This window comes from Rhinolophus sinicus, linkage group LG13 (assembly GCF_036562045.2).
Source record: "Rhinolophus sinicus isolate RSC01 linkage group LG13, ASM3656204v1, whole genome shotgun sequence".
In the NCBI taxonomy this organism is placed as follows: domain Eukaryota; kingdom Metazoa; phylum Chordata; class Mammalia; order Chiroptera; family Rhinolophidae; genus Rhinolophus; species Rhinolophus sinicus.
This window is the reverse complement of record NC_133762.1, coordinates 42,788,390-43,076,747: the sequence shown is the minus strand read 5'-3', so window position 1 is coordinate 43,076,747 and position 288,358 is coordinate 42,788,390. Positions and strand designations below refer to the sequence as shown.

Below are 288,358 nucleotides of genomic sequence, written 5' to 3'. Positions count from 1 at the left end.
ACCTCCTTCCTGCTGTCCTGCATGGACGAGCTCTTTGCGGGTACACATGTTCCCTTCTCCCCCGACCCTGCCAGGGCCTACATTCTGCTGAGTTCCCACCACCCATATGTAGACGACCCTGTGTCATCATCTTGCTTCATTGCTTGCTGCTTAACCTCTATCACCAGTGTCCACTCTCAGTTACTAGATCTGGTCCCTTGGCCTTTGCTCACACTTCTGTTGACCTAGCCAAGTTAGGAGACATGAGCACTCCTTTACTCGTTGGCATCTGTACCAAACAGGACTAGCTTCCCCCTTTTCAAACCTTTATCTTCCATTGAACATACTGTATTTTTTTCAAAGGGAAATTCAATTAAAACTAACTGTGGATTCAGCTCTGCCAGCGGGCTCCGCAAACCTGAGTCTCGATACTTTCCGCTGATCCATGATCCACCGCTTCCCCACACCAGGAAATCGGAACTGCAGGGCCGCCACCACGAAATCCCGGACCTCTACGCGGTGGGAAGTTTAGGTCTTGGATCTTAGATCTTAGAGAGTGGGCAGGAAGCCCGGAAGTTCCCTGTTTGCTCCGGGAAGCCTTTTTTGTGACTCCCTCCTCTCCTCTGGTGAACGGTTTACTCATCCCGAAAAGTCCCGCTCACAGGTCATGTCTTTGTATTACTTTTCTAATAAAATCCTTTTTATTTAAAAAAAAAAAAAAAACTAACTGTGTTTGAAGCTTTTTAAGAATTAGTTTTTTGGGGCAGCTGGATGGCTCAGTTGGTTAGAGTGTGATCTCTGAACAACAGGGCTGCCGGTTCGATTCCCACATGGGCCAGTGAGCTGTGCCCTCCACAACTAAATTGAAGACAACAAGCTGCCGCTGAGCTGCCGGAGGGGTGGCTGGATGGCTCAGTTAGAGTGCGAGCTCTCAACAACAAGGTTGCCAGTTCAATTCCCGCATGGGATGGTGGGCTGCGGCCCCTGCAACTAAAGATTGAAAACAGCGACTGAACCTAGAGCTGAGTTGCACCCTCCACAACTAGATTGAAGGACAATGTCTTGGAGCTGGTGGGCCCTGGAGAAACATGCCGTTCCTCAATATTCCCAATAAAAATTAAAAAAAAAAAAGTTTTTTAAGTCCTATTACTCTTTGAGATCCTTAGAAAACCCCTGGAATGTGCAGAGCCAGACCTGGCAGAGATTTGGTCCTGAGGTTCAAAACTTTGTGTTTGACAGTCTGCAAGAAGGTTGCCTGTGGTCCAGGAAGGAGAAAACTGCATGTTGAAATCTCTCTGGACACAGCCAAGACTGAGAGTGTGTCTAGTCATCTGGACTCAGCCTGGGGTTTTCCTGCTACCTGGTCATTTTTCAAGCATTGAAAAATAATAATTTATTTAAATATGGAATTGTATTAAGAAAAGGTTATATTAACAGTTTGACATTGTATTCTTCCAGAAAAAATGCATACATAAAAAATATAGGGCTGGCTCAGTGGCTCAGGCGGTTGGAGCTCGGTGCTCCTAACACAGAAGGCTGCCGGTTCGATTCCCACATGGGCCAGTGGGCTCTCAACCACAAGGTTGCCGGTTTGACTCCTCGACTCCCGCATGAACGGCGTCCTCCACAACTAAGATTGAAAGGATAACAACGTGACTTGGAAAAAGTCCTGGAAGTACACACTGTTCCCCAATGAAGTCCTGTTTCCTTTCCCCAATAAAAATCTTAAAGCATATGTGTGTGTATATATATATATATACACACATACACACACACATATTTTTTAAACCCTTTACATTGTGAAATATAATACTTTATAGAAAAGTACACAAAACATATGGCTTAAACAATTATCATAAAAGTGAAAATTCAAGGCAGCACCTTCCAAGTCTAGAAGCACAACATGGGCATCCTGGACAGATGCAGCAGCAGGGTCAGCATGGTAAGAGGTGACAAAGCAGATGTGGCCTGAGGACTGCCTGACTTCTTAATGGCTGGTAGGGCCTAAGGAGAGGATGCAGGCAGGTGAGATCTTGGAGAACCCTCTATGCTGTGGGAAAGAGTCTAGCCTCCTGTTCCCTACCCCCACTGGGGGTCCAGCCCTTCTCTTCACTCAGCTTATTCTCTAAATCTGGTAAATAAGCCCAGAAAAAGTATGTCTTTTCTTCTCTGAAACTGGGAGATTAGAACAGGAAACCCCAGTCTTTGATCAAGCCCATGAAACTCCTGACACTGGACAAAAACAGACCCTTTTGGATAAAGACGAGAGGAGGCACTTGGCTTGTGAAAAGATTCGGGAACACAAAAGAAAATGGAGCAGGAGAAGGAGAGGAGACTTGCTTCCAGTAACGGGAAACTTGTACAAAAAGAAGATTTATATTTGTGATGAGATTGGAGGAGGACACCTGGGGGTCTAAGAATACTGCTTTCAGATGAAACTCAGGATTCAGGGCCAGATGCTCAGAGAAGAGATTATTAGGTACAACTTATGTGAGAGTTTAAAAATGGAAGTGAAATATATTTTTAAAAATAAAATATAAATTACTAAAATTGACTCAGGAAGAAATGGAAAACCTGAATAGATCTATTGGCTCTAGAAAATAGGAAAAGGGTCCTCAAAGGTCTTATTCCCCCAAATTTTCAGAGACCCAAATGGATAATAGGGTGGAAAATTTCTAGCAAATCTTCAAGAAAAACTAGATAATTTTTCCATTCTAGAATCTAGAGCATGAGAAAAGTTTAGAAACCACTTCATTTTATAAGCCTAGTATAACCCCCATATCAAAGCTTGTCCAAATGAATGTTTTTAAAAAGTACACCAAACATTTATGACAATTTTTAAATTATAAATAAATTATAAGATCAAATCCCAGCTGTGGGTTAACACAAATAGACAGTTATATTCAGAAAAGCTTTTGTGTACTAAATTACCTTAATAGGTTAAAGGAGGAAAATCATATGACCATCTTGACAGATGCCAAAAATTCACTAGATACAATTTGATATTTATGCTTTATTTAATAAGAAAATGAACTAAATCTCTCTAGCCAACTTCAAATAGGTAAACCTTAATGTCATAAAAAAATATGAAGAATCAATAGCAAGTGGAATACAGTAAAATACCATATGCATTTCCATTAAAATCAACAATAAAGTAAAGGTGCCCACTAACATTTGTCCCTCTGGTTAAACAAAGCAAAGCAGACATGAATCTCAGTTAAGACTGACTCAAGTTTGAAAGAAGTAAGGTTCCAATTTTTTCTGCTTTCCTAAATAATTCCATTGAACTTCAATAAGGAGTCACCGTTCTGTCAGATGATTGAAATTTACTCTTGATCATGAGTGAGTGTTCCTCTTCTTGCCAGATTTACCATCAGTTGGAGACAGGGTGTCCAGTAGTCTCAAGGCCTCCAGGGAGAGGAAGCATCTGGCCCTTGTGTGTCCACACTGGCATTTGCTGAGATGTACTTTGTCTTGTCTAGACCTCAGGTGTATAACCATACACGTAGCTGTGGTGTCCCCTGTTCTCAGTGGCACATTTTCTTAAGGTCTCCATCTCTCAGCTCCTTCTGCATCCCATCTGGGCACATGAGGGCAGGAGGTGGCCCTTTGTGCCTACCTAGTGGGAGTGTCCAAGGTTCTTTACTGCCTTTGGGCCCCTTCTGGATACACATCAAATTATTCTGCTACTCCCAGCCCCATGCTGGGGTGCGTGGGAACTCTGTGGGCTGTCTCCAATCCAGCTGTCCAGTTCTGCTCATAGCGTTTTTGTTTCTCAAAGAAATGATAAGATCTTGTTGCTTCCCAGGCTCTACTTAGAAAAAGGGCGTGGGTCCCTTCCGATTCCAATTTCCCAGTCTGTCAAGGATATCTCCTCTTGTCCTGCTGGCAGCTCTCCCCTCCCATCCCCCGCCCTCCATTTATGGTAATGCTTGGGCTTCTGTGGGAAGGGGACAGGATGCAGGGACAGACATATTGATGTTTTGAACCCGCTTGCTTCCTTCTAATTCTCCTTTTTTCTCTGAATCTAGAAGATTGTAGTTAATCTAAAGAAATGTTAACCTAAAATATATTGACTAAAGAAGTTAATCTAAAGATCAAACAGTTTGTGGAGAAGATCCTTTTGTTTTACTTCCGATTGTCATGGATTAATATTTTTGGTGTATACAGTGTTCAGTGAGGTGAGTCTGCTAATCATGCATTTGGATATTGGGGCAATATCAAATGACTATAAGTTTCTAAATGTTTGCTGTCAATATCTGTACTTAACTCATGGGCCAGTGACAAAATGCTCATGGCTCAGCAGTCGTCCAGAGGCCACACTGAATACCTGGTATAAAGGTTTGGTCACCTCCTCCTCTGCTCTTCTAACTCTGATAAAGACATTTGAAACTAAAAATTCCAAGCACTTGACTTCCTTTTTCTGTGCATTTTTCTGTGTCATCCCTTCCCTAAGCCAGTAGGCACAGAATATCCTAGCTGCTGCCAGGCTGGAGAAAAGTGATCATGAGATCACAGAAAATAGTGGAAATGAAAATTGTATTGGTTAACAGAGCAAGTTTCACTCTTGCTGTAGAAATGAGAAGTATAAAATTGGTTTATAAAAAGGGGAAGAGAGTGAGAGACTAAATATAATTTGTAAATAAGTAGAATGCAACCTATGAAAACCAAGAGATTTTTAAGAGTTCAGTGGGGTGGATAGTTACAAAGAATATCAAAATCAAGAGCCCTTCTACTATACTAGAATAATGATTAGAAAACATAAAATAAAGGTCTTATTCATAAAACTATGAAACAAAATACTTGGAGATCAAATTAGTAGGAATTTACTGAATAAATGTGAAGAAAATCATAAAACCTTACTGAGATACTTAAAAGATTGTATTAAACTAGTAAGTCTCATATTGTAAAGAGATGTAAATTTATCTACAAATGCAATCCCCTTCTAATCAAAATCACATAGAAGGGGTAAGGAAGACTTGATAAAGTGATTCTCAAATTTATCAAAAATAAAGGGATGATAATAGCCAGAAAACATTTCAAGGGAGAATCTTGAGGGAGTACTTACCCCTTTTGATATTAAATGGCATTATAAAACTACAGAAATTAAAACACGGCAATGCATCAAAAGAGAAATCAGTGAAACAGAAAGACTACCCCCCCAAAAGGCCTAAATATCAATAAAAATTTGGGGTGGCCGGTTAGCTCATTTGGTTAGAGTTTGGTGCTGGTAGCACCAAGATGGCCGGTTCGATCCCCGCATGGACCCCTGTGAGTTGCACCCTCTTTAAAAAAAATATTTTTAAAAATAAAAATTTAATATAATAAATGGGCACTATAGTCACAAGAGAATAGGTTGTTTTTAAGAGGCAGGGCAAAGGAACTGTGCTCTTGTACTCTACACCAGTCTTTGGCTACTGACCAGATGAAGAGAAACTTAAAACTCCTGCATACTTCCAGCCCTCCAAGCAGTCCTGGAGGCTCCTGCGCCCCAAGGGCAATCTTCTGAAGGTTGCTGGTGGCAGCCATCCACAGCAAAGCTGGCAGGAGATGTGTGCACAACGCTGGTCAAAAGAGGGCCTACAACAGAGTCCACCGCAGGGCGGGCATAACCAGGACCTGCTGTGAAAACTGGTGTCACATGGGCAGGCCCAGGGGGCATGAGAGCTGGGCAGGGAGCAGGCATTGTACCTTGAGGGGAGCTGCTGCCAGAAGTACCACACAAAGGAGTATGCTGTAGGTATGACACAAGGAACACCCCGCCGTGGGCCTGGGAGAATGTAGTCGTGGAAATGAGAAGAGCAAAATGTGGTATCAAGGGGATTGGTGCAAGAGCGAGGAGAACAAGAAAGCCCTTTCCCAGTTTCCCCCATCTTGGTGTATCAGCCTCCAACAACCCAAGCCTCAGACTAGACTCGGGCTTGCCCGTCTCTGAGCTGGCAGCCTGCTCACCCAGGCTCTGTGAGCTGCTCTCTCCACAGGCCTCAGGGCAGTCACTGGTGCCAGGCCCCAGTCTGAACCTGTGCCTCCAGCAGCGCCCTGACAACACCCTGAAACCTGCAGTCTGAGGCACCAAAGCCAAGGCCCAGGAAAGGAAGAGCTGAGTCCCTCCAGGCTGGCTCTATCCGGGGGTTCCGCCTCCGTCCGTGCAGTAGTTGCTGTCAGTACTGTGTCCAGATCCTCTGGCAGCCCTCTTACTGGGTATGGGCCCAGCCCTGGGTGCTTCCCATTCTTTCCCACGCCTGTGACTTCCATGGGAGGACTGCCCTGGAGTTTCTGGACCTGTTCTGTAAACACTGGATTTTACATTTCCCAGGCAGCCCATAGAATGTGGGAGTGATAGAATGGGAGAAGAAAAGTCCAGTTCTCTTGCCTGGAGGTAGGATAACCCTGGGGGATAACGGAACTAACAGCAGACAAATGAATTGCTTAAAATTATTGTAATTAGTTAAAGATATAATATTACTTAACATCGTTTTAACTCTTTCTCTGTATGCTAAAAATAACACTTTGAGTTATTTTTTTCAAGTGGGGCATTTGGTCCATCTTGAACTGGATAGTTCATGCCTGTGGTAGCCAGAATTTTAGAGATGGATTCCCTCCACCCCAAATTCTTATCCCCCGGTTAGTCAAACACCAACCTAGGTAGGTACTGTTATGAAGGAATTTTGCAATTATAATTAAAGTTCCCAATCTGTAAACTTTAAAATACAGAGATTCTCTGGGCAGGCCTGATCTAATCACACAAGCCCTTCACAAAGCAGCAGAAGAAGGTAGAAGAAAAAGAGAGATTCATAGCATGAGAATGACTTGGCAGGCCGTCCCTGGTTTGCAGATTGTGGTGGCCACATGAGAAGGAATCCTGGTGGCATTGAGGAACTGAGAGAGAAGCCCCAGGTCAACAGCCAGTGAGGAATAGGTCCTTGGTCCTACAACAGCCAGGAATTGAAATCTGCTGACATCTGAAGGAGCTTATGAGTAGAAGGGGGTTCTTCCCCCAGGAGACCCTCCAGAGAAGAATGTAGCCCTGCCCACACCTTGATTTCAACCTTGTGAGATCCTGAGCATGAGACCCAGCCCAGCCTGCCCAGATGTCTGACCTACAGAAGTGTAGGATAACAAAGAGGCATTGTGTTACGCTGCTAAGTTTATGGTAATTCTTACATGCAACAGGCAACTAATAAATGCCTCTTCTAAACTTATCTTAGTGCTCAAATATGGTTAGCAATAATTTTTGATGCTTGGTTCAAATACTCCTACGAAGGACGAAAGTTGTTTACAATGAGTCCATTTAATTGGGATCTATTCAAGTGCTACCATTTATTTAAAGGAGGTTCTGAAAGCAATATGCACGTGAAAGCCTTTTGGATCAGGAACACCCACAAAGAATCCGTACTGTACTGAAACAGCTTGGTTGAAAACTGGATGTGCATCATAGACTGTCTCTCATCAGTAGTAAACTATTTCACAGAGCCGAAACATAACAAGATACTTTATTAGCTGTTTGGGACCATGGGTGTGGCTTTGAAATGTTCCCAGGGTATGCAATGTCCCCTTTTTCATGATGCTAGAAGCCCTCTATTTGCCTCAACACCCTAACGAGATGGAAGATAACTGAATCTGTTTGCCAGTCTAAAGCCTTTTCTGCAAACTGTGTTATACTTTTTTATATAACTCTAGTTTTTTCTTAAGAAAATAATTTTGTTTTTGGACAAATGATGCAAGTTCATTTTAGGAAAAGCAGAATATATTCAATAAGGAAAAACATCCACCTCACCATGCCTGGGTAAATAAACTCAAATATATGTATATACAAGTTCTGACAATTAAGTTCATGAACTTGCCACCGTGCACTTACATTGGCAGCACTGTACTAACAGCTCAGTAAGGTTTCATAACCCTGGTGTATCAGTGTCTCACAGCCGTGTTCATGTTGCTGTTTGGTGGTGTCTTGCTGAGTGGCGTTCATTATTGTTGTTGCATGTTTTTGTGTGCTGTTGCGAGAATGTCTGAGCTTGAAGTAGAGCAATAAACAAACATTAAATTTCTTGTTAAACTTGGCAAGAGTGGAAGTGAAATCAGGGTCATGTTAGTCCAAGTTTATCCCTAATGCCATGAAGAAAACGTCTGTGTACAAATGGATTAAACGTTTCTCTGAGGGGAGAGAACGCATCGCTGATGAAGAGAGGCCAGGACAGCCAGTAACGAGCAGAACTGATGAAAACATTGCAAAAATTTGTTGAATTGTGTGTCAAAATCGTCATTGACTGTGAGAAGCATAGCAGACCAAGTAAACATCGGTAGAGAAACAGGAAAATCTTAACTAAAAATCTTGGCATGAGAAAGGTGTGTGCAAAAATGGTCCCGAAGGAGCTCACCGATGAACAAAAGCAAAGGAGAGTCGACATTTGCCAAGACGTTTTGGAGAGGCAAGACGATGTTTTGGGCCGTGTTATCACTGGTGATGAAACAAAGGGTGTACCAATACAACCCTGAAACAAAGAGTCAAAGTGTACAATGGAAGTCAGTCAATTCTTCACGACCAAAAAAGTTCCGTCAGTCCAAATCCAGAGACAAAATGATGTTGCTAACCATTTGTGATATCAGAGGGATTATTCATTATGAATTTCTACCAACTGGACAAATAGTTAACCACGTTTACTATTTGGAAGTGCTATAAAAAAGGCTGTGTCAAAAAGTAGATGAAAAGACCTGAACTTTATGCCAACAATTCATGGCTCTTGCATCTCGATAATGCACCAACTTACATGTCACTGTCTGCGAGGGAATTTTTAGCCAGTAAACAAATAACTGTATTGGAACATCCTCCCTACTCACCTGATCTGGCCCCCAATGACTTCTTTCTTTACCTGAAGATAAAGGAAATATTGAAAGGAAGACATTTTGATGACATTCAGGACATCAAGGGTAATACATCGACAGCTCTGATGGCCATTCCAGAAAAAGAGTTCCCAAATTGCTTTGAAGGATGGACTAGGTGCTGACGTCAGTGCATAGCTTCCCAAGGGGAGAACTTCGAAGGTGACCATAGTGATATTCAGCAATGAGGTGTGTAGCACTTTTTCTAGGATGAGTTCACAAACTTAATTGGTAGACTTCGTGTGTGTGTGTTTGTGTGTGTGTGTGTCTGTCTTCATGTGTGTATATCTTTATATTTTTCTGTATATCTCTTTCTCTAAATGCATTTATTAGTGTCTATATTCATCTTGATATACATATGACTGGATCACTATAATTACATCTATATGTCCTTATATGTATATATTCACATCCCTGTCTTTCTCCACCCCCCCATCTCCACATACCTGCTCCTGTTTCTGCCTCGTCTCTGTATTTGTGTGTTCTTGACTTGCTCCTGTCCTGTATTAAAGCCACACCGAGAGCCCAGTGATACCTACTTCCTGAGCAGAGACATTCACTAATGGCTGGAGTCAAATATATTCCCACTCCCACTCATTTCTGGGGCAACTAAGGATGTGATCGTTTGACTTTTGAGTACCTCCTTCCTGACAAGCACTGCGTTGCCATCCACCGGGCAACAGGGCATTATCAGCTCCTAGCAAATAAGGAAACACAAACAAACAGCTCCATTCATCTTCTGAGAACCCTATTTCTTTGTCCTCAGCCACACTTGCTCCAGAGCAACCAACAATAATAACAACAAACAAACAAAACCTGCCAGGTTAGTTGCCCAGAGTGAACAGAAATTCTTTTATGCAAATATTTGTTCAGTTTTTTCCCACTCACTAATTAAATACTGCTTTCCACGTACCTGGATGAGTGGAGCCACTGTGGTGGAAGAGTGCCACCTGTCACCTGCCACAGCCCTTGGCTCACCTGCAACGGGAGTCAGGCAGTCGGTGAGCTGGGCTGTGCTCTCGCCATTGTCAAGATAACTTCTTCAGGGTTCTCTTCCTTGGATTTTCCTCTTCCCCGCGTCATACCCCACTTCCTCCTGGAATCACTTAAACTACCCACACCCAGAATTGACTGTGATAGGAACTCAGGGTAAGACCGGCTAGAAGTCAATGGGAGCACCAAAACGCTTTAAACAGGGGCTCAGATGTGTATTGTTTGGCAGCTGGGGACCCTAGAGGTAGGGCAGGAGATTGGACACAAAGAGATCAGTGGGGAGATGAACATTATCATGTCCGCAAGGGGCAGCGAGAGCTGACCCAGGTCAGTGATGTTCGGGCTGATCCCAGAAACATTCAGAGTGTAAACCATGTGAATCACAGGTGTGAGTAACACAGGAAGGGAGTTTTTTGGGTATGTTTGGGGTTTTGACGTTTTTGTTTTTAAAGAAATGCTCTTTTCTGTGCTGCCCAGTCTTGCCTTTTCTGGGATGCTCCAGAACTTTAGGAGGACAAAGAAGCATTTCACATCCTTCATCAGGGAAGGCAGTGTCCTTCCAAGAAGAGTGACTCCACCCTGACTGGCAGCAGAATGGCCCAAAGCCAGTCCCCGGGACTTGGCTGGCCAGTCCCAGCCCAGTCAGAAGGAAGCCTACCAGTGTGGCAATGATGTGTCACCTACTGTGTTTACTGGCCATGACTAGCCTGACCATTCCTGGGTAAGGCTGTGAGCTTTCCCCTGGGCCGTTGTGAAAGTGTGGGCAGAATAGAGCTGGGGGTGAGGGCAGAACCTAAGCAGAATGCCAAAGCTGGCAAACTTTGTGGGCTCTTTCCACTACATGGTGGCCCCTCCCCACCCTTGCTCAGGTCAGCCTCTGCTTCTCCAGTCCCACAGGAATGGGGATTTCTGATGCAGCCCATGCTGGGAGATGGGCAAGCTGACCTACGGTTGTAGTGTCTGGCATGGCAGGGGTGTGACCTGCGGCCCACACAACTGGTGAGTCACAGGCTATGTGATCCAGTCTGTGGATTGGTCACTTCCTGTCCATGTGGGAGCCCTGTCCTAGAGCCCAGTTATTAGACAAGCCCTGACTTTGACCCAGTTATTCTATTCCAGAAGCATCCCCACATGTGTCTAGGGAAACCCAGAAGGGGCCTCTGCTCTGGCCTCCTGGCCTCTTCTAGGCCCAGGCAAACAGGCCATACCCACTGCCTCTCCCCTGCCCGCGAGTCTCTAAGACATGTTGTTATGGTACCCATAACAACAAGCGCCATTGGTGAAAACAACAGACAGCTAAGGGACGTGGATCATGAAAATCAAAGAAACAGAGACTTCTTTGTTCCAGTTCCCCCCAAAGCACCAGCCTCATCGCTCCTGACAACCTCAGCCAGCATCTGAGCCTGTGCTGCTCCCTTCCTAACACAGGTCATCGCATTCATGGACCATCCCAATTTGTTAGGAAATTATTCCACATAATGAAGCCAACCCTGTTTGGTTTTCCATCTTTTTATATGTGTAGTAGATAATTTGTATTTCATTCACAAGTATCATCATTTTTTGTCTAAATTTTCTACTTATTGCTATAAAGTTGTGCCTAGTATTTTCTCCCTGTTCAAATATCTATATGTTGTTCTTATTACAAATGTTATTTTTATTGTTTCCTTTTTTTCTTTGATAACAGTTTCCAAAAATGTCTATTTTATTGCTTTTCCTTCAATGAATTAGCATTGGGTTTGACTGATTAAATTTATTACTGGGTTTTGTTTTCATTTTTTTTCCTGCTTTTATATTTAGCAATATCTGCTTATACTTCCTTTGGATTTATTCTGCTATTCACTTGCTAGCTTCTTAGGCTGAAAACTTAATTCACCTAATGTCAATCTTTCTTGTTTTGTTTTCAATGGATCTGTGGATATGCATTTTCTTGAGTACTGCTTTGGCCACATCTCCCAGATTTTGATATGTAGCTCTCTAATTATTGTTTATTTCTCAATAGTTTTTATTATTATTATTATTATTATTATTATTTTAAGTAACATGTTATTTAGCCTCCATGTGTTTATGTGTTTTCTGGTTTTCTTCTTGTAATTGATTTCCAGTTTCATAGCACTGTGGTCAGAGGAGACGCTTGACATGATTTCAATCTCCTTACATTTATTGAGACTTGTTTTGTTGCCTAGCATGTGGTCTACCTCAGGAAATGTTCTATGTGCAGACACAGGAAAAACAGAGGGTGGCTAGATGGGAGGGGGGTGGGGACAAGGGGGAAGGTGAGGGGATTAGAAAGCACAGTCAGTAAACAAGATGGCCACAGGGATACAAAAGTCAATTTGGGGAATGTAATCAATAATGTTGTAAAGATTTTGTAGGGTATCCGATGGACACTTGTCCCATTAGGGAGACCACCTCAGGGATGATGTAGATGCCTGATCACTGCAGTGTACACCTGAAGCTGAAGCTGAACAATAATGAATGTTAACTACAATTTTATATACATATATAGTTACAAGAAGCAGAGTACAGCATTAGGAATAGAGACAGTGGAAATGTAATGGCTGTGTGTGATGTCAGAGGGGTAGTGGATGGGGGAAGGGGGGTTGTCACTGTGTGAGGGATATAAATGATAAATGTCTGTTACATTGTTTTGTACACCTGAAACTAATAAATATATATATATATATATATATATATATATATATATATATATATATATATTTATTTGAATGTTTTATCAAGAAATCATATGTCCTTTATGTAATTAAGACTGAATTATGTTAAATTTCAATGATTGATATCTAGAGGTTCATTATAATAATATCTCAAATGTATGTTTGTTTAAAATTTTTAATAAAATTTTTTAGTTGAATAAATTGTTTTTAAATAAAAAAAAGAAAATGTTTTATGTGCACTTGAGAAGAATGTATATTCTGCTGTTTTGGGGTGAAATGCTCTAAAAATATTGATTAAACCCAACTGCTCTAATGTGTCATTTAAGGCCACTGTTTCCATATTGATTTTCTATCTGGAGGATCTGTCCTTTGGTGTCAGAGGTGTGTTGAAGTCCCCCACTATGATAGTGTTACTATTGATCTCTGTCTTTATGTCAGTCAATATCTGTTTTATATATTTAGGTGCTCCTATGTTGGGTGCATAGATGTTTACTAGGGCTATGTCCTCTTGTCGGGTCGATCCCTTTATTATTATATAGTGCCCTTCTTTGTCTTTTATTATAGTCTTTGTGGGTTTTTTTTTTAAAAGATTTTATTGGGGAAGGGGAACAGGACTTTATTGGGGAACAGTGTGTACTTCCAGTCCTTTTTTCTTTCCCCAAGTCAAATTGTTGTCCTTTCAGTCTTAGTTGTGGAGGGCGCAGCTCAGCTCCAGGAGGGTGCAGCTCAGCTCCAGGTCCAGTTGCCATTTTCTAGTTGCAGGGGGCGCTGCCCACCATCCCTTGCAGGAATCGAGGAGTTGAACTGGCAACCTTGTGGTTGACAGCCCACTGGCCCATGTGGGAATCGAACCGGCAGCCTTCAGAGTTAGGAGCATGGAGCTCTAACCGCCTGAGCCACTGGGCCAGCCCCTATAGTCTTCGTTTTAAGTCTATTTTGTCCAAAATAAGTATTGCTACTCTAGCTTTTTTTCTCATTTCCATTTGCATGAAATATCTTATTCCATCCCTTTACTTTTAGTCTGTGTGTGTCTTTTGATCTGAGATGGGTCTCTTGTAAACAGCATATGTATGGATCTTGTTTTCTTATCCACTCAGCTACCCTATGTCTTTTGATTGGAGAATTTAATCCGTTCACATTTAAAGTGATTATTGATAGGTACATAGTTATTGCTGTTTTATTGTTTATATTTCTGGTGTTTGTTAGTTAGCTTGTTTTCACCCTTCTTCTGCTTAAAGAAGCCCTTTTAACATTTCCTGCAATACTGGCTTGGCAGTAATAAATTCTTTTAGTTTATTCTTTTCTGGAAAGCTATAGTTTATAATTTTTTAAATTTCCTTTTGAAACTAAGAATCATGTAGAAATCTTTTATTAAAATTTTCTAGTTAACCAATTTTGGGTTAAATTTTTATTGTTATATGTGCTCCAATGTTCATTGCAGCTTTATTTACAGTGGCCAAGACATGGAAACAACCAAAATGTCCTTCAATAGATGAATACATAAAGAAGTTGTGGTATATATACACAATGGAATACTATTCAGCAGTAAGAAAAGATGAAATAGGACCATTTGTGACAATATGGATGGATCTTGAGATTATTATGCTAAGCGAAATAAGTCAAACGGAAAAAGTAGAGAACCATATGATTTCACTGATATTTGGTATATGAGCCAAAAACAGCAAAAGAACAAGACAAACAAATGAGAAACAAAAACTCATAGACACAGACAATAGTTTAGTGGTTACCAGAGGGTAATGGAGGAGGAGGATGGTAGATGAGAGTAAAGGGGATCAAATATGTGGTGATGGAAGGAGAACTGACTCTGGGTGGTGAACACACAATGGGATTTATAAATGATGTAATACAGAATTGTTCACTTGAAATCTATGTAACTTTACTAACAATTGTCACCCCAATAAACTTTAACTAAAAAAAATTCTTTTTATTGTTAATTTTTAATTCTATTGCACTGTGGTCAAAGAATACACCCTGTATGACTTTTCATCTTTCCATTGAGACAGGAAAGACAAATCTGCTCTAAGTTAGACATTCACGGTAGGACCGGTGTGACTTCACTGTCCTGGGGTTCATTTCTGGAGATGTTTGAACCTCTGTCCCTCCTTAGCAAACCTATGAAGTCAACACGGTGCTCATTGGATGGCAAGCAGCTGGGCACCTCTTTTTTTGCCCTGGAGATTGTACTTCTCTTAACATATTTCAAAGGTAGCTTTGTCTTGTTCATAGCCCAGACCTAAGCTAGCGTTTCTATTGGTGCTCCATAGAATACCAATCCTGTAGATATTAATAGGTGATGTACAGGAAGGGTTCTGTTTGGGAACCGCTGAATTAAACACAGAGCTGACTGCCATGGATACTCAGAGCCTCTGTATTTTCTAGTGCATTAATTGACTTCATAAGGGAAAAAATATAATGGTGTGTCTCAAACTAATCTGGAATGCAGCCCTTCTGTGGGACACAAAGATAATGTTCCAGAAACAGACACTGTACGCCATGCTGCCCAAAGCCTTATTTTCAAATATACATCTATGAAGTCTTTTCTTTGTCTTGGTCAAATTTTATTTAGCCCAATGGTTAGAGTCAGTCCTTCACTCCACCTTCTCAGTGTGCTTGTATCCTGATTTTACATTCCAGTGTTTCTGCTACCGTTCTGGGATCCTTACTGTTGGCAGATCAGATCAGCCTGCCACCTGTGTCCTCATGTGATGTAAGATAAGCACTTGGAAAGAACAGGACCAAGGACAGAGCTCTGGAATAGGGAGGACACAATCATTTCATCCCATGGGACAAGTTTGACTGGTAGAAGCTGCCTAAACCAGCACTTCTCAGATTTCCTTGTGCAAGTGAAACACCTGGGAATATTGCTACAATGCAGAATCTGATTCAGTGAGTTGGGAGTGGGGTCTGAGATTCTGCATTTGCAACAAGCTCCCAGGTGATACTGATGCTGCCGGTCCTGGGACTACATTTTGAGTTGCAAGGTAGTAGAGCACTGTGTTGAGAAGGAATCTGAGGCAACATTTATCCTCAGTGAAAGAGCACATGATCCGTTAGTAATGTCTGCCATGGGCAGAGGAGCAAGTTGTGAATACATGCTAACTTTGCTCTACAAGTCTCTCTCTATGTTGAAAATAATTCAAGACAGTAGAGAAAAAAGGTAAGTTATTCATCCCGTAGAATGTTATGAAAACATGAAAATGGATGTTATTCTAGGTGGTATAAATTCCAAGATACATTGTTACATTATTTAAAAGGCAGTGTGGGAGAATAAATCATACACTACTCTCCCATCTTTGTAAAATAATCAATAATCATACACTCTGACAACACCAAGACGTGCTATGTGTCAGGCCCTGTGTGAGGTTCTGGGGGTTCAAGAACAAATCATGCTGCTTTTCCTCCAAGAGCCCACATTTGACTTTTACCAGGGGGATAAGCTTCTGTAAGTCTATGAGCTTCTACCTTTGGGGTCCATGAGTATACTGGAATTTCTTTTAAGATAAATGATAAAATTATTCATTTAGCTATCTCACTGCTGATGAAGGGTCTGAATTCTCTCAATTTTCCCAGCCCTCAAGATTCTAGGAGCAACCTTTGGAAGACATCACATAAAGTCTACTAATCATTTGGTTAACTGTGTTCTTTCATTTCTTTTATTATGTGGTTATATAAGAAGATGTATCTTATCTCCTATTCTAGTTGGGGTCCCCAGTCTCTAAGGTAGACCCCATGATCATCCCCTCAGGGTATTCTTGCCCTTGTGTACTCTCTCCTGTCTTCACGCAAGGCTGGCCTGTGTGATCAACAGAATATGGAAGAAACGACAGTGTGAGTCTTCCAAGACAAGGTCATAAAACCACATCACAGGTTCTATCTTGGCCTCTTGAATTATTTGCTCTGGGGGAAGCTGGCCTCTGTGCCATGCGGGTGCTCAAGAAGTCTCACGGAGAAGCCCATATGGTGAGGAGTCACGTTGCCATCCATGGGAGTGAGTCTTGGCCAAGCTCCAGATCACTGCAGCCCTGGCTGACATCTGACTGTCACATCAAAAGACACCCTGAGCCAGAAACACTCAATCAAGCCACTCCGAAATTCCTGAACCTCAGAAACTATGGGAGATATTCAATGCTTATCATTTAAGCCACTAAATTTAGCATAATTTGTTACAAGTGATAGTAACTAATGCACAAGTCCTGGAGTTCATGACATCAATAAATATTGTGAAAGCTGAAGATTTGATAGGGAATAGTGCAGCAAATAGGTGGGAACACAGGTTAGGGACAAGCTCTGCTTACAAAAAAAAAAAAAATCCCAGCAGCTTTTCTGAACTGAAGATACTTTCTTAAACCATGCAAAACCGTAGGACTTCCCACCGTATGCAGGGGAAATCAGGCTCTTTCTTTCCCTAAAACACTGTTTAGTTCAAGTCATCGGAAATATAGTGAGCACGTGCTATGTGTCAGGCCCTGTGTGAGGTTCTGGGGGTTCAAGGACAAATCATGCTGCTTTTCCTCCAAGAGCCCACGTTTTAGCAGGCGAGGCATCCTCACGTGCAACTAATAAGTGGGTAGTAAAACAGATGTTCCCGGTATGTTGTGATAGTGTGGGAGGGAAGGATAGAAAGGAGGAGGGCACACAGAGGTGTTGGGGCCTTGGAAACGAAGCAAGATTTTTCTAGGTGTAGTGAGGATGCAAGAGTAGGAAAAAAGCATTCATTCTAAGTAAAGAGGGTGGGCAAATGTGAAACAACACCCAGTCTGATGAGTCTTAGGACTAGAAAGGTGGGGTGAGGCCAGCTGGGAATGGCCTTGAAGACCATGCTAAGGCCTATGGACTGACTCCTGCAGACAGAAAAGGGTAAGTGAGGGCAGATGACGGTATTAGGAGCAAGCTGGGTAGATATTACAAAGTGTTAAACCAGACCAAAGTTAATAGTAACGGTTTTACCAAAAAGGGCACTCTCAAGAAAATGTGGAGAAATTGAGGCGGGGGTCTTATTGTGAGCTAATGTCTAGGCAAGAGCTGATTGGTGTCCTGAGTTAGAACGGTGGTTGTAGGAATGGAGGGGACAGTTTCAAGGGCCATTTCAAAGGTGGAGGAAACCAAATACATCAACAGTAACTTCCTTCTTCCATTCTTAGATTCTAGGGTTAAAAATGGAATAATCCTAAAGAAGGTCTGTGGTAACAGTCTTAGACCAGGTTCCCTAGGAGCAGAGCCAACGGCAGGAATCGGGCTCTGGGGGAGTGGGACAGTGGTTCCATCCTAGGAGAAGGGGAATGAGGGAAGCAGAAGGGTACAGAGGAAGCTGAGAAGGATGTGTTTCCATGTGGAATCTTGCCTTCCCACAATCCCAAAGACAACTCTGTAGTTTGAATAGTCTCTCACATTGAAGCAAGAGGGCCAGCCATTTAAATAAGTGTCAGGTAATTTTCCCAGGTAAGGCTACACTGGTTGGCCAAGAACAATTCTCTGGAGAAGGGGGCAGTTGTAAGTTATTAGCAACCAACACGCAGTGCAGCTGGGGAAGGGGTACACCAGGCAGGTATTATGGTCCTCCCAAAATTCTGCTGTTGAAGTCCTAACCCCCAGTCCTTCAGAATGTTACTGTATGTGGAGAGAGGGCCTGTAAAAGTGGTGATTAAGTTTAAATGAGGCCATTAGAATGAGCCCTAATCCAATCTGGCTGGTGTCCTTATAAAAAGAGATGAGGACACAGAGAGAGAGAGACCAGGAGGGTACATGCACAGAGAAAAGGCCATGTGAGGATATGGTTAGAAGGCCACCATCTGTGAACCAAGTTAAAAAGGCCTCAAAAGAAACCAGCCCTGCTGCCACCTTGATCTTGGACTTCCCAGCCTTCAGGGCTGTGAGAAAATTAATTTCTGTTGTTTAAGCCACCTAGTCTGTATTTTGCTACAGCAGCCCTAGGAAAACAGGATTTTGGATTGGACCAGCAGCAACCCACTACATCATCATTAATGTTCATCACCCAAACCGTATCTCCTTTCCTTCCCTACCTCCCTCCCCAAAACAGTTCATTTAAATCTGTCTTCCCTTGTTTCATTAGGAGCAACAGCACTAATTACAAGAACCAATTAATTTCCTGGGTGGAATATCAGCTGCCTTCCCCAGACAGGAGCCAGCCTGCTTTCCCAGCTTCCTTTCAGCAGTTTTGAAATCTCAATGGAAACAGTGCAACCAGGCTAGAGATTTATGGTCCTTCAGTTGAAATGAGCAATCAGTCAGCAGGTAATTGCATATGTTGCTATATTTCAGACCGTAGCCCACCATTGATACCGGTTCTGAAGACTACGGGGGATTTGTGTGGTCCCGCCCAGTCTACAAAGAGTTAAAGAATTGTTTCCAAGATTTCCATTGAAGAGCAGATCAGAAAGGTAAGGAGGCATAGTGGGTTAAACTTTCTGAGATGAGATTTTTTTTATTTATATGACAATCATTGAGATTAATATTTATTGATGGCAAATTTTCCTTCCAATGTTGGATTTTTTCCTGTTGCAACTGTAACTGTGTTTGTCTAGTTTCCACGTAACAATGGCAATTCTTCAGCCTCTCAAACTGCTGAAACGCAGTGAGTTTTCAAATAGTGGGCACCAAGTCTGGTTAGATTTATAATCTAGCACTTTGTGGGTTCAAGCAAGAACTTTGACTTGCTCTCTAGGTAAGATCAGGAGCCACGGGAGGGTGTATTGGGTCGTTAGGTCTGCCGTAACAAAGTACCCCCGACTTAAACAACAGACGTTTGTTGTTTGTTAAACAACAGAAATTTATTGTTTCACAAATCTGGAAGGTAGAAGTCTGAGATCAAGGTTTTGGCAGGGTTGGTTTCTTCTGAGGCCTCTCTCCTTGGCTTGTAGATGGCTGCCTTCTCTCTGTGGCTTCCCATAGTCTCTCTCTCTCTCTCTCTCTCTCTCTCTCTCTCTGTCTGTCTCTTTTTTTCTCTCTCTCTCTCTTTCCAAATTTCCTCTTCTTTCAAGGACACCAGTCATATTAGATTAGCGCCCACACTAATGGCCTCATTTTGACTTAATTATCTCCATAAAGGCCCCCTCTTCCAATGTAGTCACATTCTGAGGTGCTGGGGGTTAGGGTTTCAACATACAAATCTTGAGAGGACACAATTCAGCCCAAAACAGAAGATATTGAAAAAGAAGGAGATGGCATCTGATTTTTTTTTTTTTTTTTTAAGATTTTATTGGGAAAGGGGAATGGGGAAAGGGAACAGGACTTTATTGGGGAACAGTGTGTACTTCTGGGACTTTTCCAAGTCAAGTTGTTGTCCTTTCAGTCTTAGTTGTGGAGGGCACAGCTCAGCTCCAGGTCCAGTTGCCGTTACTAGTTGCAGGGGGCACAGCCCACCATCCCTTGGGGGAGTCGAACCGGCAACCTTGTGGTTGAGAGGACATGCTCCAACCAACTGAGGCATCTGGGAGGCAGCTCAGCTCAAGGTACCGTGTTCAATTTTAGTTGCAGGGGGTTGAGCCCACCATCCCTTGTGGGATTCGAGGAGTTGAACTGGCCACCTTGTGGTTGAGAGCCCACTGGCCCATGTGGGAATCAACTGACAGCCTTCAGAGTTAGGAGCATGGAGCTCCAACCGCTTGAGCCACTGGGCGGGCCCTGATTTTTTTTTTTTTTAAAGGACCACTCTGTCTATTGTGTGGAGAATGGGATGTAGAAAAGCCAGGGTGGTGAGAGGCACCTGCAGTTATCTAGAGGTGAGGAGAGGGTGTCTTGATGCAGGTGGTAGCAGTGGGGATGGCGACAAGGAATCAGATGCTGTATATATTCTGAAGGTAGAGCTGACAGGATTTGCTGATGGACTGGACATAGGTTGTGAGAAAAGAGAAAACCTTGAGAGTCCAGAAGGCTGGTGCAGGGTGGGGTCTCTGTGGCTCACAAACCTAAAGATCTCCCACCTCAGTATTTTTTAAACTTATCAGATGGTAAGGATTACCTCGTTGGTTATTAAAAATAAAGATTACTGGAACCTACTCTGAACTTGGTGTACAAAGAACAGTAAAGAGGAAAAATCAATGAACCTAAGAAAAATAAAACTGGGAACAGGGAATGACTTTGAGGAGACTCAGAAAGAGCCTACCTAGAAATGGGCACACCACACAATGGAAAATGCATTTACATTATACATAGTTCTTTTGGTTGCAAATTTGAATAGCTTAAACAAGAAAAGGGATCTTTCCTGGGCCTCTAGCTTAAGCCATTCATGCCTAATGAGGACCTACAGCATTTTTCAATAGAGGAAACTTAAGTATGTTATACTAATATTAAATGCAACCAAATAAAACAAAGACTAGGATTATGTTTTTAAAATAATTTCCTTGTTTGTGAATAAAAATGGCATGATATCTGGCATTTGTTTTATAATCCAGTGGGGAATGGGGAAGGTATACACGAAGCAGAACTGGCTATGAGTTAATAATCATTAAAGATGGATGGTGAATACATGGGGGTTCATTAAGTTATTCTCTCCACTTAAGAACAGAAACCTCTTCACCACTTTTATCGACTCATGCGACTCTAATCAGTCCTTCTAAAGGAAATGACCATAAAATTTGACAGTGTAATTTATAAACAATTTTCACTAAAATTGGTTTAAAGGCCATCACTAAACATAACTGCAAAAAGTATATAAAAACAAACCAAAAAACCCTACCTCATTCTACATCGTCCTTCCATATACCTCTGTACTTTAATGGAAGCCAAGAGGAATTAATAAACAAAAAAAGTTATTTAAGTGCTAAGTTTTAAAAAAATATTACTAGATTAATATCAACAAGACACGAACAGTAAGCGTTGGTGTTATAGTCAAGCACTACACATATTGTATAATACTTTGGGTCAAATACATTTAAGAAAGTTTACACCTTGGGTAGCTGTAACTGCTATATCTAAATATTAATCGATATAAATATTTTCTCTTTTATCATTGCATCCTAATAAAAGTGGGACATATAATTGTATGAACACCAAGTATTAATTATTAATCTTAAACTGTAGTTTGGATTTAGCAAATTGTTCTTTATAAAGTATAAATTTAAAAAATTTAAAAAAGCAAACAAGAAAAGGGAAGAATTTGTTATAAGGATATGAGATACATCCTCAGACTATAGAAATGCAGAAATGCAAGGCTGCAGGAAGAGACTGGAGTCAAGAAGTTGTACAAATCAGGAATCCAGGCAATCGTCCCTCTGATCTCTCTCATCTTCACTTTCTTTTCATTCTGGTTTCTCTCATTCTCCTTTCTTCCTCCTCCTCCTCACCTTTCTTCCCCTCTCTCTGTCAATGGATTGACTTTCTCTGCTTCTTGGGCTGCAGTGGTGTGCTGGAGCTACCTTAGGGGTTAAAATGGTAGAAAAACAAGAATCTGTATTAATATTGCCTTGTTAATTCATAAAGAAGTGAAGGAAACCTGAAACAAACAAACAAACAAAAAACTGAAACTAACAAAAAAAAAGTAAAGGGAAACATCAGAAACTAGAAACTGTGGCCAATGGTTGTTGGGGGAGGTTTTACGGGGAAAATGGGGGACAAGAATGGGAAGGAGGCTGACTGAGTAAATCTTCATACATTGTGGTTTGTGTTTTGAACTATGTAAAAGTATTACCTATTCAAAAATTAAACTTAAAATAGTATATTCTGAACTTCAAAGTAATATACAACATATATATATATATATATCCTCAAATTATGTATCTAACATCTGCTTGCAGAAAGTACTTTAAAGGCATATACAAGCTGGCTGAAAGAGGAAGCAAAATTAAAGTCTCAGAAATAAGGACAGTCATGGGATAGAGTGGGTTGGTGCACATGGTCCAAATCAAACATCCTCATAATTATAGCAGAGCTGATTTCAGTACTACATACGAGGTTGGACAACTAAGTTCGTGAACTCATCCTAGAAAAAGAGCTACATACCTCATTGCTGAATATCACTATGGTCACCTTTGAAGCACTCCCCTTGGGAAGCTATGCACCAATGCTAGCGCCTAGTCCACCCTTCAAAGCAATTTTGGAACTCTTTCTGGAATGGTCATCAGAGCTGTCATTGTATTACCCTTGATGTCCTGAATGTCATCAAAATGTCTTCCTTTCAATATTTCCTGTATTTTCGGGTAAAGAAAGAAGTCATTGGGGGCCAGATCAGGTGAGTAGGGAGGATGTTCCAATACAGTTATTTGTTTACTGGCTAAAAACTCCCTCACAGACAGTACTGTGTAAGCCAATGCATTGTTGTGATGCAAGAGCCATGAATTGTTGGCAAAAAGTTCAGGTCGTCTAACTTTTTCACACATCCTTTACAGCACTTCCAAATAGTAAACTTGGATAACTGTTTGTCCAGTTGGTAGAAATTCATAATGAATAATCCCTCTGATATCAAAAAAAGGTTAGCAACATCATTGCAACAAGTTCGCAAACTGAATTGGCAGACCTCGTACCAAAGCAAAAAAAAAAAAAAAAAATTGAAAGAATATATACAATCTAAAATATAATAATTTAGTAATCATAAAGTTGATAAAAAAATTTGGATTATGTTATCAATTTTGGGAGGGTCCCAAATATAGTTTCACTCCTAACTCTGTTAGAGAATCATACAATAAAAAAAGGTTTTGAAAAACGTGAAGTTGGGGCCAGCCCAGTGGCTCAGGTGGTTGTGGTTGGAGCGCCGTGCTCCTAACACCGAGGTCATGGGTTGGACTCCCACATGGGCCAGTGAGCTGCGTCCTCTACAGCTAAGACTGTGAACAACAGTTCTCCCTGGAGCTGGGATGCCATGAGCAGCCAGAAGTTGTGAGTGGCAGGCAGCTTGCGTGAGCGCCCGGCAGCCACCGGCAGCCATTGTGAGTGGCCAGCAGCTCTCTGGCTGCCATGAGCTGCTATGAGCGACCGATTGATGACTGGCGACTGACTGCCTCAGCTGGGGGGAGTGCAAGGCTCATAATACGAGCATGGGCCAGGGAGCTGTGTCCTACACAACTAGACTGAGAAACAACGGCCTGAACCGGAGTCGGGGGGAGGTGGAAGAAACAGGGAAAAAAGAAATAGGAAAAATTATAACAATATACTGTAATAAAAGTTTTGAAAATGTGGTCTCTCTAATAACTGATATGATAACTAAGATGACTATTAAATCACAAATGGGCACATAGCATATATAATAGGAATACACTAGACAAAGGGGTGATTCATATCCCAGGTAGGATGGATCAGGCTGGAGTGAAATTTCATCACATTACTTAGAATGGCACACAAATTAAAACTTATGAATTGTTTATTTCTGGAATTTTCCATTTAATATTTTTGGACCATGTTTGACCTTGGGTGACTGTAACCACAGAAAGCAAAACTGGATAATGCAGGGACTACTGTAACACAAAAGAATAGGGAAGGATTGTTCAGTCAATTGTATTAGGACAACTGATTAGTAATTGGAAGGGAACGTATTTAATATCTCCTTTCATATAATTCACCAAGTATCAATTTACAGAATATGATATGCTCTTTCTAGGGCTGATTTTTAAAGTGTTTTTTTTTTAAACTTCATTGTGGAAAAATATACATAATATAAAATTTACAATCTTAACCATTTATTTTAATTTTATTTTTTTCTTACATTTTATTGGTTTTACATGCACACACATTTGTGTACTTATGTGTGTCTATGTATAATTCTATGCAATCTTTTTAAAAGGATTTTAATTAAAATATAGTTAGCCCATCTTAACCATTTTTAAGTGTACAGTTTATTAGTGTTAAATACATTCACGTTGTTGTGTATTTTGCAAAACTGAAAGTCTATGCCCATTTACCATTTAACAATTCATTCCCTCGTCTCCTCAGTCCCTGCAACCACCATCCTACTTTCTCTTTTGATGAATTTGATTACTGTAGGTACCTCAAATAAGTGGAATCATACAGTATCTGTATTTTTATGATTGGCTTATTTCACTTAGCATAATGTCCTCAAGGTTCATCCATGTTTTAGCATGTGCCAGAATTGCCTTCCTTTTTCAGGATGAATACTTTTTCATTGCATATACACGTATGTTTTGTTTTGGGAGGAGGTGGCAAAGTTATATTCAGATTCTGTCTTTGCCAGCAATCTATTTAGCACAGGTTCCCTGTAGGAATTTTAATAATTTCACAAGCCAGTCTCAAACAGCATATATCTCTTAATAAGCACAACAAAGAAATAATATACTCTGAATAAATGAGAGATTAATTATACTACCGTGTTTCCCCGAAAATAAGACCTAGCCGGACCATCAACTCTAATACATCTTTTGGAGCAAAAATTAATGTAAGACCCGGTCTTTATTATATATTATATTATATTATGTTATGTTATGTTATGTTATGTTATGTTATGTTATGTTATGTTATGTTATATTATATTATACCCAGTCTTATATTATAGTAAACAGGGTATTAAGGGGAGATGAAAAGAATTAAGTCCAAATTTAACAGAGGGGTACGTTTTTATATAATTGTTTTCTCAGGAGAAACAGCTTGACCAATCATGAGCTGACTTCCATCCGCCAGCGCAAAATGAAATTCCCTTGCTGCTAGAGCACATTACTGGGGGGGAAAAATGCCGGTGTTTGTGGGCAGGCTGATCCTCCTTCACAGGGCCACTGTGCAGCTTTTGCCACTGCTGATAAAAAAGCAGCCCTTACCTTGACAGGAGCTAATTCTATAAGGGTCTTTGGAGAGCTTATTTAGGTCAGCAAAGTGTCACCTTTGCTCAGACTGAAATTCTCAAGTACTCCTCACCAACTCTCAGTATTTATAGTAGCAGAAATTTCCCCTTGCCATAGCTGCTTCTCCAAATGTTTTTATTGATAAGCCCCCAGCAGTACACATCATCAATTAGCCATTTACGGGCTTACCAACCGATGTGGGATGATGACAACCCGACACAACTTCCTCCATACTTACATCAAAACAACTTCTAAAAACAACTTTTTTGTCTTTGTCATAAACAAGTATATTAAAACAACTTCACTTAAGTCATAAATAAGTTTATTTGAAATCCTATCAAGCCAATATACAAGGATGTATATATCACATTTTGTTGATCAATTCATTCATCTGTGGATGGGTACTTAGGTTGCTTCTGCATTTTAGCTATTTTGAATAATGCTGCTATGAACATGGGTGTAACATCTTTTCAACACTTTGCTTTCAATTCTTTTGGTTATATACCCATAAATGGAATTGCTGGATCCTTTGGTAATTCTATTTTTAATTTTTTGAGGAACCACTGTATTGTTTTCCATAGTGGCTACACTATTTTACATTTCTGTCAGCAGTACACAGGGTTCAAATTTTTCCACATCCTCACAAACACTTGTTATTTTCTATTTTGTTTTGTTTTTAATGATGCCATTCTAATGGGTGTGAAGTCGGATGTCACTGTGGTTTTGATTTGCATTTCCCTAATGATTAGTGATATTGAGCATCTTTTCATATACTTAATAGCCATTTGTGAATCTCGTTGAAGAAATGTTTACTCAAGAACTTTGCTCATTTTTGAATCGGGTTTTTTGTTGTTGAGTTGTAGGCATTTGCTATATATTCTGGATACTAATTCTTATTAGATAGGTGATTTGCAAATATTTTCCCTCATTCTGTGGATTGTCTTTTCTCTCTGTTGAGAGTGTCTTTTGATGCACATTTTTAATTTTGATGAAGTACAAATTTATCTATTTTTTTTCTTTTGTTGACTGTGCCTTTGGTATCATATCCAAGAAATCATTGCCAAATTCAGTATCATGAAACTTTCCCCCTATGTTTTCTATGAAGTTTATAGTTTTAGCTCTTACATTTAGGTCTTTGATCCATTTTGAACTAAATTTTGTATTAGGTTGGTGCAAAAGTAATTGCGGTTTTTGCAATGATTTTTAACCTTTTAAACCGCAATGACTTTTGCACCAATCTAATATATGGTCTTAGGTAAAAGTCCAACTTAATTTTTTGCATGTGGATATCCAGATTTTTTCAGTTGAAAAGACTGTCCTTTCCCCCATTGAATGGTCTTGGCACCCTTGTCAAAATAATTTGATCATACATGTGTGGGTTTATTTCTGGGCTCACTAGTCACCGTGGAATTCCCTGAGGAGCTTTATAAAACATTGAAATTGAGGCCCAAACCCCAGGGGTTCTGATTTAAGTGCAGCCTGAACACATAGATTTTTAAATATCAACAGGTGCTTCTGATATGCAGCCAATGGGGCATATGAAGAGAAAACCTTGCCTGACAGCTTACTCTGCGCCAGACCCCATGTTTTACACCCTTTAAACCTCACAATAGCCATATGAATTAGGTCTGGTGTTTTTCTGTATATAGAGGGCTAACAAATCACAAAGCGGTTAAGCACTTGCCAAGGATGCATAGTTCATAAGTTGCAGAGTCTCCACTTGAACTCCAGAGCCCGTGCCTCTTACAGCAATGCCATGCTGCCAAGGGTCACATGGCAGTCCCTGCCGTGATCCATGCCTCAAGAGTCCCCTGGGTGGGAAGATGGCCCATAATGAAAAGGCAGAACATCCCACCCCTGCTACACTGTTCTGGGCTCCAAGGACAGACCTGACAGACATAAAAGGGAACCCAGGAGTTTGTTGAAGCTTCTGAGACCAGCTCCTCCACGGACCCTCCCACGATGACACCACCAAATCCTGACTGAGCTGCCTCCCAGGTGTTTGAGCAGAGACCCCAGGTCACCTGACTCCTCTCCAGCCCCTTCTGATTATCATCACTTTTTGTCCCCCTACCCCCACCCCAATGCAAGGGGTGCATGGATTTCACACATAAAGCTTGTGAGCTAGGAGCCATCAACACCATCCCAGCAAATCACATGTGCACGTTGGGCCCTGTGGATCTGTGCAGAATCAAAGTGGTTATTTTTCCCAGTCTCCTGGGAGACATGAGTCTTTCAGGGCATCCTCACCCGAGCTGAGTAAGGAGTGCTGAGGAACCAGAGGGAAGCTGGGAATAAAAGTCTCTGTCTGTCCCCCACTCCCTTCCCAATCATTGTGAAAATAAGTCCTAACAGAAAAAGGAGGGGTGGCCAGTTGCTCAGTTGGTTAGAATGTGGTGCTGATAACATGAAGGTTGCCGGTTCAATTCCTGCATGGGCCATTGGGAGCTGCGCCCTCCTTGAAAAAAAAAAAAAGAAGAAAGTGAAAATTATGATGAAAGTGGAGGAAGTTTAAAAAAAAAAAAAAAGCGGCTAAATAAGTAAAATGTGAGTTTAGACAATAACCTTTATTTAAAAAACAAGTCCAATGAAAAATTTAAAAAGCTACATGGATTAGTTATCTATTAATGCCTAATAAATTACCTCAAATTTTAGCAGCTGAACACTACAATAAACACTCATTATATTATCTCGCATTGTTTCTGTGGGTGGATCAGGAATTTGGGGGCAGCTTAGCTGGGCACTTCCACCTCAGTCTCTCAGGAGGCTGCAATCAAGATAGGGGTGGGGGAGGGGCTGCAGTTATCTGAAGTCTCCACTGGAGTATCCACTTTCTAGAATCACACGGCTATTCGCACAAGGCCTCAGTACCCTGGACCCGGCAGCTGGCTTCCTCCAGAGTGAGTGGTCGAAGATAACGCAAGCCAAGCCGCAGAAGCCATCCATCATCATTTCTACATCTTCCTTGTTGCACAAGTCAACCCCTCCCCCGCCATTCAATGGCATACCAGAAGGCAGGAATCACTGGAGACTAAATACCATACTACATAAATAAAAATACGAGCCAACATGTCTGCAGTGCTTATTTTGAGCAAGGCACTGTCCTAATGTATCAACACATTTCGTTCTCCCTGTAGCCCTATGAGATAAATATTGTTCTTATTATTTTACACATGAGGAGACTGAGGCACAAAGAAGTTCAGCTACTGGCCCAAGTCTCCACAGTTAGCAGGGATGGAGGCAGAACTTGAACTCAGGTGACCTGGTGCCAAAGTCCTGCAGTCAACCAGGATACGGCACTGCCTCCATGGGGCATTGAAATAATGAGGATTAAATCAAGAGTTAGAAAGAAGATAAGGGAAACTGTTGGTGGGGAGGGGAGGAAAGCAGAGGGTGGGGAAGAGAAAGCCACTGAAAATAAAGGGATAAAGTAGATCAATGAGATGGTGATGGTTTAAAATGGAAGCCAGAGATGGCTAGAAGAAAAAGCAGGATAAAATTGTAGCTTAAAATTCTGCAAAACAAGATTGAAAGTTTTAAAAAGATCAAGGGAGAATCACAAAGCTAAAGCACAATGAGAAAAGGGTTTACAAAGATATAAAACACACTGAAACCAAACCCATGCATAAAAGATAACCAGTGAGGAGGTCAAAAAGAATAGATAGAGGGCAGAAAAATCGTGCTAGAGGCAGCTGAGGAGGGACTAAAAGAGGGTTTTTAGGACACTTCAAGCTCCTAGCCTGTCCTAAAATAGGCAGGAAAGCCTCAGGCACCCTTCACATCTGTTACCTCCATTCTTTGGGGCTTCTGGTCTCCTGGGCTGGGCCCCTTACTTTCACCTCAGGAGACCTAGGACAGAGTTTTGTGTAACACTGCTTCTCAAAGTGGAGTCCTTGAACCAGCAAACTCTCATCACTGAAGCTTGTTAGAATGCAGAGTCTCAGGCCTCACCTCAAGGTCACTGATTCAGCCTCTGTATCTTAACAAAATCCCAGGGGATTTGTGTGTACGTTAAAGTTGGAGAAGTGTTGCTATACAAGAAATGAAAAATTTCTCTCTTTGATTTTTAATTTATGACATATTTTAATTATCCAAAGTAGTATAATGCTTTGGCACCTACAACTCAGATATTACAACTGGTAGCATTTTGACAAATTTGCTTTAGATCTACTTTTTTTCCCTTAAAACATTAGAAGTGTAATTTCTTCCCATACCTACTCCCCTACCCCCTCAGTTCTCTTTCTTTCCCTGTAGATAGTTGCTGCTATGAAGTTGGTTTGTTTCTTCCCCTGTACATTATTTATACCTTTATTACAAATGTTAGAATCCGTAAGCACAGAATTGTTTTGTGTGCATTTCATTTCACATAAATAGTATCATACCCTATGGATCTTTCTGCAACTTGCCTCTTTAACTCAACATTGTCTTAAAGACTCATCCATATAGGCTGAGTTTACTCATTTTAATAGCTGTAGAGTATTCCTTTGGCTGTATTTTGTGAAATGTATTAATTCTCTTATTGGGTAACATTTAGGCTGTTTCCAGTTTTTTGTTTTTGTTTTGTTATTACAAATAATAATATAATAAAGCTGAAACAAACTTTTCAGGTTTCTGTGCACATGTGTGAGAGTTTCACAACTGCAAATACCTAGGAGAGGATTTTCTGGGTTGTCCTCCTCCCCTGTATTTAGACTTTCGTATTTACTGGATATTGTCAAATTGCTTCCCAAAATGGCGGAGTCAATTTGCTCCTGCCAACCACGTGCTAGCGTTCGTTCTTCCATTGTCAAATCCTCACACACACTTGATTGTATTGGTATTTTAGACACTGTGTGCTGGCTCACCAAATACCCATCTAACCTTTTCTGCCTGGTTTCTATTATAGATATTGGAAAACTAATGATGACATAAAAACATCCAAACAAGTAGAGAATTTTAAAGGGTTTATTTGAGCCAAAATGGACAGTTGCCAAGAAGCAAGAGCTCAAATGGTTCCAACAAATGACACTTTGCAGTTTCTTTTATGCATTTGACTTTAAGGAGGGAACTGGAGAAGATTACATGAAGATGGGAGAAAACAAGGTGGAGATTGGATTACAGGATGGTTAACAAGATTATGTGCTCCTTTGAGGGTGGTTATGCCTTTGTCTCCCAGGGGTCTGAAAAAGAGGATTACTCTGGCGTTTCAAAGGTGTGTTAACCTAGATGCACAAGAACAATGGACAGGGCTGGCTTAAAAACCTTTCACTAAAGAAATTAAAGGGTTGGGGTGTGACTACCCACCATGAGCTGCCCAGTTAGGAATTTATGATCAGATCACCCTTGGAGGTTACTTTCAGTTAAATTTATTACAGCACCCCTTTTTTGTCTACACTAAATGCCCACATTCTGTTCTCCCTTTCATCTGGGGTGGCCATGTAACAGTTCTGGACACTGTCTCTCATGTTTTATTAAAGAAAAAATGAGAAGCAAAATTGGCAAAATGTCAACATTTGTTATGAATTGATTGTAGGTACAGAAGTGTTGAGTTATATCATTTTCTGTTCTTTTCTGATATTGGAAATACTTTGTACAGCAAAAGTTGGCTGGAAGGATTTTAAAGCTTTTGTTTTTCTAATCAAGACAATCAAAGCATTCACTTTGATCTTTCTTCCCTGATTCTGGCTTTGAAACTGAGTGAGATGTCTGAAGGCTCGCCAGCTACCTTGCAATCATGCAGTTGAGCTACTGAATGGATGCCCACCGTGTCTTACTTCCAGACTCCTTGTTATGTGAAAAAAAGAATCTGATATCTGTGAGTCAGTTAGTTAGATCTGTTACTTGTAGCCTAATGCATTCCTGATTAAAATAGCCAGGCTTGCTAACTTTTGCCAATATGAAGGATGTACATGGTATCTCCTCATATTTTAATATGTATTTCTCTGCTTACTGAAGAAGTTGAGCTTCATTTCATATATTTATATGTTTCATGGGTTTTTTGGTTATAGAAATCATTCTTTTGCCCATTTACTTTTTGAGTTGTGTGTCCTTTCCTCATTATTTGTAGGTTAAAAAAAATATTTTGGATACCAATTCTTTCTCAATTATATACATTACAAATGTTATCTCCCAATGGATAGCTGTTCTTTTTCCAGTTTTATAGAGAAATAATTGACGTACATCACTGTATAAGTTTAAGGCATATAGCATGATGGCTTGATTAACATATATTGTGAAATGATTACCACAATAGGTTCAGCTAACATAAAGCTAATCGTGAAGATAATTCAAATGTTCAGCTGGCATAAAGATAATCCTCCAATATTTTTTTCTGCAAGCTTTACTTTTAATACTTAATATCTATTTTCAATTAATTTAATAATTAATTTTAATCCACATGGACTCTGTTTTGAGTGTGGTGTAAGCTAGGGATCTGATGGGTGCTTTTTTCTATCTGCATAACCAATTGTCCCAGTCACATTTATTGAAGAGTCTACTCCTTTTCCTATGTATTTGTAACACCACCTGTTTTATGCACTGTGGTAGTAGCCTCTAGGAAGATCCCTCCCCAATCCTGCCTCCTGGTACTCAGGTTATTGTGTAGTCCTCTCCCCTCGCATATGAGCTACGCATAGTGACTCACTTTGAATCAATGGAATATGGTTGTAGTAGGGATATGTCACTTTTGAGATTAAACTATTCTAAGAAGATTGTGGCTTCCATCTTGGGTTTTCTCTCTATCTTTCTCACTTTCTGAATCACTCAGCTGCCATGTTGTGTGAGCAGCTCTATCTATGGACAGGCCCATATGGTGAAAAACTGAAGCCTCTTGGTAATGGCTATAAGGGTGAGTTTCCAAGTGGATTTTCCTCTCTTTGTAGTACTGCAACCCAGACAACAACTCATCCACAACTTCACGGAAGATCCTGAGCTGGAATCACTCTGCCACTCTGGATTCCTACTCGTCAGAAAAGTGTGTGAGATAATAAATGTTTGTTGTTTTAAGCTTCTAAAATTTGGAATAACTTGTCATACAGCATTAGCTGTATATGGAATTGGTACAGATATGAATTCCATACTGTGGCATTCTCCAGGATTGTCCCTGAAGACAATCATAATATACAGATGATGACAGATTTTTGTTTGTTTTCTTTCCAATCTTTTTACTTTTGTTCTTTTTCTTTAAATTTTTCTTTATTGTGAATAAAAGTACTAATAGAGGCCATTCTTGTTTTTGTCTTTAAAGGGAATACTTCTAGCAATTCACCACTGAGTATTTGTTTTGTTTTTGTTGTTATTGTTTTTGGTAAAACTCTGAATAACAAAAAACGGGTTAAAGCAATTCTTTCCTGTTTCTAGTGTGTTGAGTGTACCCTACCCATATTGTAGACCTTTCAAGGTGCCTGGGCCCACATTCAAATGCTTCAATCTGCCTCTCTGGGCCTAAGGCCTCCTCTGATCCTATCAAAACCTAGGAAGTCTGCTTTGCCCCAGTGAAGGCCAGATGTGCTAGGGAATCATAACTCTAGAATCAGTTCTCAAGCCATGACTTTCTCTAGGGAACTGGACTATAAATCCCCCAGCTCCCTCAACCCCCTGGTGGGATAATTGTGAGGTCTGCTTCCAAGGGAACTCAAACAAGAAGACTAAGTGTTTTCATAAAATGGTTACAGAATTTGAACTTATCTCTTGTTTTTTTCTGAATCTATTGAGATGACCATATGGTTTTTGCATCTTTAATCTGCAGCTGAGTAAATTATATTGTTATTTTCTAATGGTCAGATGACATCCTCGTCTTCCTGGGATAAACACTCCTTGGTCACGTTTGTTTTCCACGTTACTGCATTTGGTTAACTAATGGTTTATTCATAATTTTTACATCTGTATAAGTAAAACTGAGAGTCCACCATGCTTTCTGGTTTGGAGTCAGGGTTACGTAAGCGGTAGCTAGTGTCTAGCCTCTTACAAATTGTTGAATCTTGTTTCTTAGTTTGGGTAAGATAGAGGTTTTCTGTACCTTAAAGGAGATAAAATTGCCTGTGAGGCCATCTGGATTTGTTGAAGTATTTTGTAGATAGAATTTTTTATTTGGAATCATTTTCTTTAATGTATAAATCTATTTGGGTTTTCTATTTCTTGAACAATTTTTGGTAATTGGTATTTTTTTCCAGGTAATTGTCTATCTCATGTTTCAAATGTATAGTTTAATATATAGAGTTCAAAGCTTTAGAAGAACAGTCAGTCATCTGTCCTCCCTTTTTGGAGTCGGGCAGACACAGAAAGGTACAAAGAAAAAAAGCTGTTATTTGTCTCACAGGGTGGGGAAGGAGTCGTTCTTTTCTCAAATGCTCCTAATTACACTCATTAAAGACTTTTCATTGTAACTTTTAAAAAGCTCATTAAATAGCTAAGATGTGCTGAGTGTGTAGGGAACAGGTGAACAAAGGGCCCCAGGCCAGGCAGGAGCACTAAAGGTGATTTCAGGTAAAGCTAACACCAACTGGGCAGAGGAGGTTTTCCTGGCTCACCTAGCACGGAGGCTGTGGCCACGTGATGGAGACCTGGAGGCCAGGTCAAGGAGGTAGAATTTTGTCCTGCAGTTACCTGGTCTTCCACCTTTGGTTAAATGTACCATTTTGGAGAGAGTTGCAAGGCAGCAGAGGAGAAAGAGACAGACATTTTCTTGCTACTTTGAAGCTGTTTAAAAAGATTGCTTGGGTGTATAGGAGAGATAAGAGTAGGGAGGGGCCATAGGGGCACTGTCCCCAGCTGCGCTGAGTCTCAGGTAGGACCAGGGCATGAAAAGCCTGCTGTCAAGTGGGAGGCTTTGGCCTGGGTGTTGGGAAGAAAGGGTGTGAATGTGGCCTTCAACAAGAATGCCCAGGGGGGTTGGGAAATCAAGGCTTTTGCAGCTGCTTCATCCTGGGACCTGGGCAAGTTACTTAACTCCCCAAGTCTTGGAATACCAGAATAAGGCCTCTGATTTTCAACTGAGTTCTGGACAGTTTTAAATTCCTGTGGCTTGGCCACGGGATCTGAAGATTAGTGAGGTGGGAGAAATATCGGGGTTACATTTCTCAAGGCCTCTCTTCAACCTCAGTAGCACCCCTATTCTACCTCATTTGTATACTATACACTGGGGATCCCAGCAATCACATTGTGTTTGGGAAGCCAAAAGATTCTGTGGTATAAAAAATTAAATAGTAACAAGGAACTGCCACAGGTATTCAACAACCAATGGCATTTTCTCAACAGTGAAACATAGCGTTCTAGAAAAATAAGGGCATCATAATGTGCAATATGGACTGGAAAAGGGGGAGACTAGCCCATTGCTCCTCAAGGAATTGTCTATAGACCAAGGACATCAGCATCACATGGAAACTTGTCAGAAAGGCAGACTCTTGAGACCCACTCGGACCTGCTGAACCAGAATTAGCATTTTAACATTAGGCAATTTAGAAATACTCATAGCCTGCATTAACGAGGGCCCAAACCAGGGGCTTCAAATCCAGTCACCCCCTAGGACCAGGGAGGCCCTATAAATGAGTGAGGGGCCCTCTGGGTGGGACTGGCAAATGGCAGAAAGACCCCACCCTCACCCCGGTGTGGATAGAACTCTCAGATCCAGCCCTGAAGACTGCGGTCTTGCCAGCAGAGAGGTATTGCCAAGACTTCTGATTTTTCAAAAGAAGCATGAAATTCAGATTCCAATGCGAAATCTCCTGACTTTTTAATCTTGACAACCAGTTTTTAAAATTGTGCTTAATTTTGAGAAGGTGGTTTGTTTGTTTTTTAATTGAAAAGAGAATAATGAAACAAACTTGTTTTCTTCTAACTGAAGGTGAAGGTTGGGGGAGAGGAAGGAAGGAGGATGAACTCTGTAGGCTAAAACAGATGCATCTGGGAGTGGCCGTCTGTAGATTTGGTAATTTACAGAGTATGGGCCTAGGAAGTTGTGGGAGGGATTAGAGCTGCCTTCCAGATTTTGGGGATGGGTACCTGGGGGAATCATGGAAGTAGGAAAGGGTAGAGGGAGAACAGGCAGGTCTCTGGGGCAAGATAGGGAAAGCTGTGCTTCTGGGATGATGAATCACACACAGGCTGTGTGGCTCTGGAGCCTGGCTCTTCCCCACAGCCATGGATGGGATATTATGCTGCCCTGAAAAAGCATGAGGAGGGCTTGGTGTAGTGATACCAGACTATCTCTGGGTTATGTTAAGCGAGCCAAGCAGAGTATGAAACAGTGTATATGGTATACTATGTGTCTTAGTTTAGATTTCCCCCAAAGTAAATTCTGAGATAAGGATTCAGGAACAAATGGTTTATTTGGGAAGTGAGTTTGGGAAATGATAGGAAGGGACTGAGGAAGCGAAGGAACTGAAACACTGAGAAAGGGAAAGGAAAGCACCCAGGAATGGGTGGACCATCCAAACAATTACTGCTGTGGGCAACTGGAGTCGAATCCTGTTGAGAAGCTCTGGGAACCAGCACAGAACGTGCACCCCGAGTTATCCCACCACAAGGATGGGTGGAGAGTTGGGATGTAAAGATAACACTCCTGAGAGTCTTGGATGTGGCTGCTCCGGGGTGGGAGTAATTACCCCCACCCAGCCTACCACTAGTGCTTCCAACCGTCTTCCCCAGTCCTGTCACGCCCGCAGGCAGAGAACCACACCGGCTGGCAGGTGAGTCTGTAGGAGCATACTGAAAAGTTAAGTCCAAGGGATGCAACAACCATTTAATCTTTTCAACAATCTTTTGAGAAAGATGCTAGTTATGGGATCTTAGGCAAATTACTTAACCTCTCTGAGCCTCAGTGTCTTCAACTGTCACATGGGGACAATAATTGTGCCTACCTCATAGGTTTGTTGTGAAACTTAACTAAGAATAACAATTGTAAAGTCTTTGGAACAGTCAGTACCTTCATCACAGTAAAGTGCTCAATACATATTGCTGCTACTATTATTTTTTTTCACTATTAGTATAATGGACCCATTTCACAGATGAGGTATCTGATGCCCAGAGAGGTTTAAGTAACTCTTCTAAGCTCACATACTAGGATTTTTGCAGTCTGGCTCTTCATGTCTGTCCCCACTGCCATAGCATAAATGTATCACTCTCATCTAGACTTTTTTTTTTTAACCACCTTTTAAGTAATCGTCTTTCCATTCATCTCTTTGCCCACCTCTTCATCCTTCATCCTTCATTCTTAGTGGAGGTAAATCTCTTAAGAAACATCGTAAATGCCTTCCTGGCGTATTAATGGATGCTCTCACTGCTCCCCCAGGGTGCCATTTTCCATTTCTGTATGTCACTCGTTTGGCTTCTCTGTACTTTTGCTTCCAGTGGCCTACACCTCTAGTCTCTTTAGAGGACTGTCCTTTATCTGTACTCAGTCACTCGTATAACTCTGCCTAAAAACAGAGAGGACAGGAGCTTGACTGACAAGTCCTGGAGTGTGATGCTGGAGTATGAGCTCCCAGCTCCCTGGCCTTCAATAGGTACCAATTTGAAGATATAATTTATGCTCCAGAACTTTCCTATGGGATCAGGCTGAGGCTGGGACCTTAGCTCACCCCTCTCTTAGCTCCTGGTCCTTTCCTATTTGGCTTTCCCCAATGTTTTACCAACGTCTCCTGGAAGGCTTTCCTTCATATATCACTGGCAAACAAACCCTATCTGAAGTCTGCTTCTAGGAAATCTGATCAAAGATATCACGTCTTAGAGAATGATATACAAAGCTCTCAGGAGTTTGGTCTGACCTCTCTCTTTAGTTTCATGGTGCTTGACCTCTGAATGAACTGTGCATGTATTAGCCCTGTGGATAGCCTGGAGCAGAAAAAATCTGACTATTGAGTGAGACGTCACAGTGTAGACCAGCCAAGAAACTTATAGAATGGTGCAGGGGACTAACCTGAGTGCTGTGGAAAAGCGGGTGGGAAGAATCAACCAAAGAGAGAAGAGTAATGTGAAGATTTAAGTCTGTGTTCATTGCAGAAACATCACGACTTCAAATTCAACAAAGAGACTAAGAGTCACTTGTAATCTTACCATCCATAGATAATTATTATACTACTGATATTGATACTTTATTGTATTTCTATTAGTTACCTAGACGTAGACATCCAATCAGCAATAAACATTTATTATCTCACTTTGTTTAGGTGGGTCAGAAGTTCTGGAGCTGCTTTGCTGGATGGTTGAGGCTCAGGGTCTCATAGGTTGCAGTTTAAGATATTGGCTGGGCCTGCAGTCAGCAGAAGGTCTGACTGGGACTCTTCTAAGCTGATGTGCTCACGTGGCTGTTGGCAGGAGGCCTCAGTTTCTTGTCACACGAACCTCTCCATACAGCTACTTGAGCATCCTCATGACATGGCTGCTAGCTCTCCCCAAAGTGAGTGATCCAAGAGAGAGCAAGATGTGAGACACAGTATTTTTATAACCTAGCCTTGAAAGTCACACGCTGTTATTTCTGCAATATTCTTTGGAAAACAACATGGAGATTCCTCAAAAAATTAAAAATAGAATTACCATATGACCCAGAAAATCTCCCATCTGGGTATATATCCAAAAGAATTCTAAGCATGATCTGGAAGAACTAGTTGTACACCCATGTTCTTTGCAGCATTATTCACAACAGCCAAGAGGTGGAAGCAACCTAAATGTCCATAGATAGATAAATGGATTCAAAAGATATTGTATAGGGCCAGCCCTGGTGGCTCAGGCGGTTAGAGCTCAGTGCTCCTAACTCCGAAGGCTGCCAGTTCGATTCCCACATGGGCCAGTGGGCTCTCAACCACAAGGTTGCCAGTTCAACTCCTCGAGTCCCGCAAGGAATGGTGGGCAGCACCCCCTGCAACTAAAGATTGAACATGGCACCTTGAGCTGAGTTGCTGCTGAGCTCCCGGATGGCTCAGTTGTTGGAGCGCGTCCTCTCAACCACAAGGTTGCAGGTTCGACTCCCACAAGGGATGGTGGGCTGCACCCCCTGCAACTAGCAATGGCAACTGGATCTGGAGCTGAGCTGTGCCCTCCACAACTAAGACTGAAAGGACAACAACTTGGCTTGGAAAAAAGTCCTGGAAGTACACACTGTTCCCCAATAAAGTCCTGTTCCCCTTCCCCAATAGAAATCTTTTAAATATATATATATATTGTATAGGGGCACTGGTCAGCTCAGTTGGTTAGAGCGTGGTGCTCTTAACAAGGTTGCTGGTTTGATCCCCACATGGGCTACTGTGAGCTGTGCCCTCCACAACTAGATTGAAACAACTACTTGACTTAGAGCTGATGGGTCCTGGAAAAACACACTTAAATAAATAAAAGTTAAAAAAAAATGTGGTGTATACATACAATAAAATATTATATTATACAGCCTTAAAAAAGATGGAAATCTTGTCACGTGCTACAACATCAATGAACCTTGACGACATTAGGCTAAGTGAAATAAGCCAGCCACAAGAGACAACTCTTATATGACCCCATTAATACGAAGCCTCTAGTCAAAATTCATAGAAATATAAGGTAGAGAGTTGGTTACCAGGGACTGGGGAAAGGAGGAATTCATGTTTAATGGGTAGAGTTTCAGTTTTGTAAGATGAGAAAGTTCTAGAGCTCTATTGCACAGTAAGGTGAATATACAAACTTACACCTGAAAATAGTTAAGATCATAAATGTAATGTTGTGGTGTGTGTGTGTGTGTGTGTGTGTGTGTGTGTGTGTGTGTTTAACTACAATAACGAAGAAGTCATTGAATGACTCCCCACACCACACTGGGAACTGGAATACCAAGGGCCCTATTGCCCTGCCACAATCAGTATGCTGCACATGAGGAAGCTGTTGCCACCTCCAGAATCGGAGCCCCTATGCCATCTTCATACTAGCAAATTGGTGTTCCTTGAGTCTAATTCAGCTTTCATTCATAAGCTCACATGAGCATTTTGATAGGTGGGAATGTAGTTTTAGCTTCCAGCCTTCTCAGACCAAGATTTGCTAGAAAACTAATCGCCATAGCAATAGCGACTGTCCGTCAGTCTTCCCCTAGTCATGTGCCAAAATCGCCTGTTTAGGCATTCCTAATTCAAAGGTGTAATCCTGAATAATCCAAGTCAATGGTTTTCAAACATTATATTTACCTGGAGGGTTTGTTAAAACACAGATTCCTGGACCCCCACCTTCAGAGTTTCTAAGTTAGAAACTTTGTCTTTTCAAAAAATTCCCCGGTGATACTGATGGTTCCCTTTGAAAACCACTGATCTAAGGCACTATTTCCTGACCTTTTCACACCCTGCCCTATCTAGCTAGATAAATGGATGCTGCTGCTTAGGAGGGGACAGGCTTCAGGTCCACTCAGCCTATTTGAGGGCTTTGGGGACCAAATCTTGACCACTCACAGCACAAGCACACCTTGGTACAACGTTTGTGATTGGTTCGGGGGGGCGGGGGGGGGCTCATGGACCCCTTTCTGATCAGCTGAGTGGAAACATGAGGTTCTGATGATGGACATTGGGAAAGAGTTTCTTGTTCTTAAAATGATGCATAGGAAAAATAGCCCCTCTTCTTCAGTTGGACATTATTGTGAATGCATGTTACCCCTGGACCCATGGAGCCATCTTGCAACCATGAGGGTAGTTAGGCTGATATGTTGATAAGGTGGGATGAAAAAATGAAAAGAACTTGGGTCCTTGAAAAATGTCATCAAGCTGTTAATCAAACCCAAACCCATCTTTACCTCTGGGCTTCTTGTTAGCAGAGAGATTACATTTTTCTTACTTCCTTATATTCTTTATTCCTTACACATAAATAAGACAGCATTCTTTGTTATTTTCTGCCAAAAGTAATATAATTTATGTACAGTTTAATCTGCTTTTGATTTCTATTTCATGAACAATTTTTCCTGTCATTTGATATGTTTCTATATCATCAAGTAAAATGGTTGCAGAGCACTTGTGCTGAAATGTGTTTAACAATTTCCTGTTATTTGACATTTAGGAGATTTCCAATTTTTTGTTATTACAAGCCATGCTTTGACAGACATCCACGTCCATACAACTTTGCACACATCCATAATGATTTCCTTAAGATAAACATCCATGGATAGACTTGTAAGATTAAAAGGTAAGCACTTTATAAAGTATTACAATATACATATATTGCTAAGGTTTCCAGAAAGGTTGTACCAATTAAAATTCCCACCAACGTGTGGGAGAATTTCTATTCCCTCACATCTGCACCAACACTGGGTATTATGCTTTCAGAAATTTTTGCTGATTTGAGAGACAAAACTGTCAAGGAAGGGGTAGAAATCCCTCCTTCTCCACTTCATTTCTTCTGGCTGGACTAATACTGAAATAAAATTGACACTAGACTAGGTTAACAGGAAAAAAAAAATTAATATGTGTGCACAGGAGACTCACAGTAGGATGCTCAGATCACAAAATGAAGTTGAAAGAAATGATTGAAGTAGGCATTATTTTATACTTTTAAAACAAATAAACAATAAATTTGTGAGAAATTGACAGGACCAGCAATGTTAGGGCCCATCAGAAAAGAATCTAAGCAAGGTTTAGGTTTAGGTAGTAAATTAGTAAAGGAGGTACAAGGTTTGTTTATACAGGCTTTATCGACTCTGGATTTTTTTTAACTCTTGTGATAAGGTTATCTCTCAGCCCTCAGGAGTGGGGAGGGCAGCTATCATACCAAGAGTTATTTCCTGTATTTTGAAACTCCGAGAGCTTATCCTGCTCCTGCTGCGTCTCAAATGATTTTAATTCAAAGTAATCAATATGCCATTATGGGATATCTTGGAGGGGCCTGCCCTAGGGCCAGACAATATGCTATCTTGTTTTGATTTATATTTCCTTATGACCAATATTTGTCATGATAAAAATTGAAGATTAAAAAAATTGTATCTTAATTATCTATATCACTTAAAATCTACATTTAAAAAAATCTTATTGTGGACTCTATTTTTATGCCCTGAATAAGCTGATAAGCTATTTTCACATATCTTCTGTTCAAAGAAATTGCGTAGAAAAGACACGATGGGGAGGGAACAGGATAGTTAGCAGTTTTGGGGACAGTATTTTGACATGTGGTGACAGAAGGTTGCTCCGGCAGAGGCTGTCCTAAGAGGCTGCCCACTTGTCCGAACAAGTATCTGCAGAACAGTGGTGAGACAGCCCCAGAAGGCAGGTGCCTGTAAACACTGCAAGAAGAAACAATCCATTTCAAAATTAGACTTTTAGGCAGCCATCACCATTTTCTGACACGAAATTCCACATCTCAGTATATTGGGTCTAGATTCTAGAATAAGCTTGTTATTAAAAGGAAATCCGAACAAACAAATAAATGTAGATCTGTCCTCTCCAGAGAATGAAGAACACCAGGCTGAATGTCTCAGGAAGCTTTTTTCATGGGAGACCTACTTGGCCTGAGTTGATGGAAGTTCAGTTAATTCATGTTCATTAGAAAAACATTTTCTTAAATACCCGTCATATGCAAAAATGAGCGCAGGTCTGATAAGGTTGCCAGATTTAGCAAATAAAAATACAGAAGCCCAGTTAAATGTGAATTTCAGATAAATAATAAATAATTTTTTAGTATAAGTATGTCCCAAATATATGCGGCAGTCCTAGCTAGGAGCATTCCTACCAGCGTGTTCTTTTCCTCTCCTTGAGTTTTAAGGATAATCTTCTGGTATTTACCTGAGGCTGTTCTTGGAACTACATGAAAATTAAATGCAATCCTTTTGCAAAAGACTTGCACAAGAATGTTTGTAGCATATAATATTCCCAAACTGAAATAATCCAAATGTCCATCAACAGAGAATGAGTAATAAGTGGTCATGCAATAGAACACTGGGCAGCAGTGAAGAAAAAAACAAGCTATTGCCACTTGCAATAACACGGATGAATCTCAGACATAATATTGGGTAAAAACAGCTGGACACAAAAGGGCACATGCTGTATAATTCTGTTTATCCGAAATTCAAAAATGGGCAAAACCAACTGATGGTGATAAAATAGTGGTTTCCATGGGAGAGGTAGGTAATGATAGCAAAGGTCATACAGGAACTTCCCTGAAGTCTGGAAATACTCTGTCTTTTGATCTGGGTATAACTGACTCAGGCACATCCATATGTAAGAATTCATCACCCAGCACATTAACCTGTGCCCTTTATTGTATGTGTATTATGCTTAGTTTGAAAAAAGAGTTTAACCCCCTGAGACCAGGAGCTTTGGTTTTCTCCAGGCCAGTTTGGTGCATGAACCCATTTTTGCACCATGATTTTCCTCTCTACTCATTCCATCTGGGTTGAGCACAATATTTTTATGGGATGTGTCATTGCTGGAGGGCCCCTGTCAACTAAGGAGATGTCGTTCTATGTCCTCTTCACCCACTGTCATCTCCTACTTAGATGAAGTTTCCTGTACTGGTGGAGCCCCTGGGACTCATTCCTGGGCATTTACTCCTCTCCAGCCACGCTCTCTCCCTAGATGATCCTGTTGAATCCACTGGCTTTAAATATCCCACAGGGCTTGTGATTCCCATGTGCATAACTCCAGCCCAGTCCTCCTTCCTGAGCTCCTACAAATGAATCAGGTTGCAACTATCCAATTGTTTCCCCTGGGGACATCATAGGTTGAAGTCTCCTAGACTGTTCCCCACCTGAACCCTTCCTTCATCTGTCCCCTGTCTCTGGAGTGGCCCCTCACCTACCTGGCTGCCCAAGCTCCAAACACTGAAGCCATTTTTTTTTTTTTTTTACATTTCACATGTCTGTAATCCACTTGGAATTGATTTGCTTTTGGTGTCAGGCTGGGATTCCATTTTTTTTCCCAAAAAGTTTTTTAAAACATAATTTCAGACTTAAAATTTGCAAGAAGAATACAAAGAATTGCAGAGTATCCTTCACTCAGGTTTCCATCATTTTAGTATATTTGATTAACTGTCTCTTTTCTCTCTCTTTCTCTTTGCACACACAAATACACACTCACATCATGTTTCGGAGCCATTTGAAGGTAGACTTCCACGTGTATGAACATTCTCTTATAGCTACAGTACAATTAGCAAAATCAGGAAATTAACTTGAAGGCAATACTATCATCTAATCAATAGACCTTAGATATTAACAATTGTGCCAATACTGTTCTTATGGCAAAAGAAACTCCAGGATTATGCATTGTGTTCCGTTGTCAAGCATCTTCAGTCTCCTTTAGTCTGGACAGGTTCATGAATTCACAGATCTTTCTTGGACTTTTATGAGCACAGGCCAGTTATTTTGCAGAAGGCCACTGGTTTGGGTTTAGCTGAGGCTTGCACAGATTATAATCGATACTACACATTGGGCACCAATGTCAGGGGAATGGCGCTGTGCTTCTCAGGGCACTGTCAGGAAATGTGTGAAGTCTGCCTATGCCTCACCTGGTGATGTTTTAACGGTGCTGTTGACGTGCTGTCTGCTGGCTTCTCTAGAGCTGGAGCTGAATATTTGTTTCGAGTTCCTTTCGTCTTCAGCCTGAGGGCCTGTAGTCTAGAAGTCATTTGCTTCTTATCCATGTCCATGTAAGAATGTCCAAACCTGTAGAGAATTTTTGTACAAGTTTATAATTTGAGCCAAGCTGATGACGTATGCTGGTGAGTAAGATCTCAAATGCTCCCAAGGCCATCCTTGATTGCTCTCTGTCTTTCATCTGCCATTTATAGCCCAGTAGCAAGCCCCGTCAGGTTTATCTTCACAGGATATTTTGACTCAGCCCATCATCTCCACTGCTTTCCCCAGGCCAGGCCAGTTTTCTACTGTAACTCCTCCCTTGCTTTGCCCTTGGCCCCTCCAATCCATTTTCCACAGGGCAGTGGAGTAATCTTAACACAGAAACAAGATCATGTCACTCCCCTGTTCCAGTTCCCTAATGACTTCCTATCATACTCAGAAGGCCTGCTCTATCTGGTCTCCTCATGACCTTTTCTTCAATCTAATCTCATCTTATTTTCCTTCCTACATTCCACTTTCCAATGACAACAACTGTTTTTCAATTTATCTAATATGACATATTCTTTCCTGGCTCAGGATCTTTGTACTATCCCCTCTCTCTCTGGAATGATCTTTTCTCAGCTCTTGGCATAACTGGCTTGTTCAAGTCTCAGCAATAATGTCCCCTCTTTAGTCCTTCTTTACCACACTTACCTAAGATGGCCTCCTACCCTAGATCAGTCAGCCCCTTTTATTATTCCTTTTTAACATTTACCACAAACATAATTGTTTCTTATTTGTTTATTTGCTAGACGCCATCTCATGTCTTAGAACACAAGTCCATTGAGCACCTAGGGCTCAGTCAGACACTGGATATACAATGATTCCTCTTCTGTTCTCCCATTCTTACCAGTATGCATGCTCACTGGGGCTAAGTAAGGTGAGTTTCTTATCCATCATTTTGTCACTGGTGTCTAGACCTATGCCTGCCAGGTAGCATGTGACCAGTGAAGAGTAGCTGTGCTAATTTACACCAGATGAGTGAGTGGTGCAGCCAACAATCTGAGCCCAAAGGATTTGACTTCCAAGTGACCTTATATAACTGGAAATCTTATCAAAAACAAAGAGAATGAAACTTAATGCAGACAGAATACAAACATAGTCTAGGGGAAGACTAAGCGTGTGATATTATGGCTTAAAACCAATTGCAAGCTCAATCCAAACGCTAGATTAAGACTCTTATGCTAATATCTTGCATTTTGTAAAGCACTATAAAAACATTTGCAAAAAACATGTTCACAGTAATTATACGATTTAATCCTCACACCCACCTAAGTGGTAGATGGGGCAGACAAAATTATCTTGAGTTTGCATGTTAGGAGACCTACAAGCAGGTTGGTTAAATGATTTCCCCAAGGTCACCCAGCAAGGCAGAGGTGGGGCAGGGACCCTGTGCCTTTTCTCTGAGGCGGAATGAGTTGTGTGACTCATTCATTCTGGGACCAAAGCAATATTCAAAATTAAAACTTCACACATCCTGCAGTATACAAGGTCTGAAAATTAAGTTTGCGAACTTGCTAACGATGTTGCTAACCTTTTTTTTAATATCAGAGGGATTACTCATTATGAATTTGTACCAACTGGACAAACAGTTAACCATGTTTACTATTTGGAAGTGCTGAAAATGTTGCGTGAAAAAGTTAGATGAACTGAACTATTTGCCAAGAATTCATGGCTCTTGCATCACGACAATGCACCAGCTCACACGACACTCAATGTCTGTGAGGGAGTTTTTAGCCAGTAAACAAATAACTATATTGGAACACCCTCCCTACTCACCTGATCTGACCCCAGTGACTTCTTTCTTTACCCAAAGATAAATATTGAAAGGAAGACATTTTGATGACATTCAGGACATCAAGGGTAATATGACGACAGCTCTGATGGCCATTCCAGAAAAAGAGTTCCAAAATTGCTTTGAAGGGTGGAGTAGGTGCTTGTGTTGAGGCATAGCTTCCCAAGGGGAGCACTTCACAGGTGACCCTAGTGATATTCAGCAATGAAGTATATAGCACTTTTTCTAGGATGCGTTCATGAACTTAATTGTCAGTCTTCGTAGACACTCATCCCTGTTTCCCGAAATGCACATTCCTGGAGACAATAAGTTGGAAGTTCACCACTCTGGGCCTGATCTTCTGTCCCAGGGTCCACTCTAGACAGTGCTTCACTCCACTTCTGGAGATGGACCATGTTATTTCAAATGGGGAGCACCTAATTTATTGAATATAAATTTGTTAACTGGATTTTTTTAAAGTCTAGTTATTGGATTTACTTAATAAAAACTTTTCATAGTATACACATAGAAACGTGCGTATATAGTAAATGTGCAGCTTAATGAAATCTCACAATGTGAATATGCCGATGTACCTAACACTCAGATCAAGGTATAGAACATGACCTGCTCCTCAGAGGATCCCACGGACCTCTCCTTAGTCACTATCCCACCACAGGGTAACAGCGTCCTGAATTCCAACAGCTGGGATTAGTTTTGCCTCTTTTCTACTTTGTATAGTTACTGATGCATTTTTTTTTCTTTTTCTATTTTTCCCCCCTAAAGACTTAGTGTGTCGATGAGGTTCTAGGTTCAAATGACTCCTTTATTGAATAAGACCCATTTTTTTATGCTGGCATTCAAGGGCTTTTGTGTTTTGCCTCAAACCTATGCTTCTCTCTTAGCTTCCAATTCTCCAGAAACTTGGGGGTTAATTCTGAGTCTTTCTTTCCCTTCTCATCTCACCTTCCATAAGTGATCAGACCATGTTGATTCAGTCAAACAGCTGAAATTGCTGAATATTTACAGATTACCTACTACGTGGCACGCACTATATGAAGAGCACGAAATCAAGATCTCTGCCCTGGAGGAGCTGACAATTAGTGAGGCAGGGGAGCATGACAGTGAAATAAATCATTTCAATATTATTTCATTCTAAATGCTGGGAAGTACCCAGGGTACCCTTACACCAGCCTAGGGGTTTAAAGGAGGTTTCCAAGAGAAGCCAAGGTATACTTAAAGGACGAGTAAGAATGATCCAGACAAAAGTTTAAGGTGATCGAGTAGAAGGAACAGAAGCTACTGAAGGGCTTTTGAAGGAAAAACAGAAATGGACACAGCCACACTCCCTCTGCCCCCAACACCTGTGTTTGAAGGGGGCTGGAGGAAGGGGAGTCTGAAAAGGTAACAGAAAGAACAGGGTCAGTGAAGTAGAACAACCAGTAGGACATGCAGCCACAAAGCCAAGGGAGGAGAGCCTTTCCTGGGAGAACGCAGTGCCAGTTATACCAAGTGCTTCCAGAAAGTTCCAGTAAGATGTTTCAGAAAAGATCCCCTGGATTGTACAATTCAGAGGAAAAGGCCAATTTACCTGGGCGATTTCAGAGGAAAACAGGGCCAGAAGCCAGATTGCCTCAGGGGGGTGGGGGTGGGGGGGGTGAAGAGAGGAGGGACTTGGGATAAAGGAACTGAAGCAGAGCTGAGAAGGGGAAAGAGGTGCAAGAACTGGGTAGGGGGAATACAGGCTTCAGAAAGGAGTGGTCAGCACTGAGGACGCAGCGAATGAAGATAGCTGGGCGAGGTCTGTCTCCAAGGGATCTTCAGTCCAGAGGCTGGCAGGAGGGGTCCCTCAAGGGCAGGTGGGCTGAGGGAGCGCACCTCTCATGAGTGGTGTCCTGGAAGCAGGAAGCAAGTAGGGGGAAATGGCTAGATAGGGAATTTGAGGTTATTGGGGTGGGGTAGGAGATGTCACTGATTGTACACTTAAAAAGGGTTAAAATGGTAAATTTTATGTTACATATATTTTACCACAAAAAAAAAAAAAAAAGGAATGTAATACTGATCCATGCTACGCCACGGTTGAACCTTGGAAACATTATACTAAGTGAAAGAAATCAGTCACAAATGACTAGATATTACATCATTCTATTCAGAAACTTGCAGTTCCAACACCAAGAGATGGTGTATGGATGAAGCTATTGCCCTCTGCTCCAAGTACTTTCTCCGAAGACTTTGAGATGAACATCATTTTGTTTTCTTCTATCATTATAGATCTATTAAAAATTATATCAGTCCTATATGACCCTGAAGAGACAGTCAAAGTGAGGAGAGTTATGGTTTAGATCAGGGGTCAGGCAATGATGGCTTGTCCATAGCCTATTTGGTAACAGCAAAGGATGGTTTTTACAGATGTACATTTGTGACCAATTTGATGATAGGAGACACTAACTTTGACCTCCAATTCAACAAAATCTTGTCCTCCCCAATTTCATTTTTGTCATGAGGAGCCCTGTATTACAAAAAGATTGCTCTCAATTACCATGATTATATTTTGAATTTCATCAATAAAAAATTTGTGGAAATTTGTTTTCTCTCATTATATAAGTACCTGTATAATGTCCTTGACTTTGCCTCTTGGCTAACAAAGCCTAAAATAGTCACTATCTGGCCTTTTACAAAAAAAGTTTGCCGACCTCAGTTCTAGACTCCAGAGAGATACTGGAAATAAATATTGTAAAGAAAAGCACTTATGAAGATTGAATAGCCTCAAGCTACAATTACCTCTCTAAAATAACATGGTCTGGAAATGACAAAAATTTCAATCACATTATCCAGGTCATGGAACAATCTTGATTTATTCTGCTGATTTAAGCATGGAGGAAAAAACCCTGTTTTTATCAGCTGTAATAGGAAAGGAAAATGAATAGGATATAAAAGGAAATGAATAGGAAAATGTTCATGTATTTTTTGAATTGATGATAATAGAATTATATAAAAATAAGGACATTGATTGAACACCTACATATTCAAGCACTGAATAAGTACTTTATATAAATGATCTCATTTAAGCCTTACAAGAACCCTGCAAGGGCTAAAGTCAGGGTCATCCCCTGGCACCAACTCCAATCTGCCAGCAATAAAAACTTTGTCCAGAAAAAAAAAAGCAACTGGAGACTAAACAGTGAAAGGCCTTGAATGCTGTTCTGGGAAATAGCCTATATTCTGTTTCTTTTTTACCAGGTTATTCTGTAGACCAGCCGGCCCTGGAGGATTTACAGAACGGGTGTGAAGGGGTCAGTTCTGTGTTTCAGGGTGATAACAAGAATGACTTTGGGAGGTAATTCTTGAGGCCAAGAGGCCAGAGAGAAGCGTTTTCAACAACCCAAGGAAGAGTAAGTAAAGGTTTGGGGTGGGGATGCAGAGAAGCGTATTTCAGATACACTTTCCTGCTCCAGTTGGCCACAGGTGACAGACTGGACATGGAGGCTGAGGGATAAGCAGTCAAAGTTGACTTTAAAGGTTCTGGTGGCAAAATGACAGAACCCAGGTAAGAAACAAGTTTGTGGGAGAATAATGAATTAAGTAGTGGAGATGCTGTATTTAAAATGCTTGGATAATATCCACAGGAGTTTGTTTAGGGGAACAATTGGAAATGTGTGTCTAGAAGTTCGGAAAGATGTGTGTCTGGTATGGAGAGAGACAGATTTCGGAACCATCAGGAGATGGGAAGACGGGAAGAAAGGCGGTGTTAGGAAAAACTAACATTTCTAGGTGTGAGCATTGGCAATTCACAAATCATTGAGAGGGAAGCGGAGGGTGCGTAGGACAGTAAGCAAGATCCAGTGATAGTGTCACTAGGAAAGAGTTTCAAGAAGGAAGAAGTCAATGGAATGTTACAGAGCCCTCAAAGAAGAAAAGGACTGGAAACAGGCAATTGGATTTGGCAGTTAGAAGGTCACTGTTGACATCTGAGAAAGCAGGAAGTGACTGGGCCTGAGAAGCGATGGACAGAAGGAAAGAAGAGAGGCATGAAGGCCAAGAGGGGAGGAGGGGGGAGGAAACAGTGGAATTTTTTTCTGGGAGGGGGAGGGAGATAAAGTCTGTAATGTCTATGGAGGGAGAGGGAGACACTGAAGACGCAACAGTTAGCTCCGTGACTTCTGTCTGAGAAGATGTCAACATCTGTGGCTGAGCAGGACACATACGGGTAGTACTCCAAAAAAAAAAAAAAAATGTTTGGCTGGAAAATGCTCTCACTGGTATAGCAGCAGTATGGTGGTGATGTTAGATGTTGTACAGGACAGTGTGAATTTTTTTCTAGGTGCTAGTCACAGACTCTTCATCTCTTATATTCTCCGTTTTCAGTAGGGATCAAAACACTTCGCCTTCCAGTGTGTATTGAATTTTACAAGCCAACTCACGTATTTTAATAATACACGTTATCAGAGAGGTAAATGGGATGACACGTTGTTGATTCTCAAAGGCACAGACAACGCCTCCCTCGTTTATAAAATTCCCACAGTTGCTGGACACACACACATATTGACATGTGTAATACCTATAACATAGAGTCCCCCAGACTGTAAAACAGGCAGAAAACTCCGATGATAAACTCTGCTCCTCCCATTGTGAGGTCAGACACCGTCCACAATTCTTTAGCTCTCTCCCGAAGATTGCTTGGGAACTAGCCAGGTATCATTGAGTTTCAATAGCAACCTCGACAGTGGGTTCAAGATGGAAGGTACTATGAGTGTTAATTATTAGTGGTGAGTGTGTGTGTGTGTGCGTGTTTATTCAGATCGTCTTCAGCTATGCCTTGCTAAGTGTGATCCCCAGAGAGCAGCTGCATCTGCATCACCTCGGCACTAGTCAGAAAGGCAAATTCTGGAGCCTTTCTCCAGATCTCCGGCCTCAGTAGCCCTGTGGGTGGGGCCCAGACATCTGCGTCTTAATGAAGCGCTCAAGGTGAGGCTTCTAAAGGTCCTGGGCCACGGATATCTCTGCAGCCTTTCGGCTCAGCGGCCCTCACCCTGCGGCATCACCTGGGGAGGGGGCATTTTAGAAACGCAGCATCTCGGGCTGATTCAGACCCCTCAATGAGAACCCGCACTTAAACAAGATCCTAGGGCATTCGAGTCTAAGTCGCCTCGTTCTATACGATCGTATTTGAATAACATAATAAGGACCTCTTCGTCAGTAAGTTAAAAAAACCCTGACGGCCTGGAGAAAGGGTGACATTGCCTTGAGACATCCAACCCACTAAGCCCAATGCCCCGCAAGCCGCTTGATTATCTTCACGGAGCGCTGACAAGGCTCAGCGTCCGGCAGGGTAAAAAGGGGACACCAGGAGGGGGAGACTCCCGGCGAGCGCTCTGCATTCCAGGTGGGTCCCCAGGAGCAGGTGTGACGGGAAGGGACGAGAAGAGGGGCGACTTCCACTCAAGAGAGGGAAATAAAAGGAACGTGGGGGGGGCACAGAGAACCCCGCAGGGAGCGGAGGGGGGCGAGAGCCCGGGGATGCCTGGCCGCGCGTTCAAGGGTGAGGGGGCACCCTCTCCCTTGTGGGGAGGTCTGAGGGCGGGGGTCGGGGGCGGGGAGGGAGGTGGGCCCCAAGGCCCGCGCGGGGGCGGTCGGCTCCGCGGCTCCCCGCCCCCGGCCCGCCCCTCCGCGGCGCCATTTTGCAGGCGGCTGTCTCGGGGACCAGAGGCAGAGTGGTGGCGGCGGGCACTGCGGCGCTGAGGAAGGACGGGAGCCCAGCGAGCTTTGCAGCCAGGTGAGAGCGGGGCCGCCGCGCCCCACGCCCGGCCCATGGGGCCGCGCTTGCCGGGCTGGGTCGAGAGGTGCCCGCCGCGCCCACGAGGCCGGCCTGGCACGACCCCCGCGTGCTGTCACCCGCCCCGCGGCGCGGCCTGTGGTCCCCTACCCAGGCCGGTCGCCGCGGGGCCCGTGGATGCCCGGCGACCTCCAGTCCCCGCCGGCCCCGGCCGGGCCCCCGGGCGCTCACCCCTGTCCGCCGCGGGACCTGCAGCGCTCTCGGGCCCTCAGGCCGCGCCGCGGGGAGTCAAGTGGGGTCCCCTCGGGACCCGGCTGGCTGCCGCCGCCTCCTCCCTGGCCCTCGGGCCGCGCGTTCTGGGGTCGCTTTCCCCTCGCTCCTCCGCAGGAGGCATGCAGGGCGCCGTGCGCCCCCCGGAATTCAAGGCCATCCAGAGGGGCAGCGAGCGGCGGTGGTGCGCGCGCGCGGGGGTGTGTGTTTGTGTGTGTGTGTGTGTGTTTGTGTATGTATGTGTATGTGTGTGAGTGCCTCTTTTTCCATTTTTGCTTTCTGCTGTTTTACAAAGGCTGCGCCAAGTAATTTTAGAAGCAGCTGCTCCGACCCCAGGCCCTTTCCATCTGGCCTGTCCCCCGGGGGTCGCGGGTTCCCCTTGTTTTCACCGTGCTGGAAAGAGAAATTGACATTTTCGAGTATGACTACTTTAAGGGCGCAGAATTTTCTCCTTCCTTTGACTCTTGTGTTCCCCTTTGGATGGGTAGCTGACAGGAACTGGGCCTGCAGGCTGGGGGTTTTAAGCATGACTGATGGGAAATTCTTGATTGTCAGAGCAAAGGGTAAATGAGGGCAACTGAGGTGGAGGAAAGTCACCCATAAGGGATTTCTGGGTCTGGGGCGTTAGCAGTAGCTGCTACTTTTATTCTTGCAGTGCTCAGAGACAGGAGGTGGAAGATGCTGTTTTTGCTGACGTTTGGGTCATCCAGTGTGCTGAGAAGGCTGGGGATGTGCGAGGACATGGGACCTAGAGTCCCGAGACAGTCTGGTTTGAGCTGTCATTAGTTGGCCATGTGACCTCCCTCCACCAGTTTCTCCTTTCTAAAGGCGGAGGCTAGAATCAGGGATGGCTGGACCGTTTTTTTATTATGGTTTTGCATTTGAATGCTGTTAGCCAGGGGCCTCACCATTTCCAGTTGTCTGCACCTGCCTTTCAACCTTCTCACCTGACTTTGCCCACCTTATTACCCCTGGTGTTTGATTCTGTTGCCTTTAAGCTCAAAAATTCTGAATTCTGCACTGGGTTATGGTTGACTCTGTCAGGGTCACTTGTGTACCTATCACTACTGGTCTCTTTTCACTCATCCAAAAATCTAATAGTTTTTGGTCACTGGCCTTTTAAAAGGCCAGCAGTGGGCGAGCACAGGATAAGCCCTCTTGGCACACCTGTTAGTTAAAAGAAGACAAGCGGGCGTGTTCAGCAGGCTGCCTATTTCACCTGACAGTCTGAGCGTGAGCTATCTGCTTTCTAGACTTTCTTTTGCCAAAATGGCTTCTTTCTTTGAGTACGAGGGCATTTTTCTTTTGGTTTCTTTGCTCGGACTGGGGAATGATTTTTTTTTTTTTTTTTTAAAGAAACTAGTTACTTCAAGAACTTCGTATTGACAGCCCCCCCCCCGCCCCCCGCCCTCATGGTCGAAAGGCACTTATGCTTTCTGACTGTGGCACAGTTAATTGAACTGAGTTTTTGTGTTTGTGAGGATGTTTCAGAAATGCTTGTGAAAGTACCTGGCTGGAATACTGGAAAGCGTTTTGCCGGGTTTCATGCTACTCTCGCTGTCCCATTTGTGTAACAAAGGCTGGTGGATTTAGCATTGCAGAAATGAGTTACTAGGTAGCCCAGGAACAAGCTCACATAGCCTTACATTGGTCCATCCACTAATTTGGTGCCAGAGGCTGCTGATCAAATCATTGTGGATAAAACCCAGTCTTTTGCCCTCAAGGAGCCCAAGGTTTAGTTTGTTTAATTTTGGAAATCCTGGGTTGGTTATTGCTGTCCTTTTCAGTGTCTCTAAAGACAAACCTGGGATCCATTTAGGGACTCATTTCTGGCACCACGGGGTAGCGTAAGGAATTTTCCCATTTTGGTTAAGGGAATTAAAAGTCAGTAGTTATAATTTGCAGTTTTATAGTGCTTTGTACTTGTAAATGAAAGCTTTTTAAAAACTTATTTTTTAATTTAAACATTTTACAGTTCTTAGGCTTTTTTAATTTAAACATTTTACAGTTCTTCCCTGACCTGTTTCCAGGCCTTGCCTATAAAACTCCCAACACTAGTCCCAAAGCCGGATAACCTCATTAATTCATTTTCACTCCCTGCTGTTCTTCCAGTTATGCTCTCTCCTCAGAGAGCCTGTGTCTGGGCTTTCTTTTATTCTTTTGCTAGGAAACATTCCTGCTCCAGGTTAAGCTGTGCATTACTGCCATGGGGTTTAAACAAACCCCTTTGTGTGCTTTATGGCACTCTCTTCATTTTCTCCCTGGCTTCGCTGTTTCTACCCTGTTATTTTGTCACAGGTTTGAGATTGTCGGCTCTCCAATAAATTGAGGTCCGCTTGCAGCTTATACTCTTCATAGGCCTTTCACACATTTAATGCATTTATTGAGAGGCTACTGTGTGACAGGCCATGTTTTGGGTGCTCCAGATGGAGATTCCCTGCCCACATGGAGCTCACACACTACTAGGGAGGCAGACGGTGAGACTTCGTGCTCTGAGGTAGAATCTGGTAGGATTGGGGCTATTAGGTGTTGGGGTGGGAGCTGAAATTTTAGAAGGGGTAGCCAGGGAAGACCTGAGTCATCTTGGAGTGATGAGGTGGAGGAAGTGAGTCATCTTGGGAAGGAAGAGCATTCCCAGTGAGGAAACAGCAAATGTAAAGGTCCTGAGGCAGCAGGAGAAGAGCGTTTACTTCGGAGTTCAGAGAGACAGTGGGAGTTAGATGTGGAAGGCCTCGTGGCATGTGGTGGCATGTGGTGTAAGGCCTGTGGATTTTACTTTGAGAGAGAGATGGGAGCGGTTGAAAGGTTTTGAGTAGAGGAGTGACGTGGACTTCTGTAGCTTTTCACGTGGACGTGCCGATTGTTGCTGTGTGAGGACAGATTGAAGGCAGGGAGTGGAGGGTAGGGCAGCAGGACTACCAGCTAGTGCAGGGCCGAGGGTGGTGGGTCAGACCTGGAAGATGGAGGATTGGGGCTGGGGAGATACTGAGAAGTAATCAGATTCTGAGGTGGGGCTGAGGAGATGGCTGATGGACCAGATGTGGAGGGTGAGAAAGAGACTTGAGGAATTCTGACCCGGGGAACCTAGAATGAAAGTAGCCCTGATGCCTGTGGAGACACTTAGGGCATTTACGTTGTCACACGCTAGCCTGACATCAAATGCCCCGGTAAAGGAGGGGCAGGTATGTTGGGGAGGTCCTCCTCCATGGAAATGTACATCTTTTTTTGGGAACACTCATTGTTATTTAGCTTAATTCTCGCCTCTGACTTCAGGCTAGTACCTGACCTTAGGTCTGGGTGTGTCCTTTAAAGCTCTCCATAAAAATGTACTCCATGAAGGAGAGTTCTATCTACTCATTTTTTCACTAACCGTTTCTCGCACGGTTTAGTGGTGTCGCATGTTATGCAGGCCTAGAATTTAAAGATAGCACAAAAAGCAAAACTGTGAATTCATCAAAAATGACCTTTGCCAGTGCCCTAAATCCCAGGCAATGTGGTGGTAGACAGATACCCTCCATACAGAAATGACTCAGTGTGGACGTGTAATGACGCAGTAGTGAGCAGTGTGTAATGTCATGAAGGACCACACTTGGGACTTTGATCGAGTGTTCTCACTGCCGTGAACTTTTCAGCAACTATAGATTGTAGCTCGCAGCCCTTCCTATTTGCCATCGCGTTGACTCAAATTCTTCCTTATTCATTGTTTTTTCTCTCAGTGTCAGTGAGTTCTTCAGTTTCCACCTCCAGTGGGGAGGTCAGAGTTGTCTTGCAACTCTGCTTGCCTGGCCGCCCCAAACCATGGCTTTCTCTCGACAGTGGTCGGAAAAGCCTTCATTCACAGGTTCTTTCTGTAGGTTTTGCCCCAAACAGCGGATCCCTCAGGCTTTCTCGTTTCAATTGTTCTGGGGAATCTCAGTAAGTGCTTGGTGTAGGCTCACCCAACTAGTCAGCCACCTCTTTCTTTCATCTGTGTGTGACTCTTAGAGGCGAATCCCCCTGTCTTCTAAGCTGAATGTGAGAGCATCTGAAAGATGTACTTCTCTCTAGGAGCCTCTCCAAGCAACCGAGGGGACCCAGGAAAGACTAGACAGTCCCATGTAATAGAACCAATGCAGTAATGATGGCGCCAGTGGCACTGGTTATGTGCTGGGCACTTTGATCATTATTGTTATTCCTAACAATTGGCAGGCAGGTGGTTCTCGTCTGCATTTTATCAGCGAAGGAACTGGAGCTTGGTTAACTTCCCTAAGTTAACTTCTGGGTCTTGAGTCTGCTCTTAATGCTCTCCTAATCTGTGGGGCCCTCGATGGTAGAACCGCTATTTTCAGGTCTTGTCTGGGCTTCTAAAGTTCCTGTTGGCATGGAAGAAGGCAGAGACGCTAGCATTAGGTGGGTGCCAGCTGTTTTGCCGGCATTTCCTGTGTTCACTGAAGTCGTTTAATCACAGCAGCTCTGTGGAGTAGGTGTTATTATTCTTCCCATTTTACAGCTGAGGATGCTGAGGTTTGGTGGGAGGGCAGCCCTTTCTCCAAGGTCATAGTGCTGCCAAGTGGCAGTCAGAATTTGACCCCAGGCTTGTCTGATTGTCAAGCTCCAAGTGAGACTTTAATCAATCGTGCTGTGCCTCTATGTTCCAGGATGCTTTTCAAGGATTTGGGATTGAAGGTAGGATTAGGCTGGGGAAGGTGGGAACCACATTCCAGACGGAGGGGCGGGGACAGCACGAGCAAAGGTGGAGAGGCATGTGAGAGGAGTGGAGTGTGTCGGGATGGTTGGAGGGAGGCTGAAGATGGAGTGGGTGGAAAGGGAGTGTACAGAGCATAAAGGTCCTTTGACACTCTATTGTGGGACTTGAATTTTCATTGGAAGGCCAGGGAGAGATTCCTGGAGGGGAGTGACCTGTTGAGATGTGAATTGTAGAAAACTCCGGGGCAACCTGGAGGGGAGTACACTGGGAGGAGGCTGAAAGCTAAAGGAGAGCGGAAACCTTCTCTCTCCTGCCTTCCTCTTATCCCGCAGGTTGTTCATTCCTGGCTACAGTGTTTGCCTCTGTGCATCCTAGCTTGGGTCCTTGGTTCCTTCATTTAGTTTTCCCATTTGTTCTTGTAGGAACCTTCCATAGCCTCCCACCTCAACGCATTGTCTATCTTTGAGGTGGCTTATCTTTTTTCACGTGAGCACACACCCACACATACCCACACACAGCCCCCGCCCACTCCCTGCCAACTTCCTTTAATTAAACCTGCATTAACTTTCATTCTGGACCATCACTTCATCACAGAGGTCTTGGCATTACAACTCTGGATGGTTTTCTCCCCGCTTCTGATGGAAAGCACTGCTGGAAACGTGATTTCTCATACATTCCTCTGTAGTTGGGATTTCAGCCTCAAATTTGGCTTGACTTTCTTGTCCCCTCTGTAGTGCTGGCTTACATCCTTTGCTGTCTCCAAAGACAAATCACCTGGTGGTGATGGTGGTGGTGGTGGGGGGGGCACAACCTAAGATGATATATCTCACACCAGAGAGTTTCTTATTCAGAAGGTCTGGGGGTGGAGCCTGGTAATTTGCATTTCTAACCAGTTCCCAGGTGATGAGAATGCTGCTGGTGGGGGAACCACCAGCCTCTGATTTTTGTAAATCCAGGTTTTATTGAAACACTGCCGTGCCCATTCAAGAGATCATTTGACCTGCAAGCCTAAAATATTTGTTGTCTGGACCTTTATAGGACAAGTTTGTTTACCCGTTTCATAGTAATATATGTATGCGATCAGTGCTAAAAATTTTCTATTGAGTTCATATTTTATTATTAACAGCTCTTTATATATTAAGACACTGCTTCACATATTATTCCAGAAAAGTACGGCATGGGGAAATATATGCATAATTTGAAGTGTTAGGGAGTATAGCAAGCATGACGCTTCTTTTTTAAATCTTTTGTTTTATCTAAAAATAATGAGAATTTTAAAATTCTACTCCAGAAACATCAGTGCTTGGTTTAATATGAAACACTTTTCCTCCTTCATCTTTGAGTAAAGTTGATGCTATTAGTTATGTTGTATTTGATCCTACTTTCATTGTGTTTGAGAAATATACTGTTAACAAATATTTGTTCTATGCTTTGAATTCAAACATGTCAATCTTCTTCTTTCCCGTGTCTTCTTTATCCCAAGATTTTATAAATATTCACCTGTATTTTCTCTTACTTCTTTTTTTATATTTGGCTACAGTTAATCTAATACCTATTTATGTGTGAAGTGAGGATTATTTTTTCCTCTACATTTATTCCAGCGCCATTTATTCATTAATTCAGCCTTTTCTTATTAACTTAAAATAGCACCTGAATCATGCTGACTTTTTAGATCTGTCATGGGACTTACTATTTTGTTCCATTTATGTCTATTCCTTGGCCAATACCTTGCTATTTTCATCATTATAATCACTTTATAGTAAGCGTTACTATCTGCTAGTGCCTGTGCCTAATTTTTATCCCCAGTATTTTTCTTTTTTGTGTTGTTGATTTTTTTTTTTTGTCCCAGTGTTTTTCAATTTAAGGTTTCAAAATAACTTTTAATGGGAAATTTCATTAAATGTTTAAATTAATTTGAGGAGACCTTCTCATCTTTGTAATACTGAATTGTTCTGTCACAAGCACAAATCTTTTGATTTATGCAGATCTTTTATATCTCTCATTTTTCTAGATTTTTTTTTTTAATATATGGTCTACAGATTACTTGTTTATTGCTCTTTCCTTAAAAATGTTTGCTATTTAGAATGAGAATATTTCCCCTTGCTCCTCCCTTCCCCCCACACGTACTATTTCCTAACTGGTACAGGGCAAGGATAAAGAAAGTATACCGCTGGCAGTCTGTATATCTTATAACTGACCGCCTGTGTTATTCAGGGTAGTTAATGCTAGCCAAAATCTGTGTCCTGACAAAATAAAAATTTATTTCTTGTTCACATTTTTGTGGGTTGTTCCTTCCCTAAGTGATGAGTTGGAGAACTAGGCTCCTTACATCTTAGAACACAACTGACTTCAAATGTGGCCTCTAAGTTTGCCATGGAATGTTGGGCATGGAATATTTTTTTATGGGCCAAGCTTGGAAGTAGTCGTATGTTTCCCACTCTGTTGGCCCCATCCTAGATGCCAGGGGAATGGGAAACAGCCATTTTGTGTGTCCATGAGGAAAATGGAACAGCATTGTATCTGCTGTACCACCTAACCAAACTCTTGTTGTTCTTGTTTTGTAGTTGATTCTCTTGAGTTTTTTTTTCTCCATGAAAGTGAAAGTGACTTATTGAAAATAAAGGTACACACTTGAGAGGAAAGTGCGGGCAAACTCAGAGAAGAGTCGTGATGCTCTTGAGTTTTTTAGTAATCATAATTGTTGCAAACGATCATTTTGGTTTTTTCTTCTTTTAGTTATACATTTCTTTTTCTTATTATTGTACAGTACTTAGAGAACAGGTTTAAATGTGACAGTGGTCCTTCTCAATTTTTATTGGAATGAAATACTGTATATAATCCTTAAAAATATTACAGAAGTGTCCTGTTTTCAATGTTTTTTTTCACTAAATTACAGTATCATACATGGTATTTTTGAATGAACGAAGTTTGTCACCTTGATACTGACCCCGAAATTTTGTGCACCACAGAAATTCTTGGTGGAATCTGTCCCTGTTATTGTGGTAATTTTCCAAATAAGTCCAATTTCCCTTCTGATTTGAGGATGACCTCAAATTTCTTGCCAGGAGGAATTATATGAGTTATATCTTTCAGGTTTATTCCAAGGACTTCTATTTTCTAGCCACGTTGTCATATTATGCAACTGCTGGCATAGCTTTTGCGTCAGGGATTCTGACCCGCAAGTCTTTGAAAGTGTTTTCTCCCTAAGAAGTTCTGTGGGTTCTTGTTTCTCTTCCTTTTTTCTTTTGTCCCTGTGAAGATAAACTGAATACGTTAGCAATACCGATTTTACCCTTTCTGTTGAAGTTCCGCTTTTTGCACCAGCTTCTAGATACGCAGCGTGAGTCCAGGCCCTGCATTTCCAGGTTCCCATCCTGCAGCTTGCGTTCTCCCTGTACGGCCTGACTGGTGCAGAGTGTGGTGTTTGCACCCTCAGCTCCTATGTTCGCAGTCCATCTGCTGGAGACTGTACCAGCAGGGGCCCTGACTGCTGTGGGAGCAGGAAGCTCCTCTGAACCCTCTCAGAGACCCTGCAGCGGGCTAGGGAATCTCATTACTTCACTCAGCCAGTTCACTTTTTCTAGTGTTTAGTTCAGTGCTTAGGGTGAGCCTTCAAAGTGGCTTCAACTTTTTTTCAATTTCTCTTTTCAACCCTGAGATCTTATACATATTGTTTTGTTTGTTGAACTGGTTAACTCGTAAAATACATTTTTCAGGTTTTGTTTTGAATGACTTCCATTGATGTGTGTATATATTCATGTGTGTATCTTAAAAAAATTTCCACAAAACTCACACGTAACCTTACATGCTGTATATTCCGATATTTTCTATTCCTAATTCATAAAAAAATAAGTTGTGGTACCCTAAGTTGATGTTGTGATTTGGTCATGAAATACATGGCTCTGAATTAAGGCCTTTGAGTTGGGAAGGTTATTTATTCATACTATCCTATGTTAAAGGAACCACATGAGGTTCTGTGGGACTGACGGGAGTGACTCTTGACACAGAATAACCTTAAAAAAAAAAAAAAGATTTTTTGAGAAATAATTCACATAAAGCTTGAGATACAAGTCATATTGAGGTATAAATCCACTCTTTTAAAGGGTATGCTTGCTTCAGTTGTTTTTATTATAGTATATTCACTGTTGCATAGTCATCATCACTGTCTAATTTCAGAACGTTTTTATCACCTCCAAAAGAAACCCCTTACACCTATTAGCAGTCACTCCTCATTCTTCCCTCAGCCTCTGGCAACCACTAATCTACATTATTTCTACAGATTTGCTGTATCTGGACAGTTCATATAAATGGAATCATATCCTATGTGGTCTTTTGTGATTGACTTTTTTTTTTTTTTTTTAATGAGGATTTTATTGGGGAAGGGGAACAGGACTTTATTGAGGAACAGTGTGTACTTCCAGGACTTTTTTTTTCCAAGTCAAGTTGTTGTCCTTTCAAACTTAGTTGTGGAGGGTGCAGCTCAGCTCCAGGTCCAGTTGCGGTTGCTAGTTACAGGGGGCACAGCCCACCATCCCTTGTGGGAGTTGAACCGGCAACCTTGGGGTTGAGAGGACGCGCTCCAACCAACTGAGCCATCTGGGAGCTCAGTGGCAGCTCAGCTCAAGGTGCCGTGTTCAATCCTAGTTGCAGGGGGCGGAGCCCACCATCCCTTGTGGGACTCGAGGAATTGAATTGGCAGCCTTGTGGTTGAGAGCCCACTGGCCCATGTGGGAATCAAACTGGCAGCCTTTGGAGTTAGGAGCATGGAGCTCTAACCGCCTGATCCACCGGGCTGGCCCTGTGATTGACTTTTTAACCTAGCGTAATGTGTTTGTGATTTATTGTAACATGTAACAATACCACATTTTGTTTATCCACTAATCATTTGATGGACATTTGGGTTGTTTTCACATTTTAGCTGTTAATGAATAATACTGTTGTGAACATTTGTATACATGTCTTTGCTTGATCATGTTTTCAGTTCTCTTGGGTAAATATTAAGGAGTGGAATTACTGTGTGAGGGTAAAATTCTATGTTATCATTTAGAGGAACAGCCAAACTTTTCCAAAGTGGTGCGTCAGTAATATGTGATAGTTTCAATTTCTCTGCATCCTCACCAACTCGAGTTGTTGTCTGTCTGTTTGACTATAGCCATACTAATGGGTGTGAAGAGGTATCTCATTGTGGTTTTTATTTGCATTTCCCTAACGACTAATGAGGTGGAGCATCTTTTCCTGTGCTTATTGGCCATTTATTTATGTCTTTTTTGGAGAAATGTCTACTGAAATCCTTTGCCCATTTTAAAACTGGGTTATCTTTTTATTGTTGAGTTGCAAGATTTCTTTTTTCTTTTTTTAATTAAAGTTTATTGGGGTGACAATTGTTAGTAAAGTTACATAGATTTCAGGTGTACAATTCTGTATTACATCATCTATAAATCCCATTGTGTGTTCACCACCCAGAGTCAGTTCTCCTTCCATCACCATATATTTGAGAGTTGCAAGGTTTCTTAATATTTTTCATATCATTCTCTTATCTGATAATTTGCAAATAATTTTTCCTGTTTTATGGACTGTCCTTTCACATTCTGTCTGCTGTCCTTTGAAACACAAAAGTTTTACCTTGTGATGCAGTTCTATTTGTGTATTTTTTTGTTGCTTGTTCTTTTGATGTCATATCTAAGAAACCATCACATAAACCAAGGTCACAAAGATTTACCCCAATGTTTTCTTCTAAGAGTTTTATAGTTTTTTGTCTTAAATCCATTTTGAGTTAATTTTTGGGTATGGTATGAGGTAGGGATCCAACTTCATTGCTGTACACGTGGATTTCCAGTTGTCTTGGCAGTATTTGTTGAAGACTGTACGTTCCCTGTGGATTGTCTTGGCACCCTTGTTGAAAAGCAACTGACCATAATCACCTGACATAAATGTTAAGGTTTTTTTCTGGATTCTCCGTTCTTTTCCATTGATCTATTTGTCTATTCTTGGGTTTTTGTTTTTTTTTAAACATTTGTTTTAAGTTTGTTTTCCCAGGACCCATCAGCTCCAAGTCAAATAGTGTTTCAATCTAGTTGTGGAGGGCGCAGCTCGCAGTGGCCCATGTGGGGATTGAACTGGCAACCTTGTTAAGAGCACCACGCTCTAACCAACTGAGCTAATCGGCTGCCCTTATTTGTCTATTTTTATACCAGTAAATACACTGTCTTAATTACTATAGCTTTGTATTAAGTATTGAAATTGGAAGGTGTGAATCCTCCAGTTTTCTTTTTCAAGATTTTTTTTGTGTGGCTATTCTGGGTCCTCTGCCTTTCCATTTGAATTTTAGGATCAGTTTGTCATTTTTTGCTAGAAAGGCAGATGGGATTTTGATAGTGATTGCATTGAATCTGTAGATTAATCTGGGTAGTATTGCCAAGAATTGTATATTTTTAACTGAAAATTTTCATGAGATCTAGTCTCTCTCTCTCCCCCCCTTCTTTTTCTCTCTCCCTCCCCTCTCCCTGTCCCTGTCTCCTGTCCCTCTCTCCTCTCCCCTCTCCATCTAAAAAAAAAAGCTGGCCCCAGACCACTGAATTGATTTCTTTACTCACTCTTATGGGTCATTATTTATTGTTTGAAAAAATGCTTCAAGTTAGTGGTCCTCAAACTTGAGAGCAAATTGGAATCATTTAGAGAACTTAAGAAACTACTGTCTACTCTCATCCTAGAGATTGGGGTGCAGTTGATCAGAGCACAGCCTAATTAGCGTTGGGATTTTTAAATATCTCCCAGGTGATGCCAGTTTGTAGCCAGGGTTGAGAACCATTGCTCTCAAAAAACTGAAATGCAGCTATTTACTGCTTTTTAAAGCCTGTGCTTAGTTAACTGAACGTATATGGGATGGAAATGTGCATAGCTGTAGCTCCCCATGTGTGAAACATTTGGTCGTTTTGGTGAAGAACGTATTACAGGTCTGTTTGTGCACTTTCTCTTCATTTGATATGATCACTGACATTGTTCTCCCGAAAAATAAAATGATTTTGCTGTTGACTTCCCCCTGGTTATTTGTAGTTGTCCCGGGTCTGTAGAGAGAGCAAGGGTAGAGCAGAGCCCCTAGAGACTGCTTGTGGGGGCAGAGCCCCAAAAAGCAGTTTCCAGGCTCTCGGCCTCACATAGAAAGGTGTTGGCTCAGGCAGTAAATGGCCAACTGTGATTGCATGGCCATCAGCTGTGGCTAGTTGGCCGTCAGCTGTAACCAGTGAGCCATTGGCCACAATATAACTGCTGTGGCTACGAGGAGGGAGAGAAGGGAGAAGAGAAAGAATGGGGCCTAGCAAGAAGATGGCGGCTGGGCTGGCGAGTGTGGATGGCGGTTTGCGGACAGTGTGGATCCAGCCTCCAGTGAGAGTATAGTGCCGCCAGAGAGAATATAGTGGTATGACTCCCCTACCTATGTCTCCGTGGGTGTTCCTTTTTGGCCTCACCATATCCTGCGTTCTTGTATGGGGAGCGGGAGCAGAGACCCCGCAGGCCTCCCCGCACGACAAATGGCGCAGCGAGCAGGGTCTCCCGCACGACAAATGGCGCAGCGAGCAGGGTATGGTGCCGGCCAAAGCTCTCCAAAGGACGGTGGAGCAGTTTGTGTGTATGAACACCCAGTCTGAGGAAGACCAGGAGGAGCAGCTGCCGGAGAGCTGGACCCCCGTGGAGGGGTGGGAGGACGTGGACGGTTCTCCCACCAGCACAGGAAAAGCCATGCAGCTGCTGGAGAGATGGAGCCCCGTGGAGAGGTGGAAAGATGTGGACGGTTCCCCAACCAGCACAGGCCGGAGAAAGCGAAGGTCGTTGCAGCCCTGTGGGCCGGGAAGTTCCTGCTCAGGCAGCCTGGATGCAGGACTTATAGTCCCAGGAGGTAACGCTTGCTGAGTCCTCCGTGGGAGATGAGGGTGAGGTCAAGGTCGTCCCTCACCCCCAGGACAGCCCTGGTGAATGACTATGGACTATGGGGAATTGCCTTCCATCCCTAATTTAATGGACCGCTTGACTGTTTGTTTGGGAACTGTTGTTAGTGGAACTGGGGGATATTTGCTTTTGTCTCTTGACTGGCCGCCATTGAGAATATGTAAGCACCTTGATTGTGAGTCGCTGTTGTTCCAGCAGGGTACCCTGAGAGGCACAGAGAGAGTGGCAGTGCCCTGAGAGCCCTGGCTGAGTCCAGGAAGTCTGGCTGAGCCCTGAAGATACCCTGGCTGTGCCCAGGAAGTCGGGCTGTTCCCAGAGAGAGTAGAGCCCTGGCTGAGTCCAGGAAGTCTGGCTGAGCCCTGAAGATACCCTGGCTGTGCCCAGGAAGTCTGGCTGAGCCCTGAAGGTACCCTGGCTGTGCCCAGGAAGTCGGGCTATTCCCAGAGAGAGTGGCAGTGCCCTGAGAGCCCTGGCTGAGTCCAGGAAGTCTGGCTGAGCCCTGAAGGTACCCTGGCTGTGCCCAGGAAGTCGGGCTGTTCCCAGAGAGAGTGGCAGTGCCCTGAGAGCCCTGGCTGTGTCCAGGAAGTGTGGCTGGGCCCACAGAGAGTGGCAGTGCCCTGAAAGCCCTGGCTGTGTCCAGGAAGTGTGGCTGTTCCCAGAGAAAGTGGCAGTGCCCTGAGAAATCCTAGCTGTGCCCGGGGAAACTAGTGGTACCCTAAGAAGTCCAGGAAGTCTGGCTGTGCCCAGGAGTACTGGTGGTGCCCTGAGAAACCCTGGCTGTGTCCGGGAAGACAGGTGGTACCCTAAGAAGTCCAGGAAGTCTGGCTGTGCCCAGGAGTACTGGTGGTGCCCTGAGAAACCCTGGCTGTGTCCGGGAAGACAGGTGGTACCCTAAGAAGTCCAGGAAGTCTGGCTGTGCCCAGGAGTACTGGTGGTGCCCTGAGAAACCCTGGCTGTGTCCGGGAAGACAGGTGGTACCCTAAGAAGTCCAGGAAGTCTGGCAGTGCCCAGGAGTACTGGTGGTGCCCTGAGAAACCCTGGCTGTGTCCGGGAAGACAGGTGGTACCCTAAGAAGTCCAGGAAGTCTGGCTGTGCCCAGAAGCACTGGTGGTGCCCTGAGAAACCCTGGCTGTGCACAGAGAGCCTGGCTGTGTCCAGGATATTGCATTCACCCCCAGGCTCCTCGCACAGGTCCCTCATGGAAGACGCTTGTCGCGTAGATTGTGAGGCGAGAGCCTGTAGGGGTGGAGTGTGGGGGCAGAGCCCCAAAAAAGCAGTTTCCAGGCTCTCGGCCTCACATAGAAAGGTGTTGGCTCAGGTAGTAAATGGCCAACTGTGATTGCATGGCCATCAGCTGTGGCTAGTTGGCCGTCAGCTGTAACCAGTGAGCCATTGGCCACAATATAACTGCTGTGGCTACGAGGAGGAAGAGAAGGAGAAAAAAGAATGGGGCTAGCAAGAAGATGGCGGCTGGGCTGGCGAGTGTGGATGGCGGTTTGCGGACAGTGTGGATCCAGCCTCCAGTGAGAGTATAGTGCCGCCAGAGAGAATATAGTGGTATGACTCCCCTACCTATGTCTCCGTGGGTGTTCCTTTTTGGCCTCACCATATCCTGCGTTCTTGTATGGGGAGCGGGAGCAGAGACCCCGCAGGCCTCCCCGCACGACAAATGGCGCAGCGAGCAGGGTCTCCTGCACGACACTGCTCCTCATGTCTCAGGAATTCTTATGTCTCCTGCCTTTTTGCTATAGGAAATGGAGTGATTTGGGAAGAATATGCAGGAGATTCACAGCTATTTTAAGGACTGTTATTTAAGAACACAGAAGCTATTGGTTAGAATTACAATTGAAGTAAAGAGGATATTGGTCAGAAGTGATCAGAATTACGGGAAAAGTATCTAGAAGTGGGACTGGTGTCCTGTATTAGAATATTAGGATTGTGGTGAAAACTCTTACACCTAAAATACCTTATTTTACTTATTAAACATTTGTGTGTGTGTGTGGCTTACTTGAAAGTAAAATTTCTTTGTATGTATATATGCACACACATATATTTGTATTTGTTTTAAAATAGAGATCATACAGGAGCTTTTTAAATCTGTTTTTTTTCTTAGCAATGTATCTTAGGCAAATGACTGTCATTAAATAGCCCTTTAATCATGGTTTTTAACAGCTCATTTGTGCTGAATCCATCATGTTTTATTTGACAAATCCTTCTATTGTTGGGCATTTAGCTTATGAACGTTTTTTTGCTGTGGTGAACATAATACAATAGTGAACAGCTTTGTACGGAAATCTATGTGCATTTTTCTCATTATTTTGTAGACCACATTTTTGGAAGGGTCATCATTTGCATTTTTAAGGCTTTGACACATACATAACATACATGCAGGATACTTACTGCATCCCAGTTAACACACTGGGAATTACGCTATATTGAAACTTTATTTTACCAGTTTGCATGAAGAATAGAATCGTTGTTCTGTTTTGCTTTTCTTTGATAACTAGTGAGTTTGAACACTTTTTAGTGAGATTTTGGTCATTTCATATTTTGTTTGGCTTATTCATTTCCTTTACCAATTTTTCTAGTTTTGTGTTTGTCTTTTTCCTAGTGATTTATAGTATCTTTTTACATTAAGGATATTGGCACTTTAATACATGTTACAAATATTTTCCCATTTTGTCTTGTAATTTTATGATGTATTCAAGAAGTAAGATTTATTTGTAGATCATTTGTCTTGGAGTTCAGTTTTCAAAATAAAAATCTCACTTTTCAAACTTTAAAGTTTCAAAGGAAACATTTTTCTAAAAGATGAACAAAAATCTATCAGAGGTTGATTTTGTAAAATTTTATTTTTTAATTTCAAATCTGTTTGTCTGCTAAAATATGCTTGAAGTAATCAGCCACCAACTTTGAATTAGTAACATTTGAACTTGAAGCTTTTTTAACCTCATGGCCCCAATACATGGGAGCTTTAAGTGAAATGGCCTGCAAGTTGGGTGTTCTTACTCTAAATAGCCAGAAAGGTGTCTTTCCAGGCTTTCCACTCAAGTTTTCAGCTTGGATAGATACTTGAGGTGTTTAGTGCTTTTCCCTTTGGGCACATATGATGTCTCTTTAGGGTTGATGGTACTCTTGTGCCGTAATTCTTACTTTTGCTCCAGTAGTATTCAAAAAATTAAGCTTGATGCAAAAGTCTCCACTTTTTGAGAATAGTCTTAAATGACTTTCTAATTATATCCTTTATGCTTTTTCCAAAAGATGGGCTTCCTTTTGTGTTCCAGGCTTCTGGAAACACTTGTCCTAACTAGATTTTAGGGCTCATTAGTCTTGTTACACACCTTGAGGTTGTGGACAGGAACTTAATGTGTGTGGCACACAGCAGGGAGTAGGCACTAAGTACCTTTTATGCATTTCCTGGCAGTATTTTCCTCTCCAGATTATAATGAGAAATGTGTCCGGTCTGGATTCTGGTTCTCTGGTTGCCTCCAACTGGGTGCAGCCTCCAACTGGGTAGAGTCTCTGCTTTCTCTCTGTGCCCCCACTGTCCTCACAGGGTAGGGCTGTGGTATTTCTAAACCCTTTGTGTTCTTTCTCCCGTCCACCTTTACTTACCTTCGTCTTCACACAGAGGTGCTGGGTCAGATGCTGGGACACTGTCTGGGAGAAGCAGCCTGTCTGGAACTCCAGCATGTCCATTTCCACATCTTCCCTGGTTCCGAGTTCAAAGTTATGACATCCAGTCTCTAATTTGATTATTATCTAATCATGAGCGCTCATAGAAATTTTGGAAAGGTTTCAGGAAGTTTTGGATAAGAGTACATAAAATAGGTTTCTCAGTTTAGTTGAACCAAATATTGCTTGTTCACACATGCTGAGGTACAGTTTATTAAGGGAGAAATGAATCCGTTTTTTGTTAGCACGGTTTGACTTCTTACCACTGACTAATTGCCACTGGGTGGTATTTTTAACTTGGTCATTTTGCCAGGACTATAAATCAAGTATTACTCCTTAGATCTTCCGGTAATTAGGAAGAGCACTTTCGTTGAATTAAATGTTTGTTATCCTATTTGTAATAATGGGATTAAATATATTAAGTGAAGGAAAGCCATTGTTAATTTTTTTTTTAATTATTGGGGAATTTGGGGGAACAGTGTGTTTCTCCAGGACCCATCAGCTCCAAGTCGTTGTCCTTCAGTCTAGTTGTGGAGGGCGCAGCTCAGCTCCATGTCCAGTTGCTGTTTTCAATCTTTAGTTGCAGGGGGCACAGCCCACCATCCCAAGTGGGAATTGAACTGGCAACCTTGTTGTTAAGAGCTCACGCTCTAACCGACTGAGCCATCCGGCTGCCCTTCCGGTGGCTCAGCGGCAGCTCGTTGTGGAGGGCGCAGCTCACTGGCCCATGTGGGAATGAAACCAGCAACCTTGGTGTTATGAGCACTGCGCTCCAACCAACTGAGCCAACTGGCCGCCCTGGATATGTATTTTTAAAGGGACGGCTGTTAAACGTTTTTAAATGATTTTGACCAGAACCATCTAGCTAAAAATGATGGTGAATATTTCTCTGATCTTGAATTGGGAGGGACTTCGAAGCACAAAAGTGATAGAAGAAATTATGATTTGACTTAAGAGAGATTTTAAAAATCCTTTATTTCAAATGGTATAAACAGAATGGAAAAAGTAGTCATTTGCTTTTTCTGGAGGAAAATGTTTGCAATACGACCAAGTGTTAATGTCCTTAATTTCCAAGGAGCTCTTATAAATGAATAAGAAAAAAACGAAACCTACTGAAAAAATGGACAAAAGACACTTGCATTTCATAAGAGAACTATAGACACATGGATCAAAGAAATCGAGATTGAAACCAGATGTCATTCTTTGCTTGTCAAATTTGCAGAAGTTGAAAAAAAAGAAATCTAGGAATGGCAAGTAAGGTTAACATACAGTTTTTTTCTCTTGGGTTTTCTGTTTGTCAGTTTTCCCAGAAGGAATTGGGAAGGTTTCCCATTTCTCACCAGAAATGTTAGGGAATAACTGGCCTGTGAATTTGTCTGAACCTGGCACCTTTTTAAAGCATAGTTCTTTGCTTTTGTGACTTTCTCTATTCACATGTTGCTTTTGTTCAGGTTTTAAAAAAAAAAATAAAAAAAAATTGCCCAGTTCATCAAGATTTTCAGGTGCATACATGTGTTTCTTTTGCAAGTCCTTTAAAAAGAACGAACTAGGGAGCCTTTGAGAGTTTGCTTCCCAGCATGTCATCAGCTTGGCTCAAATAATTTCTCAAAAATTCTCTACAGGTTTGGATGTTCTTACGTCGACAGTACGTTGTGAGACTAAATTAGAAAACCAGTATATCTGGTATATATGTCAATATAAACAATAGGAATGAATGGATATATAAATGAACAAACCCTTGGAAAAAGTACGAACTAAATGTAAAAGCGTGGTGAGTACATTGCGTTTTGTGTTTGCGCCGTGTTTTCGGAAGATGTTCTTTGTGATATTCAGTCAGCAAGTATCATTTTAATTTTCATTGTAAAGGTTTTTGTTTTTAAAATCAGGAGTAGGTGTTTGTCAGCCTTTTGGACATCTGCTGAATTGATATAATGATTTGGCTGCTCAGAGTTTCTGGCCTGTGGGTGGTTTGGCCCTGGGGTAACATCCTTCCTATTTCTGAATCCCTTTGTAAGGAAATGGTAAAACACAAAGAAGACAATTCCGTATTATTTCCCCCAAATTTCTTAGTGACTGTTTATTCTCTATGCAGTCAAATTCTGGGAGCCACAGCCTATAGTACTTCTGCAAACTCCAATTAAACAGCCAGAGGCACTGTGAACAGTTTCTTGTAAGTTGGGACTGGCCTTTCTGGGGGAAAGTCAGGTGGTGTGTCATTGTGCTCCAGTGACTGAGTGTCCTCTGACTTGCTTACCCCCGGGGGGCCTGGGCTTTTTGATCTCTGCTCTGTAGCCTTGTGTGCAAAGGGCAGGTTTTCATGTTTCCAGAGTGTGATGGAACGTCTGAAGGGGAGGGGTGCTCCCCTGGTGCTGATAGAAGTTCAAGGATGCTCACTGATAACTCAGGCTTGTTTTTGCTGTGTGACTCCAGCTTAACTCTTTTCTTAAAAGTACATTTGTGTTTTTCCAGTATTAGAACTTCTGACCCAGTTCTGTGGTTTGATCTGCAGTAGTTGTTAAATGGAGTAGAAAGCCAGTCCTTCCAGACACTCAACTTACCAATCCGCTTAAAAAAATACTTTCCCAAAATAAATCTTCATGGGGGTCTATGACTTTTGTCCTTTCAGATTTTTTTTTATGATTTGTAGCTAAAATGACATTTTGTTAATTTGCAGCTTTGCTGTTATGGAACCTTTTTCTTTTTTTTAAATAAAATTAATATTTTTTGGCTCTTTAAGGGATTTACAAAAAAAGCATATGCATAGTGGAAAGTAGTTCTAACTTGGCAAGATTGTATAAAGCAGATTTTGAAAGTCACACCACCCGTGATGCCCTCTGCCCTTCAAGGCAGATTGATGTTTATCCTTTCTAGCCCTTTCCTGTGTCCACAAATATATACTATATAATTATACCTTTAATGAAAATGGGATTATACTATACATATTGTGCAACTTGTGTTTTTGAAAGAATAATATATATGATTAGATTTTATTTAACTGAAAATAAGCTGTTCTTTTGTTCCTTTTTTTTTCATGTTCTTAGCATTATTCCTCCTCTTGACTAATTTTCACTGATGGATGTTGCCTTTGTGCCTCCCTCTGACTCTGTAAATTTTTAATAAACAGCTTAAAAGGAATTGATGTTATAAAGATTTTATTTTGGGAATTAATCTTTTTTTTTTTAATTTTTTGCCTTGCATGAAAAACAGGTTTTAGGAAGAAACATAATTTTTCCATTCATATTCTAATTACTTAAAATGAGTAGTAATCTTTTTTCGTCCCAAACAGCAAAACACCAATGTTTAGTTTGTGAAATTAAAAGAATACACTGGAGGCTCATTGAAGGCTTGACTGGTACAAGTCTGATGGCATTTGCGTATTTACCTACCCCCCGGGCCATTGCTGAATGGTGATGCAAGTAACTTGCCCAGAACAAATAGCAGAATAGAAAGATTCACAGCATAAGTATTTTCTAATGAGAAACATGTTGGTGTTTGGCTAAATTGTTATCACCTTGTGTGTTTTTCTTTATAATAGAGGGCCAGGCTTCCGACTGGTGCCAGGCTGGCTGTTGCAGAGACAGCCTCCGGAGTCAGGCTCTGAGTTTTTGTTTTTTACTTTTTTAAATTGTGAAATGTATGCATAGGTGCAAGAGTTTGTAAAATATGTTAATTGAATAAACAATAAAATGAACATATGTACCTATTGATAACCCAGCTTACACAGAGTGTGACCCAGCTTTTTTGGAAGCACCCCCTTGCCCCAATGTATTAATACATTTGTAAGAAGCTTTAAAAGAAGGTGATTTTTGAGTAATTAAATCTTTGCTTTCTCCACAAATACAGTACCTTCAGTTTATTCTAGCAGTGGCATTGGAGGCAATGTAGTTATAATTGAAGGCAGGACTCTGCTGTCATAGTCCTGATGGGCTCTGGACCCTGTACTGTCACATCTCTGACAAGCTCCGGGACCTTGACCAGGAGGCCTCACCGCTCTTGGTTTTCTTACTTGTATTGTGTGAGCCCAGTGGGTCCCAAGGGTTGTGGTAAAGATAAAATGAGGCACATGTGAAGCAGAGCACAGTACCTGGCACATAGAACTAAAGAAATCTTTAACATTGTTTTTTTTTTTTAAAGATTTTATTGGGAAGGGGAACAGGACTTTATTGGGGAACAGTGTGTACTTCCAGGACTTTTTCCAAGTCAGGTTGTTGTCCTTTCAATCTTAGTTGTGGAGGGTGCTGTTCAGCTTCAGTTGTTGTCTTTCGGTCTTAGTTGTGGAGGGCACAGCTCAGCTCCAGGTCCAGTTGCCGTTGCTAGTTTCAGGGGGTGCAGCCCACCATCCCTTGTGGGAGTCGAGGAATCCAACTGGCAACCTTGTGGTTGAGAGGACGTGCTCCAACCAACTGAGCCATCTGGGCGCTCAGCAGCAGCTCAGCTCAAGGTGCCATGTTCAATCTTAGTTGCAGGGGGTGGAGCCCACCATCCCTTGTGGGACTCGAGGAATTGAACTGGCAGCCTTGTGGTTGAGAGCCCACTGGCCCATGTGGGAATCAAACCGGCAGCCTTTGGAATTAGGAGCATGGAGCTCTAACCGCCTGAGCCACCGGGCCGGCCCAACATTTTTTTAAATGAAGGCTCTGTGCTGAGAAATATGGAATTTTAAAATTGTCAAGGAAGAAAGCCCAACTGAGTGCAAAATTGCTTTTTCTAGGTGTTCTAAAACTAACATCTTCCAAAATCTTTTGTCCAAATGGAGAGTTGATTTTTAAGGGGACCAGAGGTGCAGTCTGTGATCCTGCCCGGGGATAGGCTTGGACCTTGGAGATGTGCCTTAAGAGCGAGAAGTAATAGAACAAGTTCTAGGGTTGGGCATGGAGGAGTGAGAAGTGGATGCCATTCCTGCGGCATGCCTCCTGCTGGGTTTATTATCCCTCTTTATTTTTACTTACCATTTGTTTCTCTCTCGCTAGGTCTTGACTCGGCTAACAGGGACTGTCTGTGCGATTTCAAGCTTGGACCTCGGCAGCACAAGAAAATGGAGTTCAGCGGTGTATAACGGAAAGCATATGGACAGGCCCACGTCCCTGCATTTAGGTGCGTCTGAAACACAGTCTTTCTCGTTCTGTGTTTCATGATCGAGTTGTGCTGACAGCTTGTAGCCTTGTAGTGTTTGAATTCATTTGTGCTTGACTTCACCCTTTGCACATGTCAGCCACGGTCTAAATGCAATCCTGGGAATAATTGTTAGGGTAACGCTAATGATAAGGTAATGGACTTCTTTAGGCCACATTCCACACAGATTAAACTAGAAAATAAACAGGCACAGTCTTGCCACTCATACTAATTACAAGGTAGGAGGTAAATATTTTCATTTTACGTGCTTTTGACTTTTTAATCAGCAAACACTTGAGTGTGTCCTGCTATTGGTACTCCTAGTGAGGGTCACAGGTTGGAGCCCTGGGTGGAAAGAGATGTAAGACCTGTTCTCACTCTTTTTCAGGTATTCTGCAATTTAAGTAGGGAGACTAAGTACATAGGTATACGTTACTAAGGAGCATTTCTCCCCCCTCCCTTTCCTCCTTCCTGCTCCCTCATCCCAAAGCTCAGTGGACGTTTTGGTTATTTTAAATGTTTTGCTGTTGTAAACAATACTGCAGTGAACTTTCTTGTACATATTTCAGGGAGAATGCCCATAAGTAAATTCCTGGCAGTGAAGTTATTGGACATAGGGCATAAGATTGTTCAGTTTTTAAATTTTGATAGATATTGATAAATTGTCCTGCAGAGAAGCTGTAGGAATTTGCATTCCTACCGATAAACACTTTCTCAAACACTTTGTCTTGTCAAAACTAAATTTATTCAGCATAGTGGATGTAAAACGTTATGTCAATGGTATTTTTATTTATTTACTTTTAATTTACATATAATAAAAGTCACCATTTAGGTGTATAGCTATAAGAACTTTCACAAGTGCTTAGAGGGGATCATTTCTTTCAAAAAAATAATTTACTTTCATTTTCTTTTTTTTTCTTTTCTTAAAATTTTTATTGGGGAATATTGGGGAACAGTGTGTTTTTCCAGAACCCATCAGCTCCAAGTCAAGTTGTTTTTTTCAATCTAGTTGTGGAGGGCGCAGCCCACAGTGTCCCACGTGAAGATCGAACTGGCAACCTGGGTGTTACGAGCACTGTGCTCTAACCAATTGAGCCAACCGGCCGCCCCAATTTCATTTTCTAATGAAGTGTATGCTTGCTATTTGAAAAAATAAATGGAGCTTGGGAAATTCCAAAGTTTAGGAAGAAGAAAATATTCTGGATCCTACCACCTAATGATACCCTGTGAATGTTTTTGTGTATTTCACTTTTTTTGTTTTCTGAAGTCTTGAGAAAAGCCTTTCTTTTCTCAAGCTATCATCATCAAAGTGTATGTGTTATATTCTTAGAAGTAATATTTATTTATTAACGATGAGGGAGGTAATGAGGGGAAGACAGTTCTGTCTAGGGATACCCAAAAAATAAGTGGTCTCCCAACTCTCAGAGTTTTAGTTACTACCTTTATATTTCAATTCACAAATCTCTTTTCTCTGCTCTGTTCTTTCACAGAGCTTGTCTCTCACATCTCTGGTGGTCTTTGGTGGGTATGTGTCAAACATACATGCCAAGACCAGCTTAGATTCAGCATGTCCAGACCTTGGTCATTATTTGCCTCATTAAGCTCATTTCCCTACTTATTTCTGAAGGGTACACCCTTGTTCTTTTCTTTTTTTTGCTTTATTTAATTTAATTTATTTTTTTAAGTGTTTTTCCAGGACCCATCAGCTCCAAGTGAAGTAGGTGTTTCAATCTAGTTGTGGAGGGCGCAGCTCCCAATGGCCCATGTGGGGATCGAATCGGCAATCTTGTTGTTAAGAGCACCGTGCTCTACCCAACTGAGCTAATCGGCTGCCCCCTCTTGTTCTTTTCTTAGAGGTCATCCTTGACACCAAGTCTTTGATTTGCTTTCTTTTGATGTCGTTCCTTTTGTCCATCCCCTTTTTTCTTTGTCACTTCCATTGTCCAGTTGCCAAGCTCCTTATACTTGGATTAAAACAGTATCTTCCTGATCTTCCATCTTGATATTGTCCAGCAGTGGCTCTTGGCTCTTTCTGTTCTCATCACTTGCCCAGAAACTCATGTTTCCTAAAGTCGTGTTGCATTTACATTGGACTTTTGAGGGTCCTTCGACCCTGCGACGGGTTACTTACTCTGCCTCCCATGGTGTGCTCTGGACTCCATGGTGGCCTCCCACTCAGGATTCTCCATCCTTGGAGGCTGACCCTGGATCCCACTTCCCAAAAGTCGTTTCTGACCATTTCAAGTCCTGTTGAGTTCCTGTTTCTCTGAGCTGCCATGCACAGTTCGGTAATTGTTGTGTTTCTGTAATTCACTAATTGTCCCAGTTGGTCCACTTAGATGGTAAGTTGCTTCACGTGTACTCCATTTCTACCTCAGCGCTCAGACTATTGTGGCTGTGCAGGAAACTGGCCGAATGATTGGTTTATTCCATTTTCTTTGACATTATCACTACAGAGCCCCAAATATTAAGCTCTTCCTAAACAGAAAAGAGAAGGCTTGCTAGTTACTACCTTTTATCTTTGTTATCAGGAGTATGTAAGTGATAGTTCACAGCACTCACGGCTTTGCCCGTTTCCTGGAGCCTGCAGACCAGGTGCCTGATTCAGGCTCATTTTAGAAGTGGATCCACAAATGCAGAGGGACTTGGGTATAAGCTGGACCAAAAACTTTGAGCAGTGGGGAGAAATTTCTATTTTATTGGCAGCGGATTTCCGAGAGGCTGTCTTGTTATTCTTGTGTTTTTGGTTTATAGACTGTGCTGTTGACGTCATTGTCCCACTTTCTCATTACTAAACATGTTATATAAAAATGCTGTGTTGTTTATAGTTGGATCAGTAGCAACAAGAGAATTAAATATTTACAGGAAAAATTGGGTAGTTTCAAAACGCTATGTAAACACTGATGATTGCAGAGCTTATATAAGAAGGTAAAGAAGAGTTGTTGTGTAACGATTACTATGAAAGTAATTCCAAGCATATTAGAATAACTCCAGCCTTTTCAGTTGGATATGTTATACAATCAACATGTTAGTGTTGGATTAAGACCAGATGTTTATAAATTGTCTAAGTGGTTTGCTGACTTTCTGTTTGGTATGGTGAAATCTCATCGATAAGTCTGTCCTATTCTTTCTGAGGGTAATTCTTTTTAAGTACAGGTATTACTTTTTTTAGGTTTGCCATGCAGAACGGAACCTGCAATTCAATAGTTAAAAAGCCCCTCTGGATTTGAGTAGTAGTTACCCTTGGATGGACCCTGTGTTTGATTAAGATTTCTCGTTGCTGGTTCCGAGCTTCCAGCAAAGAGCCTCAGCTCCCTTTATGACCTTTCAGCTTGTGCTTGTTGTTAGCACGTGGATTTCTGCTTTGGCCTTTCTCACATCTGGCTCCCTCCCTCCTCCTCCAAGTGCTGGGAGTGTGAGAAATTAGGTTGTGGCACCTGCTCCCCTCCATCAGCGTGCAGGCTGCAGAGCCAATTGTGTAGCAGAGTAAGACAGGGTTTGTTTTGATGCTTGGACTAAGATACAGGGCCGTGTATGTGTGTTAGCGAACTCAAAGTATCAGAACACATTCTTTGGATGGGGTCTGATCATGATGACCATGGTTGTGTACTCTGAAATAGAATTTACTTTTCTCTTTTCCTGGTATCCACTATTTTTAGACCAGCGCTGTCCAATACAATCATAATGGGAGTCACACATGTACTTTTTTAGTAGCTATATTAAATAAGGTAGAACGAAGCAGGTAAAATTAATTTTTAGTAATGTATTTTATAATCTAATGGATAAAAAAATCACTTCAAGTAATCAATATAAAAGTATTAATGAGCTATATTACTTTTTTTCCCCATAGTAACTCTTTTTGAAGTCTGTGTATTTTACACTTATAGCACATCTCAATTGGACTGACCCCGTTTCAAGTGCTCAATAAGTTACATGGGGCTGGTGGCTCAGCTCAAGGCCTGCATTTGCTTTATCTATGGCTGAGCAGTGTGTTCTCAGCTTGTAAGCTTTTGGATTTTGGGTATTCCATAATGTAAGTCACTTTCATTCATAGGTACTCATAGTTGAATGATGCTTCTATCAGTTTGCCTTTCTCATTGCCTCAAATTGAGGTTTCTCATTGCCTGGAAATGCTTCTGAACTATTTCAACAAGTAAATCGATAGGCAGTGTTTCTAGATGTTAATTCATTCATTCCCTGGCTTGAGAAGAAAACAAATTCTTCTTAACATATTTTACATGTATGTGTGTATCTATATATGTATATACACATACACATACATAATTTTTTTTTAAGTAATTTTCTCTTTTACCCAAGAATCACAAATATTTTGTAGCTTGTAATTGTCGACATGTTCAAGTTTATGGTCCAATGACTATTTCTCATTTCTGTTAAAATAAAGAATGGATGACCTAGGAAAATGTGAAGTACGGTACCATTGTCAGATAAAAGTGGCCTTTGGAAGAGTTGAGACTAAAAGGATACAAGGAAACACAGGAAAACCAGGAATCCTTGAACACAGGTTTGTAGAACATTAAGAATGCCTACCTTCTGACCACAACTTTGGTATCCTTAGTTACTCAGGTGTGGCAGCAAGGCCTCAGAAATAAGGGACTTAAACATCTAGTTACAGGCAAACGCTGACTCACCCTGCTGCTGTTTTGGGGAGCACATTGACTGCATCAATAAAGTATGAGTCTTCAGTGCCATATATTCTAATTTGTCTTGCCTGCATATTTATTTCAGTATTGTCCTTAGGCAGTGACTCTTTAGGTTTAAAGATTAAAATGATATACACACATTGTAGAAAAATAAGAGCAAAAAGCCATTTACAATCCTATCATCTGGAGATGATCACCATTTTGGTGTTTTTCCTTCATTTTGTGTGTGTGCGTGTGTGTGTACACACATACTATAATGGGATTATCGTGTGCTTTGTAACCTACCTTTTCCTCCACTTAATGGTACACTCAGTACATTTTCATGTCAGTGAGTACTTCTATTACCAATTTTAATCCCCACAATATTCTCTTATAAGCATGTACCTACCATTTAGCCAACCAGTTTTCTGTTTTTAGACATTAATCCAGTTTGGGATTATTCTAGGCACTACTTTAGCGTACATTCTCAGAGTGAAAAATGTGAGCCTATTTTAATTATATTTTTTTATAATAAATTCCTTAAAGGTAGAATTGTTGGATCAAAGGCTATATGTATTTTTTAACTTTTGATTGGTGGTGTTAAATGACCAATCATGCTCCCATTCATAGTATATACAAGTGCTGTCCTGCTAAAGGAATTTAAAAGAAATTATTCAGTAGTCTTATGATTTGTTGAGTGAATTGTAGATGATACATTAGAATTTTATTTAGGCCCTTGGATTTGTCACATTTTTTACAAGAGAGCTTATACATGATTATATTTCCATCAGCAAGACAGTGAGAATCACATTAAAATAAAAAAGGAATCTTGACAATATTAAGAATTTTTACAGCCAGACAGACTGCTTTTAAGTGTCTGTGGCTCAGGTGTCTTGAAGCCAGTATGCCTGAGACCCTGTCTTTCTGACCTGGTAGCTCACTGGTTACGTTTTTAGGTATACCCTTCACTCTCTGAAATTTTATTTTTTGCTAGCCGAAACTTAGGAACCAAATAGATTCAGAAAAATGTGGACGCCTCACAAACCTACTGAACACATGTATGAACTCAAGAAGAGCATAAGTTTGAATAAAGAAGGATACTTGGTATGAATTGTGGTGGTTGCTTTGGAGGGAACAGTGAAGGGAGGTGAGCAATTTGATTTGGATTTTGAGGGGTCTGGATAGGCTTGCTGAGGAATTTATAATTTAAACAGGGATCTGAAATATGGATATGAATTCTCCAGATATTATAGCATTCCAGGTAGAGAGAATAGTAGGCTGTGTTCTCCAGCCTTAATTCAACCATGCCGATCATTTTTGAAGTCCACGCCCATCTGCGTTACCACCTTCTTTTTATTGTTTTTTTGCCATCATCTACCAACTTCTTGGCCATTCTTGATGTTTCTTGAGAATGTTGGTTCCTGGCTCACTACTTTTCTTTCTACTGTGTTGTTTAGCATTATCTCTAAATTGTTTGCTCTTCCAGTCTCCAAACTTCACTGTCCCTTTACCTGATCTTTTCTAGGGAATTTTACTTCCAGTTCATGTCAGCTCTCCTGGGCCTTGTCATTTCCCAGATGACACTTTTGGAATCTTGAGCTTGGAGAGTCTCCTTTCTGCACACACCCTGTCCTTCGTAGTTCTCATTTGTTCTCCTCCAGATGTCCTTGTTCCTTGGGCACTTGGGTGTTCTTTGACTTGCTCTTGCCACCCTCTTCTTTTTTAACTCCAGTGGACTCCACAGGAAGTCATGTGACTGCCATCTTACCAGCATCTTGATTTCCTCTCTCTCAATTGGCCCCATAACTTGCCAACTTTCCTCAGTGGCACAGTCCTACCGTTTAATTTTTCTGTTGTTTTCGTCAGTTGTACTCTGCTGGAGAGAAACTGGATATCAAGGTGACTTTCTCTGTTACACATTTACAAGTTCTAGGCTTAGCTAGAACATTGATTTTGTTGTTGTTTGTTTTTCTTTGTCATTCTGTTATGTCATTCTTTCCCCAATCTCATCCTCAGTCTTCTTCCTCTCCACCATGACCTCCACTTCTTAGTTCATTAAGAAAATAAGTCATCAGATAACTGCCTGCTCAACTTCCTGTCCTCCTACCTCATCGAGGATTGAGAAACAGGTAACTATCTGTATACATCTCTACCCACTTTATGCCAGAGGATATGAGGCAATCACTACAGATAATGTATGTGGAACTATTTTAAGAGATTCTAAATGTTTTCCTACCAGGGTTGCAGGAGGATTGCTGATTGCTCCCTGTGGCGTGGTTAGAACTTCTGATCTCTGGTTTATAGAGATAGGTTTGTGTGTTTAAATCAGCACAGTCACAGAGAGGGGCAGGTTAAATCACCTCCCAAGATGGCATTGCTCATTCATGGCACAGTCAGGGCTGGAATCTCAATCAGTAGCCTTTCCTTATCTTAAATAAAAATACTTGAGGTAGATTTTTTTTTTTCCTGGGAGGAGGTGGTATTGGAAGTGACGATGATATCAAATTTATTTATAGTTAAAAACGTAGATAATGGATGTACATGGAACAAAATCTGAAAGGTACATGAGGCCAGACATGAAAAGTAAGTCTCCGCCCTCCTATCTGATCTCAGTCCTGCTCTCTGGAGGCAACCACTTTTACCAGTTCTTGTGTGTGTGTATTGTGTATCCTTCCAGAGATCGTCTTTGTTAAAAGTTTGTTTTTTTGTTTTTTAACGGTACATTTTATGTTATGTATATCCCACATTTTTTTTTTTTTTTTAGATTTTATTGGGGAAGGGGAACAGGACTTTATTGGGGAACAGTGTGTACATCCAGGACTTTTTTTTCAAAGTCAAGTTGTTGTCCTTTCAATCTTAGTTGTGGAGGGTGCCGTTCAGCTTCAAGTTGTTGTCCTTTCAGTCTTATTTGTGGAGGGCACAGCTCAGCTCCAAGTCCAGTTGCTATTGCTAGTTGCAGGTGGTGCAGCCCACTATCCCTTGCGGGAGTCGAACCGGCAACCTTGTGGTTGAGAGGATGCGCTCCAACCAACAACTGAGCCATCCGGGAGGCAGCTCAGCTCAAGGTGCCATGTTCAATTTTAGTTGCAGGGGGCGCTGCCCACCATCCCTTGTGGGACTTGAGGAATTGAACTGGCAACCTTGTGGTTGAGAGCCCACTGGCCCATGTGGGAATTGAACCGGCAGCCTTCAGAGTTAGGAGCATGGAGCTCTAACCTCCTGAGCCACCGGGGCGGCCCCAAAAGTTTGTTTTTAAATGTTAAAATTCTTATGGAAAGAAAATGAAAGAAGGAACACTCATATACCACATAACCATGTCTAATAAACCTAAGCATGTTGTCTTTGCTTTGGGATTTCTTTTAAAAAAGAAAATAAAACATTTTAGATAACCCTGTTTTTATCCTTTGCTAATCTCATTTCCCTTCCTCTCTCCCCCAGAGGTAAATTCGTAGTCCATAGTTTACTTTTGTATTACATGTTTATATGTCCATAAACTCATGTAAATACTGACCGCATGCTTTAAAACCTTAAATAAAATATCCCGTGTGGTATGTGTTCTATAACCTGCTTGCTCATTCAGGACATACGTTTTCATTCAGGAATGTATTTTCAACCCATGTTGACCTAAGTGGCTAGAGTTCATTTGTTTTAACTGCTGTTTTATTCTACTATTTAAACATACCAGAACTTATTTCTATATTCTCCTATCGATATGTTGGTTGTATACTGTTAAAAACAGAGTGGAGTCTGTTGAGAAATGGTTTTGCTGAATCACAGTCACACACATCTCCAACCTGCTAGATGTTACCAAATTGTTTTCCCAAGTACTTGAACTGATTTACATTTCTGGGAACAGAATTTATCCATAGTCTTGCCAACACTTGGTATTATTGAACTCTTTTATGCTGGCCTTATCTGATGGGTGTGAAATGATACCTGGTTTTAAAGAGATATGCCACAGTTTGTTTACCCATTCACTAGTTAAAGGTGAATGTTTCCCAGTTTTGGCTATTATTAATAAAGCCACTGTAAACATTTATGTACAGATTTTTGTTTGAACATACGTTTTCATTTCTCTGGGTAGATACCCTGGAGTCATATTATTAGGTAAATGTATGTTTTAACTTTATAAGAAATGGTCAAACTATTTTCCAAAGTGGTCATGCAGTTTTACATGCCCACCAGGTGTGTATGAGAGTTCTGGTTACTCTGTGTCATTCTCAGTGCTTGGTTTTGTCTTAGCAGTTTTTCTTTTTTTAGTCATTCTGATAGATATGTCATATATATATATATATATATATATTATATATATTTTTAAACCCAAAGAATTAAAATTAAAAATTGATTTTATTTTAAAATGATCTAAAGTAATTGATTTTTTTTTCCCTCCTTGGTCTTGAATGATCCCCCCCCCCTTAACTCAAAATCAGAGCATTGTATCAGGGCAACCAAATAATGATAAAGAGGTGGTATTTTTGTTTAGATTTCTTCCATTACTGAAAACGGAAATGTAGAAACCACAGATGTAAGCCAATACCGTTATTTTTTAGTGCAAGACATTTGAGGCCCAGTGGATAATGACTTTCCTGCACTTACGCCACCATGCATGGTCTGCAGCGTGGGTCCCAGATTCCCAGGCCAGTGCCGTTTTTCCACTGTCCCTTATATTCTGCACGGTGCTGACCAGGACACACTGTAATGTGAATCTTGAGTTTGAAGGATACAGTTTTCACAATGGATTTACTTTCAATGTTGGATAATCTTGTTTTTACTTTCATTGCTGGATTCTGGCACGTGCTGTCAACACATTCCGGGTCATGCTTTGAGATTGAGAAAGAGTGGCCATCCTTTAAGTGTCTGCCAGAGAAGCCAATTTAATAAAGTCTTTGATAGTCAACGTGAACAGTGAATTTATTCATCTTATCAAGATGTTTACCCTTTATCACAATCCTTCCATTTGAAGGAAAATAACATTCAATCAGGTTTGAAATACGTACTGATCCATTTCCTTTTGAAAATTCAGTAATAGGCTATTCTCAGTGTATCGTCCTACCAAAATTTCTCTCTCTACATGTGGGTTTTTTGTTGTTCTTGTTATTTTGTTTCTTAGGGTATAGTTATGGCTGTTTCCATATACCTACGTGTGAAATAGAGGCTCCTTTCTTGTGTGATCTGGCTCCTATGGTTCCTGCATCCAGTGGGAAGAGGGAACAGAGGGCATTCTACTCGCATCCCATTGTCCAATACTTAGTCACATCTAGCAAATGAAAATGTATTTTAATTCTACTTTTCTGTATGTTTGAAATTTTCCAAAAATTGTTTTTTAAAAACAATTTCATTTTATTATTTCTTACCTTTACCAAGTTCCATTTAAATATTGTAACACTAGAGGGTGCTGTTAATACATTGCTTTTAGTGTTTATAGAATTTTATTCCTCCCCAGGATGGCTTATTATAGAATCAGAGTAGTTTTTGTTCATCTGATAATCCCAAATCTTCTTTGCTAATTTACAGTGTCCTTACTCTGGTGAAATTGAAATGTCAATATATAATATTTATTTGGAAAAGCAGAAATAAGTAACCACCAACTTTTTTTTTAACTACAGTTTAGATTTTGTCCTTAAAGGGAAAACATAAATCAGAGATTGCATTACTCAAAGTACATATTTTAAAATGTACGATTATTTCTGCAGAATTAAACTTCTTTTAGTATTGGCCAAATTCAGCTTGTTAGTTGTTTTGCCTTATTTTTTGTCCTAAATTTACTAACCTTATATAGGTACTAAGAATTGAGCTACTATTAGTTTTGTTCCCTAATACATAACTAAAACTTAGAGCGTAACTAAAACTTAGAAAATCAGATAAGCACAAATTAAAAACCAATTGTAATCGCATTTGACAGAGATAATCACTGTAAAGTGCTTGGTGCAGTGATATCTGCTTTCTGAGCACACTTGCACGTGTATGTATATGAATACGCACACGGCTTTAAGGGGCACTGTGTGAGTCAGTGCTACTTACTGCACCAGATGCTGTTTTCTATGTTCATTTTGTAACTGGCTACTTTTCTTAAGTATCTTTTCTAGTGCCTTAAAAAAAAAAAGGACAACTCTTTCTGGGTAAATAGACCATTCATTACCTGTAAATAATTCTTTTGTCTTCCCTTTTCCATTATTTGAACTTTAAAATCTTTTTCTTACTGTGTTAGAACTTCCAGAACAATCTTCTATAATGGAGGCCACCAGATTTCCTTCTTTCTGTTTCTGGCTTTAATGGGCCCCCTCTGGGTTTTTAGGGTGTAAGTATCTCATTGGCTATTGGCATGAGATAGGGGTTCTTTTTGAGGACATTTTTCTCCTATGTCAGAATGCGCTAAGGGTTTTGTTCAAAAATTGATGTTGAGTTTTATTAAATGCCGTTTTGACTTCTGTTGATCTTATATTTTTTCTTCCTTCTACCTGTTTATGTGTATTGTAATACACACTAGCCTTTTTCCTTGTGATTTGTCAACTTTGGGTTATGCTAGATTTCTAAAAGGAAGGAAAGGACAAGCTTTTCGTCTTTTTCCCCCGTCCTTTGGAGCTGTCTGAGTAGCATAGTAACTGTTCCTTTAGGCTTGGAGATACTTGCCTGGGAAGCCGTCTGGGCCCTGTGCAATTTGAATGGACGGTCTCTGTCTACAGTGATCTTGAGAGGTTTGTTTAATTAAGAGCCCTTTTTGATATATTTATCAAATTTATCAATTCTGTTGCTTATTTCCTAGATAATTTCTCTCTTTAATTTCTTTAGGATATTTTGTTGCTTATTCTTTCTTAATTGTAAGGGTGTTTTTACAGTTCTGATTTCACCAATAGCGCCATAGTTAGTTGGGAGAAAGGTTGAAAATTTTGAAGTTGTTAGACTTTCTTGATTGATAATTATTTTTTTCCTCTTTTTGGCATTGTGATCAGGCAATGATAAATATAAATACTTTTTTGGTGGAGGTTGAAATTTTCATTTGCCATGATGGTCAATTTTCACAAGCTCATTGAAAATAAAGCTCTTTTCTATGGGGTGCAAAGTTTGATACCTGTTATATTAGCCTTATTCATTATTTTGGTCAGATTGATACAAAATAAAATTAATATGGAGATCGAGCTTGTGTTTGTAGCCCTCTATACTTTTGCCTCCGATTTCCTTGGATACAGATAGGTGTATTTTATGACCTGTTGATCATTTCGTTTATGTTGCTAACCATTATGTGTCTTATTTCAGTGAAATGTTTAGAACATAAAAACTGATGTACTTCTATTGTGAATTTTATACTTTGGCAATTTAAAGTGACCTTTTCTTCGTTTTATACTTTCTGGCATGAATTCCGTTGTGTTTGCCATTCAAAAAATAACAGTAAAGCGGTATTAATATTGCTTTATTTATTTATTTATTTTTTATTATTATTATTTTTATTTATTTATTTATTTTCCCCAAGTCAAGTTGTTGTCCTTTCAATCTTAGTTGTGGAGGGTTCTGTTCAGCCTCAAGTTGTTGTTCTTTCAGTCTTAGTTGTGGAGGGCGCAGCTCAGCTCCAGGTCCAGTTGCCATTGCTAGTTGCAGGGGGCACAGCCCACCATCTGTTGTGGGAGTCGAACCGGCAACCTTGTGGTTGAGAGGGTGCACTCCAACCAACTGAGCTATCCGGGAGCTCAGCGGCAGCTCAGCTCAAGGTGCCGTGTTCAATTTTTAGTTGCAGGGGGCGCTGCCCACCATCCCTTGCGGGAGTCGAGGAATTGAACTGGCAGCCTTGTGGTTGAGAGCCCGTGCTCCAACCAACTGAGCCATCCGGGAGGCAGCTCAGCTCAAGGTGCCGTGTTCAATCTTAGTTGCAGGGGGCGCTGCCCACCATCCCTTGCGGGACTCGAGGAATTGAACTGGCAACCTTGTGGTTGAGAGCCCACTGGCCCATGTGGGAATCGAACCGGCAGCCTTCGGCGTTAGGAGCACGGAGCTCTAACCGCCTGAGCCACCGGGCCGGCCCAATATTGCTTTATTTTTATTTCACTTTGTTAAAGGTCTATTTTTTGACACATCTGAGAATATTTTTAATAAAACAAATTTAATTTACAAGTTTGGTTTGTTGTAGCCTGTAGTCAGTTTCAAATTCTAATAGTGGTTTCCTTTAAGTAAAAAAAATTAAATAAAAAACAAACAAACCTGTTTCTCCAGTTGTCAGAGCTAAGATCTAATGGTATTTTTCCATTCCTTTCTGGGAGAAAGGCTTTAACTTCTTTTTATTCCATCTTCAATTTTTATTAGATATACTGTTGTTTAATCTGCTTTATTATTATCAATTATGTTTTTTACATTACATAGCATATGCTTAGAGGATGATTTGACACATGCATTCCGTTTTATAACTGGGTTTATGTTCTTTATTTAGTTTTGTCTGATCATGGTTTTGGTTGGCATACATTATTATCCGCCTTGTATATCAGCGGTCTCTCTGAATCTTGCTTCTTATGTGGTTGGAATAAGGCCTTAAGCTTTTTTCTTTTTCTTTTCTCAACCTATGCATATCTAAGATTGCAATTTTTGGCTTTCCCACATGAAGGGCAACTTGTCTGGGTATAAAATTCTTTGGGAAAATCTTTTCCTTAGTTCTTTATAGATCTGCGTATTCTATTGACTTCTGGCACTTAATGCTGCTTTGGAAAATCTTGGGGCTTATCTTAATTATTGCTACTATTTAAGTAAACCAAACATTTTCTCCTTCTCCCTGAATACTTCTATGACTTTCATCCTGTAGTTAAATTATTTTGCCAGGATATGTCCAAGTATCAGTTTCTTCTCTGATTTTGCGTGAATCTGGTATGGCTTTATAATCTCTATACTCGGATTTTCTTTATCTCAGAATAGTTGTTTTTTTCTATTTTTGTATCTTTAAGTTTGTTCCATTTGTTCTTTATAACAGTGTTTTATTGAGATACAATTCACATGCTGTAAAGTTCTCCCATTTAAATTGCATAGTTGAATGGCTTCTAGTAAATCAGACTTGTGCAAACATCACCACAATCAAATTTTAGAACATTTTCTTCATCCCATAAAGAAATCCCAAACCCATTAACAGTCACTCCCCATTCCTGTCTTCATTTCCACCCCAGCCCTAGGCAACCACTAATCTGCTGTCTCTATAGATGTGGCTATTCTGGACATTTCATGTAAATGGAATCATACAACATGACTGGCTGCTTAGTTCTTTTTATTTATTTATTTATTTTAAAGATTTTATTGGGGAAGGGGAACAGGACTTTATTGGGGAACAGTGTGTACTTCCAGGACTTTTTTCCAAGTAACGTTGTTGTCCTTTTCAATCTTAGTTGTGGAGGGTGCAGCTCAGCTCCAGGTCCAGTTGCCATTGCTAGTTGCAGGGGGCACAACCCACCATCCCTTGCGGGAGGCGAACTGGCAACCTAGTGGTTGAGAGGACGCGCTCCAACCAACTGAGCCATCCGGGAGCTCAGCGGCAGCTCAGCTCAAGGTGCTGTGTTCAATCTTAGTTGCAGGGGGCGCTGCCCACCATCCCTTGCGGGACTCGAGGAGTTGAACTGGCAACCTTGTGGTTGAGAGCCCACTGGCCCATGTGGGAATCAAACCGGCAGCCTTCGGAGTTAGGAGCATGGAGCTCCAAATGCCTGGGCCACCGGGCCGGCCCCTGTTCTTTTTCTTTTTAAGTCCAGTTCAGAAAAACACTGATTGTTCATGCCTTGGCTTTGCTCTTTGCTTTTTTTCCTCCCTCCATGGTTCTGGTCTCTGAACTCACACAGCCCTTTTGGCAGCAACTCTGGCTATCCCCGAGTTTCTCAAGCTTGTCCTCCATCTTTCAGTTTTCTGCTGTTTTCCACAGTTTCACTTCTCTTTATTGCTTCTGAGTTAATTTTGTGCTTTTAGTTTCCTTATAATTAATTCTTTCCCAACCCAGCTTGTTGTTTCTTGGTTTCGGTACATTGTCTTCATCTAACTGTCTGATCCCCCCCACCCCAGTTTTTTAAATACCAACTGTTTTGTTTGTTTTTCATTCTTTTCTCCTTTGTTTCAAATTGAAATTTTCTTTGGTTTCTGTAGTAGAATCTTTCTGAGATGAATGTCTTCATGGGACGTACTGAATACAGTTCTTGTATTCAGGATATAGAAACTGGGACTGTTTTTTCCATAGGCTTTCATGTTGGGTTTTTCCTCTTGGCCCATCTTGGAGCAAGGGGTGTTCTGGTCTATCTGGGCATGTTGACCTGATGGGTTGGGTGAGTCATGTGTGACCTGTGTTCTGGGCACTTGAGGTGGTGAATCTCTTGCCCCTGCACAGTTAAAGCACTTGGCTTCCAACCTTCTCCCAGCTGCTTCTATGGCTTCTCCAGTCAAGTGGCATCTTCGTCTTATGCTCACTGCTGATTTCCTTAAGATTATTTATAAGTAAGTGACACTTAGAGCTCCTTTTCTCCAGTTTTCTTGGTTCCTCTTCTGCCTTTATCCCATAGACTCTATTTTCCAAGCTGTGTTTTGCTGCCACTTCTGCTTGGCTGTTTCTCATCTGAGTCTCATGGTCATGGTCATTGTCTGGATTTGGTGTTGGGGAGATAGAGGCAGGGATTTGCCCTCACATAGCATATCCCGAGGGGCAGAGGTGCCCACTGCCCAGTTTGCTTACAGGCTCTGCCCTGGAGTCATGACTAGAAAGGACAAAGTCTGACGATAGGTGTGGCATCTTCCTTCTCACTGATACTAGGTTGTCAGTGTGTGTTTGCCTTTTTTTGTGTCTTCATAGGCACTTTCACTATTGGGGCCTCTGCAGCTGTCACCTGCACACCAGATACCACCACGTTCAACTGGGCTCCAGCAGTTAGCTCTCAATATTACAGTGATTTGTTCGCTTTGCCTATCATTTAATGAAGAGGTCATACCTTGGGATCTATTTTTAACCTCTGAAAGTCTTTGAGCTTTGAAAACAGTTGTCTTTGGGGCCCCAATTGGGGAAATGAAAAATTACCAGGGAGCAAAATTAATCGCCCTTTTCACTGAAGCTGAAAGCAGTGTTGGTGGACTGGTTTGTCTGAATGGAAGGATTTGTAAAGATAGGTTTTAATTTCCCTTATTTGTTTGGGTTTGAGAAATGTAATCACCCAGCAGCTTGGTTTCCACAATAGAATATCCAGCCTGCCCTTTGGAGAGGTGGACACTGGAAGCAAGCCACGCTCGAGGCCTGCAGTGACCGTTTGTAACCAGGTGGTGGCTGTTGTGTAACACAGAAGATGGCATTTTTGACGAGGTGGTGTGGTTATACAATTTTGGCGAGCCCGTGGGTTATAAAAGCCGAAATTCCTTCAGCACCTGAAGTGTCTCATGCTGAGCACTAGAAGCTCGCTCTGGCGCCAGCACAGAATTGATGGGTGGGACACCGACGAAAGGATATTTCTGTCTGTAGGGAAAGATTTCGCCCTGCAGGTAAGACCATGTCTTGGTACATAAGCTCTGCTTTGGGGAATTAGTGTCTGTGTGTCTGCATGTGTCTACGTCTGTCTGTGTCTGTCTGTGTGCATCTGGATCCACGAGTGTCTGTCTCTGTGTGTGCATCTGTGACTGTGTGCGCCTGTCAGTGACCGTGGGTCTGGTTTTCTGTGACTGTGGCTGTGTGTGTGTGTGTGTGGGTGAGGAGCCTATGGCTCCAGTTTGCCCAGCCGGGTTACCAGGAAATCTACAAAGGCTTTCTCAGTGCGGTCAGACGTGATTTAAACATTTAATCACTGAACATTAACATTTATGCAACTCAGAAGGCAGTTCCCTTCATTAAATATTTGAGAAAAGAGTGGAGGTAAAGACCTGATCTGCAACAATTAACGTCCAATTTAGTGGTTTTTAGGTGCTCACCTACCTTACTCTGAGTGAGGTGCAGTCCTGGGACTTCCCAGGCTGTGTGCTCTTTTATGTTTTCTTTTATGCAGAATTTTAGGGATTTGGGGGAAAGTAAGTGCACAAGCAAAAAGGAACATACATTAAACAAACTTCATGGAGAGCCTGGAGTCTCTTCTAGCTGAATACATCTATTTTTTTTTAATTCTTTTAAGGTTTGGGGGTTGTGAAAATGTCAGGTTCAGACACCAGAAAACGCAATACACCTGTGGCTAGGATTCTAAGTGATTACTGTCTCTGTATTGAATGGATTTTTTTTTTATTAATTAGGAGGAACATATTCCTTTGCAGAAAAATAATGTCTAACATACAGGCATGAGATGTTTATTGAAGATTAGTGAAAAGCCATTATTTCGATCACTGTGTACTTGGGGGTAACCTAGAGAATCATTACAGGGTCCCAGCCCCAGGTAATTGCAGTGCAGTTTAGCCACGTCCACTCTTCAGCCAGCAGGTAATCCAGCAGGGTAGGTGAAATTTCAGAATGCCTGTTTCCTTATCTTGGGAGAATCTGGGAGGAGAAGGAGATGGAACTCTTGGTAGATGGACTTGGGGGCAGTGGGGATGGGATGGGGAGGAAACGGATATTGTAGAAGAGATTTGCAAATGGAATTTCTTCCAGACAATAGAAAGAAAGTATGTGGTTGAAGGAACTAAGTACGATCAATGTTCCAAAGTCCAGCAAAACTGAGCAGGTGTAATGGGTAGTTAAGAAATAAGGAAAAGATGGAGCTTGACCTCAGTCTGCAGGTAAGAGAAGGACATTTGACTTTGGCCCTTGAAGCAGAGGAAAGGATGGGAATGTGCCAAAGAGAGCTGGTCTGAAGAATAATTCAGGGAGAGGGCTGCTAAGTACATTGAGCTCGAGGCATGGAGTGAACAGTTATTTGAAATGCTTCTCCCAGCAGAGTGGCAGTAGTAACTGAAGATGACCAATGAGCCATCAGCTGTGCTGGATAAGAGAAGATAGAGCTGGGAGCTGGGGGGCACAGGCTTAGCCAGGGCAGAGCCATCCCCTGGATGTTAACCAAGGCTGTCCTTGTACTGGAAAGTGGGGGAGACATCAAATGACAATGGTTATTTGGAGCTGTGAAGGAGGAGAAAGCTGCATTTTTTCCATTCCCTGACATTAACTGGGGGGTTTTCCTTGGCTCTTCCAGAATGACCTTCAGACATAACCACTCAGGCCTTTTCTGGCTGCTCATCTCCAGAGCCTTGTTCTGTTAGTCTGTAAGGAAACAGGAGCAGCTTCGTGTTCTCGGAATAGTTGCTGCGTTTGCCACTTGTCCTTGGCTTTTGTCCAAGGGTAAATCAGCCTTTCTGTATATCTCAGTTTCCTAAACTGTGGCGATAATAAGCATCCTTCCCTGAATTTTGGTAAGGCTCAAGTGAAATCATGTTTGTATCTTGTATATGATAGGCAGTCAATCCTGCATGTTTTTATCTTGTCATTAAAATTCTGTATGAAATTAGCTTTTCAGTGGCCCCTGTAATGACTGATCAGTACGTTTAAAAGTGTTTAAATGAAAAAGACATTTGCACAAGAAGTGATATGTTTGATAACACAAAATAGAAATAAATGCAGTAAAACCCATTTTGATTCTGCTTGAGTTTTTCTCAAATATACATTTTTTTTTTAAATTGCGGAATATTGGGGAACAGTGTGTTTCTCCATGGCCCATCAGCTCCAAGTCATTGTCCTTCAATCTGGTTGTGGAGGGCGCAGCTCAGCTCCAAGTCCAGTTGCCATTTTCAATCTTAGTTGCAGGGGGCACAGCCCACCATCCGATGCGGGAGTTGAACTGGCAACCTTGTTGTTAAGAGCTCGCGTTCTAACCAACTGAGCCATCTGGCTGCCCCTCAAATATACATTTTTAATTCCAGCCCACAGGCTCTACCTTTTGCTTCACTGCATTTCCCTTTCCCCTTTCGTGTCCCAGCCTCACGATTTCCTTGAATAAGTCTGGAGGTCAGGGATTAGGTTTTTTTTCTGGTGCATGCCTAGCCCATGGAAAATGTTCAGGTTTTCTCCAGTATTTGAATGCCTTTTATGTAATGGACACCGTGTCCATGCCCTGTCTCTTCTGGACCAAGAAGCCGTCTGCCATGGAAACATGGAAAAGGGACAGCTAACCCAGGAATGCTTTTTGGAGGAGGTGGTCTGTGTGGATGGTACCTGGGGCAGGAGGAGCATAGCAAGGATGAGTCTTTAGGTTTTGTCATAATTTTTTAAAAATGCAGTTTGGGTAAGAGATTTTTGCCGGATTATATCAGCCGCAGCATCTGATACCTACAATATGAGGTCAGAAAAACAAAGATCATTGATAACTTTGTATTTTAAAGCCCCTAATCAACAAGATGTCAGCTGCTTTGAGCTTTCACTGTGCACGTGACTCTCTCCCCTAACTGAGCAGTTGATGAGTCAGTGTCTTCTCATCTAGATAGATGGCTATCGCTCTTCATGGCTCAGGTTGTGTGTAAACTGACATCAGCAAAACAACATGTCTTGACTGGATTTCAGAGCTGTTTTAGGATTTAGAGTTTAGTTTGGGACTAGAGCTTATTCTACACCAAGGGCTTCGTGAACCAAATCTCTAGAAGAGACTGAAGGGGTCTTCTGCAGGCAGGGTGTATTCATCAACATCTTCTGTTTCATTTCATCACTGGTGCACTTGGCTCGATGCTCTGTAAAATATTTGCTTTCAGTAAGGAATGATTCTTCCTGCCCACCTCACCCCATGGATGGTCCAGGAATATTTGCCACATCTATCCAGTAGCTTTGTGTCTTCTCCCGCCCACAGTTGAGGTCCCTGACAACATGTTTAGGTGATTCCTAAGTGGTCTAGCAGTGTTTGCTCAGGGGCCCTTTTCTTCCACCTTCAGAGCAGGGTGGTTGTCTTGGGGTGCCTGGTGGATCCTAGGGGTGTGGCCTCTAAAGGACTATTCCTCCTGGGGTTCTCAGCAGATGGTTTCTGAGGTGGAACCTGGCAACCATCTCAGGGTTCTCTTTCAAAAATCCAGGTTTTATGCAGCTTTTTAAATTTTCTTCCTCGTAAGAGAACAAGTCCACAAACCAGGACAGTGACGGAATGCTCACACAGCTCATGGGGTGAAGTGGAGGTTTTCTTGATTGCCATCATTGAGGTGGTTTGGTTTACGGCTCGATAGATTTTAAAGAAAGCTGCTCTGAGGTCATGAGTCTGGGTACTTGCTCCGTCGTGGTGCGTTATCAGTGCCATCATTTGTACCAATTTAGCAAATTATTTCTATGGGTTATGTTAGTTTAAGGCTCAGCAAATAACCTGATATCAATGGGGTACTTGGAATATACCTTTTATGTTCCTGGGCAGAGCTTTAGTTACATCGGTGACTTTTAGGCTTTTTTCCGACTGACCCACAGTACAAAGTATTTGACCTTGAAACAGGGTGGCCCTTTTCTTGTGAGGTGTGCTCTGGCGTTTTTTGTTCCATTAAATTTCATTGTTTTAAAATTTCTGGATGAGCTCCACTGTGTCGATTTCATGGCCCACTAGTGGGTAGTGACTTCCAGTTTGGAAAAAAAAAAAAAAGAGTGAGAGTTCTTAGAGTGTTTTGGAAAAGTATGGAGGATGATTGGTTTTTTTCAGTTAACACCCTGTGAGCATAACCATCATCATAAGATCAAACAAGAACCACGTCTTCCAGGTTCATTCATTGCTGCTTCAACGGAGTAACGATAGTTAGGCTCAGCATCAGGAGTGTAACCTCCTTAACGCAGGATCCTGTGCATTCGGCATCCATTTAAGTCATTACATTTCAAGGGAGTCGATCATGTACAAGTTGAGGACATTTGTTCCAATAATCTTTTTTTGGCTTGGGTTGAAAGCGGTTAGGTCAAATGTTCACATTGAGCAGAGTTTAGTGGAGCCACTGCAGTTCCCCTCTAATCCCCTAATGATGGGATTTAAGCAGAGAACCATAGATTGGCTTTTAAATTGTGCTTTATCATTGAACCTGGCTGCCTCTGAAAGCTCTTGTTTGTATCTTGGTAAGGCCCAAACTCCCACTTGGCAAGTTGAGGTTTTGAGTTTCTTTATCCCAAAGTCTTCCTTCTTAGCTTAGTCATACTCGCACCTACCTGTCTGGATCGGTTTGTGCAAGCTGAGGAAATGGCGTTATCCCACCCCAGGTTGCCCATCCAAAGGTGTGGCTGATCTGAGGACCACTAACATGAGAACGCTGTGTATTTGTAAAAAATGTAGGTTCCCAAACAGGTCTAGGCATCAGATTTTGGGGAGAGGACATTTTTGAAATTAGTGGGGTAGGGGAGTTTTTGAATTCTTTTTTTTCCTCAAAATTGAAGTTTTAAAAAAACTGAGGCATAGTTTAGATACAGCAAATGGATATACATCCAAATGGAGCTGCCAGAATCACAACCAAGGTATAGAACATTTCTGTCGCTCCAAAGGCTCCTTCCTCTGCCTTTGGAGTCCCTCCCTCCATTCCTGCTCTAGGTCACCACTACCTGTCACTATAGATTAGGGAATCAGGCAGCATGTCTTGAGTCTGGCTTCTTTCACTCAAGGTAGTATCGGTGTGATTCCTCCTTGTTATGTTACATATGTCAATAGCTGCTTCCTTTTTATTGCCGAGTAGTTTTCGTATGGACTCACCATAGTTGGTTTATCCATTGACCTACTGATGGACCTTTGGATGTCTTGAGTTTTGGGCTGTTACACTAAAAACAGCTTTGAACATTTGTCTACAAGTATTTGTGTAGAAGAAATCTGCATTTTGAATAAGCTTCCCAAGTGAGTCTTAGGTACGTGAACCACTGATTCTTATTCTCTCTGTTCTTTCTTACTCTTCTCGTATCATTTTGGAGAACTGTAGGGTTTTGTGTATAAATTAAAAGATTTGCCATGCATTTATGCTTTTGATGTAGTAGTCATTCAGTGACATCTATTTGGGGTAAATGTGTGTATCATTAACATTTACTGAGTATCTGTTCTGTGCTAAGAGTTGGGAATATAAAGATGAAATTGTACACAAGGGGATTCTACCCTTCAGGAGGACTCTTAGTGATTAGTTCATTCAGTCTTTGAGGGCATTGGACTGGGGCCTGCTAGGTGCTGAGGATGGGAGGACATGTTTTCTTATGGTTTGCTTGTGCTTCCAAGAAACACAAAAGGTCTCGTTGGTATTTTAGGAGCAACTCAGCCCTTAAATCCTCTTTAAATAGTACCATCGTACAAGCCCTTCCAAGTCAGGTGGCAGTGGTAAGCCACAGTGAGGGACTTGACATATTCCTGGACAGTGTGGAAATGGTCAGATAGTAAAAATTAAGTACAAGAGAAATTCACTGGCTGAATAGCTGATGAAATAAGTATCAATTAAAAGCTCTTCTGCGTTTGTACATGATTATTGGTAGTGGTTCAATGCTTAGGGAATTGAAAGTTTGTTAAAGATCTGAATATTTTACTTTTCTATTTATAGTAGAATTTCCCAGATTGCTGTGTTTCACTCTGTCAGGCTTACATTTATTTTGAGGTTGACTTTTTTTTTTTTTTTAAGACTGATGATTTTTCTGCTTGCTCTAAGGTAATGATTTGTAACCATGGCTGCACCGGTGCATTAGAACATCTAGATGCTCAGGCTACAGAGACCTATTCAATCAGACTCTCTGAATGGAGACCCAGGCAGTAGTATTTTTAAAGTTCTTTGGTGGTTCCAACATGGAGTCAACATGGAGGGCCACTTCTTTGGGGCAGTGTTGGTCATTTGTGGGTACACCTCTTTTATTGTCACTTCCTCTCTTTACCTGCGAAGTATAATTGACAAAATCTTGGCTTTTCTCCGTTCTTTTCGACAACAAAGGTTATTTTACAACTTTAGACTTGAGAACTTTACTCAGCACGGCCCTGTAACTATAGGGCTGTGTCCTGATCTCGCAACAGAAAGGACTGAACTGCTTTGTGTTACCGTGTTAAGGGGAACCGGCCACTCCTGGATTTGTGGGGGAAGAACCGAGTGCTGATGTGGACATCGTCAGGCTCTTGGAGGAGAAAGTGGGCACAGCTTGCATTGTTAAGTAAATAACTTTAGAAAATATAGAGGAGGGGAAAATAAGGAAGTTCTTTGGTGTCCCACCAGTCAGGATTTTGGTTAACATTTTGGTGTGTGTATGCGTGTGTGCACACTTACACATACACAGTGGGTTAGTGCTGTACATACTATTTTTTTATTGTATAAAATTGCCTTTAATTCCTTTTACTCATTGCCTCATTAAAAAAATTGGTATCTTCTATTGTTATTACTGGGTAAGACCATTTGACCTGAAATCTATCTTAACAAACTTAAGTGTGCACCGCAGTGTTGTTCGCTTAGGCAAAATTGTACAGCAGATCTCTAGAACTTACTCATCTTGCATAACAAACTATACCTGTTGAATAGTAAATCCTCACTTCACCCTCCGTGCCCAGCCCCTGGCAGCCATCATTCTATTCTCTGCTTTTATGAGTGTAACGATCTTAGATACCTCATATAAGTGAATCATGCAGTGTATGTCCTTCTGTCACTACTGTGTTTTCCCCGAAAATAAGACCTAGCCGGACCATCAGCTCTAATGCGTCTTTTGGAGCAAAAATTAATATAAGAACCGGTATTATATTGTATTATATTGTATTATATTGTATTGTATTGTATTATATTATACCAGGTCTTATAGTAAAATAAGACCAGGTTTTACATTAATTTTTTCTCCAAAAGACGCATTAGAGCTGATGGTCTGGCTAGGTCTTATTTTCAGGGAAACACAGTAGCTTATTTCACTAACTATAATGTTGTATATACTGTTTTCTTAACCCGTTTCCTTGCATCACATATGGTGTTCCTTTGTATTAACATATCACAATTATAGCATTCAATTTCCTAGTGTTGGATATTAGAGTTTTCCTGATTTTTGGTCTTATTAAAAATGTTAACGTGCATAATTTTATAGCTAAATCTGTGTGTCCTAATTATTTCCTTAGAATAAATTCCTAGAAGTAGCTTTTTCTTAGGTCAAATATTAGAGGTGAATATGAATGTTTTTAACTTTTGATACATGTAACCAACTTGCCTTCTCATGAGCAAATTTATTTTTTATTAGGAGTGTGAGTTTGTCTATTGCTCCACCTCCTTATAAGTAAGGGTATTAAAAATAACCGACATAGATAAAAATAAAAATGTACCTCATTTCAATATACATTGATTTTAAACAAGGAGTGAACATTTATTTCGTCATTTGTGTTTGGGGTGGGGATTGAAGATGAGAAGTTCATGTGTTTTGCCCATTTTTATATTAAGGACTTTTGTTTTCTATTTATTGATTTATAAGCTCTTCAAATAGTAAAGATATCAACACGTTATCTTATGTTTTATTATATTTTGCCTTTTAATTTTGTTTGTGATTATTCACCATACAGAAATTTTTAAAAAAAATTTTATTTTTTATTTTTGCAGAATGTATCAGCCTCTTGTCTCTTTCTCATCTTTAATGATATGCTAAGAAAGGAGTCCCCCACCCTAACATTATACAATCATTTAGTGCCTTTATTATTATTATTTTTAACCTTAGGTTTTACTTCTGGATTTTATTACTTAATAGTGAGCCGGTTGTCTTGGCACGTTGTATTGAAAAATCCATACTTAGTCTTATGATTTGAAGTGCCTTCCATTTCATGTATTCCTTGACTTGTGGGTTTTCTGTTGTCTGATCTGTTTGTCTGTTTTTGTGCTTATATTGAGCTCTTTATTACAACTTGATGTTAGGGTCCTTATCTGATAGAGCACACTCTTATTTTTTCAAATACATGTGACTATTCTTTGTTATCCTACAGGAATTTTAGCAAGCCCCTTTCCTCCCCTTTTGGGGTATTAATGGACTTCTATTAAATTTACACACATTATGTGTATAGGAAAATGAATATGTTTACAGCTTTCTTATCGAAGAATATAGTCTGTTTCTCTGGTTATTGAACTCTCTTTTATGGCTTTTAGTAATAGTTTATAGTGTTATTCATAAAGACCATGTACATTTTATTTGATCAATGTATTAAGTATTTAATGCTTTTATTGTCACTTTAAACAGGATTCTTTCATCCTCTTATCTTTAGGGCTTGGCAGACTGTTTGTAAATACCAGGTTTTGTGGGCCAGGTGACCTCTGTCACGTGTTCTTCTTCCTTGTTGTTTATAACCCTTTAAAAACTGTAAAAACCACTCTTGCTGCAACCGTCCAGAACCAGGCCAGGCAGTAGTTTGTCAGCTTCTGATCTAGGTGCTTATTGCCAGCATTTGGGAAGTGTTTCAGTCCACACCGAAGAAGGTTCGCTCCTTTATTTTGTGCCTAGCCACCTGCGTCTAGATTCTCCCACATTTTCTTAACTCCTGGTGTGGTCACACTTTGGTCTTTTCCTCACCCTTCTCTGTCAGTCGAATGATAGCAGTGATGTCGGTGCCCTGGGCCTTGTCACTGACATTAATGTGTCACTGACAGATAGGGTTTATGTTGGCTGTTAATTTCCTTAACCAGTTTAGTCAGAGTATTAAGCAAGAATGACTGTTACATGCCTGTTGGCTCAGTTGGTTAGAGCACAGCGCTCATAACACCAACGTCGCCGGTTCGATTCCCACATGGGTCAGTGAGCTGCACCCTCCACAACTAGACTGAAAACATTGACTTGACTTGGAGCTTACGGGTCCTGGAAAAACACAGTTCCCCAATATTTCCCAATTTAAAAAATTAAAAAAAAAAAGACCGTTACATCATATCAGTTACCTTTATTTTTAAGCATCATTTACTCACGCCACAAAGTTTGGGGGTCAGGTGGGGCCCTCGGGGCCAAGGATACAGGTTGTGGGTACTGCCTCTTGTTCTGAAGCTGTCTGGCTGGGCAGGCCGACATTATCTCGCTGTGTTATAACCATCTTCATGGTTCCCAGACACGCAATGAGGTGGTGATCAGAGGAAACGCTGATGGGAGTTGCCCCAAGGGAATGGAGTAAGGTAAAGGGTGATTAGTTTGGAGGGACTGCATGTGCACGAGCCTGAGGGCGAGAAGAGAACCGAATCCCTTCAGGTCCCGAAAGATGGGAAATGAGGGGATACTGGGGGCCAAGCTTCATACGGTGACCCTGCAGCCTTGTGAAGGAGTTTGGGTTCCATTCTGAGGTGAATCATCGTCAAACGGCATGATAGTTTCTGTAGCGTGGCTGTGCTAGCTGCAGTATGGACAGTGGTAGAGCCGTTAAGATGGATCAAGAAAAGGGCAAGAGGCAGTTGTACTGCTGATGAGATGATGGCTTGTGCTGCAGAGTGGCCGGACCGCACAGGTTTGGGAGCTCTTGGCCTAGGAGCATGGGCTCAATCGTCCTTGCCCCTCAGAGGCCCCTCAGAAATCACCAGGAGGGCAGAAACTACGGGGCAAGTCAGACTCAGATAGTGCTTACAGGCCAGCGGACCTGGGCTGTATATTTGCTTGGGGAGGTTGGCTGTAAACTGAACATTAAAAGGACAGTTTTGTCTTGCTCCTATAAACGTTGTCAGGACAGGAAGACTGATTTAAGGTTTGCGTCTTCCCCTGCTTATAGCTGTGCATCCTTTGGCAAGTTACTTAACTTCTCTGATGCTCAGTTTCAATTTTTGTGGGGTTAGGTGTGCAAATCAAGTAATACTGTGCTTACTAGGGAGCAATCATTGCCATTTCTATAATGAGAAGGAAGAGATGTGCCTGGCACACAATGGCGCTTCGCTGCAAACCGCTGTTACTGCTCTCATTGTGTTGTCCTTACCATTTTCATTGTTGTTGCTGAACCTGAGTTTTCATCCCTCAGCCCCTCCTTTCCCCTTTGCCTTGAGTACTTGGCTGTGGAATGCTCGGTTATTTTGGGACTTGCAAAGATACATTTCTTTGTGTAGCTTTCACTGTCTTTTCCCATGCTTCCTCCATTTTTCTTACTCAGCAGGGTGTCCACCTTTGCCAGGCTTTGCAGTCCTCTGCCCAGAAACCCTTCTCAGAGCTTCCTGCCCTGCGTGGCCTTTGGCCCCATCCCCTCTTGTGCTCATGTGGGTCTGTGTCTTCAGGACCCTCCAGAGGGTGCTGCTGTGTAGAGACTTGCACAGGGAGTGGGTGGGTGCCCCAGTAGAGCTTGTGAAGGTCAGTTAAACGCCTGGTAGAGAAACGTACAGAGTACTTGATGGAAAGTGGTCTTGTCCGAATGAAACTTGTCCTCCTTTGTTCCTAGTGATGGGATAGTAGGGGGAGGTGGCTGCTGCTGCGATGGATGTCCGTGTCTGAAACAAACATGAAGATAAGATTAGGAGAGTAAATGTCTTCTCCATGAGTAAGTCCTATCGTTTTCCCTAAAGTTAACCTGGGCACGTGCTGCTGGCTTGCTGATGGTGATGGGGCTGGAGGTGCGGCAAAGAGCTTGTTGGTGTCTCTGAACAGAGACATGTGGTCTTGTGAAAATCTAGCAGTATTTCACCATCTTCTTTGCCTGTCGTCTTCTAGAAAATATAAGCTCCTGGTGGTCAAGGTAAAGGTCTGGCAGGGCTATTTCAGGCAGATCTTATTTTTAGGTATGTTCATTGTCATGCTGTATTTTTTTTTTTTCCAGTTCTGGGGAGGTGAAGGGTGGCAGTGGCTATATCATCAAGATGTAGAAGATTGATGGATTTGATTATGTAAAAATAAAAATAATTCTGAAAGATCACCTACAAAATTTATGAGCAAACAAAAAGCTGGGATAAGATATTTGCCGCAAATATAATAAAGACTTAAAGGATTAATATCCTTAAAAAAATAAAGATCGGTAAACACTATAGAAAAATAGGCAAAGGGCATAAGGAGAGAAACCACAAAAGAGTCTTTGTTCTTGCTAACACACATGAGAAGCTCACGAATCAACACATTGCAAAATCTCTGAAAAGTTATCCGCTGGCACAGATTTAGCGCTGTCAGACTTTGATGAGATGTCCCACTTACCACTGGTGGGACTGCCAGTTCGGAAGGTCTTTCTGGAATAGAACTTCGTGTTACGTCTCAAGAGCCTTAAAAATCTGCTGACCCTTTAATCTTCCGGGATCAGGGTGTGCGAAGGATTGTCATGCAACACCATTATTTGTAATCGTTACAGACATGGTCCCTCCAAGTGACCACCAGCAGAGTTTTGGTAATTTCTGCAGTAGAGCCTCACATCACTGTTAAATAGCACAGTTTTAAAGAATGAGATGTGTATGTGCTAAAATAGGTAGTGGGGGTTGTCTGGATGTGGACTTTTAGGGCTACCTTCTTTCCTCTCGGAACGCTGGAGACATGCCTTCCCGCTCTCCAGTTTTTTTCATAACACCTCCCCTTCCACATCGCTGTGGCCCTACAGCCCCCCATTTCTCATCTGCACAGGTACTCCAGGCTTCTGATCTTCCTGTCTTCACTTAGCCTTCTATTTTGTCCACTTTCCCAGAGCACAAATCAGACCATTATCCGTATCGTCTTTGAGCCCCCTTAGATTCTCCTCGTGTTCTTGCTGAGTCGAGTGTCAGCCCTCTCACATGGCACCCTCGCGGACTAGCTGCTCCTAGCTAATGTGCTCGTCACCGCCTGTGCGGTGAGCTGCTCGGTGACTCATTTTCATGCTCTGTCATGCACCTTGGTATGTGGCTGGGATTTGTTGCAGGGAAGGGTCAGTATGGAGGTGGCAGGAAGGTGGCATCATTGGACTCACCTGTTGGTGGTTGTCTTGGCAACACCTGTATCTGGAGTGTCAGGCATAGGAGGCCCCAGGTGAAGGAAGAAGAGCCTGAGGTAATCACTGAAGGCTGTATCCAGGCTCTTTAGGAAGAGGACAGACCTTGCTGATGCCAAGGTTGAAATACGTGTTTAAGGAAGGGACCAATAAATAGCTGAAGAAAAGGTCCCTAGTCTAGGAATCTGAGTAGCCGCACAAAGCGACAGTCCCACCAGTAGCCATAGAGCGGGTGAAGAGCACATGAAGGGACATTCTGCCCCTTTGAAAACTTTGCCTCTGCTAAGAGTTTTTTTTTGTTTGTTTTTTTTAATTGTTGTAAAACTCTTTAAGAATGTAGGAAAAGGATTAATTCTAAGTAATTAACATACACCATGTATGTCAGGGTTACAAGTTGAGCTAAGCAATATTTGTAACTTCCCTTCTGAATATAGAAAACCTCCACTTTATGTATTTTCCAATACATAGTAGATTCCGTTTCCAATGCATTAGTAGAGTGGGTCCTCATATCCCCTACAAGCAATAGAAAAGATAAAGAAAAAATATAATGACCCACTTGTCCCTGTTCTTGAAAAGAGAACATTATTTTATTATTATTATTTTTTAAAGATTTTGTTGGGGAAGAGGAACAGGAGTTTATTGGGGAACAGTGTGTACTTCCAGGCCTTTTTTCCAAGTCAAATTGTTGTCCTTTCAATCTTAGTTGTGGAGGGTGCTGTTCAGCTTCAAGTTGTTGTCCTTTCAGTCTTAGTTGTGGAGGGGCAGTGCTGTTCAGCTTCAAGTTGTTGTCCTTTCAATCTTAGTTGTGGAGGGCGCAGCTCAGCTCCAGGTCCAGTTGCCGTTGCTAGTTGCAGGGGGCACAGCCCACCATCCCTTGTGGGAGTCGAACCAGCAACCTTGTGGTTGAGAGGACGCGCTCCAACCAACTGAGCCATCCGGGAGGCAGCTCACTTCAAGGTGCCGTGTTCAATCTTAGTTGCAGGGGGTTGAGCCCACCATCCCTTGCGGGACTCGAGGAATTGAACTGGCAACCTTGTGGTTGAGAGCCCACTGGCCCATGTGGGAATCGAACCAGCAGCCTTTGGAGTTAGGAGCATGGAGCTCTAACTGCCTGAGCCACCGGGCCGGCCCCCAAAAAGGGAAAATTGTTTTAAAGGTCACTAAACTACAATAAGTCCCATAGACTTCTTAATGGGCTTTGCTCTATCTGGTGACAGGCATGTCCCTGCTTCTCAGACAAGCACTTGTCTCCTTTAGGGAGCATGATATTGTGCCAAGGACCCACATGACACTATCGGGCTGCCATTTTTGGGAGGAGGGAAATACCTTTCAACTATGGTTTCTCAGCCTTGACACTACTGACATTTGGGGCCAGATAATTCTTTATTGTGCTCTCCGTCCTGGGCACTGTAGGGTGGTTAGCAGCATCTCTGGCCTCTACCTGTTAGATGCTAGTAACTCTCCCCCAGCTGTGATGACCAGAAATGTCTCCAGACATTGTCACATGTCCTCTGGAGGGAAACATCACTCCTGTTTGAGAGTCACTGCTTTAAACAAGAATGCAAAATGTGCATGAACATTTAAACCAAAAGAGCCACCTCAGAAAAATATGATATGTACACCGAGCTCCTCTATTACATCGAGGCAGAACTTAATGTTCTGGTAACTATTTTATTTTGCTTTTTGCCCTCTAAACTATTGAACTCTTAAATTTGGTGTAATTCTTTCTCTTATTTGTTTATATTTCAATTCCTTCCTCTCTAGCTCATCCAAAGTACTTATTGAATGAAAAGTGTCCCTAACAGAATTCCTTGAACAGGAGGTTTTCTACTTATATTTCTAAACTTCTAGGCATGTCTTCACATTTGTAGAACAGCTTGGCCAAGTTCATTCATTCTCAGTAGGAAATTAATTGGTGCTAAGGTCTGACATCATTCTAATGAGTGCCAGCAAATGTTCTCTGTCCCTTCTCTCCCCTACCTGCTTGTGGTATTTTTTTCCACCATAAAAATGTAGGCATACCTAGGCACGTTTTTATCGTACATGTGCCAATGCTTATAGGGCTTCTTCGTGCCCTCTCATTTTTGAAGCCAAATTCTTGTTACTCTTTGGGTGGATCTCTTTTATTGTCCAAGTCATACTTCTGTTGTTTGATACAGAGGTTTTGATTTTCCTCCTCTTCACAGAAACTTGGCCCCCTAGAATTGTTTCAGTAATTTCCTGCTTTCGGCTTTTGCTGAGGTTTTCTCTTAGCTTGGAGCATTGCACTTTTCCTTGTTAAATAAGATCAGATTCTCTGAGCATGTCCGATACATCTTGGGGCTAGTAGTGTTGATGTCGTTCCCCCTCTCCCGGTATCCTCTAATCATTTTTCCTTCCCCTCCCCGCCCGTTTTTTTGCCGCCCCCCTTTTTTGCTTGGATTTTTTTCTTTAGGTTTATATTGTCATTTTGATCGATATCAAATGTTTTGGCACTATGTTCTGTGCGGCTTTCTAGCTTATTTAAAGTTCATCTTGCCACCGTCCTGGAATTCTGTGTGTCATTCAATTCTACTTTGGTTTTATCTCCTCTTTTTATACTTTTGAATGTCTTCACCTGCCTTTAATTCGGCACTTACAGGGAACTTAGAATTTTTTTAAATTTAATTTTATTGGGGAATATTGGGGAACAGTGTGTTTCTCCAGGGCCCATCAGCTCCAAGTTATTGTCCTTCAGTCTAGTTGTGGAGGGCACAGCTCAGCTCCAAGTCCAGTCGCTGTTTTCAGTTTTTAGTCACAGGGGTCGCAGCCCACCATCCCATGCAGGAATTGAACCTTGTTGTTGAGAGCTCGCACTCTAACTGAGCCATCTGGCTGCCCCTCTGGAAACTCAGCGGCAGCTCGTTGTCTTCAATCTAGTTGTGGACGGCACAGCTCACTGGCCCATGTGGGAATCGAACCAGTAACCCTGTTGTTCAGAGCTCACACTCTAACCATGTGAGCCATCCGGCGCCCCAGGAACTTAGAATTTTAATATCCATCCAATCACTGTGTAGTATGGTTGCCACTAGTTACAAGTGAGTATTTAAATTTAAAGTTAAATACAATTAAAAATTCAGGTTCTCTGTATTGCAGTAGCCCTATCTCAGGTGCTCAGTATCCTTGTGGCAAGTGACGAGTAGGGGACAAGGCAGATGTGTGTAGAAAATTTCCATTATTGCAGAAAAGAGTTCTATTGAACAGTGCTGGGCTATACATAGACCATAATGCCTGTCAAAGAAAGACTTATTTTTATCCTTACTGTTCTGGTATTTTTGAACTATGGTTCTCTTCTCCTAGGGACAATTCAGAATCAGTGAATAACTGGAATAAAGAGAGTGGGGTCTTGAAAAGTATTAATTGAGTAATGTGTTCTTGGATGGTTGGGTATAACTTGTACTCTGATTTTTCCATCCAGAAAACATGATGACCACGTATCCTGTGTTGTGTGTGCTTGAAGTGATTTGGCTGCTTTCTCTTTTCTAGGTGCTAAGAGATGGTGCTTGTGGGGCTCATCTCTGCCTGAGAATTGGGTGCTTCAGGCACTGGAAGAGCCAACTCTGATCCTGGGCTCCCTGCTTGAAAAGCCTTCACGTTGAGCCACTCCAGTCCAACGGTCAAACTACTCATTTTTTCTTAATGATGGGTATTGGTAAGAACACTACGTCCAAATCCATGGAGGCTGGGAGTTCAACCGAAGGCAAATATGAGGACGAAGCGAAGCACCCTGCTTTCTTCACCCTTCCGGTAAGAGTACTCCCTGTCTTCCTTTCTTCTCAAATCACTCTCAAGTAGTTCCTGTATTGAATCAGCACGGGATTAGCTTTAATACTCATGTTTTCAGTGAAGCTTAACTTGAAAACCAAAAGGTTTTCATGTGAGACAGTCTGCCTTTGAGAGCCCTGTTGGCTGACTCTGGTTTTGGCCCTACTCTGTCTGGAGTCACCTGATGGGATTACCTCCCGGAAGGAAGCATATATTTCTGTGAATGCTGTACAATTAGCTCAGTGCTTACTCTCTCCTGAGGGATGTTGAAGGCCTAATTTTATCTCCATCAATGTGTTCCTATGAAATAGCCTGTAACCCAACTTCAGACTTGTATTGCAGGGTGGGAGAATGAATGAATGACTTTTTGTTTGGAATCCAAATGTCCATGCTTTGCATTACGGCAGCAGCGCCCAAGACACGTAGTTTTGCCTGGACAAGCGATAATCAGTCAGATAAGGCTGATGATGGACGTTCATTGTACTCAGTGCTAATATATTTCCAGGTACACGATTATGACTTGATGTGTATAAAGTTATCGAAAGTGTTGGTTTAAAAAAGAAAAACACTCTTTAGAGAGAACTTGCCTCAGGGGTTTTTCTCTTAATATTGGAAATGAGGTTAATGGCAAGAATACTCTCCCAGGTTCCTTCAAACATGGTCCTGGAATTTGCCTCACTGCAGTGTCACTCAGTAAGAAGGATGTAAACTGAACATGACGTCTTTAAGTATACTGGTTGACCTGACTTGCGTTCACATTTTGGTCTTTGCTATATTAATTCACAGAGAGACGCTCTACTGATTTTACAGCTGGCATTACTGTTTTCTTTCTTTGTGTAAAGTGAAATTTTGAAAATGGGTTTTCTGTCCTATTGAAGGCTTAAGGTCGACAGTTTTTCTAGAGGAAGAGACAAGGCAGTTTTTCAAGTTTAGATGAGTTCATCTTTGAAAAGTGAACAGGAAAGTTTCATGCCTGCATCTTGACTTGTTTCTACTGCACGATGAGGTGTGGAAGCTGGGGAGGGGCAGCAGAGGGGCTAGTTGCTGAGGGAGGAGGGGAACCGAGGAAGCTCTGCCCAGGCAGCCAGCCAGTGACTAAGGCATTGAGAGAGCGAGCTGATTGAGGAATAAGGATGGACTTTCAGATTGATCCAGGGCTGGGCCTTTGCCTGGTGAGTACCAGAGGACAGCGGTTGAGGTTTGTGCAAAAGTGCTGCGCGGTGGGCCTGAGGCGGGGTAAGGAGGGAACGGGACTGGTGCTGGGGGTGGGGGCTCCAAACAGTGTAAAGGTATTCAGGTCAAGGGTTTAGCAAGCCTGTTGGGGTCAGGAAACTGAGAATTGGGGTCTTTGGGCTCCTAGGAGAAAAAACAGGCAGACGAAGAATAGGCAGCTTTGCGAGGGGCTAGATCTGACCAGGTTTGGTTTTGGGTTGGATGTGGGTGATGAGGTCCAATGGAAGTCCAGAAGGCCTGGGATTGGGCACCTGGGTGTAGGAAATAAGAAACACACAAATAAAACACAGGGTGCTTTTTTTGTTTGGTTTTCTTTCTTTCTTTTTTTTTTTTTAAGGAGGGCACAGCTCACAGTGACCCATAGAGGGATCGAACCGGCAACCTTGGTGCTACCAGCATCACGCTCTAACCAACTCTGTTTTTTGTTTGTTTTCAAGTTGGTGTGGGGAAGTAATGAATTGCTGGAATATAGAATTAAAGATTCTACTCTTTTGTGATACATTGTGTCTGTTTACAGTCAGGAAAGCACTCATTCCTTTGCCTTTGAAGGAGGAGTCTTTTCCCTCAGCCAGGAAGCAGGTTTCCTGCTGTATTGCTGAGAATAACCAGCTAAAATCAGATCTGACCACTGTTTACATTGGCATTTGCTAGCACAGAAAATAGTTTTCTAAATCACCAGTTAGGAAGAGGGTTGTAAAGTGGGCACACACAGGTGTTACAATGTTTGAGCTGCCAGGGCAATCCTGCGTCGTGCCTGTTTTTCCTGCATATTCATACTGTTCATACGACGACAGTTCCCCTTTGCAGTCACGATGGCCCTGGTTTGCCTGATAAATTATATGGTCACCATAGTTACAAGCAAACTTAAGCGTATGAAATAGCTGAAAACATTTTTTCTTTCAGAGAAACTTTTTGAAAAATCCTTTATGAAAATTCTGAGACACACACACACACACACACACATCTCTGATTATAAAAGTAATACATGCTCATATTGGGAAATTTGGAAAAATACAGTAAAGCATTTAAAAGATACAGAATATTTTTGAATTGGGTGATTATGGAATTGATCAGAAAGAGTTGGGTCCCCTCCCTCCTACCTTGTCTAGTTACCACAGTCGTCCTCTTCCTGTGAATTTACACTTATGCCAGATTGGAACACTTCTGTAATCCAGCAAGCCAGGGAAATGGAGGGCTTTCCCTGTTCGCCATCAACACTGGGGGATTTTATCGGCATCAGTAAAGATGACGCCCGTCTATTGAATTACAAGTAAAGACAGGAGAGTTTGCACATTAAGTAATAGAAGGAAGTGATTCAGTGTGAGAAAGTCTATAAAGAAAGAAAAGGAGATGATGACAGAAAAAGAGCCCTGGACCAGGCATAGAAAAAGTATCTGAAGAAAACCCAGGAGAGGTTTGGATGGAGCCAAGATGGAGGCTGGCAGGGGATGGGGGTAAGAGCTTTAAAAAGTAGGAATGAGCTGCCCTCCTGGAAGCGACCTGGGACCCGAGGGGCAGTGGCCAGATGGGTGTGCTGTTAGGCGGGAGGCCCCAGCTCAGAGCTGTGCCCATGTAGGAATGCACTAAGGGTGACGGATGCCCCTTTCCTTGTCTCTTTCTTGTCCCTCTTCTTCCTCTCCTTTCCACCCTTTGCCTCCATTTCTTTCACTTCCCTTCTCTTCTTGTAAGAGAAGTGACCTTGGCAAACATAGGGAAGGGTGGGAGAAGAAACCCTGTACAGTAGTACCATGGTTTTCGAACATCTCTGTTGACGAACATTTCGGTTTATGAACACCATAAATTTTATGGATCTATGGTATCATTAGATAGTAAAATTCATGCTAAATTTGCAGTTTTAGGGGTTGATTTTAAAGGTCTGGAATTTTGCATGACTTTCTATGGGGAAACCGTGCCTCGGTTTTCGAACATTTCAGAACGCGAACGGACTTCCAGAACGGATTATGTTAGAACACTGAGGTACCACTGTAATGGTAACGTTCATTTTTGTAGGCCCCTGATTCTGTGCTGGCAGATTTGAACATGCTCATTCTCAGCAGTGGAAAGAAGGCACACAGTTTTTTTGGTGCAAATAGTCCTGTTTGAAAAAACCAAGCAAGGAAGCCTAAAACACGTTCTTGTTCTTATAACTTTAATACCAGGTGCCGTGGAGTTCCTTTGTGCATGTTTCTAAATAGAGGGTTTGGAGTTGTTGGATCTTAAAATCAAAAGTCTCAGTTGGATGTAATAATAGATTGGAAGATGTTCTCTCTCTGTAAGAATAATTAGGTCTTGGAATCAACCGAATGTGATTGTGAGAAGAGTTTGAAGATGAGTATGTTTCCTAGCGCCCGCCCAGACAATTGGTTCAGGTCCCCTCTTTCTGTAAGATAAGAGCTTGAAATCTACTGCAACAATGGCCATGATTTAGGTCAGGGAATGCTCTCTTGACAGTTCAAATTGAACAGCAAAGATGAGCAGCCTTTCTGTTTAAAATGTATCAGTTGGGAAAATTTTTTTAGAAAAGGAATATGCCCATACATGCTTTGAAATAAAAACATTGAAAAGATGGGATGCAGATGGAGATTTTCATGCATGGTAAGAGGTTATTTTCCTCCCTGCTTCTTTCTTTCTAGAGTTTTTGCTCTTAAAAATTAATTTTGTATTCTGGTTTGGAGGTTACACATACCTTATATTGCAGCTCACATTTAGTTGGAGTACAGTTTTGGTAGTTTTAAATGAAATGCGAGGTATTAGTGATACAAAATGGCGAGGCCATCTAATAGCTGGGACATATGCAATTTGGTATGAATGTTTATCAAGTAACAGAGCTGCTGCAGTCCACTCCCTAGAGCAGATTTACAAAGTTGATTGGCATTTCTTCTGATTAGCTCTTACTTTTGTGTGAGACCAGAGTCACAGACTCTTGGTCCTGGAAAGGGCCTTAATGAAGGAAATCTTGTCCATTCTGCTCATTTTCAGTGCTTGCTTTGTGCTCCAAGCTGAACCAGATGTGACAGGAATGCAGCATACGTGGTTGCCCAAGCTTCCTGCCTTCCTTACTCTCTAAGGCCCACTGTCAGCACCATCCCTGCTGCCACTGTTGTCTTTGGGTCATTTCTTGCCTGGATCATTTTGACAGCTTCCCTGTCTCCCCGTCTTGTTCCTTTCCAACCCCTGGTGGTCATTTCTGACCGTGTCTTTTGCATTCCTCGATTACTTAAGATTTCCTTTTCTTCTAGGTGTATATGCCTATTGAACCCCCCTTATCTCTAAATTTTTCATCCACTCCTAGCATGACACTTGCTATTGCTCCTGTCACTCCTGTGTCCTGTACATTTGACCATCTCAAGATTATTATTGTTCAGAAACACATACTTAAGCGTTATTGTCTTAGCTTAGAAAAAACAAAGCCATTATATTTATTGAGCAATAGATATACTCCCGTACCCAAAGGCAAGGAAGCCCTGCATGTTGGAGACAAAATCAACTGGATAAATTTAAGAAGAGAAAACCTGGTTTCATAGCTGATTGAGTGATTATACAATATTAATTTAGGGGGGGAAATTTAAGGCCACAAGTTTGGTTTCAAATAATTTGGGAAGGGGGGAGAAAGTACATGTTGGATTTTTAAATAATCTGCTGTTTTTTTTATTTTTTATGAAAACTTGATCAATTTCCTGAGATGAAAGATGCCAAGATTTCCCTGTTATCTGCGATGCTATGAATAACACAAAAGAAAACCCGTTTTTATTAAGTTTAGAAACTTTCCAAGATATGTTTTATTTCCCAGTTGAAATAATACATAGAGGTTCAAAAATGTGAAGCTTTGATAGTGTCAGGAACATTTCTTGTCCTTTCTCTTAAAAAAGAAGCTCAATACCTTTCTGAAACTGATTTTAACATTTGATTTTTAAAATTAAATTTTATGTTTTCTTAGAAAAACAGACCATCAGAACAGTTAATTTAATAAACCAAAGGAAAATAGTAGTAAAACAAACTAGTGTTTTACTCCCTGGCGCCCTGCTGCATCCTGTGTTCAGTCAGAATTAACCTGGCACCCACTCTGGGTGGAGCTGCCCAGGGAGGGTGAGGGGCGGCAGGACTGCTTCCTCATTACCTCTGCATAGCAGCTACCCAAACAAGGTTTGTTGAATGAATATATGTGAGCTTTTTCCTAGTATAGGGAGCATTTGATGTTATAGTACTTATTTATTTAATTGTGTCTGTGAATGGAAGAATGGGAGTTGCTAACTCTTGCCAGAATCTCCTCTTTGGTGTTTCATATACAGATAAAAAAAAATATTGAGGTGAAATTCACACAACAAAATTAACAATTTAAAAGCGTACAGTTCATTGACATGGACCACTTTCACAGTGTTTTGCAGCCATCACCCTCTGTCTAGTTCCAAAACATTTCCATCACCCCAAAAGCAAACCCTGTTCCCATGAAGTAGTCGCTCCCTGTGGCAACTGGCGATGCATGCGGGTGAAGGTTAGTTTTAACTAGGCTAGGACCTTCAATTGGATCTGGGTTTGTCCGATGAGTTAGTAAGTAATCATTGTTGTTTTAAGACAATTCATCCTGCATGTGTGTACCTCTTGGCTTCTCAGTGTGTTGGGTGCTGCTGTGTATGACTTGGAGCACAGAGCTACTAGAGTTAGTTCCATGTCATGGGCTTGCTCTTGGCTGGGAAGGAGTATTTTGCTGGCAGCCAGTTCTGTAGGCAGACGAACACCACAAACCCAATTGTCTTATGTAAAAAGCTATGGCACGTCGGAGAGATAGTTTTAAAAGCAGCTCTTTATTTGAAATGATACAGGAACATTTTGCCCTGTAAGCATTATGTACCAGTTAATCGAGATCTTTGGCATACTTTAAAACTAACTTCAGACTTGGGTTATAATCTATGTGACCTTGAATGAGAAATTAAAATTTTCTCTGGCCTGATTTCCTCAACTACAAAAATAAGTGGATTAGATCTCTCTGGACCTCCACAATCCAAGTGTTACTGCTTGGATCTTTAGTCTTTTTAATTTCTTCCTGTTGTAAAAATAAACTGTCCTCATTATAGAACATTACCAATATATATAAAGGGAAAGAGAAGGTAAAAATGGCCCCACTGATTAAAGACAACCACTGTTAATATTTTGGTGTACACTTTTTTATTATCCATTTACAAAAGCAATGTACAAATAACACAAATACATACTGATTACAAAAGATCCAAATGCTAAACAATGGTTGGTAAAAAATGAAAGGTGCCCATCCTTACTTCATGCCTCTAGGGCAACCTTCATATTGGTTTGTGACTTTTCTGGATCCTTTACCAACGCATTTGGACGGCGGGGGGATGATTAAATTTTTTTTATTTTTTAGCATAATTGGGATAATTCTAGGCTTATTGTTTTATGACTTTTTTTTTTTTACAGTTTTTCTGGGAGTTCTTTCTTTGTCAGTATATCAGTTTGTTTTTATTCGCTGAATATTATTCTTGAAATGGATATACCATAATTTAACAATTTCTTTTTGATGAACACTTAGGTTGTTTCCAAGTATTCAGCATGGATATTTCTGAAGGATAGGTTTCTATGAGTATAACTGCTGGCCTCAAGAAAAGGTCTGTTTCAAATCCCAGTGCTAGTAAGTTATGTACATTTCACACAGGCCATTTCACCAAGAACATAATCTCTCTGATAACTTAGACTAGCTTTTTCCCCACACCTTGGTCAACACCGGATTCACCTTTAAAAAATTTCCTTCTAATTATGTTAAAAATGAAATTTTAATTGTCATTTTTATAATTATAAATGAGCTTTTCATGTATTTTGTTGGATATTTTAATTTTTTTCCTCTTGTGAATTGTGTACTCCTACCCTGTGCCCATTTCCTTTGGATTGTTTGTATTATGGATTTGCAGGTATTCTTTATGAAATTCTGGTACTGATCCTTTGCTACAGTGTTTCCCCGAAAATAAGACCTAGCTGGACCATCAGATCTAATGCATCTTTTGGAGCAAAAATTAATATAAGATCTCGTCTTAGTTCAATATAATGTAAGACCCGGTCTTATTTTAATATAAGACCGGGTATAATATAATATAATACAATACTGGGTCTTATATTAATTTTTGCTCCAAAAGATGCATTAGAGCTGATGGACCAACTAGGTCTTATATTCAGGGAAACACGGTATGTGTTGCACTGTATTTTTTCTTATGCCATTACCCATCTTTTACTTCTCTTTATTGTACTAGAATTTAAAATTTTTATATACTTTGTTTTTTTTTCCCCCTCTGTATTTTAAAAAGGTAGTTGTGCTGTTATTCACACATACAGTTCTTTCTAGTATTATTTTTTTCAAGACAGGCAGCCAGGACCGGAGGCCGCTGCATTGTTAGCTGAGTCAGGTGATGAGCAGGGCTTGAGTGCTGTAACGAGCACATCTCCTTTTTGTAGGCATGGCGCATTAGGAGTCCTTATCAAGCTATTACTTGGGAAGGATCTTAACCAAGGCAGCTTAGGGTGCTTCTCACTCGCCCAGAAACAGCAGCTTTGGCCCCTCAGCCAAGCCTCCCCTGCCCTTAGAGGGCACGAGGGTGGGGGTGGATCCTCCTTGTAGTTTGTTTGGATGCTCCATTCTCCCTCTGTGGGACACATGGTATGTTTTTCCTCCATCAAAAACACATGCAGTGGTCACTGATGAAGCACACACTTGTTGAGAGTTTCATTTAAGAACACCCAATACTTGGCTAATTTGGTAGGTGAAAAATGCAGTTTTTGTCTCTTGTGAGAATTACCCATGAAAGACTGTGGGGAAAAATGTTTCCGTATAACCGAGAGGTATATGGTGAAACAGCTTCTAAATGGAGTGTTTCTCTTCAGGTGGTGATAAATGGGGGTGCCACGTCCAGTGGTGAACAGGACAATGAAGACACCGAGCTGATGGCAATCTACACGACAGAAAATGGCATCGCGGAAAAGGTACCCACTTGCATCACCACTCCCCACTCCCCACTGCTGTTGTCAGGATGTTGTGTCCTTCGTCTGAGGTTTTATCTCTACCCTCCTGTGTGGGTGTGGGTATGTGTGGGGGTGTTCTCCATATAACGGAAATAGTGATGAGGAATAGAAGTTACTAATTTTTAATTGTCTTAATGGCAATTAAGGCGCATCCCAGATAGAGGCCCTTATCTCTGGTACATTTTAAAAGCCTTAGCCAGGATGCCCGTGGTTAGGAGTTTGGGTCTACCTTTTCACCTGCCCACAGCCATCAGGTAAGCCAAGATGGGCGCTTACAAGTATAGCCCGGAGCTACGGAGGAAGAAGCAGTCAATGTTAATGCGCTTTCTTCTCAGGGTGCACTGCTTGCAGTACCACTAGCTCTCTGTGCACCACAGGCCCCTGGCCCAATAAAGCACGTGGGAGCGAGCTGGACGCCACTGTGGGGCTGTGAGAGTCCTGAATTCTTACTGGGTTGGTGAAGATCTCATGTACAAATTCTGTGAGCTTATCGTCATTGATCCATTCCATAAAGCTGTCAGACAGAATCCTGACACCCAGTGGATCACCAAACCAGTCCCCAAGCGCAGGGTGATGAGAAGGCCGACATCCTCGTGCCGCAAGAGCTGTGGCCTTGGAAAGGGCCACAAGTTCCACCATACCATCGGTGGTTCTCGCCGTGCAGCTTGGAGAAGGCGCGATACTCTCCAGCTCCACCGTCACCGCTAGTATAAGTAATGGTTGTAAAATTCTTACCTAATAAACGATTTAGGACAAGGACAGTCATGTCTGCTTAAAAGTGTTCTGGCTGTTAAAACTAGTTGTCTGCAGATTGTTTCATGTGTGCGTTGTCAAATTATGAAAGTTAAAGTGCAATAATGTTTGAAGACTATAAGTGATGGTGTATCTTGTTTCTCAGAAGATAAACACTTTTGTCTTTGCTTTATCTTATTAGGGAGTTTATGTGTCAGGGTGTAAGATGTTTGGTATAATACGTATAAAGTAAATTCTGTGAAAGAGGAAAAAAAGAAAAAAAAAAAAAGAAGAGCTTGGGTCGGGATGCTATCATGACTCAGACCCTGAGGGGATTACTTAAACTATCTGGGCATCAGTTGCTTCACCTCTAAAATGGGACTGAACACATCATTTGTCCTAGGGTTGTTGTGAGGATTAAATGAAATAATACATGTGAAGTGACTGTATACATCGTATGTCCCAGACACAGTGCCAATTACAGTGACTAAGGGAATGAGAGAAACTAGCAGATAGTGTATGTAGACTGAAAATGCCTTTGACGAAGCTCTTGGACCAAAGCTTGGTCACTAAAGTGAGAGAATCTTTTGCCATTTCCCATCTCCTTGACAGGTCAGTCTGTGTGACTATATTCATAGAGACCAAGAGATAGTTGCCCAAAGAGGGTCCAGATGCCTGGATTTCTTTTTTCTTTTTACTCAATCACTGTGCCTAACACATATGAAAAGTTTAATAATGTGACATTTCCAGATTGCATTACCGCCCTGACTTCTCAGTTTCATTTGAGTTTTATTTGAGTGACTTTAAAAATAGATTTTATTTTTAAAAATGACTAAGTTACAGTGAAAATTACTAAGACAATCAACTTACATAACGAGGCATTATAATTCTAGAACCACTGTATTGTACTATAGATAGTGTATACTGTATATTCTAGTCACAGACCAATAGAAAGCTGATACATGCAAATATAATACCCATCTTTGGTATTAGTGCAGTAAGTTATAGTATAATCCCTAAAATGATAAAGGACAAAGAAATTATATTGGAATAATCAAATTTTTAGGTCTGTGTGGGTTCTTTCTTTTTTAAATTTCTAGTCTGGGAGATGGAAATTTCATTTTTGGCTATCTTGACCAATTTGCTATTGTTTGGTCAAGCTATTATAAATTTTATGGAGGCTAATTAGAGCCATGCTGAGATGGTGAAATTCTTGTGGTGTTGGATTCCAAACTGCTCCTCAGAGCACAGAGACGAGAGCAGAGATGAGAGCAGCCACGGTCAGCATGTAGACTCATGCCCACAGTCTGCAGCTAAGATGCAGCCCGCAGGGCACGGTCCTGGTGGGGACCACAACCTGGCTTGCCTGGGTCTCAGCATCCAAGTAGCACATCTTTATAGCAAAGCGCTTCTGAATTCATAGACTTGTTGGATTGCATCCAGTCCTCAGATCCTGGGTCCTTCATCACAAAGTCACCAGAATTTCTAGGCTATACGCTATCATGCTTTTGGACTTCCTCCTCCATTATTCAGGGCAAAAATGACTGTCTTTTGAAATGAATAGTAAGTAGCATTAACAGTTTGGGGCTTTTAAACGTCTGTAGCTGTGCCTTTCACTGACGATAGTGATCGGTTGGCAAGAAAAGTGTCTAGTACATTTATGCTGGACATTTATTTCCCTGTTGGGGTGAAAATGTTTTTCATTGTCTCAACATTGATACATTTGCATTTCCTTTAATACCATCTCTCTGTTTCACTGGCCGTTTGGGGCTTATTTTATTCTGAAATCAGTTTTGGTATTTCTTTTCCAAAAAATCAATTTATTCTGATTTTCCAGTTAATTTACATAGAACTGAGCAAAATAGGTTTTTTATGCTTTTAATACCTTTATTTCTGTGATTATTTTCATGTTTCAGATTGTGTATGTTTACCCTTTCTCCTCCCACATTGCCCCATTTGCATTTCCCTGGATCAGCTTATTTTTTTCAATTTAAAAGAACTAAATTTTAGATTTACTTAGTCTTCTAAATAACTGCTTTCCTGTTTTCTAATGCATCAGTTTGTTTTTTCTTTATTCTTTCAGTTTTCCTTTTATTTTCTAATTTGTTGAGGCATATGCTTTATTTGTTTTGTCTTTTAGTTTTAAATCCAATGGCTATGAATTTTCCACTAAGCATGGCTTTAACCAATGGATTTTCATATATAATTAATGTTTTATTCCTATTTTCTAAATAGTCTGCTATTTTGGATTGCATTTCTTTGCTCCTTAAGGGATCCACTTAAAAATTTCCAGGTGGAGGAGGGTTTTTGATTATTTTATTAATTTCTAGTTTTACTGTGATCAGGAAATGTTACCTGTATTATTTTTTGGAATGTGTTGAAGTATTTCTTATGGTTGAAATTTATAAATGTTCAAGCTTGTTTTAAATGCAGAATTTCTGCCCCAGCCTAGACCTGCTGAAGCAGAATCTGCATTGTCATGCAATTTCTATATGTGATTCAGATGTTCATTGAAGTTAAAGAAGTAACACTAGTCATTTCCAAGAGAAGGGCTAGCTCATGGGAATAAATTCCTATCTCAGACTAACTATAGCATAGCATTTAGGCTTGAAGGAGAGTTTGGCCAGATGTAAACACAAGAACACCATGTTGATAATTTTGGAAGCTGGGGATAGATATTGGGCCGGCATTCCATATTCTTTCTACCTTTGTATGTGTTTGAAAAATTGTATAATACAAAGCAAATGAAAACGATTGAATCATACCCTGTCGTTGCTGCTCTCCCATTTTCTGGTATTGAATGTGAGGAAATCAGGCCAGTCTTTTTTTCTTACCAGTATCTTGGTCTTTTTGCCTATCTTACAGATTCTTTATTTATCTTTGATATTTAAGAACTTTACTTAGCTACATATATTTTGATGCTGACCATTCTGGGTCAGTTTTTTCTGGCACTTTCAATATTTAGCGTGAACGCTCCTGTTGCTTCAGGAAAGCTGTCTTGAATTATATCTTTATTTTTTTGTTCTAGTCTAGTTTGGTTTTCTTATTTCAGGGCTCTGATTACGCATATTTTGGATCTCTTTTGCCTGCTTTCTCTAGCTATCACTTCTCTAATCATTTTATACGCTTACATTGTTTTCTTTTTTTTTCATTTTTAGCCTGTGTGACTCTTACTTTTTTTCATGCTATTTTCTCTTGCACTCTTACTACTTTCATTTTTGTTTTTTTTTTCTTCTACTTCTGTCCAAATTCTGTCAACTCATGTTTTATTTCCCTGTCTTTAAATTTCTGTTTTAAGGTCTTCCTTAATAAAGTTGATGTTTTTTTTTGAATTTTCAAAATATCTGAATCTTTTTTCATTAATTCACTCAGTACTTGGCGGGTCTTTCTAGTTTATAAACATGTACTTTAGTTCTTAGAAATTTTCTTATTTCTTTGATGAATTTCTGTATTCTGTTTTCTTCTAATCTGACTTAAAAACTGTTGTTATTTATTATCCATATTTGGTTTTTTGTTTGTGTTATTTTGGGGACATATCTTTGACTTTCAACCCTTCCTTTGAATTTTTTTTTCCTGTCTTGTTTTTTTTAGTTTCTAAGACATCTTTTACTGTTTCTTTTTGGTTTGATTTACCGATTAAAGCTTTTAAAAATGGTATCTCTTTCCTCTCAGGTTCAAAGTATTTTTATTTTTGTGAAGATACTGGTTGCTTTTTTATTTTTAACATGTTTTCTTCACACTACATTGCTCTTGTTCTGTTTCCTTGGCTCTTATTTTTGGAGGCTTCCTTCACTGTCCCACGTTGTGAGGTAATAAAAAATAGGGCTGTGGGGTCGTTGTGTGTGAGTGAAGTTTGTGTACTGGTGGGCCTTGCCACTGAATAACCAGACGGAAAGCTTGTCACTGTGGGGTCTAGATGTCAACATATTGTCTCTAGGGCTGATCACAGTTCCTTTAGAAAGGCATTTTCTGATCTCCTCCTATGTGTATAAGCTTGGCTTCTGTAACCTGGATTCTGGCATTCTGGAAGCAGGTGAGGACCCCATGTTCTGCTTGCATTTAACCCCACGTAGTATTCCTGAGTCTGATGCTTTTCTGGTTTATATTCTTCAAAAATACATTGTTGTGTCTTGAAGGATGAGGATAGCAGTAGACAACAGGATGTCTGATTGATACACGGAGTAAAACCCATCCTCTTCCCATGCCCGTTCTGTCTTGTACCTCCAAGCTTAGGACCTTTCTGGGCTTGTGTTGGGCAGTTGGCTCCCTTCTCCACACGCTGCTTGTACAAGCACGCAGGCTGTGGATTCCTTCCCTCTCCCAAATGGGTCACAACACACGCACGTGCTTCCCAAAGTTCAGAGATGTGTTAAGGTCATTTCTTTTTCCTTTGTTTCATATTCCTTCTGTGTGTTTTTAGGATTTATAGGAAATGACACATGTGGCCAATCTGCCACGTTTAACTGGAACTCAAGATCTGGTTCTTTGAAAAATAACTGATGAAATTGATCTTTGGTGGACCTGATTAAGAAAACAAATGAGAAAGCACAAATGCACATTAGCCATGTAAAAGGAGATATAAGAAATATACCAGAGAATAAGAACTGTGACTTTGTGATAATCAATTGGAAACTCTGTGGCAGAGTTGAGTAGTTGTTACAGAACTATCATGGCCCATAAACCCTAAAATTTGTACCATACAGCCCCTGACAGAAAGTTTGCTGACTCCTGCTCTAGAAGAAATTATTTCCTGGAGAAAAAGAGACTGCAGTTGACCGCCCCAAATGCCACACTAGATAAATAACCAAAGAAGGGATAGGAAAGGATAATAATGATCTTAAGAAGGCTCCAGCCAGACAGCTGAGTTCTGAGTGTACTAATCTTTAAAGGACAGGTAATCTTCCCATTCTTTAGATTATTTCAGACCATAGAATAAGGTGGAAAAGGCTTTTCAAAATGACATCATTAAACTATTGATGGAGTCATCTTTTAAAGAAACCTTGCTGTTGGAGGTTATTGTTTTTGCAATTTTTAAAAATGATTCATATTGTTCATGCAGTGATAACTGAATGTGGTACCATAGTTCCAATGGCCACGCTCCTTCTGTCTCGAGGGGCAGTGCAACATTTGTGTGACAGGGTTGATTGATGCCCTTGACCACACGGTTCCCTATTCAATGTCCTCTTAATACCGCCTATGAACATTTACATTAGTTCCATTTCTGTGTTGTAGAACCACCTCATTACTGAGAAAACAGAGAGAGAGAGAGAGAGAGAGAGAGAGAGAACGTATATATGTGTACCTGTCTTAATCTTAGCATGCCAGGCTGGAAAGAGGACAGATCAATCTGTTCATTTCTGTTAATCAAAATAGTAGTTAAAACTAGTAGTTTTGGAGTCATTAGAATAATATTGCTAACAATATTATTGTAACAGATTATACTAATCTGTTAATTGTAGTGTTACTATACTTTACTTTTAGGTATTTCTCTTTGTTACTTTGTGAGCAGTAACACTCCCCACTTCTGCGACTGTAGATAATGTGATGGTGTTAAATTGTCCTTTGTATTAGTAAGTCCTCTAATATCCATAGTTGGTTGCATTGTGTCAGCAGAATGGTCAGCTGAGTTTAGGGATTCCCAAGACCTGAGTTGGAGGTTACTGAATCAGGTTCAGTGATTCGTTAGGACTCAAAGAATTCAGAAAAGTTCTTATACTCATAGTTATAGCTTATTTCAGAGAGAGGCTACAGATCAACATCAGTGGAAGAAGTCATGTGGGGAAGGGTCCGATAGACACCAGCACAAACTTGCAGTTGCCCTCTTCCAGTGGAGTCGTGCGGGCAGCACCTCATTTTCCCAAAGATAGTGTGTGACAGCTCTCCAGGAGTGTTGCCAACCAGAGAATTTCACTGGAGCCCTGGTGTCGAGGGTTTTACTTATTGGGGGATCAGTCATGTAAGTATGACTGACCACTGTGTGGCTGACCTTAGTGGCCAGCCGCACCAGAGGTCAGACTGATACCATGTCGCCCAAGGCCCCCACCGTAGATCATGTCATTGGTATAAACTATTTGGGGCAGTCCAAAGCTTCAGGTAAAATAATACAGCCTAATAGGCAGGATGGTCCAAGAACTCAGAGGTTACCTCCCAGGCAAGGGCCAAACCTATCTCTGAAATGTACAGGGTTTGGACATCCCAGAGCTGCTGAGTTAATTCTTTACTGTGCGTCACCACATACCAAATTCCTCACCCACGTTGTACTTTCTCTACCACTCCTACCAACACATTTTTAAAAGACACAATCCATTTCAACCCATTCAACAGTGCAAATCTGCCAATATCCATTGTTTAAATGGAAGAAAAAGTTCTCTCAGAAAGGTCCTTTTCAAGTCCCATTTGGATTAGATCAAATATATCAACTTACATCTGACATTTACCTTTAGGCTTTAGAAGTTGAGCCTGAATTTGCGTCACTTCTTTTGTTCAAGGGTATTTGACCCTTGAAAATCCCTGTTGCCCTGTGCATGGAAAATTGAGTGATAAACACATGGAGTCAGCGTCTTTCTGTGGACCAAATCCATCAGATGACAGGGCACTATGGTCGTGGGTCAGAATGTTGTCGTTAACATTTTTTTTGTGTGTGAAACATGTTTTAATTTTGTTCTCTGGTAGGCACTTTGACAGGTTATAAAAGACTTTTTTTAAAACACACATCTCAGATTTCAAGAAATTGTTCATAGGGTTTTAGAATCCAGAGCAGTTTTGAGGCTACATTGGGGAACGCGAAGTTACTTTGAGTTTTCTGTTTGGTTCAGTACTGGGCGAGTTCAGAAGCGATGCTGAAGCTGACCGGGAATATCTAGACTATAACCTTAAAGTGTCTGGTCTTGGTGAAGATTTTTTACTTAAAAAGCATGCAACACTTAAGATTTACAAAAATTTTAGTAATGGCAGAGGACAAGAAGAAAATAAAATTGCCCACTAAACTATAAATACATTTTTAGTCTGTTTTTTTAAAAATAAAATTTGAGTCACATATCTGTATACTTTTGAATTGTGTTCTTTTCACTCAGCGTCTAGGCACAAAGATCTCTCTCCTTGCAGGGATGGGATGGGTTAGGTAGGGCAGATTAATGCTTTCTGTTTGAAAGTGGTTAGCATTTTATATTGCATCTTCATTCGGGGCACCACCCAAGGACTGCTCATGCCAAGGTATCACTTTGTGGTCTCAACCTGGGACCACATCCCCTCCTCGCGGGAGAAGCTCTGAGCAAGCTGGGTGCTCTTGGGGATGAGTCGATGGCAACGGACACTGAATCCCCACACTCTGAAGGCTGAGTGTCCCACTGAGTGAGTGTGCTTGAGCATTGCATCTGCGGTAGCCAAGGCTTAATTTTATGGGAGAGTGGCATCCACCTTATAAAGTTGTTTCTTTAGTAGCAGCGACCTGTATTTAGCTGAGCTAACTTTAGTCCTTGCTTTTATTAAACAGCTCCTTTGTCCCTCTCGCTCACAGAGCTCTCTGGCCGAGACCTTGGATAGCACCGGCAGTCTAGACCCCCAGAGATCGGACATGATTTACACCATAGAAGATGTTCCTCCCTGGTACCTGTGCATATTTCTGGGGCTACAGGTAAGACGGTTCCCTTAGGATGTAACCACCGACAGATACTTGAATTGTCCAGAGTTTTGTTTTTAATTCCATTTTGATTTTTATATATTGACAACTTTATTATAAAGTAATTCTTTTAAGGATGATGAATGCGAATTCACATCAATTTCTTAATAGTGAAAGGAAGAAATAGGAGGAATAGGTTAACCAGGGAATGAAAGAAGGAGAATGTTCGGGGATTAAGGAAGAGAAATGACATGAAAGGAAGGACAAAAAGATCATAGAGATACAGAAAGGAAGAATAGAGGGAGGAGAAAAGTAGAAGAGTAGAGAAAAGAAGAGTTCATTTCATCTCTCATTCCTGGCATAGTTAACCAATCCACAATTATGGTCAAGTCTGTCATGGACTGTGGGTGACACTGAGAAGTGCCCTGTTGGCTAGGCATAAATGGGAGGGTGCAGTCTTATTTTTAAAGGAAGGCAACCTTTGCTGTGGTAGCAGCTGCTTGGCTGATGCAGTTTCCAGCGGGAATAGAGTAGGGAAGCTGCCAGGGGAGCAGAAGGGGAATGGGCTGGGGATGGGGTGGGAAGTGACACAGGTGACACAAGCCTGTGTAGGACTCCTTGTCTTCAGAACTTTCTCCCATCTCCCGGCACCCTTTTCCCACTTACAGATTGAAGTGGGGCTGTAGGGAGTAAGGGCACGAGACGGGAAGCTCTTTTCCAGGATGCACACCCCGGCCTGTGAGTGCCTTGGGGGTTTCAGCCATGACTGTTCAGAGGTCTGACTTGCCATTCTTCTTTTCTCAAGTTTGAGCAGTTCAATCAGGGGTATTTCAGATGCTGAGAAAGTCCGTCTTATTGCCCAAATGGGTTTATTCACTTGCAGGTGAGGCTGTACCTGTTGACAGCTGATGCTTTGGTCTAGTTTCTAGCCCCTAACCACCCTTAGGTATCAGATAATTGGGTAACCTACCCTGAAAGGTGCCTAATAAAGGAGGGGTTGTGACCAAAGGAGCTGAGTGGTCTTGGTGGATAATTGGCCTTGGGTTGAGCATCCCGAGCCAGATTCAGGAAACCTGCTTTTTGAAACATGATATTATAGATGTTTCTAGAAGAAATCACCCTTAGTCAAATGGGATTGGGAAACCCTGCATGGATCATGCCCGTCTGGGCGATACAGTGTTCTTAAGCTTGTGAGCAGCTCTGAGAAGTCCTGGATGGGAATGTCCTGTTTCCTGCATGAAACACCTATTAGTGTTATGTAGTTGGGCTTTATGGGCTGCAAGCAATACATTGTGGCAAACAGGAGCAGAGATGGGGAACTACTGGGCAGAAAATTACAGTTTGCAGAGTAGAAGTAGGAACTGAATAAGCAGGCCTGTGGGAGGAAGGGAAGTGAACAGTGGTTCTGGGAATGTTCTGCCAGAGCCGCAGGAGTGGAGGTGGGGTCCCCAAAGGAAGAGTGGGATTGGCTTTCCTGGAGCATTGCCACAGCTCCCATATTCCCAAAACCCTTCCCTGATTGTTGTGAAACAATGCCAGGCCATAGAAAAAGATGGAAAATACCCTGTTTAATGAAGCTTGTGTAACTTTAATCCCCAGACCTGAGAGAATTAAAAAAACAAAAAACCCACACAAACCGACTAATTTTCTCAAGAATACAGAGGTAAAATCTTACATTAAGTATGGGCAAGTCAAATCCCAGAAGAAAGATACAGCAAGAGTTTTTGTCAAGACTGATTCAGTGCAAAACAATTCATGTTAACAGGTCAGGGGAGAAAGACCTATAATTTTAGCAATTGATACTGAAAAACATTTGGAAAAAAAGCAAATAATCCCAGTAAGAGTTGTGTAAGTAAAATATCACCAGTGCTTGTATTGAGTATTTCTTTTATGCTGTCCTAGACTCATGTGAGTAGTAAGTAATAATACGAGTGAGGAGTAAGACAAGGAAATGTAATAGGAGAGATGCTGAAAAAGAAATATGATTTGGCATGTAAGTGTGCACTTAAAAAAACCAGAGTTTTTTCGTGTGGGCTATTTTTTAAAAACAATGGAGGAGGGAGTTAGAATGAAATAAGAAAAAGGACGAGGAAGGGTTTACCCTTTCCCCTCTGTCTCTTTGTCACCCACAGCATTACCTGACGTGCTTCAGTGGCACGATTGCAGTGCCCTTTCTGCTGGCCGATGCCATGTGTGTGGGGTACGACCAGTGGGCCACCAGCCAGCTCATTGGGACCATTTTCTTCTGCGTGGGAATCACAACTTTGCTGCAGACAACATTTGGATGCAGGTGAGATTGGGTTGCTAAATTGGGATGCTGAAGCTCCTGGAAGGCATATAAGCAACGCCATTCACCTAGGGCTGCTTAGAAGGACTAACTGGAGTGGCAGGAGGGTTTCCTACTGAGCCTTCCCCACCCCCAACCCCCACCGTGTTTCTTTTCTTGGTGGATGGCACCACTTCCCACCCAGTTGTGCAAGCTGGAAACTCAGACTCATTCTCAGCTTCTATCCCAGCCGCTGGCAGGGCAAGCTCTCTCTCCAATACCCCCTCCCGCCCCCATTTCCTTACTTCAGGCCTGGACTGTTCCACTAGCTTCCCAGTTGGTCTCCCTGCCTCCAGGGCTACTTTCCTTGCCCCACTCTGTGCTCGCGCCCCCTGTGCCATTTTTCCAACATTTGCATCTTCCTCAGTGCTGCCAGGCTGTAGTCCCTCCCCTGTTAAAAAAAAACGGGATAAATCCACCCTTTAGTCTTCTCCCTTTCTCTGTGTCCCCACCCTGCCCCACCTTTCCAGCGTGTCTGATCCCTGCTGTCCCCTTCCCTGCACTCACCCTGGGGTGAGCTCCCTCCCCGGCCGCCCTGCTGTTTCATCCTCCTGTGCTTATGCTCCCCAGCTACTGGTGCACCCTGCTCATCTTTCCGGTCTGGCTTGTCCCTCCCACTCTGTGAAGCATCCCTGACGCCCCCAAGCCTCCTTTGTTCTCCCCTCTGAGTTCCCACACATGCATCTTGTGTCCGTTCTTCTAATGTGGCTCTTCTTCCACTATGTCCTTTTTTGTATTTGTGTCTTGTCCCACTGGGTTGTGCTCCCCTGTTTGGTACCAGGGCTCTGGCTGGTTCACCTTTGCATCCCTGCCCCCAGCCTAAACGGGTATGGAGCTGGCAGAGGAAGGAAGAGAATCGGTTCTTTCCTGCCTCCTCCTGCAGGCTTGCTTTGTCCTCTCCTGTTCCCTCTTCCGCCCTCTTCACACTGCAGCCTCTTCCTTAGCCCGGGGCTCTGCTCATAGGGTGGAGCCTGAGGGGATGGGAATGTCTTCAAGGGAAGCGCAGCAGAGGAAGCTTATGCTTCTGTCACTTGCTCTGTTGGAGACAGTCTGAGGAAGGGCTTTGCCTTTCCTGCTGGGGGAATAAGGAGCTAGTACAGAAGACGGCTTTGGAGTCACGGGCTGTGTTCTGATGAGTCAGGATCCTCCAGGACCTCGAGAGGCCTGTCCTTACTTGGGGGGCGGGAGAATATGGGGAGAACCGTGAGCAGTGTTAGGGTGTTCTGGCTGCTCCACAGGCAGTGCCCTGGGAAGGGAAATGGCAGCTGCCGTGCAGGTCTGCTGATGGAAGGGAGTCTTGTGGACTCACGGCTGTGGGGATGGCCAGCTCTTGGAGGTCTCAGAACCTCCTGCAGCTACCACACTTAGCAGGTCCCTTACTCAGAGGGAGCGTCTCCTTGGGGGTCCTCTGAGGGGAGGGTCAGGGGTACCATTGACCTGCTGGGGGAAGGAGATGTGTTCTGGCCATTCCAAGGATGACTCGATTCATTTTATTAGAGCCAGGTGGTTAAATTTGGCTGGCAGCATCTTTCATTCTGTTGATACTGCATTCAAAATTCCATATTTCAAGTCCAGAGTGGACTAAAAAAATCTTTTGTTGGCTGACTCAGGAGCCTTACCTTACCTTGTACATAGGACACTGATTCTCTGGGGAAATGTCTATTTTTCTATTTTTCCTAAACAGCTGACTCATCAAGGAACTTGTAGCACAAACTATAGGTAATTTTGGGCAGTGCTTATAGTTAAGAATTGTTGGTTTATCTCAAGAGGGAACAAAGATGCCTTTCTTATGGTAAAATATGCATTGTGTGCCCCTGTGCCCTGGTCTCGTGCCAAGGTCAGCCATAGGCAGCCACATTGCCAGTGCTGGGTAAATCAAGCTGTTGGCTATTTTAATGATAAACTGTAATCCCATGGGCAGACAGAACCTACCATTGCCAGGGTAAAGCAATGGCGTACAGTGTGTGGCCAAGGATGATTTCTTGTCCTTCATACCTGGGGAAGTGGAACAAGCAAACATGAGACATTAGAGGGACCTGCACAACTCTATGACCTTGGACAGATGACCTCTGCGGTTCTTTTTCCTTTTGTGACAGTGAGAGGAGGCTCTTTGTAAGGTATCCTGGGGATGACATTTTGCCATTATTTTAATGGACCTATTGCGATTTTGTAGATTATTGCAAACTTCCTAAAATACATTTGGGAAGTTACAGTGTATGAATAGTAAGAAAAGTGTTCTGGTTTTGATAAATGCTAACATAGACCCTCATCACAGTCTGTGAATGATCATTTCAACAGACTTACGTATTTATTTATTTCCCAGTCACCACAGGATCAAATAAACAGACAAAGCAATTGGGGCAGAGGGGATAGAGGATGGGACAGTGCTGGAGGGAAGTGTCACTGTAGCCAAGAGTGGGGTTTATTCCCAGCGTCACAGCCATAGGATTGCAGATCGCCTGTGCATTTCTGTTGGTTGGTTTTGTGGGTATTTGGGGGGTAGTTCAGCACTCATTTCCTTAGGCTTAGTGCAGCAGAAGAAAAAGGTTTAATGGTCAGCTTCCATGATTTCTAAGACAGATTTTCAGACTTCTCCAGCGCGGGGTGGTTTATGGTGTTGCATGTGAGTTCTGTTCACTTCTTTGTGTATTTACCTGCCAAGTACCTGATGCTCCGTCGTACTGGATTTAGTGGGTGCCCGGGACCTAAAACCCAACTGTGGTCCGTGCTTGTGAAGAGTGGGCCCTTTATTTTGAGGAAATTAAGACACCTGCAGGTCTTGAGCAGAGGAAGGAAGAAAGTGTACGCGTCCCGACCGGTGCGCTGTGGCCAGGGCTTTCCTCCTCCTCATTCCCTGTGGGCAGCCTGGTGGAGAGGGGCGTGCAGTTCCTGGACACCTGTTCCTCTCCAGAAAAATAACCAAAATTGATAGGAAAACAGTGGAGGGGACACAGATGTATGCCTCTGCAAACCTGAGTGCAAGCTCAGACTGCCAGCTGTAAGATGTCACCACGTCACAAACACTCCTTTGGGGACATGTTTCCTACGGGCTGGGCTGAGGCCACACGGAGTGTGTCTAGTGCAGCACAGGCTATTGACCCTCCTTCCTTCTCCCTTGGCATGAAAGTGATTCCTTTCCTTTGGGGACCATGACTGTTTTGAAATGGAGGTGGTGAGTCTCAGCCCCAGCTGTGTGACCTGCATGGCTTTAGTGCTGCCCAGAGCCTCCGCCTGCAGGGGGCAGATGACTTCTGCCAGGCCTGCTTCTTCCACCTTCCCCGTGTCCCGCCTTTTCCTCCTCCTCCCCGCCACCTCGCCGTTTCATCCTGTCCCTTGATCTCGATCTCTTGCACTTTGCTTTCAACTAGGTCTTCATTGAGCTCCCTTGAATGAGGATTCAGCAATTCATGGTTCTGGTTGATTTGTGATGTCAATCCCAGCCACCCCGCGGGCTTGTTCCAAGAATTAGTCCTAAGCCTTGAAAATCCCGAGAGATCAGGGCAGGGTATTTGGCAGCCTGCAGTAGCCTCGCCTCCTCGGCCCCGGGAGGGCTCAGAGAGGACTCCGCTGATGCCTCTCCTTGGCTGCCCTTTCCCAACAGAGACCATGCCTTGGTAGCAGCTCCCAGCTTCCTGGGTCTCTGTCCCTGGGTGTCACTGCAGAGCTGGGGGTGAAGCAGGGCCTTCCCAGATCCTGCCCTTCACCTGCCATGCTGACCTTCCCCAACCTTCCTTGAGGGGCAGGTGTTGTGTTTTTTTTTTGGGGGGGACACTCCCAGCCTTTTGCTCCAGGTGCCTCTGGAGACATCACTCTGAGCTCTCCAGCAGAAGAAAAGGCTGCAGGGGGGGGTGGCCCCTCCCAGAGTAGCCTCTCCAGGCCATCTCACGCCTGCTGTCCACACGCAGAACCTTCCTTTGCTGAGAAAGGTAGGATTTGGGACAAAAGAGTCATTGTAGCCAGTGGAGCAACCTGTCTGTAACAGTCGTCTGCCTCAAGGAGAGAGCCCACCCCTGTCTTGCATCTCCTTGGGTTCTGGGGGCCCGGTACATATTATGTGCTCACTGAGTACAGGGGCAGCTCTAGGATTCGCCAAGGTCTCAGGTTTGGTGCTTTGAACTATTGGTAAAACTTAGAGGACTGGAGGGATGGAGGTAGGGAGTCTGGGTTTCCCCCCACATTCTCTCTCTCTATATGTATTTATGTGGGGTGTATGTACATCATTTTTTTGGACCGCCTTGAAAGTAAAGTTGCAGACAGCATGCTGGCTTACCCCTAAATACTCCCCTAGGAAGGAGGGTCTTCTGTGTAACCATTACAACAATCATTCTACCACGTCATCTAATACACAGTCTGTATTTAATTTCCCAAGGTGTCCCTAAAATATCTTTTATGGCTGTTCCCTCCACTTTCTGGAACCAGGATCCATTCAAGTTCATGGGGTGCATTTGTTTGTTGTGTCGCTCCGGTCTCAATAATAAATGGTTTCCACCTTTTCCCTCCATTATCACCCCTCTTTGAAAGAATCCAGGCCAGTTGTCTCATCAAGTGTCCCATGATCTGAATTTGTCTGATTGTGTCTTCCTGGTGTTATTTGATTTGTTCCATAGTCCCCCCTTATTTGTTGTAAACTAGGAGGTGGGGCCATAGGCGTGGTTGATTGAGGGTGAACTTTGCCAAAATTTCTACGTAGGTGACTTCACATTCTTTGATGTCAGTCAGGCACGTGGTATCAAGTTGTGGGTTTTTCCCACCAAATAATAAAAATTGCTGTGCATTTAACTCAAAATGTTTTAGATAGGCTATTAAAGAAATGGCGGTTAGTGAGAACCTGGAGGTAATGACCTTGGAGGAGGGAGGAGCTTTGCCTCGCTCCCCTAACCAGTTGCATTGGGAAGCTTTGAATTTACAGGGCGCATGGCTCTCGTTCCATTTTCATGTGACTGTAGGCAGGCAGCCTTATCTCTCAAAGCCCCCTTCCCTCGTCTGTAAAATGGTGGTATTAGTAATAAAAGTGTGAGCATCAAATGAGCTAATCCTCGGCACCTGTCTACACTCGCCTGTTGGTGTTATTGTAGTGGGCCTTCCGGCAGGGAAGGAGGCAGGTAGGCACAGGGGAGGCAGAGGAGTGCCGTGGGCGGGGACACCGGCTGGGATGCCGGTGGAGCCGGGCCTGATGGACACAGCGGGCCGTCGGGTGCTCACCACGGCCACCCTGCCACCCTGCCGTCAGGTGTGCTTTTCTGGGTGGTTTCCCGCTTCGGTTAACACACCGTTTCTATTCATGTTTCTGAGGTTCCCGGGAACTAGGAGACTGACAGCCCCTCTTAGTATACGTGGGGTTCATGAATGTAGTTCTCCACAGTCTTTTCTTCTCTCTCTGACCGGCCCGTCCCGCTTGCCTTGCCCCTGCCCGCGCTCTGAATTCCTCCTCCTCTTCATGCCCCACTGTGTCTCCCCCTTCTCCTTCCTTTTCAGGCAGGTGGTTCCGTGGCGAAGCTGTGTGGGCTAGAGCAGCATTCCATGGCCTGAAGGTCAGAGCTTCTCACTAAGTATCAGGAGGGAAGCGCTTCCCTTTTTAAATGTTGTGTTTTGTATTAGCTATTCAATATAACGCTAGTATTTTAAGGTATATGCTGTCATCCTTCCCCCATTTCCACTCTCAGAAAGATACTTTATAGGCATAATTTAAAGCATATCTACTGAGGGGTAATTGACATATAGTAAAGTTTATCTTTTTTACATGTACAGTTATGAGTTTTTACCCATGTCACATAACTACAACCAACAGGACACTGCCACACCCCAAGGAATTCCTTCATGCGTCTCTGTGACTGGCTAGATCTTGAAGTAATAAAAGTATTTTAGGCTAATAGCCCTTGACCTGAAACAGTTGATAGTATCATCATGTTTGAAAAGGAGGTTATCAAAATCATATCCAGCTAGCCCTCTGGAATTCCTGGGCTCTGTCTCGACAAAGCCTCCTGCTGTGTGGCTTGGGAGGGGAGAGGCGCCTGTCAGCTGCTTCCTACTGAGATTCTCAAGGAATCTCTCTCATTTAAAGTACTAATTAAAATAGTTCATGTAATTTTTAGTATTTATCTGTAAAGCCAGAATAACATGAACTTGAAGACAAAGGTTACAGTTGCGTTTAGTTAAGTTTTCTTTGAATCAACTCAAAATGGATTAGAGATCCAAATGCAAGAGTCATGAAACTATATAATTATTAGCGTGAAATAACAGTAAATTCTCTTTTTAATGTAGAAGTGGGTTTTTAAACTTTTGAACTAGGACTCAAACTCCAGGAACAATCAAAGGATGATAAATTTGATGGCAGATATAAAAGCATTTTTTTGAAACATTTGCATTATAAAAATACACGATAAATAAAAATGACAAACTGGAGAAAGTATTTTTATCATATCACAAGTAAAATGTAATATCTCTAATATAGAAAGAACTCTTAAAAGTCGAAGTGAAAAATATCAAAAATCATATAGAAAAAAGAGCAAAAGACATAGACAGTTCACAAAAAAGTTATGCAATGGCTCTTCACCATGTAAAAGGATCATCAAATTGACTTACAATAAGAGAAACACAAATGAAAGCCACCCTGAGATATTCTCACCTTTGTCAGATTGACAGAAAATAAAATCTTGACAAGTCATTCTGTTGGCAAGGCTGTGGGAGAACAGGCTTTCCTATGCATTGCTGTTGGGAGCAAAAATAGTTCAACCCCTATGAAGAGGGATTTTACAATGTCTAGACTGCATATGCATTTACTATTTGATCCAGCAACCTCACTTCTAGTAGAAATTTACCCTGAAGATACGTGCTCACAAATGCAAAATAATGCTGTGTAACTTGTAATTGCAAAATATTAACAGCCTAAATGCCCATCTATAAGAGACTGGCTGCCATGGTACTTCATACATTGGAGTCCTATGTAGCCCTAAGAAAGAAGGAGAAAAATCTGTGAACTGGTGTAGAATGAGTTTCAGGATATATTGAAAAAAACAAATGGCAAAAAATGTGTGTGTGTGTGCGCGTGCGTGCGTGCGTGCGCACATTTGGTAAGAAAGAAGAAATAACAAGGATAAGGGAGGAATTAATAAAAATGGTTACCTATAGTGGGTAAGTGGGAGTGGTTTGGAGGATACCTGTATGGGAGTGAGACTTTCCTGGTATATCTCTTTATATGGTTTGATTTTTAAACTGTACACATGTTCAACATATTCAAAACATAAAATCTAAAAGGATGAACAAAAAGCAAACCCTAAAATTGAATATATATGCACAGAAACAAGTGAACCTAACTGTACGTCAAATTGCTAACCACACAGAGGAAGGAATTCCCAGACTTCCTAAGATAGTACTTTGCACACCGTGAATGGAATATTTTCTAAGGACAAAAAATAGAAACCTTACACTTAGTAGTCTAGTTAATAGTGATATTGGTATAATCCTGGGACGTGTTATATGATGACATAGGATAGGAGAACTGAATGAGGACATTGGGGTGTGAGAAATCGGGATGCTCAGTGCAGGAGGAGAGATACGAATCTGGAAAGAAGGTAATCCAGTGGTGTTGGGTTGAACTGGAGGTATCATTAGGACCCGTGATTAAAATATACTAATAATTTAAAAAAAAATTTTACCTCTAGTCGCTGAATGACACCCAGGAACAGTGACTCCCCCCGGTGCTCAGATTTCGGTTTAGAAATACCATTTTCCATCAGAATGAACCAGGGCTCCTTAGAGAAGTGGTTGACGCCAGGGCCGGAGCTGAGAAAAGTACAAGTTGAGCTGGGAACATCTTGTGTCGGAAAGCAAGGAACTGCTCAAAAAAGTGAGGAGACGTGGGGGCAGTTAATGTCAAAAAGAATGGGAACCTACTTGACTGAGCAGCTCTGGGCGAGTTTGGGACAATTTAATTATTGAAAGGGATAGTCATGGAAGTGAATTATAGAAATAGCTAAGAAGGAATTCATGCATCTACAGTGAATTTCCAAAGAGAAAAAGAAGGAGATAGAGTTGGGACAAAGAGGAAAGCTGTTTTTTACAAAAGGAATGATAAAATTAGAAACTCAGAATTTTTAAGCCCACTATGCAAGAATGTTAATAAGCTAGTGGGATATAATAATTGCACAGTCTAAGAACTCACCCTACAGATTATTAATTACAAAAGGGTAAAGGTACTTTTAAAATGGAGAGTTCCAGCAGTCACTACCCTAACCAAGAATTCCCACAGTCTGGGGGACATCCTGAGATGACAGGTGTCCTGATGTGATGCTGTAAGATGTACACGATACCCCAGCAGGCTCCTTGCCAAAAAAAATTTTTAACCTGGCTCTAAACATGACACATGGTAGCCAAACACAGCATAGGGACTGATTAGATTGGGGGGAGTGGGGCAGATATTTGCACTTTTATAAACGGCAATTTAAATATGGCCTGAATATTAGGTTACATTATTAAATTAGTGTCACATTTCTGGGGTGTGATACAGAGAGGCGATGATGGGACAGAAAATGCTTATGCTTGCTGAAATGACTGGGTGAAGTGTATCACGTCTGCAAGCTACTTTCCAACAGTTCAGCTGACAGATTGGCATATACATGCAGTAAACAATTGGAAAATGTTAAAAATCAAGAGAAGAGTTTTCTCTGACAAATTGTGTTTTGCTTTTCTTCCAAAGCACTTAGGACACACACTCCTGATAGCAAATTCAAAAATGAAACTAGCTCCTCAGAGCCAGATCAGCTCTACATTTCTTAGATATTGTTTTTAAATTGTGCTACAGTTTAGACTCAAATGTTTATTTGGCAACGAAAGGTTTTGCACCAACTTGATTTTCTTGCTAGGTGGAGGAAGCCAGGTACAAGAGTATACACTCTGTGTTGACGAATTCTGTTTTTGTTTATTGTCATTAAATGGCTTGTTTCTGGGCAGATACATTTCACACCTTCATGTTGCTGCTTGTAGGACCATTGCCTTTTAAACTTTTTAAGACATTTTCTTTGATGGTACCAGCAGAGGACAGCAATCCCCTGGTGCCTGGGGGCATTACCTGGTTTTGTCTGGAAAATTTATGCACGTTTTACTCCTTATTCTCTCTCCCCAATGCTTTAAATCTAAAAGTCCTCTCCCAAATTTGCAGTTAAAATTAACATGGCCAAAAGACTTAATTAACCTCTTATTTCTAGTCTAATAAAATTTCAAATAGTATTTGTAAATAGCACCTTCAATTAATTATTAAGTAAAAGTTGGTGTTGGAGATACAATGATGGGTGAAACGGTCCCAGTTCCTGTTGTCAGGGCAATTCTAGCCCTCGGGCACCTGGGCAGGTCAGCACGAAGATGTCCTCACGGAGACCCGCCCTGGGATGGCAGGTCATCTGAGCCGACAGCGCAGGATTAGTGGGGTCAGCCAAACCAAGACCGCAAATGGAGCCAGCCACAGCCTGTCGGAATGCCTTCTGAGAAGAGTTTTGGAGTTACGGTCATCTTTCCCAGTTCCGCCAAAGCAGTCCTTTCAGAGCAGGTCCTTCAATAGTTTCCTCTTGCCTGCAGGAAGAGGGCGTTTGCTACCTGGTCCCCTCTGACCATCACATCAGCCCCCGTGCTGCCACCCACAGTAAAGTCTCTTCAGTTGGTTCTCCAGGATTCCTGGGTCTATTTGTTGACTCTCATGTTGCACATGCTTTTCTACTCGGAACCCCTTGCATATGTGGTGATGTGCTTTTCGTCCTTCTGCTTAAGTGACTTTCCTACAGATGCCCACAGCACCCTACATCGCCCACCTCACCGCCCTTCATGGTGGCTATGGTTATTCTCCTTCACACAACAGAAACCCCTCAAAGGCCCAGGGGTAGTTTTTTCCATAGTCATACCTGCTTATTTAATTGTGTCTGTGTCAAGCAGACGCTCAAGAAATGCTTCTTAAGTGACCAGAATAATCCCTTCATCTAGCCCCAGGGTTGTCAGCCTTTGCAGTCTGGTGCCTCAGCCTCACCCAGAAGTTATTGTTCAAAATCCAGATTCAAGGACTCCACCCGCAGCTCTGACTAACCAGGGCTGGGTGAAATGCAGTAATTTCCATTTTTAACTAGTGACTCTCAAGGAATCATGAAGCAGCTTCCTGGCAACTTGGAGGTGATTTATAGAAATCGTGGTCAGAAAGTCCTAAGTAATAGAGGAAACACATTATAAATCCCAAGAAGGAGATCCTGGAATATTTCCTGGAGGAGGTGGTATTTGCTTTATGCCTTGAATGATAAATAAAAATTGAACATGAGAAATGGGTTGATGGCAGAAGGGATGAGCAAAGGCCCAGAGGCAAGAACCTGGACCATTTTGTCTGCAGTGCAGATTTGTGAAGAGGCCAGTGAGAGGCCAGGCTAGGGAAGGGTTGGGGTCACCTGGGTACCGAGGAGGAAATGGGGTGCCTCCAGCAGGGCTTTGAACAAAGTAAGCATTTGTCTGGGGCTGGTTAGGTTCTTTTGTTGTCAAGGGGCTAAAGCCTGACATGAGAGTGCATCATGACAAAGGCTCAGACTGTCTCTGAACATCTAGTGACACTGTTAACTTTAAAAACTTTTCATCTGCAAAAACCCATCACCTCTTCACATATTTAAGGTAAACTTTCCTTGTACACAAGGTCGGCAAACTTTTTCTGGAAAAGGACAAGCAGTAGTATTTTAGGCTCCGTGCTCACTGTTGTGACCGCTCCACGCTCCCTTTGCAGCACGAAAGCTGCTGTAGATGCCTCCTCAATAAATGAGGGTGGCTGTGTCCCAGGAAAACCTGATGCACTAAAGCAGGTAGTTTGCCAGATTTGGCTCACAGGTGTAGAGAAGGGCAGAGCACTTTTTTCCTTTCCAGTCGTCAGTACAGAATTAAGGAGCAGGCAGTTCTGTCTACTCGGGGAGCCCAAGGACCGGAAGTTTGGGTGCGCATGTGAGTCAGGTGCAGAGGGAGGAGCCAGCATCTTCATGCTGGAGAAGTGCCTGAAAAGCCACTTTATGAGATGAGACTATCAAGTGCTTTGTCATGCTTACTTAGTCTTTCTCTTGGAAAATTGGCTTTGTTGCTTGTTTTTTAGGGAAGCTCTTGTTGAATGGAGTCATATGCTCTTGTTGCAACTTTCCCTCAGAAAGGGAACGCTACTGACTCATGCTGCCAGTTCTGGAGACCACACCTCACTGCGAGGGTACTGACTGCTGCTTACTGTAAAGCAGTCGCTTGTCCCCCAGCCAGGACTGCTGGTGGCAGGCAGTGCACATGGCTGAATGGTGAACATCTAAGCCGTCATCACGGGAGACGTTGCCTGGGGCAGCACATGTGGGAATTTCCTATTATCACCCACTTTCAAAGGAACCAGGGTCTTCCTGGCTTGAAAGCGAGTGAGCTTCTGTGTATCAGTGCTCTCAGGGCCTCTGGTCGTGGTGAAGCCATAAAATGCTTGCCCTGAAAGGTGTCCAGGCTGTGATCAGGTTCAGAGTGAGGTCAGAAATAATTGATGTCACCAGGAGTGGGATCCAGAGTAGTCTTCACTGGCCCACATCCAGTGGTCACCAGTGCAGTGCTGATGGCAGCGTTCCCAAGGACGAGCTTGCTAAGTGCAACCCATATTACATTGCCGCAGGACGCATTGCTTGACATTTGAAACAGTAAAATAGATGGCGTTTGGACCGTTTGAGAGGGCGTCCATTCCTAACTAGATGCTGACCTCCCTTTACCCTTTCTGTACATAGCTGAAAAATTGTGCTTAAGGAATTTGTGTTGAAATGAAACAGTGTTTTCCCCTTTGATACACATGCCCACTTCAGGTGACCTTCACTTCCACTTTGACAGCACTATGCCGTAGGTTCCTCCGACAGGTAATTAATTATAAATGGATGGTTGGCAGAGGGCACGCCCGTGTGAATGGCCGCCAGCAGTGCATCTGCTGTGCACCGTGCAGCCTGCTCCCATGTCTTAAAGTCATCGTCCTGCCTACTCAATTGATATCATTGCATGATAAAAATGGCCAGGAGAACAAGAGGGTCTTGACCCTCATCTGCCTCAAAATGGTACATGCTGACTCTGGACTTGTAAAGTGGCTGCTTGCCCGCTCAGCCTAGTTCCTCTCTCAGTCAGAGCAGGACACACTGTCGGGCAGCTCGGGGGAAACCAGCTGGGTTCCCGTCCTGCTGGCCAGGACCCTGATACAAGGCTGCTTGGTGATAATTTAAGAAGGAGCTGGACGTCTGGGAGTTCCCAGCCCAGCAAGCAAGAGCCAGTTTTATATTTTACCCTGAAAGTAATGTTAAAAGTAGTGATTAAGTTCTCATGTGTGAGCCCATAAAGCCACCTTAATAAAACTGTAGCTGAAATGCTGTACATACCCAATAAAAAGTGACAAAATCTTTTGAATTTGAGTAGCTCAAGTGTTTATAAAGTTAATATGAAGTATCTATAATATAATTGAATGATGACATAAGAGTATCTGCATTTAGTTTGAGGATATGGGCAGGAGATTTTATGGAGAGTGCATTCTTTCTGGGTCCTTTAAAAATAAGGTTTAGAACACTTGAATCTTTTTTATGATTAAGCAGAATATTGTATCTATGTTGATTTGTAACTTACAGCTTTTCTTTTCCTCATTAGATCTCGATCACTAATGTGATTTTAATGCTTATCCTCTATGATTTAGTTTTTGACTTACAAAATGGAACCACACAGGAAGATAATTTTTTTGTTTGATAACCATTAAGAATTTGAAAGGGAGGAGGAGGTGGAGGGTGGTGAAATAGAAGACATACAGTGATGTTTAATGAGGAGCTCACAAACTCGGCAGGAAAGAGAGATGTCCAAATGGCCAACATGCCCCACCCCAAGGGGAAAGGTGGCGATGGCAGGGGCCGGTGTTGGGGTGCTAGTGCTGACTGCAGGGCTCCCCCAGGGCCCACCCTGGGGCTGTCTCGGGGAGAGCAGGAGGGGTGGATGGAGAAGCCAGTGGCCCTGGCTGCATGGCAGAAGAGATCTTTGCAGACTGGGGTTCTTTCTTCCAGGTGTGCCTGCATTTACTCATGTGCTGTTTGTCTATGGAAAAGACTGTTAAGCTGTCAAATAGTGAACTACCTCGGTAGTTCCTGATGCTGTGATCATGGTTTTGGTCTCGTTTCTTTTAGGTTACCCCTGTTTCAGGCCAGTGCTTTTGCATTTCTGGCCCCTGCTCGAGCCATCCTGTCTTTAGATAAATGGAAATGTAACACCACAGGTAATTGCAGTTATTTCCACATATGTCATTGGGGTCCTTTAATGCAGGTGATAAAAGGGAGGCCCTTGGCAGCATTAAATCCTTTCTGGAATCAAGCACAGAAAACACAAACCAACAAACAGCTTAGAACACTCCAATCTGTGGATCGTGTTTCTGTCTCTCTCTCTATCCACTCGTTCATCCCTAACCCCAGAGCAAGTAAGGACCAGAAGGGACCTCATTTCTCTACTCTAATGAAATTTATAAGTATGGAAATGGAAGAGAAAAATATTTGTGCTATTTTTCTGCCTCTTTCTTTCAGTGGATTTTATGAACCACCAGTAATCACTCTCTTTGCTGCGTCAGCATCCCTTCTCTGAAACATCTCTGCTTTTTAAGGATCTGGCTGCTTTGGTTTTCTGCAAATGACTTTCATCCCCTTTACCCCCATAGTGATTGCAAAGATCCTTAAGTAACCCTTTAAGGTCAGGAAAAGATAAGATAGGGGATTTGAGAAAAGCCAGACCCCGTTGTACTCAAAAAACTTCCATTTTAGGTTCTAGGAGCAAAGTTTTTCCAGCCTTCACTTCCTTTCTTGCTCCTAGGAGTTACTTTGTGACCACTGATTTGATTTGGGGACTGGAGAAGGCCCTCTGCTTTATCTAGGTTTTTATACCCTCAGTCAGGCAGCCTTGCTATTGGGCATTTCAATTAGCTGCTTGCAAAGGTTGGTCTTTGTGTGAGGCTGGCACTAGCATTGTGCATCACCAGTTCAGTCAGCTTTTGACAAGCTGGGAGCTCTCAGTCGATGAATAAATTTGGTTAAATTAGCATTGGGGAATCTACCTTTCAGTATGGTAAGCCGTACTGTTGAATTTTAGGGATGGGTATTGACACAAATATACTTAAAACAGGGAGAAAATTCTTCTTAAAACTAAAATGAATGTGTTTTGTGAAATATCGGTGTCGCTCCAAGAAAAATTTTGTCTTTGTTTTTGTTTTCAAGATGTTTCAGTTGCCAACGGAACAACAGAACTGTTACACACAGAGCACATCTGGTATCCTCGGATACGTGAGGTAAAAGATGAGTGTCGTTTGCTTGTGGCTGCTTTGTGTTTCTTCACAGCTTCAGTGTTGGTTGTGCCCAAAAATTTGCAGTTGCTTGCACTAAGCCCTTTTCTTTTCACCTACTGACATCTTTATTTCTGTTAAACTAAATTTAGATGACATCACTATAAAATAAAGCATTCAGAAATGCTTTGTGCAGCCAGACAGTATTATTTCTCATCTTTTATTTCCTTCTGTCTTTGCTCTGGTGCCCCCACAGACCTGCCCACTCACCCCCTCCAGTGTAACCAGCCAAGGGGCATGGCTCCCTTGAAAGAAGCTTCAGAGGCTTGTCAACAGGCAGCAGAACCATTCATTCTGGCCTCAGTGTTTGCCTGCATTTGTGGAAAGACTTAAAGATAATTGTCTAGTTACAGTGCACTTGAACAGAATGGGTCATGGGAGTCCTCAGACATGAAGAATGGCTGGCTGACAATTTATCCAACTCTTTCAAAACCTATAAGATCATTCACCATTAGTTCAGAACCAGCATAGCATTCTGCACTATAGAAACATTCCTTTAGAGTTTTTGTCAATAACAGTATCTTTTAAATGTCCTGCTACGGCTCACTTTTTAAAGTCAAGAAGCCTCAGTATAGTGTTCCTTTGAAGCTGGTTTTGAATGTCGTGTGGCTTAATGAATCATAAGTTACTCCTGTTTCATTTATCAGTGGAAAACACCAGTTGGCTTTGTGTCCAGTGCTCAGTTCTGTAATAGTCTTACGTCAGTCAGGTCAGACTTAGGCCCCAGTCACACCCATTGGTTTCTTTTGGAGTTTCCGCGAACTTTCCAGCTGTATCATGCCTGTTATATAATACCTCGATGCCTTGCAGAATTATCAGTTGTAGTTGGAGGTGGCATTTAGGGTACGTGATGGATAAGCAGCTTACTCTCCTGTCTGTGCCCTCGCTTGTTCCAGATCCAGGGGGCTATCATCATGTCCTCACTGATAGAAGTGGTCATCGGCCTCCTAGGCCTGCCTGGGGCTCTGCTGAAATACATCGGGCCCCTGACCATTACGCCCACGGTGGCCCTCATTGGCCTCTCTGGCTTCCAGGCAGCGGGAGAGAGAGCAGGGAAGCACTGGGGCATCGCCATGCTGTAAGTATTCCGGCACCACTCAGTTGTGGACGGTAACCATCTCCCCCATTCCCACCATCGAGAGACAGCCTCTTGGAACACTTTGAACATTTACATACACTTAGGAGGTAGATTTTTTTGTTGTTTTTGGTTTCCTTTTTTTGTAAGTAAGAGGGGTCTGCCAGTTTAAACTTTACTTGCTTCATGCCAGGGAATTACTGAAGGGTGTTTTAGACCTGGAGGTTGGAAAGTGACTTAGAGTCAAGGTATGCCAAAGACAGATCTGGCAGTGATGTGTAGAGGAAGGTTTCAAATTTTGGGAGTGGATAAGACGGTGGTGTTATTAGCTCTTGACCTCTGAGGCCATGCCAACCCTCCTGCACATGAATTGAAATACTAGGAAGCCGAATCCTTTAGGTGAGACTCAAAAATACTTCCAGACTGACAGTGGGATCTGTTGGCATTGAAGGAGACATGGCTCCCAGGCCAGGCAGAGCTGTGCACACCTGTGTGTGAGGAGGCCAGAGTCCTGCTAGTTACCGCCACTCCTTTTGCACAGAACTTCAAGCCTATGAAAGATGCCACTTACCCCTTTATGACAGTAAAGACATCCAAGACTTTGATAATGATGTAAGATTGATTATTAGAGCCATGGACTCTTCTGTACCCCACACACAGGATGGACGTTCTCTTGTGTGTCTATAGAGCATCTGTAAGAGTTGATCACATAATAGAGAAATGGTTCCAAGACTGATTTGCCGACCAGTAAAATTTTTAAAACAAGTAATGACACAAGAGGACTTCCAGTTGTTTTTGTTTCGCTTTGTGAAATGTTCTGTAATTATTTAATAACAGACAGCACTTACTAAGCCTATGCATAATACTTGTATTATTATAAATTAGGGATCTTTCATGAATAAGATTTTAATTAAAATACCTCATTCTTAATGGTGAAAGACTTAAGTCAGGGCTGCCGATTGAAATCAGAAACAAAGATAAGCATGTTTATTATCACCAGTATGATTTAAAGTTTTCTTGGATGTGCTAATCAATGGGTAAGATCGGAAAATAAAATAATATGGATCAATACCAAAAATATCAGGAAGGAGGGAATGGTGACTTGTCTTTATAAGAATTAAAATACATTCCAGAGCTTAATAACAATAGAGTGTTCCTGGGACAGGACTACTTTTTGTAGAGCAGAACAGGATGGATAGAAATAGAACCCAGAAAAAATTCATTTTCGTATATGATGCAGTCATATTTGAGATCAGTGGAAATGGAAGAATTATGTAGGAAAAATTAGATAATTATTTGGAAAAAAAGTTAGATTCCTACTTTATATCAAATTACATTTCAGTTAAATTAAGGCTGAAATGTAGAAAATAAAGCCATGAAAGTGCTAGAAGAAAACCTACATAAATATTTAATCCTGAGATAGGGAAGATCTTAAAGCAGACATTGAAAAGAGAAAGATTGATAAATTTTACTTCTGATACACTTAAAACTCACATCAGAAGCCACTGAAACTAAATTATAAATGAATTTGGGGAAAATAAAACAAATTCCACGAGAAAGGCCAATGTCCTTGATTCATAGTTTCACTGATTAATTTAAAGGAGGGAGGGTCCCAGTGAAGTGATGGATGAAGGATATGATATGAGCAGCCATTTAACAAAAAAAGGACATACAAACAGCCAATGAGTGTGTAGAAAGGATTACCCTCCCCAGTTATGAAAATGCATATTCACAGGGATTCTGTAAGCAGTAGTGTAGTGGTGGGGGATTAGTTTGTACAACATGGGTCCTAAATCACTCCAATAGAGGTGGCATTTAGAGGCAGATTCTCATTTCTGACACATCATGTATAGGCCTTTGATGGGAACTGGTTTTCTTGAAAAAACTGACTTTTTGATTACTTTTCTTAGGGATAATTTCAAACCTGTTTTCAAAAGTTGAGAAAATAGTATAACATGAGCCCTCCTATACCATCACCAAACACTCAAGAGAAGTCTCATTTTATCTATACCCCCAAATACCGTATTTTGCCATGTATAGTGCACACTTCCCCCAAAAAAAATTTATGAGGGGAAAATGAGGGTGTGCATTATACGTGGGTAGTACTAATTCCGTATCTATGTAAATGTTTTTAATTCTTTTATTTATGCTTGTAAGTTAAAAGTGTAGCTCTAAAAATCAATGATATGCATATGCAAAATAATACCCTGGAATATGATAATTGGTTTTGTTGAACTTCTGATGAACTTGCAACGAGGAAGAGTTCTTGGCCTTCTATGATACGTAAATGTCCTACATTTGTTACTGGTACATAAAATTTCTTGTACATTGTATCTGTTCTTGTGTTCTGTAATTATTTGTTACGTAAAATTTCTTGTGCCCTAATATGTTAAAAAAAGAATAAATGTTCAAGTTCCTTTATAATACAAAACACAATTACCTGAATGTAAACAAATAAAAATTTGAATTAAAAAATTAAAACGAAAGATTTTTTTCCCCTGAAAGTTTGAGCCAAAAACGTGGGTGCACATTATACGTGGCAAAATACGGTACATTTAAATTCCAGTCATTTGAAGTTCAGCAGTAGCTAAACAGACAAATCTAAAGTAGAGTAGTGGTCCATTCCTCCATCCCACCCCTCAAAAAATCTGCTTATGATTAACTAGTAAAAAGTAAATATTTATCCTTCCATATTTTTATATTGTTTATGCATAAATACAAACATGTACATATACAGCTTTACTATTATAATTTTATAATTTGTTTTTCACCCCAACAATTTTTGTTGGGCTCACCTCTCCAAGACAATGCTTTGATCTAGTCTTTATAAAACTGCACAATGTTAAACAGTATGAAATAGTCTGTAATTGATTAAACCATTCCACAGTTGAGACTCCTGAACAGTTGTATAAAATATTTGCTGTTGCAAACGATGCTGAACTACGTAATACATGTAAAAAAATGACTATTAGAGTAAATAACGATAACGTTTTTTAAATTGATGACAAATTGGTGGAGATTTAAAAGTTCGATAAGACCCTATATTACAGAGAGTAGCAAATGAATGTTCTTGGTTCCCGATTGATACTGTAAATTCACCCAGCCTTTCCATACGTATCTGACAGTTTGTATTGTCTTAGAAGCTTTTCAATAAGGTATTTACTGTTTGCCAGATCCGTTCTAGTCCTAGGAACTTGTCGTACAGAGATACTGAGGCAAGTGCCAGGGAGGGGTGATCCATCACAGTTGTTTGTGTTGTCACAACCATATGGCAATTGTTAAACAAGATGTGGTACGTCTATAAGATGGAATGCTAAGCAGTCACTAATGTGAGGTGCTGGTGCAGACCTCCATCTGTCAAGGTCATGGCATCAGTAGGGTTCAAGCTGTTTGGGAAGCAGCATGTCAAGTATGACTCCACCTCGGGTTAGTTGCTGCTCCAGGGCAACGATGGTGTCAGGCGGTCCAGTCTCACTCTCTACCCCCAGCATGACTCATAAACAGCTCGGTAATGGAAACCGTGTGGGATTGATAGACCAACGTGCTGTGGGGTTGTTACCCAGTGATAGAATAATGAGTGATCTTCAGGATTTTGTCTTTCTTTTTGTTTATCTGCCCTTTATAATTTCCCTACATTTTAGTATGCATTTCTTGAATAGTATATGAAAAGTAAAAGAAAGGTCAACAAGCAAATGATATGTGAATGTGAGGTAGACAGAGCCAGCTGTGGTGGATGGAACCCTGGCCTGAGGATCTGGGGCTCAGATCCTTTTCTCTCCTCTGCGAACACGGGCATGTCCCCCACCTTCTGCCTCTGCTGTGGGGCCGCCTGCCCTACTTGCCCCACAGCTGTATTTGAGAATAAACATAAATTAGAAGTAGATGGATTTTCGAGAGGGAAGAAAACGGAGTTCTCATCTGCCCGATCCACTCACTTAATTTGTGCTGCCAGATTTGGGCCTGACATCTGGGTGTCCTTCCTTCGATTCTGTACATGTCCCCTGTCCTTTTTAAAACATGCTTTGAAAAGCGAGCACCACAGTGCAGGTCTCATTGCCAGGAGGGGTGTCACCTAAAATAATAATAGCAGACCTGGGGTGTTTTTGGATCTCAGCGTGTTCACTTTGAAATAAGTCAGTAGCATTTTTTAAAACATGAAAATTTCATGTTCTAAGTTTAAAATAAACCAATTTTAGTATCCCTCACTGCCATATAGTTTTTTTTGTTAAACTTCACTTACCCCAGGAAAATTGGAATAACTTGAGCACTGTGTGTGTTTTCCACCTTCAGTCAGTACTGACCCAGTGACTCTATGGGGGGGTAGAGACCCCCATCAGCAGGCCAGCAAAGGGCCCGAGTAGGTGGGGAGATGGGGAGCAGCAGCAGCCTCCACTCCAGCTGGCTGCAGTCCACACCTCATTAGGTATGTGGCAGTGAAGCTGCACTTGACCGGCAGTCAATGGAGCCGATAATTCCATCTCAGTAATTGGAACTGTGCCCAGGAACAATTAAGCTTAGCTTTGACGGAGAACTCACTCTTCTGCCAGCTCTGCCTCGGGTTGTAAGTAAAGGAGCAAGTGCCAATGGGTGATGAAACACATCATTGTACACCTTTATTGTTTCAGTGATGGGAAACCATCCCACACCTGCCACACTCAGGGCCGTGGACTGATGAGATTGAGTCAGGTCCTGCTGCAAGGCAGTCACCTGACATCGCTGCCTCTTGCAGCCCTCAGTGCAGCTGGGTTAGGAGTGTGGGGCTCAGGGTAAAGGGACTTCTGAGCCAGCCCAGGCATCCCAGCCCTTATGACCTGTGTGGCAAAGTAGTTCAGAGCCCAGGCTGTAGAGCTAGACCCCTGGTTTCCCTCCCCACCCTGCAAACTGTAGCTGGATGGTCTTCGACTGCTGACTTTGTGTCTCTAAGGGGGATGATCATAGAGGCTACTGCAGACGGCTGAGATGATGGGGGGGTAAACCTTCCTGTAATGTCTGGCACACAGAAACCTACCTCTCAAGAATATTACCGTTAATATCCACTTCTGCTGTGTATAGCTTTCTTAAATACCGAAGCTTTATATTTTGCTCTTTAAAAGTAGTTTATGCTCTTTATAAGTAAATCAGAAAATACAGAAAAGTAGGAAAAATTTGCATGTATTGTCACCTGAAGCCAATCACTATTAGCATTTTGGATCCCATCTTTACTGTTTTCACGTATGCGTATGGGTGTACATGCATGCTCGTGCGGTTGCTGCTTGTTTTTAGTTAATTTGTAGTTGTAATTACACTGTGCTCTATGTGTATCTGGTAGCCTGTCCTTTTCTCTTACATAGTGTGAGCTTTTCTCATCAGTGTGTATATTCTTTGGGTTTTCTTATTCTATTAAGGAAAATTTAGCCAAAGCGTTTACATGGTAATTTCATTTCTGTATCAATTAATGCTAAGAAAAAGAGTTCTGATATCTTTCCAAAAATGGCATTGCCAAGAGATACGATTTCCTAAATAAGAGGACTAGCAGCTTTCTAGAGAAATGAGTTAAATACATGTAGTCATTTTGCCATTAAAGATTTGAGTAATATTTTAAAACACAGACATGCAAACTTTAACCTTGTTTATTTTTTTTCTCTCCTCAGGACAATTTTCCTAGTATTACTGTTTTCTCAATATGCCAGAAATGTTAAATTTCCTCTCCCAATTTACAAATCCAAGAAAGGATGGACTGCATATAAGTTACAGCTTTTCAAAATGTTCCCTGTGAGTAGTCACCTTGTTTTCCTGACAGTATCACCTTTGGTTCATTATGTAAAATGTTTATGTGAAAGGAGGGTTTTAAGCAGATCTTCCTGGGAGGACCATGTCTGTGTGGTGACATCAGGGTCATCACCCAAGGTGACATCACCCAAGGTGACATCACCCAGGTGACATCACCCAGGTGACATCACCCAGGTGACATCACCCAAGTTGTCATGGACGTAAACATGGCGGAAGCTTCTGCTTCTGTAATCCTCTTAGCAGTGGGAAGGAGGACAAGTGATTGTTCCCGGGACTGGGGGAGATCTGACTCCACGCTGCCTCTATAGGCACGCTGTCCATTATTTTTATTTTAGTAGCCAGACTTAGGGTTAAAGTAACTTTACCTGCATAAAACTGCTCTCGCTAAAGGTAATTCCATTCAAGAAGTAGGTTTTCAGCAGATCGGTGGCAGGTTTTGTCTGCAAAGCACTGACAGTGGTGGGATGTGGGGTGTGATACTCAGACTGAAGGAAGGCACGTGATGCGCCGACAGCCGCCTCTGTGGGCCTCACGGAGCCTTTTCCTCTGACTGCCTCAGATCATCCTGGCCATCCTGGTGTCCTGGCTGCTCTGCTTCATCTTCACAGTGACAGACGTCTTCCCGCCTGACAGTGCCAAGTATGGCTTCTACGCTCGAACAGATGCGAGGCAGGGCGTGCTCCTCGTAGCCCCGTGGTTTAAGGTCCCGTACCCGTGTAAGTATTCTGGTGGCCAGAGGAGCCAGCAGCTCCCAAGCGACCGACTGAGAGGAGTCGGAAGTTGGCAGAAGGCTCTGCAGAAGGAAAAGCCTTCTTTGTCCCTGAAGGTCTTGGTCATTAGAGGATTTGACACCCCCCCCAAAAAAAAAAAAAAAAAAAAGGGAGGTCCTGTCTCTGAAAGGCCATAATTAACACAGGGAGACTAACCGGTTCCCTTCTCGGAAGTAACTGGTTCTTTTGGTTTCACAAGGGTGAAATCCTGGACAAGGGGTCTCTAGCCAGGTGTGAGGTCTGGTGGCTAGGATTCAAGGGCAGCTGCTTAGAAAGGCAAGTGTAGAGCTACGCAGGACCCAGGCCACCGAAATGAACAGACTTGATTGGGAGGGGCCTGGAGATTAGCAAGAAAACTGCTAAGTATGATGAAATTTGTATTATCTTTGAATGGGCAGCTATAATCTTTTTAAAAATTTGGTCACAGCTGTCAGAGGTAAACTGATTCACAAGTGGGTGGAAGATGGATCTTGGTTATAATTTAAGTCTTGGATAACTCTTGGCAAAGTGGGGGTGGGGGGGGGCAGTCCCCAGCTGAGGCACCAGTTGGATTCTCATGTACTACCTTTTAGACCCCTCCCCAAAAGTGACTCGTGTAAATCCAGTGGTTATTAATACTTGGTGGTTCTGTTGTGAAGACTGTTCTGACACTTGGGGTTTTAATTAACATTAAAGCCCAAGTTTAGTCAGGCAGTGCTAATTTATTCTTCTGAATAGAAGTCACATCTTTGCACTTTACAATGACAAGGAGAGAAAGCAGGAAAAGCCAAGAATTTAGATTGGGTCAAAGATAAGTGTTCTAAGCATGCCAGATGATGGCAACATTGGCAGTTGTTCATTCTGTTCTTGACACATTTACAAACACTTAGTCTTTCTAAAATAACATTGTCATCAGATCCTATGATCTAAATATATATTTATGTATACCTATCCTTTTAGAAAAATACATGGTTTGTAAATATACCTATAATCTGAGATAAAATGAGATTGAAAGCCCACTGGCGAGGCAGTCAGGAGGAGGCATGGAAGGACAGGTAGGAGAAAGCCCCCAGGCACATGCTGGGTGGTCTTCCACTTGTGCAGGGGGCTCCCGAGAGGAGCTCAAACAGGAATGGGCTGCCCAGGAGAAGCAGCTATGCGTGTGCTGAGAGACCAGTGCTGCCCAGCTCCATGTCACGACAACCCTTCACTACCACGAGCTGCTCTACACTTAGCCCCCCTTGGAAAAGGCCACCCCAGAGAGCCAGAAAGATGTAGTCTTATTGACTTTCTGATGATTTGGCTTAATCTGGAAACCAGTTTTCGGATAGTATATGGTTCGTGTCTTTAGCATGCTAAGAATTACCTGGAGTGGTTGTTAAAATACAGATTTGTGGCCTAAAATGTCAACAGTGCTGAGGTTGAGAAGCCCTGCTGTGAAGTAACAACATAAATTAAAGGGTCTAGTTGTAAAGGAGAGATAAAATAACAGTAAAAATAGAAGGCTGGAAGCCAACAAGGTTTTTAATACATATGTATGTATATAGGCTAAAGGGAAAGGGATCAAAAATTGAGATTACAAATTTAAAATGTTGAAGTAGATGGAATAAAGATTTTATAAATCAAAATTAAGGACTTTAGGCGAAAGGGGAAAAAATAAAACAATAAAAGAAACTAAGAAAGTAAAAGGCAATTTCTGAAAAATAGCAAATGGAAACATAAGAATATCTCCCCTAAATCAAGACACTAAAATGAAGCCACAACATTACATCAGTAACAAGTTAACTATAAAAAATTATTTAGAAAATACAGAATATTGCTCAATAAAGAAATCATCTGCATGAGGAAAACCTGTTCCAAACCCACCCGAGATGACACGTTGACCTGCCTGTTGCTGCTGGCCTAGAGCATGCCGAGCTGTCATCTGTGGTCACGTACCTTGACCCTCTGACCACAGGCTGCGACTCTGTCCTCTGCTCGCATGGGGTGAAGTAGCCCCAGGTGGGAGCAGTTCTGCCCTCATACACACTCCAGGCATATTCTGCACATCTTAACTTCATGTGTCATCTTTTCTTCCCAAACCTGAGGTTGTTCCCCTTTACCAACAAGACAGAAGCCAACCCCTCTAGGGCGTGTCGAGCCCTTCCTAAACCTGCCTGGCCCACCCCATACTCGCCCTCTGCTGAGCACCAGCCCATTCCTGTTCACCTGGTTCTGCCCGTCTGCTGACGCTCAGGCGGCGACCCACTCAGAACATCCTCTCCACGTGTCTCCTGTTCTCCAGACCCTCCCCGGGCAGGGACTGTCCTCTTCTTGACCTCTGACTTGCACTCTTATGACCCGTTTGGGTTACCTTCATTTGATGTCTGACCATTACACTGCCTAGGTCTTTAAGTGTCCATTCTTTGCACTACGTTGTTGGCCCCTGCACAAGAGACCATTTTATCTGTCCATCTTTCTTTTTCCACTTGGCTTTATTCTTAGTGGCTGTGTTTTAACCAGTGCTTCAAGGGAGGAAGGTCTAGGGACTTGATCAAAGAAGTCTGTTCATTCTAACAATGCAAGTTCCTCATGCAATTTTATTAAATAAGATCTATGGCTTTCAAGGTCCAAAACGAGATTTTTTTTCATCCAAAGGTGTATCCAATGAAAAATTAAATAAATCCAGATACTCAAAATGAAGCTACCTGGGGACTTCTCTTTTCTTTTCTTTCTTTTTTTATTCTTTAAAGACAGCCGCCTTTTTATTGATTTGAAGCTTTTTTCTTTTTCCTTCCTTTTTTTTTTTTAAATTTTTATTGGGGGAATATTGGGGAACAGTGCGTTTTTCCAGGACCCATCAGCTCTAAGTCAAGTTGTTGTTTTCAATCTAGCTGTGGAGGGCGCAGCTTATTGGCCCATGTGGGAATCAAACCAGCGACCTTGGTGTTATGAGCACTGCACTCTAAACAACTGAGCCAACCAGCGGCTGCCCCCTCTTTTTGCTTAAAGGAAACTGTCTTAAATTTTCTATAACATGGTTTACTAAAAAAAAGTGTTGCTGTAACACTATACCTTGTGCCATGCTTTACTGTTGGGATTTAAATTTAGGTGGTGACTGTTCACTGCTTTTTCATTTGATGCCACCATCAGTTTGTACCATGCTTTGCACAGCAGAGTTAAAAATCCTTCTCATACAAATTGCTATCCCAACACGGCAGGCTGTGTTCCATTGTAATTTAGGTGACACTGGTTGTGAAACAGGAGGAGAAGCACCCACCTCTTCCTGCCAAACAATTTATTTTAGATAAGGATAGAGAACAGACCAATCCTGCTTATGGCCATCGTCATCCAACTCAGATACTATTCCCAGGCATCTAGTGCATTTGTGACTCAGGTTTGAATATGAACAGATTCTGTGAGCTTTGAAATCTGAGTGGATTTGATAGAGTCCTGATGTTCTGAATACACTGAGGTCCTGATAACGTTTGCTTGGCCCTCTAAGACAGTAAGGAGTTCACGTTTGTTTTCCTGCCACAGTTCAGTGGGGACTGCCCACCATCTCTGCCGCTGGTGTCATCGGCATGCTGAGCGCAGTCGTTGCCAGTATTATTGAATCTATCGGGGACTACTACGCCTGCGCAAGGCTGTCCTGTGCCCCACCACCTCCCATCCATGCAATAAACAGGTACGTTCCTGAACAAATGCATTCTTCATTGGGCCCCAGACCTTGTTCCTCTGCTCTTTGGTTTGGATAACCATGAAGAAGAAACCAAGAGTTCCAGCATGAAGGCAGCCACGCATCAGGGCTCTTCCCTGGCTGTTTGTCCTTAGATAAGTTGCTGCCCTCATTTTGCCCATTTTCCTATTCTGTAACGCCAAGCAGAATTCTCAGCCTTTCTTCCTCACAGTGACAGTCACGTAAGACATTCTCTATGAGACCATTCTAGACCTTAAAACTCACCAAAACAAGTATCAGACACTGCCATTGTTTGTTTCTTGGTTTGAGGTCATGAATGTTTGTCCCCTTTGATTCTTTTTTTCCCAACTGTTCTGAGCATAGATGCTGTGTCATCTATTCACAATTACAATTTATATATAGAGAGATAAAAGCAGGATAAATGAAGTCTGCAGAATCTGGAGGTTTAAGAGTTGTAGGGTTTAGGTTCTCAGCAGACCTGGTCTTTAGTTTCTGGATGCCGGGAGTGAATTGAACCCTATGGAGGCTTCAGAGAAAATAGGCACATCACCACCCCGCAGCCCTTTCCCAGGCAGCTGCTGCCCCTCCAAAAGGGATTGTATGTGATGAGATCCAATGGGCTGGTGTAAGCATCTCTGGCATTGGTTCTGTGAGGTGTTACAGCCCTGGGTTTTATGTCCTCCAGTGGAGCTGTGCATATGATTATATTACTTGTATATTGATTCTTTTAAAAAAGTGTCGGTGTTTACAGAATTACAAAGCATGTCCTTCCCAATGAAGCTATATGTAGTAATAGTAAAGGAATCAAATCAGTGGACAGCACGTGTTTGTCTTAGATCCCAACAAATGCCTCTGCTTTCTGGCTAAAGTCCTTTAATTTGGGACACTGTTTAAACACCTGTGTCTAATGTGTGGCTCACAGAGGTGCTTCTCAAAATTGAGTGCGTGTGGAGGATCCAGGTAAAGTGCAGGTTCTGCTTCAGCAGGTCTGGAGGGGCCTGGGCCTCTGCATTGCTAACCCCTCCTGGGGCTGCAGAGGCTGCCAATCTGCGGAGCAGGCTCTTGGCTCACAGCCATTTAGAGCATATTCCAGAGTGTCTCCCCCATTGAATGAATGTTTCTCCCCCATTCCTTTACATTTTAGGGGGATTTTCGTGGAGGGTCTCTCCTGTGTTCTCGATGGCATATTCGGTACCGGGAATGGCTCTACTTCATCTAGTCCCAACATTGGAGTTTTGGGAATTACTAAGGTACAAATACTTTTTTAATTAAATGACTGGGCCTTTACGCGTTGGTCCATTTCATTGATTGGTCTGTCCACCTGAGTTCCAAAAGGAAGGCCTTCAATTCTGAGATCTTCTTCCCCCTCCTGTTTTTTTTTTTTTTTTCATTTATGGGTGTTTGGAATGCTGGTGGTGGTCCCTCCTCCCTTGGCTGGCCTGGGGAGGCAGGCTCTCGGGTGCTGTCATTTCTTCATGCATTCTACAAATTTTTATTAAACACCAACCCTGTGCCAGCCTAACGTTCCAGGCACTTGGGATGCGTCAGTGAATAAAAAAGGAAAATATCCCCATCCTTGTATAGTTTACATTCTAGCAGGGGAAGACAAACAAGAAACAGTAATCACACTAATATGACAGACACATTGGGCAGGGTGGGTGGTGGGGAGTGAGGGTGAATGTTAGCTGGGCTGGTCAGGCTAATCCTCATTGAGAAGATGGCCTGAAGCCAAGACCTGAAGGAGGCAAGGAAGGAGAGAGCGGTGCAGGTACCTGGGGAGTGGGCGGGGGCACAGGCAGTGCAAAGCCCTGGGAGCAGGTCAGCATGTTGCAGATCAGCAAGGAGGCCAGTGGGGGCCAGGGCAGGTAAGAGCAGGTGAGGTCTTTGAGGTAACTGAGAACCAGGTCACGCAGGCCCTGTAGGCTGCTACAGACAGTGGAGGGGGGGGGGGGGTGCCCCTGGGAGACTCTGTTTGATCTGTTGTGTGTTTTGATTTTAAAGGATCACTTTGGGTGCTACGACGAGAGTAGACCATGGCAAGTGGGGGAGGAAGTAGAAACGGGAGACCAGTTAGGAGATGGCACTAGTTCTGTATGAGAGAAGGTACCACTTGTTACAGAAAAATATTGATCTTCCAGTAAAGAATTAACATGGTTTTCAAACCGCAGCAGCAGAATCCTTCTCTCTCAGATGAACTCAGTTGTGGACTAAGTGGGTTAGATAAGCCACAGTGAGTCACTCAGGTTGAACAGGGCCAGGGTTCAGAGTCCTATCTACTTACCTCTCCTTCCCACCCAACTTCAAACACGGACATGTAACCCTGGAGCTGCCCCACCTCACAGTCCAGCTTCTGTGAGAAGGTGCCTGCTCCTAGGCCTTTCACATTTATTACTGGCAAATAAACTTTATATCCCAGTTACCTAGGGCCAAAGCATGCTGTTTGCCAGGATGTTGAAGCGTGCAGCTCGGCCCCCGGCCATTGTATGTTGTGCAGCTAGAGACTCTTAGAACTGGTGCACCATCCAGGACAGCTGGCATGGGTCACAGGTCTCCCTTACCTGAGCCCTGTGTCCTAAGAACTTGGGGGTAAGCTGCAGCCTTCTGGCACTGTTTGGCCCCTGAAATTAGAATTCTCCCCCAAGCTCTCTGTGAGATTTTGTAGCCAGATAAAGGTAAACCAAATACTAAGTTTGGTTAGTCTTGACTGCACATTCAGGTGAGAGGGAGCAGGGCTTACATAGCACATGCCTGACACGTTAGTTGGTTTCCCTATAAGTTCCTCACAGAGCTCAGCCTCATGTGTGCAGATGGCTCCACCTGCTGCCTGTTGCTCCTGGCACAGGGCACGTAAGGGCTGCTGATGGGCACTTCCAGTGCCATCCCTGGGTCCTGTTGCTGCCAGCGGTGAGAAGCACACGCTGAGCACGGAGTGTCCGTCGCATGGACACAGAATGGAGCATAAGCCACTCAGTCTTTAGCCAGTTTGCTGCATGAACCTATAGATATATAACTAATCTGAACTCAAGCAAAGTTGTTATAGATGGAGGAACTCTTCGGGGAAGACAGTTTAACAAGCCAGCTCCCTTTCTGCATCCCTTTGAAACTCGTCACCAGCAGGGTCACTGTAGGGAGTAAAGGTGATGCTCATTGAGGTTCGCGTCTGAAACAAGACTGAGGTGGTCTGGAGAATGATTCCCCTTATTACAACGTGAATGGTGCCAGCTTATCCTGAAAGGCCACCTGCCAGCGCTTTTTAATGAACTAAATTGATTTTCCCTCTGAATCACTTCACCCAAGCAAAGGTGGCATCCGTTCAGCCTGGCATTGGGTTCCATTGCCCTGACTCATAAGGGGTTATAATCCAGCCATCTACACAAGTGCCTTGGGCTGGGGAGGCACAGCTTGCTGCAGAAATTTCTCTGTGGCCTGAGTCACGTAGCTGATGGGAGATTCTGTTCAGGAGAAAAGGAGGCACAAGTTCTGGGCTGTCTGCCTGTTGTCCGGCTGAAGGACTTGGAACAAGTCGCTTTTCTGAATAGAACTGAGGTCTGAAATCCAACGATTCTAGATCTGTGCTGTCCAATATGGTGGTCAGTAGCCAAGGCATGTGGCTGTTTAATTAAAATGAAAAATTCAGTTCCTCAGTCACATTAGCCATACTCGAAAGGCTCAGTGGTCACTTGTGGCTAGTGGCTGCCAAGGGACAGACAGCAGAGATACAGAGCATTTCCATCACTGCAGAAAGTCCTAGGGAACAACAGTGGTCTGGGTCTTGTATCAGACTTCCTGGGCATTTAGAAAAGAGGGTGACCTTCAGCTCTTCTAAGGAATCTGCCTCCATTTCCTGGCAACTTTAGTATTTGCTGTCCTTAATCCAGTTACGGCATTCCACGTCCATAGAAAGTCTAATTTGTTTGAGCAGGAGTTGAGGCTGCTTACCTCATTGTTTGTTCTGAAGTTCTAAGGGGGTCAGATGCCATGTGCAGGACTCCTGCTGAATGTGTGCCAACGACTGTCCCACAGAGACGGGCAGACATGATGGGAGGTGGCTGCTTTGGGGTCTAGCCCTGGCTCCACCACTTTCTCCCAAGGTGACCACCTTCCTGAGCCTCCATGCCCTAGTCAACAAGATAGCATGCCGGGCATTGGAATGAATAACTTGATGTGAAGCACTTAGCAGAGAGCCCAGCTTGTGGTAGGTACACAGTAAGCTATAGATACTGTCTTTATGGAGTATTGTTGAACAAACTCAAAGAGAATTTGGAGACTTTGGCTAGAAATAAATGATTTATTCAAGGGTCTTAGAGTTTGCAAATTGGGGACACCGCCAGGCAAAAATCCAGGAGTGTTCTGAAGAAGAAAGATAAGAATTCTTATAGTAAAAAGTATATTCTTGAGAATAATCAGTCCTGCATTCGTAGTCCTAGGATTGGTCCAGGAAGATTATCAGGCAGATGTCAGAGGGTGTGAAAGATGGAGGTCTGGTAGCACCCAACAGTCAGGTGGTCTGAATGCATGGGTCCTTCACGGAGTAATCAGAGGGTTATCTGGAGGTCTGGTGTATGTCCAGATGTATGTATATCCAGGCATTGACACAGGACGGGAAAGTTCCAGAAGTTCCCAAGCTAGTTAGAACAATGATAGAATCGTTTCCTCATGCCTCAACCTATTTGATTTTAGTAAGTAATTTAGTGGCTTGACTATAGTGACTCCATTTTATTTCTTCACCCTATTCCTCAATATTAAGCCATAAGTGTATTTCTAGGAATAGAGTAAAACCATCTCCCTGATTGTAGTATCTCCTTGGTGGTGTCCAGAGGACGCTCATTTCTCCTCTGCTGTATTCCACACTGTTGAAGACTTAGGAACGTCAGAAACAATGGCCCGGGAGGCAGAGCCGAAGTTCAGGAAGGAGGGCAGGAGGGAGGTAGGGAGGAGATTCCAGGGTGTGGGCAGCTGGAAGGGAGATGCAAAGGTTCTGTGTAAGCACCAGGAAGCAGAGACTTCAGGGCTGTGTCTGGTGTTTGGAATAGAGTATATAACAGACACTCCGTTAATATTTGTTGAACCCAAAAATGGCTTTGTTACTGCTTGGGATTGTTTGTTTTATTTTTGGCAGCATCTTAGGCAGATCAGCCTTGCTGGTTTTCATATAAGATTTATTGTTTTAAGCTGCCTGGGGCCAGCCTGGCCCTCCCCCGGCACACCTAACAGGGGTGCCTGACCCTGCTGGGAGGTGGTCCTGGCACAGGTGATTCCCTCTTCTTTTTCTCCAGTAAACTGTTACTCAGCCCTCCAAACTATGTCTGGGGACCCCTCTCCAACTCTTCGCACTGGTCTCCCACACAGCATACAAATTGCAGCAGTACCAGAATTTCATCATAAGCTTGTGACTTACTTATCTCTGTATCCCCCCCCACCAACTCTAACAAGTGCTAGTCACGTAATAGGTCCTTAAAACTGTTTGCTGAAAAGCAAGCCATTTATAAATGAAAGACTTCCTTATCGTGTAAGACAGCCAGCCGTAGGTCATTTTTACTGGACTTGCCAGTGCTTCCCTGCACTCAGTGGTGTATAGGAGGAGCTATGGAGTGGAACAATAAAGCCCGAGCTCCAGTCTCAACTGTGACTGGTTTTAGCTGGACAGCCACCTCTTCATTTGCTCAGTAAGATTTGACTCTGATTCTCAATCATCTGATCTGTGGTTCCTTTGAGAAGCTGCTGGAAGCTGGAGACCAGCATCGTCCGGCAGAACATGTGCAGTGGTCGCATTGTTCTGCCCTGTGGGTACCACACTGGCGCCCCCAGCCACAGGTGCCTGTGGAGCACTTGAAATGTGGCCAGTGCAATCAAGGGACTGAATTTTAAATTTCACTTCATTTTAATTGACTTGAAGATAGGTAGTCATCTTCTTACTGTAAATCATACCTAGAGCCCTGTGGATGTTTCTGGAACCTCTGTTATGGTTTAGCTCCTCAGGGTGTTTTCCTGGGAGAGGCAACACAGAATAAGGGCCAGTAATGCAGTGCCAGCTCCACCTCCTGCTACCTGGGTGACAGTGGGCTAGACGGAAGCTTCTAGAAGGTAGAGATCAGATTTAACAGATGGGAAATGATGCACGTGGTGCTGCAGAAGCCCGGAGTGAGGGGAGCCTAGCTGTGGAATCAAGGAAGGCTTCGCTGAGGGGTAGTGTTTTGAAGGATGTGTCTGGGAACCAGCCAGAAGCGGGACGTGGGTGGGAAAGGGTGTTCTGGACAGACTGGCCCAGGCCTCCCTGGTACCCTGAGGAGCAGGCGGTAAGCCCCTAGCATGGCTGGGGCTGGACACAGGGCACAGGGAGCTCGCCAGTGGGCTTGGCTCTCTTGGGAAGAGCTTGAGAAGTGTGTTTTATTTCACGAACACCAGAGGCCGTAGATAGGGCACTGACCTCCCAAATCAGTGTGTTAGAAAGGTCATTACACCTCAGTGGAGAGGACAGGTGGGCAGAGAAAAGGCCAGAGGCAGCAAGCCCAGGTGGGAGGCTATCAAATAGCCTGATGCTTGCCAGGCGTTGTTCAAAACTTTTTACATGTCGTCTCATTTAAGCCTCAAAGCAAAAACATGTGGGTTAGCCTTATAGAGATGAAGGTCCTGCCACCCAGAGAGACTAAGTAGCTTGCGCTGGTCACACAGATAGAGGTAGAGTGGGGATGCCAGCCAGGCAGCAGGGCTCAAGAATTCTGCAGTCTGTGTCCTCTAGTCTGTGCCAGCACTCACCAGTAAAACAACATGAGGGGAGGAAGTGCCAGAAACTTTGGGGGTTTTGTCTGATTCATGTACAGGAAAGGTGGAGTTGCTTTGGAGTGGGTTAACTTGATGTAGGGTGATTTCAGGAACCCAAAAGAGAAGCAGAGGCAAAGGGTAGCTTTTGCATTTTGCATTTGAGACACTAGGTCATCCCAGCCGTCGACTGTGGGCCTTAGAAACCAAGGGTCTGAGAAACCAAGGAGCAGGTCCACGTGGAGGTGACGTCACCCAGTGCTCAGAGAAGCAAAGGCCGAGTCCTGGTACCCCCGTCCCCGACTCCCCATCCCTACCCCCCCCCCCAGTGAAGGGGAGGAGAAGGGGACAGGATGGGAATGAGGAAAGGTGGTAGAATCTTTTTACTCTGGATGTCTATTGTAGTTTGTAGTAATTGTGCATTGAGATCACTCCTCATTATGAAATGAGACTGATCCCTCTCAATTAGAAAATGTAACAGTAAATCTAGATTTGAATGAGGGCTTTGTCACATTTGCCCCAGGAGGCCTGGGGAATTTGTGCTGAGCACCTGTCTCTGCCTCTGGTGTGTCCTGCAGGTTGGCAGTCGCCGGGTGATACAGTACGGGGCCGCCCTCATGCTGGCCTTGGGCATGATCGGCAAGTTCAGCGCCCTCTTCGCCTCCCTTCCGGATCCTGTGCTTGGCGCCCTCTTCTGCACGCTCTTTGGTAAAATTCCCTTTCCTTGATGGCCAGCTTCGCTCGCAGGCTCCTTTTCTTTCTTCCCATTTGCTAAGTTTTCATAGGGATCATGTTTTCTTGCTAAATCCCTTCAATAAGATTGGAGGTAACGATGCATTTCTATTTTAAAATACAAAAGGATACACCTTCAAAACATAAAAACCAACCCCACTCTCTGAGTTGAATTTATGTTGAAGGTAGAACCAAAAGTAGAATATTGGGCTAGGAAAAATAATGATGAAATTTAGTCTCTTTAATTGGTATTGCTAATTGATTTGACTCAACCTGTCTTTCCCTCCGAGTGGGCTGTTTAAAACTGTGAGCATTTTTAAGATGGGACTCTATTTGATCTTTGTGCCATTTAGTTGTAATCAGGGGCCAGATATTTGGGTGGGTTTCCCAACTTAATTGAAATGTTTGTGTAGAGGTTTCAGGGGAGAACCAATTCCTTAGTTTTCCGTTTGGTCTAAAGAAAGCATAGTGGGATGTTTATGCCCTTGAATAAGCCCAGGGGGTGCTTAGGCCAAGGGTCCTTTCGATCAGCGACCCAGGTGGTCACATTCCGACCCCCACGTCCTGTCACTGCACTGGTATTCTTATTTCTGATGGGACAGAGAAAGCACATTGTAAGGAGTCTGTCTTTGACAGTTGTGAGTTAATCTGTCATCCATGCTGTAAGCTCGTCCATGTGAGCTGAGGGAACTTGCTGTCTGCTGTTTTCTCCCCAGGCATGATCACAGCTGTTGGACTCTCCAACCTACAGTTCATTGATTTAAATTCTTCCCGGAACCTCTTTGTGCTTGGATTTTCCATCTTCTTTGGGCTCGTCCTTCCAAGTTACCTCAGACAGAACCCTCTTGTCACAGGTAAGCCACACACTTTGAACCTTGGGAGTGGGAACTGCAGCCTCCAGGTCACAAACAGCTCATCACCAGTCAAAGAGGACTTGGGAGCATCGGGAACTGTCTTGGTGAACGTTCATCTATGAACTTGGATAATTAAGGTCACGCGAACGTGCCACTGTGCGCTTACACAGTGGAAAGTTCGCGAACTGAATTGTCCGACCTTCATATGTATTTCATTCCAATCTCATTTTGCCTCAGTTTGTTTGGAAGCCCTTTTGTATTTTCCCACATGAGCTGGTGTGTACACATAACTGATGTGGCATGTTAAGGTCTCTCTCTCTTGTTTTTTTTTAACCAGGACTCTCCTTTGGGAGAGTGCCTCTGTGTAAAACCTTTTGATTTCTCAGACTAAGGCTAAAAACTGTACAATTTCTTGGAACTATATACTTTAAAGTACATGTTTTTCTACTGGAATTGTAGCTACTTTGAGTTCAAGATTAACCTTTTAAACCCCCTTTTAAAAAATTTTTAATACCTCAGTGTCATGAAGACATTTGATGCAGAATTAGGGACCATTTTATGTATATGTGTATACATATATTTTTTGAGGTGAAATTCACATAACATAAAATTAACCATTCTAAAATGAACAGTTCAGTAGCATTTGAGTACCTTCACAGTTGTGTAGCCACCGCCTCTTATCTAGTTTCCAAAACTTTCTCACCTGAAAATAAAATTCCATACTCGTTAAGCAGTATATCCCTATCGTCCCACTTCTCCCAGACCCTGGCAACTACCCATCTGCTTCTGTTTCTGTGGCTTTGCCTATTCTGGGTATTTCCTGTAAATGGAATCACACAATAGGTGACCTTTTGTGCCTGGCTTCTTTCAGTTAGCATGTCTTTGAGATTCATCCATGTTAATAGCATGTACAAGTGTTTCATTCCTTTTTATGGCTGAATAATAGTCCATTATATGTATATACCAGAATCTGTTTATCCATTGATTAATTGATGGACATTTGGGCTGCTTCCGCCTTTTGACTGTTGTGACTAGTGCTATTATGAACATTGGGGTGCAAGGACAGTCAGTCCTCATTCGTGGTGGTTGTGTCCTGGGGAGTCACTGTGAGCGTGGAATTAGCTCATCCTGAGCTATTGCTGCTCGGGGAGAGGCGGCCAATAGCAGTAAACTGGGGCCGGCACGCAGCTCATCTGACACACGTGTTTTCTCCACAAGGCGTATCACGGCCTCGCTGCTGCTCTGTGCGTGTCCGTGAATGACTGAGAGCACCACACGTATCCCTTTTGGCTTTACAAGGAAATTATAGTGTGGAGGTGAATTCACAAATACAGAATTGGCCAATAATGAGGATTGACTCTATTGGGTCAAGCGACTATTTTCGATTCTTTGGGGTATACATCGAGGAGTAGAATTGCTGGTTCCTGTATGGAGGATGCCAAAAAAAAAAAAATACACATTTTAAGAAACGAAAAAACTGTATTAAAATTGTAATACTAAATATATATACCCATAACAAAAGATGAATACAAGTCATGTGTATACATTTTTTGGGCACCTCTGGTATTTTAAATAGAGAAATGTGTGAACTAATAACAAGGAGATTTCTTGCTGCTTTTGACATTTTAATATATCACATTCATGTGATATTTTAATAAATCTAGTTGCTCCTAATTGAAAGCAGCTAAACACAAATTAGTAATACAGGATTCAGAAAAGCCTTTGTTTTATTGCAGATATCACAAATATTTTTGTTGTCTTATTATTCACTATGTAATTCTTTTCAGCTTTATAGCAGCCATTTTTTTTAAAAAAGTCTGTAAATCCTATCAATGGCTTCATAGTTCATTATAGGGTGAACTTCACTCTGTTAGATTTATCGTCCATGCACCATTGTGAGGAATTTTCCTTATGGAGGTGACTTTTGATCACTGTTGAAGGTATTCACAGTAGCTTAAAGCATCACTGGCAAAAATGTATCTATCCAGGCACAGCGGGCATTTACACTTCCGTGCATTGCATCGACTGGCAATTCGTGCTCGTCCCACTGCTCCTTTCCAGGGAAGGGCAGACCTGTCCTGGCTGCTAGCGACCCAACTGCTCTTTTCTGTTTCTAGGGATAACAGGAATCGATCAAGTGTTGAACGTTCTACTCACAACTGCTATGTTTGTAGGAGGCTGTGTAGCTTTTATTTTGGATAACACCATCCCAGGTATGTGGTATATATCAAACACGCTTATTACATATGTGGATTACTTTTTTTGCCAAATAAATAGGGGAAGCAGGAAGAGTAAGTCAGTTCAAAGCCATCACTGGTTAAAACTGTCTTTTCTAAAGTGGTTAAGATGACGCACTCAGCCTCCTTTTATGAATCAGGTTTTTGTTAATAAACTTACTGGGTTGCTTTCCTCCTTGCTGAATAACTTTTCAGAGATAGCAAGTAAATTCCTTCCTCATGATAAAGTGGCAGTAGGTGCCTTGGGCATGCTCCGGGCTGCCTGTCCTCCCTGCACAGCCTTGCCCAGCGCTCTGCAGCTTAGTTTCATCGAGTTCACACCCTCCTCTGAGCCAGCTGGTAACAGCCTACAGCACGTCTCCTCCTTGGGGCGCCTTAAATGAGTCCTTCCTGAGGCAGGCCCCAGTCAACTAAGACCAAAAGACAGCAAATAGGGTGGGCACAGGCCTCTGCCAGGATGAGTGACTGACTGAGAGGTTGTGTGGAGGCAGCATCTCCAGTACCCATAATGCTGGTTTCTCAGCTGGGTGCGTTCTGTGCAAAGCACTAGGTGGTGAACTAGACTGTGATACGGGTCTGCCTTGCAGCCTTCCCAGCTTCCTAGAGGAGGCTGCTGTGCACCGTTGTAAAATGCTGCCGTAGGTACCCTGGTAGACGAACCTGCCATCAAGGAAGGGTGACACTTGTTCTTGAGCTTGAAGGTTTTACTGAGATTTTACCATTAAAACAACCCACCTCCAAAAAGTCTCAATCAAGAGGTTGCTTGAGAAACGGGATGAACATGTCCGGCTAGAGGAAATCACATGTATGAATAGGTGGAAAGTGTTAGATTTATGGAGTCAATAACTAACACCCTCTTTCTCTCCTAAGTCAGAACTAATTGAGGGAAAGGCACATGAGTCAGAGATGGAAATTAAAATCAGCTTTGTTACTGAAACACCGATGGGAGGGCATAGCTTGGACGTCAGAAAGTACCGAGGACCCTCAATGCTGCCTCACAGGCTCACGCCCATCACGTAGGCTCGGGCACAGAAGTGGAGTGTTAGGTATCCATACAGCTAAGAGCACATGCAGCCCTCCTCTGCACCAGATCTGTTAAAAAGTCCAGGAGTTGCTGAGCCCTGTGGGCCCAGATCTTTCTCCCTGACTCATCAATAAGGGTACAGAGTGGCCCAGAATTACACCAGGAGAAGTTCATCCTCACGGGAGCCTGACAAGTGTGTGTGTTGGGCTGGGGGGGTGGGAGGGGGTGTATGACAAGTGCAACATGCACATGCGCTGAAGTAGAGGAAAGCGATATAAAACTTGGTATGTCTCCCTGGGGGCGGGGCCGCGACCAGCGGATGCAGGCATTATGTATGGAATAACAAATGCTTTGAGCCCCATTTTGCAAGATGAGATCTGCATTTTTTTGTTGTTGTGTTTTGCACAGTGTTTGAGAACAGATTTGGGGGAGGAGGCGATGAGCTGAAGACGGGATAACCAGTTAGACTGATAGGATGACCCGGGAAAGCAGTGACGTGGCCTGGGCCAGACCTCAACAGTGAAAGTTGAGAATATGGGTCATGTGGAAAGACACGGTGGCAGCAAAGGCATCGGGAGGGCATTTGAATGTGGAGCAAGAGGAACAAAGATGGGCCAGCGAGTCTTAGATTTCTGGTTTGGGCGCCCGGATAGCTGAGTGCCATCAAGTGTGCTTTGGTGCCGTCCCGGCAGGTTCGATCTGTGGGGCAGCATGGTGGGGAGTCTAAACTTCTTGGTAGAACTGTTAAACTAAATGTTCCTTTGTCTTGATGTGTGTGTGTGCGTATGTCTGTGTTCCATAGGCACTCCAGAGGAAAGAGGAATCAGGAAATGGAAGAAGGGCGTGGGCAAAGGGAGCAAGTCGCTCGATGGCATGGAATCCTACGATTTGCCGTTTGGCATGAACGTTATTAAAAAATACAGATGCTTCAGCTATTTACCCATCAGCCCAACCTTCGTGGGCTACACGTGGAAAGGCCTCAGGAAGAGTGCGAACAGCCGGAGTTCAGACGAGGACTCTCAGGCCACGGTATAGCCGCAGCTCAGCCTGTGGCCTGGCCGCAGTGAGGCATGAATCTAGTTCCTTGCTGAGTAACGAGCAGTAACATATATGTTTGTATATCTGCATTTCCATCCCGCACCCCAGAGCTAAGACAGGTTGCAAATGCTTCTTTGTTGTGGTGGTAATCATGTCTAATATGGTGTCCGCTTCTCTCCTTATTTAAGCCCTGACCCCTTGCCCTTGAGAGTGTGTACTGCTGGCCATGGTCACTGAACTTGAAGTTCCTGCCCTCCTGTGGGAGTGGATGTTTGAAATCCACAGCAATTCCTTGTTTCCAGTCCCCTTCCACTACCCCTAGTTTGCCTATGAGCCACCCCAGGGGTCCAGGGGCTTTCTGTCCTGGAAGCACCTGGACCGCTAGTTTTTTGTTTGACGTTGGCCCGAACTGCAGAGACCTCCTGTGGTCAAGGAGCAAGTCTCTTCGCATGGTCCCAACTGACTGGTCAAATAGGATTCTGTGTTCCCTGGTACAGAAGGAGGGAGAGGCTGTTGACCTGATTGAAAACAGTGACGTGGTTACCCTGTGCCCAGATTGGTGCATGGGTAAAGTCTGTACAGATCGTATTAGATTGGCAGCCTGTTTGGGGGATTGGAGGGGAAGGGAAAGGACCGTGAAATCAGTATCTGGTTCTCAACTGCTCTCTCTTGGTGCCACACTGGCCCAGGCTGGGCCAGCACATGTCATACTGGCCTCTTGTTCCCTGGTGGCTGACACGTTATCTGGCATGTACCACTCCTGGCTGGGGCAAAGGGTACAGAGCGCCACACAAGGACACCAACCAGATGTTTGTGGGAGTCTTGGCTCTGCTGTCATGTGGATGTCAGTTCTTGTCGTGTGTGTCTATAAATACAAGATTTGATTCCTATTGAGTGTTCTTGACTATCGCAGAGTTTTGAAATCAGTGTTTTTCCATGTGACCCTCTGACCTTGCACCCCTATTACTTGTGCCCCACCCTCTCCCTCCCATTAAGGAAAGAACCAGCATTTGTAAAGCTGTGGACACCATCAGGGAAGCTTGTCGTCATGGCTTTTGAAGGCCAGTAACCATTCTTGTGGTTGTATTTTGTATTGCTTGACACCATGAAAGTGTAAATACTGTAATGCCTAATCTATTTATCAAAACTGACTACTGGACCAGAGCCCAGAAACCATGGGGTATGTTGTACGTGAATTTGTTTTGTGAAGAAGGGAAGCCAGGGCAGGTAACAAACAGAGCTGCCATAGTGGCTGGTCTGGCATCCTGGTAAATTCATCACCACAGTTCTGTCGCAACTTATTTCCGGCGGTTAAGGCTTAAGGAGACTTTCTGTGGGTTGCCATGTTGCGTGTCCACTGGATCTTGATTTCGCAAAGCGGAAAATTAGATCTCCTGGCCAAATACCTTTCTTGTTTAAGTTACTGCAGAAGGTGGTGAAAAGGCAGCCGCCAGGTCCCCTCTGTCGAGTTCTAATTAGATAACACTAAATTCTTTTGAGAATACATAAAAAAGGTGAGTAAAGTTGAATTTGGTTTGAAGTTTTCCAGCCAAAGGGAAAGTCTGAGACATACAGTAGTGACCTCGCTTCCTGGGGTTGTGCTTCCTAAGTGTCCGTTGACCTGGTTGAGCCTTGGACGGCAGTGGGCGTTCCTTTCTCCCATCAGTGGGACGCAGCCAGGGAGCATTTCCTGCCCCTGTGGTTGCCTCTGCTACACCAGTGGGATCATTGTGCAGCCTCCTTGGCTCCTGGAAAGTTGGGGGCTTCAAGGCTTGTTCAGCCAAGAACACTTCAGAGCCACTTCACTGTTTGCCAAGACCTTACTGCAGATTAAGAACTTAGATTGTAAATTACGTGTCATTTTATATGTTCCCTTTTTTGAAGTATATTTGATGCATAGTTTATTTCGCAGCACACTGGTTGAGGATGGCCATCCCTCGAGGCTGGCAGCCCTCCTACACTGAGTTGCTCTCAGTTCCTTCTATTGGTATTTTTGTTCAGCATCTCCAATTTCTCAGCTCTGAAAAATGAGGAAAGCTGTTACACATCTCAGAGAATTGTAGTACTCTAGCTCTGTAGGTAAGCAGAAGGACCAGATACTCAAATGAAAGCCTCTGAACCATCAGTACTTCAGAGACAAACATGTTCCCTTCAACCTAACTTAACCGGGCATCTCCCGCCCAGGGGGTATCACTCGGGGTATGTGCTCCAACATCCAGAAACCTGCTCCATCCTGAAACCTCTCCTTGAGTTAGGTTTTATTGGGAGGTTTCAGATGTGCTGGGCCAGGAGTGTCTACAAGCATTCAGATGGGGAGGGAAACCCTGTACCCACGCCACCTGTTGGAAAGGGTTTATTGCCCTTCTTCTTCCCACTGGGGCAACTTTAGATTTTCTGTCCAAGGACAGGAGTGGGGAGTGGTAGCAGGGGACAGGAGGTGGGGATGAAAGAGGGCAGCCTCACTAGGGGCTCCATTGAGTCTGGTACTTTCTGTACAGCCTGTGAAACTCACCTTTGCTTGAGTGGTTGGAGTCTCATGATAACTAATAAATCTTGTATGTGCAGCAACCACCAGCCATTTTAGGAAAGGGTCCTCCCGCTAGCAAATATGTGACAGTATGAGTCTAATTGAAAGAAAAACGTGTTCATCTGCTGCTTGGATTTAAGCACACCCCCTGAAGGGGAGGTTTTGCGGGACATGGTGGCCATACCTGGTCTCTCCCTGTTCACTTCCCACTTTTAACTGTTGGCCTGTGTTGCTGCGGCTGCACAGCGACCATGCTTTGGCCAGTAGAATGTTTTAAAATACTTTATATATAAATGTCCCTGAACAGGGCGTTCAGTCTCCAATTTCCACAGTGACCAGCTACCCACCATCTTTATATTTACATGTGCCATCCTGATGTGCAAAATAAATTGAAAGTATAAGGACAGTAGATGCAGCCGTATCACAGTAGGGTGTGGGTAAAGGAGACGCCCACCGCTGGTTTTGATAAAAAACATGGTTCACAGAATGATGGGAAGTGTCTCTAGTCTTTGTAAGCAATTTTCATTTTCATTCTCACTAGGGAGTTACACTTAGATTCATTGGTACAGAATCTTAAGAGGGTTTGAAGTGTTAACTTTTAGTAAGTTTCCTATACTGAGTCAAGGCAAGAGAAGTGGCTTAACCAGGTCAACTAGAATGAAGCATCATGGGTCCTGCTGGTTTCCCATTTTCATGATAACAAATTCACACACAGGATTTGCTTTATACTGTAGAATACTGACTTTCATGATGACAACTTGGTTTATGCATGAATATTGCAGTATTTCCATATAGTAAAATAACATTTCTACCCAGGATAATAGTCACAGTTTTCCAGGGAGGGAATGATATGATTTTCATGACAATGTCATGTGATGATAGAATTTCTCCATTGATGAATCTCTAGTATGTGTGTATACTTTATTTACCCATGCGTATATTTTGTGACCATAAGCTAAGTTGTTATTTCTTTAATTCATATCCCTGCTGAAGTATCGGTACTAGCTACTTAGAGCTGAAGTTGGCAACTATAATCTTCCTTAATATCGATGCCACAAGAGTGGCCAGGCCAGATGGAAGGTAGATAAGGAGCCCTGGCACGAGGAAAGGCAGTACCCTGCAGGCCGCTGTGCGTGGGTGTGCACTCAGCTACAGATAGCAGGCCTGGCGTGGCTGTCGCTGGATGCCTGGTGTGTACGCCCAGCCACGCCCCCTGCAGACCGTGGTCATGTGCACGTGCCTGAGCACGGGCAGGGAGCTGCCCCTGGTCTTGAGAAGAGCCTGGAGTTTCACGTGTTGCACGTGTTATGCCCTGTCCCCTTGTGATTTGGATACAGGGAACAAGACATCTCCCCCCCACCCCCAGTCACAACCCAAGTAGTGCAAGAAGACCGCCCATTTTTGCCAGTGTTCAGTTTCTGCCCATGGACCCAGGAAGCACGTTAGCGCTGGGAATCCCTTTTCAGCAGCCTCACACACATTCCTGTCCTAGGCTGTTCTTGACTGTGCCTCGTCATCACTACAAAGTAACTTCCAGCATCCTTACAATTCCTGTGTGTGTCTCCCAGCACTTAGTACACCCGTACCAGCGTGGCCATCTTACTGGCAGTTCAAAGTAATACCATTTTTTGTTTGTAACAACCTCTGTTTGACATATTAATAAATTTCTGACTGTTCTTAAAACAGTGGAGATGTCTATATTTTCCTTGAGTTTTTGTGACTGACTTTGGCTATGTACCTTTCTGGGATTTTTTTTTTTTTTTTATGTTGCATAGCAAGGGTATGTGGGTGGGGTTGTTTTTTGAGATGTGTAATTCTTTTATGGAGTTTTTAAAAAGAATTTTCATATTGTTTTCTAACATGGCTTCATTAAACGTTTAAGTATTTTAAAAATATGTAATATTTGGACCAGATGTTGTGAATAATAGTAGAGATAAAGCTATTTTATTCTGTATTTTTAAAACTGTTCCGTACAAATAAAAGCTCTCCTGGACACAGTTCTTCTGTTCACATTCCTCCTTCTATGGCTGGTCTTTAAGAAACACATCATTAATTAAAAGTCATCACCTAGAGGAGGGAAATTGACAAGTAAAAAATTCAGTTAAGCAAGTTCACAGACTTAATCATTGTTGGGTACCTGGAAGACACCTGGAGAACCACAGCAGGCTCCTTGGGAGGCTGTCAGAGGGGGCAGTGAGACCTCAGAAGACGTGCTCATGCTGGACTTTGGGGTGAAATTATGAGTCTCTTATTAGGTCAGCGACATCTGGGTATTGGGGACCTTTTATGGAGTGGTGACCAGAAAGTGTCCACACAGTGGAATCAGAGGCTCTGAGAGCAGCCTCTGTCGCTTCAGGCTGAGTATTAGACGGACAGGAAATGCTGAGGTGCAGATTCCAGAAAAGGTTCAGAGCCAAGTCTGAGAGCAACTAGTGCCGGCTCATTCAGTCGGAGGCGTTGGGGTATGAGGGTGAGTCTAGAGGTGCTTAGGTATACTCCATGTAGAGCAAACTTAGCGCTCCCCCATTCACATCTCCATCCCTGATTCATCTAGAGCAGTTTGAGCCATGAGTGACCACCACAGATACTTCATAGGGTGTGTGGCCTGCCGCCTCCTGTTGCCGATATCCTGACCTGTGAGCCATTGCTAGACAACCAGTCACAAAGACAAATGTTTGTGTTTACTGTATAGACATGAAAAAGTACGTACATTTGTGTTCCCACCTCCAGCTGGGACAACAGCACATTACCAATGTCAGACCCTCACCCCTGCCCCCATCCTGTGGACCTCTTGCTGTGTTCCCTTCCCTCACCAAGAGAGAAACACTACATGGATTTTGGGTGTATCCTTTCCTTGCTTTTCTTCACAAGCTTACCATTGATACGCATCCCTAAACAATTTACTATTTAGTGTTAGTTTTGCATGGTTTTGAGCATTATGTAAAAGGAATGATACAGTGTATCATCACGTTCGTTGTGAGATTGTTTCATGTTGCTGCATATGTAGAATGTATTCATCCCTCTTCACTGCCAGGTAGTAAAATTTAAGATGAACAAAGACAAAGATCATTCTGAAAGCTTCCAGAGAGAATGAGCAGAACAGCCTGAAAAGCTGGGACTAATTCAAATTTTCCAGCAACAGCACTGCTTGTGCAGTTACATGTTTAAGAAATGAAGGAAAAGAACTTGGAACTTAGGATTTTACGTCTAACCGCTCAAAGGCCCCCATTTACGTATTTTGGATGAAGTACTTAAATATGAGAAAAAATAAAACTTAGGAAGTGCCATAGGAGGTAAACTGAGGGAAAGGTGAGCGAGAAATACCTTGGTAAACCTGGTTTCTTTGTCCGTTCTGTCTGTTATCACAGAAAACCGTAGGCTGGGTGGCTCAGAAACAAATATTTCTCATCATTTTGGAGACTGGAAGCCAAGGCACTGACAGATTCGGTGTCTGGTGAGGACCTGCTTCCTGGTTCATAGATAGGCATTTTCTCCAGGTGTCTTCACCTGGGGGAAGGGGTAAAGGATCCATCCTTTGGGGCCTCTTTTATGAGGACATCCCACTGATGAGGGCTCCAACCTCATGACCAAATCACCTCCCGGAGTCTCCACGTCTAGATACCATCACATTGGGGATTAGATTTCAACATGGGAATTCTGGGGGACACAAACTGTCATTATAAAGCGAGGGCCAAAGGAAAGAAAAAGTACCCATAATTTCAAATTATAATTCAAGACCACATCAACTTGGTGATGGGGGAAGAGAGGAGACTACGAGGTCCGACAAGTTCGCGAATTTGTTGCAACAATGTTGCTAACCTTTTTTGATATCAGAGGGATTACTCATGAATTTGTACCAAATGGACAAACAGTTAACCAAGTTTACTATTTGGAAGTGCTGAAAAGGCCACGTGAAAAAGTTAGACGACCTGAGCTTTTCGCCAACAATTCATGGCTCTTGCATCACGACAATACACCAGCTCACATGACACTGTCTGTGAGGGAGTTTTTAGCCAGTGAACAAATAACTGTATTGGAACACCCTCCCTACTCACCTGATCTGGCCCCCAATGACTTCTTTCTTTACCCGAAGATAAAGGAAATATTGAAAGGAAGACATTTTGATGACATTCAGGACATCAAGGGTAATACAATGACAGCTCTGATGGCCATTCCAGAAAAAGAGTTCCAAAATTGCTTTGCAGGGTGGACTAGGCACTGGCATCGGTGCATAGCGTCCCTAGGGGAGTACTTCGAAGGTGACCGCAGTGATATTCAGCAATGAAGTATGTAGAACGTTTTCTAGGATGAGTTTGTGAACTTAATTGTCAGACCTCATACAGAGGTGAGCGAAAACAGACCCAAGTGTACCAATAACCATCAATAGACCAAACGTGCCAATTAAAAGGCAGACTGTTAGACCAGATAGCAGAACAAAATCCTGATATGTGCTGTTTACAACACTGATGTTCAAAAGTGTGGCTGTGATTGTTGAAGGCTGCAACAGATATGTTCAGAAGATGATAGTGTCTTAGAAACTTTTTAAAAGTTTATAAAATTTTCTAAGAAATTTGTCATTTTATGTGTGTGAAATCTAATACTAAAATATCTGGCTTGTATTTTAATTTTTGTAAAATAAATTTCCAGAATTTTATTAATTTATTATTTTAAAAAATATTTTACAAAAGTCTTAGAGCCTATAATGGATTGGGAAAAACAAAAAAACAATTGATTCTTTACCACAGATATGTTTAGAAGCACTGGTTTACATAAGGACAGGCAAAATTGGAAGTAAAAAGATGGGGGAAAAATCACACGGGGCAAATATTAACCATCTATATTACATTATTTTCAGACAAAATAAATCCTAAGGCAAAAAGCGTAAGGATTGGGAGGTTTATGATGTAATGATAGAAAGGTTCAATTTACAAAGAGGAATCAAATTTAAATACATGCACCTAATAAGACAGCCTCAAAATTCAAGCTGTATAAATAGATAGAACTATAGGAAGAAATGGATAAATCCACCTGCCAGTGGGAGATTCCAACACTTCCCTTTTGGTAGGTTAGGCGGACAAAAACTAAGTAAAGTAACCAAAGGGCATGTTTAGAACTCAGCATCCAGCAATTAAAAATACACACTCTTCACAAGCACTCGGTAGTTTCTATAGCTGTTCTTGTTCTAGGCATTCAAACTATTTTCAGAAATAGTATCAGACGGAACTTGTTCACTATACAAAATTAAGCCGTAAGTTAATAAAAAATTAAATTTAAAAAATCTGTATATATAAAAAACGTTGTTAAATAACTCATTGGTTAAAGAAGAAACCAGTAATGGAAACTTTTTTTAAATAAAGGTTCTTGCTTGTCCTCTGTTGTTTCTGTTCACACCTCCTTCTGGAATTCTGATTTTACTTTCACACTGCATCTCCTAAGGTCTGGCCTCTCATTTTCATATAGTTTCACTCATACTGTCTTTTTCTACTTCCTCTAAGTTATGGGAGAATTTCCTGAGCAATGATCTAAGTCACTGACGGGGTTTTCTAGAATCTCTTGCTAATGTCTTCAGATAGTGCAATTTTTAAACAATTTGTTTTGGTCATTTTCAAACATACGCAAAAGTAGAACAGTGTAATAACCCCCCACATGCTCATCACCCAACCTAACAGGTATCGACTTCTGGCCAATCTTGTTTCACCTACACCCCTCAACTTTCCCTCCCCCATAGTTTTTGATAAAATCACAGACATTTTACTTCATCTACAAATATTTCAGTAGTTACCACTAAAAGATAGCTTAAAAACCCACAAACAATTATATTGTTAAAGAATTAACAGCATTTATTTAATATGATCAAATATCTAGTCAGTGTTCAAATTTCCAATTGTCTCATAAATATTTGAAATAGGATCCAAATAATTGTCCACTCTTCATTGTTGGTATTAGTTGATAAGTCTCTCTCTCTTCCTTGAAGTTTATTTGTTGAGCAATTCATTTGTTCTGTAATTTGCTACAGGAGATGCTGAGTGCATCCCGGTAAATATGTTCCTTTGCCTGAATCTGGAGTGGGGAAGCTCTACTTTTTAAGTGGCTGTGTGTTCTTCTATTGGGCAGCAAGAGGGCTCTCCTTTCATGACTTCCAGCCATGCATCTCAATTCCCAACAGTTTATTAGGGGACATTGCATTTTTTAAATTGGGCTTTGTAACTGTGTTTCAAATTAAAACATAATCTCCCACAATGAAATCTTTTCATAAATGCAATAACTTCTCAAGTCTCACTAAAAATATATCTTCGGGACTTTGCTTAAAAGTTTTCTCCCATTTCATGTTTGATTCGTTAGGGAATGTTTCTTCCAATTCCTCAGAATAAATCCTTCTGGTGGACTATTGAACTATTGAATCTTTTCACATACATGGTGATTTTTTTTCTCTGACTGCTTATACTGAAGAAGGAAGTCTGTGTTTGTTTAACAATAGGATTTACGGTGGATTTGGTTGAGTACTTTCCCCCAAAAGCTCATGAGTTGAAATTAAAATCCTTTAGGCCTTTTGAGTTGGCCTCTCCTTGGACTTCCTTCAGTTTGGTTCCATCTGCATCCACTTACCAGACTTGTTTATTCAGCAATAACTCATCATAGATATTCTTCTAACGTTTCTATTGTATTATAAATACTTTCATATTTATGTAAATGTGTGCTTAAAATAAAGTAATGAAAATGTTCTCCAAAGTTTTGGTTATTGTCTTTGGGGGAGTGGAGTTATTTATTCCTTTTTTTTCTTTTTCTGTATTTTCTAACACTTTAAATAAAAATTACTTATGTAAATGTTTTTTCAAAGAAGATGAAAACTGTACTATAAATATTCAGTAATATTACAGTTTAAGAAATAGGAAAGTCCCTTCTAATAGGAAAGTTCTCTTCTAATACTAACATAAAACATTGCACTTCCTCAAATTATTCTTGACATTAAAATAACAGTTGTAGCCAAATATAGCTCCGTAAAAATAGGAAAGCGCTGAAGCTACCATATATGTGTTGGCCACCTTTTGTCCTGTATAGGAAGATTTTGCATACTAAATGACAGTTTGATGGATGAAATCTTCCAGAACATTCTATCATTGGGGGGGTAGAACACAGTGGGGAATGACTCAGATGGTGGGATTTAGGCATTTGCCCCTGAGCTGTGCCCAGAGTCTATAGTGACCACACACCCCCCCCAGACCCCACCCCACACCACACACACCAAGGCAGCCCTCCAGACACATACCTGGACAAAGGGATAAGGAAATGTCTTTGTTAGAGCCCTAATCTTACAAGCACTACAGAGACGCTGAACCTCAAAATCCCAATTTATATCACTTATGAAGCAACTGTCTTTGGAGACAAAGATGCCAGAGGGCCGTGTGTGTGTGTGTGTGTGTGTGTGTACACATATGAACACGTACCATTTATTTATCTTGTTATCTTTTACCTCTTGGGCAGCAAGTGATCTATTTTGGCCTTGGAAAAATTGTGGGAATGAGTTTGAAGCAGGAAGAATAACCCTCAGAGAACTCCTAAGAATGATCTTCTTGCCCAACAGAAGACTGTTAGAAAAATAAAAAATTCACCTCAAGTAGCATCCTAACCATTTTTATTGTGGTTCAGTGGTCAGATAATGAGCTTTGCAGGTAGTCAAATCCACGCACAGACCTCAGAAAGCCCTCTTTCCACTGTAGCAGACACACCAAGTGTCCCCCAGGATATATACTCCCATTCTTCCATGGTCATAGAATTTCAGAAGGGCACAAGACTACATTTCCCAGACTTGCTTGCAGCTGAGTGTGATCATTGACCAGCCTCTGGCCAATGAGCGGTGAACAGGATGAAAGTGTAACTTCTGGGTTGTGTTCCTAAAAGGTAGATGTTTACCCTCATTCTTGCCCTTTCCTCTCCCTTCCTTCCCCATTGCTGTAAAGCGGAGGTCGGAACCAACTGACTTGCTCCATTTAGACTACAGGCAACACTTGGGAGGGCAGGAAAATACGAAAGAAGCAGCCTGAAGTCCTAGTAATGACAGAGAGCAGTTCAAACTTTGATAAGGGAGAGAAATACACTTGTTTAAACCATTATTACTTGGGTCTCTGTTGTAGCAGCCAAAACTATGTCCTAACTATTAGAGATTTTGTAGATCAAAAACAATCTAAAGTTAGACTAGCAATTCATATGCTTCAACCGGACAATTGACCAGCTATATAGGCTTCAGCATGCTAATTAAACTCTGGTCCTCTGTCTTCCTCTTTATAAAATGAAGGTGATACTCATCTAGAGTGTTAGAAAGGATTATAGGGCGTAAGGTAATGAGCCTCAACAAGCTAGGGTCCATTTCTCCTCGGTTCCTCTCCAGCCTTGTAGGCACACACTGTTATTTTTATAGAGCCACCATCAGTGTATGTGCTTTAACGGGAAGAATTGGCCAGGCCAGAGCTGAGACTTGGGTGTGTCAATCTGTAGAGTTGTGGGCCCCATCGCGGTTTCCTCTGAGTTCTCTGGATTAGCCAAATCCTTAAGTGGCCCAGATTTTCCAAAGAGTCTCACAGACACCCAGACACATCCCCTGATATTTGACCACCACCCAGGACTTTTGTGGAAAGTTAACCTCAACTCTCTCTACAAAGGGGACTCAGGTGTCTACACCGTGTGAAGTAGACCAGGACAGGGTGGCAGGTGGAGTGTGGGGCACTGGGCCACATTCAAAGCCACATATTCAGGGGGAGGAACTTAGATGGAGAGAGAAAGAAACCCATTATTACTTTAGGGGTTTTTTTTCTCTGTATTGATGTTTGAAAGTATCAACGGAATATGTGCTTATTGTGACAAGTGAAATAAACGATCAATACAAAGATGTGAAAAGTGAAAACTATCATCCCTAGCCCCACCCCACCATGCAATAACCATTGTTAATTACCCACCTGGTGTATCCTTTCACAGTGTTCTCCTTGTTCAGCAAACTTACACAATTATAAATATACATAGACAAGGGCTGGACTTGTCTCTCAGTTTTTATTGAAATAGAATAGTAGCGTGCTACACTCTGCAACTTGCTTTTTTCACTTAACAAGATAGCATCAGCATTATTACAAAGAGGAAGACACAGACCTATCTTTTCTTTTCCTGACATTTTAAACATTGAGATACAGACTCAACATAGATAAGATCTTATACACACCAATTTCTTTTTTAGTGCAGCCCTTCTTCCATCTTTTCTGTTTGCTTGCTTCTCACTTCCATTCCTTTCATCCTTTTGCATTGTTCTAATCATGTTAGCTACCTGTTTTGTGTCATTCATACATTTCTCCAAATTCATATAACCATCTGTCATCATCTGTCCACCTGTACACACACATATGCATCAACATCATTCATATTTTGTCATTCTTTGCTGTATAAACAAATGGATCATGTTATACACACTCTTCTGCATTTTGCATTGTTCTCTCAACAATATCTTGTGGAAATCCCTACAAGTTAGCTGGCATCAGTCTAATTCATTTTTTCATAATGTTTTTTTGCTGAGGATTTGCCATAGCTTATTCAAAGTTGAGGGATACTGGTAATTTTGACTTTTAGCCATCACATAAGCTACAGTAAAACATTTTTGTACATAGGTTTTAACAAATGATAAAATACATTCCTAGGAGTAGGATTGCTGGGCTAAAGAGTACGTGGAGTTTAAATTTTAAGAGATGTTACCAGATTGCTTTCCAAAAGCTAAAATAGTTCTATTTTCAACAGCAAAGTGTGAGCATATCTTAACCCTTGCCTCATCCCTATATTTCTGCCAGCAATGATATTATCTTCCTTTTAATCTTTATCAGTCTGGTAACTATAACATGATGTCTCTTGTACTTTAACTTACCTTTTCTCGACCACTAAAGTGTTTGAGCAGCTTTTTTATATTTCTCAACCATTTTGATTTGCCCTTCTATGAATTGTCTGCTCATATTCTTTGCTCATTTTTTCTTTTAGGTTGTTTATTATTTTATTATAGATATTTAACTCTTCATCTGTATTGCAAATTTCTTTTCCATATTTATTTGTCTTACTATTTCTTGGCAAGAAATACCAGAAAAAAGTGAATAGACAAATAAATTTGAGGAAAAGAATTTGCAATACAGATAGAGAGTTAAATATTTATAGCACATAAAGAGCTCTTAGTAGTGTTTATATAGTTAACTAAGTGTGTCTATGCCTGCAGAGAAGTGTGTTTCCTGTTTTGGTTAAGATAATCTCCCCACCCCAAGTTTGTACGTGTAGTCCAAGATTTCACCCTTGATTTTTATTTAATTTTTCACATCTAAATGTTTAATGCTTCTGGAATTTATTTTTATGATTGGTTGTTCTATACTTATTACAGTGATAAGGCAAATCCATGCCTACTGTTCTTTTTCTTACACTTACTGGGTTTTCTCAGGCTTTTAGTTTTTATTTTTAAAAACTATATTGTTTTATTATTACTACCAGCAGAAGTAGCCTGCATGGGGTGGTGGCTGTGCTGGGCTTGGGGTATGTGTGGGCTATGAGGAGGTGATGACTGGGGAGCTGGAAAGAAAGAGGGTGGGTTTGGAGGCCAGGCCCAAGGGCTCCTCGCATTTGCTTCTGGGAATGGGTAGCCATGATAAAATAGTCATGGCAAGCCACAGGCATGCTGCCAAGAAGACTAAGAAATTCTTAGAAATCTGGCTGCCAATCACTGTTGAGGTCCTGTTTCTGCATGATGTGGTTCTCTGGCTCGTCGTGAAGACAGCAGTTCTGTATTCATGAAGCTTAGGAATTCGCTCTTGGAGAGTCTGCAGTTATTACCATCTTCCCCCGTGTCCCCTGGAACACAGCAGTCAGGGACTTGATGCATAACTTAGTCTCTGTCGGACTGGAGACTTTTGCCTTGTTGGAGCTGGACCAGAGGCTATGACTGGGGAGCAGCACAGAGAGCTCCGAGTGGGTCTCAGGCATTTATTCTTTGTTACCATTGCTTTAATCATAGTTTAGCCAATCCCTAAGAAGCCCTGTTAAGATTCTAACTAGACTTACATTATGTTTATACAGTAATTTCCAATAAAGTATGTGATATACCTTTTCATTTGTTCAGAATCTTGTTTTCAACACCTCCAAAAATATTTTATAGGTCTTTTATAGGTCTCTAGATCATATAGGTCTTATGCCTCATTATATTTATTCATAAGAATTTAATAGTTTTGTTGCCATTATAATGGAATCTTTATCCATTATCTATTTCTTTCCATATATTGTACAGATCAGATGTTAATTTTTATATATTTACCTTATATCTAGCTAGCTCACTAAATTCTTTTATTAATCCTTTTCGTTTTCTTTTCTTAGTCAATTGGATTTTCAATTCAAACAATCATGTTGGAAAATAAAAGATAGTTTTTGCTTTTCTTGCCCCATGTTCCAATTCTTTTCTTTTTTTTCCTGGTCATATTAGAGCTCCAAGGCAATGCTGAATAATAATGATGATGTTGGGCATCCTTGTGTAGTTGCTGATTTAGGTTGAGTGTCCATTGGGAATATTTGCTATTGGATCTTGGTAAATAGTCTTTTTTATATATTTAAGCAGTTTGCAACTTTATTTAGCGTTTTAATTAAGAGTGGCTGATGAGGGGCCGGCCCGGTGGCTCAGGTGGTTAGAGCTCCGTGCTCCTAACTCCTAAGGCTGCCGGTTCAATTCCCACATGGGCCAGTGGGCTCTCAACCACAAGGTTGCCAGTTCAATTCCTCGAGTCCCGCAAGGGATGGTGGGCTCTGCCCCCTGCAACTAAGATTGAACACGGCACCTTGAGCTGAGCTGCCTCCCGGATGGCTCAGTTGTTGGTTGGAGCACGGGCTCTCAACCACAAGGTTGCCGGTTCGACTCCCGCAAGGATGGTGGGCTGTGCCCCCTGCAACTAGCAACGGCAACTGGACCTGGAGCTGAGCTGCGCCCTCCACAACTAAGACTGAAAAAGCAACAACTTGAAGCTGAACAGAACCCTCCACAACTAAGATTGAAAGGACAACAACTTGACTTGGAGAAAAAGTCCTGGAAATGCACACTGTTCCCCAATAAAGTCCTGTTCCCCTTCCCCAATAAAAAAATCTAAAAAAAAAGAGTGGCTGATGACTTTATAAAATAATTTTCAGCATTTAATTATTATATGACTTTATCCTTTAAGCTATTATAATGAATAACATTGCCAGAGTTATTGATGTTGAACCAGATTTGTGTTCCTGGAATACATAACGCGTGGTCACAGTGTCACACTTTTGGTACATGGCTGGGTTCTATTTGCTAATAATAATTATTAAGGTTTTCTACAGCTGTATTCATAAGAGCAATTGATTATAGTTTTCTGGCTTTGTACTGCTATATCAGAATTGAGTGTTCAAGTTATTGTGTCTTCATAAAATAAATTTGGAAGCTTTAAATTGCTTGTCCATTATCTAAAATAATTTAAATAACATTGAAATTATTTGGGCTTTAGAGGTAAATACAACATGGTTGTGAACCCATCTAATTCTGGAAACTTTTTCTCAGTGGTAGATCTTTAATTAACATTCTCTTTTATTATAATCAATTGGTCTATTCAAATTTCCACTTTTGAAGTCAATTTTGCTAGAAAATTATCTGTTTTCTCTAAGTTTCTATATAGAGAGTTAGGTAAGTATTCTTCGATAATTTTTATTTTACACTTTTCTGTATCTCCTTTCTTCATTTATCAATTTTTAAATTAATTTCCTCTTCCTATTTTCTTTTGCTTTAGTTTTTTGCTCTTTTTCTAATTTCTAAAAATCAATCACTCTATGTCTTTATCTTTCTTATTTAATAATGAAATTTTAAGGCTATACGTTTATATTTTCCTTTGAATACAATTTTTGCTGCTAAAAGGTTTTGATAGGAATTGTTCTTGTCATTGTTTTCTAGATACTTTCTAATTGCTCTTTTGATTTCCTTGGATATCTAGAAATTGGTTCCTTAATTTCTAAGTAGTAAAATTTTGGTAACTTAATTATTTATTGCTAATTTTATTGAATTATAAGTAGAAAATGTAGCTAAGTACATGATTAGTTTTTACAAATGAATCATGGGTATATAAAAATATATATTCTCTACTGAAAGGATTTAAGTATGTTGATTGTATTATACAATTACTCTGTTGCCTTTATTTTATATTTATTAGACATTTCAAAATAAAAGATTTGCATTTAAATCTCTAACGATAATTTTTTAAATGGGTTTCTTCTTACATTTCTAATAATTTCTACTTTGTATATTTAATTGCATGTTGTTTGGTGCTTACATGTTTATACCTTCTGTATAAACTGTGACTTTTACCATGATGGCCTTCCTTATTCTATTTAGTGCTTTTAAGTTTAAATTTTATATTGTTTAATATAAAAATTATCACACTTACTCTATTATTGTTTTTTAAAAATAAATTTTATTGGGGAACAGTGTGTTTCTCCAGGGCCCATCAGCTCCAAGTTGTTGTCCTTCAATCTAGTTGTGGAGGGCGCAGCTCAGCTCTAAGTCCAGTCTCCGTTTTTCAATCTTAGTTGCAGGGGACGCAGCCCACCATCCCATGCGGGAATTGAACCAGCAACCTTGTTGTTGAGAGCTCGTGCCTATTGTCTACAGTTTAGTTGTGGAGGGCGCAGCTCACTGGCCCATGTGGGAATCGAACCTGCAACCCTGTTGTTCAGAGCTCGCGCTCTAACCAACTGAATCATCTGGCCGCCCCACACTTACTCTATTATTAGTATTAGTAGTAATAGCAGTAGTAGTAGTAGTAGTAGTAGCAGTAGTAGTAGTAGTAGTATTTGTATGAACTTGGTACCCATCCCTTTATTGTCAGTTATTCTTTAACATTATATTTCAACTCTGTTTCTTGTATACAGTATATAGCTAGATTTTACATTTCAACTCTAACATTTTTGTTTTTTATTGGGATAATTCATTCTGTTTGAACTTATAGTATTAACTGATATTTTTCATTTTATTCCTATTTCATTTTACTTTTTACTTGTTTTACTTTGTTAGGTCTATTTTACCTTTTAAAATTTTTGTTAACTTGATGAAATTGTGTTTCATTTTCTTCATCTTCTTCTCCCTTCTCTGCCAGTTAGGTAGGGGATATCACCAACCTTTTCCCAGATTTCGCAATTAAACAAATAGAATTCTATCATGAAAACAAGACATAAACCATTCCTCTCACTACCCCATTCTCCCCTCAGTAAGTTGAGACAAACATAATACTTTCACTTCCCCATCTTCCCAGGTGAGACATTTAGAAAGCTTTCATCTCTGAACCCCCACCTGTCACCCTATTACTCCTAAGTTTTACAGAGATAGTTTAATGCTCTTCGTTCCAGATGATTATTTGAATTTCTCTTGCAGCATGTCTCTTCTATTTATAAATATTTAATGAGTATTTATACTACACAATTTCACACCGATTTTTTATTCTGTTAGACTTAGCAGTGTGCATTTGGAAAGGTCCATTGTTCACCACTGTTTCCTCTTTTCTTCACCTTCTCTCAACTTAAAATCTCCACTCTGTCCCAGACTCCCCAGCAGGATTGAGCCCCAGGTGCCCACTGTGGTAACCTGCTCTATGTGCCCTGTGTTGGCGTCCTTAGCTTGCTCACTCCCTACCCCCCAGCTAAGTAACATGCACTGGAATCTGTGTCTGGGGTGCGGGAGGTCTTCATTTGAAGGAACCCAAACTCTGACACCCACGCACACAGTTATCACTGAACTTCACAGGTGCTCCCTTCTAGGGGTGTGAAAATGGGGAAGTTACACAGTAGTCTGAAACTTCTACAAATGAGTTTCCACAAATAAACAAAGAATAGCAAAAATCTCTTTCCCAGCCAAATGCGGAGTTTAACTCTTCCTTTCAGCCTCTCTGAACCTGAGTAAGAATTGTCCTCTCATGTGGCATGTGGTGCCCTCTGAACTTAGTCACATGGGGTCTGATGTTTTTAGGGGCTTGTGTCAGAGTGTGGGGTTGGGGAAAAGAGTACAGATCTCCCATGGCATCACAGGTTATCACCACAAGCAAATACTTCACAAAACCTTTGATAAGCTAATGACTGGCCATTCTAAACCTTGACCCAGACCTTGTCTCCAAGTTCTAGACCCTAGAGCCAACTGCTTACTTGACATCACCACAGAATGCCTCTCAAATGAAGGCATCACCTTCCATCTCTATGAAATATACCTCTCTTCCAGCCTCAATGCACTCACTCGTGATTCCTCCCACTCTGTCATCTCCCATATCCAGTTTATTAGCCAACCGTGTGTGTCTTGCCTTGCATCCATCTCTCTGCACAGTGGATATCGGCTCTAGGGTCTAGAACTTGGAGACAAGGTCTGGGTCAAGGTTTAGAATGGCCAGTCATCAGCTTATCAAAGGCTTTGTGAACTATTTGCTTGTGGTGATAACCTGTGACACCATGGCAGATCCATCTGCTTTTCCCCAACCCCACTGGTAACACTGAAAAGTGATTGTATCACTTTGCTCAATTCTTTTTTTTTCAAACTTTTATTTATTTAAGAGTGTTTATCCAGGACGCATCAGCTCCAAGTCAAGTAGTTGTTTCAATTTAGTGGTGGAGGGCGCAGCTCACAGTGGCCCACGTGGGGTTGGAACCGGCAACCTTGTTGTTAAGAGCACTGCGCTCTAACCAACTGAGCTAACTGGCTGCCCCATTTTGCTTAATTCTTCACCCGCTCAGAGTCCACACCCTTCGACACAGGACTCTAGCTCTTCTCACTAGAGGTGGGGTGTACTTCCCCACGCCTTGACTTTGGGCTCAGTCATGTGACTTACTTTGGCCAATGGGATGCTTCACAGACTTGAAATGTGCTGGTGCGCTGAGGCTTGCTCTCTTGTGCCTCAACCATCACTATGAGAAGAACATGCCCTGGCTCACCCATTGGTCTCTGGAAGATGAGAGAATGTAGAGCAGAGCTTCTGTCCTGCAGCGTGAAGCAGAGCTGTCCCAACTGTCCCCACAAACAATGTGTTTCAGCCCTGAGTTTGAGGGCTGTTTGTTGCACAGTACTATTGTGGCAATAGCTAACTGATACACCTCTGTAGTCCAAGAGATCACAGTTTTGTTCCTTAACTTCCATAATAACCTCTGAGCTGGTTTACATGTTTTAATCTTAGCCCTTGCTAATCCGTTCTCTAAACAGTATCCACTGTGATATTTTACATTGTAAATCAGTTTAAAAGCCTTCAGTGGCATCCTAATGGCAATTTTTTAAAGAGCAAATAAAGCACTTTTAATGACATCGTCAGTGAAGGGTTTAAGTGTGTAGATCTCCAAATGATAAACAAAAGGCAGACGCACTTATCAAGTCAAGAAGGAATTCAATAAAAAACTGAGACCAAAGAAATCCTAAGCCATTACTGCTACAAACACAGTTTTTCAAAACAGCATTCAGAAACAATGCTAAGTATATATGAGTGCATTTAGAATATTAAACAAAACCGGAATTTAAGAAAGTCTCTGAATTTATACTACACCCAGGTCTCTATTTGGGACTGTAGTACCTTGTACTACGTCAGCCAAGCTAAGCAGGAGTTATATTTCCCAGAATTCCCTTCACTGTACAGGCCCAGATCTGAGTTGCCTGCAAGAGAAACTTGTGCAAGATTTGGAAACAGATGAAGCAGCAGCAGCAGATGTCACTTTTGGAAGCTGAGTGCAGGGCCCAGGTGCCACTGCAGCTGCACACATCCCATCCCTGATCTGCCAGATGGCTTCATCTGCATGGGGCCCGTCGGGCCACCAGCTTCTCCTCCTCATGCTGGATTGCCTACCCATGCAGCTCTGAGGTTAGTGCGCCAGCTTCTGTGAAATACAGATGCAGCTTCCTGTTTGTCCTCCTGGGTTCTGGTGTATCTTTGTAGGTTTCCCTTCGCCCTTGCTGTCCCCCACTTTGCATCCAGCTTTTCTTGTCAGCCTGACCCAGGTTTACCACTGAACACAGAAGCAGTAGCCTTTTGTAGATTTCTCCATCGTTTCCCCTGCTTTGTGACTTTTGTCTTATTTCCAATCGTCTTCATCCAGATGTTACCTCACTAGCTTCTCCTACAGGAGCGTAAGGTCTAATCGCTATAATAAATCCATGATCTAGGGGCATCCCATTGCAATATGAATGAAACCCCAAATCCTCACCATGGCCTACAAAATGAGGCAGAACCTGGCCTCTCCCACTTCGTTCTGTGCCCATCTCCCACGTCCTCCTCCCTACTTGCCTGGGTGCTATTTTTACCAGAACAAGAGCCAATTAATTGGCTGGATGTTAGAAGTCATGTTTTCTGTCCAGTCACTTAGCTACTTTAAGCCACTCCTCCCCACTTCTTCCTTGCTGGCTTGGGTCTGGGGAGGAAGAGGTTAAGGTTGTTGGAAGGCCTGGGCCGCCCAGGCCTGTTCTCAATCAGGACACAGCGGGAAGGGAAGGCGTGGAGCTGCTTGCTGGGTTGGGGAAGTCTCCATAGCAAAGTGATTAGGTAGAGTGTAGGAGAGAACATGCTGACCTTCCATCTCTGTGCACAGAAGGCTGGGGTGGGCCAGGGCCAGGAAGGAGGGGTGGTCAAGTCTCAAAGTAGTGACAACGCTGAACATTTGTTGGCTTTACAGCTGCGGAGATTTGGCCTGCTCTGGGCAGAGGGTCAGCGACTCACGTTACCTGGAAGACGCCAATGGACTGGTCCTGCTGGCAGGGCTGTCCTGCCCTCCCCTCCTTGGCTCCTTCCAGAGGCTTCTTGGCCCAGGAAGCATGTCTGTTCTCCAAGAAACTCCCCCCAGCTGGCTCCTCTCAACTGGGCTGCCTCTCCATGAGAGAGGAGGCCTTGGCTCTCCCTCCTGCCTGCAGTTTGGAGAATGTCCACATGTAGGGAGGGGCAGGACAGCTGTGTCCCTGAAACACCACAGGGACCCGGGACCTGGACTCATCTTGAGTTTTGTGTTTTGGCTACAAAAGTGGAACATAAAACACCTCTCACCTCTCACCTTCTGTTCCAGCCACAGTGGACCACACGCTGTTCTCTGGTGGGGCCAGGCTTTTCATGTCTTTGAACTTGCTGTAGCTGTGCCTGGAATGTCCTTCCCATCTAAGAAACTCCTGAGCACGCTTTAAGATTTAACCCAGATGTCACCTCCTTCCTGAGGGCTCTTCCCTGATACACTTGGTCCTGTCTTCCATGTTCTTGGCTGAATTTTCATGAACGTTTTGCTGCTTCATTATGGCCTTCATTTCTGTGATGGTTTTATTTTTATCTTTCCCTTCTTTCCAGAGCTTCGGTGGAGTACATATTTCTTCTTTCCCTTGTCTTGGAAATATTTTCTTGTGTACTTTTAACTTTTCCTTGAGTTATTGTTTATAGGTTAATTTTTTGAAAATTAAGTTATTAAATTCATAAGAAAATCTTTAGTCCCAATTTTTATTTATCCAAGACAAAGTCTTTCTCAAGTGTTAGCAAGAAGTCTCTGTCTGTCTCATTGGAAGCTGTGAACAAAGCCCAGGTGTGTGTGTGTGTGTGTGTGTGTGTGTGTGTGTGTGTGTGTGTGATCTGTTAATACTTAAGTATATTAACTCACCAATTTAATTCTTTCATTACACCCTAATGACGTGACAGGGCTTTGTCTCGTGAGTGCTAAGCATCCTTCTGGCATGGTTCCTATTCATTAAATGTTTGTTGAATGAATCAGTGAATGACAGAGTCTTGTCTGTCATAATGAAAGAGAAGATGGAGGTGTGGAGTGGGAGAGGAACACCAGGGAATGAAGGCAGGGCACAGGCCAACTTCTGCTGACCTCCAGCTTTGCCCAGAGCACGTGAACATTGTACTCTCAGCCCAGGGATTCTCACCCAATGCCGCCAGTGCCCAGCCCTGTAAAGATTGCAAAGAAGAAATAACCCTCTCCCTGCCTCCAGCCCAGGACATATGCGCCTCAGGTTCCCTGTTTGGTTTCAGGCTTTAATTGAGGCTAGCTTTCTGGGTGAGGATCAGTGAGTGTCATCTCCCATCTGGACTGGCGACTGAGGAGACAGAAAACACAAGGGACTTGAGATGGACTTCCTGGTTTCGTATCCCAGCTCTGACTCCTGCTGGCTCTGATTTTGGGCACGTCGCCTAGACACTCTGTGCCACTTTGTTTCCTCATCTGTAAAGTCAAGCTGAAAACTGTAGCTCCTCCTAGGGCATGAGAATTAAATGAGTTAATGCTGGTAACCTGGCAAATCATGTGATAGGATTAATTTTTTCATTTCCTTCATTCGCCAGATATGTGTTGAATACTCACAGTGTGACAGACAGAGAAGGAGATGAATTGATAAATGGACACCATCCTGGCCCTTGGTTGACCAGAGGATGTGCTTATTGTAGATGTATTTTGAAACAGTGCTGGGAGAGCACTGAGAAGGTGATGCAGTGGGTGGGGAAAGGCTTTTCAGGGAGGGCTCCCCAGGAGAGGTGGCACTTGAGACAAGTTTTGGGGAATGAGCAAGCATCAAGAACAGCTCCAGAATATAGGAAGGGCTTTATTTAGGTACAGTTCTGTTTGGGCCAGGGAACTTAAGCGATGCACTGGATGCTGTGTTTCAATAGATTTTTCACTTAGATTGCTTGTTTAAATTGGGAGACTGAAGGGTAGAGGGCACTGATGAAGTTTAGATCAGTGGGTAAAGACCTTCCGTGCCATCCTTGTACTGCCATGGGAAAAATAGTCCAGCAGAGACAGGAGATAAGGGCATCCCAGGAGAGGGGAAATGCCTGGGCATACATGGAGGTGTGACAAAGCATGCACATTTAGGGAACCCATCTGGGATGTCCCCAGAATTCCCAGGGGCCAGGATCCCATGGAGAGGGGCTTTCACACTTGGCCACGAACCTGGGCTGCCAGAGGTTTAAAGGCCAACAGGCAGAGGATGAATAGACCATAAGACTACCCAGTAGAGGCTCCAAACACTTTTCCCCAGCCCACACCTCCCCTTTCTGAGATACTGACTCATCTCACGTCCTGGCCCCACTTACTGCGGGCCACAGCTGATGGTATCCAGAGGTTGAGTGCGTTGATGGTGGATGCAGGATCTCTAAGTGCATTTAAACTTTGGGATCAAGGCTGCCCTCTGGGCAAAAGTTGGAGTAAAGGAGAGAGAGATGAGAAGAGGAGAGGAGAGGAGAGGAGAGGAGAGGAGAGGAGAGGAGAGGAGAGGAGAGGAGAGGAGAGGAGAGGAGAGGAGAGGAGAGGAGAGAGAATCCTATAGGTCATAGTATAGCCCATCTTGGATCTTGGACCTGGCTTATTTTCTTCCCTTTACTTAGGTTGGCTCAAATGACTTCTGTTTCTTGCAACCAAATGGGGTAGTGAGTTCATTTCTCTAAGTCTCAATTTTTGAGCCCATCAAATGCCACTGTTGGACGACATGCTGCCTAATACTTTTTTTGGCTCCAAGATTTTTCTTTTTCTTATCTTTTACCATGCCTATCATGGCACCTTGCATACCATAGATGTCTAGTAAATATCAATATAATTTTGAATGCACACTCAATTGTATTGTGACAGGGTAACATTTTCACACCAAGTAATTAGTATTTCAATACATCCAAAAATGGAAGGGAAGCTTGGATGGAACGTAACGTTGGGTTAAGGAAACTTGAATGGATTCCTAGAAAAACTAAATAAAATCTCTCATCTAATTTGAAACACAGTTTAGTTACCCAAGTCTGTTTATAAACACTTTGTTTAGAGAGATAGCCGCCCAGAAAGTTTAGCCTTAAGGCTCTCTACCAAATACTTTTTGTGAAGAGACATATTTGCTGGAAATGAATGAGTCAAGGCCATGTTACTTTGGATTCTTTGTTCTTTTCCCCCCCTTTTACCGGCCCCTGTCTATGCTTTAACTGAAGGAGGAAAAATCTAGTAAAATAGATCTCTTATCTGGGGCCCGAGGCTCATACACCTGAGCCTACTCATGAGTAGGTACCAACTGTACGAGAGCTTTAATCCACTCTCCCATCTCCAAGGATGAATCCAGACACTGTCCCACATAAATATTTTAGATGCTATGGAAACTCAGCGGTAGAAAGAATGGACTCTTTTAATTAAGATAGTCCTTCCCCATGAAAGATAAACTGGTAGAGTTCAGTGACAAAATGTTTGGCACTCAAATTTTCTTAGGTCTCTCCATTTTATGAGGACAAACGGGGTCACATTAAGAGCCATGGATATAAATGTCACCAGCTCACTGAGACTTCAGCCACCTGAAGACACCTCTGCATTGTTTTGGGAAGTGGGTTTTATGTGTGTGTGTCGGGGGGCGGGTGGCAAGATTCCTAGAGGCATTTCTCAGAATCTCATGAACAAATCCAGGAGACCGTAGACTTGTGTCAGCCAAGACCCTGGTTGTATCAGCCATGGACCCTTTATCCTGTTCGGTTTCTTCTCTCCCCTTTGTATTAAAGGCTTTTATTTTTTGTGTTTCTTTTTATTCCAGCTGTATGGAGATATAATTGACATATAACATTATGTAATTTTAAGGTGTACAGTGTGATGATTTGATACACTTATATATTGTGAAACGACGACCCCAGTAAGATTAGTTAACACATCCATCACCTCACATACCGTGTTTCCCCGAAAATAAGACCTAGCTGGATCATCAGCTCTAATGCGTCTTTTGGAGCAAAAATTAATATAAGACTTGGTCTTATTTTGCTATAATATAAGAAACGGTCTAATTAATATAATAACATAATATATAATATAATACAATATAATATAATATACTGGGGCTTATATTAATTTTTGCTCTGAAAGACACATTAGCTTGTACTTTCGTTGGTTGGCTATTTGGGCTACACTCAGCTGGGCTCCCTCATGCATCGGTGATCAGCTCTGGGTTGGGGAGGGGGGCGCTACTGATCTTGGTCGGATCTCTCACATGTCTGGGACCTGGCTCTGGATCTCTCATCCTCCTGGAGGCTGATTCAGGCTTATTCATGTGGCAGAGCCACGTTCCAGTAGGAAGTAGAAGAGTGGAAAGTTTCTTGAGGCCCAGGCTCTGAAAAGGTGTAATATGACTTCTGCCACATTCTACTGACCAAAGCAAGTTATAATGTCAACCCAGATTCAAGGTGGGGAAATAGATGCCATCTCTTTGTGGGAGGAACTGCAAAGTGTATGCAGGTAAGAGACTAACGGTGACCATTTTTGGCGATCCATCTACCAGGTTCTGGGTAATGTTGTCAATATACCAAGCCTTTGAACCAGAGAAACTGAGTATTGGCGTGTGGGTCCCTTCAGTGTTACTTAGCAGCAGGTCCCCGAAGCATGGCTGCTTGGGCCCCAGAGTATCCCTGAGGCTTATGAAACAGTCCTTTGAATTGTAACTTAGAACTTCTTCCATCTTCCCAGAAAACTCCCACCTTCCACAATGTGCCCAGGGGGCAGAGTTGAGTGACAATCTCACCTCCCTTCTGTCAACTAAACTTGGTTTCTTGTTTCCTTAGACTGAAAATTGTCTCCCAGGAGGGCCGTTTCTCACCTCTCAAACAAGTATATTTCTAGCCAGCCCACCACACTAGGTGTCAGACATGTCCAGATGTTTTCTGGTCCCAGTGGCAGAACTTAAGCTTCCTTTTTTCTCCAAAACTCACTAGATCTGCCTTGTAGATTCTTACCTCCTGTATAGAAGAGAGAAAAAAAGGAGTGTGATGCAATAATATAATCAGTTCCAGGGATCTCCTTAGGTGACAATTCTCAGAGTTCCTCCTTCCCTCCCCAGCTCGCTCCAAGGTAGAAATTCCGGGTAGGTTCTGTCTTTTGTTCTCTTGTGGTGACATGTGAGGATGGTGTCTCTGAGTCCTCCTGGACCCCTCTGCACAGGGCCTGCTCTGGACCATCCCTTGAAAGCTGAGTGCTGATGGGTGATGGCACCATTCCTGAGGGTCTGCCTGGCATCTACTGCTGATGCCCACAGCTCGTGTACCCTGCAGTCTGGGTGCTCCATGTTCCTTCAGCTCTCTGCAGTGCTCCCTGCCCCCCTTGATCTTAATTCGGCCCACACCAGTGCTCCCTCTGAGTCCCTGTTACGTCTTTCCATCAGTCCCGACTTAGCCTTCAGGGGCAATGTGCCTCTCTCCATGCTAGCTCTTAGAGCCAATGATTTGTGTGTTCTGTGTCACATCCCCTTAGCCCATTTCTCATCTCTGCATAACGATGGTGGGCAGCTCCATGCACAATGACTTGTCCCACCTCAAGTGCCAATGGCAGTGGCTCCTGTTTTTCTGCCTCAGATGTTTCCTTAAGGCCAAAGATGTCCACAGAGTCAGAAAGTAAGAAGAGGTAAGCTCTCCCGGAAGTAATCCTCAACAAGTAGGGGATGAGAGTCAGCAGATAAATGTCCCAGCCCCCTGACCTTCAGAGAGGACAATTCTGAGGTACATTTTACACAGTTCTTCAGAAAGTCCCCAGAGGAATGGAGTCCCAGTTTACACATCCTTTGTTAGCATCTCCTCTTTGCCTGTCTCACTCCTCTGCTTTCTGGAATCAACTCTTAAGTAAAGGACCTGCACCCAAGTCCTTGTCTCAGGTTCTGCTTTTGAGGAAACCCAAACTAAGACAGGCCCTACAGAAGGCCTATAGCTCACAATCTAGCTTCCTTCTGAGGCTCCTGGTCCTTGGGAGCAGGTAGGAATTTCTGCATCATGTCTGTGCTATGCAGGAATTTGGGGGTGACCCTAGAAAGCTGTGTAACCATGGTGATCTACTAAGTTGGTTTTGATGCGGCTGCCCTCTCCCCTAGGTCAGTGCCTGAGAACAGAAGAAGACAACCAGTGTGTCAACGTCCTCTCCTCTATCCGGCAGAATCCGGCAGAACTCCCCTTAACCCTTCAACATTCCTCGGCACTCTGGTGGAAATCACAATCAGGGGAGATGCAGCATTTCCGACTGTCTGTGTCCCCTCCTTCTCCCTTCTCCAAGAATCCACTGGAAACAGAAGAGTGGGCTTTGGGCCTCTCACTTCTCTGAATATCCTGCTTCTCCTCAGGCATAAAGTAGAACTCCACTGATAAAACCTACCTCTCGAGATATTAGAGGGGGACATAAAGGAATTCGGAAAATCATTTTCTCTGGACATGCTTGACATTCCTGCCACTGTTCTGCTAAAGAGATAAGAAAATCAGCTTTGAAACTTGAGCTCCTCAGTGATGTCCTTGCTCCCTAAACTTGTGCTGTCCCAATTTGGCAGCCACTAGCCACATGTGGCAATTGAGCACTTGACATGTGACTAGTGGAGCTGAATTTTAAGTGTATGACATCTTAATTAAAACTTAAATTAAAAAAACTAATACTCATTTCAGTTATTGGGAAACTTTTAAGCAAGTTGTTTGAAACAACTTGGGTAAGTGAATCTACTTTCTCAAGTAGAAATTATATAAAATCTAAATACAGATCAAATATTTTTGATGAAAATTTAATGTCTGAATTGCAATGTGCTGAAGTATAAATACATACCTGATTTTAGCCTTAGTAAAAAAAATAGAATGTAAAAAATAATTTCTTTATATTGTTTACCTGTTGAAAAGGTAATATTTTGGATATTTTGGTTTAAATTCAATATATTACTAAAGTTAATTTCACTTGTTTTTTACCATTATTTTTTTAAATTGGGGAATATTGGGGAACAGTGTGTTTCTCCAGGGCCCATCAGCTCCAAGTTGTTATCCTTCAATTTAGTTGTGGAGGGTGCAGTTCACTGGCCCATGTGGAAATTGAACCGGCAACCCTGTTGTTCAGAGATTGCGCTCTACCCGAGTCATCCGGCCACCCCCCTTTTTTTTTTTTTTTACCATTTTTAATGTGGCTTGAAAGTTTTAAACTATATCTGTGGTTTGCATTGTATTTCTTTCAGAGCACTGGTTCTGGGTAATGCTTATCCGCGAGCTTCCTGGTCCAGCTGGGGGTGGGTGAGCGGGGAAGGGAGTTGCTGGGGCTGCAGAGTAACAGGGTTTAAGGGGAGGAGTTTTAATGTATCAGTTTAATATTTGCACAATATTATCCCTGTTACAGATAGATGTATTGTCCCTATACTGCATTGAAGGATAAGGGCCTATTCCTTTCTCTTGTGGTTTCTATATGGGGAAATTGATGAGGAGAAAGAGGTTTTCTGGTGTTTTAAACCAATCAATCTATTCACCAAGATGGAGAATATAATCTGAGATGAATAGATTTTGCTTTAAGCAGGGCATAGGGTCAGGGTTCTTGGCAGCCTAATTTGGACAATGTAAGCCCACCCCTGGCCCCAGTTGATTGGTCATAGGATAGTCACCTGACCCAAGCTGGGCCAATGGGCTGCTTTCCTGGGAGATTGCAATAGAGACTCAGGGATTCTAGTTCCACTTGGCTGCTTTCTTAAACAGGGGAGCTCCAAGCTCCAGTGATATAAGTGATGGCCACCTTTTGTCATGTGTCTGGGGTGCAGGGAAGGCCAGTCTATGATGAAATGGAAGAGCTGGCCCCTCACAGAAGTCTTCCTGGGTTACTGGAAGCCCTCCAGGCTCTGGATTTGCCTCTTACTGAGCTTTCCCTGCAGTTCTGACCCTGAGGCTATAGGCCATGTCCTCAGAATACATTCCCCTGAGGGTGTTCGTGTTACCTGCAAAGAAGCTTAACTAATACAGTGTAGTGGCTCCAGGGGGAAATTACTAGAACTTTTTGTTTTATAGCTCAAGGGACAAGGACCAGAAGATTTTTTTTTCCTATAGAAAAAGCTGGTTAGTGGCCTCCTTGTTCCTGGGTAGCTGACAGTTTTCAGCACCACCCTACAGCTGCGTTTTGGGTTCAAAAGACTTTTGTGGCTGGCCTGGGAAGCAGATCATCATTTATAACATTGTTTCTAAGGGAGACACATTCCAAGATCCAAACAATGAATTTAGTAAAAGAATGTTTGGCTTCCAGGAGGGATGAGCTGATTCTGCTGTATCCTAGGGGTTGGCTACCCATTAACGGTTAGATCCCCTTATTTTTTAGCGATGACTGACTGCAGAGCTGGAGTTTGTATGTGGGGAGAGAATTCTGATAAGAGGGAGGGATCAGATAAGTGCCCCTCCCCAGCAGCTGGGTGCCTTAGGGCTTCTTGTGCTCTGAGAGCCCCTGGAGGTCCATGCTGCATAAGAGGGGGAGGTGAGAGGTGGACAAAGACACTTGGCCTCCTTCACATTACTGTCACGTCTGCCAGCCCGCGAAGTCGAAGGGGCCTGGCTTAGCCTCCCCTGCTCAACTCAAACCCTTTTTGGAATAAGCCTGATATTAGGGGGAAAAAAAAAATCCTACATCCTCTGCCTGGGAAATCCGGAGCGCTCGAGGTGGGCTCCGCGGGGCAGCGTTACTGTTCTAAGGGAGTGGCTGTCACAGCGCGGGGCGAGGCGAGGGGCTTGGGCCAAGATTCCATCCCTCCTGGAGATGGCAGACAGAATGGGGCGAGGGGAGCCAGCTCATCCTCCCCACCCTCGCACTCTTACCCCCTCTGCACCCCTCATCCCCACTCCCAGCCCAGAAGAGGAGCTAGCAGCCCGAGCCCCGTCTCACGGAGGGGAAGGATGGGACGCATATCCACAGCATTGTCTGGGAGGGAGGGGAGAAGCTCCGCCCCCCCCAGGGGGGAGGGGAAGGGGGGAGGGAGGGCGGGAGAGGAGGGGAGGAAGAAAGGCGAGGGAAGAGGGGTGTGGGGAGAGACGAAGAGCTCGAGAAAGAGGGGGAGGGAGGACGATCAGACTGGATAAGGGTACATAAAGGCATTGGGGCGGCCAAGAGGGCGAGGAGGGGCGGAGGAGGAGGGAGAAGGGCGGGGCGCCCGAACCCCAATCGCAAGGCCGCCGCCTGCCCAGCCCCGCTGGATTTGAGCCCGACCCGCCGACCGCTGACCCACGAGCGTGCTGGAGCAGTCCACCGGTCGTGGCATCTCACTTTCCAATTCCACAGTCTCCACGGCGCGTGCTAGATGCAGCCGGCTTGGCATACAGGCAAGACTCGGGGTGCTGGGCGTGGGGCGCGAGGCTGCAGGCGCTGGGTGCGGGACGCAAGGTGCGGGGTACCGGGCAGTCCTCTCTCCTCTGACCCCCCTCCCGCCTGGCCGAAAGTTTTCCCGCAGAGTCCCCTGCCTGGTGTAGGTCAGGCCCTCAGTTCTCGCTTACCCCTGGTCTCCTTCTAGGTCCCCCAGCCGCGGGGGTTCCCGAGGGTACGGACTCCACAGGGGCCGCGTAGGCACGGAGCCCCAGCCCGCCCCCCTTCCTGCCGGAGAAAGTTGTGGCTCTAAGCTCGTCCTCCCGATCCGACCCCTGGGATCATTTCCTTCACTCCCGCTCCATTCCCGGGGTCCCCGGGACTCCCTGGAGCGGTGGGGCCGGGCGGCAGGTGCAGGGGTGGCAGGCCGCGACAGCCCTGGGGAGTGCCCGACGCCAGTTCGGTCCCCTTCTTCCTTGCCCAAAGGACGGTTCCCCAGAAGCGGGTTCCAGACCCCCTCACGAGCTCCTTCTGCATTCATTCAGAAGGTCGCAGGGTGAGCCGGCCCCCCTGTTCCTCCGGGCACTTCCCGTTTTCAGTCTCTCCGCCCACCTCCGGAGCTGGTGCCTGAGGTTGTTGGGGCCCTCGCCTTTGCGTCCTCTGCGCCCAAGAGAGGCAGGTGCCTGGGTGGACCCCGGCCGCTTCTGTATTGCGAGCGCCTGCTTTGCATTCAGCTGCAAACCCGGGAGAGCCCTGGGGACAGCAGAGAGGCGCGGTGCCCTGACAGTGAGTCTGAGGGTTCCGCGGTTGCGTCTTACCCATGGGCACTCTGTGGGCCCGGGATTGTTCACAGCACCCCTGCGCCTCCGTGACAGGAGGAGCTAAGCACGAGGCTTCTCAACGCTACCATGCACTTTATACCCAGGAATTCGCATCCCTAGAAGGTATTCTGCCAGAGCACAGAGGGGTGTCTAGAGCCGAACAGGTTTATAGTAAGTACCTTACATGTGATGAATGAATGTTTGAACCAATGAGCTGACAAATAATAATTTGTCCTGGAATGGGACTGGGTTCCTGCCACCATTGATCTTGGTACAATGGGAGGAAAGAATTAGGAACAATGATTCTTTTAAACAGCTGCCTGTGAGCTAGAGCCAGAGGCCTTCTTTCCAGAGAATCTGAATGAAGAATCTGAGGCTGGAATTAATTACTTATCCACCACATTTACTTACTGGGAACTTTTTCAGCAGGTGGTCTGAAGAATTAAAGAAACTTCTCATGACTAAGATATATTGGGTTGTTTAAGGAGAGTTCATTATTTTTAGCGTGTGTCCCAGTGCGGTGTCCCAGGGACTAAGTGTGGAGTTGGCTTGGAAGGTGCCCATTTGGGATCAAAGACCCTGGACGAGGGCCATGAATCTGGGCACCAGCTGTGCTTTCTCCTCTGGAAAGGTCTGCTGATGCCTGGGAGCTGCAGCGTCCAGAGGGCCCCTGCAGGATAAGCGAGGGCCTCAAATGCTGGCTGAGCTCAGAGAGGTGGAGTAGTTTTGGAAAGAGGGTAGTTCTTCCCCTGGGAGGAGATGGTGGCATAGTGTGCAGCCTGCCTGTCTGGGCACCTGGGAGTCTGGGCTGGTACAGTTCAGGATTCCCTGTGTTGGGGAGTGAGGTGAGTCCCTCTCCTCCTTCAGGGATGGGGGGCAATGGTGGAGTACTGGGGACACTGGATAACCTTCGGAGTGCAACCTAGACGTATCCCGTACTCCCCTACTCATTTTTATGCTGGTGAGGAGCACCTTTGGGGAGCCTGGCTGAAAGGAGGCCAGGGGCTCTGAGGTCTCTAGTCATGTCCTCTTCCAGGGGAAGGTGGGGGTGTGCCTTTTGCACCTGGCTGAGTAGGCAAGGCCTCTGCTGAACCTCCAGCTGGCAGTGTCCCTACCTTCCCGAGGGTGGTCTCACTCTGCCCCTGGGGCTCCAGAGCCCACCTCTCTGCATTTCTACATGGCATCTGTTTGGGGGTTCAGGCTGTCTCTTCAGTTTGTGTTATTTTAGGAGTCGGTTGGGAGTGGTAGACAACCTTACACTTTATTTTCAATTCCTCAGTCCTCCTCAGTCTTGGATGCGTTTGCCTACCTGGGACCCTTCAGTCATCTGTTGGTTTTGCTTTGATTTCCTGGTGTCCCAGAGCCAAGCTTTGTGTCTGCCTTCTGTGTGCGAACTGCTTAGGAATGGCCAAGAGGCTTGGCTGGAGAGATGCCCAGGACCGCACATCCTGGCATCTCTGCTGGAGTGCCAAGGGCTGGATTGTGGAGCTTTCCAGAAAGGGGTCCTGGCACAAAAGACAAGAAGACATTGGCCTGATTATTGCTTTCAGTCTTCTCTAGGATATTTTGGCAGGAAGTGTGCTCACTGGGAGGTGGGGTGTAGAGGTGGGACCAGATTGCCAGAGAATCCCATGGAGAGGTGGGAATGCCCACTGGGTGGTCCAAGAGCAGTCCTGGGACTTCCTCACGTCTCCTCCTCTCCCTGAGAGTGAGAAACTGGGAAGGTCTCCGCCATGCACTTGGAATAGAACAAGACATCTGGTCTCTGTCTTTAAGTCATAGTTGCTGCGAACTGTTACAGCTGGGTTTATAAAACCAGGGCAGTGGTCCCCTCCCACCACTCTTCACAGTGTGGTCCAGTGATTTATTCCAATGACACACCACCCTATTTAAACACCTCCTTGCCTTTCCAGAAGAATTTTAAATAAATCTTCAAGGTGGGGTAAGCTCCCACAGGCCTGTGATTGTGGTTTCATTTATTTGGCCTACTGGTAGGTTCCCAAGGAGGACGTCAAGGGGGAGGGGACGGGGCAGGAGGCACAGGGAAAGCAGGGCACAGCAAACATGGACAGCTTTCAGGCTCGGCTGGCTGGGTGACCAAGGGGTCATTTTTGGTCTTGCCTGCAATGGCAGACTCTGAAGCCTGTAATCACAGGTTGATGCAGCTGCTTGGAATGAGAGCTTGAGGCTGGAGGACTCCTGCCCAAGGCAGCTGCGGGTGAACCAGAGAGGGCAGCCTCTCACAGGAGTAGGGGGCAGGGAAGATCATTTGGCTAATTCCCATGGGATGAAGAAAGGGCCTTAGAAGGGCTTTTTCTATTACTTGTATTGATAAAAATTGGCAAAATGATACCTTGTGCTTTCTTTGGACATGTCAACCCAAAGTGATTTGGCAAAGTAGATTTATTTCACCACCAGCATGGCACTTTACCCATAGTTGGCACTCAGTTAAGTGTTTGTTTGATGAACTGCTCATTTCTTTAAAAGTCATGAAAACAGTATTGAATTGCATTCTACCATTTTCTAGCTGCGTGGAATCGGGCAATGCCAGCATCCTTCCCATGTTCTTTTGGCTTCAATCAATGCCTGCTGGGAGAAGGTACATAAGCACGCCAGCTCCCTCACCTCTCTTGGGGTAGCTTTGGGGCATGTTCTCTGCTATCTGTGAGTTGCCTAGCAGGAGCGAATCCCAGTTGCTCACAGTAGTAACTGGCTCCCTTCATTGGCTGCCTTCCCTTCCATGTTCACTTTCCCATTCCCTTCCACTGGCACTTGAATTCTTATCTTAGGGTCAACTTCTGGGGGACACCAACCTAAGACAGGCTTTAGTCCGTAGTTTCAAAGTCATTTGAAGTCTCTGAGTCTCAGTTTCCCCAACTGTGAAATGGAAATCATAACTGTCTCACAGGGATATGGTATTATGTGCTCATCCAGGGGCCTGGTAAACAGCCAGCATTCAGGCAAACATGTGCTGGCTCATTGATTACTATAAAAGGGGCTGTGATGGATTTGGGAGTGAGTATTATGATGGACCATGGAGAATTATAACGCTGTCCTTAGATTAGGTGAGGATACTGAGGTCATCTGCTCACAGTTTTCACACCTAGGCTGTGACCAGTGATGTGCTGATAAATGTTTGACAACTGGCTCTGCAGGGAGGGGAAAAAACCCTGTTTTGTGGTGTTTGGTGGTTTTTGCGGTGTAAATATACCCACCATGGCAGATGTAAAGCCACTAACATGGCATCAATCAACACTGAGTTGGGACAGATGTACTTGGTCAGCCCTTGAGAGCCGGTAGGAGCCAGCTTCACACACCTGACCGTGTCTGAGCTGAGATGTGACCTCAACGATCTTGATTTCCAATTTTGTCCTTAGGGAGAGGAGGATAAGAATTGTACTAGGGATCAAAATGGGTGTATATTCAACTCTGAACTGGCTGATTCACTGTGTGTGAGATACTTCTGAGGTTCATTTAAAGATGATTGAAATGTTTATGCTGAGTCTTTTGGGGCCTCAGTTTCCCTATCTCCAGGGCAAGGGGTTAGATGATTCCACAAGTCTCTTCCAGCCTTTGTTCTCTTTAGGAAGAGTCCATTGCATTCTCCTCCTGTCCACACTAGAGCAAAAACTTTTAACAAAAGAAAACCTTCCATGTGTTCACACTTATAAGTACGTTGCTCACCACGGGCACCCAGCACTGGGCCTTCCTAGAGTTTTGCTATTGTCTTTGCTATTCCCACGTGCTATATATGCTGGCACATGGGAATCCAGTAGACATTAACCCAGTAAAATTCTGCCTTCCTTGTGTACCAGTTTCACTTCATGACACAGGCATGGTGTGTTCCCAGAGGAAGCCTAGGAGGGGATGGTTTCTTATGGAACAGTCCCTATGTTCCTGAACCACTATGCAATGCCACAGACACCCAAGTGGAATCAGAGGAAAGTCCACATAGATAAAAAGACTTTTATATGACGAATTCAACATCCCTAATGTGGTTATACTCATAACGCTCTGTTGACAAAACCCCTACGGGAGTCTCTGACTCAGCAACTCTACCCATAGGAATTCTTATGCGAAGAATACAATTGGATAAGTGCAGAAAAATGTGTGCATGTGGATGTCCTTTGCAGCATTAGTTATAATAATAACCGCCACCACAACAAAAAAATGGAGACTAAATGTCTAACGATAGTAAACCCGTTTGGTATATGGTATATTATATACATTGGAATACCACATGGCTACAAAAAAATATAGGACATAGATGTATATCTATTAACATGGAAAAATATATATCTTTCTAAAGAGCAGGTTAGCAAATAATGTGCTATATTTAGAAAATATATCATCCATTTATATTTGCTTATGGAAGGATATATGACAAAATGTTAATAGTGATTATCTCTGAGTGATGGAATTTGGGGAGATTTTGATCTTAATCTTTTTTTCATATTAAATATTTTTTATTTTTAATGATGGTAAAATATACATAACATAAAATTTACTCTTTTAACCATTTTAAAGTATATAATTCAGTGGCTCTCTTAGTCCGTTGAGGGTGCTATAACAAAATACCATAGACTGAGTGACTTATAAACAACAGAAATTAATTTTTCACAATTCTGCAGGCTGGAGGTCTGAGATCAGGGTGTCAGCAGGGTCAAATGAAGGCCACCTTCCAGATCGCCAGAATTTGTATTACATCCTCACCTAGTGGAAGGGGCTAAGGGGCTCTGTGGCGTCTCTTATAAGGGCACTAATCCCATTCATAAGGGCTCCACCCTTATAACTTATCACCTCCCAAATTTCCCACCGCCTAACATATTTGGCCCCTTGTATCTGTGAGTTCCGCATCTGCTGATTCAATAATTGTGGATGGAAAGTATTGGGGGGCGGAAGTTACATTGTTGCTGACGTGTACTATGTAGTTAGACCTAGGATGGCTGCATCTGTCCTGAACATGCACACTTTTTTTCTTGTCATTACTCCCTAAACAATACAGTCTAACAACTATTTACATTGCATTTATATTGTATTAGATATTATAAGTAATCTAGAGATGACTTAAAGATATGGGAGAATGTGTGTGGGTTATATGCAAATACTACGCCATTTTATGTAGAGGATTGGAGTGTCTGAGGATTTTCGTATCCACAAGAGTCTTAGAACCGATCCTCTGCTGACACTGAGGGAGGACCGTACCATCACATTGTGGTTTAGGACTTCAACATATGAGTATTGGGAGCACATTCAAAATTCAGACCATAGTTATGTCGTTAAGAGCATTCACAGTGTTGTGTGACCATCACCACTATCCATTTTCCAGAACTTTTCAATCATCCCAAACAAAAACTCTGTATGCATTAATCACTAACTCTCCATTCCCCTCACTCCAGCCCCTGTTAACCTCTGTTCTGATTCTTTTTGTGAATTTGCCTGTTCTAGGTACCTCATAGAAGTGGAATCATTCAATTATGTTCCTTTTGTGGACCACAATCTTTTTGCTTATCTATATTTTTAAAATTAAAAAAATGTTTTACTTGTATAATAAAAAGGGAGGGAAAACAAGCCTGGGAGAGAGTGGTGGTGTTTGGTCTCTGCTGGTTTCACTTTAGGCAGGGCCACAAGGTCTTGGCCACACTTCCTGCCTCTGCCCCGTCACCTGGAGTGGGGCTCAAAGGCAGGCAAGCCAAGGGTTGACAAGTGCAGCCCTGCTGGCCTAGAGCTGCCCTCAATTGTGGCTTGTTGGTCGATGGCAGCTGGGCCTCAAGCCCCAGGCCTACTGCTGCCGAATTGTTTCAACCCAGGGTTTTCTGTGTGTGGTGGTGGGATTGAGAGGGTGTGGCTTGGGGTTTACTCTGCCTCGAACTTCACAACTGCCCTGCAATGAGTGAGGTTTAAAGGAGGTGAAGTCGGTGATTGATATCATCTTCCTCAAAGACTGACAATGATAGCTTCAGCCTTTCTACTTCACGCATCTTTTGTGTGTTCCAAACTGTTAAGTACCCACATGAAGGCTGTGGGTAAGGCTGCTGAATGCTTTGTCCACAGTCAGGGTCAGCCTGACTGAGGTACAGGGAGGACCTCAGCTGGTGGGACCCATGAGGCCCCAAGTACTCCCGGGAGATGGGTGGTAGCCTTCTTCCTAAAGCTCCACATAGGATCTTCGAGTTGATCATGTGGACATTTGGGACAATGACTGCTCTCTTGTGTGTACGATGGGTTGTGTCGTGTGATGGGATAACCAGGAACATGGTGCCGTGGGGTGGGGGATGGGGGCAGGGGAGGTGATGGTTATGCCTCAGGTCAAGTCTGAGGTGAAGGGAGGTTGGGAAGCTTGGGGACCCAGAATGGGGAAACCAGATTGTGTGGCCTCATTCAGGGGTCACAGGAGTGGGCCAAGTGGCTTTGCTCTGGGATGCCTAGTTCTGTGGAAAATGCTTAAAGTTCCTCAGTAAGTGAGCTCTCAGAAGGGCCTCCCGGGGCCTCCAGCCAGTGAGTGAGAGGATGTAGGTCTGAGGGACACAGTACTCCCTGGGCTCTCCAGAACTTTCTTTACCTGGCTCTGTCTGTTTTCTGTCTGCCCAGCCGGAGGCTGCTCTTTTACTCCCAGAAAGTTAGGGAAATGTAAAGATTGTATAGAGATGGTCTCTGAAGGGCATTTTGAGGAGAAGTTCTGTTTTTCGTGGTGCTGGTATTGTTAGGTTTAGTCAGCTGGGTGCAGGGCAGACATGGGAGGGTGTGAACATGGTTTTGTGGAAAACTTCCCCTCAGCCTCCTGGAAATACTGTGGAAACCCCCAGATGTGCCATTTCGCCTGTTACTAAGATGGATTTGAGAGCTGCTGTGTGAGGGGGAATTTCCCCATGTAGCTGTAGGGTGTCAATGAGGTTAAAAGGAGGTGGATGTAAGATGCCCCACAATGGCTGCCCCGGAGGAGGGCTCAGCACACGGGGACCTTCCTTCACTCTTCCCTCCTTACTGCTCCTTGAATGCGAGGAAACTTCACTCTGGGGGTGGAGGAAGCCAGCAATCCTGGCTCTTGCATTTCCAATCCTGGCCCCAGGTAGCAAGGAAAGGAAACCCCAAGATCTCTACACACAAAGTCAGTCTCAGCCTACAGCACCAAAAAAGGAAGAACTGCTGGGGTTCCCTGAGGAAGGGGATGTGACCTCAGAGATGAGTCTCAGAGAAACCACTCAGTAAACAGGAAGTGTGGCCAGAAAGAAACCTGTGCTTATAGGAAATGGGGAAGTGGAGGTGGCCCCTCCTCACCTGCCCAGATAAGTCAGCACATCCCTGCAGAGACACCAATCCACAGATGGCAAGTACCCGCGCTCCACCCCCCAGCACATGGGCAGATAGTAATTACTGGGCTGGAGGAAAGCTTAATTTGCCCTTCCCCAGTAAGGGCATAAAACTCCCCTATAAAATAGCCTTCAGTTTTGAGAAATGTAGGTCAAGGAATGCTTAGTTGTATTTGCCTTATTGGGAACAGTGATGCCTCCACCAACTTCACTCTCTTTTCTCAGGCCAACTCAGTCACACAGAATTTCACATTTTGTTGACTTTTAGTTCATGAGGGTTACATCTCGGCAGGGTCCCTCCCTCTGGTTGAATGTGATGTAGGTGCTGCTTTAGGGAGGCAGATATGACCGCACCCTTCCCTGGGGGACTGTAGATATTGGTGGGCTAGCTTTCTAGGTCCTTGGTTTCTCTGAGCCAGAGTCTAAATTGTACACACACACACACACACACACACACACACACACACCTCTGTCTGGAGTTTTCACTTCCTTTATGCCTTTTTTTGTCCCACTCCAACACCCTGATTCTCTGATAGAAGGCTAAGAGCCTCTGAGTTTCCTTCTAAAAATGCATTCAGAAGGTCAAAGCCTGTGGACGCTGTTGGGACTTCCCTATAAACAAGCAGTTGCTCATCTGAGCCTATGAGGTGATTGTTTGGGTAGGTCCCAGTGGTGACTTTCCAGGTCACTCACTTAGCCACACCACCTGCTGGTATGGGAATGGGAGGTAGGCCTTTATGGCAGGAATCCCAGGACCATTTCCTCAGATCTTCCCCAGTCCCACTGGGAATTCAGACCTGTGTGCGGAAGCGCTGAGCCCCAGGAAGGGCTGAGGCCCCAGGAAACAGCCAGGGCTTTGCAGACCAAGCTGTTTGGGGGATCCCAGCTTGGCCACCTGTTGAATCTCAGTTCGCATCTGCAAGTGGGCTAGGCGAGGCCTGCGTTTTGCAAGGGACTCGAGGTTGCCTGTCAGCAGGAGCCTTGTACCTGTGTCAGTCAGGCCCCAGGGCTTTTTCCAGGATAGGGGGACAGGTGGTTTGTGGGGCTCATGAGTGTGAGGGGTAGCTTGTTCTTTAGACAGAGGGTAAGATGTGACTGAGGTTCATGGCTCTGTGACATTGCAAGTGCCCTGGTCCCCGAACAGGGTGTCCGTCCCTGGCCTACAGCTTGTCCCTTGGGCCAGTCACTCACTCACCTCCTATCCCCAGGGACCCCCAGGCCTTCTGTGGCTGGTAGCTGAAGCTGGCCTGCGCCTGCCTGCTGTATGGAGCCCGTATATCCAGCGCTTAGCTGAGGCACCATAGAAGGAGCACGGTTCACGTCAGCTCTGTGACCTGGGACAAGTCTCCTGACCCTCTGGGACCTTCTGTTTCCTCATCTGTAAAGTGGTGAAAATAAAGCCTTCCCCGTGTGTTCCTGTAAGGAATAAGATAAAACTTTTGGAGTCCTGTCACCTATAGCACCAGCATCACTTAGGAGCTTGTTAGAAATACACGTTCTCAGACCCCCTCCAGAAGTACACAGAAACTGGGGAAGGAGGTGCAGGAATCTGTATTTTAATGAGCCCTTCCAGGGGATTCTGATACTCACTCAAGTGTGAAACCTCTCCTCTAGAATATGGCCAGATCAGGTGATTTTTAGCTGAAATCTCTTCCCCTTCACCTCAAGAAAAGCTGTTGTAAGTAGGGGTTCTGCTTTGCATCCGACAACCCTGATTTTGAAGCCCAGCTCTGCCCCTGCCTGGCTGTATGGTTTTGGACAAGTCACTTCGATTCTTTTTGCCTTAATCGTATCATCTGCAGAATGGGGACGTTGAGGTTTCTTTCTTCAGGGGGTTGTTGTGGGGATTAAATGAGTCGAAGCAGGTAATAGCCCATAGTAAGTTCGCATTTAGGGTCAGTGTTACTCATATTTGTTGCCTTATCAGCACAATAATAATAATAATACTGTGATTATTCTCCTGATTTATGGGGAAACAGGTGACTGGGGCCTCCTGTGACTAGTCTTCTGCTAGTTCTCTTGAGCTAAGTCCTTTTTTACCTGCTTCCAGGTAAGTGCCATCTCTTTTCAAGCAGGGCAAGCCAAGCTTTTCCCAGCTTCTTCCCTTCCCTCTTCTGCAATGCTTAACATTCTTTTGGGGTGGGGAGGGGCAAAGCCTTTTATTTACAGTCACAGTAAAGCTGAGAAAGTGCAGTGCATACAACTAGCACACTCGACCTTAACTTTCCCTCTGGTGGTGTTTGATGCTTAGATCCTTTCCTGAGCAGAGTGATTAGGAAAGTTGTGTGGATGGGTCACTAGGGGCCTGGACACCCCGAAGGAAACCAGGTAGAAGCACAGTTAGGGAAGGGAGGATTGGTGAGATGAACAGGTCGACCCCACAGTAGAGAGGACACGGGCCTGGCCAGTAAGTGGGCCTTTAATTAAATAAAGCAGGCAGGGCAGAAGACAAAGTGTGTGTGCCCTGTAGCCTTCCGAGGCAGTCCAAATTTTGCCCATGTCCAGGATAGGCTAGATTTGGGACCCATGAGGTGCAATCTCTCATCATCTCGAGACCTTGGCAGGGCCCCAGGCCGCAGCTCAAGTCTCCTTCCTTGTGTGGAGCAATAGGGCTGGGGCTTCCTGTTTGCCATAGCTACTTCTTCCTGCCCCCATGCCAGAGGGCTGAAGTGCAGAGGGGACAGCAATAGCTCCTCTGTCAAAGCTACTTGGTTACACAAAGCAGAGTCCTGCAGGAGACCTGATGGGGCAGTCTTTAACACTATAGTATGAAGCACTGTGTCAGATAACTCTTCAACCCGGGAGCTCTAGATTGTCCCCATGGGGCAAGATGGGGTTGAGAGAAGAGGTGGGGACAGGCCCAAAAAGGGGAAGCTCAGGGCCTCCAGCCAGCATTTCCTTTGCATCTGGGGCCTGGGGCCAACTTCCTGGCTTCCTGGCTTCTGTGGTGTGCTGTTCTGCTTTGCATGATGGGGCCCTTTGGATTGGCTCTGTGCCTGCATACACTGGCCCTCTGGGATGCTCTACGTTGTCCCCTTACCCCTTTAAACTATTAATAAGGGGGATGGGAACACTAAAGACCAAACTCAGTTTGCTTTTAGAAAAATTCTAGTTTCTCCGTTCTTGAAAACTGCTTTGAGAGGAATTTGGTAGTGTCCTCAATCTACACAGCTCTATCCCTATCAGATTTCAGACCGATTCTCAGTCCTGTTTGTACATTAGCATGGCCCAGGGAGGCTTTAAAAATACTCATGCCTGGGCCCTGGCCATTGGGGCTGATGAAATTGGTCCAAGATACAGCATGGATGTCAGGACTTTAAATCAACTTCTCTCACTGCCTTCCCCCCATCCCCTGCCTCGTCCCCAATGTGGGAGAGTCTCCAGAATTAGAACCTCTGAGATATCTTGTCATGCCTCAAGGCCAGCTGTTCCTCCTTCCCCATTTGGTTTCAGCTGAGGCCCTCTCACTGTTTAGGGAGTGGCTCTGTGGAGTGACTTCTGGATATTTTCCATGGATGGCCCTCCGCTCCCCAAGCCCGTCTCTTTTCCTAGCTATACTTTCTTAGACCCTATGACTTTCCGTATCTTATCAATTAGCTGTTGTTTCCCACCTTCCATCTTAGCCCGGGAACTGAGGTGGGGAGTGGGGTGAGGCCTGGCTTTTGCTATACAACCAGGAAGATACTTTAGGAAACCAAAAACAAACCACTGAAGGGGGATTTTTCCCTCTCACCCTGGACTTTCCTGCCAGGAGTTGCCCACCTTTCTGTTCTGCATTTGCCCTCCTCCCTCTGGGGACTTTCCAGTTCTTAAATAAGCGGAGAGACACTTGTTCTCTAGGCTGGAACTGTATAGTGATGAGCCAGCATCCCGGGGGATGCTCCAAGACCCACCCATTAACTGTAGTGTGTTCTCCAGGCTCCTTGAAAGAAAGGGAATGAAGGGACTGGAGCTTGGAGGAACCAAGGCTAGGAACAGAGGAGATTCCGCTCTCTTTGGAGTGAGCTTTGCATGCCTTTTCCCCTCGGCCTGAGCTTCTTGAGGATTTGATGTTTGCCCTCTTCACAGGAAGCTGAGCTGGTGAATTTCATTTACTCTGGGGAGGCCTCATGTGGGAGCCTGGAAACACCTGTGAGTGTGGGGGAGCCGTCTGCGAATAGGAAGAGGAACAGATCCTTTGTGCAACAACTTCTGGCTTTTGACTGGTCCAGAGCTTGGACAAGTCTGTCCCCATTCCTGCAGTTCAGCCTTGCATCGGATGTGGTGATCATGTGTGGCAGCTGTTTCCTCCCAGCTTGAGAGTGAGTGGGAGAAGTGACAGATCCACGAGCTGCTTCAAGCCTAGATACAGGGAAGGCAGAGTGGACGCTGTTGGTACCCACCAGGATCCCCTTTATCTATCGCATGTTATGGGTGTTGACTGCCGGCAGATCTTAGCTGCTCCCTAGTCCTGAGAACGGCTGTAGTAGGGAAATGCCCAGGAGCTCACCCCCTCCTGCCAGGGGTGACCTGTATAGTCAATGACTGACTGGCACGGGAGTACAAAGGCCTGGCCTGCTTGTCTCAAGGTGGGACAACTCCGTGAAGTTATTCACACCCTGCAGCTCCCATGGGATCACGCTGTGGCTGGACTCTAGCTGAAACCATGTCAGTCCCAGTCCTGCTTCCCTCACAACCTTAATGGCTGTCTCTTGAGAACACTTCCTCAGTAAATCATGTGCCGAAGAAGAATCCTCATTTCAGACTCTGCTTCTAGGAAACCCCTGACCTAAGACCCCAGTTTAACTACTCCCTTCCTTGAAAACATAATGGTAATGGGACTATTTACAGGAAAGAGGTGCAGGCTGGGAGCTGGGGGTCCAGAGAGAGGAAGCTCCAGGTCCAGGTGAGGAAAGAAAGCTGGACAGATGGTTTCTGTGTGGTGGGAAGTGGTGTGAGGAAGGACAGGCTGAGGTGTGAGCCCTTGCTGCCCCCCACCCCCAACACTGCCCAGGAGCAGCGGGGACAGTATGTAGGGGGAGCTCAGTTTCAGATCAGGGCTTAGGGAACCTGTGAGTTTGTTTGGGTCTGAGGAGAAGCCTAGGCACACTTACAGAGCGTGAAAAGCGGACCCAGAAATTTCTCTGTGGCTGGAATGTCATCATACTCAGTGGTTTAGGAACCTTTTGTTTGTGAAGACATTCTTTTGGATCTTAGGGAAAGTTGTACCCCCAAGTTGTCTTTGAAGGAGGTAGGAAGTATGGATGGCTTTCCCATGGGACATGTTAGGTTCCACTGACAAGCTGGATGGCATGGCACAGGCATTTCATGGAGCTGAGAAGAACCCGGGACATTCTGCCAGGGCATGAAGTCGGTGCCACAGACTGACTGGTTGGTGACCCCACTGTGTCTCCAACATGACTAGGGCCTGGGAGGCTCATGTCCTAAGTTGGTGACACCGACGACATTCACACATCCAGACATTTTTGCAGACGTGGTTTGTAGTTTGTAGGTGTTCGGTATGCATTTTATCTTTTACAGTTTTTTTTGAAGAGAAGTTGTACTGATTTAGCACTCTTGCAGGGTAAATGACTATATTCACAGAGGGGGTTCAATAGCTTTAAATATGTTTTAGATTTCCAAAGCTTGGCTCCACGTTAAAAATTATTTGTGTCAAATCTGCTTTTTCATTCGTGTCGCCTTTCTTCTTCTCCACTCCTTTCTCAGTGTGGGAAGCTTTGAGCTGTGTCAGTTCTGTGCCTGAGACACTGGCTGATGTGGGAAGCCTCCTCTTTGCTCCCTGTCTTGCTTTCCCTTCTTTGAAGAGATGGTGACAATCACTTCTGTATTCTCAAGGTATGTGGAAGTGACACTTATGATTCTTATAAGGTGTTTTGGAGTCCAGGAGGAGGCCGTACATTTTTGATAATAACAGAGAAGACTGAAGAGCTACAACCAGCCAGCTGAGTGACTCCCTCTCTCCAAGGCTGCAGATATTGGCAGGCACCTTTGGAGGAAGTATCCAATTGAATCCACATTCCAGCCCCATCAGCCATCTTCCTTTGAGCCTTCCCTGTGTGAGGAACTATACTTTGTTTAAGGAGTATCGGACTGAACTCTAAATTTCTGGCCCTTTGTTGGCTCTGCTGCTGTGTTTGCCTTAAAGCATCTGTAAATTTAACTGGCTTTTCCTTTTCTATTTTCCCCCCCAGCCAGCTGGAGGTGGCCAGGGATTTGTGGTGATGGCTGGAAAGTTTGTGAAGGGAGAGGCAGATGTTGTCCTTGAGGCAGACATAGGAGGGGTCCTAGAATCAGTTACCTACAATTTCAGTTCAACAGTGTGGTAGGCTATGTAAGTATTTTCTCAACATTCCTAACCCAAGAAACACAAAAGTAAGAAAAAAAGTGGGGAGAAGTCAGGCTGGTGACAAAGATTGGGCAACATGAGCCCATAGGTCAGATTTATAGCGATGGCCTTGGTAAGATCACCCAACAGGCTGAGCGTGACCAAAAGTCTTGGAGAATCCTCACATTTGGGCCATCAATCTATTTGATTTATATCTGTAACTGAACAAAGAGTTCATCCACCTGGCACTGCAGATAACTAATTACACTGTCATTTGGGTGCAGTGAAAGCAAGTGGCATTTATTATATAGCGCTACACAATGGAGAACGGGCAGCTTGTGCTGCAAAAACCTGAGCTTCGCCATGGTTTTCAGACATGGTTTTTTTTTTATAGAGCAAAAATCATGGTTGTGGGCTGTGTTGATTGGTGAGTTCTTATACAAGCTTCAGCAAGCTGATTTATTGAACTCCTGGGGACATCCTGTCTGGGTCTATGTGACTATGACAAGTAACTTTTATAAGTGGTATAAGATAGGGGTCCAATTACATTCTTTTACATATGAGTATCCAGTTTTCCCAATATTTATTGAAGAGGCTGTTCTTTCCCCAATAACTATTTTTGGCTCCCTTGTGAAATATTAGTTCACTATATATGCATGGGGTTTTTTCTGGGCTTTTGATTCTGTTCCATTGGTCTATGTGCGAATATCATACTGCTTTCTTTACTGGAGCTTTGTATAATAGTATAGTTTGAAACCAGGAAGTGTGATGCCTCCAGCTTTGTTCTTTTTTTCTGAGGATTTGGCTCTTTGAGGTCTTTTGTGGTTCCATACACAGTTTAGGATTTTTTTTTTTCTGTTTCTGTGAAAAATGCCACTGGAATTTTGATAGGGATTGTATTGGATCTAGATATAGCTTTGGGTAATATTGACATTTTAACAGTATTCTTCGGATCCATGAACATGGGACATCTTTTCATTTATTTTTGTCTTCTTCAATTTCTTTCATCAATGTCATATAAGTTTAAGTATACAGATTTTTTCACCGCCTTGGTAAAATTTATTCCTAAGTATTATATCATTTCTGATGCTATTGTAAATGAAATTGTTTTCTTTATTTCTTCTCAGATAGTTTGTTGTTAGTGTATAGAAATACAACTGATTTTTGTATGCTGATTTTTTTTATGTTGCAACTTTACTGAATTTATTGATTCATTCTAACAGTTTTTTTGGTGGAGTCTTTAGGATTTTCTCTATATAAGATCATATCACCTGCAAACAGAGACGATTTTACTTCTTTCTTATTGATTTGGATGCTTTTTATTTATTACTTTTCCCTAATTGCTCTGGCTAGGACTTCCAGTACTATGTTGAATAGGACTGGTAAAAGCGGGTACCCTTATTCTGTTCCTCATCTTAGATGAAAAACTTTCAGTTTTCACCATTGAGTTTGATGTTAGCTGTGGGCTTGTTGTATCTGGCCTTTACTATGTTGAGGTACCTTCTTTCCATACTGAATTTGTTGGCGTTTTTGTCATGTAAGGATGTTGAATTTTGTCAGATGCCTTTTCTGCATCTATTGAGATGATCATATGATTTTTTTATCTTTCATTTGATTAATGTGATGTATCACATTTATTGATTTGCATATGTTGAACCATCCTTGCATCCCAGGGATAAATCCCACTTGATCACATTGTAGGATCATTTTAATACACTGTTGAATTCAGTTTGCTAGTATTTTGTTGAGAATTTTTGCATTTACATTCATCAGTTATATTGCCTTTATCTGGCTTTGGTATTAGGGTAATCCTTGCCTTGTAAAATGAGTTTGGGAGTGTTTCCTCCTCTTTAATTTTTTGGAAGCGTTTGAGAAGGATTGGCCTCAATTCTTTAAATATTTGGTACAATTCACCAGTGAAACAATCTGGCCCTGGGCTTTTCTTTGCTGGGAGGTTTTTGATTACTGATTCATTTTTATTCATTATTAGTCTGTTCAGATTTTCTGGTTTTTTTGTTGTTGTTATTGTTGTTTTACAATCCAGTCTTGGTAGGTTGTGTGTTTCTAGGAATTTATCCAGTTTTCTAGGGTATCCAATTTGTTGGCATATAATTATTCGTAGCTGTCTCTTAAGATCCTTTGTATTTCTGTGGTATCAATTGTAATATCTTCTCATTCATTTATGATTTTGTTTATTTGAACCTTTTCTTCTTAGTCTAGCTAAAGGTTTGTTAATTTTGTTTATCTTTTTTGAAAACTAGCTCTTCATTTCATTGATATTTCCTATTGTTTTTCTGGTCTCCATTTAATTTATTTTTGCTCTGTTCTTTGTTATTTCCTTCTTTCTGCTAATTTTGGGCTTAGTTTGTTCTTCCTTTTCTAGTTTCTTGATGTGTAAAATTAATTGTTTATTTGTGATTTTTGTTTTTAGATGGACAGATGTGTGACAAAGTGAAGATAATAAATGTCAAGGGTAGAATAGTACATTCTTTCCATACTGAATTTGTCACATGGCTATTCATTGTCTTATTTCTTCAACTGTATGTTTGAAAATTCTCATAATAAAATGTTTGATAAATTTATTCTAATGCCATTACCCAGAGAAAGCCAGCTTTTCATTCATTTATATACATCTGCCAAGGGTTCTCAACTGGGGCAGTGTAGGTTCTAGAGGACACTTGGTAATGTCCGGAGAATTTTTTATTATCATCACTGGGGAGGTACATCTAGTGGGTAGAGACCAGGGATGCTGCTAAACATCCTTCAATGCACAGGACAACAAAGAATGATCTACTTCCAAATGCCAATAGTGCTGAGGTTGAGAAACCTTGGCGCGCGCGCACAAACACACACACACACATATATAACAGGTCCTCAAATAATGTCATTTCATTCAATGTCATTTCATTATAATGTTGATGAATGCCTTAGGAACTTAACCTTTGATATAAGTTTATATCAATTAGCCTATGGTAAAATTGTTTCATTATATATTGTTTTGCTTAAAGTTACAGAACCTATTGGTAATGTTGGGGACTGACTCTATCTATTTATCTATCTATCTATCTGTCTATACACACACACATACAAACACATACATATAAAACTGAATATCTGAATATATATCCATTCAAATAAATGTGTGTATATATATATATATATATATATATATATATATATATATATATATAAATGTATTTTAAACAAATATATTTTAAACAAAAACAGACTCATAGGGCCAGCCCGGAGGCTCAGGCGGTTAGAGCTCCATGCTCCTAACTCCGAAGGCTGACGGTTCAATTCCCACATGGGCCAGTGGGCTCTCAACCACAAGGTTGCCAGTTCGATTCCTCGAGTCCCGCAAGGGATGGTGGGCTGTGCCCCCTGCAACTAAGATTGAAAACGGCACCTTGAGCTGAGCTGCCTCCCAGATGGCTCAGTTGTTTGGAGTATGACCTCTCAACCACAAGGTTGTTGGTTCGACTCCTGCAAGGGATGGTGGGCTGTGCCCCCTGCAATTAGAAACGGCAGCTGGACCTGGAGCTGAGCTGCGCCCTCCACAACTAAGACTGAAAGGACAACAACTGAAGCTGAACGGCACCCTCCACAACTAAGATTGAAAGGACAACAACTTGACTTGGAAAAAAGGCCTGAAAATACACACTGTTCCCCAATAAAGTCCTGTTCCCCTTCCCCAATAAAATCATAGAAAAAGAAAATTAGCTGTAGCTGCACTTTAAAAAAAAAATGGACTCATAGTTTTATAAACTGTTTTCATAATATATTATTTTCCGAGGTAATTAAATTGCCTTCACATATTTTAATGATGATTGTAGCTGTATATGCTGTGATTTATTGTGCCCAGCTCTATTTCGGCATTGTTACGTGTTTTACCAATCTTTAGTATACCTCAGTAGAATCTGAGCCTTTCCTGTCAGAGGAATCTCTATTCTGTGTTGTGAAGGTCTCTTCAGGGATGACTCATTGGTTGTTCTTGGAACCAAGTTGGGTGTCAACATTCTCTGTGGCTGGGGCACTTGTTTTGGGGCTGTCGAACGGTTGTCATCTTCCTTTGGGTGTTTATTCTCAGAGGCTGTGGCAAGCAGAGACAGCAGCCAGCAGTGTGACATCACACTAGCCCTGGGTCAGCACTGGGCTGCGCAAGCTATGGATCTGGAATGTGGACAGAGAGCCCTGTGCCCCCAGTCCCTTGGTCCAAGTTCTGCTGAGTTCCTAAAGGCACAACCGGACTTTAACCTCTGTCTTCTCCTTTCAAATACAGGCTTCTCCTGCTGATGAAAAGAGAAAGGAAGAATGGACTACAGTCACCAAACTTCCCTAGTCCCATGTGGAAAAGATAAATACATTTCCAAGTAAGACTTTTTGCTTGTAGTATTGTGTCCCCAAGGCCAGTCCCACGGAAGTCACTGGCAGAGGTGCCTCCTCTATACATGAGAGAACTGGGGCTCTTGTATGTGAGAAGGAGCTAAGTAAGCAGCTGAGTGTGGACTAGTGAGAGCGTAAGCAAAATTGCTGCTCTAGATAAAAACATGCCTCCAGAGCCTGGCCACAGAGAGTGAAGTAAAGCGTACCTTCAAGACGTGGCACCTTTGAGGGCTCAAAAGAGATGGTGTCCTGGAGGGCTTCCAGGAGGAGGAGTTAGCGGTGGCTGCTCACGGTCCTATCTGTGGCATCTCCCAAGGGAGTCACAGCTGAGCTGTGTCCCTGTGCTGCTGGGGTTCTGACTAGAATGGGCACAGGTTCCCCCTGAACAGAAAGAGACAGTGTCATTGCTTTATAGACACTAACATCTCTTGAACTCAGCCTTTGGCTAATGTGACAGGGGCTGAGCCAAAATGGACTTTTTTGAATTATAAGTTTCAGGATATACTTTTATATTCTTTATATTCAGCACAAGGATTTGCATATGCTGGATGCTCTCTATCTTAACTAAATATTTAATTTATCTGAGACCAAATTATTTTAATTCTTTTAGACACCCTTGGCCATCTACAGACATAGTTGTGTGAACTATAGATCATTGTCATTTCACTGATGGATTTCCCCAGGGACTTCTGACCAGTAATTTTACATCCTAGTTTCAGATCTGTGTGTTCAAAAGTAGCAAACAGCTTTTGTTGTAGGTTGTTTAGAGTCACATTTTCCACTAGTTCATTTTGGCTTGCATAGAATTACTCCAACTTATCTGGGTCTAGCTTGTCAGGAGCTTCTTGGAATTTCCAGCCAATTTTGACCTCCGTCATGGCCCCAAGTCTCTCCATTGAATGCCTGGATTTAGAGGGACCAAACTCCATTGTCCTTGCCTGAGAATAGGCAAAATCACACAGCAGCCTCCCCAAGTTCCTCTCTCCTCCCAGCCTTCACGCACTACCATGCACTTTTAGACAAAACTTAATCTGACTATTCTCAGATTTGACGAGGGCTCACCCTGATCACAAAGGGCAGGAAGCCCTCTCTCTTCCATGTTCAGTAGAGCTGTGTCCCAGGGGACACCTGGAAACTAGTAATTAGCAGCTAAGAAGGCCTGATACCAGGCTTCAGAGGGGACTTGTATGTAAGTTAAAACATTTTTTAAATAAACTAAAAGCACCTAGGGTAAACAAAAAGACAAAAGCACCTAGAATAGAATATTGCCAGGGCCCAGCCGCCCCCTCATGCCCACTGTTAGTCCCTACTTTCTAAGGTGAACCACTATCCTGAATGGTGTCCGAAACCCTGTCTATGGGCTTTGAAGTGTGTTTGCCTCTGTGAGTCTCTGACTTATTCAGGACTGCTTATTTAGCTTGGGTTTGGGAAGTGTTGTCAGAGCTGCCAGTCTTTGTCAGTAGACAAGGCCTGCCTCAGTTTTCTAGAGTTGCTCCTGACATTCAGTCTCTTCTAGGTGGTGTTTACTCTTGACCTTGACCCTGGGGGAAAATGATGGGAGTGGTGGTAGAACTGTGTGTGTGTGTGTGTGTGTGTGTGTGTGTGTGTGTGTGTGTACACACACATGTGGACAAACCCTCAGAACGGGGTGACTAAAGACCAGGTTAGACATGAGAAAAAGAGGAAACAACTGCATCATAAGTGGCTTCAGCTGAGAATATTACACCTCGTGTAATTTCTTCCTAAGGAATGAACTTCTCCTGCATCTGAAGACCTACAACTTGTACTATGAAGGCCAGAATTTGCAGCTCCGACACCGTGAGGTGAGCAGTCCCCAGGGAAGATCTGTGAGGCTCCTTCTCTGATGGGCCAGCCCAGTCTTTGTCTTCATGTGTCCTGGGTGTGAGGGGCCTTGTGTCCTGGGTCCCTGTCCCTTCTGCCACAGTGAGTGGCTTCTCATTTAGGATGTTAGTGGGAATTGCTGGAGTTCTTTGGAAGGAGTCCCTAAGTCCAAAGTTGTTCCAAAAAGGGGGAACTTTTCTGTTCCAAAGACATCCCTGTGGATGTGTGGCTGGGTTAGCACCAGCCTCAGAGGGGGCTGCTCTAAAGGAAGTCTTTCATGAAGTGACCCTTTCAGATGGCTCTTGAGCCAGCTTCTCTCTTCCTGGGAAATCCAGGAACCTTGCCCAGTCTTTTATGTTTACACATTTGGGCCCGGGTCCTATTGCTGCAGCAACCTGGGCAAGTCACCTAAGCTCCAGGTGGCAAAACTCTTAGCCTTTCTCCACAACTGCAGCAGCCTTCCTAGGGTGCCTTCTTGGAATGCCCTTTGTTATCCATCTGTCTTTCCCCAACCCCCATCATGAATCTCAGTTTACTCATCCTGTATCCATTTCTGTAAAGCCTGTTATCAGATAGATGGTGAGTTATATAGGAGCCTGGTAGAGTAATTTATACTCTAGTGTTCTTGACTGATAAGAAGGTATGTCTATACTCTTCCGAACACATTTTCAGATTATCAAGCCATGGTGATTTAATCCACAGAAAAAGATATCAGATGGTAGAATTTCAGCTAGTAAACCAGGCTGGTTGGGATAGTATTTGGGATGCAGTGACCTTTTTGTGTCTCTCAAACCAGGCAAAGCCCTGCTTTGGGTTAAATTCTGTCCTATAATCATCTAATATAAAGTAATGATGGCAGACTTGACCATATATGTAGCCTGTGCTTAAATAAAACCTTTCTCCCCAAGACTCGCAAATGCCCTACAGTAACTCCATTCCTCACCTGCCTCTTTTATTCTCCCTCCCTCTCTAAAGATGATCCCAGAGCTCAGGCTAGTTGCTCACTGGACAGGTGTCATCTTTATCCGTGGAGCTTATCCTGAAAATGTGGCCATGGCCCAGGCCTGACGTCTGTGGACCCTGCCCATAAAACATGGGTTCAGAAAGATTTTTCTGAGACGTGGGAAAGAAGGCCTGACCCTTCTGGCCATTGCCCTCAAAGCCTCTACTCATTAGTGACTGGGCCATTAACATGATTTTAGTCCTTAAACAGCTTTTTTGGGGTGTGTCCTATAGCATAAACTGTCAAAATCCTTGGGGATTAGAGTTTCATGATCATAAATGAGATCCATTTCTTTGGGATAAAACATGCACATGCCCTTAGAAGAGTTTCTAACTTATTTAAGTTTCATTTAACTTATCACTCAACAACACTTGAGTATAAATTGGGATTTCTTGCAGGATTTATTCACCTTTTGGAGAGTCATGATGTAGCACATTAGCCTTTTGTAAGTTCTAGGAAGTTGTACTGTTAAGAAACATGATTCACACAGCAGCTCCCAACTCATGATCACTTGACACCCTTTTAAGTTAACACCTGATCTGCCAGAGGAGCTGGTGCGCTGTAGAATAAACTTGGGGCAGTGTTACTTTAAACCTCCGTTAACCAGTGGGTCGATTGCTAAACATTTGTTGTAGCGAATGATGCATCATTATCCACAGTAGAGGAAGGGAAAGTAACTAAACTGCAAGAATTCAGCTCTTGCTTCTATTTGCAAGGCTAGTCTTACGGTAAGAGCTGTATTCTTCTTTCTTTAAAGTCATTAGTGTAAAAGCAAACAAACAAAAAACCCATTTTGATCATTTGCACATGTATATTTAACTTCTCAAAGCAACTGTTGTGCTGACCCGTGAGGTCACCTTCATAGCCTCAGGGGTAGTTGACAGTGGAGCTTCTCGGAGCCGGGGTGTGACTATAACTCAGGTGAGTCCAGCTAGGACATGGTGCTGGCTTTTCTTCTCAACTCATCATACCAACTGCTTTGTGGGCAGGAAGAAGACGAGTTCATCGTGGAGGGGCTGCTGAACATCTCCTGGGGGCTGCGCCGGCCCATCCGTCTGCAGATGCAGGATGACAACGAACGCATTCGCCCCCCTCCCTCCTCTTCCTCCTGGCACTCGGGCTGTAATCTGGGAGCTCAGGGGTGAGTGAGGAGAGAGAGGACTGGGAGTGACTCGGGGTTTCTGGGGGGTTCTGTGTGTTCTCAAGCAGGTAAATGCCCCCTTCTTCTGGCCAGCCTTGACCGCAGCTCCCGTTCCTAACTCCTGCACTGCCCACTTGCTCTGCTCCGGAATGAGGACAAAGGGGCAGATATTGGTGTGATCCGGCCTCCATGCCTGTCACCACAATCACTGAGTGACAGTCAGAGTGAGGAAGGGAGATGTCGAGTGAGAGAGAGGTGCCAATATGCCTGAGTGAGCAGCGTGTCCACTTTCATGGAGAACTTCCGAGTCTCTGAGGGGTGTTAGTGGAGGCCAACCAAGCCTGGCCTGCAGATTTCTGACAGGACATTCGATGCCCCAGTGTCCTCCCCACTGGGACTAGTCCTCATAGAGAGACCCCAGTTTGGAGACTTTTAGGGCTCAGACCTTCTGACCAAAGCTCTCCGTGTCTTGGGGGAACCTGGAAGAAGAAAAGGAATGTCAGACCCTGTCCGAGTCAGCCAAGCGAGGTCAGCCAGGCTTCTGTTCCCTTCAGGCCACACCTGGAGCTGGTTGGAGGTGTGGTGCTCAGCAGTCTGTGAAGTCCCGTCTTCCGAGTGCCCACCGGAAGGTCTGTGAAGAGCCTGTACCTCCCCTTCCTCATTGTCACATGGATAGCTGAGTGTGTCTTGTAAGGCACACCCTCTGTACTGTCCTTGTTGGACTTCAGTTTTTAGGATCAAGTGACTAGCCTTGTTCCACCCTGAAACTTGCTGACCCAACTGCCTTTTGGCCAGAGCAGGGGTAGAGCGAGCGTGCCAACCTCCCAGCCAAAACCACAGTGGTGTTTTTTTCTGTTTTAAATATCTCTGTCAGCCACAACAAACATTTTGTTAAACTCCACACCCAAATCTATCTTTCTCTAAAGTTGAGAGGAACCTACAATGTGGCCAAGCCCTGGAGCTGGGCCTAAATTTCCAAGGGAATTTAAGGAGGAAAGTCTTTGCCTTTCCCATCAGACGCTGGGATGTCTGGTCACGGTTCTTTGGTTTCATCTAATGTTGCTGGTTTCACACTCTGCTTTGCTTTCAGCACTTTCACCGTATTTCATTTCCAATGGACCAGATCCTTCCCACAGCCCCACCCCGACTCTCAGACTATGTTACATTCCACTCCCTAAGTGAGATGATTTTTGAAATTCCATTAGACCATGTCATCTTTGGCTGGCCTGCTAAGGGGGTCTTTCACTTTGCACACTTGTTTCTTTTCCTCTCCCTGTGGCATTAAGTTAGTTCTTGAAACCTGCAAATACTTTGAGAGAGACATTTGAGGAATGTAAATAATGTTATCCCAGATGCCTGCTCTAATAAACTGACCGCCTGGACGACTGTGTTAAGAAGGATGGTGAGACCAGTTTCTGCTTCAGCAAGAAAGGGGGCTTTGGATGAAGGAGTGGGTGCCAAGGGGTCGCCATTCCCGAAAGGCTGTGACCATTTCCATTCTGGGGTCAGAAGTCCACAAGTTATACTACAATAGGAAGTGTCTTCGCTCGTCTCACTATGGGATGGTCCTAATTGTTAAATATGATTATCCATCCTGGTCAAATCCTCTGTTGATTTCAGATGTGTCTCTTTGAGCTGCTCCCATTGTCCTTTTTGGCTTTTGGGAGTTATTTGCCAGTTATCACAGCAACACCAGATCTCAGCTCAGCATGCCTGCTTGTGGCCCTTTCTCCAGAGTAGCTGAGAACTCAGTTTCTGCAATCCAGAGAATGCTGTCATCAGCACCCCTTTCAAAGCCACCCTGACCCTTGTGGCAGCCAACCTATTACTTTCCATTCCTTTTCAAAGCCAGAAGCTATTTCTGAGTTATTCCTCCAACAGAAGTGGATCTGAACTGGAAATCTTGTCCAAAGAAATAAATGGCTGTTATTGAACATTTCCAAATAAGCTATAGAACCTGCACATAGAACCCATGTTTAGAAACTCAGCAGGCAACACACAGATTTTGTTCTTTGCTGTTCTCCATCCTGGGCTTGATGAATTGGGTGCTTGTGTTGCTGCAGCTGCTGAGAACAAGCTCTTCTCCCTCCAGAACTCTCCCTCCCCACCCAGCGCTCAGCCTGGAGCAAGGCCAGCCTCATGGGACACTCAGCACAGCCCACCAGCGTCTTTCACTGCGTGATGTGCGCTGGTCTCCAGCCTGGCACAAGCGAAGTGCGCCCCTTGCAGGAGTGGGGTGGGATGGAGCGGGAGTAGGGACATCTCCCTGCAGGGGTTGAACCAACTTCCCTTTTGTTTGTTTTCTGTCCCCAGCACCATCCTGAAACCCCTCACCATGCCCAACATTCAGATCACAGAGGTAGACGTCCCAGATGAGAATGACCAGATGTCAAGCCCCACAGGTACACGCATGGTGGGAGGAGCTTCACAGGTCACGTGTGGTGGGAGGAGCTTCACAGGTACACGTGTGGTGGGAGGAGCTTCACAGGTACACGTATGGTGGGAGGAGCATTTGGTTTGGGGCCAACTGTGAAGACTGATGTGATAGATATTGTAAATGGTTACTTATTTTTTTGAATAAATAAAACCCACATGGTTCATGATTCAAAAGTATTCAAAAGAATTAAAAGATTTCCATTTCATCTACCTATTATTGCAGTTCCCTCCCTAGAAGCAACCTGAAGGCATTCCTCCTAAGATATTCTGTGGAAATACAAGAAAATACACACCCACAAACCTTTATGGTTGGATGGCATTTCCTTTATTTCCCTTTTTATATAACTGGCAGCATTTTGCACACTGTTTCTATTTATCAGTTTGTCTTGAAGATTGTTCCATACAAATCCATAAAGAACTTTCCGGCTCTGCTATATTCCATTGTATGGAAAAATGATCATTTATTTAATCACTCCCTAGTGATAGACATTTAGGTCATTTCCAGTCTTTTGCTATGACAAACAAGATTGTAGTCAGTGGCCTTCTAGGCGTGTCATTTCACACATTTGTCAGTGTCTGTAGGATTCTTTCTAGTGGAATTGCTGGGTCTGAGGCTATGTGCATTTGTAATTTTTATGGATATAGTCAGTTTGCAATATTTTGCAAGTCCTTATATATTGCTTATCCTGTGCCAGGCACTGTTCTAAGTGCTTTATGTGAATTAACTCATTTAAGCCCTCACAACAATCTTGGGAGGTGAGTGCTATTTTTATCCCATTTTATAGATGAGGAAACTGAAGCAAGAGACATTAGCAATATATGGCGATGGTAGAGCTAGGATTTGAACCTGGGAGTCCGGCTCTAAAGTCTGCTCTGAACCTCATCACTGTATTGCTTCTCAGTAAATTATGCGTATGTTTCTTTCCCCCAACAGGAAATACTGATTTTATAAAATGTAATTTTGGGAAGCCAGTGGGCACTATAGCACTGGCTGCCAAGCACTGTGGGCAAACTGCCACATGCTGGGTCCAGGCAGACAGAGCTCTTTTCCCCGCTCCCTCTCAGACTCCAGGGGTCTGAAGCCGGTGCAGGAAGACACCCCACAGCTGATGCGCACACGCAGTGATGTTGGCGTGCGTCGTCGCGGCAATGTGAGGACACCTAGCGACCAGCGGCGAATCCGACGCCACCGCTTCTCCATCAATGGCCATTTCTACAACCACAAGGTTGAGGGGCTAAGGTGGCAGGGGATTTGGGTGGAGGGGCAGCCCCAATGGTGGCAAGGTCCCTTCCTGGGCGGCCACCACCTCAGGGCTACAGACACCTGAGAAGCCAAGTGTTTGCCCTTTAGTCTTTGGGTTGTGGGTGGGCTGCAGGCTCTGCTGGCTCTGTGAGGAACAAGGGATCCAAGATCAGGAGATCACCTAGATGGTAGATGAAATGACCTCACAGACACCGCTCCCCAGATCCCCCCAGCAAATCTCCATGTTACCCTCTTCCTGCACTATGCGTCTCCCCGCTGCTGTGTGGTGTGACTTTTCCACGAGTTGGTCTGAATTTTCCACAAGTTAAGGGCTGCCCCCGAAGCAGAGCTGTGGTACTCAGATCAGGGAGCATCAGTGCCCCACCCACTCCACCCCAATTAACTGACCCTCCTTTCCTCCTGCTGCCTGATTGAAATCCAGCTTCAGAAGCATGTGTGTGGTGGGGGAGTGGTCAGAGACTTCCTCGTGTTAAAGTCACGGTAGAAGGAACTTTGTGCTTGTTTTATTTGGACAGAGGGCCTCCTTTATCTGGGTTATTCCCTCTCCCCAACCTTGTCACTTGGCAATCTCAGACCCCTCGAGCTCCTGAGTTAGGCAAAGCTGAGGGCTCTCTGTGGACATCAAAGCCTGATGCTTGCCAGGTTGTTGGGGGGCTGCCAGGGAGCACAGGTTGAGTATCACTGTCCCGTGCCCTTTACCCCAGGTAACAGCGTAGCACTCCTGACTTTTAGACCCCATCCTTGAGACCCCAGGGTCTCCACTCCCACCCTGACCTGGACCCCTCTATTGACAGACATCAGTCTTCACACCAGCCTACGGCTCCGTCACCAACGTTCGCATCAACAGCACCATGACCACCCCGCAGGTCCTGAAGCTGCTGCTCAACAAATTTAAGGCAAGTTCCCCCTGCTAGCTGGCCTCAGACGGGCGGCGTGTGTGCCTTGGGGACCCCAGAGATGCAGAGGAGTGGGCTGTGGAGAGTGTGTGGTGAGGGGGGTGCTGGGCAGAGCTTTGGGCTCTTTAGACCTCAGGCATCAGCATCCCCTGGGAACTCATTAGAAAAGAAGCTTCCCAGGCCCCACTCTGGAATCAGACCACCTGAACCTGAAGCTCAGAAGTGAGGCCAGAGAACCTGTTCAACAAGATTTGCAGGGGATTCTAGTGCCACAGAAGTCTGAGAAGTGCCAGCCACTGGAAGGACCTGGGCCCGACAACTAGTTTGGGGCCCCATGCACAGATTGACTTCTGGAACACAACTGAGGAACCTATTTTGGAAATGAACCTTCTATAGATGGGCAAAGTATAGTGCATGAGTGTTTTTGTTTTTTTAATAAAGATTATTTTTTAATGGGGGAATATTGGGGAACAGTGTGTTTTTCCAGGGCCCATCAGCTCCAAGTCATTGTTCTTCAATCTTGTTGTGCAGGGCGCAGCTCGGCTCCAAGTCCAGTCGCCATTTTCAATCTTAGTTGCAGGGAACTTAGTTGCACCATCCCATGTGGGAATTGAACCAGCAACCTTATCGTTAAGAGCTCGCGCTCTAACCAACTGAGCCATCCGGCCGCCCTTCCAGAAGCTCAGTGGCAGCTCATTGTCTTCAATCTAGTTGTGGAGGGCGCAGCTCACTGCCTGTGTGGGAATCGAACCGGCAGCCCTGTTGTTAAGAGCTTGCGCTCTAACCAACTGAGCCATCCAGCAGCCCCATAGTGCATGAGTGTTTTTAAAGTCCTGTCATTCTGTATGTTTCACACAAACCCTTTATTATAAATAAAGAGACCAGGTATTCTTATTTTAATGGAAGCCAATGTCACCTAGTGGCCTAGGGGAACGGGTTCTGGGTTTGAATCCCCGTTTATCACCTGTTGGTTGGATGAGTTGGGCAAGTTACTTAACCTCCCTTTTTTTCTGCTTCCTTATCTATGAAATGAGGATAACAGGACCCTGTTATAGGGTTGTTGTGAGTATTAGATGAGTTAAGACATAAAGTATTGGAGAAACACCTGGCCTGGTCCGATACATATTAGTTCTTATTATCTATTATTATTGATAACATTACCTGCTTGCTGCCCCATTTCCTCATCACTTCTGAGAGATACAAAGAGAAATAGTCCTCCCCTCAAAAGAGCCTAAAATCCATTCAGCTTTGCAGTGATAAAGAAAGAATGGCTGAGTTAGGATGTGTAATATGTGCTTTCAGCAAGCATTTTTTGCTCCTGATTCAGATTGAGAATTCGGCAGAGGAGTTTGCTTTGTACGTGGTCCATACCAGTGGTGGTAAGTCTGAAGAACACAGTGTGCTTTAAAACTTTCAATTAACTCAAAATAGCAAGTTAACAAAAATACACCCTTTGCCTCATTCGCTTGTTTGGGTTTGGAAACTTTCAGATGCTGTTTGCCTCCGAGGCTGGTGGGCTCACTGGATGAGTCCACTGGGGAATGCCATATGAGTATGTGGTCAGTAAACAAACCCTAGAACCTAACTGCCTATTAAAATAGGAACTGGATTGTCTCAAGAGACAGATAAAACCAATTCCCCCATTGCAGCATCTTCCAAAGGGTTTGAGGCATGGTAGTATTGTTGGGGAGAGGGGAGAGGGGAGAGGAAACGGTTGTTTTGAACAACACCTGTTGAATTGTTCATTTACAAGTCAGTCTTCCGATTTGTATGGCCACATCTCCTAAGGTTCCTGGTCCATTTGGTCCCCTGAATTGATCACTACTTATGGTGACAAAGGCTTTAGGCCAAACTCAGGTCTGCTCCTGGCTGTGTGGTTCCAGAGAAACAGAAGCTGAAGAACACCGATTACCCGCTGATTGCCCGAATACTCCAGGGCCCATGTGAGCAGGTCTCTAAAGTGTTCCTTATGGAGAAGGACCAAGTGGAGGAAGTCACCTATGACGTGAGTCCCCTTTTGGTCCAATGGTCTGTCCTCCGCAGGGTGGGGGTTTGCCTGGATTAGTCGCAACTGGAGAAGCTTGACTTTTTGGTCAAGGATAATGCCCCATTTTGCTGCCATTCTTCAATATCAGGTTTTGATGAACCTAAAATTCCAGTCATGGGGCCAGGAGAATGAACGCAGAGGCTAGATTAAGGATATGCCCTCTCAGGATCAAGTTGTTGGAGGAGTGTTCAGGCACAAAGTAATTTCCATAGAAGGAATAAATATCTTGAGCCTTTTTCAGGTACTACAAGAAGGCTGAGAAGTTTCTGCAAACCTTCTCTTAGCAACTTTAAGAAATTAGCAGTGATTTTACCTGATCTTGTGTATGTCAGGTTCTGCTAGAATAAGACACATCCCCAAATCTTAACTGCTTACAACAGCAAACATGTACTTTTTCACTCAGGATTCTGTAGGCTGGTAGAGCAGTTTTGCTCTAGGCTGTGGGTTGAGGGTCTGCATTGCATGTCTCATCAGAGACCCAGGCTCAAGGGGCAATGGCTACCTGGGGCATGCTTCTCATGGTGGATGGCTGGAGTGCAGGAAACCAGGCCAACTGTATAAACTCATTTGAAGCCTCTCCTCATTTGCTGTATGTCATGTCTTCCATATACATTTCATTGGCCAAAGCAAGTCACATAGCCAAGCTCAACATGAGTAGGGTGGAGAAATATACTTCTCCTATGGGAAAGAGTGGATAGAGTAGGGTAGGGATTCTGGTGGGGGAGGAGGGGCTGCTTGTTAACTTCAGCTCACCTGGGAGCCACCCCACCCTCACAGCCTCTCAGGATCAAGTTCACATTTGGATGCCTGTTTGAGACCTGAGACACATTCTGAACCATGGTTCCTTAAATTCTGTTAGGGGAGAACAGAGAGGTGTGTTAAATATTGTGGGTTCAGGGCTTTGTCTGCATCACAGAATCAGGAGAAAGTGCTGTTCCATGTTTGCCACCAGCTCGTCATGGAGTGGATACATGAGATAAAAGAGACGTTATGAGATATGTCAGGTGAATGAAGCGATCTTCATTGTAGACCCTTGTTCAGCCTTGAGAAGAATGAGGCTTGGCTCTGCCTTTAGGGAAATCCTGGGTTTGTGCAGAAATGGATTTCCCAAGGCTTTGTCCCTTACATGAGAGTCGCCAAAAGGTATTGGATTAATGCTGGGAGGGGGCATACACCCCAGACTTACTTCTTCCTCCCCAGGTGGCCCAGTATATAAAGTTCGAGATGCCTGTCCTTAAAAGCTTCATTCAGAAACTCCAAGAGGAAGAAGATCGGGAAGTAAAGAAGCTGATGCGCAAGTAAGTGTGGCCCAGGTGGTGGTTGGGTTTCTCCTGGGGCCTCAGTGAGAGGGCTCCCTGTTCAGCTGACTTGCAGGGACTGTGCTGAGCTGCTGCATGGGCCTGGGTCTTAGCGATCTTCTTCAGGGGGCTTCCCATGGACGAATTCAGATCTCCAGTGGGGACATGAAACTTCAGTGTCTTGGTCTCTCTGCTTCTCATGTCAGTTTCTTATTTTGATGTGGGACGTTAAAATGTTCCGGGGATTTGAGGAATGTTGTCTTAGCAGTGGCAAGTAGTCTGAGCAACCTACCTCTAAAGTCCTTTCCTTGCACCCTTCCTCCTCTCTTAACATTTCTCTTGTGGAAATTGTACGGGGTTGAAAAGCCCAGTAAAACTTCTCTCTAAAGAGGATTTTATGATTTTTTTCCCGACCTTGGTTAGTCATAAAATAGGCTGTGTTTTATGGCTATGGTAGAACAATTGATTGATTTTTGCCCCTAGAGAAAAAAGTCAATGCTGTATTTGCTGTATCAGTGATAATAACTAGTATGATAGCAGTTAACATGTATTGAATACTTACTATTGGCCAAACTTTAAAAATAGCTTTTGCTGTGCAGTGCAAAGCCCCAAACATAAGGAATGTCCCGTTTAGCCCTGTACACAAGGGTGCCCACTCCAGATCCTACCTTGCCATAGTTCAGGGAAGGGATAGGGATACTGCACTCACCAACAAGCCATGGACCTCCATGCCTGGTAGTTGCTGTGGCAACTGAAAAATGCAGGTACTGATATGAGGTTGAACCACATGAAGCTGCCATTTTGTAGGTACCCCCTCCAACACACACACACACACACACACACACACACACACACAAAATGGTGAAATAATGGCAATTTCATATGGTCCAGCCTAGATGAGGATTATATGTTACCGTGCACATAAAGTACTATGCACAGTGCCCGGGGCATAGTAAGCACTCAGTTAATGGAACCCTTATTATTGTTCCTGTTGTATTTCACCCTCTCATCCTTCTTTGCCAGATTTTGTGACTATAGTAAAATAATCTAGTTTGGAGTTAGCCTCTTCAGTCCCTGTCATCCTGCAGCAAAGTAGTGAAGAAGTGGGCCAAAGGCAGAAGCAAAAGCACAGGACAGTTAGTCCACACTGCGACCCGAGTTGGGAAGTAGGATCAAGAAGAGGTGTGTGTTGCTTTCCGCTCCCACTGCAGCTGTTTCTGTCCCCAGGTACACCGTGCTCCGGCTAATGATCCGGCAGAGACTGGAGGAGATAGCCGAAACCCCAGAAACAATCTGAGCCATGAGAAAGAGGGGATCCAGACACCACAATAACTGCTATTGACATGAGAAGACCCACAGGAAACTGGATGCCTTCCTTCCACAGAAATGTTGAGATGCAAATGTCTCCAGCGCTCAGAAAGCCAGCATTTGCTGCCTGGAGCAGGATGGAGAAGCCAGCAGACAGCTCTTCATCCTTGGACATCTGAGCTTCTCCTTTCTTTCATCCACAAAGACTTTGGATTTTTGTTATAAAGAGGACCCAAAATGTATGTGTGTGCGTGCACGCAAGTCTGCAGATGTGTGCACACATAGTATATGTCCACGTGCCTACCTGATACATTCACATGCAATTAAATTCCAGACAACCAGCACAAGTGCCACAAGGCTGGCGGATATGCTGCTCGTGGGCAGCAAAATCAGAGGAGTCACCTATCTGAGGAGTTTTAGGCTGAAAAAAAATTTCCCCCCTCAAGTGCCAGGGAGCAGCCACACATATCTGCCCATGCTTAAAAGGGGGAAGGGGCTCAGCAAGCTCACCTCAGCAAGCTTGAGGTATGTATACATTAGTAGAAATTCTCTCTCTATGCCTAGAAGATCTGCAAATGTGAGATCCTTGGAAATTAACAAAATAATAGCCCCACGCACTTGGGGCACGTCTGATGGAAAGAGAAAGATAAATCATCAGTGGGGTAGATGCAATAAGCCCACAAGTTTTTACACTGGAAACTTCCATTTTAAATAACAAAGATGTATATGATGATCTATGTAGATGCCTGTGGAGAGTGGATTCTGCCTGTGTCCTTGTCTCCATGGCCACCTCCAGGAGACAGGAGGGGAGCCTGATGTTTCTCAGCACGCAAGCTGCTGACCCCAACTCTTTGGTGCCTCCTTGAGTTGAAGGGAGGATCTCATGAGACAGACCTCTCTGGTTTGCACATGGCGCTAACTAGTTATTGTAACCTAGGCCTGGGCTTGTCCTGCGGTGGTGGCCAGGCAGTGTCCCTCCTTAGGGAAATGTAGTGGCTCCTTGCAGACGTGACAGGTGCCTGTGAGCCCAGCCCATTTTCCCATCATCAAGGGGTCTCGCTGCACTTGAAGCTGCACTTCTGTGTGTTTGAAGTCAAGGCTTTCTTCTTTCCAAAGTTGGATTCTTGCAAGTTTCCCTCTCCTTGTGTGTGGACATGGACTCCAAGAATGAGGACTCATCCTGCTAATGACCGAGCATGGGTTCAGGGAAGCCCTTTGGGCTGCTCTCTGAAGGTGCAGAGGGAGGATAGAGCTTCTCTTTCAGCTTCTCTAAGCAGCCACCTGAGTGATCTTTAGAGCAGACCCCAATGGGAGGAAAAGGTCAGGGCTAGTTTGTCCCCTGTAGCCGCCATCGGGAAGAATGCCGGCAGGCAGCTGGATGCCAGTGCAACTGAGACTGTTTGAAGAGGGACAGACACAAGCTTGGAGCAGGATGCCTGGCTATGGAGATCAACCAAGCAAGGCCAGGAACTCCTGACAGCCGGCGTCTCTGAGCCTTATTGGGGTACGGATGCTCCCCATCTCTTCTCTACTTCTTCTCCAAGAATAGTTTGGAGAACTGGCCAGTTGAGGAAAGGAGAACCAATGGTCGATGTCTGTAAGGAAGGTGGATCTTTGCAGCAGAGCCGTTCCTGACTCAGGCACCCTCCTGCTCCTTTCCTGCCCCTGTGGCCTCCATGGACTCTTTAGATGGCTCACAGCCGTGGTCTTATTGTTGACTTTCAAGAAGATGGCATGCTGCAACCTGGCATTCTCCCAGGGGTCTATTAGCAAGCCTACCTCCTCTGTGGGGCAGCACCACCAGCCCAGTGGGGTGTAGACTGAAAATCTGGAGGCCTTAGTCTCAATCATATACCTCGGTGGGCTTTGCAAAATGCACAGAATTGGGGAAAAAAGGGTGGAGGGGAGACTTCCTTTGTTATCCATGGGAAAGAACAGTTTTGTGAATGCAGACATACTTCCTGAGTTTTGCATTTGAGAAAATGGCTTGGAAAACTTTTCTTCCCGTTATTTTTATTTTGAATGTTCAAAGCCTTTGTTGGCCACAACAATTCTCCTTGGAGGGCCAGGGAGAAGAATTTCCACCAAGCAAATACTAACCACTGACTTTTATGGGACAGCTATTTCTGATTTATGAAAGTTCCCTGTAATTTGCACTAGCTCTACGATGGTGTTGAATATGGGCATGTTGTCAAATGTCAGGTTTTCCGGATCATTTTCTGAGAAAGTGATAAGGTAGACTTGGCTCTTTAAAGATGGGGGTCAGGGTGGAAGTGAGGGGAAATCGTCTTACACAATACATTCCATTTAATGCAGGCCACACTTTTCTATTTTGGTCCACCCTGTTTAGAAATCATTTCTCACACCCTAATAACCCGACCGGGAATTTTGGAAAGGTTCTTTGAAACAGCAGCAGCTGAAACAGAGATACCTCCGCCATGTGGAGCCAGATTTTCTCACTGGTATCACATAGCCCTGCAGCTTTGAACTCCTGGACCAATTTGTGTGGGTTTATGTAATTGTGTGCAATGAACCTGAAATTATGTGAAGAACAAAAGGCCAATTTATAGGATTTCCCCCTCCATTTGTGAAAAGCATTATAGCCACATCTGCTTTCTTTTGTCAGGGGCTTATTTTGCAAGGTGATCAAATGAAGAAAAACCTCAGTCCATCTGGCTGGGAAGGGGGTCTGTTCCCCTAGGTGATGGTAGAATTAAGCACAAGGTCCCATTCTCTGTGATCACATTAGTGGGAAGGTGATGAGTTAAATGGGGTGGTGGGATTATCTTGGGGAGGGACTGAAAAGCACAAAGAATGGTCTTGGCTGTGATGATGGTGAGAAGTGTGCACGTGGGTGTCCAGGCCGGAAGGACTTTAACCTAGATTTGAGGTTGAAGTGAGAGGATCTCAGATTAGCCACCCACCCATGTGAAAAATGCTAAAACTTGAGGTCAGATTTTGGTTTGAGCCTTCAAAGAGAAATATTTTCACCCTTCCCTCCTACCTACTGGAAAGAAAACCATACTCTCTTCTAGAGATCTCCTGATAAAGACATTTCATCATCAGTGTAAGTAAGATTTTGGCAATAATGACCAACAACAACAACAAAAAGAATCCTGTGCTCCGATGCAAACATCTTGACAAGAATTCGGTGGAGCTGGGTGGTTATTTCGGGGTCAGGAGGATGGACTGAGCCACAAAAGGGCTAGAAGCTCTCTTAAGAAAAGAGAAACTCTCTTTAAAACGACAAAAAAAAAAAAAAAAAGTTATTTCAAAGCTCTGTAGCACGAAACACATGGTGTGATAAATGCATCTCCAAGAGAGAAATTTCTGTATGAGCAAGGGAATTTCAGAGTCTCAGTCACCAAACCACAATGTGGGGGCTGAGATAGGATACACAGGAGATCTCCTCAAGCACCCCTGAGCAGCATTTTCGAACCCCAAATTGTTTTACAGTCTTGCTTGAATTAGATGAGATGGAAAATGATCTCCTAGTGAGGTAGAAATAAAAATGAATCTGGCACCCCTTCGTGCGTGATTGCGTGTTCACCATGTCACCGGGAGGTTACAGCGCCCCCCTGTGGTTTAACCGAGCACAAGACATGGACGAGCTGGTAAGGGAAAGCATCCGATCTCTGATGGCAGACAGACCTGTTTCCCAGACTGTTGCTTTCTGGTGTGTTTTTGCTAGTGTTTTTTAAGGGTTTCCCCACTTGTTTTAGCTTTGTGAAGTGTTCTTTTCTTAATCATAACTTGCCTTTTAGCAATGGTACATGACCAACGGTTCAGTGTTTGGTTCTGAGATTATAAACTGATGTGTTTAGGTATTTTAACATAATTTGACAAGGCCTCTGTAGGGAGCCATGACTTTTTGTAACATTTTGATATGTTTTAATGCACCTCACTTAGATGTTGTTGAATAAAGCACTTTTCAAAGGGAAGTTCCCTGTGGTTTGGACTGTGTGTGTCTGCTGGGCGGGGAGCCTCTGAATTATGGGAGGGCAATGGATAGGAATGCGAAGGTACACCCGGGAGAAAAGTTTATTTCTTTTCCCCAGAGTTTATGGTTTGCATGGGCTCAGACTTGGCTGTAATATTTCAGGTAAGTGAAATGAGAATATCCCTGTGTGAGTCTTGAGTTCAGGCCCTGGTGGAGATAGGAGTTACAGTAGAAAGAACTAGGAACTACTGTTCAGTGAGGCTGGATTTTTGTCCTGACTTTACCTCTGGGTTTTTGGGACCCACTCACTGAAGCTTTTTCTAGGACTTGGTTTTCTCATCTATAAAATAGCTAAATTACTCTGTGGGGGTGTGGGGACCTGGGCTTGCCTCTATTGGAGGCAGTCCCCCAGGAGTCACCAAGTATAAGACCTCAGACTAGGGTCCAATTTCCACCCTATGGTTAATTTCATGTATCAACTTGGCGAGGCTACGGTACCCAGATATGTGGTCAAACACTAATCTAGGTGCTGTGAAAGTATTTTTAAAGAGCAGATTAACATTTAAATCAGACTTTGAGTGAAGTGTATTTCCCTCCACAATGTGGTTGGACCTCATCCAATCAGTTGAAGGACTTAAGAGCAAAAGACTGATTCCCCTGAGGGAGAGGGAATTCTACCTCCAGCCGGCCTTTGGACTTGAGCTTCAACATCAGCTTTTCCCTGGGGCTCCAGCCTTGTATGGCTACCTTGCAGATTTCTGGCTTGCCAGCCTCCATAATTGTATGAGCCAATTCCTTAAAGTAAATCTCCCTCTATGTATACACATCTATTGGTTCTGTTTTTCTGGGAAACAGGGTAACGGGTTATATGGTTGGTTCTCAACGTTTGAATAGGTGATTGACACTTGTCTTCCTAGGAAACTGGCCATGGAGCATAAATAATGACCAATATAATTTGATCTCTAGAAAAAGGTAACCACCAAGATAAGGTTTTTAACAATGCCCACAAACAATGCATACACACACACACACACACACACACACACATTTTTTTTAAAGAGAAAAGTTTGGTTAAATCACTATTTCTTTTAAATGTTGTTTTCATTTCCTATAGTTAGAGTTTTCACTCCAAGTAACAGCTTTTTGGTTGCTGAATTAACGAAACAGAGAAATAGATGGGCAGACGGTTAACACTTCCAGGGTAGTAAGGTTTTTGTACTGCACAGCATGTGGATGTAGGCAGCACAGACAAAAGATAAATGGTTTGTTTGGGGCCCCACTGAGACCCCAAATCAGGCAGTGAGCCATATAGAAGCTAGAGTGCCTAAGATCATCCAAGAAATGCTAATAGCCTTCTGCCAAAGGAGCCCGCAGTTCTTGGCTTGCTTTATGGAAACAGATTTCATGAAATAATTTGGTGTTGTCTATTTTAGGTAATGAAGTTATTATTGAATGGAGTTTGCTGTGAGCACAAGACTTTACTGTGAAGTTTTGAATACATTTGAATAGGTTTGGCTGAGAGGCTTAGATGCAAGCAAACCTACTGAAAATTGAACTTGCGTAAAATTGATGTTCCTCTTTTCATTTTAAAACCATGCAAAACAAAATTATTACTTATGATTTAATTTAAGTATATAAGTTATATAAGTATGGAACTTAACTTTATATAAGTATATATTTTATAAGTATGTAAGTTAACTTTAAATGTTTTAAAAGTATGAGCCCATTGGTAGGGACTATAAATCCTAGTTTGCCCAGGACAGTACCAGTTATGTCTATTGTTCTAGTGTAATTATTAGCACCCTCTATTTCTCTCAAAATGTCCCAGGATGAGTGATAAATATGGTTGTTCTACACATGGGCCAAAAAGCAGATACATAATTTTAAGGTTCTTAAGATGAAGTCATAAATTGGAAAAATTTAAAGTTTTATAAAGTATAAAATTTTAAACTTTATAAGTTTTAAGTTATTTTTAAATTTTAGGATGGGACTGAAATCTAAACACAAGTTTTGGTGGAAGGCAAGATATAATAGGGGTATCAATATAAAAATATATAAATGTTTTGATAATGCTGATTTAAATGTTCTTACATTAAAAATCCATTTCTGTTCATGGAGTTCTAAAATTGGATACATTAGCATTAACTTGTGACTTTGAATGTCACCCTGTGCTCACCTGCAGAACTATCTAAGGGTCAGAAGCACCCAAATTGGGGTTTTTTACACTGAGAGAAACCTGGGCCCCTGGGAGGGAAGCGGGAACCAAATTTGGGGTACAAGGAACAGGATAGCGTGGGTATGTCTTGCTAATGGAAAGTAATTATGTCTCAGAGATGTCTAGGGTATAATTTCGGGAACAAACTGCTGATGAGAACTCCCACGTATAGTGAATATTGAATGTCTAGGGCTATAAAAAGCCTGGGATCCAAAATGATCCCAAGGAAAGATTCTAAAGGTAAAGAACATATTTGCAGAAATGTAATGCATTGCTCACTTAAATTGTTAAAGTTCCTTAACCAAATTTTGGCAATAACACAAGTTGTCACCAAAAAATAAAAATTAAGTAGTTTGGTCAAAAGCTCCTGAGTTAACTAAGTAAAAAGAGCAAATTGTAATATCCATGACCCATTAAAAGAAACCAACAAGTAAAAGTTGAATTTAAAATGATCATAATAATCTAGAGAGAAATTATTAGGAGTACCAAATGCATTTTGCAAGGTTGTAAAACAATATGAATATACATAAATTTATTTCTATATATCACCAATAAAATTAGATTAAAAGATAAAATATTTAAATGGAAAGGCGTACCTCATTTATGGATGAGAAAGATAGTAGCTATCCCCAAATTTATGTAAGTAATCCCAATAAAAAACCAAGTAGGTATGCCTCAATTAAAAAAAAACCAAAAAGCCAAGCATGATTTTTTCTTCCTTTCTCCCTTCTTTTTGTGCTAATGCTACAGGTAAAGTAAAAACCGTAAACATCAATATTATTCAGCCATTAAAAGTGTAATATAAAGTTTATGTAGAAACTTGGAGAATATTATTACATAAAGTGAGTAAAATAGTGTATTCAATATGATTACAGGACTATATATAAAAGCCTTTGAAAAAAGTTACCTCGAGGTGGTGGGATTACATTTTCTTTATGTTTCTACTTGGCTTGCTTTATATTTTATTTTTGTTTCTACATTGGTTTTTGGATTAAAATTTCCTGCTTAGTACACCCAAAAATATTGAGGTTCTGAAAGCACATATACACGCAAATCCACAAAAACAACAACAAAAACAATGGCCAGAAGATTAAAGCCAGCTAGGCCCTCATCTCCTCGCAGGTGTCAGTTTTCTCTAAGCACTAGACTTCGACATCACTGTTGTAATAGGAGGCCCATTATGCAATTAAAATGCAGTTCCTATATGCCAAAACAGTGTGTGTGTGAGTGAATGTAACATATATACGAGATGTCACACACACACACACACACACACACACACACACACACACACCCCAGAATGGGAGGATCACGTCCATAGTGCCAGGACCTTTGAGAAAACCAGCTGCCCTGCTGTCTTGAGTGTGTAGAACCCTGAGGGATAGAGTCTCCATGTGAGAAATAGGGGAATTCCTTGTGTTTAGGCTCAGTCACCCTGGACACCAAACCTACTTTCTAATTGAACTCTCAATGATCCTTTCAGGCATTGGACAAACAAAAGCTTTCAAAAGGAGAAAAAGAAACTTATCGTAAATTCTGGAAATCTGAGGTTAGCCAAAATGTGCTGTCAGACTGTCCTACTTTCAGTTTCTTACATTCTGAGGTTATCTTGATTAAGAATTCAGTAGCAGATACAGTGTCTACCAAGCTAACCGAGGCCTTGTATGGAAGATTTTGGAAAATGTGCTTCACCCCACGCTGGCACACATATCCTTTTTTTTTTTTTTTTTTTGTAAAGAACCCCCAACTGTATTTATTTCATATATTTATCAAAAGGGCTCAACCAGAGACCTAATTTAAAAACAAACAAAACAAAAATGACACCATAATAACTTAAGATACAGAACACTACACAGAAATCAAGGGAAAAACTGACCATCTAAGGAAAAAAATAAGACAATGCAAGGAGAGAGACTGGATAGCCCAGGTCAGGGCTCTTGGCTGGAGACCTGTTCTGAGTAGTTTTCTTGCAGGTACTTCTTAAGTCTGTGGGGTTTTTCCAGAGCTTGGCAGCGTGTGTGTTCAAAGGGCTATCAATGTTGGGTTCTCCTAGAAGGGTCTGCATGGAGACTAGGATGGTCCTGATGTCATACAGCGCCGACTGGAACAGGGCTCGTTTGGCACCCCCACAGTAGAGGCCTCTCCATGTCCCTGGCCTCACCTTTCCTTGACTACCCATAGCTTAACAATAGATTCCCCCCCCCCCTAGAGCTCCGAATGTCCCCTGTCCCACCCAGTTCCCTGTTTTAGAATATTACCCTGATACTTACTATTAATACTCTTAGGCGTATTGATCACCATCTCATCCATCATTGTTCCTGGGTTGCTGACTCCACCAGAGAATCACGTGGCCAGAAGGAAGGCTCCAGCCTCCGGAGGAATGCCCAGATTTTCCCTTAAAAACCCCAAGCAGGTCTGAGAAGGTTAAGGGCAGTTTTTGGAGGGGTTAATCTGATGCCTTCTCAGACCACTGGTGCTCTGATAATAAACACTTATTCTATGATCCAACTCCTGTGTTAGTCTATTGGCTGAGCTGTGCAGGCAGCACGAGCCCTCGGATTTGTTTGGCCTCTGGTTTCACGACCACTTGTCCTTCAGGATGTATAGGCAATGTTATCCTGGGTTTCCACTTGTCTACCCTAAGTGATCCTAAAATGGCCTTAAAATCTCCCCACCCTAGAAACCTTCAAAGATCCTAAAGCTCCTTGTAAACACCATGCTAGTGGATTTGAACTTCAGGGGTCATCAGAATCACCTGGGGGACTTGTTAAAACAGATTGCTGAGCTCCACGCCCAAAGTTTCTGATTCAGCAGATGAAGGTGGGGCCGAAAATCTGCATCTCTGACAATTTCTCCAGCGATGCTGATGCTGCTGATTCAAGTAGGTGGCCTTGTTCCAAACAAGTATAAAGCGATGCTTTGCAACGTGGCTGTATATGGCAGTCACCTGAGGAGTTTTAGAAACACCGATGCCCACATTCCATACCAAGAGATTCTGACTGAATGCTTCTAAGATGTGGCTCTGGCAGCAGGCTGTCCCTCCCCCTCCCACCCACTCCCTCCCAGTCCTGTGGGCACCAAATTTGAGAACCACCTCCCCGGACAAACCTAAACAATTCTAAGTGAGTCCAAACACCCTAAGCAATGACACATGACCCCATGTAAAACATTTAAATGTGGTAAACAATTAAAATGATCCTAAATAACTCTAAGATTCCTAAATGCTATTAGTCAATCCCAAATGATCCTAAAGGAAGCTGAAAGATCCTAAGTGACTCTTAGTGATCATAAGCTCTAAAAGAGCCCCTAAATGACTATTACAATTGAAAAAGAGCCTCAATGAAGTCAAGATAAAATTAAAAAGCTCTAAATGACATCAAATGCTAAATAACCTTGCACAGTCCTAACCAACTGTAAAACCTGAAAAGTTTAAAACTTAACAACAATAATTATGCTAAATGTTCCTGAATGAATTTTTAAAATCCTATGCAACAATAAAATATCCTAAATGGTCATAAATGATTCTAAATTATCCTTGATTGTTCCTAACAATCCCTGAGGGCCCTAAACCTTGAATGAAAGTACTATAAACCAAAAGAACCCACATGGTACTCAGTGACCCAACTGACCTTGAACCTTTAAAAGAGTGCTAAGTGCTTATCCAGGCTACTTAGACCGAAATGGTCCCACCCCACCTACTCCTGGGACCCATGGCCTCCATTCTCCTTAATAGTCACTGTGATTCACACTCTGTCCTACTGCCCTTAAAACATGCCAAACTTGGCATTCACCTTTTCCGCTTTCTGGAACATTTTTCCCTCAGCGCATCACATACTTGGCTCCTTTTTGATTCAAGTCTCAGCACAGCTCTTGCTTCCTAGTGAGGCTTTCCCTGAGCTTCCTACCTCAATCAGATGTCCTCTACTTCCATTTTCTTCAAAGCACTTTTCACTGTCTGAATATATCTGTTGGTTTATTTATCTCCTCCACTAGAACCCGAACTCTGAGAAGTTAACCCCAATACCTCAAATAGGACTTGACCTTTGGCAGGCACCTTGATAATATCTGTGGAACAAACAAATGACTACCCAGATGTATCCTAAACACAAAAATAGCAAAATGCAAAGAATGCCAAAGCTGACAACCCCCCCCTTCTGTCTTGACCAAAGTTCCTTAACAGATTTAATTCCTGTAATCGCCTATAAAATGACCTTAGTTCATCCTAAACTATCGAATGATCCATAAATCACTCCAAATGCTTCTAAACCCTTTGTGATTCTAAACTACCTGAAATGGCCCTTATTAAGACTTCAGGACCTTAAAGATCCCGAAGAGGCATAAATTACTCAAAATGACTTTAAGCCCTAAGCGATTTTCAATGGCACTAAATGATGCCAAATAATATTAACCATCCTTAAAAAGCTCAAAGCAACCCCAAAAGAACCCAAACCTTAGAAGTCTCTAAAAGACTTTGTTTTTGAACCCTAAACAATTTTTACTCTAAATGCATAAAATATTCTAATGAAAAAAATGACCCTAATTCTAAAGACGCTAAAGAACCCAGTCATTTCGATGATCCAGTGGCTAATGTGTCTGACAGCCCTTAAGCCCTAATGACTGGAAATGATCCCAAATGACCCTAAATCCTCCTAGAACAGAGAGATTCTTAGACGGTCTTGTTAAAATGTTGATTCAGATCAGCAGATCTGTGGAGGGGCTTAAAACTCTGCCTTGGCTAGGCGCTGCCTAAGCCCAAATGACCCAAAAGAATGCCAAGAGAACTAAAACCACCCTCCATTCTAAGATGTCCTCAAAGATCCTAGGCAAAACTAAACCCTAAATCCTAAACAGCTCTAAACATCAAGTTTCTTAAATGATGCTTGAACCCCTAAGCCCAAAATTATCCCACATGACCCTGAACTAACTCAAATAAATCTAAATGACCATAAGAATCAAAATAGATTAAAAGATTTTAAATCTTACACCTCCCCAAAATGCCTTAAGAATTCAAATTTACTTTAAATGCTTCTAAACCCCAAGAGTCCAAAAGACCCTAAAGGACCCAAGAGATCCTAAATACACCTAAAACCCCAGACTCCCTAAACAATTCAATTAGATCCAAAATTGTCCTAAACCCAAATTGACCTTAAATATTTCAATGGAGCCTAGATCTGATGAGCCTGACTTTCCCAGTCTCAATGACATTAATGCTAACAACTCCAGTGAACTTGACCTTGATGACCCAGCAATCCTGAACTGTAAGAAGCAATGGAGTAGACTGTTGGGTCTATCCTGACCCTGATTACCCCACACCCCAAGGACTTAACATCTATGCTCCAAAGAGCAGGGCTCTGTTTATATACATTGACTTTAATCTTGACCCAGGGAAGCTATTCATGCTAAACTGGAAGACCCTGAGTTCCAAACAACAACGGGCCGCTGTATGATTGATTCTGACTCCCCTGACACCAATAACCCTAAAGTCTAATTACCATAAACTAATGACCCTGAACTCTAAATTCTGGAAAGGAGATTGGAGCAGACCCACATACACCCTGACCAGAACCCTAACCCTACACCTCTCTCCTTGATGGTGGGATGTCTTCACTCTAACAATCCTAATGACATGAGAACAGTGACAGAGATTACACTGAGGCTTACTTGGACCTAAATTGGACTTTGATCCTCAGAGCCCTAAACCCTAATAATCCTGACTTTAAACCTTAAACCCTTGAACTACAATAAAGCGGTATTAAGGTAGCCCAAGCGTGGCACTCACTCTGATTCCTCTGATATGGAACACAATAAAACCTCACCACAACATTCCTAAGCCCCAAGTGCACGCCCATCACCGGAGGACCTAGTTGCAAAATAAGATGAAGTAATAGGCTTTAGAAGTTCATTCTACTTTTGACCTGGGGCCCAAAAATCCACCTAAGGACCGTGCATCATGTTTTTCACAGTGTAATCACTGAAATTCATCCTGAATTAAGATGAAAATAATGCAGATTTTAGGCTTTATAAAACTAAATGTAACCTGCCCTTAAAATCATGACGTTACTTTTTAGGTCAGTGTGACATTCAGAACATTAAGGAGGAGGGGGGAATCCCAGGAGCTGCCACTTAAAGGAAAAGCCAGCCACCAGAATCCATGCAGGATGCTGTAAATGAATCCTGCTGAGTGATCCTTAAAGTGCTTTATTCCCCCAAGGAAGATGCTTCAAAAATGCATCTCCAGGAAAATTCAAGATCCACAAGACTTTCTTGGACATATTAAAAGATAATAGCTCTTTGATCTCGGCCACAGAAGCCCGATGACGAAGGGAACGTCATTTGGAAAGTGTCACAATAAGACACACACATTATTCCGCCGCTGCAGCTCTAAGGTTAGCCACGTTGAGAACTCTACCTGTGGCAAATGCGGCTACTCTGCAAAGCGGAAGAGAAAGTATAACTGGAATGCAAAGGTTAAAAGACAAAATACTACCGGGACTGGTCCAGTGAGGTACCTAAAAGTTGTATACTGCAGATTCTGGCATGGAGTCCGTGAAGGAACAGAATCTAAACCCAAAAGGGCAACTGTTGCAACATTCAGTTCATCTTAAGGATTTCAACTATTAGTCGCACAATGAGTGTTCTGGTTTAAAAAAAAAAAAAGAGAGAGATAATAAGTTGGTTTCAATGAACTACATAAAGGAGCTGAAAGTCCTGGTAATAAAGATTTGTCTTATGGTGTACAATAATTTCTTTTCTTTTCTTTTTTTTTTAAAGATTTTATTGGCGAAGGGGAACAAGACTTTATTGGTGAACAGTGTGTACTTTCAGGACTTTTTTTTCCAAGTCAAGTTGTTGTCCTTTCAGTCTTAGTTGTGGAGGGCACAGCTCAGCTCCAGATCCAGTTGCCGTTGCTAGCTGCAGGCGGCACAGTCCACCATTCCTTGTGGGAGTCGAACTAGCAACCTTGTGGTGGAGAGGACAGGCTCCAACAACCTGAGCTATCCATGAGCTCAGCGGCAGCTCAGCTCAAGGTGCCGTGTTCAATCTTAGTTGCAGGGGCCGCTGCCCACCATCCCTTGTGGGACTCGAGGAATTGAACTGGCAACCTTGTGGTTGAGAGCCCACTGGCCCATGTGGGAATCAAACCGGCAGCCTTCGGAGTTAGGCGCATGGAGCTCTAACTGCCTGAGCCACTGAGCCGGCCCGCAATAATTTCTTTATTCAGAATTTGTAGAGAAAGTGTATTAAAGTCTATATTCTCATCAGAAAATCAATTTCATAACTGAAAGTAGGTGCCAAGATGTAATGTTGAGTGAAAACAGCTAGTTGGTAAAAGACACAGACAGGATGGTACTACTTATGTATCACATTACACACACACAAATACTCCACATGTAAAGGTAGAGAAAAAGATTAGAAGGATGTATCATTGTTAAAGGTTACATTTTGACTAGGATGGGGAGTGGCAATGGTACCTTTACCTGTGATGGATTAACTTTTCCCAAAACATATCTTCTCTTTCCTTCAGCAATGAGCATGCACATAGGAGTGGTTAAAAGAGTCAAACAAAAACCCCTCTCCTGCTCCTCCTGGGCCTCACGCCCATTTTTCCCCATGTCCATTCTTTGGTGTTTACCCCTTTATCTGTAAGTAACACACTGATGTCATTCTTTCTGATTTGCTAATCTGGGGTCTTATCTTTTTCCATCACCTTCCCCACCTTCTTGTGCCAATTATAATTTTTGGTGAGATCCATGTCCAGCCTTTATATTATATGACTATATGTAATAAAAATGACTTCTAAAGCTAAGCTGTGTACTGTACTGTAGTTATTTGTTCTTTTTTAGCCAAGGCAGGGCTGATCCTGGACCCCTGCTCCTAGCACCCCTACTTCTCAGTGATCATTCTCTTCTTCTTAGCCATCTCTACGTTCATCATATATTTAGTTCATTCTGGGTGCAATTGGAAGCCAGTGGGGGACCAGATAGAGGAAAGCTAGAGCTTCTCAACCTGAGGGGCCCCAGGGCCGTCTCCAGGCAAAGTCTAAGGAAGAGGGAGAAGGCAGAAGCCAAGCTGAGCAGCTACCTGAGGACTGGTGGTAGGAGGGGCCTGGGCAGCAGGTAGGCAACTGTCATATATTTATGAGTAATTCCTAAAGCAATTAGTGAATTGTGAAAGTTCCGGTGTTTTCCCCCTGTCATTCATTTAACACTGGAAACAATTAAGATCTCAGACACAGAGAGACAAGAAAGTGGGCGTTTTCAGTTCTGGAGAGACAGTGTGTCCCAGGGGAGAGCCAGTTGGTAATTCAGAAGGCCGAGCCCTCCTCTGTGTAAGCCTTAGAGGTATGCTAAAATTGCTCTATTTTCTTTCTCCCACCCGTGCAATTTGCTCTAACTTGTCTCCCTTTGGATGAGTCTGTTCTTGATGACAGCAGATAGCCCCACCTCAGATGTACCACTTGGCTTTTCCTTCTCTAAGGAGTCCAGGCCACTAAGTATTTGGGGGGCACCTTTCAGTTGGCTTCCTTCATTATTCTCAGTGCACACAACTGTTGACCCAAAGGCCAGGCAGAAATAATGAGTGAAAGCATTTTGGGGACACACTGCTGAGTTTTCAGCCATTTGCCCACATTACAGAAAACTTTTGCCCCATAGACCCATGGCTTAATTTACGCACCATTTGGACCAACCAGGCATCTGTTCTCTGGATCACCGGGCTTTCTTAGACTGTAGTCCACGGGATGGCCTGTGGACTCCTGGGAGGGGGTATTTATGGAACTCAGGGCAGTCACTGAGTAGTACTCTTCCAGCACAAAGCATTCGGCCTTTCCCTTTTCTTCTCACTCACCTTTTGGCTTTGTTCCTGGAGCTCATTTTGGGGGCATACATTGGTGCCTACTTGCTGATCACCCCAGGCCTTGGGACCCTCCAGGTGAACCTGGCTCTTCCTGATTCTTCTAGGCCTTGCTATGTTTTCCACCTGTGACCACAATGCCCTCCCTAAACAGTTGCCTACCTGCTGCCCAGGCCACTCCTACAACAAGTCCTCAGGTAGCTGCTCAGCTTGGCTTCTTCCTTCTCCCTCTTCCTTAGACTTTGCCTGGAGATGGCCCTGGGGCCCCTCAGGTTGAGGGGCTCTATCCTTCCTCCATCTGGTCCCCCACTGGCTTCCAACTGCACCTAGAATGAACTCCTACACAGTCTTCAAGGCCCTCTTCACCAGCCCTGGCCTCATCTCACACACCTACTTTCCTGCTCCCCTTGCTTACACCTGCCTCCCCACACCCTCAACACATCTCAACTTGGATTCTCTGAATACATAGGTGTCTCTTTCTGCAGTATCTTGGCAGGACGGGACACCAGGTTTTGCCATGGCTCCCTCATTCTCGTGTTGCAAGTCTCAGCTCAAATGTCCCTTTTGCAAAGAGGCCATCCTGATCACCCTAGTAATGTCCTCCTTCCCCAGTCACTCTTTTCATTACTTTAAAAAGTGTTTTATTAGGATAAAATCTACATACAATGAAATACACCTGTCTTAAGTGTACAGCTTGGAGAGTTTTGACAAATGCATACATCTGTGTAGCAATACCCCGATCAAGAATCAACCATTCTTCAGCGCTTTATCGCATTGCTTTGTTTCATCGACTTCACTCAGTTCTGTCCAACACTGTCTTGTTTATTTGTTTGTTTGTTGTCTGTCTCCCCTTCTACAATGGAAGCTCCCAGAAAACAGAGGTCTCATCTGTCTTGTTCACTACTGTATCCCTCCTGTTCGAGACATCCTTCTTGGTTGCCCTGAATGAATGGTCTTTCTATTTGTATGAGCACATAGCCTCTGAATTCTAATGCTGCAAACTCATCCTAGGTACTCTGTGGGGTTAGGCATTGCCCTCTCCTGGGTGAAACAGAATTTAAGATGCAGGTACCCCTGGGGTGAATAACACTCTTAGACCTTTGGTCTCTGCGGGAATGAACTTGTCAGAGCGTTCCTTTACGGGACGCTCTACCTCACCAATTCTCGCATCTACTGTTCTGGGAGTGCCATCTGGGAGAGTCACGGTCAGGGTAATCAAACGCAGTCCAACAGCCAAAAGTCATTCATGTTAACCTTGGAACATTCGGATGACGCATGAGTGTGTGAGTTAGAGTTTGTGTGCGCAAGGGCACCTTTCAAAACCGATTTCTATTTAGGCAGAATGTCTTGACAGACGCTTCCCCCGGAAACCTTGAAGAAGGTTTTTAAAAACACCGATCTCCAGGAGGTGAAGTGTGGAGGCAGAGGATGAAGGTGACGCCCCCTGGTGGTACCTTCTGGCTCTGCGACTCCGTGAAGATTTCATGGTCGGGGCTCCAACTGGGTATTAGCTGAGCGTCACAGCCCTGCAACCGTCCCAGGCCCAGCCCTGAGAAGGATTTGGGGCCAAGAAAGACAGGTCCATTTTTCCAAATTATGGTTAATGAGAATGCGAAAAGCTAACTCTGCAGAAGACCTTGTTTCAGGCGTTCAGGTTCGTCCTGAATGCTGGCAGGTTTGTCCCTCATCCATCAAAGTCAGTGGTTCTAGGGCGCCCCCTGATGGTCTAGATGCTGTGCTACTCCTATACACCCTCTTCTGAGGGTTGGCCTTCAAAGTGGGGTGGGAAAAAAGACTACAACTTTTATTTTAATTGAAATACTTTGATTTTTTTAAATAATAAAAATAGTGACATTTTGACCTTGGCGGTTTGTGTGTCAGCCCCGTATTACGCTGCATAAAGGTAAAGGAGAAGTGGTACCCTGGGGACGCATGAGAGGCTGCTGGCGATGCCTTACCTAGGCGCAGTGGTTTGAGACATAACTCTTCTGACACAGCCTTCGTGTGTTTTGGTGATATCTAAGCCAGACTGCTCAGGTTAGAATCCCTGTTCCACTTCGCGAGCCCTGGATTTCTCTGTACCCACCTACATTTCTTCATCTGTTTAATGGGGAAAATATTAGGTCCTGTCTCATGGGGCTGCTGCAGGGATTAAATGCTTTTAAAACATTTAGAAAAGTGCCTTGGTGGGGAATATATAAGTGTCAGCAACTATTATTTTGTAGGTTTACTTAGACTAAAACCCCCACATCAATCCTAAGAAGCTTAAAAATTACTACAAAAAATATAGATCAAAAGTAATATTAATAATGCAAGTGCAAGAGGAGGCAGAGAAGATAGACCACTAAAACTAATGATATTTAAAAGTACATGTATATAATTTATAAATAAATATCAGTACAGATTAAAAATGCTCACTGAGTGGGTGTCCAATTTGGAAAGTGTGGGGATCACTGATTCTGAGCCTGGATGGGGACGAGTGATACTCAATAGAGGTGTGGGCTTCACCTTGTACATCTTCCTTGATTTTCTCGGCTGCCCTTTGAGTTGGCAAGGGCCTCAGTGTCACGTTTCATGTGGGGACACTGAAGCACAGAGAGGTCAACACCCTTGTCCAAAGTTATAGTGTCAGTCACTGGCTAGGCTGGGCCTCTTCACTGCAAAGGCTGCTGGTTTTCCCATGTTCCTAGATGTCAAAAGGAAAAGAAAGGAGAAAGAGAGAGAGAGAGATTTTATATTTTTAATAGACCATCCTGTTCCCATGTGAACAGAAGCAGGAATACCAATTAGGAGCCTGTCAAACATCCTGATGAGATGATGGCAGCCTGGATCAGGTGGTGACAGTGGCTGTGTTGAGAAGTGAGTGGATTAATAATGCATTTTAGAGTAGACATCATAAGACCAAAACTTCTGTTTTGGGGTATGATGGAAAACTGCCATCAGCTACCAATTCCCCTCCCCCCAAAACCATTCCTGGGAATCCAGAGGAGGGAAAAGAAGGTAGATGATGGATACGTACGCGGCATCTGAATGAGAGAGCAGAAGTAATAGCAGCAGTTTAGTCACTAATATTTATTGAGAACTTCTTGTGCTCTAGGAACTGCCCGAAGAACTGGACATTCTCATCTAACTCCATGAGGTAGTCATTATCCCCACTTTACAGGTGAGAAAATGGAGACACCATGAGGATCAGTGACTTGCTCAAGGGAACGCACAGCTGGTAAGAGGAGTAGAGTGATCTAGGATTGGGCACAATCTGTGTTGGCCATGCCCCAGGGGAGGACCCCAGGAAATTGGTGTTGGAGTTTGCCTTTGCAAGGCTTTCAGAGGTCCCTCATTCTGATCTGAGGATTGCTCCCCTCTACACTATGGCACTATGGATGGGATACCTAGATGCTTAAGGCCCCTGAGCACCTCACATAGCATCTTGTGGCATAAGCCTTTCAGGATCCTTGTCTACCTACCCTGGAATCCAACTTGCAAACTCAACTTTGCTCCCGTCTCTGGATGGTGGCTAATTTACCTGAGAAACCTCTTTCTTGGCCAATAATGTTAACACATGTGGATTTTTTTTTTCCTTTTTAATGTGAGTTTTGTTTTAAATACATATGGAAAAAGTCCAGTTTTATATACTCCATTTTAAGTCCTCTTTAAGATCCAGAAAGTCAAATTCTGGGGCTAGAGCCTGGTTTGATGGTGACTATATGGGGTTTTTGGAATTTTAGGCATATCCCAGGCAGTGGCTTATTCTCACCCATGTCACCCTTGCCCCAATACAATGATCTCAGGGCCAGCTATAACTTCTCCCCAGGGAACCCCTGATTTTCCTCTGGTTCTTTGTTCAGTCAGTTTTCCTTCCTGCCGGCTCTCATTCTCCCCACCAGCAGGAAGAGATGACAAAACCCGGAGCCAAAGCTTCCTTCAGCTGGTCCACACTGTTCCCTGGACATCTCTGAGGCTCTCAGAGAACAATGGAGCTGTCCTGGCACTCAGGAGAGCCTGGGGATCTGCTTCCTCTTGACCATCTCCATCCTCACCTGCTGTTTTTTGCTGAAGCTGTTCCGCTTCATCCTCATGGAACATTGCCTGTCAGAAATGCCTTGGTAGTAGTGGGGTGAGATTCTGATGCAGCAGAGTACCATAAGGACAGGGATGGTGTGCTTCAAAAAGGGAGGGAAGTCCATGAATTTGACTTTCTCTGTCTCTAAGGGTCCCTAGTTCCTCATTCCCCAAAAACGAGAGGACAGAGCTTAAAGCAAGCCAAGTCTTGCTTTTCTCTCACATTTGTCAATGGACCTTTCTAAGGTCCCTGGCCAAATGCCCTCAGCCCAGCCTGGAGGTCACCACAGAGCCTTCTTCCTTTCTCTGCCCTAGTCATTTCCAGTTTGCTGCTATTACAAACAGAAGTGTTGTGAACGTTTTTGTGTCTTTTGGTGGACCTGATGCTCATTTCTCATGGGTATATCCCTAGGACTGGGACTGAAGTCTGCAGGGCTTTCAGGCTCAATTAGGCTTTCGGTAGTGGGCAGAGGGGTACATATCTGGATGAGCTGCTCCTCCTGGCCGCCTGGCACCCCCAGCCCCACCTGTTCATTCAGTGTCTGAGGAAGATGCCCCCAAAAGGCAGGAGCCTTCTTCAGAGATGTAGCAAGCCCTTTTCAGCAAGACAGCCCATTCCACCCTTCAACCAGGCTGGGCTGAGGTCTCAGGTGAACCAGAAATGACTAAATGAGCGAAGGACATGCCCTGGGGTTTTTCTTCTCAGAGAGGGTATGGTAAATAGAAACAGACAGAAAAACCAGGGGACCAAGCAGGGAGTGGGACTGGTTATATGACCCATAAGCAGAAGACATGATTGCAGACCTCAGCCTTTCCAAACCTCTGGCAGGGCACCTGGGACCAGGAATGCCCTCTGCATGTGGCCTTACTTTTCATGGGGAGTATTACGATGCAGAGTCGGGTGGACCCACCCCTTCCTCCCTGCTTCTACATGAGGGCCACAACCTTCAGTTGAAGGCTCTAGCAGCAAGAAATGATCTTCCAACCTTGTTGATGAAAATGATAAAAATGCTAACATTTGTTAAAAGGAGGCAATAAGATGTGGAGGTTAAAATGTGGCCTTTGAAGCCAGAATGACTGCCTGGGTCCCCTGCTTACTAGCAAATCATGCTTGGTCCCTAAGCCTCAGCTTCCCCTTATGTAAAACGGGGATAATTATAGTGCCCACCTGATAGTGTTGTGAAGGTTAAAGAAGTTACAGGTGACGTCTTGGAACAAGGCCTGTGTCGTGTGGGAGACCCTGCTCGCTGCGCCATGTGTCGTGCGGGGTGGCCTGCGGGATCTCAACTCTCGCTTCCCACATAAGAACGCAGGATGTGGCTGGGCCCAAAAGGAACACCCACGGAGCCATAGGTAGGGGAGTCATACCACTATAGTCTCACTGGAGGCTGGATTCACACGACGTGCGACCTGCTGTCCACTTTTCTGCCAACTGACCGACTCCCCTCGACTCACCAACCAGTGTAGCCGCGGCAGTTATATCAGTGGCCAATTGGCTAACCGGCTACAGCTGACAGACAATTAGCCACAGCTGATGGCCATCTACTACTGGAGCCAGCCCCTTTCCATGTGAGGCTGAGAGCCTGGAAACTGCTCTCTGGGGCTCTGTCCCCACAGCCTGGCACATACTAAGCACTCAAAACAGAGCTCACATATGTTTTTGAAATGGAAGAGGAGATAGAAACATTTCTTCATGGTACTGATCATGCAATAAAGAACATGTATGTGGTTCAGAGTCGCTTGATAGCATGATGTCAGCAACGCGTTCGATAACCAGAACAGCTCGAAGATATGACAGATCAAAGTTAGGGCCAAAATAACATGATTTAAAATCCTATGGATTCAATGATAGGATTTCTTAAGAAACCTGCATGGTGCAGATGGTTAAATGTGGAGGATTTGACCCTTTCCCAACCTTAGATAATTCTTTTTATTCATCAGAAAATGACATCTATGGTGCATTTAAAATCATACTTAAAAGATAAATCCAAACACTCCAATAGTACATGAAAAAGTATTTTCCAGAACTCAAGGCATCAGAGAATTAGAAACCCACTTTTTTCTGTGGCTGGGGGTGGGGTGAGGTTGAGGAAGCAGGGAAAGGTTGGTAAAATGGCAAACGCTGTTAGCTCTAAGATGAATAAGGTCTGAGGAGCTCTGTAAAACATGGCGACTGTAGTTGATAACATTGTATCGTACAATTGAAATTTTCTAAGTCAGTATATAGAACTTAAATGTTCTCACTAAAAAAGATAAATATGAGATGATGGATGTGTTAATTAACTAGATGGAAAATCCTTTCACAATGAACATGTATATTAAATAGCTTACAATTTTCTGTCAATTATGCCTCAATAAAGATGAAAAAAAATAACCTGCATATCTTCATCGGCTTAAATCAGCTTAAATCACCAGCATTCCTACTGTTGTGTGTGACAGGCAAAAAAAAGAAAAAAATCTTGCTGACTCAGATCTGATAACACTGAAACCTCCATAATATCTGGCCCACATTTGATTCAAATATCCAGAACTGACTGGCAGAGCTTGCTGCCTTTCCAAACAATACAGAAAGTGAATTAGAATTTGCTAATTTAGTAGAAATAAAGGGTAAAAGAAGAATCCAGCTGGACAGGGGACCTACAGAATGGCTCAAGCTATCTTGGTTAAGTCAGGGAAGATGACCCTTGGAGGAAAGAGCCTAGTTTGTGTTTCTGTACTGCCCCCTGCTGGCTGATGCTGGAACATTGCTTTCTCCTGTGGCTCTAGGAAGACCTAACAGGATGCGCTACGGGTTATGGCTGTTGGGAGGTAGGGAGTTCCTCAAAGCAAGTGTTGAACTAGAGGCAGTCGAATTTGGCTGAGACTCTCCTACCATCAAAGGCCAACCCTGGGAAGTGGGTTTGAACAGGAGCAGAAGAGCAACTTCCCTGTAGCATGTAAGAGCAAATTCTGGTGCTTCCAAGACAAAGGAATAGGATCTTAGTGGAAGGAAAAAGATTCACAAGCAGTGGAATTTGGGAGTCAGGCAGGTAGATAAGCATTGAAGACCCCATCCCGAGGGCTCTAGTCCCTGCAGATAATCTGGAAAGATTGGAGCAGCTGCTCTGTAGAGGAAACAGAAGACGACCAAAACACATTGTTGGGTTTGGAGGTACTACCAGTCCATTATGGGAGATATACGTGTAAATGAATAATTATGTCACAAAGTGACAAGGAACCTAGTTATGGCACCCAGAATCTTAAGACAGGTCTCCAGGGGGACATGTCTGAGCTGTTCCTGAGGTGTGAGTAGGAATTCTGCAAAGAGAGGGGAAAGGCTTGAGAGGGTTTGGCAATATGGTGGGATTGCAAAGCATGTGTTGTGGATCATGGAAGGTGAGTGTGGAGGATGAGGCAGGTCTGGCTATGAAGGACCACGTGCACTTTGCTGAGGGCCCATGACTTTCTATGCATGGTGGAATGCTCTTAAAATGTTTTGAATCAATTTTGGAGGACCTTCAGAAACAAAGAACGGGAGATGCAAAACAAACCTCAAGGATCACTTTATTCTGCTTTCCTTGAAGAATCAGAAGTGTTACAACTCAGATAGTTTCTGATATATCGGAAGGATGTTTACACAAACCTGCCACATCCCTTTTCAACAACTTTGTACTTTGATTTTTTAATGGTGCAGTTAAACTCGAGTACTTGGGCTTTTGTGTGAGTGGGACAGCAAAGACAGTCGTCCCAGATTACTTTGAGTCACTTATATAATGTTGCTATGACACTGACGGAGAGACGAGATGTGATCAAAAACTACAGTGAAGGTTTAAATTTAAAAAATGTATTACAGTGAAAGACACATTGCCATTAATCCCCCTCAAAATACTCTCTCTCGCTTTGAACGCACTTATCTCATCGTTCTTGCCACTTCCTGAAGCAGTTCTGGAAATCCGCTTTCATGAGTGTCTTTAGTAGTACTGTTGTGGTTGCCTCGATGTCCTGAATCGATTCAAAACGTTTACCTTTCATGGTCATTTTGACTTTGGGGAAGAGCAAGAGATCACACGGTGCCAGATCCGGTGCATAAGGTGGATGAGGACACATTAATGTTTTTATTTGACGGAAATTGCCATGGACCAGAAGCATGTGTGAGACGGAGCGTTGTCATGATGGAGGAAGATTTATGGCACTTTAAAACATACCTTCTTTCACCTGTAGCTCACACCCAACTGAGGGCACCAAAGAACTTGAAACTTGTCACACACTGTTACTAAGGTTCGACACATTGCTTCCCATATTGAAGATCCCTGCCTTTCCATTGGATGGCACTCAGCAGCATTTACCGTGTTTTGATCACACCTCATCTAAGGAGTTCTTTAAAGAGACCCAGCAATCTCACCCTTCAGTGCTCCCCTCTTACCTACACTCGTGCTCCTCAAAGTGTGGTCCATGGAGCAGCATGTTGGCCTCACCCTGTTAGCACTTCAGAATCTCAGGCCGCCTCACACCTGCTGAAGCAGAATCTGCATTTTACCAAGATCCCCAGGGACTTTGTGTGCCATTAAGGCTTGAGAAGTGCCGCTCTACAGGACACAAGACCAGCCATGGTCCCGAGGGTTCTGGGGACCATTGCTAGTTTTGCCCCTTTAGTTCTCTAGCCTCATGGTATCACTCTCCTCCAACCCACCCCCCACCCCACTGCCTGTGTTCCCGCTGGACTGAACCACTTACAGCTCTTTGAATGTACCTGGCTTTTGTTTTTTTTCAGTGCTACTGCCCTTTTCCAATCTTCTCCACCTGGATACCCCCGTTCATCCTTGCAGACTTGCCTTCTCTGGAGAACTTTTCTTGCTAGTGCCCACGGCTAGCACAGCACTCCCCCACATGACCTGGTGGTTATCTGTGTGTTTCCCATCATGCTTTGAGCACGTCGACGGCAGTGGTGGTGACTCATCATCCACTGTGGTATCTCCAGAGCTCCATGGGCCATCAGGCATGTAATAGAAAGTCAATAAAGATTTACTGCTAACCAATCTTAAACGCCAGCAGCAGCCCCAGGTGCCATCTCTCTTCTGCTCTGTCCTTGGCGTTTCCAGGGGTCACGTACTGCTGGGTGTCCACCCAGGTCTTTGAAGGTGGTGTAAGAGATCTGGAGGGCAATCTTCAATCTATCTACAGCCCCTCCACTGCCCCCCACCCCTAATTTGACATGACTTCAGCTTTTATTGGAGGGGGCAATAAAAATTGACTATAGAGTAAATGAATATGTGTAAAGTGTACAAAGTAAACAGTAAATTGGTTGTGCTGGAGCCATCACACAGGCTCCAAAGAGAGGATTGTGCATTTAGCTTCCAGCGCCACAATCAGCCATATCACACTGGTAACTTGAAATTGGCCAAGTGTATTAATCACGTTTTTAATTTTCTGTATGTTGTCATGTTTCAATCTCTTAAAAAACCTTCCTGGCTGGGGAGAGACTGTCTGTCCCAGGGCCAACCAATATTTAGAGAGCGAAGTCTCAGATGGGAGCATGCCTTTGATACGCAAACTAACCAATCTAGAGCCCATCTTGCATGCCTGAACATTGCAGGAGGCAATATTTCTTTACTTTAAAGGGCCAGGTACCAAAAAATTAGAAACTGCCACTATAGCCCAAAGCTTACTGAAATTACTGTAACTAGCCAATCCTGAAATATTTTCACTGCCTTGCCTTCCCCATGGAAACCCCAATAAAGGCTTCTGGCCTAGGCTCTCCCCGCGTTGCTGCTTCTGCCTCCTGACCAAAGCCTAGGGTTCTTCCTGTGGCCCTCCATGACCCCCTGGGCCTCTCATTTCTAGGGGAACTGTGAATAGCATTAAACTTTTCTTTCAATGGCATTGACCTCTTTGTGTCATCATTCAGTCACTGTTATTAATTAAATCTTGGGCCCAGAATACGAAGTCACTATGTACATCACAAAAATTGGCAAATGATGCAAAGCCCCCCACACTCACTCACCCCACCCAGGGAGCTGGTATACTAGCACCTCTCTTACACGTGCATGGATGCCCGTGTCGCCAGAATATAAACGCCCTAGCAGCAGGCAGATCCCTTTTCTTGTCCACCATTATATTAATAGCTCCAGCACAGAGTAGACTGACACATAGTAGGAATTCAATAGATGTTTGTTGAATGAAGGCATGGATAAACACATAAAATGCCCAAGATGAGGCAAAAAAGCATATTAGCTAAGATGTTGAACGTAAGTGAGGAGCTGCAATAGTGCCCAGAGAGAAAAATGATTTGTAATTCTAAGTAAAGCCCTCTGCTAAGGCAGAGGGCCAATGGTCTTGAAATACAGATGTGGAGGTCCCACAGACAGGCTCGGGTCATGCCATGAGTGCGAGTGTGACAGCTGGACTTCTGGAAGCATCTGTCTGCACAGGTCAGCATCCCCAGTTGAGAGGGAACAGGTTTACAGATCACACTAAGTATGAAATTCCATCAGGAATTTTTCAGAATATGCTCTTTTGACCAAAAAAAACCCCAGAAAAACACTTTAACTGTGTGTGTGTGTGTGTGTGTGTGTGTGTGTGTGTGTGTGTGTGTAACCCTTGACCCCCTTCGGCTTTGCCAAGTGGGCTAAAAGTTGAGGAAAACCCACTAAATTTTTGCCTCCTGCTCCCTTGTACTTTTTTGTGGTGATGGGTTTTGGCTTAGGCACAGGGAGGAATAAATGACATTTAAGGCATGCTAAACGTTTTCTGGACCCAATTCCAGTGTGTGTGTGGAGTTTTCCTCATACGTCCAGGCAATTTTCTGAACCAGCTGGGTGCCTTATAATTTACTTCAATTCTTACACTATCTACCTGGAGATAGTATCATATCCCATAGGTTAAGGGCTCCGTCTTACAAGACTCCCTGCCCCATCCCACCTCAGCAGCCAATCCCAAGTCTAAGGCAGGCTGAGGTTCTAAGGACCCCCTCCTTGGGCTCCATTACTCTCCTAGAGTGGCTCACACAATTCAGAGAAACATTTTACTTACTAGGTCACTGGTTTATTATAAAAGAATATAACTCAGAAGTAGTCAGATGGGAGAGATGCATATAACAAGGTATGGGAATGGGTGCAGAGCTCCCAGGCCCTCTCTGAGTGACCACTCTCCCCAAATATTCACCTGTTCACCAACCAGAAGATCTCCAAACTCCATTCTTTTGGGTTTTTTTATGGAGGCTTCATTGTATAGGCATGATTGATTAAATAATTGGCCATTGATGATTGATTTAATCTCTAGCCCCTCACCTTTCCTTGAAAATCGGGGGTGGCACTGAATGTTCCAACTCTCTATTCATAGTTGGTTCCCCTGGCAACCAGCTTCCTTCCTAGGGGCTTTCCAAAAGTAACCTCATTAACACAAACCCTGTAATAGGGAAAAGGGGATTGTTATGAATAACAAGGCACTCATTTCACCTTTATGGCTCTGAAGGGATTTCAGGAACTAAGGACAAGGGACCGAATATTGTAACAAAAGATGCTCCCATTGCTTTTATTGCTCAGGAATTCCAAAGGTTCTGGGAGTAGGAACTGTGGATAAAGACCAAATGTATATGATAAATATATTTTTGTCATCTGAATGACCAAATGTCTATTTCTCATAAATCACAGTATCACAGATGCCACAAGCGCCTTTATTTTGTTCTTGATTGCTAAGTAGTCCTCAGTCAAAACAGCCTGTTAAAAAAGTGTGAACCCTTAATTATAGATTTGAAAATTCAAGTACAATACAACTGATATGGGTCTTGCCTAGCCAGGACCCTCCCCTGAACCCTCCCCTCTGCTTAGTCCTTGAAAATCCCATTCCTTGGTGTTGTTTCTAGATCCTGGAGCCCTGGGGGCATAACACCCCATCCTGTCAGACGCTGAGGTCACCTCTGATGAGCCTGAGTGCGTAATTCTCTCCACGGATGGTTTTCTACTGCATGCCCCTCTCCCATAACTTCCCACCCTTGCCTATCTCCCTCCATCCAGGGAGACCAGCTGTGTTTGGTCCTCTGGCCCTGACCTGTCTGTTTCCAGCTTCCTTGAGTTCCTTTCTGGCTCACTTCCAATTTCCTTACACAATTTATGGCCAAACGTGTTGGAGTTAAAACAATCTGTATTGTTTAAGAATGCAATGCTTTCCCACAATCTGATTAGCATTCAAATAAGATCTGGAAATTCCAAGGAGAGGCTGGGTAGGTGCTTAGATGGAGATAAGAAATTCAGACCTGTGTAGAGGGAAGAGTCCTGGGAATACAGTGACACATGCATTGGAAGATAAGTTCTTTTTGGGATCAGCTCTGGGCTGGGTGCAGCCACCAGGAAGGACCACTTAGAAGGGATGTGATCAGTGCATGAAACTATTTCAGTCTCAGGCCTCCCATGGGCCAGATGAAGGCTCTGAAGGGGATCAGAATAGACCTCCCCAAGATGTGCCACTTTGGCATATGGATTATTTTCAGCTGAAGGCAATCGAGCCCCTGCAGGCTTATGAGAATCTTTTACCTCTCCCTTAAAGAATTTGAATTAGGGACCTTGCCCGTAATAAGAATTATCACCAGAAATACCTTTTTATGACTTATCTATAGGGCAAGGCAAACTTTCAACTACTGAATATCTGCCCTTCTTATCATCCTTGAAATGACCATCCTCTCTGAAGCCCCAAGGCACCTTACCTCATCCTTAGCTCAGAATGCCACATCTACCTCATTTCCCCTTTCTGTCTCTGAACCTCTCATGTATGTGGGGGTCTCTGACTCTCTTATATATGTGGGATTCCCACATGTATGTATGTAATTACATTTAGTTATTTTCTCTTGTTAAGTGGTCTCATGAAGATTTAATTATTACACCAGCCAGAGGAAGGGTAGAGGAAAATTTCTTTCTGCCTCACAGCTCTCATTTGCCAATAGAAACAGCTGAGACTATTCTTCTGGAGCAGGCTTTCAGAGATATCGTACCTCATTCCCATTTTACAAGAAATGTCTGACTTATTCCCATTTTGCAGGTGAACATCATTCTTAGTGGCATGGGAGTTTGGCTCCTTTCTCTTCCAGCAGGGAATATGGTTGCCCAACAGAGACCAGGTCTTCTGCCAGCAGTGAGGATAGGAGAAGAATGAGCTGTGTCTGATGGCATGGCCTTGGGGCAGAGAGAGGAAACACACAGCTGATGGCATGAGCCGGGCTCACCAGAGGGAGATCTGCTCTTCAACAGAGCAGTGTCTGAGCTTTCAGCTGGGGGAACTGAAACTTGTCATGATGCCACATCTGTGTGTCTTCTCAATCACTTGCTTTGTGTGTGTGGTTTGCCAGAATGTTATCATTGCCTGCATGTGGACACATGGCCCTGCTATCAGCATTTCAGTTAAGACCCTGGCAGACTCCAGAATGTGTCACAGAGCAGCACATGGGCATTTGGGATGTCCCTGTCTAGCCATAGACAGCACATGGAGGAGTGTGGGGTAGAGATGCAAGATGTGATCAAATGGTAGGTATGGAGTAGGGCTAGGGGTCCCTGACCTAATGGGCCACCACCCCAAGCCAGTCACTTGTTTTCAGAAAGCTTGAGGTGGAGAGTGTGGGCAACTCAAGACAAACTCATGGCTACTACCCAGATCACGCCTCATTAGGACCAGCAGGTGGGGTTTCTAACTGTTGCCAGGCACATCCTAAAGCAAGGTGGGTGCAAGAGGCTCCAAGGAGATGCCTGAGCTTGGAGGAAAGGAATAGCGTGGGCTACTTTAACTGTGTGCTTAAATGCCTAATCCTTATGATCTTTACAACCTAGAGGACACTGTCGCTAGAATGCAGAACTTGCAGTGAATAATTTTACTAAAAATTAATAACAGAAACAAACCTCACCCCATGTTTCCCCTGACCATTGGAGAGTGTGGAGTTGTGCAAACACACCACCTTCTGGGTAGGAAGCCTGCACACACACTGCCTGCTTTCCAGGCTTCTCATGCAGATGTTTTGGGCCACAGACCATGTTTAGAATGGGAATTGCTCAGTTTTAGGATTTTAAAATGATCCCTATGGTCAGGAATTACTTTGGAAATTTTAGTTGTATCACGTGTAGAGGGGAGAAAGATGCTCAAGCAGCATTTGTAGAAAAGGCAGCTTTTCAACTTAACTGACATAGAAACTCTTAAAGTTAATGCTATATACTGCAGGTGGCAATGGGAATTGCTTCACCGATGTGAACGTAATCTAGTCATGTCGAGAAAAATTTAAATTACACACAGTTTTGTTCCAGAAATTCCGCCTGTGTAAATCTATTCCACAGAAATAAAAGTAACAGATTGCAAGGTTGTACATACAAGGATGTTTATTGTTTGCAGTGGTGAAAAACTGGAAACAACCTGAAGGTCCATCAACAAGGAAATGACTAAGTCAATCAGGGCCCCGCTGCACTATGGAATATTAGGCAGCGACGTAAAAGGACAAGTTAGCTAACCAGCTAGATGTTGAACTGCAGAGAGGTTCATGGTGCAGTGTTAAGTTAGGCAAATTGCAGAGGAATACATATCATGTGTGTGGTTATGGTATTTTAAAAATCAGAGTAATCAGACAAAATCTCTCCCTTATGTATCTGAGCACAATGAGTGTGCAGAGGCTACATCTCAGGCAGAAGGAGGCGGGTAGGTTGGGGAAGGTAGAGGAGGAGGCAAGAACAAAACATCATAGGAAAAAAATAAAGAAAACATTCAATAAAGTTAAGGGAAACTTTAGAATATAAATGCTCACCTGTATTATTATGCAAGTATGTATATTTGTATATGCAAATGGATAAGAGGTAGGAGGTTATAGGGAAAAATTAAAACACTGACTTAATCAGATGCTGGGATTGTGGACAATGTTTTGTTTGGATTTCTGTTGTAATTTTAATGTTGCTTTTTACAATAAACTTACTTAAAAAGTCAACACTCATAAGGAAGAAAAAAGCAATGGCTAATGAAATTATTCACATTTAAAATGACTCTATCAAGGATAATTCAGAAGCTCCTCTCAATGTCTCGTACTAAGCAGGCACTCAGCAACCCTTCGCCAAAGTGAAAAAGCCAGACTCACAAGCCTTGACTTGACCTCCCAATTTGCAAACATGAGCAAGGACGTTCAAGCACATGCAGTTTCAGTTAAAAGCTCCATAAATAAAGTTTGCATTTGAATCACCAGTTCACTTCGCACCCACTTTAATCTGGTCTCTGGAACTGTTAGCAAAATGAGAAATGACAGCAATTGTAGAAAATGTGCCACATCATGGCCTAAGTATTTTCACATCAGAAATGAAGTCATGTTGCTGACGTGGCTGTGCATGCTCTTGCAATGAAACTCAGGAGAGCCAGGACCTGAAATGTCAACATCAGTCTGCAAGTACTTCTTTCTGTCTTTGTTGCTATCGTTTTTTATTTAGAAAATAACAATGAAATATTGACGTGTAAGAAACAACCTCCATGTGTTCTGTACTTTAATTTTGCTTTCTGATCTAGAATTCAACAAGACTCTGGAAGTGGAAGTTGAGCACGATGCTGTCAAGTGTGCGAACCAAGGCCATCTGGGGGTTCTCCGTGTGCTGTTTCAGGGCAGAGTGGGCGTCTCCCAGGGACCCAGGGGCAGGTTGCTCCCCTGAGCTGCCCCGCCGCCAAGTCCTCCACCCCTTTTCTATGTTAAAAACCTTCCAAATGTATCCTTGAGAAGAACACAGATAACAGTGAAGGCTCAGAACAGGAGGTACCATTATCAACATTCATGTTTTAAAATACTTTGTCTGACAGCGCACTTTTTTTTCTCTTACAGACTCTTTTTAAAAAAGAATTGATAATATTCAGCAGCTGTTGTTTCCAAATATGTTTAACAACTCCTGGGGGGTCTCTGAGAGTACCCCAGAGGAACTGTGGGGGGACATCTTAGAGCATTAGATTCATTATTTTTATTTAAACTGTATTCATATTTTGTAATATGTATTTAACTAACAATGAGTAGGTAAGAAGTGGTGTATCTACAATTGCTTATGGCGTGGATGAATTCTTTATTATCATGTTTCCCCGAAAATAAGACCTAGCTCTACCATCAGCTAGACCTTATTTTACTGTAATATAAGACCGAGTCTTTAATATGATATAATATAATACTGAGTCTTATATTAAAAGACATATTAGAGCTCATGGTATGGCTAGGTCTTATTTTCGGGAAAACAGAGTAGGCCTACCTTAAAGGCACAGTTTCTTTTTAACTTTTTAGCTAGGAGTAATTATATTTTTGTAGGGATAAATGGTTCACAGAAATGATGGCTTATCGCCAAAGTGATGGTAAAAATACTGGTAGGGATTGTGTTGGGAGTCCCTGTGTAAAGGGAGTATTTTTAAAGATGCTCATATGCGTGTACCTAAAAATATGTACATAGGGTTAGGGCAACGTTAGAAAGCAAACATGTGATTTAAAAATATTTTCTTAAATACATGGACTGTTTCAGAGATGGGAATAGCAAACGCTTGTGCTTCTTCTGAAAAAAGAAAAATCTTTATGTGATAAGCACATCCTATGTGGATCTAATCTGTTCTGGGAATCAGCTTGGTGATATTTCCTTACAAGATAATTTCTGGGCCGTTGTCTACCTTTGTTTCTATTTTAGTTTAATCCCTTTGTCATATTTTAGTTTAATTAGAGGAATTAAATAAAACCTCCATGTATCAAACCTCCAATATATCAAAATACATGGCTCAGGTCTTTTCATGTTTCCAAAAATGAAGTTTCCACGGTTTCATCAGAGATATGTGTTTGAATTTGGCCTTGAGAGCCATCAGGGACCACAAGATAGCACAGAGCAGACAATCTGGATTAGACAAGCCAGGATTGAATTCTGGCTCTGTCACTTTCTAGCTACTTCACTTGTCAGAACCTCAGTTTCCTCATCTATACAATGGGAATCACACCTACCTCTAAGAGTTGTTGGGAAGCATTGTGAAGTGCTTGGCACAGTCCCTGGCACCTCCTTTTATCTGTTCACCAATCATCTATTGCATAATACAGTCTGCCAGGCACTCCACTGGGGGATGTGTGATGAACAGGCACCCTACAGTAAAACCTTCAGGGGATTGATAACACGAACATTTGTCAAATACAAGCAAATCCCCGAGTGGAGACGTGGCAGTGCTATTTGAAGCGCTGAAGAATCACTGCTCTTTGGTACCTTCAGAACATGTGTGGGTTTGGGCTTGGGGAGAGAACTGGGATAACTCGCTGGTGGTTTGCTTGCCTGCTCATCTCCGTGGCTGCCCGCCTGCTTGCAAGCTTATTTCACGACCAACCAAATGAAAACCAGCAGGCAGAGCATCAGGGGCTGGTCCATGGTGACCCGAAGTCCTGCTCCCCTTTCCAACCAAAAATCGCAGTGCTTGATCGAACAGAGCTCACTGATCAGCCGCCACAGGATCTGCTGGTAAAGCTTGTCTGCTTTCTCTCGGGACAGCTCCTCCTCGTTCACAGCCTGGGTGACATTGATGCAGCTGGTGACAAACTTCTCCTTGGTCATGTTGACCTCGGAGCAGCTGTTGTAGTAGATGCCGTCCGGGAACTGCCAATAGTTGGCTTCGTAGTACCTGTTGCCCTCGGCTCCGAAATCGATATCCAGCTTCTGGCCCTGCTTGATGAAGGTCCCTGGGCGCATCTCTGCCCTTCGGGCCTCCGTGACCTGGGAGGTACTGGGTAAGGCCTTCCGGTTCCACTTGATTCTGTGCTTTATCCCTCTTGCCCTGACTGCGGAGAGCTGGCTGAAAAGCAGGATACAGACAATGGCCAACCAGCATCCACTCAATTGCTTCCTCATTGTGTCAGAATCTGCAACAGCAAAGGAAGGGGCAGTTAAGTTCTCCAGGGGGATTCCCTATCTCCCCCCCCCCCCCCCCGCCCCCTCCGGTGGGCAGATTTTAAACAAGGAATGGCATTCTTGTCCCATTTACATTTTTCCAGAAGCATCATTGTTTTCCCATATTTGGGCAGCACAGGGTTAAGTCAATACCAAGTATCTTGCTTTTGCCTGGGATTATATCCATTCAGGGCAGTGATCCTGGTTTTCTCAGATAAGAAGCTGCAACTGGCAATTATAAAGCCTTTGAATGTGCATGGGACAATAAATGAGTAATGACTTAATACATAGATGTTTATGTAAGTCTTTCAAATCAAGGGGTCTCTGGGAGGAAAACAGTAGAAGAGTTGGAATCAGAGGCTTCTGGGCATAGGCTGCATTTTTAATTTTCCCTCTTTCTTCTCCATTGCTCTAAGCTGGCACTGTTGTGGGCACATTCTGCCATCCATTCTAAGAAAGTCACTGGCTGCTGGTCTTGAAGGCCTTAAAGGTAAAGAGAGAGAGAGAGAGAGAGAGAGAGAGAGAGAGAGAGAGAGAGAGATGGGGGAAGAGAGAGGGAAGCGTAGTTCGGGGACCCCGGCCTCCCCAGGAGTAATCCTTTCATGTCTCACCGCTGGGGACAGTGTGACCCCATCCGCTTCCCGCAGCTAGCTTCTTATTACACACTTACTATGTGTGTGTCAGCCACTGACATTGCCGAACTCACTTCTCACGTGGGGCTGGTACATTATTATCCCCATTTTATAAAAGTTGTACTGAGATTCAGACACGTTAACTGGTTTGCCAAGCCACACAATAGCAGGTGGCAGATCTGAAGGCAGCTCTGTCTGACGCTGTTCCCCTGTGCCCCCTCACCATGCCCACTGCCCTTCTGGGCTGCAGGATGGGGAGGTGCTCACATTTTATGCTTTGACTCACTGGGCATGAGGGCAGCCCTGACGGACCCTAAGCTGAGCAAAGAGGAGGGCTCGTGAGGCATTTCACAGCATGAGATGATGAGGGGGGCAGGAGGGCCTGGGGAGCATTGGGGGTCCTGGGTCAGGTGCCCTAGGACATGTGAAGGGCTGCTGATGACATCAGGCACTATCCCTCCCCTGCAGACCCCCAATCCAGTATTCAGTCACATGTGGCTCTTAAAACTACAATTGTTATTGTGGAAATCCACCTCCCAGGTCAACTGTTCGGGGCATTCCAGCACCTGGACTTTTGTCTGTGCGGATCAGGGATACAGGAAGAATTACCAGGGATACAGGAAGAATTACCATAGTGGAGCGTGCTTAAAGGGCTGTCGCCTAGATAAGATTTCCTGTAAGTCTGTATGTTCCAGAGCTGGTAGAGGTTGAAAAGGTAACTTGCTTAGCTCCTAACACACCCTCCACCAGACCCTTGCAGTCTTCCTAACAGTGATTGGTACCCCTCTGTTAAAACATTCAACTCTAGTGAGACACTGGTTCTTATGTAGAAAAATGCAAACTAAGTGTATTTCTAGTCTCCTCTGGACCCCTGCAAAGAGGCTTCTGCTAACCTTTCTTTCCATGCAGGCATCACCTGGTCTTTGCCCCCCGGGTGGGCATGAGTGTGCCCTGCAGCAGGCTGAACACCTAGGCTTTCAGCACCCCACCCTCACTGCCCCCTAATCACAGTGAGCTCAGAGCATCTTTCTCCAAAGAGACCCTAGTGTGAAGCAAACATATATTAACCTCCTAAACAGGGGCCAGACCCCATGTCATCAGCCCATACTTCTTGGTAGGAGAAATCTTAAGAATAATAACATCAATTACAGGCACTCCAAATTAAATAAAAGCATAGAGGTCTGGAGAAAGAAATTGGTCTTCCTAGGCAAGGGCTTTAAAAAAAAGAGAAAATCCCAACCAGCCAAACCTTAAATAGCATTTTATTGTAGCACCAAAACATAGACGTGCAACAGCAGGATGCCCGAACATTCTCACAAGTGTTCCCTGACTTGGGTCCCATCCCAGGAGATGGGAGTCAAGTAGTCACTGCATGGTTTGCAATCTGCTTAGAAACGAGCAACCCCAACCACAGACCTGGAATCCACACATAAACTCTGGCTCCCCACCTACCTTGGGTTCTCTCTGGGAGCACACCTCTGGAGCCACGGGCTGCCCTGTCCTCCAGCTCAGCCTCCTGGCAGCCAGGCCTGCCGGGCTATGTAGGAGCTGCAGAGGGAGTGGCAGTCCTGCTTCTCTCCAAATACGGCAGGCTTTCCCTTCCTGACAGGACCAATCAGGGGTTCCCGGGCACTCCTTTGTCTTGAGAAGGATGGACCTTCTCATGGCTTTTACCTACTAAACATCACGTGAAGACCTTGAATGTTCAGCAAGCCTTGAGAGTTGCCTTTTATTTTATGTATTGTTTACTTACGATTACTGGTTTATTATAAAGGCTACAAGTGAAGAGCCAAATGAAGAGGTACATAGGGCAAGATCTGGAAGGGTTCCAAGTGCAGAAGTCCCCGTGGAGTTTGGGGTACACCACCCTCCCTGCATGGGGATGAGTTTACCATCCTGGTAGCTCTCTGAACCCCTCTGTGCCAGGAACTGGGGACAAAGACCAATTATTAAAGCAAAAGATGCTCCTATCACCCCTATCACTAAGGAAGTTACAAGGTTTTAGAAGCTCTGTACCAAGAACTTGGAGACGACGAAAATCAAATATATATTTCTTGTTATATCACAATATCACAGCTGGACAGAGGGATGAATGCATCTGTTCGAAGAGTCTGGTGAAGGCTATTTTTAAGACTGCTGTTCCAGAGGTGCCCTTTAGAATTGAAATGAGAAGTGTTAGAAGGAAAATGCCTTCTCATCAATAGCTACATCAGAGGGTGATTTAAACAGGTCTTGCTGGATGTGCATACTGCCTGCCCCTTAAGACCAGCCTCAGATTGCAAAGGGGCCTTTGCTGGGCATCCTTTGTGGGAAGAGGCAAGTCAGGAAGAGGACGAGTGTTCAGCTAGAGGATGTGCCCCACAGTCGACTCACAGGGAGTGAGGGGCTGTGCTTCCACTGGGTAGGGGGAAGACCAGGGCTCATGGTGGGTGGAAGGCCAAATCAGAGGACTTGCCAGCACTTTGGGCTGCTGTGGTTATGTGGGAAAGCTCGAACCGCTGAATTAATCCAAAGATCGACGAGTTGAAGATCTGTGGAAACCCAGGGGACAGAGACAGGTAGAGACAAAAACCAACACCGTTCCAGGATGGTGGAGGCTGAGAGTGGATTTCTTCAGAGTGCCTCTCTTTTTACATGATGCCTAGTGTCGCGGGGAGGGGAACTAGAGAATCAGTCACCCCTGGTATAAGGGACTGGGCATATTTATTGGGTGACCATTCCTTATACAGAAGGGACTTGCTCAGTTGTCCCTGTTACGATCATTACTGCAACGCGAAATCAAAAGAGAATTGTGGAGATGTGTATGGAGTGAGAATTGCCTGTAAATAAAATGCGATCTTCATCCTGAATGTGACTCAATCATTGTTCACCAGACTCGCTTCAAAGCCCTGTCGCGAACCAAATGAAGTGGTTACTTCTGAGCGACCAGCAGATGGCGCTAGAAGAGTTTATAAAGACTCGTCCTGGAGGTGGGAAACCCCTCAGCTGACGCTGTCCCTGCAGTTTCTATGCTCTAATTGGATTTGGGTCCTCCAGTTGCGCCTTTCTTTCTCCTCTGCCTTTACCTTTAAATTTTATTTCATTTTCCTCTTAAAAAAAAACACACTTTACCATTTTTATGAAGAATGATAGACGTTTTGGTCTTGTGAACACACACAAACACATTAGTAGGGCAAACAGTATAAACTATTTGCAAAATGCAGAAGAGAAGAAAAAGAAAAGAGATCTCTTAATGTTTCACTATCCAGAGACAAGTGTCAATACAATTTTTTTCATTATATAGGTGCTTAGGGTTATAATTAGGGTTTGAGATGTTTAGAGCTGGGAAGGACTCAGAATCCTCTAGCCCAGCTCCTTCACACTGTGAGGTCATGGGACCCAGATAGGCCCAAGGTCACCCAGCCAGGCGGGCAGTGCTGCCCCTGTGGGCCCATTGCTCTGTTCTGAACTTTGTGTACCGTTCACCCTGCCTCTCCCCATCTAGTGCCATCTCCTCCAGGCTCCCTCCATCCCTTTCTTTCTACCCCTTTCTGAGCAGGACTTTGCCCAGAGGGCGGTGGGAGGTTGGTTTAGAGCTGATGAGGCTGCAGATTCCTCTTGTCAGTGAACAAAAGGTTGTTCTCAGAGACACAGAGGAGTGCAAGGACTGAAAATGTTCAGAAGACGGGAGGAGCTCTGGAAGCTGCAAACAAGGCAAGAAAACTGTCAGACAGATGCAGGGAGTTCAGAACTGTTCCAATCCCCGCCTGTAAACACGAACAAACAACCAAGGAATTGTGCGAGAACATTAGTCTCTTTAAATGAGCTGGGAGGCCAGGGCCCAGTGACTTGTGTCATCTGGCGTCCATGATTATATTAGGAATATAACGTAACGTTGAGCATGTTTGTGAAAACAGGGAAAATGAGATTGATTCCATGGGGCTGGGTGCTTCATGAGGCAAAGGACTATGATATATTTCTCTCAAATGTATGAACAAGAGGAAATTATGTGGATTAACCAAAAAAGCAACAGGGAAAGGCTGAGTTCTAGAATGCACAAGTGGGTCATGATTATGTCAATTCCTAGTTTGATCAGAGCTTGGACCTTTGGAGAACATTTAAGATAAATACAGTGATTGTTAAGATACAACGCCAAACTGTACCCCAGAAGTGTTAGTGTGTGGGAAGATCACCCTAATGGGAGAGAAATAATTGAAATGTGTTTTGGAAAATAATACTTATTAGAAAGCTGTATAGCTATCCAGACAGCTATACGATACTCAATTTTTAAATTTTTATTGAAGTCCACTGTACTCACATAAAGCTAGGTATATCGGAAGTAAACAGCATTACGTATCTTTACAAACTAAACACACACCTGTAACTTGCACCCAGCTTAAGAAACCGAATGTGACAACACCCCCAAAGCTTCCTTGTGTCCCCATCGTAATTCCACGGCCGATGTCTCTGTTCCCGTTGGTGGGCATTTGGGTGACTTCTGGCACGAATAGTGCTGCTGCGAACATTCTTACATGTGCCTTTCAGTGGACATATGATCACTTTTCTGTTGGATGTGTTCCCTGACAGGTAGCCTTGCTGGGTGATAGACTATGTCTGCATTCAGCCTTTGTAGTCTGAGAAATCTGATTAATACTTTGTGCAGAATTCTGATTACTAGCATGCCCACTCTTCCCAGGCATAGTCAGGGGTCTCTATGTGGGGTCTCACAGCACTTGGCATATAGCCCATTAGTCATCTGGGGCACCACATTGTTGTTCATACGTCCAGTTGAGCTTGCAGAAGTTGAAGGACTGTGTTTCATTTGCATGTGTTTGCTCCCTACCTAGCCCCGTGCCTAGAATCTAGATGCATCTAGATTCCCTTTATCCTTTCTTTTCAGTGACCTGGTTGGGGACAGTTGTCAGGGATACAGATGGATCAAAGCTGCCAAGGTGGGCTGTGTGCCAGAGGGCAGGCTCAACACTGCAAGTTGCAGCAGGTCCAGGTATATAAAGGCAGCAGAGGAAACTTAACAGGGATAAATGCAACAGGCTTACAATTAATTTAAAAAAATAAATCAAATGCTGCATGGTGGGTGAAGACCTGTCATGGCAGTGGTTGCAAATGTGTGGCCTACAGCTGTCTAGAAATGTAAGATGAGCCCACAGGGCAATCATTGCTTGGAGAAGCAAATGCTGCACTCATCGCAGGGTCATTTCCTCTGCAGTTCTCTGCCCTTCCCTGCTCAGACCCAGCTGGTGTTGGGAACTGGGCTGTGGTGGGCGAGGGTGGGGGCATTGTGTGTTGATTCAGGGGAAGGAGGTGAGTAAAAGTTGGGATGTGAGATATCTCCTGTGGCTTATCAGGGACCATGAAAACAGTGACTCATCTTGAGTGTCACTGAATGTTCATGGAACAGGTTGTTTGTTAAGTGAGAAGACAGAGAACCATTGAAAATTTAGAGCAGGGGTAATAGGCTGAAGGTTGTATTTTAAGATGATCCAGAAAGGAATGGACCGGGAAAGGGAAGGCCTGAAGACCTTAAGAAGGGCAGAGATGGCAGACTTGGCTATCATGTTCAAGTTCCTTACTCAGTCTCTCACCACTTTTCATAGTCCCCGATGTTTTTCTTAAAAGCATTATTAACTTGATCATTGGATCTGAGGGTCTCTTCCCTCCCTAATATGCAGGAAGATATCCTAAAGGAGAAAGGCCTTCCCTAGCGTGCGGTTACCTGGAATAGGTGACAGGGGTCAGCTACTGTGTCACAGTAGTGACACCTTTGTTAACCATGGTGGCTTTAATTCCAGGTGAGGCCCCGGGGGTGCTGCAAGGACAGCAAGTACCAACCAGAGACCAGGGTCTAATCCACACCCTGCCATTCTCTGCCTGGGTGACTTTAGTTATCAACTGTTAGAGGAGAGCTTAGCCTCCTCTGTTACGTAGTTGCCCTCCATCGCAGACAATGAATGGTCTATTTAATGGGCATCATTGGGGGAGGTGGTTCACACTGAGAGTCAGTTTTCACATCTGGGCAGGAGGTGTCATGCCCCCCATCATTCATTGGGCTTATCAAACATTGCTTGGTACTGTTGGAACCACAGATTTCCTTCCCCCAAAATACTATAAAGGGAAGTAAGCTAAGGTCTAAAAGCTGCTTTGAGTACATGGGCATGTGTTAACATGTTAATTATTGGCTGGCCAGAATCACCAATGAAGAATTTCCCGTTGTGACGGCAAATAGCAAAGGCTGAAGGGGTTTGTGCCAGAGGCTGGGTCTGTAATGGCTTCAGCCAGGAGAAAGATTGGAGTACTGTCAAGATAGGTCTCAGTTAGTGGGGAAGGTAGTGGTCAAGTCCCAGAGCCAACCAAACTGGAAAATGCAGGGTGAGGTCACTTCTTGGTACTTTTGGCTCTAGGGACGAGATCCGGCAGTGGGTGGAAAAGGAAGACCCAACATTTTAAAGAAATGCATTTATTAGAGTATAATATACATACAGAGAAATGCATAATTCAATACATTTTCACCAACTGAACAGACTCATGTAACCAGCAGAACATTCCAAAGCCTCATGGGCACCCCTCCCCCACCAAAAGGGTAACCAGTGTCCTGACTTCTAATGCCCAGGCTACTTTCACCTGTTTTTGAATTTTATACAAATGGAATCACGCAATACACGCTTTTTTGGGGGCTGGCTTCTTTTGTTCACCATTATATATGTGAAAGTCATCAGTATTGTTGCCTAGAGACGTTATTTTTCAGATGTTATTTCCTCATTCCTATACAAATAGATCACAATTAATAGATCCAGTTGCCCTTGCTAGTTGCAGGGGGCGGAGCCCACCATCCCTTGCGGGACTCGAGGAATTGAACTGGCAACCTTGTGGTTGAGAGCCCACTGGCCCATGTGGGAATCGAACCAGCAGCCTTTGGAGTTAGGAGCACGGAGCTCTAACCGCCTGAGCCACCGGCCCTGCCCTACCTATTCATCTCTTGATGAACATTTGCATTATTTCCCATTTGGGGTGATTATGGATGTAGCTGCTGTGAAAATTCTTCTGTGTAACTCTTGGTGAACGTAAGCTCTCATTTCTGTTGGGCAAATCCTTACAAGTGAAAATGCTGGACCATTGGATGGGCATCTGTTCTGCTAAACAGCTTCCCAAAACTGTCCAACCAACTTAGATTCAGCTGTGGGAGGGGGTTCCAGTGTTCACCCCATGTACCAGCTGCATGCTGGCCCCTCTGTACTGGAGACTTCTTTTAACTTTTAAATAAACAATGACAATAGTTTGTTAAGTCATAGTAGAGCTAAGAACAAATTATAAAGATTAGGAGCGATTAGGCCTAACTTTGTCCCACTAGTTGCAGGGGCTCTTAACCTGGAAGGGTGCTAACTACAGATGGAATTTGGGAGATACATGAACTTGGTTAGAAAAAGACAATAACATCTTTTTTTTCAGTTTCAGGTGTACAAAATAATGTAATAGTTAGACATTTATACCCCTCACAAAGTGATAACCTCCCTCCCCCAATCTTCTACCCCTCTGACATCGCATACAGCCATTACATTTCCACTGTCTCTATTCCTTATGCTGTACTCCACTTCTTGTGAAATACACACACACACACACACACACACACACACATATATTATAGTTGACATTCATTATTATTCAACTTCGGCTTCAGCTTCAGGTATACAGTGCAGTGATCAGGCACCTATACTGTCCCTGATCTGAAGTGGTCTCCCTAATAAGACAAGTGTCCATTGGATACCCTACAAAATCTTTACAACCTTATTGATTATATTCCCCAATCTGTCTTTCATATCCCTGTGGCCATCTTGTGGTTACCCATTGTGCTGTCTAATCCCCTCACCCTCTCCCTCATCCCCAACCCCCTCCCATCTAGCACCCCTCAGTGTTTTCTCTATGTCTCTGAGACTGTTTCTGATTAGCTGTTCGTTTATTCTATTCTTTGGATTCCACATATAAGTGAGATTATATGGTATTTGCCTTTCTCTGTCTGACTTATTTCACTTACCATAATGTTCTCTAGGTCCATCCATATCGTTGCAAATGGTAAGATTTCATTCTTCTTTAAGGCCGAATAATTCTCCATCATATAAATGTACCACAGTTGCTTGATCCAGTCATCTACTGATGGGCATTTTGGTTGTTTCCATGTCTTGGCTATTGTGAATAATGCTGCAATAAACATAGGGGAGCATAAATTTTTTCGAATTAGTGTTTTGGATTTCTTTAGATAGATACCTAGGAGTGGAATTGCTGGGTCATAATATAATTCCATTTCCACTTTTTGGAGATACTTCCATACTGATTTCCATAGTGGCTGCACCAATCTGCAATCCTACCAACAGTGCACAAGGGATCCCTTTTCTCCACATCCTCGCCAGCACTTGTTGAGAAAACAATAACATCTTGATTTCCACTAAACTCTACCTGAAATATAGTCTTTCTTCCATGAAGAATGCAGGCAGGGGGTGGCTGGTTGGCTCAGTTTGCTAGAGCACAGTGCTCATAACATCAAGGTCGCCAGTTTGATTCCCACATGGGCCAATGAGCTGCGCTCTCCACAACTAGATTGAAAACAATGACTTGACTTGGAGCTGATGGGTCCTGGAAAAACACACTGTTCCCCAATAAATTTTTTTTTTTTAAAAAAAAGAATGCAGGCAGCATGCTCAGTAGCGTTAGCTGTACCTGTGACCTTAACCTGCTAGAATCAGATGTTTTCATGTCACATTACAGGCAGGGTGACCAACTGGGACAGTTTGCCAAGGGTTGAGGGGGCTCCCAGGATTCAGCACTAAAATGGGAAAGGACAGGGCAAACCAAGACAAGTTGGTCATCTCAATTCTAGGTGAGGCATAACTCAAAATATCCCTTACACTTATCATTGTGATCAGTTATAGTTAGTAGGTCCACCAATGGATCTTGCTTAGTGAATTCTTCAATCTTCAATCAATCGGAAAATGTTTTGAAAACTATATTTTAGCATAATATATTTCCGGTGTAACCTCTGTATTTTACTTTATGCATTTAAAAACATATTCTGAGCAGGGTCTGTAGACTTCATGAGACTCACAAAGCGGTCCATGGCAGGAGTAGGCATTTCCAGTGGGTCTTGACGTATAAATTTAGGAGTTTTCCACATGGAGAAGGTGATAGAGAAGACATTCCAGGTGGAGGGGAGAGCATGAGAAAAGGAATGGAGGCATCTTAGGGGTGCATCTCAGGACAATCGGGTAAAGATTCATGATGTGTTTAAAGATACCTTTCAAAATTAGGCATGGGGAAATGATGGTGGTAAGATGTAATGGCTGATGTTTGTGATCATACAATACCCCCTAGGCTCAGTGTGTATGTACCAGGCAAGGATTGCCAGAGTGTAGAGGAGGTGGCAATCACTGTGGTGGCAGTCTGCAGAGATGGCTGCCTGGAAGGAGGATGACAGGGCAGTTGTTGGAGTGAAGTGAGGGTGGGCAGGGGATGTGCCAATGAAGACCTGGATTACCACTGAGAGGGCTGCAGGGAGGGAAGGAGAGCGGGGGACAGTTGACATCTTTGGTGCTCTGTTGTATTTCTTTCACAACTGTCTCTGTGCTGCAAGTTTTTCCATCTGGCTCAGCTTTGTGGTCTGGAGGAAGGGCTAACCCTTACTGAACTATGCAGTCTTCTTTCTAGCCCTGCGTAATGATCACCACCAGGGTGGGAGGGACAATCCATTCAGCACAGATGTGTGTCCACTAGCAATTCATAGACCATATCCATTTCCACTTCAGATGTCCCTGATTGCAGGGTTGACTGGGTCCTCTCACCCCTTCACTTTAGCTGCCATATGGAAATATTTTGGATTTTCCAACTAGGCATGAATCCTCTTCCATCTTCTCTGATCTCCTGATGCCAAGTGGAAGTGACACGTAAGTATGAAATGACACACAGGGAAGTGGGATCAGCTGTATATGCAGGAGGAAAAACCAAGTGGAAGGAGAGCCAACCGGGGGAAAGCCAAAACATCACATGTGTGATTCAAATGGGGCATCCAGTTCTTAAAGGATGCAGCAAGGCCCCTGACCAGGGCAAGCAGTTCAAGGGAGTCAGACAGGGATGTTATGTGGGCAGTTCAGAAGCTAAGGCTCAAATGAAGGCCTAGTTCTCAAGGCCTGGTATGCACACTGCCCAAGCTTGTCAAAGACTCAGCTCATAGCAGGCAAGGGTGTGTTCTTACTTGTCTGCGTAACTTCCCTGTGAGGTGGAGAAGGAACAGCTGGGGTTACCTCCTCTGGGCAGATTGAGAAATCAGGAGAAATGCCTTCTTTGGAGAAAGGGGTAAAGTTTCCACCAAGTGGATAAAAGTTGTTGAAATTGTATGACGAGTAAGTTGTAATCTTATAGAAAAGGTAATCACTAGACTTGTCACAAAAATGGGTGCATGAAGCTATTTCCCAAGTCCCTCATTCATTCATTCACTCATTCATCAAAGATCCATGGCTATTTTGAGGAACTTTTGGTATTTAGTGCTGAGAAAAAAGGGTCGGGTTTCTGCTACATACGGGTAACAGGTCTATTCACCTGGTAATGATTCTGTCAGCTCTTGATACCCGCAGTTCTTCTAGTATAATATATCACAGGACCAGCAAGCAGGTTTTAAAATCAACAAGTCTGTAGTTAAATATTGCTGTGTTCTCCTTTTTAAAGGCCAAGAACGTCATATTACATTTTTAAGCTTTTGTTGATTTAGGCTTTGAATCAGTAAAGGCTGGGGACCAAGTGTTTATAAACATGGTGGACACAAGGCTATTAGTGCTTCTGTAAAGAGTGTTTCCTAGAACACCTGTGAGAAAAACAAGTGGGCGGGAATGTTCTTACAACAGATTAAATTTCAAACAAATGCTTAACCACGCCCCCTACGACTCATCACTTCTATTCTTAGGTAGTAATTCTATGCTGTTTTTTTTCTTTAAGCTTCATTGCGATATAATTCACAGACCATGAGATTCACCATTTCAAAGTGTACAGTTCAGTGATATTTAGTACATTCACAAAGTTGTTCATTGATTACCACTCTCTAATTCCAGAACATTTTTGTCACACCAGAAAGAAACCCCATACCCTTTAGTTGTCACTTCTCATTCCCCCACCTCTCTCCAACCCCTGGCAACCAGAAATCTACTTTCTGTCTGTGTGGATCTGCCTAATCTGGATATTTCATTTAAAGTGAATCACATAATAGTTACCTTTTTGTGTCTGGCTTCTGTCACGTAGCATCATGTTTTCAAAGTTCATTAATGTTGTAGCATGTATCAGAATAATATTGCCTGGTGAATATCCTTTCACCCTGGAGGACACACATGCTCTTCCACTTGGTATCGTGGTTTTACTCTCATATTAGGAGATACCGAATAAAACAATGTTTCTGTTGTCCAATTACTCTTTAGGTGATTATATCAAAAGCAAGATGGTGGTTTTCAGGGGGCCTTTTCCATAACTTGGTGGACAGAGCCAAACAGCATGTCCCGGTTTATTCATTGATTCATCTCCTGGCAGGTTTGGGGGAATGTGGCAGCCAAAGTTGGTGGAAATTAGACATGCAGCTGAGCCACAATAGGCCTCTTTCATGGGTGGAAGAATTTTATTTCTAAAATTCTCAAAGCTGAAAATGGTCTCTGATAGACTTGATGGGGTGGGGTGAGGATCTGGGCTTGACCGAGTATGTAATCATTCATTCATTCTTTTCTTCATTCATCAAAGGTCCAGAGACGTTTCTTAAAGAAACATTAGGCCTGCACGATGGCCCTAATTGGAGACATGAAACCCTCCTTCTGGGCCAGTGTGGTCCACAACAATAGCCCCAAGGTCTGCATGATGCTGTGGAAATTACAAACCCACCACATGTCAGTTGCCTTCTGGAAGGCAGTGTAGAGAAGAGGGTTGGAGAGAAAAGGCTTCCTTGGAGGGCTGGAATAAAAAGAGATTCCGAGACATGCAGGTGATGGGGGAAATATGGCATTGGCTGGAAAAATAGTATCCTTCCTTGTTGGGTTCTCTGGTCTGTGAGTCTCAGTGATGGGCAAGGCTACCTGGCATACGGATGGAAGGTCCTGGAATTTGTGAGCTGGGGCTTTGGGAAGGTGAGCCGGGGCCATAGAGAAACCTGAACGGACACATTCCATGTGTGGGCAGCCACAGTGAGTAGGGTGATGGGCAAGCCTAGCACTCAGAATTTGGCAGTGTGAGGGGATAGGATCTTGCCAGCTTTGTAGAGCACCAACTGAATTATCGCTAACACTCCATTTTATGTTAATTAACTCATAATCAACATAACTCTAAGCCAGGTGTGTTTGCAGTGTATTTGTGTGTGGGAAGAACATTATCCGGCTTAGTTTTAGATCTTCCTAAGTATGAGCCAAACTAATTTGGTTGTTCATGCAATTTTTCACTTTGTGCCAGCCATGGGGCGTGGTGGCTGGATCTCAGGGTCTGGCTCTAGAATGCAAGCATTTGTTTGCTCTGCAGTGGACACTCACTCTGAGGTAGGCATCCTTGGCAATCCTACATGGAGTGGTTGGCAGTGGTCCAGTCTGTTGAGGACACCCTGTGTTTCCCCGAAAATAAGACCGGGTCTTATATTAAGGGTTGCTCCAAAAGACGCATTAGGGCTCATATTCAGGGGATGTCATCCTGAAAAATCATGCTAGGGCTTATTTTTCGGGCAGGTCTGATTTTTGGGGAAACACGGTAGTAATCCAGATAATGGTATTTTTATTATGAGAAGCCTGGGGGAGTGTGTGAATGTGGAGCCCTCACAGTTCTGGGAATGCCACTGAACTAAGTTGAGAGCGACACTGACACACAGCCATGACATTTCTAGAAAGATGGTATTATGGCCTGGCTGAATTGTGTCCTACAAAATTCATATGTTGAAGTCCTAATCCCCAACACCTCAAAATGACTGTATTTGGAAATAGGAGCTTTAAAGAGTTAAAGTTAAAATCCAGTATGATGAGTGGTGTCCTTATAAAAAAGATTAGGGCAGAAACACGCAGAGGGAAGACCATGTGAAGACACAGGGGAGAAGGCAGCCATCTACAAGCCAAGGAGAGAGGCCTTAAAACAAAACAAAACAAAATAAAACAAAAAAACAAAACAAAACAGAACTAAACAAAAAAACCCCAACCTTGCTGACACCTTGATCTTGGACTTCTAGCCTCCAGAACTGTGAGAAAATAAATTTCTGTGGTTTAAGCCACCCAATCTGTGGTACTTTGTTATGGCAGCCCAAACAAATGAATAGAGATGATATAATCAGCAAGGAAAGCAAGGAAAATGGAGTCCAGTTTTGTGGAGGTCATGGGGTTGAGTAAGGGTGCCAAGGGTTGGAGTTACTGAAAATTGATATCTTTTGCCCAATACAAAATTTAAGATGATTTCATGTTTGTTTATTGTTTTTTTTTAGTGAGGGAGGGAGGAAAGGGGCAGATTTGCCAAGACAGTTAGGGAGGGAAGCGTCCAGCCCCAAGCACCCGGGGGGCCTCCAGCAGGAGGTGACGTGCTCTAGTGACTACAACTGCAAAATCCACAGAAGATGCATTTCAACTCCTGTTTAATTGTAGTCAGATAGTAAACACTTATAAATTTTTTATACAACTAAACAAGTACATGCAAAGTTACAAATATAGAAAATATAAAGTACATGCATATTTCAAAGACAACTTTGGATCCTTATACAAAACTATTCAAGTGCACGTTGCAAGCCGAAGGACCACGCAAAAGGGTTTCCCACATATTAAGTATTTAGTAGCTTACAAAACAGGTTAATGCATTAGATACTTTAGATGTTAACTGCTCTAACCAAAATTTCTAAGTTTGTTATAGGTAGTATATATATATTTTTTACACTGAATACCCCCACAATGCAAGCCAATAACATTGCAGAATAGTAATATAGATCTACTAGATGACAATATTGAACAATCCAGGGAATAATTTTACCTCACTTAAATAACAGTAACAGAATTTCTTGTTCCACTCTGAGGTGTTCCAACCTAAGGTTTTTTTTTTGTTTTTTGTTTTTGTTTTTGATTGACTCCCTGTTCTTTGATTCAAAGGCCAATTACAGAAACGAAGGACTCAACCTAATTCTGGTTTTTGACAATTGTGAGACAGCAATGAAGAAATGCAAGCATTTTTCTTTGTACACGGATCATTTTCTTCGTTACACAATATTCTGAGAATGGAGTTTTTACAGCTGCGCTTCCTGTATGTTAAAATCTCCTGGCTTTACCCAATATCAAAGTCATTCCCATTTCCAGTAAACGAACAAAGTTGTTGGTGTCCAGACAGTAACTTAATTTTTAACTGCCTTAATTATCTATAGTGTATGTTACTAAAGAAAGGAATGCCACATGTAGGTGCTTTCAACATCTACTCTCCAAGGGCTCCACTCCCAAATGTTGGATAGTTTTAGTTCCAGAAGCCTTTCCTATTATGTGATGTTCATTCCCTATTAAAATGTTGCACGAATATTTACTGAATATTTATTCTTGCATGAATATTCATGTCGCATGAATATTTACTCTTGATATAGTAGCTGCTGTGTAACCTGTATTGCAAAATGCAAAACACTGTCACAGTTCTCTGCAGACACAGCGCACATGCTCTCCAGTGGGCCCAGCCTGGGCCCAAGAGCTAAGGATTTCTAGGTTTGTTATTTGAATGAACATAATGTGGCCTCCTTCCAAATTTGATAGAAATGCTGTTTAAACAGGGAAATGCAGTCAGGCTCTCTTAAAATGAATGAGAAAGTGTGTCCAAATTGCTACAAAAATCACTGCTAACTAGGATGGGGCATTAGTGCACTGAGCTCTGGCTGGGGAAGGAGTTGGAGGTGTGTAGGCAAAGGTATGTTGTGAGAATTGTTTCAGCCTCAATCCATTGCCACTAGACAAAAAAGAGGCCTAGATCAACCAATGATTATTTGCTGTTATACTCTTACCAGTCTGGCACTCACACTGGCCCATGAAAGACTCAATCAAACGGGGCTTGAATACATAGCGTACCAGGCCTGTGCTGTATTTCCCTGTGCTCTCAGTGCCAAGGGTATTAGCCTATGGGTGACAAAGGGAGAAGCAAGAATGAGACACCACCACTAAAGGGCTGCAGGTAGATCCCCCTCCCCCAACCTGGCAAACGATGAAGAAGATGGTGAAAAGAGAAGGCTGGCCTCATCCCACTATTAGGAAAATGAGGAAAGAGATGAGCAGGATGACTGGAGGGGAGGAGAAGAGGACGGTGCTCGCATCCCTGTGGGGAGAGGCATAGTACTCTTTCTGGTACTGGGTGATACACATCTGTTCCACCACGCGCTCCATTATCTTGACATCGGTCTCGGTGAAGTTCTCCCCCTTGGAGGTGGTGGTGACAGTGTGCTGCTTGATGGTGATGTTGACGCAGTCATGTACAAAGTTGTTCTGGTTGCTGTACTGCTCCACGGGCTTGTAGTACACTTGGTTGGGGTAACGGTACATGTTTTCACGATAGTAACGGTCCTCATAGTCATTGCCGAAATGCATGGGGGGCCTGCTCATGGCGCTCCCCAGCATGTAGCCGCCAAGGCCCCCCGCCACTGCCCCAGCCGCGGCCGCTCCTGCCATGTGCTTCATGCTGGTTTTCGGCTTACTGGGCTTGTTCCACTGATTGTGGGTGCCACCACCTTGACCCCAGCCTCCGCCATGGGACTGTCCCCAGCCGCCACCATGGGACTGTCCCCAGCCGCCACCGTGGGACTGACCCCAGCCGCCACCGGGGGACTGACCCCAGCCGCCACCACCCTGGGGTGGGTAGCGGTTGCCTCCAGGACTGCCCTGTCCTGGGTATCGGCTCCCGCCACGATTCCATCCTCCTCCAGGCTTTGGTTGCTTCTTGCAGAGGCCCACGTCACTCCAAGTGGCCACAAAGAGAACCAGGATCCAGCCGCCTATGTGGCTTTTCACCATGATGACTTATCTGCAAAATGAAGAGGGTGTCAGAGTGCTATGTTTATGCTGAAACCACTTAACATTTGCGGCATAATGAATGAACGTACAGCAGTCATACTCCGTCATAAACACACTTCACTCTGTACTTCTCCTTTGCAGCACTATGACAAAAGTAACTATACATAAAGGGTTAACACATGCTTTCTCCTTCTCTAAGGACAAATTTGACTGTAAGATAATTTCTGGCTATTTCCTGGACACCTGAGTGCCAGCGACATTGCTTATGGTGAAAATAACCTCTCATTGATAAAATGGCAATTGGACTAGGAAAACTTACAAATACCTGGTGGGTTTGCCATAGGTTTGGGCTTCTTTAGAACAGTGGTTCTCGCAACTGGCACATTCTTGTGGGGACCCTGCAAGCTGTGCCCATCGGGCTATTATAAGGGACACTGGATTCTGTGGGACCTGGGGCTTCTACGCCAAGGAGAACCTTTTACCCACCAATACAAAGCTCATGCCCTTAAACCTGAGCAGTCACTGTGGGGGCTGAGGGTAGTGACAAGTCCTGAGCTGCTGGGTGGACCAACTCAAGGACCCTAGTGTGGCCCCTCTGGAAGTCTTGTGAGTCTAATGTCTAGTTAGGAAGACCCCCAGGTGGGTGCAGCAGTAATGAAATAACTTTGTAAATAGCTGGTTCCTGTCTTCTATTCTCTGTGGGAATGTATGCAGGAAATGAATCTCTTGTTTGCTGCTGTCTCCTTAGGCGCTAGGGCAGTGCCTGGCACAGAGCAGGCACACAGGACATATTTGTTAAGTGAGGGAATTAATATCCCCTGGACATATAAATGCCAACAAGAATTTCCTCAAAGAAATATAAAAAAAAATTTTTTTTTGAAACAAGAAACTTGCAGGATTTTGCAAGGCCACTTGTGAATTCCTCTTTCTCTCTATAGATGAATAGACAGATGGAGCAACTCAAAGTGGGATACGAATGGTTGTGTTCAAAATGATCTGCTGTCATTCCTTCATTGAATGAGTTTTAGTTCAGCATGTAATGGTTTAGGAGTGACCTTTTTTTCTAATTTTTGGTACAAAAGAAACACGTTTTATATAAAAGGCTAGTACAGTTTAAGAGAAAACAAACAAACCAAATATCCTGGATGATAATTTATGACCCTTTGTAGAATGTATACTCATCCAATTAAAAATCTCCTTTCAGACTGAAGATATCATTTACCCTGGGTGCTTGGGTCTGAGGGCAGAGCTCAAACACACACAATAGAATGATTATTAAACAGTTTCTACTGTATACAACATCAAACCATATGCTCCAAAATGTCATGTGCCATAAAACCAAAAATAGTATATGCAGTAATGCTGATGCTAGTCTTATCGCCAGCACTAAGTTATCTTCAAATAAAAGTGGCATCATGTACTAGAAAAATTATTTTTCATAACCTTCAGAGCTAAAGACTAAATTGGATAATATCCAGAAGAATAACGATGAAACAGAAATGAATTAACATTCTGTTCATGTTTTTATTACCACTATTTAAATATCTTGGTGGTGATAAACAAATAAAAGTATATTTGAAAGTTGTAAGCCAAGTTAAACTGCTCAGATCATGCGATTTAGGATTTCTGGAGGCCCCTTTGGGTGGGGGTTGAAGGGGCAGGGTCCTAGAACATGCTGACTGGCCTTGATCTTGCACCCCCATCTCCTGGCACTCCAGTCTTCTGTGGGCCTGCTTTCCTGACCTACTCTCCATTTGTTCATGGTACCTGGCTCCTGGCCTCCATGCTGCTCACACACCTCATGGAACGGAAAGAGGCTAGGCTTACTCAGTCAGTAACTCATGACTGAAAGGGGTTTTATGTCAACAACTATTTCATTCACCCCAGTGAGCGCCAAACCCAGCCAACATCCTGAAGTTATTCCTGAATTTTCTCTTTCTCACAGCACACATCGAATCTATCAGCAAATCTTACCAGCTCTACGTTGAAAATAAATCCTAAATCCAAAACCTCTCACATGTTTTCCAACACTACCACCATTCTAGTTGAAGCCTCTGTCTCTCCTGGCTGGAGACTTTCAACAGCCTCCAGTCAGCCTCCCTGCTTCTGCCCAGGCTCCCACTGTGTGTCCTGTGCTCAGCAGCCTGAGAGAGCCTTTTCACATACAGGTCACACCTGGCCACCCCTTCATGCTCAGGATAAAGCCCAAAGTCCTGACCATGCCCGCTGGGCCCCACGGGACCGCCACTGGCTCCTCTACCCAACAAGCACTTTCCCATCTTGGGGCATTTGCACCTGCTGCTCCTGGGGCCTGGAAGGCTCTTCCTCCAGTTCCTCACAGGGCTCTATTCTGCTCTGATGTCACATCAGTGGGGTGTCCACACCACTCTATCTAAATCAGCACCGTACTGTATCCCCTTACTCTGCCTTTCATTTTTCTCCTGAGCGGTAATGCTACTTGGCATCTAGTGTTTACTGTCTGCTTATTGTTCTACTCCAGGGGAGTGTAAGCTCCTCTGGGGCAGGAGTTTTCTACTGTGCAGAGCGGTGTCCCCAGTGCCTGCATGTAGTGCCTGACTCCTAGACATGCAAAGGAAATGCTGATGAATGGATGTGCATGAAAACGTCTATAACGCATTAGAAATAACCAAGCTAACCATTAAATAGCTACAAGGGATATCTCCAGTGATCTATGCGTATATTTATGATTTTACAAAACATTCTTTCTGCAATGGCCAACTGTCTAACATCTTCAATTCAGTTAAATAAATACTTATTTCATGTGCCATGGTAGACTCTGGCTGGATGGAGATGTTACCTGAAGTGGTTGAGGCAGGAGGAAGAGGAGGCTGCAAGAGGAGCAACACTGAGTCCGGCTTTGAACATGCTTCGTTCAAGGTTATAAGAGTTACAGCTCTATCAGCTCAACAAGACACACGAGCAGGCGATGACATGACATAGTAAAAGAGGTACAGAGAAGGACTTGGTCCTCAGGGAGCCAGACACAGGAGGTGGGTGGGGCCACAGAGCATTCAGAGTGGAGACACGTAGTGAGAGAGGCAAGTCTGGGGATCCCAGAGGGTTTCATGAAAGTGGAGCTTCAATGTGCTGTGGAGAGGCAGGTGGAGTCAGGTAACAGAGGGCCTCATAAACAAGGTGAGCGCATCCTGTCTTGCCTGGGAGAGTTTACACCTGCTGTTCCTGTGTTAATATTAATAGTGCCCCCTTCATTCTCAAGAGTGTCCCCGTTTGGATGCTAGGTTATATGGTCACCCTAACTATAAGGCATGTTAAGTAGTCTGGACTTGATCCTGAAGGCACTGGGAAACCACTGAAGAGTTTTGGGTTCTATTTTAAAAAGAACCTTGTGGAGAACAGATTGGGGATTCTGTGTTTGTGTGACTGGAAGTACAGACACTAGTTAGAAAGGTACTGTAGTGATCAAGATAGAAGAAATGATGGCCTTGGCCAGGGGATGGAGAGTAATAGATGGTTTGATATAGAAGGTAGCTTCTGGAAAGCTTGGTATTTGATGTGGAAGGTGAAAGATGAAGAATCGAGGTGGCACTCAGATCTGGACTGGGCAGCTGCGTGGGCAAAATGCAGAAGGTGGAGATATGCAGGGAGGAAATGAGGGCTTTGGCTTTGGCAATGCTGTTGTCAAGCTACATGTGGAATAAGAGATACCAGTATGCAGGTAGCGTGGTGAGTCTGGAGTTGAAGAATGGTGATGGACTGGCGCTACAGGTATGTAGTAGGGTGTCAAAGCCATGGGCGTGCATTGCGGATCAGTACTTTAAAACTGAATACTGGATGCGGTTGGATAGAATAGTCTCTATATTATTAATATATGCATAGAATATAGTAAGACTAGATCATTTTATAATCAGTTGAGAAGAACAAAAGCACCATTTCATTATGAAAAGCATTAACAATAACAACTACATTTGAAGTAGAGAAGCATTGCTAAGAATAAGAGGGACTCAAAACTTACATGAGACCTTACAGAAGGACTTCTTTCTGTTTGTGATAAAATAAGGAAGATCTTATAGTATTTAATCCAAACCTCTCACTCAACGAATTAGGCCACCAAGATTCAGAAAAGTCAAATGACGTATCTGTGATTACAGTGCTAGTTACTGAAATTGCTGGGAATGGAGACTAGGTTTCTGAATCCCTGGCTGCACTATCACACTATGCATATAAGATACCCTCTGTGAAGGGTCAGGTTGGGACCCAGGTTGTGGTACATTTCAAGACATTAAGTATTTGATAAAGGTCAATACCTATTTATCACTATGAAAAATACTCTTAGAAGACTCGGAATGAGAAGAAACTCCCCGAACTTGATAAAGGTTATATAACAAGACAGCAAATATCTTAATGGATAACATTGGAACGTATTCCCTTTAAGATCAGAAATAAGACAAGGATGTCCATTGTCTCAGGACTGGAGATTCTGTCTAACGCCAGAAGTAACCAGCATTAAGAACCGCAAGGAAAGAGCTCCAGCTGTCATTAATGGCAATTAATGTGATCAGCTACATAGAAAATCCATCAGACTCAACAGAGGTAATATGAGACCCACTGCTAGAGTTCAGCAAGCTTGTAGGATACAAGATTGGCCTACAAAAATCAACAGCATTTCTCTACACCAGCAATAATTGACTAGAGAAAAATTTAAGAAATAAAATACTCACAGTAGCAACCCAAACTGTAAAGTATGTAGATATTGACTTAACGAAGAGAAAATAAGACTGGGGCGGGGAAAAAGCTTTGGACTCTAATAAAGAACATCGAAGATGATCTGTAAAAATGGAAAAGTTTTTCATGGTCTTGATCAGGACAGCTTAGTATTACAGTGTTTCCCTGAAAATAAGACCTAACCCAAAAATAAGCCCTAACAGATTTTTCAGGATGACAGCCCCTGAACATAAGCCCTAATGCATCTTTTGGAGCACAGCTTAATATAAGACCTGGTCTTATTTTCAGGGAAACATAGTATAAAGATGTCAATTAGCCTCAGATGAACCTATAATTTCAATAGAATGCCAATCAAAATTCCAACTGGATTTTTTGAGGAGTTCAATAAACTCACAAGGGGAAAGAAACGTCCATGAATAGCAAACTCAACTTTAAAAGGAAAGAGAAAAGAGGAGGAAATCTGCTGTATCAGACATTAAATCCTACTACACAGCTATAGTAATAAAGATCAGATGGTAGAAGTCTAGGAACAGACCAACAGACCAAAGACAGCAGACCGTCAAGTTCAGAGATAAACCCATGTACATATACTTTAATGGGGACCTGATATATGATAAAGTGGGCACCACAAATCAATGGAGAAAGGAAGGTTTGTTTAGTAGATGCTTCTGGGAAACCAGAGAAAAATTAAACTGGATCCCTAACGCCACATGCAAAGGTGGATTATAGACGAATTACAGGCCTAATACAACACTGGAAGAATAAAATATAAGTGACCTGGAGGAGGAGTGGGGGAAGGACTTTTTAATCAAAAGTACAAACCCCGAGGCAAATAATTGAAGAATTTTATTACATAAAAATTAAGGATTCTTGTTCAATGCTACGAAGAACACTGTGGACAAAATAATAGAAAGAATTCACAATGGTAAAAAAACATTTGTAGTATTTAAGATCAACAGAGGATTCATTTTTAGAATCTACAAGGAATTCTTGCAAAGCAATAAGAGATAGTAACTCCAATAGAAAAACAGCCAAAATATATAAACTGATAATTTACATAAGAGGGAAACCCAAAAGGGTATGAAAATATATTTTAAAAAACATTAAGACTCAGATAAAATGAGACAAAAGAAACAAAAGATAAACCACTTCGATTTATCAGGCTAGCCAAAAAAAAAGAGGGCAGGGATATGAGAATACAGGAACCCACGTGACTATCAAAGGAGTATGGGTGGTGTAATTGAATAGAAAGAATGAAAATAAATAAAATGATTATTGAACTCAAAAAAGAAAACAGAAAGACAAAATTTCAAAAATAAAGCATCATAGTTATAAAAAAGAAATAGAGATGAAAGTAGAATTTAAGAAATAAAACCTAGAAAAATATGGAATTTCTAAATAAAATCAAGTTATTTAAAAATGTAATACACATACAAACACATACCACTAGAGAACGCAACAGCTCCATATTGATTCCTTAGGAAGAATAGGCTTTAAATGGGTACCAACTTACTATATACAACTGTTATATGAATTAATCTGCGTGATGGATTGCCTTTCTATTAAAATATAAATTACAAATATCCACTTTAGAATTCATTCAACAAATATTTATGGAATAAGTAGTATGTGCCAGGTTTTAAAGAAATAGAAACTTGAATTGATCAATAACCATAGAAGAAATGGAGGAAAAAAGTTGTCAAAAATTACACATGATAATGTAATGTTTACAGTATAACTTACTGATTCATTAAATAAATATGTATTAAGTGTTTTCTAAGGTTCTAGTATTGTGCTAGGAGCTGAGGATAGAATGATGCATAAGATATTTAGCTTGGTGGGTTCAAGCATCAAAAAAGGAAATGTATCTCTAGCCTGATGAGAGAGAAGGCGGGTGGCGTGATGAGACTGGAGTGGGTGAGCGCCAAATCACCATGGCCTCCTGCACCGTAGAGAAAGTTTCCATATTACTCTGAGTGCAGTGGGGAGCCATTAAAGGGACTTAGGAGAGTAACACGATAGGATTATTTTTTTAAAAAGCTCACCCTGACTGTTGTGTAAAGAAAATTTAGTGGGGCAAGAAAGGAAATGTTGAGACTAGTTAAGAAACAATTGCAGGAAGATGGGGGTGTGGCCTGGGATGGTGACGATGTTGCTGAGACGGTGAATAAATTAGATGTTGCAGAAAGAACCAATTAAGACTTGTTGATAAAGTGGATGTAGGAGTGAGAGTTAACCAGGTTTGTGGCTTTCATGACCAGGTAAATGGTGGCAATGCCACCTACCAAATTAGGGGAATCTAGTAGAGGGCCATGCTTGGGAGAGCAAACCAAGAGTTTTAGTTTGGACACATTAATTTTGTAACATCTATGAGACACCAAGTGAGAGCATCAATTTAGGCAATCGTTTTTAAGGATCTAGAACTTAGTAGAAATAAACATCTGAGTATCTTCACCTGAGAAGTAGTGTTAATAGCCAAGAGGATAAAAGGTCAAGATTCAAATCCCAGTATTTCAAGCGCAGAACTCTCACTCTTAGCCACCAAGTCTCCAGCAATACAGGTGCCAAAATCTAAAAGAAAAGTACCACCAAACAAATTTTAACAGTTTAGTAAAAGAAGAATACACTGCAACAAATAAGAATTATTTCAGGAGTATAAAGATGGCTCAAAATCATGAAAGCTTTGAATAGGTTAGGGGGGAAAAAGATTCTCTGCAGATGTTGAAAAGTTTTCAATTAAAATCAACATCCATTCCAGATTTTTTAAGTTTAAGCTGTTAAGATAGTGTCTATAGAACTAGAAGGTGGTCCCTTTCCATCATGAAGCATCACCACCACATACAGATAGCCCACACCCCGTCTTAATTGAAAAAGGAAAGGCATTCCCATTCAATTAGTGAACAGCACAAGAATGCTGCAGTATTACATATTATGGATTGTTATGGAAGTTCTAACTAACTATGATTTTTTATCTTGAAAATCAACATAAAACATCTTAGAATAAATAAGAGAGCTCATTAGGCTGGCATATAACAAAACAGTGAGTCTCCAAATTAATTGAAATTAGAAGATTTAGCATGGATAAAACATTCCACTCATAATGGCAATAAAAAATTCAAAACATCTAGAGTTTAACCTAAAAATAAATAGTACTAAAATGAGGAAAGTCATAAAGTCTTAGTGAGAAACATAATGGAAGACTAGAAAAAAGAGAAAGACATACATTTTTAGTTGGGAAAACCAATACTGAAAGATACCAACTCATTTCCAAGTAATCCATAAAGTCAACACAATTTTAGTCAGAATTCAAAGGGGATTTCAAAGAACACGACGAAATGATACTCAAAATTAGCAAGACTGAAGAAACTATTGAACAGGAAGAAAATCTAGGGCACACTGGCCTGCCAGATATTTAGAAAGCTTTGTAAAGCTACAATAAACAAGACCATGTGACACTGACTCATGAGCAGAATGACACAGCAATGGAACTAGAGAGAAGGTACAAAAAGATTCACAGATTACCCCAATCATCCTATTTCCACGTATACACAGGGACTGACTCAGAGCTGGTAGGAACTTGCCCAATGGTTGTGTGCCAGGGGCCAAACTTCTTATTCTCTGAACATGTTATAACCTGAAACTTAATTGGTTAAATTGTGAAGTGGCACCAAACAGCCTCTGCCACTTCTTCCACTGCCTTAAGGAAATTTCGTCTTTCCTGAGCTAAGCAGAACTTATTTGTCTTACAGTAGGTCCCCCCCTTACCTGTGGGGGATACATTCCAAGACCCCCAGGGGAAGCCTGAAACCGCAGAATAGTTCTGAACTCTATATATGCTGCTTTTCCCTATATATACACAGTTATGATAAAGTTTAATTTATAAATTAGGCACAGTAACAGATTAACAACAACAATAAAATAGAACAATTATAACAATATACTGTCATAAAAGTTACACAAATGTGCTCTTTCTCTCTCTCTTAAAATAGCTTATTGTACTGTACTCACCTTTCATGATGTGAGATTATATAATGCCTATATGATGAGATGAAGTGAGGTACTCAGAAGTGTACCCAATTCAAAACTTATGAATTATTTCTGGAATTTTCCATTTAACATTTTCAGACCATGGTTGACTTTCCACTGAAATCATGGAAAGCAAAACTTCAGATAAGGCGGGACTACTGTATTTTAATCTTTTTGAGGCCATTGCCCCTTAAAGAATCTGATGCAAGAAATACAAAATTTTGCAAAACATTTTGGGATGGGGTTTTTTCACTGCTACTCTAAGACCCAGTCCTGGATTGAACAGGGCAAAGGGCCCCCAACCTGGTCCATCCTCAGAATCACCGGAGAGCTTTTACAAAGCAATATTGCTGGAGCCTATCTCCAAAACAACAGCCTGAGAGCATCTAGCGATGGGATTTGGGAATCTATCATAAAGCCAGGGAAGTACACTTCTGGCCACGCTTTAGAGCTCAGAAGCCCTATACTTAACAGCATTTATAATGCTTTTCATAAAAAGGTGCACCTCCCATGACGTGATCACACAACCAACAGAAGAAAGATGAACAAGTCGAGAAAAATTTTCCCAACTGTAAGAACTGTTGTACACACTATTCACTCAAAGATGACTATATAATGCCATCACCAAGTTAGATACAGGCACATTCTGAATGTTTCATATGAGGCAGTTCACAGCTGATATAGTTGCCTTGAAGAGGCAACGAGATCCGAAAAGGGAGAATGAACTAGGTACATTAAAACTACAGCTTGGAAAACTTTCCCCCTCGTACAATCTTTTGTCAGTTCGTTGACAGTCATCTTCGGTGTTAATTTGGTGCAGAAATGTTTATGCTATTATTTTATTATTTTTACAATGACTGCTTCCGTATGTAATTCAGCATGATTCTAGAGAAAAAATGTGGCCCTTTCTCTGCAAAATCGAGCTGATTTTACAAGAAAGGATGATATAACAGGTGTGAGTTACATATATAGACCCAGTGGCCTCCAGAGCAGAGGCTTGTGATCACAGCCTCTCCATATCTTCATTTTTTGGTGATAATTGGGGACTTTCAACCATCATAAGATCAAAGAGATGCCACAAGGCTACGTACATCTAAGCTGGATTTGTGCCTCCGGGAAGATAATCTGTTGGCTTGGCTGAAATTGTTCAGTTTTCAAATATATTCAGGAGTCCTTAAAAGCAAAAAGAAAAAACCTAGAATTAATAAATAAATCTAAGATCTGATTCCTTAAAAGAAAAGCTTAATATATGTAAACCACTTAATATATAAACCACTAATAAATCTATTTAAGAAAAAAAGGGAAAATATTTGGGAAAAAAAATGAGGTCGACTAAAAAAGAAGCAAACATGACACTGAGCTCTCCTTTCACACACAGAAAGGAGAGCTCGGTGTCATGTTTCATTTAAACAACTGAGATCTGTGAACTATTTAAAAAATTATATTATTTAGTAAAGCAATATATGAACAAAAAGAAAATGAAAATCACCTATAATTTCTACTAAAACTTTTGTTTTGCTTTTTCCTTTCAGATTTTCCACATGCATTCACATATGTTAGTAGATACAGTTTAGTAACCTGCACTTTGACACGTCAGTTTTTCCCCATATATCACAGTTTCCATGGCTTTTGATGATTACATAATGTTCTTTTCAGTTAATGTGCCATGATTTCTTAGCTACTGCTCTGCTGTTACATATTTAGGTTGTTTCCCAGTTGGTTCTAATTTTAGGTCATTCTGCCCCAAATATGTGTCTGCATAGGGCTTTTTATTTTTTAATTGTTTCTTGTTTATTTCTTCCATTACAAGTAAAGTCCCAGGAGTGGAGTTTCTGGATCACAACTTTTAACTTCTTAATGTGTAATCACCTGATTGCTTTACAAAAAGTTTGTACCTCTTCACAATGTCCCCAGTGGGGTGTGACTAGGAAAAGAATAAAGGTATATATATATCAATGGTCAGTTGTACATAGATGGTTAATCTCTAACAAACTCTGGAAGTAGGTATCAGTTCCTCTATTTTATGAATGGACAAAAGGAGGACTAGGACATTAGGTAACCTGTCTAAAGTGACCAACCTAGTTGCAGAGCTATCTTTCTAACCCGAAAGGATTGCCACCTCCCCCGACAATTGAATATGCAAGTTTCAGGGCAAATTTCCAGCAGAGGTTGCTGTTACTATTACTGTTGTTAATACATATAAATTGATAATCCAGACTTGCTTTATTTTGTATTTTATTCTGTAAATGATTCATTTTGCCACTTATCTATTACAATCTTGATATTTTCCTTTCACAAGTATGAAAAACTTGCATCATACACAAATAATATACAAATCACGTCTCAGCTCTGCTTTCTTTCCTTTCTTGTTATTTTTAATTGTAAGAGCGCCCCAGTGTTCGTATAGGTAAAAGTGTTCCTTTTCTCTGGTGATTTTTTTCTTTAGATCTGAGATATTTGTTATTTTTTTCAAAAGTCTGACATTTTAATTCAATTTTCTGTCCTATTTTTTCTGATACTTCGAATAGTAAAAATCTTTAATCCTATGCTACCTACAGTTTTTCGCAAGGAAAAGGGAAACATCTCAAGTCATGTGGTGAAGTGGGTATTAAACCTTGATGCTCTAAGTACAAAGAAATACCGCGGCCAGGATAATTACCACCAGGGCAGTGAAACTGCATTGTGTTGTGTCTGAATCTGGAGATGAAATAAAAAACAGAAAGCAGTAGCTTGGAGATGGTGAGGATGGATGAGGTAGTGTTGGGCTAAGGATTAAAAAAATCCGTTTGCTATAGCTACTATAAAGAACAAACTTTTTAAAAAGGACAGTAAAAATAGATTTCTCCCCACGGTATAATAAACGAACATGAAGGCCTCCCCCGCACAGGTGGAGGAGGATGGTTCTTTGAGGGACGCCGCCCGGCCCGAATCCCTTCCCTTGGAACAGCCCAGATGGCGGAGTTCTCTCCTTCCAGAGGGTCAGCAAAGAAAGTAAAAAGCGAAGCCAGCGGGTCAGCCACACTTGGGACGCACAGGAGACCCTCTGTCCCCGGGGGCCTAGACATCCCCGGACCACGAATGGAGGGAAGGGCCGCCCCGAGACCCTTCCCAGTGCAGTCCCGAGGCCCGTGCGGGTTTTCCGGCGGTTGCCAGAGCCCCGCGGGAGGATGCCTCTTCAGGGACCGCCCTGGCAGAGTGGATGGCGGGCGAGGCCACCTTTCCGAAGAGCACCGAGGCGGCGAGGCGCCCCGGGACTCCTCTCCAGCCCAGGCCCTGGTCTCCGGCGGGCGCCCCTCCCCCACCCCTGCGCCGAGCACTCCCTGGGTATTGAGAGGGGCAGAGAGAGCCTGGCCAAGGGGCATCGCTGTCCTCGCCCCGGCCTCTGCCCTCCGGTTCCAAGGGACGGCTAGCTGGCGCGGAGCCAGGAGACCCGCGGCCTCCGGCGCCTCACCCAGCGCCCCAGCGGAGCTCGCAGTGGCCCTCCCCGTGTTCCCTGGCCGCGTTAGCGCGAGGTGATCACCCCCATTTCTTTAGACCCGCAGCCCCTTTGGCTCTGAGACTCGCCCATCCCACTCCCACCGTGGACACGCGTGGGGGGGGGCGATTAGACACTTCGGTGCCACATACATCCCTCCCGAGGGGGCTTGGCCAGCGCGCCCCCGCCCCCATTCCGAATAAAAGCTTTCCTAACCAGAAAGGCAAAACCTAGCGGCGTCATCCGAAAACCAACGAGCACACGAGAAGGCCCGAAGCGCCACGCGCCCACCAGAAAGCCCCCTGCCCCTCCCCACGGTCAAGGTCGGCCTTCGGGCGCCAGGGTCTCACTCTCGGCCTTCCCGGCGCCCCGGTGCCCGCCAGTTCTCAGGCCTCCCGCCCCCGGCCCCCGCTGGGAGTTGGAAGGGCGACGAGGCTGTTTACCTGCCTTTCGGAGTAGAAGCTCGCAGCGCCACGGCTGTCAGCGACTGACGCGGAGGACTAGCGAGGCTCAGGGCCAAGGAGGAGGTGTCGGGGCGGAGAAGGGAGACGGTGGCGCTCGTGGGTGGAGGTCGGCGCGCGGACCAATAACCAGGCGGCTCCTGCACTCCTGTCGCAGCCGCGGGCGGTTCACCGGGTTTACTTGAAGAGGTGCTGGTCCTCCAAGCAGGGCCGGGTTGTCTGAGTCACTGGAAAAAACAAGTTGAGATTCGCTTAAACATTTCTGTCAGTAGATACCGCTTGCTGATGTCATCACTCCCTGACGTTGCTGATTGACTGTAAAAATCATCTTTAAAGGGAGATTCGGCCCAAAGCCCCAATTCCGTCGGTTACATAATGAAAAACTCGAGAAAATGAAAGGTTAGGGAATTTCTGGAACTTTGGTCATCAGAAATTTCTAAAGAGGCAAAAATTTTGCTACCTTTGATTGAGCTCAATATTTATAGATTTTCATATAAATCACTAATATTTGAGGCCTAGAAAGGACTCTGGCCATCACCTGTTCCTTCATTTACTCAGTTTCTGCTCATTAATGAGCAAAAGAGATGAATTAGATTATGATTAAAAATGCACTTCATTTAACAAGTCCACTCTGCACATTATCTGGAATATCTTATATGAAACAGAATGGTGAGTTCTTGCTCATTATTCCTGCTAAGAAGTTAGAGGTCTGTCTCATGCAAAGGATGGCCATACATGAAATGATAGAAGAACAGGTGGTAGGGTTAGGAGGACCATAAAATTATTATCCATATTGAGGTGCTTTTGAGAGTGAAGGGGGCACCAAAATTAATTAAGCCAGGTCAGTTGGCATAAACCAGGGCTGTCCTGGGCAAAATGGGACATCCAGTCCCCTGGTTATGGACAAAAGTCTCCACCAAGCTTGTAAGAAAAGAGGTTTAAGAATACTGAGACACCCATTGGAAATAGGATTTAGATTAAATACTTGTATCCCGGGGCATCACTCAAGTGGGAGGGGACACGTGGTGAGGGTAAGGAGAAGCCAGAAGAATTGTATATAGCAGAGTGATGTGAAACAGTGAAGAGGATGTTTATATGAAAGTGGGTGGGGGCTTGAAAGGTCTGATGGGGGGCGGGGGGAAATGAGAGGTCTGGAAAGCACAGCCACAGGATGGAGATGATTCAGTAACAGAAGTGGATTTCGGCCTGTTAGAAATGAGCCCTGGGCAGCAATGCCTGCCTGTTTTCTATCCATCAGTCTTACATAATGATTATGTTGACAGTACTTTTAGAGCCTTACCTTCTTTCCTCAGAGATGACTTATTGCAAGGTGAAATGGGGGTAGTGCAGCATCTCTGAGTCCTGAGCTGGGGTGTTGCTGGGAGTGGGTAAGGGGCTGGCTTCCTCCTGGCAGGAGGGCCTCTGTAAAACTTGATTGGAAGATGCTAAACTCAGCTTTTTTCCAAAAGAATCCCGTGTCTACTGGCTGAATGCACTACCCCTTTTCCCTCATCAGGAAAAGGCTCAAATGGCAGAGGATTTCTTAGGGGGGAAATGAAGGAACCAAAAGGAATTGCCCTATGTCCTATTCTGGCTATTACTGCTATGGAGCAACCACCCTAAAACTTAGTGGTTAAAACAACCATTTTATTATGCCTGTGGATTGTGTGGGCCAGAGAGTCAGACATAGTGGGGTCTTGACTCTGCCCTGTGATGTCTGAAGACTTAAAGTCTGAGGGGGACTTGATAGCTGAAGGTTGGAATCACTTAAAGGCTCTTTTCACTTGCATTACTAGTACCTGGGCTGGGAGGACTTGAGGAACAGCTGTGCTGATCAGAGTACCTCCTCGTGGCTTCTCCATGTGGCCTTGCTTCCTCCCTGCATGGCTGTCTCGGATTTGATGGACTTACATGGCTTCTTAGGACCCCAAGCGTCAGCAGACAAGATGGAAGCTACATTGCCACTTCACACCAAGTCTGAGAAATCACATAATATCACTTCCTCAGTATGCTATTGACAAAAGTAGTCACATGCTCACCCAGATTCAAGGGCAGGGGACATAGACCCCCATCTCTCAGTGG

The 288,358-nt window shown here is 43.2% G+C and overlaps 4 protein-coding genes and 2 pseudogenes across 12 annotated transcripts; 3 read left to right on the top strand and 3 right to left on the bottom strand.

The window, feature by feature from the left end:
- Positions 1 to 50,827: 50,827 nt before the first annotated feature.
- On the top strand, positions 50,828 to 166,902 carry SLC23A2 (solute carrier family 23 member 2). Of its 6 annotated transcripts, none has more exons than XM_074317751.1 (17): positions 50,828 to 50,953; positions 72,890 to 73,013; positions 104,881 to 105,141; positions 113,275 to 113,373; positions 121,637 to 121,777; positions 123,895 to 124,052; positions 137,261 to 137,349; positions 138,335 to 138,405; positions 139,356 to 139,537; positions 145,165 to 145,285; positions 145,863 to 146,019; positions 149,572 to 149,719; positions 150,876 to 150,981; positions 157,069 to 157,198; positions 157,939 to 158,076; positions 160,194 to 160,289; positions 162,140 to 166,902. In XM_074317751.1, exons 3-17 carry the CDS (start codon positions 105,034 to 105,036, stop codon positions 162,370 to 162,372), a joined length of 1,977 nt encoding a protein of 658 aa, XP_074173852.1. In that variant the 5' UTR covers positions 50,828 to 50,953; positions 72,890 to 73,013; positions 104,881 to 105,033; the 3' UTR covers positions 162,373 to 166,902. The 6 variants fall into 6 exon arrangements, with proteins under 6 accessions (XP_074173852.1, XP_074173855.1, XP_074173851.1 ...); XM_074317754.1 differs by lacking the exon at positions 50,828 to 50,953 and adding an exon at positions 51,209 to 51,343 and having other exon boundaries at positions 121,661 to 121,777; XM_074317750.1 differs by lacking the exon at positions 50,828 to 50,953 and adding an exon at positions 51,209 to 51,343.
- An 8,470-nt stretch (positions 166,903 to 175,372) lies between these two features.
- On the bottom strand, positions 175,373 to 175,957 carry LOC141568069 (protein S100-A11 pseudogene; annotated as a pseudogene).
- A 15,835-nt stretch (positions 175,958 to 191,792) lies between these two features.
- Positions 191,793 to 227,983, top strand: RASSF2 (Ras association domain family member 2). Of its 2 annotated transcripts, none has more exons than XM_019733778.2 (11): positions 191,793 to 191,985; positions 210,704 to 210,794; positions 212,555 to 212,630; positions 214,642 to 214,793; positions 217,107 to 217,195; positions 218,295 to 218,455; positions 219,288 to 219,389; positions 220,717 to 220,768; positions 221,273 to 221,394; positions 222,637 to 222,734; positions 223,962 to 227,983. In XM_019733778.2, exons 2-11 carry the CDS (start codon positions 210,736 to 210,738, stop codon positions 224,029 to 224,031), a joined length of 981 nt encoding a protein of 326 aa, XP_019589337.1. In that variant the 5' UTR covers positions 191,793 to 191,985; positions 210,704 to 210,735; the 3' UTR covers positions 224,032 to 227,983. The 2 variants fall into 2 exon arrangements, with proteins under 2 accessions (XP_019589337.1, XP_019589338.1); XM_019733779.2 differs by lacking the exon at positions 191,793 to 191,985 and adding an exon at positions 192,608 to 192,957.
- Positions 227,984 to 232,417: 4,434 nt separating this feature from the next.
- On the top strand, positions 232,418 to 237,951 carry LOC141568320 (large ribosomal subunit protein eL37 pseudogene; annotated as a pseudogene).
- Positions 237,952 to 255,935: 17,984 nt separating this feature from the next.
- Positions 255,936 to 271,050, bottom strand: PRND (prion like protein doppel). The gene is made up of 3 exons (XM_074317169.1): positions 268,853 to 271,050; positions 265,636 to 265,799; positions 255,936 to 256,949 (listed from the first exon to the last, which is right to left on the bottom strand). The coding sequence occupies exons 2-3, from the start codon at positions 265,658 to 265,660 to the stop codon at positions 256,405 to 256,407; spliced, it is 570 nt and encodes a 189-aa protein (XP_074173270.1). The 5' UTR covers positions 265,661 to 265,799; positions 268,853 to 271,050; the 3' UTR covers positions 255,936 to 256,404.
- A 151-nt stretch (positions 271,051 to 271,201) lies between these two features.
- PRNP (prion protein (Kanno blood group)) lies at positions 271,202 to 286,568 on the bottom strand. 3 transcript variants are annotated; one of them, XM_019733786.2, is made up of 3 exons: positions 286,259 to 286,518; positions 283,432 to 283,513; positions 271,202 to 273,620 (listed from the first exon to the last, which is right to left on the bottom strand). In XM_019733786.2, the coding sequence occupies exon 3, from the start codon at positions 273,608 to 273,610 to the stop codon at positions 272,840 to 272,842; it is 771 nt and encodes a 256-aa protein (XP_019589345.2). In that variant the 5' UTR covers positions 273,611 to 273,620; positions 283,432 to 283,513; positions 286,259 to 286,518; the 3' UTR covers positions 271,202 to 272,839. The 3 variants fall into 3 exon arrangements, with proteins under 3 accessions (XP_019589345.2, XP_074173269.1, XP_019589346.2); XM_074317168.1 differs by having other exon boundaries at positions 286,263 to 286,518; XM_019733787.2 differs by lacking the exon at positions 283,432 to 283,513 and having other exon boundaries at positions 286,259 to 286,568.
- Positions 286,569 to 288,358: the final 1,790 nt, after the last annotated feature.

What these genes read in the sequence shown, in the direction of transcription:
- SLC23A2 (XM_074317751.1), top strand. Translation starts at nt 105,034, where the DNA reads ATGATGGGTATTGGTAAGAACACTACGTCCAAATCCATGGAGGCTGGG. An exon ending in CAGACAACATTTGGATGCAG is followed by an intron (nt 124,053 to 137,260) that starts GTGAGATTGGGT and finishes CGTTTCTTTTAG; the next exon opens with GTTACCCCTGTTTCAGGCCA. An exon ending in ACAGAACCCTCTTGTCACAG is followed by an intron (nt 158,077 to 160,193) that starts GTAAGCCACACA and finishes TTCTGTTTCTAG; the next exon opens with GGATAACAGGAATCGATCAA.
- RASSF2 (XM_019733778.2), top strand. Translation starts at nt 210,736, where the DNA reads ATGGACTACAGTCACCAAACTTCCCTAGTCCCATGTGGAAAAGATAAA. An exon ending in TGCTGCTCAACAAATTTAAG is followed by an intron (nt 219,390 to 220,716) that starts GCAAGTTCCCCC and finishes CTCCTGATTCAG; the next exon opens with ATTGAGAATTCGGCAGAGGA. An exon ending in GTAAAGAAGCTGATGCGCAA is followed by an intron (nt 222,735 to 223,961) that starts GTAAGTGTGGCC and finishes TTCTGTCCCCAG; the next exon opens with GTACACCGTGCTCCGGCTAA.
- PRND (XM_074317169.1), bottom strand. Translation starts at nt 265,660, where the DNA reads ATGGATGGACCTAGAGAACATTATG. An exon ending in TGGACCTAGAGAACATTATG is followed by an intron (nt 256,950 to 265,635) that starts GTAAGTGAAATA and finishes TTGCTGTTGCAG; the next exon opens with ATTCTGACACAATGAGGAAG.
- PRNP (XM_019733787.2), bottom strand. Translation starts at nt 273,610, where the DNA reads ATGGTGAAAAGCCACATAGGCGGCTGGATCCTGGTTCTCTTTGTGGCC.